General features: G+C 36.9%; 17 protein-coding genes, 5 long non-coding RNA genes and 3 other non-coding genes across 38 annotated transcripts in view; 12 read left to right on the top strand and 13 right to left on the bottom strand.

Annotated features, from left to right (window-relative positions):
* Nucleotides 1-72,791, bottom strand: part of LOC119084366 — a 75,408-nt gene extending 2,617 nt beyond the window's left edge. Inside the window, exons 1-6 of the mRNA XM_037194316.1 lie at nucleotides 72,311-72,791; nucleotides 40,837-40,962; nucleotides 24,633-24,739; nucleotides 22,279-22,417; nucleotides 21,924-22,073; nucleotides 14,945-15,088 (exon numbers count right to left, since the gene is read on the bottom strand). Of these exons, the coding sequence (XP_037050211.1) occupies nucleotides 14,945-15,088; nucleotides 21,924-22,073; nucleotides 22,279-22,417; nucleotides 24,633-24,739; nucleotides 40,837-40,962; nucleotides 72,311-72,380 (736 nt within the window). The 5' untranslated portion in view covers nucleotides 72,381-72,791. The remainder of the gene's footprint in view (nucleotides 1-14,944; nucleotides 15,089-21,923; nucleotides 22,074-22,278; nucleotides 22,418-24,632; nucleotides 24,740-40,836; nucleotides 40,963-72,310) is intronic.
* Nucleotides 11,564-15,106, top strand: LOC119084367. 2 transcript variants are annotated; one of them, XR_005089055.1, is made up of 4 exons: nucleotides 11,564-12,120; nucleotides 12,185-12,327; nucleotides 12,404-12,518; nucleotides 14,984-15,106. It is a non-coding gene; the product is annotated as an uncharacterized LOC119084367 (long non-coding RNA). The 2 variants fall into 2 exon arrangements; XR_005089054.1 differs by lacking the exon at nucleotides 14,984-15,106 and having other exon boundaries at nucleotides 11,571-12,120; nucleotides 12,404-12,566.
* Nucleotides 72,792-75,084: 2,293 nt separating the features above from the next.
* Nucleotides 75,085-101,646, top strand: LOC119084365. 5 transcript variants are annotated; one of them, XM_037194315.1, is made up of 13 exons: nucleotides 79,419-79,522; nucleotides 84,870-85,036; nucleotides 85,086-85,161; nucleotides 85,231-88,045; nucleotides 88,767-90,350; nucleotides 90,478-92,250; nucleotides 92,318-92,595; nucleotides 92,670-93,353; nucleotides 93,410-93,512; nucleotides 93,574-94,472; nucleotides 94,558-94,728; nucleotides 99,078-99,152; nucleotides 99,217-99,441. In XM_037194315.1, exons 2-13 carry the CDS (start codon nucleotides 84,873-84,875, stop codon nucleotides 99,295-99,297), a joined length of 8,703 nt encoding a protein of 2,900 aa, XP_037050210.1. In that variant the 5' UTR covers nucleotides 79,419-79,522; nucleotides 84,870-84,872; the 3' UTR covers nucleotides 99,298-99,441. The 5 variants fall into 5 exon arrangements, with proteins under 5 accessions (XP_037050207.1, XP_037050210.1, XP_037050208.1 ...); XM_037194312.1 differs by lacking the exon at nucleotides 79,419-79,522 and adding an exon at nucleotides 75,085-75,284 and having other exon boundaries at nucleotides 99,078-101,646; XM_037194313.1 differs by having other exon boundaries at nucleotides 79,420-79,522; nucleotides 84,870-85,032; nucleotides 85,082-85,161; nucleotides 99,078-101,646.
* Nucleotides 101,647-106,852: 5,206 nt separating this feature from the next.
* On the bottom strand, nucleotides 106,853-160,912 carry LOC119084351 (protein neuralized). Of its 3 annotated transcripts, none has more exons than XM_037194296.1 (3): nucleotides 160,510-160,912; nucleotides 109,978-111,485; nucleotides 106,853-109,910 (listed from the first exon to the last, which is right to left on the bottom strand). In XM_037194296.1, the coding sequence occupies exons 1-3, from the start codon at nucleotides 160,532-160,534 to the stop codon at nucleotides 109,545-109,547; spliced, it is 1,899 nt and encodes a 632-aa protein (XP_037050191.1). In that variant the 5' UTR covers nucleotides 160,535-160,912; the 3' UTR covers nucleotides 106,853-109,544. The 3 variants fall into 3 exon arrangements, with proteins under 3 accessions (XP_037050191.1, XP_037050189.1, XP_037050188.1); XM_037194294.1 differs by lacking the exon at nucleotides 160,510-160,912 and adding an exon at nucleotides 134,772-134,966; XM_037194293.1 differs by lacking the exon at nucleotides 160,510-160,912 and adding an exon at nucleotides 126,752-127,286.
* Nucleotides 128,340-129,081, bottom strand: LOC119084360 (calmodulin-A-like). The gene has a single exon (XM_037194309.1). The coding sequence runs from the start codon at nucleotides 128,875-128,877 to the stop codon at nucleotides 128,428-128,430; it is 450 nt and encodes a 149-aa protein (XP_037050204.1). The 5' UTR covers nucleotides 128,878-129,081; the 3' UTR covers nucleotides 128,340-128,427.
* LOC119084364 lies at nucleotides 134,308-135,294 on the top strand. Its single transcript, XR_005089053.1, has 3 exons — nucleotides 134,308-134,318; nucleotides 134,434-134,468; nucleotides 135,282-135,294. It is a non-coding gene; the product is annotated as an uncharacterized LOC119084364 (long non-coding RNA).
* On the top strand, nucleotides 143,621-145,213 carry LOC119084353 (peptidyl-glycine alpha-amidating monooxygenase B-like). The gene is made up of 3 exons (XM_037194298.1): nucleotides 143,621-143,726; nucleotides 143,791-144,175; nucleotides 144,253-145,213. Exons 2-3 carry the CDS (start codon nucleotides 143,801-143,803, stop codon nucleotides 145,087-145,089), a joined length of 1,212 nt encoding a protein of 403 aa, XP_037050193.1. The 5' UTR covers nucleotides 143,621-143,726; nucleotides 143,791-143,800; the 3' UTR covers nucleotides 145,090-145,213.
* Nucleotides 146,080-146,151, bottom strand: Trnap-ugg. The gene has a single exon. It is a non-coding gene; the product is annotated as a tRNA-Pro (tRNA).
* On the bottom strand, nucleotides 150,805-150,876 carry Trnap-ugg. The gene has a single exon. It is a non-coding gene; the product is annotated as a tRNA-Pro (tRNA).
* Trnap-ugg lies at nucleotides 151,160-151,231 on the top strand. Its single transcript has one exon. It is a non-coding gene; the product is annotated as a tRNA-Pro (tRNA).
* LOC119084359 lies at nucleotides 153,924-157,369 on the top strand. Of its 3 annotated transcripts, none has more exons than XM_037194306.1 (4): nucleotides 153,924-154,053; nucleotides 156,368-156,441; nucleotides 156,505-156,711; nucleotides 156,769-157,369. In XM_037194306.1, exons 2-4 carry the CDS (start codon nucleotides 156,384-156,386, stop codon nucleotides 156,981-156,983), a joined length of 480 nt encoding a protein of 159 aa, XP_037050201.1. In that variant the 5' UTR covers nucleotides 153,924-154,053; nucleotides 156,368-156,383; the 3' UTR covers nucleotides 156,984-157,369. The 3 variants fall into 3 exon arrangements, with proteins under 3 accessions (XP_037050201.1, XP_037050203.1, XP_037050202.1); XM_037194308.1 differs by lacking the exon at nucleotides 153,924-154,053 and adding an exon at nucleotides 154,212-154,257; XM_037194307.1 differs by lacking the exon at nucleotides 153,924-154,053 and adding an exon at nucleotides 154,430-154,569.
* Nucleotides 160,913-163,519: 2,607 nt separating the features above from the next.
* Nucleotides 163,520-164,206, bottom strand: LOC119084361. The gene is made up of 3 exons (XR_005089050.1): nucleotides 164,062-164,206; nucleotides 163,841-163,992; nucleotides 163,520-163,779 (listed from the first exon to the last, which is right to left on the bottom strand). It is a non-coding gene; the product is annotated as an uncharacterized LOC119084361 (long non-coding RNA).
* A 6,001-nt stretch (nucleotides 164,207-170,207) lies between these two features.
* Nucleotides 170,208-172,989, bottom strand: LOC119084461. The gene is made up of 5 exons (XM_037194444.1): nucleotides 172,759-172,989; nucleotides 171,486-171,752; nucleotides 171,255-171,420; nucleotides 170,602-170,721; nucleotides 170,208-170,540 (listed from the first exon to the last, which is right to left on the bottom strand). Exons 1-5 carry the CDS (start codon nucleotides 172,987-172,989, stop codon nucleotides 170,290-170,292), a joined length of 1,035 nt encoding a protein of 344 aa, XP_037050339.1. The 3' UTR covers nucleotides 170,208-170,289.
* Nucleotides 172,990-180,981: 7,992 nt separating this feature from the next.
* Nucleotides 180,982-248,526, top strand: LOC119084358 (Kv channel-interacting protein 1). 2 transcript variants are annotated; one of them, XM_037194304.1, is made up of 6 exons: nucleotides 180,982-181,864; nucleotides 246,360-246,728; nucleotides 246,798-246,867; nucleotides 246,944-247,014; nucleotides 247,823-248,017; nucleotides 248,089-248,526. In XM_037194304.1, exons 2-6 carry the CDS (start codon nucleotides 246,570-246,572, stop codon nucleotides 248,215-248,217), a joined length of 624 nt encoding a protein of 207 aa, XP_037050199.1. In that variant the 5' UTR covers nucleotides 180,982-181,864; nucleotides 246,360-246,569; the 3' UTR covers nucleotides 248,218-248,526. The 2 variants fall into 2 exon arrangements, with proteins under 2 accessions (XP_037050199.1, XP_037050200.1); XM_037194305.1 differs by lacking the exon at nucleotides 180,982-181,864 and adding an exon at nucleotides 212,788-213,205.
* LOC119084362 lies at nucleotides 191,167-191,633 on the bottom strand. Its single transcript, XR_005089051.1, has 2 exons — nucleotides 191,474-191,633; nucleotides 191,167-191,414 (listed from the first exon to the last, which is right to left on the bottom strand). It is a non-coding gene; the product is annotated as an uncharacterized LOC119084362 (long non-coding RNA).
* On the bottom strand, nucleotides 196,503-197,641 carry LOC119084356. Its single transcript, XM_037194301.1, has one exon. The coding sequence runs from the start codon at nucleotides 197,577-197,579 to the stop codon at nucleotides 196,578-196,580; it is 1,002 nt and encodes a 333-aa protein (XP_037050196.1). The 5' UTR covers nucleotides 197,580-197,641; the 3' UTR covers nucleotides 196,503-196,577.
* Nucleotides 224,533-226,330, bottom strand: LOC119084352 (vitellogenin-3-like). The gene is made up of 4 exons (XM_037194297.1): nucleotides 226,293-226,330; nucleotides 225,299-226,222; nucleotides 224,884-225,042; nucleotides 224,533-224,815 (listed from the first exon to the last, which is right to left on the bottom strand). Exons 1-4 carry the CDS (start codon nucleotides 226,327-226,329, stop codon nucleotides 224,673-224,675), a joined length of 1,263 nt encoding a protein of 420 aa, XP_037050192.1. The 5' UTR covers nucleotide 226,330; the 3' UTR covers nucleotides 224,533-224,672.
* On the bottom strand, nucleotides 228,794-231,490 carry LOC119084363. The gene is made up of 3 exons (XR_005089052.1): nucleotides 231,370-231,490; nucleotides 229,512-229,622; nucleotides 228,794-228,993 (listed from the first exon to the last, which is right to left on the bottom strand). It is a non-coding gene; the product is annotated as an uncharacterized LOC119084363 (long non-coding RNA).
* An 8,974-nt stretch (nucleotides 248,527-257,500) lies between the features above and the next one.
* Nucleotides 257,501-263,088, top strand: LOC119084354 (interleukin enhancer-binding factor 2 homolog). 2 transcript variants are annotated; one of them, XM_037194300.1, is made up of 6 exons: nucleotides 257,501-257,676; nucleotides 257,747-257,839; nucleotides 257,902-258,030; nucleotides 258,111-258,643; nucleotides 258,718-258,911; nucleotides 262,954-263,088. In XM_037194300.1, the coding sequence occupies exons 1-6, from the start codon at nucleotides 257,605-257,607 to the stop codon at nucleotides 263,049-263,051; spliced, it is 1,119 nt and encodes a 372-aa protein (XP_037050195.1). In that variant the 5' UTR covers nucleotides 257,501-257,604; the 3' UTR covers nucleotides 263,052-263,088. The 2 variants fall into 2 exon arrangements, with proteins under 2 accessions (XP_037050195.1, XP_037050194.1); XM_037194299.1 differs by lacking the exon at nucleotides 262,954-263,088 and having other exon boundaries at nucleotides 258,718-259,220.
* Nucleotides 261,068-262,274, bottom strand: LOC119084357. The gene is made up of 2 exons (XM_037194302.1): nucleotides 261,796-262,274; nucleotides 261,068-261,729 (listed from the first exon to the last, which is right to left on the bottom strand). The coding sequence occupies exons 1-2, from the start codon at nucleotides 262,169-262,171 to the stop codon at nucleotides 261,164-261,166; spliced, it is 942 nt and encodes a 313-aa protein (XP_037050197.1). The 5' UTR covers nucleotides 262,172-262,274; the 3' UTR covers nucleotides 261,068-261,163.
* A 1,370-nt stretch (nucleotides 263,089-264,458) lies between the features above and the next one.
* On the top strand, nucleotides 264,459-265,592 carry LOC119084350 (proteasome subunit alpha type-2). Its single transcript, XM_037194292.1, has 3 exons — nucleotides 264,459-264,621; nucleotides 264,750-265,238; nucleotides 265,309-265,592. The coding sequence occupies exons 1-3, from the start codon at nucleotides 264,581-264,583 to the stop codon at nucleotides 265,481-265,483; spliced, it is 705 nt and encodes a 234-aa protein (XP_037050187.1). The 5' UTR covers nucleotides 264,459-264,580; the 3' UTR covers nucleotides 265,484-265,592.
* Nucleotides 265,593-267,525: 1,933 nt separating this feature from the next.
* LOC119084349 (28S ribosomal protein S10, mitochondrial) lies at nucleotides 267,526-268,370 on the bottom strand. Its single transcript, XM_037194291.1, has 3 exons — nucleotides 268,260-268,370; nucleotides 267,917-268,188; nucleotides 267,526-267,848 (listed from the first exon to the last, which is right to left on the bottom strand). Exons 1-3 carry the CDS (start codon nucleotides 268,266-268,268, stop codon nucleotides 267,593-267,595), a joined length of 537 nt encoding a protein of 178 aa, XP_037050186.1. The 5' UTR covers nucleotides 268,269-268,370; the 3' UTR covers nucleotides 267,526-267,592.
* Nucleotides 268,371-268,488: 118 nt separating this feature from the next.
* On the top strand, nucleotides 268,489-269,733 carry LOC119084348 (serine/threonine-protein phosphatase CPPED1-like). The gene is made up of 4 exons (XM_037194290.1): nucleotides 268,489-268,843; nucleotides 268,912-269,223; nucleotides 269,296-269,406; nucleotides 269,470-269,733. Exons 1-4 carry the CDS (start codon nucleotides 268,585-268,587, stop codon nucleotides 269,685-269,687), a joined length of 900 nt encoding a protein of 299 aa, XP_037050185.1. The 5' UTR covers nucleotides 268,489-268,584; the 3' UTR covers nucleotides 269,688-269,733.
* Nucleotides 269,734-273,791: 4,058 nt separating this feature from the next.
* On the top strand, nucleotides 273,792-281,568 carry LOC119084347 (isocitrate dehydrogenase [NAD] subunit gamma, mitochondrial). 3 transcript variants are annotated; one of them, XR_005089049.1, is made up of 8 exons: nucleotides 273,792-273,976; nucleotides 274,084-274,149; nucleotides 274,287-274,506; nucleotides 274,574-274,764; nucleotides 274,827-275,379; nucleotides 276,228-276,303; nucleotides 278,290-278,373; nucleotides 281,348-281,568. XR_005089049.1 is itself a non-coding variant. In XM_037194289.1 (7 exons), coding segments are annotated over exons 1-7 (1,164 nt in total). In that variant the 5' UTR covers nucleotides 273,792-273,919; the 3' UTR covers nucleotides 281,349-281,568. The 3 variants fall into 3 exon arrangements, 2 of the variants coding, with proteins under 2 accessions (XP_037050184.1, XP_037050183.1); XM_037194289.1 differs by lacking the exon at nucleotides 278,290-278,373; XM_037194288.1 differs by lacking the exon at nucleotides 281,348-281,568 and having other exon boundaries at nucleotides 278,290-278,650.
* A 4,911-nt stretch (nucleotides 281,569-286,479) lies between these two features.
* Nucleotides 286,480-287,047, top strand: LOC119084346. The gene is made up of 2 exons (XM_037194286.1): nucleotides 286,480-286,700; nucleotides 286,765-287,047. Exons 1-2 carry the CDS (start codon nucleotides 286,553-286,555, stop codon nucleotides 286,980-286,982), a joined length of 366 nt encoding a protein of 121 aa, XP_037050181.1. The 5' UTR covers nucleotides 286,480-286,552; the 3' UTR covers nucleotides 286,983-287,047.
* Nucleotides 287,048-288,358: the final 1,311 nt, after the last annotated feature.

Below are 288,358 nucleotides of genomic sequence, written 5' to 3'. Positions count from 1 at the left end.
TACTGATGGATCGTATGGTTGTTCTGAATCGCAAAGCTAAGCGTAATACTCGAAAACATCCTTATACCAAAGATAAACAGGATAGATCTGCTAAAAGAGTTATAAAGATGAGTGACGATAACGTATTAATCATTGATAACGACGCTGAGGACAGATTACTTCGGTCCAGCTCTGAATCCAGCGTATCTAGTGGGGCAGACCCCGTCAACCACTCGGTGCAAGTTAATTCGAACGTACATATGGCTCAGGACGAAATGCTATCGCTTTTGCTACAGATTCGTAACTCCCAATCCTCGTTGTGCACTAAATCGGATCTTCAAGAATATAGCCTTAGACTGAACAACCGAATTGAAGACGTTAATGAGCGAGTGCCATAACCTCAATTGATGCGATAGATTCACGTATCAGTTCGATTGAAGCTGCGTTGGAAATCAATAAGCATGATTCAGAACTGCTTAAACAAAATGCTCTGGCAATGAATGTAACCATCATGGGAATTCCTAATTTACCAAACGAGAATTTGTCATCAATTGCTGTACAAATATTTTCGTTGATTGGTTGAAGTTTAATGACTTTAGCACTAAACATCAAGTGTTGTAGGCCAAGATAACGAGAGATGTGAGGATAGCTGATGTCATTAAATCGTTGCATTCTAGGAATGAGAACTCGCTGATATTTATCAATAATCACGTTACTCCTCACTTTGGTAGGCTGTTGGCAGTGGGTCGTAGAGCAGTGACGGATAAAAAAGCTCATTCGGTTTGGATGGGCAGAAATGGATGCCTGGTTCGATTAGTAGAAGGTGGTAAGGGTTTCCTGTATCGTAGTGTTAACGAGTTGGAGCGCATGATATCGTGTGGTGTCGAACAGTCATCTATCGATCGCCCGAAACCGACCAAAAGATCGCGTCCAGCTGATTACTATGATGTTTCTCCTACGATTGCACATAGAGCAAAGAAGTGATTGGCGCATCGAGTGAGTTCATTGCAGCGAAAATGTAATTTTTGAGTTAAATTTTTTATTTTATTTTTCTTTGGGCTGATTGTGCTTGACTGTTGCATTAAAGTTTGATTAATTTAGACTTCAAATTTTGATTTGTACATTGATTTTTGCACAAGTTTTAAAATTTTTTTCGATTTTTCTTTTTATTTTTCACTATTTTTTTCTTCGTTGAATTTCCATTAGTTCTACTGAATAAAGGACGTAACGTCGTGCAAAAGTTGATTGGCTTTTATTGCTATTATTTATCCACGTAAAACCGAAACGTAAGATTGTTATTGTTGTTGTTCTTACTTGTCTATCAAACCTTAATTTGGACTGTTGACTGTCTGCTGTTGATTTTTACCTTAACTTTTATGATGGACGATGATTTTAAAATCTATTATCAGAACGTCAGAGGTCTTAAAGGAAAAACTTATGACTTTAGATCTCAAATGTTGACGTGTTTTTTTCGATATTATACTTCTCTGTGAAACGTGGCTCAGGACTGATATCTTTTCGACCGAGCTCTTCGACGATAGATATGTTGTTTATAGAAAAGACAGAGATAATAGTGCTCTAGACAAAAAGGATGGTGGAGGTTGTTTGATTGCTGTTAGAAAGGACTTGGTTTCAAAACGGATCCATAGTTTTGAAACGGATACTGATATTTGGATCTCAGTTGAGCATGTTAACGGTGGCAAGACGTATTTTAATGTGAAGTACATAGAGCTGGGCACTAGTCTGAGAGCGTATAAATTTCAATTCGATAAGATCATAGAGAATCTTATGTCGTGTGAGACAGACGATGCGATAGTTGGGAGTATGATTCAATGAATGCTAAATACAGTGCGTCTGGTGTTAAAGGTGCTACTCCAAAAAATTTATTGGACATGATGTCCCTCTGTGACTTAAATCAGCTTAACTTAATTCGGAATGGTAATTTGCGAACGATTGATCTGTTTATTACGAATCTTCAGCCGGATTTAGTGAAGATTTCGAGGTCGAAAGACCCGTTAGTTCGCGAAGATGCCCATCACCCTGCCTTAGTCGTAAATATGAAGTTGTTGAAACCGAAACTCTTGCCTGACAATAGGCTATCAAAAGTGAATTTTTTTAAAGCGGACTATGCCAAGCTCAATGAAGAGCTTGTGAAAGTTGATTGGTTGAGTTTACTTGGTGATTTGGATATTGACGATGCCGTGAATAAGTTTTATGCCACGATTCAACCGTTCATTGACGGTATACCGAAAGTCTATGTTCCGGCTAGGGATTATCCAGTCTATTATTCCTTTGAGCTCATCTCCCTGATCCGAAAGAAAGATTCTGTGCGGTTGAAGATGAAAGATGAGAAGTGTCCGATGGCTAAGGCCAGTGCCTATATTCGCGAAAATATTTTCACAAATTTTCTCAAAGTTTCACGAACTTCTCAAATTTTCGTGAATTTTTACAAAAAAAAATTTGTGAAAATTTGAGAAAATTCGTGAAAATATTTTCGCGAATATAGGCACTGGCTAAGGCTAAGCTCGTAACTGATTTTCGTGAACTTCGTAAGACAGTTAAAGGTAAGATAAAAGAATGTTTTGACAATTACGTGAAAGAGGCCCGAGGCCACCATACAATGAACGGCTATTGAAGTTGAAACTCCATTCATTGGAGACTCGCCGTCTGGAATCTGACGAGCTGATGCTGTACAAACTTATTCACTATCGTGTAGATTCATCATTGAGGCGACAGTTGTCATTCCGTCAACCATCCAGGAATACCAGGCTGAACTCAATTTTCTACCTTCCAAATATGTCTACGAATTACCAGCTAAACTCACCGTTTAATAGATTACAACTTAATCATATGCACTATTTCCGTGAACTAGACATTATCGGCATGAGGCCGCCTGAGTTTAAGAAGGCAGTTAAGGACTGTTATGTTTGGTAACGGATGGTTATTTCTCGGATTGGTGAGTTTTTCTATTTGGATTGTATACGTTTTCATGAATGATTTGATGTAGTAGTAGTAAGCTTGTTATTAGGCTCCGGCCTGTTAGTTTGGTCGTTAAACTGAATAAAATAAATAAATAAAAATAAAATAAAGATTGTGAGGAAAAAATGAAGTTCAATACGAAATGCTTTTTTTCCTTCACTAAATCATTGATGAAGACGAATTCGTTGCCTGGAGGTATGAAATATATGAGCGAAGAGGCATTCGATAGGCCATCTATTTGCAATTTGTTTGCTAAGTTCTTTAACTCAGTGTACAATCCGATTCTTGAGGCTTGTATCGAAGAAGTTATGGATCCTTTTCTTCACCAAGAAGGTGTCCTCTCGGCCGCACCTGATATGTCTTTTACTGCTGAAGAAGTTGAGGCTGTGATTAAGGGTTTTGATAAGAACAAAGTCTCGAGCCCAGATGGGATCCCAATGCTGTTCTTCATGCAATTATCACTTTCGCTTAAGCTGCCTCTTTCTATCCTTTTCAATAAGTCGATTAGAGCCATGTCATTCCCTTCTGGTTGGAAGGTAAGCTTTGTTTCTCCCATTTTTAAAGATGGGGATAAAGGTGATGTGAGAAACTACAGACCAGTAAGCATATTGTGTGCAGTGTCTAAGATATTTGAGAGGCTCGTTTTCAACAAGCTTTTTGAGGTGGTTAAAGGTAATATGCATGGCTCACAGCACGGTTTCTACAGGAAAAGGTCAGCACAGACCAATCTGATGGAATACGTCTCGACGGTTGCAGATGCTATTGTCAATGGAGGTCAAGTAGATACGGTCTACACGGATTTTGCTAAGGCCTTTGACAAAGTTGATCACGCGATTCTTCTTCGTAAGCTGAGCAATTTTGGAGTATCACCTGGGATGATTACGTGGTTTTCATCATATCTACGTGACCGAACTCAAGTAGTCGTCATTGGCGGTTGTAAGTCAAACGAGTTTTCTCCTACGTCAGGTGTTCCACAAGGCTCTATCCTCAGTCCTTTGCTGTTTATTATGTTTATCAATGATTTGTTAACATCGTTGTCAGCATGTTCAGGATTTGCAGATGACCTTAAACTGTTCAATTCTATTAACTCGTCTTATGACTGCCAACTACTTCAAGATGATCTGGGAACTGTTGTGGAATGGTGCAGAAGGAACAACATGGGTTTGAACGTTAAGAAGTGTGCAGTAATGTCGATCTCTCACAGCCGTGACAAGATGATGTTTCCATATACGGTGGATGGGGAAGTTCTCGTGAGAGTATCAAGTAAGAAGGACCTAGGTGTTATCATAGATGATAAGCTGTCGTTTAATGAGCATATTGACCGGGTGATTCGTAAGTCTTATAGTATGTTAGGATTCATATTCCGGTGTGGGCGTTTTTTCACTAGTCAATCCAGCTTCGTCTCCTTTACGCGACGCTCGTTAGAAGTCGGTGGGAGTATTGCTCGTCGGTTTGGAACCCCTGCTATGCCGATGCGATACAACTGGTCGAAAGAGTTCAAAAAAAGTTCACCCGAATGCTGTACTTTAAGTTTGGAATCGCTCAACCGAGACCTCCATATCATGAACGTTTGAAGCACTTAAAACTACAATCGTTGGAAACGCGACGTTTGAATGCTGACGAAATTATGTTACACAATCTGGTACACAAGCGAGTCGATTCATCACTTTCTCAACGTCTTTGTTATCGCCATCCTGTGAGCGATACTAGGCGTGTTGCTGTATTTTACCTACCGAGGACGTTCACTAATTATCAGGTCAATGCGCCGATGTATAGGCTTCAACAAAATCATGACACGTTCTTCCGTGAATTGGACATCACTGGTAATTCGTCGATTGCGTATCATAAATTAGTGAAAAGTTACTTTGATTGGTGATTCGATTTTACATTTTATTCTGATGGTCTTGAAGTAATTTTTACGTGTCCTGTCTTTTTTCTTCCTCTGGAATTTTATTGTATTAACTTTTCTGAATTGATAGACTGAATAGACTGAATTGTTATTGGGCCTTGGCCTGTTATTTCGTCTTTAAACGAAAATAAATAAATAAATACAATCGCTCAACCGAACTGGTGTGCATACGTTATTTTGCACCAGCTGGTCACATACAATTCCAAATGGGACCAGCTGGTGCAAAATAACCTATGCACACCAGTTCGGTTTAGCGATTGTAAATAAAATAAATAAATAATTTGAGGTTTCACAGTCGGAAGGCCCAAATATAGGGCATATACTCGAGTATGGAGAAAATTCACATTTTAAAAACAGCACTGACAAAAAAGTTTCGAAAAACTCACCTGTCGCAGGTAACTTTGTTTCCAGGTAATCTACGTTATCTGCCGCTGCTGTATTTTTTGTATGGGGCGCTACAGTTTTGGCAGCTATTGTAGATTACCTGGAGACAAAGTTACCTGCAACAGCTAAGTTTTTCGAAACTTTTTTGTCAGTGAGCGAGGCAATGAAAAAATTTGACAGACATTCAAATAAAGATTATTTATGAATAACATAGGTAAAAGCGAGTAAACTCGGGTAAAAGCCGAAAATAGTACAACTTATATTTTTGAAAATACTCGAAAAAATGCCCCATTTTTGGGCCTTCCGATTGTAAAACCTCAAATTATTTAAGTTTAACTCTCGAAGCTATTCTTTCACTGGATATATATACTATTGAAATACCTACAAGCTATCACAACAATTAGTATGAATAAAATTTACTTTTTCAATTACAAAACCTTGGTGTCACACCAAAACGACGTTACAACATTTTTTTATTTTTTTAAATCTTTGCATTGTCGTAATGGATCCTCTAGACAATGAAAGTCTAGAACAGGTATGGTCGATCGGCGAATTCGTCTTAAACGGACTCACATTTTATGTCAAAATAATATGAAAATGAGTGCGTTTAAGTTCGAAAATCAAATTTTTATGTCCTCCGGTGGGACAATAGACCATACCTGTTTTACCCTTTCATTGCCTCTAGACTCAACACAGAACGAAAACTTTGCAAAAAAGTTTTTTTTTGGTTGGACCCATAATTTAGCTACCTTATTGAGCTCGAAAATTTTGAGAAAAGCAGCGGTGCAAGTTTATATTGTATTCTAAAAATGATTATTAATGCTCATGCGAAGGTTAATGGCGGTAGGTCGGAATCCGGAATCAGTTAATAAAAAAGTTGAAATCGACACACCCTATTGTCAGGTGGTCCCGAAAACATTTTTTCGGCAATAACTCATGAAATAATTATTTTAAATTACTGGAATGTTGTGATAATGGAAAGGCCTACATGTGCAGTATACACACAACTCTCGGAATGCACTCGCACCAGTCAGTGCGTATACTCTACTTGTAGGTCTTTCCAAGGCCGACATTAGTACAACATTACGATCATTTAAAATAATTATTTCTTGAGTTATTGTGGAATTGTGTTTTCGGAACTCTCTGACTCTGACATGCTTTAACAGAAAATTTAAAAAAATATTCGAAAAAATGAAAGACACGAATTCTCTAGAATTGAAAGATGAATCTATCGAGTTATTCATTCAAGTCGGAGACCGCTTGTTTCCCTATCACCATCATCTGATTGGTGATATGCCTCGAAGCTGAATTAACTGAATATACTGCTTTCAACATGTTTTGAAAACTGTTAGTTTTCCGACTTATTTCTTGAAATAATCAGGAAGCATTCATGCAGTTTTCCTTTGAAGTAGGTAGTGCGTTGGACGTGATGTAAATAAACCTAGGTTGGTTTGATTACAATTTTTCCTTATTAAGCGATGCTTTAAGTAGATAATATTGATTGAGAACAGGAATTTATAAACATTTTCTGCACGACCAGCTCGCAAAGTTGATTTAATGAAACGGCAAACTTTATAATTTGGAGAGCAATGCATATATGAAGCCTGCCCTATGCATAAAACTTTTGTTGATCAAGTTCAGTTGGTTTACTATTTAAATTTCGACTTTTTATATCCGACGGAATGCACTTGAATGCGCATTTTCAACGAGAATATTCATCAAAATTTGAAGCTATTAACAACTCTGTATACCCACAGCCCACTGTATTACTCACCTTACAAATCACAGCTGCAATGTTTAAATTTTCACTGTAAACTAATTTTCGAGTAAATTTTTATTGTATACACTCTGAATACCTTGATGCACATGAAATTATAATCCGTATTTTTCGTGTTTGCATAACATATTTTATGAGTTTGATCATCCCTTTGGGTGAAACATACCAAAGTGAAAATGAAATCTCTGGCTACTAATGGAAGAGCTTTCAGAATGAAATGCTGTCGGTAAATGTGTTGGAATTTCACGGATTCCAATCCGGACTACTAATAAAACGACATGTTTACACTTTGACCGTTTATTAGTGAGTGAAGTGTTCTACGAACAGAACACTGTATTTATACCCTAAGGCTACGTCTACTACGTTAACATTCATTCAATTAGGTTACTATTCTCTATTGTGTTTGTCCAGTGATTCACTTGATGAGTATATTAATTGTATAGCTCCAACACTCCCACTCAATTCATATAACTCATAGATGAATTTGAATTCCAAAAAAACTCCCACTGAATCAGATAATGCAATTGTTTGTTTGTACTGCGAGCGAGTGACCATTGAACCGATTCCACCATTGATTTGACATTCGACCAATATGCTTCACCAAACACTAACCATTGAAAACAGTTCGACCAATTCAAAAAACGACGCTTCAATTGCATTTCTCCCACTCAATTGGAGCATTACGTATACCAATTCTTATTCTTTGAACGATTTACCATCGACCATTCTTTGCTTCTTTTCACCATTGATACAACCATCGACCATTGAAACGATGTATAATCGACCATCGAACCGATTTGCCATCGAAACGAGTTACCACCGACCATTGAAAACGATTTGACCATCGACCATCGACATTTAAACGATTTGTCATCGACTTTCGGTACTTCCGAACTTGCCATTCGTCCTTGCCAATCGACCTTGTCGTTGACCTTCGATACTGCCGTTCAACTTTTCCAATCGACCTTGTCGTCTGCCCTTCACTTGAACATTCATCAATTGTGATGCAGTGACTTTCCTTTATGTCCGATTGCAACTAATCCGTAGTTGCCACGAATAGCATTTAGCTATTTCCATGACTAAAATCCGTAGTCATCACACCCATCGTGTGTCATCTTGACCATCGTGCGTCATCTTGACCATTGTGTGTCATCTTGACCATCGTGTCATCTTGACCATCGTGTGTCATCTTGACCACTGTTGCCATCTTGATCACCGTTGTCATCTTGACCACTGTTGCCATCTTGACCACTGTTGCCATCTTGACCACCGTTGTCATCTTGACCACTGTTGCCATCTTGATTGATGCTGAACCGTTTGTGAGATTGCACTGCTCACCCAGTATTACGCCTACCGACCGTCATCGACGTGACCATTTGTCATCTGCCATGACTCGACCAATTTTGTCGTCTGCCATTGACTTGACCATCGACCATCATCGACGCGACCATCTGCCATGTGACTACCTCCTCAGACGAAACGATGCCATACCAACCGCCATACTTGGAGTTTACCGTCACCACTTTGTGACTAACTCCTCAGACGAAACGATGCCATACCAACCGCCATACTTGGAGTTACCGCCACCACTGCCATAGCGCGAACCAGCGTCGAAACTTTCCGCAGAACACACAACAACCACAATTTAATCATACAGCGAGTGTTATTGACACCCCTTCCAGTACAAACTGGCGCTGCAGATTAATTGCCACAGTTCAATGTGTCTGGGCCCCATAACCTGTTGGAATTTCACGGATTCCAATCCGGACTACTAATAAAACGACATGTTTACACTTTGACCGTTTATTAGTGAGTGAAGTGTTCTACGAACAGAACACTGTATTTATACCCTAAGGCTACGTCTACTACGTTAACATTCATTCAATTAGGTTACTATTCTCTATTGTGTTTGTCCAGTGATTCACTTGATGAGTATATTAATTGTATAGCTCCAACAAAATGCTATTGGCACACTGTGCGAGTGTGCAGTTTGTTTGGTGGTTGCAACGATGTACATGTTGGATGACTCGTTCGTCTAGCCTACATTTAGGCGAGATGTCAATTAAGCGCCTAACGTTGTTCCGTAAGTATTTGCATACTTCGAGGCGTGGTTCGGAAGTCACATTCAGCTGATGGTCCAGACCGAGCCAAAGTACATGGTGAAACTATGGTTGGTGAAGTTAGATCTTATGTAGGTATTGAAGCTGAATACTCCGACTTCGAACTAAACGAACCGATTGTTTTGGAAGTATTTACTGGGATGTGAGCTCTTTAATTTTTGAACCCGCGTGAAGTAAATGGGTTTATGCGCTATACGTTTGTAATACGTCGAGGTTGACTCCCTGAGTAAGGGAAACACACTGTTGTTGTTGCCCAAAGATATAAAGCGCCTAAATCTGGCCTTAACTGAATGTATGACTTTTATATATTCTTAGGTTTTGTTAGTGGTTTTGCATTTTAAAGTCCCGAGAGCGAGAAGTCCACACGTTTTTAGCCCCGTACGAAGTACAAATGGGCTTATAGGATTACGATGCCGTGTGTAATTGATGGAATTCGAAGCAGACGGTAAGGGCAAAGTGTTTGCCTATGTTCAAAGATGACGAATCTGCAATAAAAATTTTGTCTGTCCGTCTGTCACGTCGATATCTTGAGTAAATCAAAACCGATTTCAAAAAAAAAATTTCCCTGAAAGATAGTCGAAATAGTGAGGCTAAGTTCGAAGATGGGCATATACGGGTCGGCCCTTCGTGAGTTAGGGCCACCTAAGTGATTTAAGGTCTTTTGGTGATATTTATGGCAAAATAAACGATGGAAATGTAAATGACACGGCAAATGATAGGTATTGTCAATACCAATCCAGGAAAAAAAGTTTTTTTAAATCGGGTGAGTGGACCGTGAGTTAGGGCCTTAGAAGTGAAATGCTACTAGGGCCCTATGTGTATTTTACATAGAACTCGAGTAAATTTCATTCGTTTTTCGTAATTTTTGTTTGATTTGGAAGGTAATCGAAGGCGAATAGAATGTAGTTGAAAAAAATTAAATTTGGGTCCTTGGCCTAAGGCCGCTACTAAGGCCCTATGTGTATTTCACATATAACTCGAGTAAATTTCATCCGTTTTTCGTAATTTTTTTTTTCATTTGGAAGGTAATCAAAGGCCGAATAGAATGTAGTTGAAAAAAAAATTAAATTTGGGTCCTCGGACTGAGGCCGATACTAGGCAATTCATACATACATAAAATTTTTAGGGCGATTTGAAATTTTTGTTTCATTTGAAAGGAACGTCGTACGGGGCTTCGTAATTGCGCTATGCGTAATTTGTAAGATGCACACATTACATAATAATTTTACTTTATCTCCTGCAAGCTGATATTTCATACATTACGCGTTTCTGCATATAAACACAAACACATACATAACCACAGCCTATACGATTGGATAATTCACACATAACCCACCTAGGGTAAATTTACTTTCCATCTACGTATTTGAAAAAAAAAATCGCCGAACGGCGGAAGCGAACACGGGACCAGCAGCATATCAACCAAACATGCTGACCACTACGCCAACAAATCACACAACGCGAAGCAATTGGTGTCGGTAGTGGTTCGTTAGTCACTTCTGCATCGATCAAATAATCAGAGTAGTCGGAATGATGTGATTTGAACGAAATGTTGAGGTGGATAGTATATGTGTGTGAGTAAGTAAATAAAGGATTCTCTGTATGATGTATTTTTTTTTGTTGTGAATGCGTTTTAAAACAACATGCTTAATTAATTAATTTTAAATCCAAATTTTTGTGGTTATTTCGCTAATGTATGAAATATCAGCTTGCAGGAGATAAAACATTGTTCTACCTTGGTGTATATTTCTCGAATCACTTCTTATGTACAATTGTACATACACTCTCTGGCGCTCGTTATATACAATTGTACATACGAAGTTATTCTCGAAATATACACCAAGGTAGAAAATGTACTATTAACTACATTAACCGGCGCAATAGGCTTACGGTCAAAGTAGGGTGACAGACGCACTAGGGTCACGTACGCAATAGATATACGGGTTTGTACGGGGCTCAGTCGCAGCAAACGCTCCGACTGTTCTGATGGCTCGTTTAGAGATCGCCATCCCCACGAGAACATTTCTTGTAAGATGAGATGTCCCAAAATTCAGGAACTGATGACCTGACCACTAACCGATTTCATGAATTCTTCTTGAGTGTCTTGCATTGCTGGAATAATTTTTCACTTAGTTCTCAATCAAAAGGGAGGAACAAATTTCCCATATAGAATACGTATGATGAGGATAGAGATTTTACTCCCGATTTACCCTGTCAATGAGTAAGTAGAATATTTTATTTATCACATAAAATATGCAGAGTGACAACATGATTAGAGAACGAAATTGTGGTCGTTGCTAAGCACGAAAAGTTAGTGTTGTGTGTGAAAATGGTTGATTCGTTTCGAACAAAAGCAAAACTAGATCATGTAAATTTACACAGCCTTTCTAACGCAGCAAATATAAGCAACATAATTCCGAGCTCATTAAAACTACTGGCGGTTTTTACTATAAAATCGATTTGTTTTCGGATGTTTTCTGAAAAATGTTTCGGTGGCAGATTATTTGCCTGTTAATTTGCATTGCTGAATTCAACGCTCAAGATTATGACGAACTCCCGACACCGACAAAGGAGAACATTTCTCGTGGTAGTGATGCTTCTACCGGACAATTTCCATACCACGTCGGACTTCACGGTCTAAGAGGACATTTCTGCGGTGCATCAGAGTTGAACGATTATGTGATGTAGGTGTTATCAGCCGCTCATTGCTTTTTCCAAAGACCTACCAGTGATCCTAGTATCGTGAAAGTTTACGTTGGATCGACTAACATAAACAGTGGTGATACGTACGATGTCAGATCTATTCAAATACATCCAGGCTATCAAGGTTCAAGAGGTTACCAATTCGACGCAGCTGTACTGCAGAATTTATCAGAATCGAGTTCAACTATTATATTCAACCGATCGTACTGGCTTTTAGAGGAGTAAGTAGAGGTCGTGAATGCATCGTCAGCGGATGGGGACTTCTCGGTGTAAGCTAACGCGGTTGTATTGGTGATTTCGGTGCAAATTGTAAATGTGTGAGAAAATTTTCAGTATCAGGGAAGCAGCAGCCGACCAGAAACTTTACAATATGTAGTAGAAACCGTAATTGGTTGGCCCCAATGTAAAAATGCGTGGCCAGTGGCTGTAGGCGATTCAAATATGTGCACGCAAAGGGTTGGAGAATCGGGACCAAGGTAAACACAGACCAAGAATTGAGATCATTGAATTGGTACCGCTTACAATCCGTCGATTTACCCGTTCCTAATACAGACCCGGTGACTCAGGTGGTCCGCTAGTCTTTGTGACGCCCAATGGCTACAGACAAGTCGGCATTGTGTCGGGATCTGCACCAGGACGTCCGTACGTCTATACAAGCGTAAAATATGTAAGGGATTGGATTGAGCGAGCGACCAATTTTGAATTAAATTAGAAACGTTACCTACTTAGCAATAACGATGCTGACAAAACGTTAAGCGAAAAATTCATTTTGCGAATTAATAAAGGAGACCTTGAGGTCTACTGTTTTACCTTTTTTCGTATGTACTAGCAATTTTCAACTGAATGGCTGTCACTCTCAAAGGTAGCAAGGAAGAGTCTAGCTAGTCAGTGATTGCAAGATGAATAGCAGCAGCTATGGGATTGTTTCTTTTCACACGAGTCTACAACTCGACCCGTAAACCTATTGAGTGCTTAATCCTCTTAAGAAGTCAGTAAGTCTATTAACTCCATAGTCCTAGTGCAAAAAGTCAAATTTTTGCAGAAATTGTTCATCTTACGCAGAGCGTAATTATGAAAGCCCGTACGAAGGACCTTTCAAATGAAGAAAAGTTAGCAAAACTCGCTTGGGTCCCTAAACCAATTTACTGCCTGGGCCACCACCATAATACCGAAAGTACTAATAATCCACAGTACTTCGCACACATATTGAGCAAGTTTGTGCTTTACAAGGCTCAGTCAAAAAATAATGATTTTTGGAAGTCATTTACTTCGGTTTTATCTACTCCAAAACTCCTTTAATTTCATCGTTTCTTTTCACAAAAGACTCCGGCGCGTCTGGACCTAAGTATAAGTATATGTCGATGATAATAGTATATTACTTCCGAGGCTCCAAGTTGTGTATTTGATAAGTGACAAATTGACATAATTTGACAAATGCGTTACGTGATTAGGCAATGTAAATTAAAATGAAACATGCCGTAACACGTAATAGTATATTATGTTACTATGAACAACAAGAATAGACCGGCCTAAAGCCTGGTGAGGCCTTTTTTCTTTTTCTCGATTTTTTCTGGAGGCAAGCAGGAAGAATATTTTCATTAGTCGATATCCAGATGTTGAACAATAAACATCTCCACCAACTTTCACCAATTGGGTAGTCAACTACCACATTATCGAATTATAAATAAGCAAGCAGCCTAAATAATTTCATCAGTCGGTGTGCAGCTCTCAAACAGTAAACATCTCTTCCAAGTCTCTATCAGCATGGTCGTCAACTACCAAAAATTAGGCTTTAAATAGGCGAGCATGAAGAATAATTTTGTCATTCGTCGTGTAGTTCTCGAATAGCAAACATCTCTTCTCCAAAAATTACGCTAGGTAGTCAATTATAGCCTTGGTATTTAGCTACCAACTACCAAATTTTCGAATTGCAATGTTAACTCTGAGATATCGGTTATCAGATAACAAATAATTATTATTTGCCTTGTGTTGATATGCTCATGGTGGCTTTGCAATTTTGAATGTCAATCCAGCTCGCAACTACCATAACTACCAAAACTACCGACTACCAAATTTTCTGTTTATAAATAGGCAAGCAAGTAGAATCATTTCGTCAGTCAGTGCTTAGTTCTTCAACAGTAAACATCTCTGTCGAAAATTACGTTTGTTAGTCAATAATAATCTTGGTAGTCAGCTAGCAACTACCAAATTTTCGAATTGCAATGTTAACTGTGAGCTATCGGTTATAAGATAATTATTATTTGCCTGGTGTTGATTTGCTCATAGTGGCTTTGCAATTTGAAATATCGATCCAGCTACCAAAACTACTAACTTCCAAAACTACCAACTACCAAAAATACCAACTACCGACTGAGAGCTACCAAAACTACCAAATTTGTGGAACAGACAGACAGACAAAGCGGCCATAATAGGGTATTTTTTCTAGAAGAAAAAAGACCTAAAAAGTAGCTCTACTCACGTTAAAAAAATTTGGTTCAGATCCTTCGGAGAAATGTCGATTTCGTTTCATTATCGGACACTAAACGATTCTCTAGAACATCAAAATTGACAAAAAATTGTTTCTGAGTCGCGCAACGCATTCAAAGTTTACATGAAAACGTATAGAAACGCATGGTAACGCATAGAAACGCATGCATTTTCCATTGCGTTGCGCGACTCAGAAACAATTCTTTGTCAATTATAATGTTCTAGAGAATTGTTTAGTGTCCGATAATGAAACGAAATCGACATTCCTCCGAAGGATCTGAACCAAAAATTTTTAACGAGAGTAGGGCTACTAAAAAGGTGCGTTTTTGAACCAGGCAAATATTTTCATTATTTGGCCTCCACATATGCTGCAGGGCTTAAAAAGATTCAGTCGACCCTTCGCTACGGACTTTCGTATGTGACTGACTGCAGGGCTCTTTGGGATATAATGCGAAAGAAGTTCCTATAAACTTGGGTTCATTGGATCTATATATATTCTATATATTTTAGAATCTCAGGATGAATTGTGTGAATAAGGGTGTTTTGTCGTTGAACTTGGATGTGTGATAAGTAGCTATAATAATTAATTATTTTGGTTATTCTTACCGCACGTGTAGACAATTTTCAAGTACATTCTCGATTCAGGTTTGCACGGGTTGCCAAATGTTGCAGTATCAGCCGATATTATACAACGCCTCTTTCCATGACAAATTTGCATAACTCTTTCGTTAGCATATGAAGCTAAACAAGCTGAAAAATATAATTTATTACAGCAAAGATATTGTGTTTGTATTTATGCTTTAAATTAAATGCAAAGTTAAATTTTCGTTTATGTGAGGGTTCCACTTTAACGTTAGCTCAAAGAGAAATTCCATTCATGCGAAAACCACAAGGAATTTTCAGCTGGTTGTGTGTAATGAAAGAAGAATAATTTTCAATTTATTGAACGTTTATTTTCGGTGCAGATATTAAGTAGATATTTGTGAGGCCAAGATTTTTTTCGTCCAATTTGTATGATAGTCATTTATGCGACAAGTTGATCCCGAAGTGACGTATAAGATTTTGACATTGGAGCAGACGAATAATTATTTGTTTAACTAAGAGCACAAAATTTGATTTTGAAAGCTTTCCTCGGCTTTTCGGGAAAAAAACGTCTTATGGCCAGGGCCTATTAAACTGGCCTCAAAATAAGATTTCATTATTCGGTGTGGTATAAGAGTTTCTTGTTCTACACAACCCACAGCGCTTTCAGTATGTCCTGCTGCCCTCTCATTCAATTCAGTCGAAGCTATCAATTTCATTTGACTCAAGACATACACATTTTTCAGTTGAATAATTACTGTACCAACTACATAAATACCGAACGATTTAAATGCAAAGTGATACAAATCAGGTTCTGATCAATTAATTTTGGTCTTTCTTTTAGAAATTCTTACACATTACGTTAGTTAGGCTCTAAATCGAATGATGACATCTTTTATTCATTATCATTGTATTATACACTTGTTCAACTGTCAACCAATTCTGTTTTTTTTGTGCTTTAACATTTAACCTGTGGTTTAAATTAATTTTGATTTTCCTTAATAAAACGCTTGCAGAAAAGATGCATACAAACGTTGCACTGTTATTTTTCTTAATATTTCGACAGTCAATGTTTTGATCATCTTTTCTCTTACGAATCGCGAGTGTGGAATTCTTTCGTCTTTAGTGTTGACTTTCAAAATGTTATTTTCTTTGATCTTTTTGGTGGCCAAAATGAAATTATAACTAAATTTTCCAAAGTTCTGGAAGTTACTGAAAGTTGTGGGTCGTGTGGAACAAGAAAAACTCTTAAACCACACCGAATATGAAATCTTATTTTGAGTTCAGTGTAAGTCGAATTAAATTCGCCAAAATTCGTCAAAATTGGCCGAAATTCTCAAAATTTCGGCAAAAGATGGAGGCGAATTTGACAAAATTTGGCGAATTTAATTTGACTTAATAGCAGAGCCTTATGTCTCAGTGATAAATGGGCGATAATAGATATTTATGAAACAATGTACATACTGAAGGATTTCATTACTAAAGGCGTAACGAAGCAATTTCAGGGTGTGCTGCAAGTAAAATTCTTTAGCGCAAAAAGCAATACACCAAAAGCTATCAAGAAATGATTAAATTGAGCAACAGAATTGCAAAAATGTTGTGTTCCATTTCAGGTGTATGCTGTGATGAGCTTTTCTACGAAATATTTGTTTTTCTCTTTCTTTTTCATAAACTCATTTCAAAACAACCCTACAGGTATAGTATGGAACCAGTGATTTTAATGAACTCAAAAGGATAAAATTGAACGAGGAAAAAATCAAAGAATATTGTAATGTAAAAGTGTGCTGTTTCTACGTTTAAAAGTAGCTTTTCATGCTTCAGGGACGAAAATGAGGGGAATTTTTCGAATTTTCTCGGGTTTCCGGCCCTCTGCATGAAAACTCACATGTGCACCTGTTTGGGACGGTTTATTTAAGGCACTTTCGCTTGTAGACCTCACTTCGTTCGGCCTACAATCCGCGAAATTGCCTAAAATCAAAACAGGTACACAAATGACTCCTTTCTCTCACACTGCAAATAACATAGTATATTATAGCGTATGTCTGTGCACTGTAATTGCAATTGTATTCTTCTTTAGTCTGTATGTCCTTCATTTAGTAAACAGATATTGTAATGCTTCAAGGTCACGGCAGCGTAAATTTCTTCACGAGCTAAATTCACATTTTCAACGAATCATTCCCTTGAATAAGTCGTACGACTAATTAACGAGAATTCGTGTACTTTCGCAAATTCTCAGATTCATATACCTCTAATAGAGGACAATTAGTGACTTGTAACTGTTGAGGATTGATAGCTCCTAGAAATGGGGTTCTATCTAGATTAGTTTTCCGCCTGGTCCTTCAAACATTTTGACACCTTAACTTGTCCATACAATTTTGCATTCCTAGCGCATACTTGCCATAGAAATCACTTCCCCTTGTTATGTAAATAACTATATTCCCTGATCAGTACCTTGAAGATCTTTCCACATGATGTCTTATCATTCATGTGCCAAAAACCCTTTCAACTTCGCCTTCGTATATGCATCTGTTGTGAACGATAAATGTTAGGCACAAAAAACTGCCAGCTCATAGTCGATCTTTACCTCAAAATTTCAACTTGAAGCATTTCTTCTGTACCCTCAGCATGTAATGGCACATGACTATATCTGGCAAGTAATTTGATATTTTGTATCCAGATGAGTAGAAGTGTCCGAGGGCTTCAGCCCGACGTATAACGTTTTACGTTGAGAGCGATTTAAAGATTTTTCCTTAGGGAGGGAAAGGCCACTTTACATCCCAAGTAAAATAAAATGATTGAGGAAACCTATTTTTGTAAAATAAAATATGGTACGGAACTCGGAACTCGGCCGAAAAACAAAGAGTCACGTTATCGCGTCGTTATTTACCTTGACTTCGCCTCGGTTCAACAAACTTTACGCGACACCTCGATTTTTCAACTTTACAGTAGAGTTTTCGTGTAAATTGTGTTAATCCGAAGCGTAGCCTAGGTCAATAAGCACACGAAAACAAGACTTTTTATTTTTATCTCAAGCTATGTAAGGGATTTTATCACATACGCGCGGAGTTCGGATGTCAAAATTACTTAACTAGAAGTTTAATTCAAAAATTACACTTCAGTTCTATGTTGTTGTCTCGTTTTCGCTTATGTGATAATAGTAGATTACATCATAGACCATGTAAATGGCCGATTACATTAAGCGCAAAAGTTTGCGGGCGGAGCACAGCGAAGCCCGTAATTGCGCTTAATGTATTTCGGCCATTTACATGGTCTATGCTGTATTCTGCTTTAACGTGAACCACTCGGTCGTTGAAAACACCAAAACGACTGTTTAACATCAATTTTCTTTATGCATTCCAAAACTGAATGAATTTTCACTGTACAAATAGATCAAATTAAATTTCATCCACATCAGTAGGCCCTTTCTGGAATGAACTATCGTCGATATGTTGTTTTGAAAATTTTGACCACCATTGTTGTACTGCGAGTAAGCAAATTGCTTTTTCTTAATTAAAAGTTCGTTTACTTGAGTGGATGATGTTATCAAATCAAAAGTGCTACTCTAGTGGTGATTATTGAATGTTTCATTTATAGAAAACAACTAAATTTCAGTGTGTGAAAACGATTTAATTTTCGAATAAGTTCCATCCAAAATGAACTGGCCGGTAATGATTACGGGCTAAAGGCCGTAATGTGTGATCTGTCATTGATTATTTACAAAGCGAGGAATCAGTGATGTAAATTCAACGTACCGAGTGGTACACGTTAAAATAGAGTACACACTTGTCACTATCAGTCTCGGCAAGCCTCGACTTCTTCGTGACAAGTGTGTAATATGTATTACATGCTAGAGTCCGGTAAGTATTTTTTAAAAGTTAAAAACAGTGATGTAAAGTGCACTTTACCGAGCGCTGGCATGTAAATATCTGTTATTGATTTCACATAACAATTCTCAATGTTCTCCCTAGTAATGTAATAAGCCATTTTCGACTCTAGGGAAAACCAAATCATGTAAGTGACTATTGTACATCTCTAGGTATAGACAAACCTTACCCATACCATTCAACTACGAATTGCAAGTGTTAATAACGACGTATTAAAGCTAATAGCCCAATCGTACATTGAAAGGGACCAAAAATTCTCTGAAATGTACCCCATAACGAACTTTTCCCCCCAAACTTTTTCTCTGTTGATACGTTATAAAAAAATGTCTCCTTTGTGTGTTAGCAGCAAACGAACAGAAATTATACTTTGTGTTCTTCGAGATATTTATTTTCCATGTTGTACCCATTGTACCATTTTCTCCAGACAATACACCTTTATCGCACCTTTTTCTTCGACATTGCCTGTTCCACAAATGCAATTAAAAGGGAGGTTTATTATTAAATTCAATTAATTTAAAAATTTCGCTCCAGGCAATTAATTCAATTAAGTGGAAAAAGTGAAACCAGTTCACGTTTAATCAAAATGTAATTGAGAAATATTTCCGCCTCTCGAGTCAGTCCCGATGGAACATCCGAAATACGTATGCGAAAAAGTCTTACGGTATACAACAGTCGGTTCATCGATGAACTTCTATTTGATAAAGTTTTCTACATTTTTTATAAATTGAACGTTCGATTCGATCTGAAAATTTAACGGGTCAATGGTTGCCATGCGAATCAATTTTTTGAATTAAAAAAAAAACTTTGAATCGAGCAAGTAATATAATCTCCTTTGCGCTATGTGATAACTAAAAATGAAAGAATCATCAATCCGTTATGCTTCTCTACATGCCATGCCGTCGTTTTTTTTTTTTTTTGTTCCACAGATATGCGTATTCCATGTTTCAGCTGTCATAACTTTGTGTTCCCATGCCAAATAAATTATCAGATCAACATTTCAACGGAAAAAAGCATTTTACTGCATTCTCGTCACCAGTTACAGCAAAAATAAAATGACAAATCGACCTCGTTTTTATTTAGTAGGACAGTTTTTAATCCGCTCCCGAAAATCCGTATTTATGTGGCCCATTCACAAATGGAACGTGTATCCATTAAAGATATTTTTGTAATCTAATCATTTCAATTTCAATTTGGTTTATTAATTCAGAACAAAAAGGATCACTCCTTATATAAATGCTCACAATCATGAAGAGTTATAAATAAAACATAAATTTCCTTCCTGAGAGCCTTCCTGAACCCTAAGTTAGTTCATATATCTTTACTTTTGGACTTTTGGTTCTTGATGTCAAGCCAATCCAATTTAATACTCTATTGAAGAGAGTCCAACGAAATAGTCTTTAAGTCCGCACAAAAAAATTTTTACTTCAACGAACAAGGAGTTTTTAACTCCACTGGAAAGTTTTTAACTCCATTGGAGAGTTTTAACTCCTTTGCGGAGTTTTAACTCCTTTGCGGAGTTTTAACTCCTTTGCGGAGTATTAACTCCTTTGAGGAGTTTTGACTACTTTGCGGAGTTTTAACTACTTTGCGAAGTTTTAACTCCTTTGCTGAGTTTTAATCACTTTGCGGAGTTTTAAATCATTTGCGGAGTTTTAACTCCTTTGCGGTGTTTTAACTCCTTTGCGGAGTTTTAACTCATTTGCGGAGTTTTTAAGTACATTGTGGAGTTTTTAAGTACATTGGGCGTTTTTAACACCATTAGAGTTTTTAATTCCATTGTGAAGTTTTTACCTCCATCATCAGCACTAAACAGTTTCTAAACATCTAATCCTACCGACGAATCTATGTTACGTAATGTGGATTAGTGTTTTTCCAGCCAACACGTTAGTTGATAAACACCAAGTATGCCTTGGCCTTCTATCCACCTATACACATAACAAAACCGTCAATCACATTAAGGATATTTGCGGTTGCGACTTATACTCGAGTATACACCGTATATCGAGTATAACGATAACTGTCAAATAAAAAAAAAATAAGTCGACTGATTTTGGACAAACAAAATGTCAGTGTGTAGTGCGCAATCTCAGGACCCCGGTGAAGTTAGTTTTTCAGTCGGACCAATATCTGACAAGCGATATCGCTTGGCAGATATTGGTCCGATTGTAAAACTCATTGCTTCACCGGAGTTCCGATATCTCACACTACACCGGCATTTTATTTGACCAAAATCCGTCGACTCGAAATTTAATGATTTTTTAGTTGACAGTTGTCGTTATACTCGATGTACGGGGTATACTCGAGTGAAAGTCGCAACCGCGAATACCCTTAAGGCACAGGTCGTGAAAAAAGCGTGAAAAATGAACCCATGCACCTTGTGAAATAAAATGTATGAGTTATCTGTCAAATATTTTACAAGCTCGGTGTAAACCTGATGTTTACACTGCGCTTGCAAATTTTTTGACATTTGGCTCATACACATTATGTCATATTTTGCAAACATTTTGCTGCGGTCGATTTTGCATGCATTTTTTACGAACTATGTACTCATCTTTACTGTTGACCCCTAATGAATTTTCATATGGAATAGAGAGTTAATTAATTACTGACATGACATATTACTCAAATGTCAACACTATGTTTTATTGCATAAGCAGACGTATAGGTCAAATTTACTGTGACATAAATATCGAGGGGAAATCATGGCGCGTATAAAATAAGAGTCATCGGTCACCGGTCATCAGCAAGGCTGTATACTTTGGGGAGGTCACGCAGTTGCAGATACGCGGGTTACACACCACGTGTCATACAAAAAATTCACCACGCCATACAAATTCAATTTTGGTGAATTTGTTTGCATGGACAAGGTGTGTTCCCGCGTATCTAATAAAATGGCGATCTGCGTGACCTCCCCAAAGTATACAGCCTTGGTCATCAGTGGGTTTTGAAATTTTTATTTTTACAAGTTGGCACAAATGTATTCGTACATTAAACCCACTGAAAACCCGTGCTTCCACCTACATAATAAACAGATACTAAGCATGCTTGCAAGCCAACCTAAATCTATTAAATTACATCGCCTCCTCATGACTCATTCAATTTAAAAAAATATATCTTACTTTCTTCTAAAACACCTAGCGGCTGAGCGCATTGCACACTCTCGTATTCTGTGCGACCATAACTCGCACTGTATATCGTAATTCTCCAATATGGACTGCAAGTCAATTGAATTATTTCATTTTCACATGCGACTTTGCTTCGGAACTCATCTAAAATATAGAAAGATAAAAAATGTTTGAAACGGATTTATAGGGTGGTGGCACCAGTCTCGAGACATGTACCAGTTCTTTCATTCATAAAAACGTTTATAAATGAACGAACAATTGTGCGACTACTAGTACATGGTCGGAGACTGGTTCCGCCACCCTCTACACCGTATCGTAAAGTAAAAATCTGTAATAATATAGAACTTACACGGACGGCATTTATAGGCAAAATAAATAAGTCGTCGAACATCTGGACATGGATTGCCTTCTAACGATTTTGGGGCGGCTACAAATTGACACATCGTCTTTTTCTGGCATGTTTCAATGGCTGTTTGCAATAAGGAATACTGTAAAGAAGTTACAAATTTTCGATTATATGCAGCTGTGGGTGTACGGGTTCTGTTGAAAACAGGAACAGAATCGATATGAATAGAAAAAAATCGGAAAGAAGTGCAATTGGGTAATGTCAATCTGTGTTTCTAATCCGAGTACATTTAAAGTATGGTGTGACCATTTGACCACTAGGGAATAATTTTGATGTCCGAGGTAAATGGACTGACTCACAAAATGTATTGATTCTCCACTGCATTCCACCTGCAACTTGCATGCAAACGTGTCATCAAATTATTAGACAATGTTATGTTTCAAATCCGGTCGACCTAAATCGGTTTATTAATTAAAATTGCTTTTGCAACGGATAACAAAAGAATGGATTGAATGGATAAATGGTTATCTCCAGATTGAAATTGGTTGATGAACGCATCAATTGGTATTTAATGAATCATTATGGTGTGGGCATCCAATTAAGAAATTCATACTGTGAAGTTTGACAAACAAATGTTGGATTGCGGTATGACTATTCTGATCCAAAAATTTGACGGATGATGATTGAGTTACAATGCTCGGTATTTCCTTTGTATTAATCGGTATAAAATGTTGGGTGCATGAGGGTGAAGCGGTGAGGAAATCGCAAATTGATAAATCTTGAGGCCAGTGGTATCAAGAAAGGCACAAACATCTACGTCACTTTGAGTAGTTTCGGATTCATAAATGTAATGCTGCAATGATGTCGTCGTCTACCTACAACATTCACTTACTTAGTTAGAAGACCATGGGGTGGACCACCTGAACGAAAGAGACGATAATTACGTTAAAAGATTCACAGGATTAAATGGCAACAAATACCATTGGATCGGGATAAGTGATGAGCTACGAGAGAGTAAATTGAAGCTGTACTGTAAAGCCTGTTCGAATTACTTTTAAAAATTTAGCAAAACCCACTTACGATAACCATACTTATATGATGGAATCTTAGGAACCAATCCACTACCGCCTTTACAATCCGAAAAGTACAGAAGGGAATCCAATAAAAAAATCTCGCAAATCCTTCAAATTCGTCGACTTATAGAACTGTGAAGTGATAGACGATGGGGTACTGGAATTTTGGGAACCAATACACTGGCACCTCAGTAATCCCAAAAACCAATAAAGGAACCAGAAACACCAGACAAAATCTAAAAATTCCTTGAATTCTAGAACTGGGAAGATGGGGATCATGTTGGGTGCTTGAATTTTACTAAACATCATGCTATCACCAAAGTCCAAGATTCCAAAAATAACACTCAAAAATAGTTCAAAATCCCAAAGTTTGTTGTTCAACTTGGGAAACCAATATATCACCTCAATAATTCCAAAAGTTGAAAATATTTGTTGAAATCGGCTTTTTTATGCAATGACGTCATATTATATCGTTGCACGGCCCAGTAGCACGATATACTCCCACTCGAAGGTTCTAGTTCATGATCCAATGAACAGATTTTCAAAAACTTTTCTCCCCGATTGGTGTGGTCAAAAACTCTTATTTTCTTGATCAGCCATTTGTCCGAGCCTGCTAATCCGGTTTTTTTCATTTTAACAATCTTTTCCATTTGCCATATTTTATTGCTTAAATCCGAGGGAAAAACAACACGAGCGAATGGTGGGACCGGGTAACGGGTGAATAAAGGTAAATAATGTGCTCAAATGCAAGCGAATAATGGGGAAATAATAAGCGAATAATGGGCAAATGGTCGAACGGTGGGACACAAGTTTTCATTGTGGTTTTCCCCTCGCTTAAATCTCTCCACTACATTACTAAATATTTGCAGAATAAGTTTACGTTTGTTTTTCAAGAAAAACTGCAGCCAAACGCAATCATTGCAATGTTAAATAAATCAAAAATTAAAAATTCATTCCATAAACTCATGCATTCAACATGGAAAAAGATTTACATCCCAAATTAATGTTGATGCAATCGCTTCGCATACATGGAGTTTTGCCTTTGGACAATCGTCCTTCCGTTTAAGTGCATATGTAATATGCGATGTCAAGATTAGCCGGCAGTTATGGTTGGAAAGGCTTAGAGGAAATTATTATTTAAGGGAAGACTTTAACCGTTAATACGGCATATTTGATCCTATGAATAATATTTCAGTGAACGTTAGAAGTATTGCATGCGAAAAGAATGAGAGTTGGAAATGGGACCACTTGAAAAACGTAAACTATCCACAATATCAATCTTACCTTATGCGTTTCGGGAACTTGACAACTGTGATACGATCCATCCTCAATCGATCCATCGTTCGATTTGTTAAGCCTTTGTAGTGGACAGATTGTGTATTCTTTACTGTCTGAAACAATAATAAGTTGATTTTTAGCAGTTCTCTTTGTTCATGGCATTTTGGTGTAAAAATCGGGATAGAACGTGGCTTTGCAACTGTAACACAGTGCCACGAAGCAACTGCTTGTGTATTTTCCTAACAACAGTCATATAAAAGGCTAAAAAGGTGAAAAGTAAAGGTTTCGTGTGAATTTTGTTGATACGAGGCGAATCTGAGGTCGAAACACAAAAACTAGACAAATGTAATCCCCCAAATAAACATAGCTAACGCCGACCCGTACGAAACACCTATTCGTATCAAAAGCCTTTAATGTGAAACTCTTCATTTCTCTTACTTCATTTTCTTCTCTGCTGAAAAACTATTCTTCCTTTTAAATCACTTACATTATCCACTCTTTGCCTTGTTATCATATACAATTAAATTGCCGGAGGCAATATAGACAGCCGCGTACGAAGTCAAATTTCATAAATTCCTATTTAAACAGCTATATACCGCTATATTTACCTATATTTCACTGTAAATAAACATTTCACAGAGGAATATGCTATTATATAGCTCTATATGCCTGTATATAGCTGTATATAGGTATATATAGATGTCCATATATGGAATCCCTGAAACCCCTCACACTTAACACATTATTTCCATGTTAACAGAAACTCTCTAAGCATAATTTTTCCCACTTTATATCACTTTTAATAAAATCCAATATGGCCGCCGGCAGCCATTTTGTTAGGAAACCGAAAATAGTACCGACGCTTTACATTCGTTAATACCTTTCAAACAAAAAAAAATCATGAAATTCGGTCAAAATTTACTCGAGATATTGACAAAATACTCCACGTTCACTGTACGGCCGAGTAGCCAGATAAGAGCTCACTTCAAGAGACCTAGCTCACGCTCCGGAGAACATAATTTCATAAACTGTTTTTTCCCTGATTGGTACGGTCAATACCTATCTAATAAAGCTAAAACGAACGAAATATGTTCAAATTTGGCCGACCTACAAGCAAAACTGCTTGCCGCCACACCAAGGGGTCTAACTCACGAGTCGGTAATCCGATTTCCATAAACTTTTTTTTCGTCGATCGGTATTGTAAATACCTTTTATTTGACGTATCACTTACAAGTTTAACGTTTAAATGTCCGGAGATATCTTCGAAAAACCGTAAAGCACTTATTGAGCCACAGCTCGGGAGGGGTCGATCCAAAATCACTCATCTTCGAACTTAGCCTGTCTTTTGACATTACCAAACGGGAAAAAAAGAATTTTCAAAATCGGATGCGTTTTACTCAAGTTATCGTGCAGACAGACAGACGGACAGACGGACATTTTTTTTCGCGGATTTGGCATCTCTAGACAACCACTTACCCTTACTCAGGGAGTCCAATTCGACGTGTTACAAACGTATGCGTAAACCTATAAGACCCCAGTACTTCGTACGGGTCTAAAAATTCTCTTATTAATGTACTTATAGACCTCTGATTTCTATAATGTGTCGTGTGTGTTTGTGTTCAATTCAGCTGGAGCAAAAAACACGCAAATTTACAAATGAATCGCTGTACACTGACAAAAAATAGTTGAAAATCTTACCTGTAGCAGGTATGTATGTATTTATTGCTTAGCTTTGCTATATTCCTCTTACAATGTGCTTACAGTTCTACTTATTTATACTTTAGATTTTACTTTATTTATTAATATCTTTTACTTTGTCTCCAGTTATTCTAGATTACCTGGAGACAAAGTTACCTGGCACAGGTAATAATTTCAACTCTTTTCTGTCAGTGTAGTTAAAGTGATTTTGTCTAAATATTAATTCTAAATTTTGACAAAATTAAAGCGATAAATTCAATTAAATTTGTGCAGTGTTTTGCTTCATCTGAATTTACCACAAACACACACGACACAATACTAAAATATTGAGTTATACCAATACCCTCTCTAGCAGCCAAACTACTTTTATTAAGGTGGTGAAAGTATCAAGTAGCCTTTGGAATTAACATGTAGTGTAGTGAGTCAAAATGTAGAATAGTATTTGTAGAATACAAGCAAATAAGGTGTGAATTTGACACAGTGAGCTGAGAGTTTGTTTGCTAGATAGAGTATTGGTTATGCACATTGCCTTTGCTACACTGACATCCTGTACATTATCGACATATGACACATATCAATCTAGAATTCGTTTTTCGAGCTTTGTTGCTACATAGTCCAGGCCCTTGTGTCAATCCGCTCGTTTTAAGTTTTTTGAATGTTTTCTTTATCTCATGTGGGTCAATATTTGGGAAAATCCCTATATCGGTGTCATTTTGTTTCACATGGAAAAAAGTTGTTCCACGAAATGTTGGTATTTAATCTGTCTTTCAATTTAAAAAAAAGCGAAGAAAGTTGTCACTTTCGGTAAATGTATTTGACTTTCAATTTTTTCATAAAAACCGGAAAATTGAGCCGGAAAATCGATTTTTAGAAAAAAAAACTTTAGTTCTACAGTTTGTCATGCTTAATCTTTTTCATGCCGACTTTTTCCATCCATAAAGAGCCACAGTATGGAAGATATCCTTCCTTCAGCTACCACTCAAAGCTATACCAGTCACAAAACACAATACTTTACATGCAATATGCAGCTACTAAAAGTGGCAAATCCACAATGAAAATTTTAAATCGATAGTCGACAGAATAAATAAAAACGGATGTCCGGAGAAATTGATAAAAGTTACATCGTGCATGTAACAAATCACGGTCATTGAAGGGGGGAAAAATGTAAAAAAATTGATGTTTGAAACGAGGGGGTAACAATTACAAAAAAAGTCAGAAAAAATCAACAACAAAAAACAAGAAATATGAGTATGGAGTAAGTGCGGTCGTTAAGTGGAAGTGATCGAAAAATGTACCAATGTTAAGAAAATTGCTCGTGTCAATGGTAGATGATGGTTTTAAGTTGAAATCGAGCCGCAATAATAACAGAACCCAAAAATAGGCATTTTATCAAAAATATCGCAATTGTGGATCTTATGCATTTCCTGCCACTTGTTGGCGGTTTTATTATCAATTCAATTGTTGTTTTTTACAGACGTTATTAACGCAAGATATGATTATCGAAGTGAACATTGGCCGAAAGCATATGAGCAAGTTCGCATTGACAGGATCGACAAATACTCTGCGGTTTTCACTGTAATCCCTTATTCACCGCAGGCCATACAATACCAGCTATCCCTGATTTTTGACATTTAGTCTAAATTTTTGGGCAATTTTTTTTAAGCTTAAGGGTTGAATACACTTTAAAAAATTTACTTATTATTACATTTTCGTTTTCAACAGATTCTACATAATTTCTAAATCCACAGATTCGACAGTCTTGATATTGAATGGTTTGTATCCCAGTAAACTGGTCGTTACTTGTGTGCTACAAAAATTTCGACTGGGAAAAAATTCAAATATTTCATTCAATATGACAGCTGTCAGAATGTTTGGGACAAGAAATATCAAATCCTACATAAAACAAAAATGTGATAATACCTAATTTTTGATAGCTGTACAATAAAAATGGCCACAAAAATTCAATCAAAATCACAAAAATCAATGAAAATCGCAAATATCTGAGAAAGTTATTTCTCCTTCTAAAATTATATTAAGAAGAACTTATTCATTCGAAAATTGCACACACTCAGTAAAATACTATCCTTAAATATGATACAAAGCAGGAATATTAAAAAAAATCAGAAGAACAAAATAGATGTTACCTTCTCGGTTTGAAACCGCCGAGCTTCTAACTATATAACAACATCAAAGCAGCTGGATTTTTTTTATTATTTTGAAGAAAATATACTAAAAATGGATGTAACCACTTTTGAAGCATCGCATAAATCATACAATTTCTTAATACGATTATTTACGGTCTCTATAGCTGTAGTGGAAAACAACGCTTGCAAATTGTATCGCTGGGATTGTTGTTATAGTTGCAAGTCAATGGTAACATCACTTGTTGCATGTGTCTTCATTATTTATATTGTTCACAACTGCACCAAAGCTTACGCATTATGGCTCTTATGCACAAAATGCATCCTCATTGCTGATACAATATTCACTTCCACTGAATGAAAAGCAGTCACTTTTTAGCCCTGTATGAATTGCTGGGGGCTATTAGGAAATGAAAAATGCAAAGGACATAGGTATCAACGATACCAAATCAAGGAATTTTTTTATTTTAAAAATTAAGATTCGAGTTTGATGAAACTGAAACCCAATTCGACCCGAATTACATTTTTGAAACCCGGAATCCCGAAAAATATATTAAATTGATTTATTGACTGATATTGGCGATTTGCAAGATAGGGTGCGATGCATAGCGGAAATAAATCGAACATACTTACGTCCGATATTCAAATTTTGTCAACATAGAAAGTGGTGACATGAGTATGTGTAGTGAACAAAAGTTGAACATACTTATGTCAGTTATGCAAATTCTTCCAACATAGAAAGTGGTGTCATCTGTGTTCCAAGAAAAACTGGTTTTACTGCCTCGTATATTATATAAGTGTTCAAAATTATATTGCAAATCCAACCCGAACCCAACCCGAATTAAATTTTTGAAACTTGGTAACCTAAAAACCCGGGGAAATTAAAACGGTTCGGCTCGGGCCGAGTTTTATTTTTTCGAACTGGGCTAACATCGCAGCGTCTGCTACGTGCTACACTCGTCACAAACTACGAACATTGTAATTTGTCTTAGCCTTGAAGGAAAGCATTATTCTGTCTGAAAGAACAAATAATTTAATCGAAAAAGGGTGCAAACTTCCACATCCCAATGGTAAACGTTATTTAAATTGTACGCGGGACGAAAGAAAATAATTCATCAAATGTAATGCACCATTGAAATCTTCTTTGGATTTTTTCTTCTTCTTTGTGATTGAAACAGCTAACATGCAATGCATTCGAAGGAATTTGATTGAACAGAATTATTTAAAGAGAATATGCATGTCTGGATTAACTTTATATGAACAATTTAGTCACCAAAATTATCTCGGTAATGCCGAAAAGAAAACATTCTACGCAATAAATACACCAGCCGCATATTCTGCGGAATCAATCTAAATCTAAATGAAAGAAAAATTAACATTGAAAATACCAAAAAGGCATTTACTTTTTAACTATCTCATAAATTTACTTAATGCCATTCTCTTTAGTCCTGTATACATGTACACCATATAATATCAATCCTAAGCTAAAACCTCATTCCGCTCCCCCGTTATACTGCTCAACTCCACCATTTATCAATTCAAACAACTTAAATTTCCATTATTTTCGGTTTTCCTTCACACATCCCACAACCAAAACAATTTCCCCGTTTTGTGTGTATGTGTGTAAATAATTTTTCCTGTTCATGTCCACCACCCGTCTCTCTGCCCACTCTCTCTACCTATTCCATCCCACCTAGTTTGTGTAGTGTGTGAGGCGCAATTTATATTTTCAAACGGCAGAGAGTATGTGATTATCTCAACTGTCTACTGTTGATGCATTTGCGTTTGTTAGGAAGATGGAACAGTAATATGTGAGCCAACGAGTGAACCGAAATAATATGGGAAAGCAAAAAGAAGAGGAACAAAAAACTTAACTTAAAACCCATAACATTGTTTATCGTTTATTATTTCCACATTTTCCATTATTTCGTTTCGCTTCATTATACCTTCTCGCCTGTAGGTTAACATATTTTTCTATATTTTCAGTATTTTTTCCAGGCCCGTACGAAGTTATGAGGTCTATTAGGATTAATATTCCGTTAGCAACACATGGACTTCGACGGTAAGGGAATAGTTATTTGTTCAACTTATTTGTTTTGAACTTTCATTTTGAACTTTAATTTCGTCTTTTTTCAAGAACTAACTTATTGTCATAATTTTAACTCAGCCTAAACCTAACCTCCGATTAAACGAAATGTTGATTGTACTGAATGGTTCTAACTCTAATCAGAATATGATTAGCCAAATCGAGTCTCACGACTTTAAAAAAACGAACTCCAGGTCTACTCGACCTGTGCAAATATCTGCTGGTCTAGTCAACTGGCTGTTGCTAATCATTTCTCTTTCAGATGGGCCATTGAGTACATCCAGTCAGTCAAATTAAACAACGCAAACGAACTTAACAGTCGCCGCTGTACTCCTCAACCACGTTATAAGCATATCGTCATTATTAATGAATTTATTTAAATTATTTTAATTGTTATTTGCAAATTGTCAATTTTATTATACCGAAAGTAGTCAGGGGGCCTATGCCATTGATGAAATAAATAAATAAATAACAAATAACAACGAGGGAGGATAGGTTGAAAATAGCATATCGAGGGCTTTGTCACAAGTCACCAGAGAAAATGCAATTTCAATTTTTTTTTTATGTAAACAACAAGAAAAAATTCAGAGATATGCTGGAAAAACTAGTGAAAAACAGGCAAATGAAAGGTATTGACGAGACGAAACAAAATATTTAATTTTTATGAAAATCGGGTTCGTCGATCAGTAGCTATTGGCGAGAATGCAACAACGCACTGTCTAGCACCGAAGCTGACTTTGACGTCACTCAAATAGAGGACTGAACCGATCAAAGTTGGCTATTCTTTTTCATACAATGGCTATCAAAAAATTTAAAAAAATAGTCAATGGCCTTCTAATTGAGTGATGTCAAAGTCAGCTTCGGTGCTTGACAGTGCTTTGATGCAAGCAAAATAGCATGTTTTGCCTGTTTTGCAGATGTTTTTCAAGCATATCTCTATAAAATCAAAGGTATTGACTAGACGAGACAGAATATTTAATTCAAAAATAAAAAAAATCGGGTTTGTACATATAACAGTAGTTCTTCAAGTCCACGCACTCGTTTCATTTTCATTTTTATTACAAAATAACTTAAAACTCGCACGTCAGGGTGTTTTCGCGGAATACGGCACAATTGCTTAACATCAAATAGCAGAAAACATATGAGACGTTAACGAGTCGAAAATAAAAAACGCTTTTTTTTATTTTAAATTGTGACCAAAAAGTATATTTGCCGACTATAGTTTCGTACACTACGTGTACATTATCAAGGCTTCTTTCTCTCGACTAAACTTACTTACATTAACAGGAAATCAATTAACAAAAACAAATCAGATCATACTCATACAAACATTTGAAATAACGAATACAACCTACGTCATAAAATGTCGAAACAAAATCTCTATACAAGACAAATCACATAGTAGTTCTTACTCTCATCTTCATTCACAATCATAAAGAACTTCGCTCAAGCTTGAATCAGGCGTAACATCCGTGAGGTCGATCACATTAACATCGACTCTTCTCTCCAGCAAAAACAAATTGAGAAGGGGTGACTTGATGTTTCCATCATCCACATTGAGAAGATTCTCATGTTTATGCCGGTGAATACATATCGCCTCATAATATTCTATTTTCCATGTTTGGTGGACAGTCTTGATCAACTCAAGTTCGCTTATGTGTATTTCGTATTTCATGGTTCGAACTAAAGATGTGTTTACCTACTGCCGTCTTGTTTTTCCAATTAGCCGATTTCACATGTTCATTGAAACGTATGAACAACTTACGGATCGTCATCCCATAGTACGAGCGTCCACAGTGGGAGCACTGTATACGGTAAATGCCAGATTTGTGTAAATCGAGTGGAGAGTCTTTAGGAGATCCCAAAAGGTCTTTCATCGAACCTTCGTTCCTATGCACCAATTCCATGTTCACCTTTCTGTAGACTGGTTTCAACAATTTGGTGATTTTCGGGAAATGTTTGACGCCCACTCTTTTCGTTGTTACCTCCGATGGATCATTGTAGAAAGTAGAACATTCCGTCAGCAGTTTCTTCTTTCGATGTTTGTCGATGATGTCCGTAATCGCACCTTCTTTGAAACCGTTTACCACACCGATTTCGACAATTTCCGATGTTTCAGCGTTGACTTTCTCATCGGTCAGGGGAAAACTGAACATGTAATGTGCCATCGAGTGATATGCTGCTACTTTGTGCCTCATGTCATGATATGAATCACTGGTGATTAAACGCATTGTGTGTGTGGGTTTTCGGTAAACGTCGATTGTCACTACTATCCACTATTTCGCACATGGTGTTGAGGAAAGGAATTATTTTGCCGCTCAATCGTGAACCTAATTGCGCCTTTCTTAATTGAATCCATTTTCTCTTCAAATAGAGCCTTCACTGTTTCGAACATCCTTCGATTCTGGATGGCGAAAATGTCATCAATATATCGACGGTAAAATCTAGGAAATGACGGGTGATTTTCCATACTAGTTTCAAAATGACACATAAATAGATTTGCTATGAAACATGATAAAGAGTTACCGATGCAGGCACCCTCGAACTGGAAAAAGAAACGGCCTCTAAACAGTAGCTTTTGGTAAGAAAGCAAGAAAAACTGTATATTTTCCTACTTTTCCTGTTTTCCCGCACCTCCCAAAGTTTTTCAAAACAACGGCTTCCGAAGTTTCAGTGTAGAGGAGAAAGAAACTTCTCGCATTCGGCGAGGGATAAAACCTTCCTTCTCCAAGACAAACAAATTTTCCCGCAGGTGCGTAATTTTTAAGGAACCAAACGCCGTAAGTGTTCCTAAAATTTGCTTACGGCATGAATTGAGTCTTTTGACTGACGCAGCGCAGCGCAACGCAGTGTTTGTTTGTCAATAATTTCATTATTTGACTTAAGTTCCCTAAACTTGCTTATAGTTGTGGTTTCTCTTAAATCCTGTAAAACACTTGAAGCATGAGTGGTACTTTGAACGGTCTACTGAAAGTAGATAGTGTATCGTACAGATTTTGGCACAGTAAAAAAAGTGACATAAAACGTAAAAATGTGAATTCCGCGAATTTAATTATTCCTAAATATCCCTAGGTCTAAGCAGGTATGGTTACAGACGCACTAGGGTTCCGGATGTACTAAGCTTATTATAGATATTAGGGTTCTTGCGACAAGGTTCACGTCGCAGCGTCTGCTGTGTTCTCCACTCCTCTCCAACTTTATATATTGGTCTATATTACATCACACCTTATCCCATGCCGAAGTGTATGCGGAATATAGGTTTTGCTTTTGGTGTTAACGCGCTAGCATCGGATAATAAATTGCTGTGAGATTTGATAGAGCTTTTTCCTTTGTGCTTTTTCGTTCATCTATATGGATAAATACCTTCTGTAGCAATGGCTGTGTATGGTTGTGCATGGTGAAATAGTAAATAATTTTGGGGGATGCGATGAGTTATTTTTAGGGATTTTCTTTGAACTTTCCATATAAATAATTGATAGCACGCTTTTGACATTATTATTAAGTTTTATGTTTTATAGTATGTGCGTATTGAGTGTGGATGTGTGCGTAAGACAGTTTATACTGAGTAAGTTTACCGCCAAAATATTAATAAATAATAAATTCATTAATTTATATGTTCATTTTGCGGTGAGCAAGACAGTTCATATGATGTTTTCGCAAGGTAATAATAATTAAGTGAAATGCTCTAGTTTAAGAGCTTCGTATTCCATTACGGTAAATAAGTTAGCAGATTAAATCTGGCCGTAAGATGTGCGCATCTATCTCGATATTGAATTCGCAATACTCTCTCCATCAAACGAAATATCGTTTTGACGCTGTCAAAATACCATCTTATTTCTTAGTTTGTAGGATCATGGACTGTTGCCTAATTTCTACGTTGCATTTTTACCACCTTAATGTGTAGTTACGTTGCTAGAGACAAGGATAAAAACTTTAGGTATGTCATGCAGATACAGACACACCACGTTTCATACTAAAAGTTCACCACGCCATACAAATTCGATTTTGGTGAATTTGTTTGGATGGAAAAGATGTGTTCCCGCGTATCTAATAAATGGCGATCTCCGTGACCTTCCCAAAGTTTACAGACTTGGCTAGAGAGGCTATTGGTCATGTACATACTTTCACCAGAAAGAAAAACTCTGAATTGTAATGAACAATTACTTTGTTAGCATTACAATTCCACGATACTGAGGCACCGTGAAGCACGTCAATACGATAAAACATGAGTCATTAAGAAATATGTTAAATGTAATTTTGATTATGACAGAAAATGTATGGGTCATCTGTCAAAAATTTTCCGATTGTGTGGAAAAATGAAAGATTATTAAAATTATCAGTGTGGCATAAAAATTTCAATCTGTTTGTGGATTGCAACTAAATTTTCTAGTTTCGTAGTATACATATGTCAGCTCATGCATTAAAAAAACATGGTTGGTTTGAAACGAGATTAAATAGGGAACGCCGACCACCAATACTTTTTTTTTCAAATTATTAATCATTGATGGACAAGAACATCACACAGGAAAAAGTCAGACCAAACGGCTGGGCTGTTTCTGAGAACCAGCAGCTGTGTCGTCCACGGCCGGTAGAGTAGCGGTTATTTCTTATTCTGACTTATATTCTGACTCCCGTAACCGATACTAATTCTAAGACTTTTTATATAAAAAAAATTACATTGGAACATCTGGTTGGGCATCTGTTATCTGTAGCCCCATGTAGTCGAAAAGTCACGATTTTTAATGGGCGATGTCTTCGCAAGGAAGCAACCGTGGATTATCGGATTGTTGATATGGACAGAGGGTTACAAGCCCTATCCACCACAAGTAACTGATTTTTTAGATGTGGTCTCTAATGGCCAATTTTTGACCATCTGTTTTTTGCTACCGTCGGCGAATTTTGGACACTGCTGGAACACTTCCAACGTATTTTTTTTTTAAATCAAAATATACACAGTTGCTTAGCCCTAAGCTTAAGCTTTGTAACGATACCAAACATGATACGCATCAGTCCCGACGCGTACCCGTTTTGTTAATTTTTTGTAGCGAGATCGCTCTACGACGAAATTTACAAGCGAATCTTAAATTTCGAAGTTGTAACTCAGCTACTTCGTGTCCTTTGTTCTTGAATGATTTTTTCGTGTTAATTGACAACAGTTGAGTGTCGAAGAAGTTAAATATGACTGATTTTCACTATTGGGCTTATGCGGGAAATCTGGTTTCTTCTAAAATTCAATTACTTTTTTATATACACCATAAGATGATTTTTTTCTATGGAAATTTCACAGCCTGATGTATACTTGGCTCAAGAGCGATTATCTGATCAGATATCGTAATTAAAACAAACCACAATTTTAAAGGCTGTGAGAAAATTTACTGGGCTTACAGTCAGGGGCGGATCCAGCTTTTGCTCTGACCCAGGCGGATAGAAGACAAACAGTTTCTGACCCAGGCGCGGATAGAAGACAAACAGTTTCTGACCCAGGCGGCTTTTGTTTAAAAAAAAAAATTCTATGTAAAACTCTTCTTCTGACCCCCGGCGACCGCCTCGACCGCACATAGGTGGATCCGCGCCTGTTTACAGTTTACATCAAGATTACATCATGCATGGAAAGAAATTGACAGATCGCTGCTTTTACATTTTCCGTCAGCATAGATATAGATCTAATCTCCAGACATGTTTCCCGAACGGTGTACGTATCTTAAACGAAATCCCAACTCGAAACAAACTTTTCAACACTAAACTTTAACCCCAATCAACCTAAGTCCTATAGATTCTGGTCGGATTTTTCATGATTTTTGTATTCTTTTTTTCATTAAAAAAAAAACTATTGTTCTATTTAAAACCCCGTAATGTCTCATTTTACAGGGATACAGGGAACGGAACACGGTTCATTTGAATTATTTTACTATCGTATTGTTATCCTAGTATCGCTGAAAAGACCCATTGTTAGAAATTCACATTTCATTTATTCTGAGAACGCTATTTAATCGGGAACCCTATTAATTTCAGATTCATATAGAATGCAATTAGACGAGAACATCCCAAATTTTTTTCGTTCCGCGCCTCTGCTATCAAATAATGAAAGTTTGTCTACGAAACGAAATAAGCAAAAAGCGATAAACCAACGAGCACAAAACTTTATTTTGCCTGGAAAATCAACTGATTTCAGGGATGACGTTATCCAATGTGTATGATATGAAAATCTCATTGATCAAACTATCACATCTATTCCCTTCCCATAAATTGTTCATGTAAAGTAATATAATTGAAGCTGGAGGAATTACGGCCGTCATTCTCTATCGGGTCTCTTTTTCAATTCTACTGTAGTTAACAGTTAAAATGTCACACATTTTAATGTGTTCAGTAGAGACTACCATTTGAATGTCCAACATTTTAATTCGATATTTTCAACGTTGCTAATTGGCAACGGACCATGATTGAAACGAATGAAGGAAAAATCAACTTGCCCAGCCGCGGTTTTGAACACGGGACCTCTCGAATTTAAAATGTTTGACATTTGAATGGTTAACTATGAAAGAATTGAAAAAGAAACCGGATCATGCCCGCACGTTAGTAAGCGGGCGTGACGCAAGTCGCCTACCAAAAATGTTTTGAAAATGAAACTAGTATATGACCTAGGATATCCGGAATCTAGGAATCCATACGAGTTCAACGAGCTATCACACGTTACTGCAGCTTCAAAATTGGCCGAGATATTGAACTTCGAAATATTGATGTTTGTATGAAAATAAGCAAAATTTCGTATTTTTAGATAACTGAAATCGCCTACGTTAGTTAGTTAGTTCCTATGGAAAATTGGATCCAGCAACTCCTAAAAGTTTCTATAGATTTTCCTGAAATTTTGGTTATAGGCTAATAATGGCCCAAAAATAAGAATGGAATTTCCAAAAGTTGGAAAAAACCCATGTCTTGGTAGCTGGAGTCTCCAAAGTCTCCATAAAAATGTATTTCTTGTTGGGAATTGTTGGGATCATTAAGTATTAACTTCAACTAGGTCGGTTCCAAAATTTTGGGATGACAGATGATTTCTCTGGCACTTCCTAACTTCCATCGGATTTTTTGATGGATTTGAGTTATTTCGATATGAGTAAGATGTTCCAAGGGTTGGTTCCTAAATTTTGGGATGACAGATGATTCCTCTGGCACTTCCTAACTTCTATCGGATTTTTTGATGGATTTGGGTTATATTCGACATTAGTGAGGTGTTCCAAGGTTGGTTTCTAGATTTTGGGATGACAGATGATTTCTCTAGCACTTCATAACTTCCATCGGATTTTTCGATGGATTTGGGTTACTTTCAATATAAGTGAAGTGTACCAAGATTGATTTTTAGATTTTGGGATTCAGACTGATTAGATTACTCTAACATTTTTTAATTTCCATAAGGTTTTTTGATGTTGTCGAAATACATATTTACAAAAGTGGTGATATCAGTCAAAAAACCCTTAAAGGGTAGATGTGACGCAAGTCCTTTATCTTACTTACAAAATAACTGATATCGCTGAGGCATTGTGACGCGGTGTTGAGGAATTTCGCACCGTGTCATACACAATAACCCACAAAGTGACATCTTCCTTATACAAAATGTGTCATTTTGTCAATTATTGTGAATGACACGGCGCGAAAGTCCTAGCAGCCGTAAAATTTTCTTTCACAAATTTTTTGAGTCAATTTTTTGTTGATAAAACTTTTACGTACGGCGCACAATGCGTCACCCTCAGCGATATAAGTTATTTTGTAAGTAAGATAAAGGACTTGCGTCGCATCTACCCTTTAAGGGTTTTTTGACTGATAGAGAATAACAGCCGTAATTCCTCATAATGCATTATGTTAGGTGATCTTGGTATCCTGAAAACATTCCACTTTTCATCAAATACTAATATTTGTTCGCGGTATGTTTTTCTCATTTTGTGTTCATACATAAATAGAAAATTATTTGTGTAACGACTTGACTTTATGTATTTGTGTGTATAATAAAGTGGAATAGAATGTCGAGCAGGTTGTATTATTACGCAGAATAGGTGACTTCCAATTTTTCGCGGACTGTAAATTTTATGCATCTGGATTTTTGGTTTTCCGAATTTGATGTTCTCCAATTTTTTTCTCGGATCTTCTTCCTCCGGATTAAGACATTCTGAGACATTGATCTCTTTTGCATACACATCATAATATGATATTATCTGGAGCCAATCAGAATTGAAGTAACAACCTGACCTGATTCCCGCAGGTTATTTTTTTCGCTGCATTCCATAATAGTACATAACTGTCTTCCTGGGACATCCCACACGCCTCAACAAAAAAATTTCCAGCAAGAGTGTACGGTACTTTGTTGTCTTGTGACCAGAAAATGCGAAAAACCAGTTTTGAGTAAGACAGTAATAACGCATTTTCGGGATGCAGGACAACAAAATTCATGCCGAGGTAGGAGAATGTTGGATTAGATTCTTTAGAAGAGCGAAAATGCGGGCGAAATTAGCTATTTTCGCTCAGTAGCATGAAAATTGTTTGATACGACAATAAATAGAAGAGATTTAAAAAAAAAATCACTAAGGCAAAAATTGCACAGACTCAATTGTTGAACCTGCATATCAATCATATCAATCGAGTGGAAACTTTACGCTTTGTCGATGTCATTTAATTTCCACGAGTCACCCAATTCGTAACATATTCCTCATTTATTTTCATCATTACTCGCATTTAACGGAACAAAATTTAATTTTATGTCATATGTGAAATGCAACAATCCACACTAATCTCCTCTACAGAAAGAAGACTCTTTATTCGAGCTTAAATTAATTTTGTACATCACAAAAAGTTAGTGTGTAGTATAAATAGCAACAAAATTACTGCTGAGAAGTGCACTCGACTTTTTCACTGTGTCTCTTTTTCCGTAAATAATATGAAAACGTTTCTAAATTTACCTTTTAAAATTTCGTCAAAAATATAAACTTTACGCTTTTTTCAGAGGGACACACAAAGGTAGAGCATAATTCCTTCTATTCAAATAAAAAATTGAAACTCAGGTGTGCACTCTGCCATATTTTACGTGTGCTATAGACCATACTGAACACATAAGTGATATAAATACAAAGAGAACGGAAGCGGAGACCCGTACGATCAACTGACAGTTTATCTGATCTAACGTTGTCATTAGAATTGCTATTATGTAGTACATCGGCTACCACCGTTGTGGAGAAAGTCTTTGAAAAGCAATCAAGCGAGAATTTTTAAAGCTTACCTGTCCTAGTTTCTCTATAAAATCACCCATACAGGCATACCACGCACGACTTTTTATGTCATGGTCAATTTTATCTGCATGTAAAGTCGAAATTTTTCGACGAATTGTCATGGTCGGGAAAAGTTACTGACTTACACTGTCTGAATGGAGACCTCGACCTCCAACATGCTGTGGTGCTATTATAACGCTATATTATTCAGCTAATAACTCCAGTCAATCGTTTCACCTCACTATGTCAGAGAAATCAATTATCATAGGGGACATACCTAAGGGACGGCCGCGATCCTAACACACACATACATAGAGGAAGCTACATAAGGAAGGATAAAATTTTTTCTTGACGTATTTGTGATGATTGGCGTTCTCTAATGCTGGTGGTGAGATTTCTATTCCTCAAATCCTTGAGAGTGTGGATTTATATTAGTACCACATAATGACTTCATCATACAAAAAAAACCCTCAAAAGTCCATGTAGTACCTCCAAGTCACAGTAACTACATTTTATAATTTCGTCGACCACACTATACAGAACAAAATCAATTTTCTGATGAAAAAGTACTTTACTTTCACAATGGACAGTTTTCCTTTCAAAATTTTATTCTAACTGTCCCGTTAATGTATTTATAGCGGTCCTCTCCATCCACAAAAGAAAATATTGTTGCGCAAAAAGAAAAGCACCAGGTAAAGAAAAAATAAGGAGAGAGAGAAAAAAAACGAGCGCAATACTGGCAACCCTTATCCTATTGAGAAATATGGCACATAAAGCCGCACATAAATACTTCAATGTGGATTCAAATAAGACCGAATAAAGCATTGAAGATTGAATCGTTACAGTAAAATATTTGAACAAAATAATCTCCATTTCTGATATAAGACACACTCACAAAAAACACAAACCACCCACAAAAATAAAAAAACGTTAAACGAAAAAAATGACTCCGAATCAACACAATGGAATTACGGTTTATTTGTTGAATTCATTAGTCATCGGTAATCTCTTACATTGTAAATCTTTTGTCTTACCTGGACTGGGTTTCTTGTACTGAGCTATTTCTATTGTTATGCTTGTACCACGTGGACAGGTCAACTGGATTTTGTCAAAATCGCAGGCAGTTTTCTGGTATGTTTTTAATGTTCCCGATAGCATGGCTGTAAAGTTGAAATTTTTGTTTAAATATTCAATTTAATTAGCAAATTATGCAAATAGGTCAAAGTCAATTTTTATACAGAAATTGAGGAGAAACTTATACGAACAAAACCTGCTGATAAAACTTACCATAGATAGTTGTGATGAGAGAGAGGGAAATATAATTAGGACGGGTAATTTTACAAGTGACTCAACCTCAAGATTAGTTATAATTAACTGGTCTTCGGTATTCTCGCTTTTATCATAATGCCTGCTTTGCACTTACTAAAAAAGTTCTTCGAATTTTTTCAATTTTTGATTTGTTTACTCGACAGCCTGCTTTCTCACGGCTAGCTCACGGCGTATTTTTTGTTGAGTGAAAACCATACTTAACAGTCTGTTGACATATTTTAAAAAGTGTAAATACCGATAGTAAGGTTGAGGGATAACGTCAGATGTATAGGGTCACGCTCACGAAGAACAATTTCTGGACAGCTATTTTTAACCAATATATGACTCACACGTCAAAATGATTACATACGTAAACTGGGCTTGCTCTCAAAAATTTTTTATTAATTCATGATTTTTTGACAGCTGACCCACTTTCGATCAGTTTAAGGGTGATATTGCCAAGACTTCAGGCGATTGGGGAACAAGCAATCTCCGATTTTAATGAGTTTTTCGGCAGTTCCAAACTCCTGAGGTCATGTGCTATACGCTAACACTTTATTTGACTAAAATCTTCCGAGAAAAATTTTATACTTTTTCTCATGATATTACTAACATTGGATCTGTTTTAACGCCACAGCGAAGCGTTTTTATATTGATAAGGTAAAAGAATAATAGGCGATAAAAAAATGACTGCCGTAGTACCGTTGCAGACGCTGTTGCAGCAGTTGGGCGGTTGGGTCCCCAGAAAGAAGGAAAAAATCTACATTTTGGCACCAACATTTTTTCCAAGACTTCTGTAGGCTTGCAGCACAGAAGTACTGGGCTCATTTATATGTAGAACGATAGTGGGTGAGGCCAGCTACAACACCCCATACTCAGTTCCGTGGAGCATCGAAGCTGCAGGGAAGGCGGACTCTCCGAACATTCATTATATTTTTAGTCATAACTCTCGTGGATGTACTCGCACCAGCCAGTGCGTACACTCTACCTGTAGGTCTTTCCAAGGCCGACATTCGTACAATATTACAACAATTTAAAATAATGTTTTCTTGAGTTATTGCCGAAAAACTGTTTTCACGACCCTCTGACATGCCTTTACTTTTGAACGCTTTTCACAGAAAATAATTTTTTTTCGAAAAAGTGAAAGATACGTGTTTCCTATAATTGAAAGACGAATCCAGCGAGCTATTATTCATTAAAGTTAAAGACCGTTTGTTCCCAAAGTTAAAAAAATCACCTTAAGTTTTGACGATATCACTCTTAATTTAACTGGTTTTCGATCTCCGTGAACAATCTGTAAAGCCTGGTTTACACGACAACAATGACACTTCATCCATATATTATACGTCCAATTTTTATTTTCGGTCTCATACATCGAGTCATTCTGTGATTTTGACATGGTACTTAAGCCCCATCAAATGTTAACACATTCCCTGTTTCTGATAAATATTCTTAGAAGTTACTCCCGAGGCGCCACGATAACTGGAATAAAAACAAAATTCATTTTCTTTCATCTGTCTCCCCACGGTGAAAACTCTGCAGCATTTGAATAAAGTTGGTCTGACTATATAAACTGTTGTATGGATGGAACAATGTATCCCGTTGTTAGGAATTTTGTGCAAATAAATCGACTTAAGGTGTAAGCTGGCAAAGCTAACCACAATGTTAAACAAATTATATGAAGCTTTGTGAAATTCACGATACGTCAAAAATATATGGAAAAATTAGAGAGAATAACAACTAGCGATCTTTATAGTTATTTATGTAACAAGAATTGTATGAAAGTATTTTATCGCACTAGATGTTGATTCCACGCGCACACCAACTGAACACAAAAAGGGCCAATTTTTTTTTTATAAATTCAATGTAAAATCAATCATAGTTTACTACATTCAACTTGTTTGTTTTCTCTAAATAAACACAAATTTAACAATGAAAGTCTAGAACAGGTATGGTCGATCGGCGAATTCGTCTTAAACGCACTCACATTTTATGTCAAAATAATATGAAAATGAGTGCGTTTAAGTACGAAAATCAAATTTTTATGTCCTCCGGGCGGACAATAGACCATACCTGTTTTACACTTTCATTGAAATTTAATTTGTGATCAAGTAGCCACAGCTGCATATACGCTTCGCTCAATTGATGTGTATATTATGAGTACATGCCACGTTGATGATTCTGATTGGTCTATACAATGAGCACATGCCACGTTGATGATTCTGATTGGTGTATTTTCAGTGCGAAATTTTTTTTTAAAATTTTTTTCGCACTGCTTTTTGCGTCATATTTTGGATGAAATAATTTTGGCTAATACGACACTGCACAGAGGCAGCGTAAGTATCGAATTCGCTCACTGAATTGCATAAAAACTTTTAAACTAGCGATCTTTGTTTTTTCATAAGAAATTGACACCATCTACATTGAAGTCTACATCGGAAGTGCTACTAAATTGGAAATTATTGCTAATGTGACAGTGGCAGTATATCTTCTAGATGTGTATGGAGAGATGAAAACTTCCAATTTGTTAGAGATTTTCACGAGATCAACAGAGGTGTTGAAATGGCGAGTTGCGTTATCTACCGAAATACACAGAGTGTACCCTTTGGTGTCAAACCATACCTAAAATTAGGAGGCCTAAAATCCAACAGTGTCCACTTGCAAATTTTGATTATATAAACACAGTGTAATGAAATTTGCACACTGTTCGATTTTAGGTCTACCAATTTTGTAAACAACGTTTAGCACCTTTCCTTGAAAAATGCCAGTAAGAAGTCGACTTATAAAGAATTTGCGCAACATTCCTATTTTACTATCATCATCATGCACACTATGTATACGCGAATGGGAATAGAGACATTAAATAATTATGTGTGTTTATCCATTCAGGATAATAACTTAAGAGAAAATAAAATAAAAAAAAGTAAATAAAACGCACCACCGAACAATATAAAATAAACTCTAATGCAAACGGTTCCATTATTTCCCTGCCAGGAAAATATTTACGAACATAAATTATGTACTCAAGTAAATCCCATTTAATTAAGCCAAAACAGTGTCATGTGAAATTATATCATTAAAACGAAATAAACATAATTTTTGACCTAAATAATTTATTATTTTATGTGGGCGTTGTTACGTACATAAGTGAAAATAATTATGACATACCCAGCTAGGGTAGCCAGAAATAATAATAAAAAATCCAAATTCAATGCCCTAAGCACACACAGTAGTTATTTGTTAACCAAGGGTAGAAAATAGGGAATTTTACCAAGAGCGAAGGTTTGCGGTCAGAGCGAAGCAAGTGGACAAAAATGCAAGCATGAAAAATATTTTTTTTGACTCAAAGCACAGTACTACTTCTAGCCTGAACTGAACATAAGGAATATTTGACAGGCCTTTCGTGAAGACATGAGTCATGATTTCTTGGTGTGTACTCGATATTGTAAAACTTCAAAATCTTATTTTTGGAACATTGTGAAGTTGTTTTATTGACATAACTCACCCTACTGCACTCATCGACCGGAAAATGTTTTTGTTTTGACGGCTTGTCTAGGTTTCTGGAGTATGTGTGGATATTTTCAGTTCGGTAAGTACAAGTGCAATTAGAAGAAGTTCGATGAAAACCGCTTCACAATGACACAAAGATAAGGTTTTCGAAATTTCGAAATTCTTTTTATTTCTGGCTACCCTACCATTACTAATGCATATGGTTTTAGAATAAATATATCGAATTACCCAGCGAAACGTGTTGTATGGCTGTATGGGTGCTGTAAGTAACTAAATGGACTTTGTAATTATTTACACTTGGAAATTTAAAACGTTAAATTGATTTTCTTTTTATGGCGAAAGAAATTGCCAAGTAATTTTACTTAATGCTGTGAATCATTTAGATTGTTGATAGAATGTGATTCTACATAACAAATGCGGTTTTTTAAGCGAAATTCAGAGCGTATAGAGATTCTGATTTTTTATTTATCAAGAATTATTGTCGTTCTTTCCGCTACTACTTGCAATTGAAATAAAATGATGTTAGAGCACGAAGTCAACACAACTTTTACACAATCGGAGGGTATACAGATGCAAAGGCATCATTAAATTATTCAATTCATTCTTTTTCTTAATATTTTCTTTTATGTTATAAGGAGCTTGAAAAGCTGTTCGATATGTTTACTTTAAGGTCTGACTATTGCAGTTCGCTTCGTTTATCCGAAGTGCATACAAATCGTTTTATCAAAAATGCTATTCGCACATTGTACGAATAGCTACTTCATAATTCTTTGACTATTCGAACATTGCATTGTTGGGATCATCACTCCATACTTCGGCTATTCGAACATTGTGCGAATAGCCAAAGCATTATAAATGTGAGAATAGACTCTTTTTAGCTATTTGCGCACTGTAAGAGAATCTAGTTGATTTTGAGAATCATTATGAGCATTGTATTCGTTTTAAATACATTAGCAGAGGATCATTGGAAGCAAAAAATTGTATTCTGAACTATAAAAAGTTTATTTCTTTATAGTTCTCACAAAATAATTAGTTGATACTTGAGAAATATCCTTGCAATCACTGCAAGAAATTGTAATCAATTTACTATGTTGGTGTTCTTCATTCTCCTTAGTTTCCACTTATTCTCAGTTATATTTATCTGAATACGACCGCAGTGCGTTAAATGAAAATGCATATTGAAAGCAGACGTTTCGATGCTTTGCTTTCATCATCTTCAGTGGTTTCGTGAAATTTACAAAGAACAAAAATTAGGATTTGAAACGGAATCATTGGACACGAATTTAATTGATTAAGAAACTAATTTCTCTGTCTTATATTAATACATTGTCGATGGAGCAATCTTGTGTTCCTTTTTCTCTGGCTTTTCCATTTCGATGGAATGTCTGGTAACTGCAGTTTTTCCCACCAGGTTTGTGTCGATTTTCTTGGTCCTTTTCGTGTTCATTTTTCCTGTGGAAAGTTTGATCTGGGTTTTGGACATGGTCGTCCGTACACTACGCCATGTTGTGTCCTTCCCTTCAATTTTTGATTTCATTGTCGAAAAACATTTTCAGTTTGTTCGTTGGCTGAGGTGCTACATTCAATGTTCGGAGAGTTCTCTTGATGTTTTCTGACTGGTTCGCCAGCGGATTTGAGCTTTTCGGATATTGTCGATTTATCGTGGATTTTTGGTTGGATCATTCTGTCGTCTTTCGACATTACAATTGCACTTTACTGACGAAAGACTTGGCGATGTTGTTTTTCATATTGTGCGGATGGAATAAGGAGCCTCCACAACGCAATAGTCCAAAATTCTCATACAAATTCAGTTTTTTATGTTGGTATATACCACTGCGTTACATGACAATTAATAAAATCTGTTCTTTTGCCTGTTGGAGTGCGTTGAACGAAAGGAAATTGGAAATGTGATCTGACGATGTTCCTTTTTTGTACCAATTTGTGATGATTCTTCCGTTTGTGTGATGGATAAGAGTCATATCCATCATTTTCTTTTTCGCTCTCATTCGTTTCCAGTCTATCGTTGCATCGTAAATAAACGAACAAGGTTTTTCCAATTCAATGTCGTTAGCTTCTCAGCTACCACAAAAATTAAAATTCCGTTTCGCGGCATTGGATCGAACGATTTCTTAAAATCTTCTCTACACAATGAAACTAGGAACAAGGCGTGATCTGACGGTCGATTTATCTTCAACGTAGTCATATAATTCATTCTAAGATAATGTAAAAATGAGAGCGAAACCGTCCTAAATGAATTTGTATCCTTACGGGGTAGCTCATCGTAGGCTGAGAAATTTGCACTGCAGTCTTCAGATCGAACTAGATGGCGCCGTAGTTAATGCGATGGCCGGTTCGTGTCAAATATACCGGCAAATGCCACTTAAAATGTGGTAAGAGAGAAAAAGAACTTCGCTTCTCCAATTGCACCATTCGTCTTTTTACAATTTTTTTCCCTCTAAGGAAACAGAATTGCCATAATAATGTCCGAATCGAATATTTATGTGAAAATAAAAGCAATAAATTTTACTAGGGAAGGCTTTGTTTTATGTCGTCTGCTATGAAAAACTATTTGAATCTCTACACATACGGTTTTGCTGGGCGAATGTCGTTAAAAGTTTAGACACTGTAGATGTGCGAGATGAGAAAAGAATAAATTAACCTATTAAGTTATCCCCAATTTTATGACAATGGAACAATGGAAAAGTTTTATTTTTCACTTTGGTATTGCGTATAGCACCCAAACCCGTACTTGGAAAACAATTCTCTCCCATTAGGTTCGTTCTGAATAATTTAAAATTGAATTTGGAGAATCAATTTTGGGAAGTTGTTTAGTTGAGTTCGTTTTATTTTCGTGTAAAATCTTCATGTGAAGATTTTTTTTTTTTTTTGGTATTGAGTCGATTCCGTACAATCAAAGTTTCGTTCAATTTATGGCGAAGGGATGGTTGTATTTAATTGAAATATAGGTTCTAAATGAAATTGCTTTAGAGTTTCAAGTAAGTAGTTTATTACCATGGTGGCTAAATAATTCATTACAAGAATATGTGCCGTGTACGAAGGGCCCACATGATCTTGTACATACTATTAATCAGATATGGTTTTCATTAGAATTGGCTTACACAATTCAGTTGTTCATTTATAAAGCATTCTAGCTAAAAGTCATGTTGTTGGCTCATTCATTTCAAATTTCTAACAAATTTCAAATAATCAAATTTCTTATCCATTTTGGCTTAATGCTGTTGAATTATGCAGCTTTCGGTGTGAGATTTGGTAGACTTGGTAGACAAGACGATAAATGTATTTATTGACAAGCGTATTCGATGAGTTTCTATACAAGACTGATGTGACGAAGTAATATAACTAAATAGCAAACACCCTTACATGTGTAAATTGACTTTACCATTTAGTTAACAGTGTGTTGTGATGTTGATAAAACACAAATCTCAACAAATGCAATGATTCCGAAGCATGGTGGAAGCAACGACACGGATAATAATTGAAACAATGTTCATTCCATGCGCTCAGGGTTGAATTTGTGTATGGGAATTCACATATCTCCACTGTTGAGAATAAGAGCCAGGCTCTGCTCTGTTTGCACCTTTTCTTTTCGATTATGTTAATTGCAGAAACGCGTGGAGTTAACTCAAAATAACCGTTTACTTTTTGTTTGTTTCCATATGCATTTCATAACAGTAACGTATTTCTTTTTATTGCTTCCATTCCACACGTACAAAAGAGTGCAACGAAACACTCTCTCACGTCACTCCGTTTACTCAACGTTTACGATACAACAATGGAAAGGGGGGATTCCTTCTTGATTTTTGTTTCTGACAAATTGTCACACTAATTCTTTAGACAAACTTTAGACAACAAGACAATACTGCTTGTTTCAATCTAAGCGTTTAGTGCCTCTGAGGTGGCTCGGTAACTAAATTGATCAAATGAATTTTTTTTCTAATTTGCTCAGCTGGATATAGGTTACTGACCTCATTTGTATCTAATATTTCTTGCTAGGTCGGGAAAAATCATTTACACTGAATATCACGCGTCAAAAGTTATCGGAAACCACACTTTTTTAGTTCTCTCTCAGCAGACCTTGCAAACTAGGGATCCAGGCGATGTTTTACTTAATGGTGGAGTTTGTTTATGTTATTCGTCAAAGAGAGAAATTTGATACGAAAGCGGAGCTTACTCTCCGTATCAACGGTAGTGTGATGCACATCGAACGATCAACTCGAACGCGTATTTTCGGTTTCGTTTTTATTCTCATTCTTCTTCTATACATTCAAGTTCAGCCTTGAACGGTGTGTACTATATTTGGTTTTGTTGTTTGTGTATTTCATGGTGCGACGAGTGTAAAGCGGTGTGCATCACAGGATTGAATCACAGATATGTGTGAATTCGTATACCACGAGAATAATTTTTGCATACTTATGTATGATTCGTCTCGACAAAACACACATACTTATGCAAAAACTATTCTCTCTGCATAAGAATTCACACGTATACTGTAATTTCGTGGTTTCAATCCAAGTGATGTTATTTTGTTCAATAAAGTTCAGCCGCCGAACAAAAGTGCCGGATAGCTTGGCCCATCATGAAATCCGATATTTTAAATTTTTGTATGGAAATTCAAGTGCTCGGAATTGGTCGCATTTTACCAGACTTGAGCCTGAATATCGAAAACCTGAACTGATTTAAATTTGATCTGACCTAACCTGTTTCAGATTTAACATGAAATAACTCAATTGACCTGCTTCAGTTGCATATTTCTTGAGCGTCACATTTCTATGAAAAAGAGAGTATGAGCGACGCACTTCTAGCAAAAGTTTAATGAGTGACAGCTCCAAACAGAGTACTTCTTTGTATGAGAAATTTTAGAAATATTTCTACAGTGCCAAAACCGCTGATGGAAAATCATAGGGAGCACGGGAGCATTCGGGACATTCGGTACAATTTTTTTTAAATTTTATTCAAAATCGGGAAGTTTTTGCCTATCTTGCTCCCGGGAAGAAAATCGGTTTTTCCATCAGCAGCCAAAACAATACCATCTCGACACGTTGCAACGAAACTAGGCACATCGTGTGACTTAAATATCTACTTTTCCATCCATCGTATGATGGGACATTTCAATTTGGAAGCAGAATGAATTCCGTTTCGTTTTTCGCTGAAAACTTCCTAAGAATTCTCCAAATTCACCCATTTTAGTTCCATAGAAAGAATATTTATTGCGTGTTTCAATTCAGCTTACTCTTCGTACGAGTGGAAGCCCGTTATTAAGTAAATGCCTGTAGATATACCATATTGCGATTATTTTTCAAATTAAAGGATATAGATAAATATCCGAGTGTAATACTCTGCCTAATTTATGTTCAATACGCCACCAACATATTTTAGACATTAAGGATTTGAGAAAGATTATTGCTAAGTCCTCAAAAGTATTATCCACGGGTTAACAATAACTTTTGTCGACGATGGTGGTTTCCATTTTAGTTCCAATAACAGTTTGCAAAAGAGCACAGTATTCTTAAAGTTAAGCTCGATGAAGCTACAAAAACAAAAAAATTGTGTACGATGATGGTGTGCCTCTCTCATTGCATGCACACAAAAGCTCAGCAGGAAAAATACAATTCCTTTTGTGTACACCATTCGCAATTCACGTTGTAACGCTATTATGTAGGCAAAATCGTTTTTATCCACACAATAACAATCATTATATGATACAATGTTGTAGGTTGAATGTACCCACCCATAGAGATACTAGTAGTAGGCTACTACACACGGTGCAGCATGTAAATTTTAATTTTTGAATCGAATGGTCCAACAAAGAACAACAAACTTTTGGTAACAATTAGAAATTGACTCTAAATTGCGAAATAGTTTTGTTTATTTGACCGTCCGAAGTTAAATGCAAAATATTCTACATATATTCCAGTACGGTCATGGATAGCAAATTGTGAATAGAATATCTTCGAAATGAAAACAGTTCGTAAAGCAATTGCCTGAATTTCAGATAAACATACCGCATATACATTGAACAAGATGAAAGTTTGCAAGAAAGGCATGCAACTCTACCAATTATTGTGGCTAAGTGAGATGATAATGTAAAACACGATTGAAAATCGATTTTCTGTGTCTCTCTGTCACTTTATTGTATACGAGAATATCGTTGCTATTTAGCAAAACTTTAACGAAGTTTATGAGGTCAGATATTCAAATTATTTCTTTGTGATGAAATTTCCAAAATATTTGCATGACAAAATGTGTGGTTTTTCCGTTTCAGCAACGCACTTCAAGCAAAAGTGCTATTAATGACAGCTGCCAAACAGAGTACTACTTTGTTAGATAAAAGTGTCCGAATTTTTTTACAGTGCAAAAATTTGTTCGATACACTGTCCAGTTTCAGTACCCTATTTAGAGTACCACTCATGCTTGAAGTGTGTTGGTTTCAACTGTTAAAGCTGAACGATTTGCATGACCCAATGTTAGAGGTGTGCGCCGGTCACTTTTCCTTTGATCGGCGTAACCGTCGGCGTTTGTACTAAATAACTACCTAGAGCAATGAGCTCTTCAGAGGAAATTAGGTAATAGACCAAAGAATCAGATTCCTCAGTTTAAATAAGTCGGCGTGAAGAAAATTTGAGGGCTATAGCAATTACGCCGACAATTTTTAAGCGTTTCCGTAAAAAGTCAAAAAATTGTCGGCGTAATCGCTATAGCCCTTAAATTTTCTTCACGCCGACTTATTTAAACTGAGGAATCTGATTGTTTGGTGTATTACCTATTTTCCTCTGAAGAGCTCATCGCTCTGGGTAGCCATTTAGACCCAACGCCGACGGTTACGCCGATCGAAGGAAAAGTTACCGGCGCACACCTCTACCCAATGTATGGTTTTTCCGTTTCAACTGTTGAAGCTATACGATTTGTGAAAATTCGAGGAAGACAACATTGTAATAGGCGACATAGTTTATACTCATCACAATAATGACAGATAATTTTCATAGCTTAAGTCCGAAAACACCCAGGTACTGAAAAAACAGGTTAGGACACCCACGAAGGCTGGTGACACACACATTTTGACAAATAGATCATCTTCAAGCTACGCTACTTTTAGACATAACCTCACTTAAGTTTCGTTAAACGTTCCGTTCATTCATTCATTTCTTTGAGATCTTTTTAAAGAGTATGGCATTTCCTATGTATGGCACTTCAAACGGCCTAAAAGATGATCTATAGGTACACACATGTTGTTGAACACAGTCTTTACAGATTGTTTGAAATGTCAACTTGAAGAAAAAGAAGAAGTTTTTATCAAGATGACATTTCAAACAATCTGTAATGAGTGTATTCAATAAAAAGCATCTATTTGTCAGTGTGTCTACGCCTTCGTTATCAACTCAGACCTATTCTTTCAGAACCTTGAAAAAAACACGAGCAATTTTACTTTGATGGGATCGACAATTATGCTGCGTTTTCCATCGTTTAGTCTGTGGTGAATATCGAATTTCAAAGGAAAACGCAGCATAATAACGAGTTGACGAGGTGTAAACCGACTCTCGAACATCGCAGCGAATTGTTCCGTTTTACCACCTCGTTAAGAATTTAATGAAACGATCGAGTTACCCAACCAATCCAAAGTGCTAAATCTTCAAGGCCGTTTGAAATGCCATCCACATCAAGAAATGCCATCCACGTTACAAAAAATCTCATACAAATGAATGAACAAAACATTTAACGAAACTTAAGTGAGGTTACCTTTGAAAGTACCGTATCTTAAAGATGATCTATAGAGTGTTTAAGTGAGAGAGATGGCGAAATAACAACCTATTGTTCCATCTCGGGTCTTCTGTCAGATTCTTTTGTATTATCGATGACAGCAGACCCCGAGTTGATTTTCCATCTCGCTCTACTTAAACATCGTATTGACTGCATTTCACTGTTGTCGTAATAAATACCGATTGTCACGTACCAACGAATAGACTTTTTTCCGCTCCGCCTGAGCTGAACCTTTTTATTATTAAATTGAATAAAAAAAATTGTCCCCGAACCATCATCATCATCATCCTGTCGTCTTATTCCTCGAGGGAGCAGATACAATTTGACGCCATCGTATTCGGTTCGGTGCGAGTGCCTTGACTTCCGTCCGAACCATACTTTTCCCTTTTTGGCAATGGCGACCATCGAGGACAGTTCGATATTTCCGTTCGCCCTGTCATCTCTTTACTTCCATATACTTTGATACTTCTAAAGAGCACCGCTAAAAGTATCGCAGCGGTATGAATGAATGGATTAAGAACTTAGGGCGAGCTTAGCGATATGTTATTCACAACAGAATTGGATGATATATGTAGAGGGATTGTATGATAGTTTCAGTAGTATAATTTACACAAACTGTATTAAATGGCTTAGTACACATGTAACAACTTTTGTTTTGTGTATAATTACGAGAAAGTGTAACAATAACTCGCAATAATAGGTACTCGTTGTAAATACATAAGTACATACATCCACACATCCATATCCATTGTGTATGCAACGAACAACAATGGCACTGCAATAAACTCAAAATAATCATTTCATGCATGTAAACTACACTACAGTGTTATAGTTCATAATAACGAGGTGGGGGGCAATTTAATTTAGCTTATGAAATAACAGAACACTTGTGATAATATATGCAACCCAGCATCATAATGAGCAAAATTTGCAAACCGTAGATGCCTCTGTTACATAAATCGTTGTGTGAATCTCAATGCAAAGTATACTTTATTAGGATGTGCATTAAAGTACTTTGCACTCGATGTCATAAATAACCATTGGTATTTGTTGGTATTAATATCAAGAACTTCAATTTCAATATCTTGGTAACCGAGAACCGACATTATTTTGTTTAACTTTAGATAGTTTAATTAAATCACTTTTCGAACGGGTGTGAAGGATACAAAAGGTGCATATGCATGCATACTTCAGATGCTTCGGTATGTGCTCCGAGCTCTGATGATATGATATGGCAACGATATAAAAGAGATTATGACAATTAGTACATTATCTTACAGCTAAGTTTTGATTGTGGTAATAGAACTCTGTCGTTATCAAAAGGAAACACAGGTTTACTCGAAAACATGAAGTAAAGTAAACACTTCACGGCGGTGAAACTTTGAGTAATAGTATTCTCAATACCCTCTCTAGCAACAAAACTACATTTATTAAGGTGGTAAAAATGCAAAGTGGTAGGAACAAGGAAAAAGATGGGATTTTGACAGTGTCAAAACGAAGTTTGTTCGCTAGAGAGTGAGATTTTAGACGAACTTTTTGACCGAACAATTACGTAAATTACGCTATATCCCATGTCAAACGTAAAACAATCAACACCATTCGTTGAAAGTCGTTTTTGACAACGCAGGAGAGAAAAAAGTCATTTTCTCACCTCCTCTGAAACGTTGGAAGTCTTTGTTGTGAAAAACAACCTTGGGTAAAGAGTTGGAAATTACATTTCGAGGGTGTTGTTTGTGGCCCTCGCTACGTCCTGGCCTCACCCTCGAAATACGATTTCCAACTTTTCTTCCCTCGTTGAACAAATGACTATTAACAACATTAAATTGCATTAAGCTCACTATTACCACTTCACAGTTGTTTACCAACAAACAACAACGTCTCTTCATGAACAAATACTGTTCAAAAACCAGAAAATTATTTAGTAAAAACGCGGAGCTAAATTTTTTTACAATGACCTGACCCATCCAAAAGTGGGGTCCTAGTCTATTACACGGAATGTTAAATCAACAGCCGATGAAAAATACGATTTCCGATCCGGATGGCTGCAAAGTAAAACGGTTCACTTTCGTGGCATGTTTAACGAACAAATTTATTCTTTGTACAGTGTGGTTACAATCGATTTCCATAAATTCTATGCCAATCGTTTTAGGTTTCGCTTCTCGAATTTTTGATGGTAAATTATCGGCATATTTTAGGTAAAACTCTCAGCATAATTGTTCTCACATAACCTTTGATTTGTACAATCAGAGTCTAATTTCTTGCATGTTTACGTTTTTAACTTGACGAGGTATACAATCCCATATTTGAGCAATGGAATGAAATAATTGCTGTCGTTTGTGGCGCATCTCCAACATTCAATGTTGTAATTTGAACTTTGAATATTTGATCGTTGAATGTTGAATATGTTGGGTTGACATCTCGTCTTCGTTCTATGTCTTCAAGTGGCCAGAAGTAAATTCATTTGATGAAGATGACTCTTCTCATTTTCTAAATATTTGTGAGTTATATGATCATCTGTTCCTTCGAATTCTCGTTTATTCCTCTCTATTTAATATGAAATGATCCGAACGAATAACGTCAATGGAATCGTTTGCATTTGAATGCAGTATACGAACGTATACACAGTAGGGTGGATAAATTTAAAATTTTTGATTTTTAGCCGAAAATCGTGTAGTGTTCCATGACCGTCAGAGCACATTGATCATTTTCTAGAAGAACGCCCCCTGATCATTTTCTAGAAGAACTTTTTTTTAAATTTTATGTTTTAAGAACCTACTCTTAGGCTGAAAAATATTCGATTCTTAATAATTTCATTAAATGATTTTTTACCGGCTGCGCCATATTGTGAGCAGTCTTTTTTGCCGCATTTAAAATAATAAAACTTTAAATAAAAATCCTTTTTTTTAAGTAAAACCATTAAAACACCCAAAAATGTGTTACTTTTAAAGAAAAAATTGGTTTGTGTGATAATATGTCCCACTTGGAGAAAACTTTGCACATTGTGTAAATTTACATAATCTGCACTGCTCAGGTTTCTCCAAGTGGGTTAAATTATGACTCACAAACCAACTTTTCCTATAAAAGTAACACATTATTGCGTGCTTAAAAGGTTATACTTTTTCAAAAAAAAAAAAGATTTTATTTTGCCTAAATGTTGGCTACAAATTTGGAAAGGTTCTATTGCTTTTAATTGTCTTAAAATTAAAAAGAAAGTTCTTCTAGAAAGTGATCAGGAGGTTCTGACGGTCATGGAACAGTATGCGGTTTTTGAATTTAAAAAAAAATTAAATCGATCCACCCTAACACATAAATTGAATCGAAAAACGTGCATGGAAAATGATTGACGCCGTTGACAATTTCAATAAGAACATATAATTCAACATTGTGAACATATTGACACGGAATGCAAATTCGCGATATTTTTCACAAACAAATTGAAACCTGTCGCATTTCAAAAATGCATGCAGGTAAATCCATCCGTCGATTTATTTCGTTGTCTCTTGCCCGCATTCAGGGAAGAAATTATTCATGTCACTTGTTCGTTACGTTGAATTATTTCGTAGAGAAAGTAGTTTTGTTTTCGTTCAACCTCTAATTTGCGATGTTGTTAGGGACGAAAAACAAATGGAAATGCCACCCAAGCGAGCCTTTCAGCTAGTAAGCCGTTGAGCTAGTTTAACATGCTGGCGCAAAACAATACTTCGTTACGTGTGAGAAGCGATTTCTACTTTTTTTGTAAACATTTTTTAAAATATTGATTTGCAAATTAACTTTCATCATTAATTGATAGTGGCACTAGCTGTCGTTGTAAAATGTAAACAGTTCTGGAAAATTCTATTATCTTGAGAAAATCACACATTGCACATGCTAACCCTTTTAATGAGGTTACAATAAACGTTGTTAATGCTCAAAACAAACGAGGCATTGAAAACGTGTTTTGGTCCTATTTTTCATGACGAAATTTTCGAAACTGTCAAATGAAGTTAGAACTTTTTCTATTCGAAATCGCGACTGCTGCATCTGTCAATGAAAACTAGGACCAAAACACGTTTTCAATGCCTCGTTTGTTTTGAGCATAAACTCTCTTAAATACCAGTGACGTGTTTCAGAACAATAATGGAGTGCGAGCTATTGTTCTTTCGCTAACACAAGTATCACATGCGTGAGGCGTGCATGAGATATAGAAACGTCAAAATAATAAAATCTTTTCAAAATCCCGTGAGTCTTTCAGTTACGGCCTTACGGTGAGTACCCAGTTCCTGGCAAATTTCTGAAAAATGTTGACAGAAAATGTAAGAGCCATCTGTCAAATATTTTTCATGCATGATGTTCATGCATGTATTTTTCGTGGTCTCACGAACTGTGAACTAGTCTTAACATACACACGAAATGTACTCTCACCTATTCTCTATTTTAAACTGTTTTCATGTTCGAAATGTTGTCGTTTAACCAACTAGATACAGCATTGATAAATAATTTATGTTTCCATCGTAAATACATTGATGCAGATCTATCAACTTCCAGTCAGATACTCAAACAAAATATTCATGTAAGTGGTTCGAAAACCAGAGAAAACCAGGTCCGACACATGAAATAGTATATTTCAACATACCCCGATACACGCGCGCGCGAAGCCCTAGCGAAAACACACATCGAGTGTGTATTGGGGTATTTTGAAAGATATTTTTCTGTAATAGTGAGAGTGTGTTGGTGCATTCCTTCCCAACCGTTACTTTTCTTCTCGACCGTTTACTTTTTCCCTACCGACCGATTCATATTATAGCTCACCAATACACTCTCACGTATGTAGAAAAGTAGTTTTTCACAACGGACATGAGAAATAGTTATTTTCTTCACTCCGTTGAAACTTTGGAAGGATTTGTGTAAAAATGTTGCGTTTAACTCGGGAAAAAAGTTGGAAATTTCATTTTGTCGAGTGACTTGTAACGCTCGCTTCGCTTTGGCAACACGCCCTTCCCTCGTTGAACAAATGACTATTACATTACACTGTTACCTTTCATCACTATTGTTGACAAAGGTTTCACCTGGTGAAAAAAGACACTTCATTTCATACGTCATCCAAATGAAGCATGAAAAGGTTCACTTTTAACAGAACCGTATATAAATAGCCATATCCTCCGGTTTGTAAATGAACAGACCATACCTGGTTTGTACATTCATTGCACGTTATTACATTGGCGACGAGTATTATCGAATCCTCGCGTAATTTTGAAGATTTATCTAAGTTTACAATAAAGAAAGGCAAAATAGCGAGATTTATCAGTTGAAGAATGTTGATTCTATGGTGAAATTAAAAGAAACGATTAAACAAAGTGGATTTCACATTGGCCACATGTGAAAACAATAGTTATTTGTGTATCTGTTTTGGACGATTGTTTTTAGGCAATTTCGCGAGTTGTAGCCCGAACGAAGTGAGGGCTACATGCGAAAGTGCCTAAAATCAATCGTCCAAAACAGATACTCAAAAAAATTTTCATGTAAGGGGTCGAAAACCAGAGAAAAATCTCAAAACTCCCTCATTTTCGGCCCCGACACATGAAAAAAATGATTGTGTAACAAGCAACATTATGAGAACTAAGATGACGAATTGGGAAAAGGATTTGAAAAGAGGAATGAAAGGAAAAAATAGAATTCAATTTCCTACGCCAGGTAAGAATTCAATTTCGGATGCCATGAAAAAGTGAGTTTTGAGCAGAGAGTTGCTAATATGACGCCTGGGTCGTTTCGACGGATAGAGGGAATATGTCGAATGACAGTTGGGTTTTTGAGAGAGAATTCAATACATTTTCGCTCAACCAATTTCAAAATCATTCGACATATTCCCTCTATCCGTCGAAACGACCCAGTCGTCATATTAGCATCTCTCTGGTTTTGAGGCTAGAATTGAATTTCGTAAGCTAGGCAAGAATTCAATTTCGGATGACATGATGAAAAAATCGAGGGAAGAAAAGTTAGATCTGATCGGTGGTGGAAAGTGAGAATGTTTTGCTAAAAAGGCAAGAGTTGTAAAAAGAAAGTCTTGAGCAAATTTTTTTCTGAATAGGCGTAGAATTTAATTTCGAATCGCTGGTTAATAAAATAATCGACGAGAATTGAATTCCGTTAGCCAGATTGAAAAAGAAACGTTTTGAGACTAGACATTTGTCTTTAAGGCAAGAATTCGGTATTGGATGCCAAGGAAAAACGAGTTTCGAGACAGAATTAAATTTTGGAGGCTATTGCTAGCTCGTCTGTATGTATATATTTATTCGTTTAGCCTTGCTATGGTTCTTTACAGTTTAATTTACACTTTGTTTTACATTTTAATCTATACTTTACTCTAATATTTTCACGGTAAACCAATTTTGTGGGATGTAACCATTAGAGACACACTAGCTCCATCTTATATAAATCAATCGTCCAAAAAATCTGGATCAATTGCAGATAATGCTGAAAGATTCAAGCATAATCATTACATACGTTTAAAAGAAAATTATTTATTTACACCCATTGCTTTTGAATCATTAGGTAGCATGGGTCCCGAAACAAGTACATTTATTAAGAAATTGGGTTCATTAATGCGAAAAGCTTCTGGCGAACCACGCTCCATGGATTACCTATTACAAAAGGTTTCTATTGCAATTCAACGGAGAAACGCTAGTTGCATTTTGGGGACTTTGGGACGTAATAGAGTTGATGATTTTTATTTATTGTAAATATTTGTTTTTGAAAAGATCGTTTTTTACTGGTTGCGCTTTGCAGCCTTTTTTTCGCTTTTAAATAAAAAAAAAAATTATTAAACTTCTCATTTTGTTCCTTCGATCTTTCGTTACATTTCATTTCATTTTTATCATTTTCATCGGGCATCTAATTATAAACTTTGTTTATATTTACACGAAGAGTGAGCATTTATGAAGAAAGGCAAAGAGTTTAATTTCGTAATAATTCGACCGAAGTGGGGCGGGATTGAATTCCGTTTGACTAAGTCTGGATAAAATGCATTTATTTTTAACACGAGACGATTGTTGAAGAGAGCATATAGAATGGAAAATAGAGAAAAAGAGAGAAATATAGACAGATAGAAAGAAAGGAAAACAAAGACAGTCACGAAATAAAGATTGCTCTCTAATGTCTAATGTTTCGGTGTTGTTTTGCTAACTATACTTTCCTACAGGAACAGGAGAAAAGGAGGAAGTAGATGTAGTATCGTAGCACACTGTGCTTATTATGTCATGTTAATATTTATTTATGATCAGTTACAATAGCATCGTCAGAGTAAAAGAACATGTTAGTACAGTTACAGTATAGTTATTTTAGTATTTGACCAACGCACTTCAAGCAAAAGTGGTACTCTAAACATTTTCCATAATTTTGCCATAGCGCAGAACAATTTGTTGCTTAAAATAGTGTTTCCAACGAAAAAAAAATTAAATAGCCATACTAAATGCTGTTGTACATATGTACACTTCATCACCTGATATATTTTGTATATCAAAACTGAAATTACACTGAACGAAAACTAAATTTCCTCGGAACTTTATTAACTTTTCTTGAAATTATTATTGAACGAACTGTATCCAATTACATACTAAAAAACCAAAGTCTATTCAAAGGAAAACATAGAAAATTTCATATTGTTGGAATGTTGTTACAATGAATAGCAATTCAGACTCATACAATGTGGTAGTTTGTGTACAATATTATTGCCATGTTCCACAATGAAGCTAAAGTTTAATGAAGCAATGATCATGGTGAAGCCCCATGTTTTGATTAATGTAATAACGGGAATGTACGACCAGGATGCATTTCGGGTAAACACATTTTTCATGCGACGTGACCACATGCGCGGTATTTTTTGATTTTTATCGGATTTTCGTCTCTTTGCATTAATAGTTGTATACGTCCAAGGTTCTGACTTTCAGAACCTTGGTATACGTAACCGTTCGGATCGGTTGATTTGAGGTTATTTCGCGAAATGAAGTAACTATTAAAGTGACGTTTGAACGGTATAGTATGGACCTTTAAGAGGGTAGAAATACGAATTTGCAACTGAATGTACTAATGGGTACATCAACATTAAAGATCATAGTTATTTTGGAAAAGAACAAATAAGGACATTTGTTTCCCTTTTACTAAGAGTTTCTACTAAGGGTTTTTTTTTAGTAATATGAACCGGTTTTTTTTAAGTAATATTAGCCAAACTATGTTGACCTGCTAATTAAACCTGAAATATGCATGCACTCCTGGAACACTAGCAAACTAAGTAATATTATATCGACATGGTCCATTGGTTCGAGAAAGAGACTTATGTGATCGTCTCGAATATGATCATTTAAACTAAGTTTGTCCAGGGTCGAACTGGCCACCAAAAAGCGAAGTACGTAAAAAAAATGAACATCGACCCTGTTACGTCAAGCTAATATGACCCTTTGAACATTTTGCCCGAAACGAGGCATGACATCATTTATCAACAGCCAGTTACATTATCTGTCTAATGGGAGACGTTCAACAGTATAGAGCATATAGCTTCAGTGTGGGTAGATTATATTCTTTGAATCCACGAAATAGTCAAACTTCTTAACAAGAAGTTCTTATTTACCGCAACGCGCTGACAACCGCACACAGAAAACTTTTTAATTTTAATATTTTATTGCGATCAATCTTTAAAATTCTAATAAATAAAGTTGGCACGCAGGACCATGTGCAGACGAAACAAAAATTGAAATAAAAACAAATAAATCAAATTGAACAACGTAACCCATTCGGAGCAGTCACAGTGCGGTGAGAAGCATACACCGAGTATAGCCACAATGATAATAAAGATGTTATATTATCATTCGGGGAATTGTCTATGCATGTTTGAGAACGGCAAGTGGCAGACAGGTAACAAACATCTAACATATTGTTTGTGAATTTTTGTACAGCCAGTTCGGTTGAACCTTATGTGTGCATTTGGCACCCACCACATACCATCCACAATATTGCTGAATTTATGTGGCTGGCAGTTGGAAAGGGGCACATATTGGCGTTTTACTTTCGTAAGTTTGAGATATTGTTACGAATTGCCAATTGTCGTCTGTGCTTTTATTTATTTCCCAGAAATTGAAATCATACATTTTACTCGCTGTAGATATATGTTTGTTACATCCCCGGGTAACTTATCAAAACCGGAAGATGGAACAGTTTATTCCGATGATTGAATGCAAGCAATTTCGTTCTTTGTACCCTGATTTGACATCTGATTTGGTTATATTCAATGCATATCCATAGCTTTCAGTATAAATTCAATTATTTTAGTTTAATGCTGCCATGACTAGCTTCAAAAGCAAATTGGTTGTTTCTTAAATTTGCATATTTAGACCCGTACGAAGTACTGGGGTCTTATAGGTTTACGCATACGTTTGTAACACGTCGAATTGGACTCCCTGAGTAAGGGGAAACCTATTGTGGTTGTACAATGTACATAGATGCCAAATCAGTGAAAAAAAAATGTCCGTCTGTCCGTCTGTCTGCACGATAACTTGATTAAACCCATCCGATTTTGAAAATTCTTTTTTTCCCGTTTGGTAATGTCAAAACACAGGCTAAGTTCGAAGATGAGTGATTTTGGATCGACCACTCCCGAGCTGTGGCCCAATAAGTGCTTTACGGTTTTTCGAAGATATCTCCGGACATTTAAACGTTACACTTGTAAGTGATACGTCAAATAAAACGTATTTACAATACCGATCGACAAAAAAAAAGTTTTTGGAAATCGGATGACCGACTCGTGAGTTAGACCCCTTGGTGTGAAACAGGCACAGGGCGGCAAGCAGTTTTTGCAACATTTGAACATATTTCGTCTGTTAGCTTTATTAGATAGGTATTGACCGTACCAATCAGGGAAAAAAAAGTTTATGAAATTATGTTCTCCGGAGCGTGAGCTAGGTCTCTTGGAGTGAGCTCTTATCTGGCTACTCGGCCGTACAGTGAACGTGGAGTATTTTGTCAATATCTCGAGTAAATTTTGACCGAATTTCATGAATTTTTTTTGTTTGAAAGGTGTTAACGAATGTAAAGCGTCGGTACTATTTCCGGTCTCCTAACAAAATGGATGCCGGCGGCCATATTGGATTTTATTAAAAGTTATATATCTTGGGAAAAATGGTACTTACAGAGTTTCTGTTAACATGGAAATAATTTGTTATGTGTGTGGCGTTTCAGGGATTCCATGTATGGACATCTATATATACCTATATACAGCTATATTGAGCTATATACAGGCATATAGAGCTATATAATAGCATATTCTTCTGTGAAATGTTTATTTAAAGTGAAATATAGGTAAATATAGCGAGTATATGAGTATGCGAGTATATTATTTTCCTGAATAGAAAATAAACAAAAAGCGGAAAAATTAAAAGCTCATTGAGGGAGAATTGGCTCTCTCCAAACCAAACAAGGTAAATATAGCGGCATCTGTTTAAATAGGAATTTATGAAAGTTGACTTCGTACGGGGCTGTCTATATTGCCTCCGGCAATTTATTTGTATATGATAACAAGGCAAAGAGTGGATAATGCAAGTGATTTTAAAGCGCGAATAGCTTTTCAGCAGAGAAGAAAATGAAGTAAGAGAAATGAAGAGTTTCACAATAAAGGCTTTTGATACGAATAGGTGTTTCGTACGGGTCGGCGTTAGCTATGTTTTTTGTTCGAATTTACTGATTACGTACCCGAGAGCTCTAAATCATCACTGTTCAATTGATTGCAGTTTGATTTACATAATATAGAAAACAGAAAACTCAGAATTTAGCTACCTGCTGGTTTTTAAAATTGAAATTTTTTAACCCGAACCAAAACGGAACTGCAAACATTCTCAATGCTCAAACATTCTTATAAGAAGAATGTTGAGGGTTTTCTTCAAACGTTCGTTCTTTTTCTGTATCTGAAATGCATAACAAATTCAAACAAAACACAGAAAACACTTGACAGGAAAACCAGGAAAACTGAGTAAAAGCAAATGCCTCAAAAGAGTGTAAAAAAAACTCTTTCCTTGTCTAACTTATTATCACGAGCTATTGCTCAAAAAATTCGTCGTTTCATTCTGAGAATACCATAGGACATACGTCACATTGTGTACTTTTGTGAAGGTCGATGAGGTTAATACTGTCCATCAATACTGTTGATATAAGTGAAAAGCCTCGAGAAAAATGAAAAAATGGCTTTGTTCGTCAAAAAAAGTACTGAAAAAGTTCATTTTCGAAAAGGAAAATTTGTTCCAAAACTTTTCATTCCCAATCATTAAGATAACTGAGAAGCGTGAAAAACGTAGAGCGAGCAGATTGACAAAAGGGACTGACCAATTGCGACATATTTGCTATGAATATTTCGTTTATTCAGTAAACTATTCAGTGAAATGAAATTTTGACAGAAAATGCAATGAAAGTGTAAAACAGGTATGGTCTATTGTCCGCCCGGAGGACATAAAAATTTAATTTTCGTACTTAAACGCACTCATTTTCATATTATTTTGACATAAAATGTGAGTGCGTTTAAGACGAATTCGCCGATCGACCATACCTGTTCTAGACTTTCATTGAGAAAATGAGACAGAAAATGACAGAAAATCTGCTCGTGTGGAAAAATGAAATGAGACAACACACTTCAAGCATGAGTGCTACTATAACTCGACAGTGTATCAAACAATTTTTTGCACTGTAAAAAACTAAAAAACATAGCTAACGCCGACCCGTACGAAACACCTATTCGTATCAAAAGCCTTTACTGTGAAACTCTTCATTTCTTTTACTTCATTCTCTACTGAAAAGCTATGTTAGATGTTAGGTAATTTTTACTTACATTACCCAGTCTTTTTCTTGTTATCATACACAAATAAATTGCCGGAGGCAATATAGAAAGCCCCGTACGAAGTCAACTTTCATAAATTCCTATTTAAACAGCTATATACCGCTATATTTACATATAAATAAACATTTCACAGATGAATATGCCTGTATATAGCTCAATATAGCTGTATATGGGTATATATAGATGTCCATATATGGAATGCCTGCCTGAAACACCCCACACACATAACAAATTATTTCCATGTTAACAGAAACTCTGTAAGTACCATTTTTCCCAAGATATATCACTTTTAATAAAATCCAATATGGCCGCCAGCAGCCATTTTGTTAGGAGACCTGAAATTTTACCGACGCTTTACATTCGTTAATACCTTTCAAACAAAAAAAAAATCATGAAATTCGGTCAAAATTTACTCGAGATATTGACAAAATACTCCACGTTCACTGTACGGCCGAGTAGCCAGATAAGAGCTCACTCCAAGAGACCTAGCTCACGCTCCGGTGAACATAATTTCATTTTTTTCCCCTGATTGGTACGGTCAATACCTATCTAATAAAGTGAAAACAGACGAAATATGTTCAAATTTGGCCGACCTACAAGCAAAAACTGCTTGCCGCCCTGTGCCTGGTTCACACCAAGGGGTCTAACTCACGAGTCGGTCATCCGATTTCCATAAACTTTTTTTTTGTCGATCGGTATTCTAAATACCTTTCATTTGACGTATCACATACAAGTGTAACGTTTAAATGTCCGGAGATATCTTCGAAAAACCGTAAAGCACTTATTAGGCCCCAGCTCGGGAGTGGTCGATCCAAAATCACTCATCTTCGAACTTAGCCTGTCTTTTGACATTACCAAACGGGAAAAAAAGAATTTTCAAAATCGGATGCGTTTTACTCAAGTTATCGTGCAGACAGACGGACAGACGGACATTTTTTTTCACTGATTTGGCATCTATGTACAACCACAATAGGTTTCCCCTTACTCAGGGAGTCCAATTCGACGTGTTACAAACGTATGCGTCAACCTATAAGACCCCAGTACTTCGTACGGGTCTAAAGATTTTCATGCAAATTAGTACTCTATTTGACAGTTGTCAAAATGCTTGAAGTGCGTTGAATCAGATTTTTTTTGCTTCACATATATAGCTTAAGTTAAGGTATTCGTTTGTAAGACAGCAATTGCCTCCATACACAATGAGCGCTGTCGTCAAAAAATGTATGTCATCGTTGTCCAACAAATTACTTATAACTACCAAGCCTACACTCGTTTCATGTAGCAGCGGCAAATTATTACGGTTACATATTTTGCACGTCATGCTGACATCATTTTACGTATGAAATATTGTTTGTGAGTGTCAGTCTACGGTATACACAGGTCACTGGCGGACAATATTAATTCGGGAGCGGTGAAGGTAATTAATACTGGCAGAATAATGGAAATTTTAAAATTTTACTTTAAGTTATATTTAACATGACTTCAGTAGTCGAACACGTATTGTCCCTTCATTCATACAAATGTTTACCAATGAAAGAACAAAGTGTCTGACTGCTGTGGTACATACAGGAAATTAATTCACGCCGTAAGTGCGGTCGAAGTTCGAAATGAAAAGTGCGGAGGTCTTTCTAACGTATTTTCATACAATGAAGCGAAAATTATGGAATCAAACGCCATACATATACATTGGCTTGAATGTGTATGCTGAAATTCACGTCGTAAGTGTGCCTAAAATTTGAATTTTAAGTGAACGATTCGATGAAAAAGTGAACCGAAAAATACATTTCAACGCTTCGTTGTATGAAAATGACGGTCATGACGGTACGTTAGAAAGACCTCCGCACTTTCCATTTTGAATTTCGATCGCACTTACGGCGTGAACTGTTTAAACATTACACACACGTATACATACATCGGTTTGTTTTGCCTTCACAGTTTTTGCTACGTACAATCAGACTATAATAATGTCTATGAGTCGGATACATTTATGATGAAAACAAACGAGACATTGAAAACGCGTTTTGGTCCTTGTTTTCATTGACAAATGCAGTAATCGTAATTTTCGATAGAGAAATTTCTAACTTTATTTGACAGTTGCGACAATTTCGTCATGAAAACAAGGACCAAAACATGTTTTGAATGCCTCGTTTGTTTTCAGCATTACCCTCTCGTTATTCGTGTACCAATGAAATATTAAATGGCTTTATTTTTGACAACGGACAAGCAAAAGTGCTTCAATTCTATTTTGCATGAAAATCCTTTTTGTCCAGTTTCAGTACTCTTTTCCGAGTAGCACTCATTCTTGAAGTCCGTTGCTTTTGATTACATCATTTTATCGTACCTATATCGCAATGATGTGTTCAAAACCAGCACCTAGTTCGTCATTCGTGAAATGCAGACTATTTTTCCAAGTTTCATTGATGTTTTCTTTAATGAAAATTCATTAGAAATCATCAATTCGAAGCTAACATTAATTAATTTATGGATATGTGGAATGAATTTCCACAAAAAAAAATGAAATGTTCATTATATCGACGAAACATGTGTGCATCCAGCCATATTATGAATCAAATTTTTGCGGAAACGAATGAATTTAATCACTTAAAAAAGTAAACCCCCGCAGCTCACGTGACGTCATTTAAGCAGCACTACCGATATTAATTTGTTAGACGCAATTCACACCCTGTGACACCTTCTTTTTTCCGTTAAAGTGTTACTTCAAACTTTTAAATTCGGTAAGATCGAACCAAACACCTTTCTACAACATTTCGTACATCGAACAGAACTCCTTGACGTTGCACATAGTTCCAGCGCTCCCATCGCTATCCGCAGCTCGACAATTGAGCATTCGATGAGTGATCACAACGTTGTCTTGTCGCATATTCCGATTCCCGTCAGTGGTAAATATGCGTCGGTCATGAAGACCGTGATCGATTATGAGAAAATCAACCTTAGATTGAATGAACTACTCATTGATGGTGAGTCTCCACCGACCGACGACGTAAACGCGTTGTACTCTCGATTCATCTCTTCCTTTAAAACCGCGATTTCCGAGTTTTCGGTTACGAAGGAAGTTAGGATTAAGGCCAAGCATCTTAGCTGTCCGTATATGAATGACCACCTTGAGTATTTGATTCGGAAGATGAGTAACCTGAGAATGAAGATTAAGAGGAAACGTCGGACTGGGCTGGATTGTGCTTATTTGGTCACTAAGCTCGAGGTGTCTAAGATTGAGTTCAGTAATTACCAGGCTCGGTACAAGGCGGATTACTATGAGGACCTTTTTCGAGACTGTAGTGATCCGAAGAGGATGTGGCGAAACATCAATCAACTGCTTGGCAAATCGAAGGGCAAAAGGCCAAATGTTTCTCTGAAAGACAGTGGCTCTGTCGTCCCTGAGCGCTTGGTGTCTCAGCGTTTCAATGAGTTCTTTTCTAAAATTGGTACCGATTTGGCCAATGTCATCCCTGAGACAGGTCACGACGATCTAAACAAATTTCAAACTCTGAGTGCCAATCCGCTGACGATTTTTCTGGAGCCTGTGACGGTTAGTGAAGTGTCCACGATTATCTTGTCGATGGACGTTGATAAAGCTTTGGGATTCGACGATGTTTCTGCGGCGTCGCTCAAGTGTTGTGTGTCTGTCATTTCCCCTTTTCTTACCGTTCAACCTGTGTCTGTTCCATGGCGTCTACCCAGATGACTTAAAGATCGCTAGGGTGGTTCCAATCTATAAGAAGGGTGATTCTGAGGACATGACTAACTATCGGCCGATTTCTGTGTTGCCAGCGGTGAATAAGATTCTTGAGGTTATTGTTCAGCGAGCGCTGGTGAGCTTTCTTAAGCGCTGTAAATTTTTCCATACCAGACAATATGGATTCCGAGAAGGCAGTGGGACACACACCGCTTTGTTCGAGCTGATCAATATGATCAATGGGGAGATTGATGACAGGAAGGTTGTGTCTGGTCTCTTTATTGATCTATCGAAGGCATTCGACACAGTTGTTCATAAGTTGCTTCTCGCCAAACTTGAGGCAGCTGGCGTTAGGGGAATAGCACTCAGTTTGTTGAGAAGCTACTTGAGCAACAGGAAGCAATGCACCGACTGTAACGGCGTCCCACAGGGTGGTGTTTTGTCCCCATTGCTCTTCATCATCTTTGTCAACGATTTCTTCGAATTGCCGCTCAAATCTTTGCCATTCAGTTTTGCTGACGATACTAACATGTTCAAGTCTTCTGCTCTCGTTGTAGACAACATCGCAGATCTCTCGGATGACCTCAAAGTCGTTTCCGAGTATTTTCGCGTCAACAAGTTAACTTTGAACTTGAGTAAGACTAAGCTGGTTCACTTCCGCAAGCCCCACGTGAAGGTCGATGACTTGCCTGCCCTTGCGTTTAATGGCGTGACGATCGAAACGTGTTCCTCGGTCAAGTGTCTGGGTTTGGTGCTGGACGAGCATGTCGGTTGGAATGAGCACTTTGTCAATGTTAGTAGCACCGTCTCGCGCGGCACTGGTGTTATTAAGAGGTTGCGTTTTCTCCCAAGAAAGATCCTCAGAATTATCTACTACTCGACTGTGCACCCTGCGTTGACGTACTGTATCGGTGTGTGGGGATCCGCTAACAAGAGCATGATGGATGAGCTCCAGGTCTTGCACAAAAGAGCCCTTAAAGCTACTCACAAGCTTCCGTTGCGCTTTCCGACTAGGCTTCTGTTTAGTGCCGAGTTTCCGCGTATGCTCACAGTTTCTAAGATGTACGAGTTTGCAGTCTGCAAGTATGTGTATTGCAGCTTGAACGATGTGAAGCACCATTCGACTATTTTTTCCGACAATAACAACCGGTACAGTACGAGGTTTTCGTATCTTCTGAAGAAGCCCTCCGTTCAGTCTAATTACGGTAAGCGTAGCTTACAATACGCGGGTCCCACATTGTTCAACGCTCTGCCTTTGACCCTTAGAAACTTGCCTCGATATGAAGAATTCTCACGTGAACTCAAGACCTATTTGTTAGGTCGTAGCGATTTTAATTTTTAATTTTGATTATCCGACCTTGGTAAAAAACGGAGGACGAGATTCGGTGGAATACCGGAACCTGTCTAAAAGTATCAACAAAGCAAGGAGATCAGATGAAAGAAAATATAATGTCCAATTGGCTCAAAACATAATTGAAGCTAACTGCAATATGAAAGTCCTACGAAGAAAAATGACAAACGCCAAAAAAGAAATCTTCAAATTACGAGACAAAACAGGAACGATCCAAACGGATCGAAATGCGATATTAAACATTGCAACAGAATTTTATGAGAATTTGTTTTCTTCAGCAAGACAGAGCCCAACGGAAGAAACCGAAGATAGACCAATAATAAGAAACGTGGGATCGGAGGATATGCCCGACATAACTGTTGATGAAGTCAAAGCTGCAGTAGCCGAGATGAAAAACAAAAAGTCTCCCGGAGAAGATGGTGTTCCAGTGGAAGCCATTAAACTAGGTGGAGACTCATTATTAAAGGCAATCACGGCTTTGTTTAATCAATGTCTCCAATGGGAAGAAGTACCAGAAGCCTGGGAAAATGCGGTAATTACATTGCTGCATAAAAAAGGAGACATAACAAAGCTGGAAAATTACCGTCCCATAAGCCTATTGTCAACACTCTACAAGTTGTTTATGAAAATCATTACGAAGAGGAACACTAACAAGTTCGACTTCTACCAACCTGTTGAACAAGCTGCTTTCAGATCTGGTTTCAGCACAAACGACCATTTGCAGGTGATGAGAACGCTTATTGAGAAGTGTCGTGAATACAACATCGACATAGTCTTGCTATTCATAGACTTCGAAAAAGCTTTCGATTCAGTGGAAACATGGTCGATATTGGACGCATTAGACGAATGTAGAGTAGACTCAAGGTACTCCAACACAATTCGATATGTGTACAAAAATGCTACTTCATGTATAAAACTTCATAAGAGCACGGAGAAATTCAGAATTGGCCGAGGTGTAAGGCAGGGTGACACCATTTCACCGAAATTATTCACGGCGATTCTGCAGAGTATTTTTAGGAAGTTAAACTGGAGTAAAATGGGATTAAAGATAAATGGAGAGTACCTGAGCAATCTCCGCTTCGCTGATGACATTGTACCGATAGCAGCGAATCTAGGTCAGGCTCAGCTTATGCTACAACAGTTAAGTGAAGAGGCGAGCAAAGTTGGCCTCAAGATGAACTTATCGAAAACAAAAGTCATGACCAACATCGGGGACGATAGAGAAATCAAAATTGGTGACACTGTCATTGAACGAGTCGACAGCTATGTATATCTAGGACATAAACTGAAGTTAGGTCTGGACAACCAAACTGCAGAAATAAGACGTAGGATTGGTCTTGCATGGGCAGCGTTCGGAAAACTCAGACTAATTTTCAAAAGCAAAATGAATAATAGTCTGAAACGCAAAGTTTTCGACACTTGTGTCCTTCCAGTGCTCACTTATGGAGCGGAAACGTTAACTTTAACAAAAGCATCCGAAGATAAATTGAGAGTGACACAAAGAGCCATGGAACGGAGTATGCTTGGAATAACACTCAGAGACAGAATGACGAATCAATGGATTCGACAACAAACCAGGGTCGTTGATGTCATGGAAAGAATAGCATCTCTGAAATGGAGCTGGGCGGGACATATTGCAAGAAGGACAGACGAACGTTGGACCAAAAAGATCATGAACTGGCGACCATATAAAAGACGAGCTATAGGTAGACCACCAGAGAGATGGACAAACGGAATTAAGAATATTGCAGGTACAAACTGGCAGCAAATGGCAATGGATCGTACGAAATGGAAAGAAGTTGGAGAGGCCTACATCCAGCAGTGGATAGAAACAGGCTGAAAAAGAAGAAGAAGAAGACCTTGTTAGAGCTTAATTCCATTATTATTGTGTATTACTTCCATTAAAAACTTTAACTACGACTGATTGCGATCATTGTGAATTTTTACTTCCCAATTGTTGTTTTTTTTCTCAATTTTAATTATGAATCTCGCAATACCCATCCTTCACCCTCACCCTTGCTTTAGTTAAATTTTATTGTTTCAATTCGTTTCTTGTTTTGAATTTTTATACTTTGTTCAGCTGATTTAAAAAAAAAAATCGTAGCTCTTTCGAATTGACTTCGTCACACTAGAGCTACGCAGATGTTTTTTGTATTTATAATCGAATTTAAACTGAAATAAATGAAATAAATAAATAAATAAATAAATAGTTCCTAAAAAGACAAATTTCGTAGCGTTAAGGTTACAAGGTTGTAAACTTGGGGAGGTCATGCGTATCGCCATTTTTCACATCGGACACGTTGGACTTCTTTTCTTCAAGATACGGTACTTTCAGACGTAACTTAACTTAAGTTTCGTTAAATGTTTCGTTCATTGATTCATTTGTATGAGATTTTTTTTAAACGTGTTTGGCATTTCTTGACGTGGATGGCATTTCAAACGGCATTGAAGATGATCTGTAAGGCGAGATCAAGATCACTATGTGTGTGTGTATGGGTGTGTATTTATGTGTGTACATGTCGACGACTCAGCAAAACCTCTTTTTTACCGGTTTGGATCTTTTTCCGGTTGATGACTGACAAGACGCTTCTTATATTCTAAACAATTAATCGTTTTTGACCAAAAGTCTCATTGTTAGATCCCTCAAACGATACGCCGACACGCCGCTGCCGTCACTTGTTTTATCGACTCTTGGGTATATAACTTAGCAGTTGACTCAAACAGACAACAAGCAGACAACTAAAACTGAAAAAGTTTTTATTCAAAATTCCCCGGGGGTTGTTTGGAGAATTGAATAAGCTCTTTTCTTCCTACTCTTAAATCGCTAGTATTTTATTGTACACAATCCAGCTTTACATTGCGAAAGGGCAATTGATAGTCTTATTTTTACTTCATAACCACACAGCTTTTGTGTGTCAGCTTTATTGAAATAAAAATCGTAAATTGTTCCCTGAATACCCCCAATGTGCATATATAATGCAATCAAGATTTATATTGTTGTGTAGTTAATTGCAAGTTAATCACCTAAATTATCTCCAGCTAATGTATTCCGCAGCACCACCAATACAGCAATTAATCTTATATTGTTATCCATATCCGTGGAAATAATATCCGCATAACAAAACTAATTTGACTATTGTTGCACTATCTAAGCCATCGAATAGGTGCACACGGTTTGTCCGTATTTCGCTACACAATTTCGAGCTATGATGCCATGGTATACAATATTCAACATCAACAAACAATAATAATAATCTCACTTTCCACCACTTACGAGTTTATTTTACAACAATTCGTTTGATAAATTCATCTATACAACACAACACCGATAACAATGTTCGAGATGATCTTATAACGTTCATTAAATTTACACATCGCACACAATCAAAACAATGTAATCCGCGTTGAATGCATATTAAAATCCATGCTAATGTGCCAGCACTGGACAATTTGTCTACGAACTCAACCGAACACAACCAATTCACTTGATATCCAGAGTACAACTGAAACAAAAGCTTCGTCTGGATGTGAATGTATGTATACAGCATTACACCCTACAAGCTTTCGGAAACGAAAAAAGCTTTTGTCAATTGAGAATGAAAATTCATTTATGTGAATAAGTTTCAGAGCTTACAACAACACAGCGGCTGTTAGAATTTGAACGTTAGAATTCCTAACTATTCAAGTGTTTAACATTTTTAATTACGTGAAAAATGGTTTTTCTAAACTGTTGATGTGAGTTTGTAATTCACGCCGTGAGTCCGCTGAAAATCCACAATTCGAAACCATATGGCTGCGTTGACATTTATTTTTCAATTCGTTTGGCCAAAATGATTCACCCAAAATTTAAACTCTGAACAACGCTTGCTACGGTATGAATTGATAACCTGACAAAGCTTGCACCAAAAAGCTTGCACACGTTACGCACACAAAAATGGAATAATTTTAGTCATCTCTCTTTATGATGAACTATGTGTCGGATGAGTTACTCCTCCTGGTGAGACACTTCCTGTAGGCTGCACAAACTTAATAACTTTCGAATTTCGCCTGTGACCGTAGCGCTGTGGCACATTTCTCATTTAAATATTTTGCTAAAACTAAAGTTTCATTCAGACCTTGAAGTTTGTGAAATTTCAAAGGCCGATCGTATTTTTTGCATCATCAAAAGCCAATCTCGCGAATTCTATTAATTTGTTGATGTTTTAAGGCTCAACTCAATTACAAAAAAATATTAATACAACGGAACACTCGATAATTAGTAGACAACGTTGTAGCCTGGTCCACTCGAGGGCACTGATGAGAAAGTGCTTTTCCCTTCGGGTCAACTGTATCGCCACTTCAATTTTCCTTTTCATTTTCTAAAGAGTTTGTATCGGTTTTTAAGACAGTCAGAGGCAGTAAAATTTCAGCATGAATTTGCTTCAGCTGTTGTTGATATTCGGCTAGCGAAATTGCCTAAAATCAATCGACAGACACGTCACAACTTTTCATGCAAAGGGACGTTAATTACGAAATGAATTCTAAGATTGTCGCACTAGCGGGCCGAAACATAACACTGCACGATCACTCATTTTTCCCACGTCAAAAAGCCTCCAAATCTTCAAAAATGTACGTGCGTGTACGATTACATGTGTTGTGTGTTTTTATTCACACCAAGAAATCATGTCTCCTATCTTTACGAGAAAATGCAACGTCTATTTTGATTGCATAAGTTTCCGAATATCTCTTATTACGTTCATGCTAGAAGCAGAGCTGTGGACATGAACCAATGAAAGTAGATAAGTAGGTATGGCCAGTCCATACAAGTCGGAGCACATACGGATTTGCATGGCGCCACCTCAAACGAATTTACTTTCATTGGACATGAACAACCAAGTTACTGACACTCAGAATTTTAATTAGTCTACGCAACGCACAGAACAGAATTTTGCCGGTATAATGCCACTGTCTTAAGTTGAATTCACAGTCGTCCGTTTGCCAGCCGTTTTGCCCAAGGCTGTATACTTTGGGGAGGTCACGCAGATGCAGATACGCGGGTTACACACCACGTTTCATACAAAAAATTCACCACGCCATACAAATTCAATTTTGGTGAATTTGTTTGTATGGAAAAGGTGTGTTCCCGCGTATCTAATAAAATGGCGATCTGCGTGACCTCCCCAAAGTATACAGCCTTGGTTTTGCCTCTGTTTTCCAGCCGTTTACTTGACATTTGGAATTAAAACAATGAAAATTTCAATACAACAACAGAAAAGTCACATACTTAAATGGAGACCTAAACGAAAGCAAAGCGGATGACTGTGATGCCACCTCAACATACATTCCATACAAAATAAGAGGCCAATAACAATTAATAAAATCTGTTCCTTTGCCTGTTCTTGGATAACGTCGGTTTAAGACTTTAACACCCATTTTCCACACATTACACACACTTAAAATAGACTTCGTTCCTAACTGTCCAATTGGTTTATTGTCTGTCAGAAATAGTGAAATGTTTAAGGAGTTTATTGAAAATAAATTTCTAATTAAATTCTAATTAAATTCAATTAATTTCAATTTTACGTTAAAGCAAAAATTGGCGCGTGTCTTATGTCAATATAAAATGCAAAACTTCAACGATAAGTTCCATATCAACCTAGTCCAACAACGAACCATTCACAATAAAACCGAAAAACTGTGACAGTGTATTCTAAATGCCTTATCTTTTTCCAGAACCCATGACGATATGGAAGAGCAACACATTACCGCGCGATTTACATGCAACACTAACACTACTATACACAAACATACGATATGTCAAAAAGTCTCACAGAAAGAAGAACATCTCGTGTAATGTATAGTGCCTGTAGCGAACGAAAAAACCAAATTTTTGTAATTATAAATGTGATCCTAAATTAATGTGTTAATCATCTTCATTAATAGAGAAAATGCATTTCGTATTTCCTCAGTAATTGACGAAACGATGTTTATAAAGATCCTGGCGAACAAATAACAGGAGGTATGTGTGTGATGTGTATGATTTTTATATTAGTCTGTTCATTCGATGTTTCCAATGTGAACCAAATTGCGAGTACCTACCAATATGTGTGTTCCGTTTTTGAACAATAAAAGCCAAATTAATTCGGAGATTACAAATTTTAATCAAATGAAATTCAATCGGCCGACTTTCACTTTATCAAAATAAAAATTGGCCAACTAAAAAACAGAACTTACGAAGTGTCTGCGATAAATTTTCCAATTATCTTTACTTTTCATTATTCGGGTATTTGAAGAAATTATAATTGGGTAAGACATCAAGGGTAGCGTCATTTTTGCTGCCATCAATAATTTTTTTACGGAATATTTAAAAGAAATTCGGTGTTTTGTCGATCTCTAAATCACGACACAATGGCAATATTATGTTGGAATTTATTGTAATGATTACACTATAGACTAAGATTGAACTAGTTTTATTTCGGTTTCATTGCAAAATTTAATTTTGTTATAAAATTTTGTGCTGTCCGGGTTATTTAAACAATCGGAGAACTTGCGTAATGCAGAAACGAGACCTTTGTTCTGTTTTATGATTTTTCATTTTCGAAATGACCTGAAAAAAAGTTTGGACAAAATAATGCTGGAAACCATCAGAATTTTCGATCAGTAGAACATATTTTAAATATAATCGATACCAAGGTTCTTCAAAAAGAAATACGTATAGGTCTGTTCCAAGGCCATACGAATTGTCAAACTACTGTCAAATTTCATCCATATTTATATTACATGCCAACTGGCCAAAAAATGAAGATTCTGTCCACTAAAATTCCATATGGAAACCGATCTCTGTGAAATCATGTTCGTCTGGCTAGTCAAAATTCGTGTTTACAGTCACTTGCTTAGGGTAATTACTCTTAGGTTACTTGGAACGAACCTGTTCGCTCCGTAAGATTCGAAACAAAACATCTCAGTGTTACCTAAGAATCAAGCTTTTGCGTAAAACGTAAGAAACTCTCTTATTTACGTCCCGTATCATTGTCAATGTCGTTTGAGCTGTCAAATAAGTTGTCATTTTCACAAGCTAACCTCAAATCGAACAAAAAAAGTGTTGAATGGTGAGAAGCCACACAAATGTTCATACAAGGCTCCGTGAATGAAACATCTTTTGTGGTTCTTTGTGAAATCGACACTTTTTGAGAGAAGAAACCTTAGACGAATTACATATAGACTGGAAATTACGAACAAAATTACGTAATTCCGACATGAAAAACGAAATATTTGATAGTATGAGAATTGGTGGGCAAAAAATTCGAAATTTTTTGCTACACAAATCCGTTGAATTAAAAAAATAATAAAATATTGGAACGATTACCTTGGGGATGAGGTTGAAACCTTTCAGAGATGGAAGTGTACTCTAAGAAGAGTGATTTATTTCAATGGATTAAAATATTTTCAAAAAGTTTCCGTGAAAAATATTTTCGAATTAGCACAATTTTGACACAATTCATAAAAAACACTTGAAAGTTGAGAAGTTTTTTCTTCTCCTAATATAAACCACACTCGAAAAAAGCGTCTACACAATATTTTCACAGATAAATTGTCCCGAATATTAAATAAAAACAAACATTCGCGATACTGGATTTTCAAAATACTAAACTGACAACTACCAAAAATGTCATCGCCTACATGTGTTAGTGTAAAATTCTACGTAAAATCGTACGAAATATTCATCTTATACAAAGTGATGTTGGGGACATAATTTACCGTACGAAATACCACTCTAGCTGTGATTACTCTAAGGAAGAAACCGCTATTTGACACTGATCTATTTCATTGTGTTACGGATTCTGTTACGCAAAAAATCTATATAAACTAAACTTCCAAAATACTTTTTTTGTGGTCATCCACATATTTTGTGCTCCACAAAATGCTATGTGATCTATCGATGCTTCCATTAAGAATTTCTCGATTTCATAACAGCCTTGGAACGCCTATTGTGTCGTGTGATATGATAGTAGTATGTGAAACAACTATTAATACATTACCTACGGTAATTCAGGCATCTCAGGTAACTCTGAGAATTTTACTGATTTTTTACGTAATTCTCTAACAACTGTAGTAATGACATTTAAATTAAATGGTCGCTATGAATACCGATAGAGAATTCCGGCATTTTGTGCGCTGTTCGAACTTCTGACACATGGTACCCCTCAATATTAATGACACACGCTACACGCTATGGACAATAGCAGCTGAGTCTAAATTTTTTACGACGTTCCAGCAGTTTCTGTTTAGTCTCAACCTCCAGACCATTTAGCTCGACGGGCCAGGCCAGTTTGATTCTATACAATAAGGAGCGTTCATAAATAATGTCCGTACTTTTTGAACGTATTTAGAACCCTTTTTCTTTACTTGTCAGCAATGTTTCTTTTTATGAAAATGAACTTTTTTTTTACATTTTTCCCTTAAACGCAGACGTCAGTTTAATATCGTCTTCCCCACAGACTTGAAACTTAACATTTTCGTGAGTATCAGTACAGATTTGACAGGAGAGCGCACTTAATGACCAGATAGATAAAATAGCGGAAGATTTGTCCATTTTGCTCATAGATTAAATAATTTCTCACTCTCTAAATCCCAAAGTAGTAGACTTCATATTCGTTAAACTAGACACAATCTCCCGTACTTCCCCTGGTAGATAACCATTCACAAAGTGTGCACCGTAAAAATGGCGAATTTTACATTGAAAGTGGTCAAATGTCCGCCCGGAGCATATAGATGTTTTGTTTTACGAAGTCAGGTGAAATTAAATTTGTTAAGCGCACTCATTACATATTAAGTGAAAAGTCCAATTGAAAACAAGATTTGTTTTTGTCAAGTTGAAATCGTCATATAAAGTTTCACAAGCCTAGTTGGTGCCACAGGAAAATTTTTGATTCCACCGCATTCGTGATCAACTCGAAAGTGTCTTAGCCCGGTCCTTCAGAACCTTGAATAATTCCACATAAATAATGAGTGCGTTGAAAGAGAATTTTTTGAACATGTATGAAGTGCATGCTTTCGTCTGATGACCTTTCCCCTAATGAGCGTGTTAACTTTGTGAATGAAAAGGATTTGAGTTTGAAATACGTTTTATTTGAAGCAGACCTGTATTTTTCACAAATCCAATTAGATTCCTCGAACAATCAGTGCAAACCACGTTTCGGCTATACGTAATATATGGTACGACGTCAATCTGAAGTGCGTCTGCAGCAACACCTCCCAATTTAATCCACGGCGTCAAATATCTTGCTGTGCTTGCGACCATATATCTGAGTGCATATGGAATTTAGTGCACTGAGATGTTGTCATCGTCCTCTGATTCATTAAACGAATCGTGGTAAATGTCACGGTCTGTTGTGGTCGTTCTCTTTCACGTCATTTCGTAACAGAATTCTTTGTCGGTTACCTAAGGTTTCCATTTTCACTGTTCCACGCCGTCATTGCTGGGTACTCCTCAAGCATTTTATGTTGCAAATCGCATCGACTATAGTGTTGGTAGGATCGTCATTACGAAATTCTAGAGTTCAGAGTTGTTTAGTTCCGTCATTCCATAAGTCAGATGTAATTTCCATTTCTTATGTTAAATTTTCCATAGACGCTGAACATACATGCAAGGCGATTTCCACCGTGGAGTTATCCTTGTTTTACGCATACATCAGTTACGCACACATACACTTCCGTACGTGACTATGGAGTGATTAACCTTTAAATAATGACGAGTATACGACAACTGAAATGTTTCCACGATTGATTTGGTAAAGTTCGTATTAAATTTGTAGCACAGAAATTATGATGAGTAGACAGTCTAGATTTTTTGACAAGAACATTGCAACAAACTATTTTTTTTGTTTGTTATTTCTATCATTTCACTTTCGACACATAACCTACTTTAAAATATCCAATATTCAACTCTGATGTTCACACACTAAACACACCGCACGGTATAATAATGCACAAAATATACATTATAGCTGTAGTATGCATGACATGCAATTTTCAATCACAATAGTAATGTTTTACCGTATACTCGAACCGCTCTGCCGTTTGTAACTCATTTTCCCTACACAATTACCGACATTACAGCAACGGTACTAAAACGACTACCGCCCGAACGGTCTGTCGAATATCAGTATTAAATAAATCGTCGAAGAGTGAACACATCGTATCATGGCAAGAGATCATTTATAGGCAAAGAATTTTAATGAAAAAGAAATTCGAAAGGTAGTTTCATTTGACTTTGTTATTGTTTTACGCATCCCACTATAATTGACCGATTGTTGGTGGATAATATTGGCGAATAAAATGCTAGTCAAGGCGAGAAAATCGAATTTTAATATATTGCAACCTTGGAACTTTATAAAATGGCTACGGATGAATAAATGAATGCGAGCTAATAGTGTACAGTCGATCGAGTGTTTTTTATATTGGTGGTTTAAAACGGAATCGGAACACATATTGTGGCAAAAAATGGTTGTACAGTCGACGAAACGTTTTTAATGCTTATACGTTTTGAATATGTTTGAAACATAAATGTTTTACGATAGACAAAATGCAGTAAATTGTCAACGGATTTAATGTCTGGAGAATTTTTAAACTGGAAGATGGACTTGCTGCAAATGGCGTCTTTTTGCAATAATCCTTTGTTGAAATAAACAAAATGGCGTCGTTGTGAAATGCGAGAAAGGAAATTAAAAAAAAAAATGGAATATGGAACTCAACGTTTTGTTAACGAATTCGAACAAAAGTCCTGTGAAATAATGCGGCAATCTAAGGAAAAACTATTGTCGACAGATGCGAATTTCTTTTCGCGAGTCACAAGGAATAGGAAAACGGTTCGAAAGAGCCCATGACGAAATCATAGTGTCACAATTCTGATCAGAACACTAGACAATTTAGCAATCAGACGCTAGTAAAATGAATAAGAAATTTTCGATGAGATGCATGCAGATTTGACGCTGAACACCCAAAGAACAGATGATTTTTATTGCAAGTTGGAAGAAAGAAGAATTCGATGGAGTCCTTCGTTTCATTTAGCAGACTGTAACGCATGGCACAAGCAAACTTCATGGAATTGAAACCCTTTGGAACGAATTTTTGGTAGCGGTGAGGAAGCAACGTGGGAAACGGTCTTTCAACAAGAATTCAAAGAATAGCAATTATGAATGGTTATACTTATCAACAAAGCAACCGAGTGCTTAGATGTTCAACTCAAACTCAATTGATTCGTTAATGTCCGACAGAATGTCGAGCACGGATGTGGTGAGATCGATTCTATTTTAAATTCTATATCGGGAGTTGATCCAAAGCCAACTACCCTACAGAATTATTCGATGGCTTAAAAAACCAGCGAAGCACAAGTAGTGTTATCAAGACAAACACAATATCATACATTCAACTGAAATGTTTTAAGTGTGATACCTACCTGCTGATAAGTTGATGTTAAATGGACTCAGGCGAAGAATCAGTTTCTGATTTCGCACTGTGTTTCGTTCGATACCGTACCGTCTGTGACTGCAACGGAACATTGTCTTTTCAAGGTCATACCATACGCAATGCAAAGAATTCTGCAGCTAGCTCATTTTTCATGTTACGTCAACTGACCATTGGCCAGATATAGCTTACATTTAGTAAAAACTGAGGCTTAAAGTCGTCAAAATCGCTCTTGTATCCAAAGTATGTAAACACTAAAGGTACTACAAATTCAAACAAACACACGGCAACCTGGTTTGAGGTGAATTAACTATACGTCGATACACATTCATACACACGTACACACATGTTCTAAGCGTATGTATCATTGGCAATTCTTGGATTCCATTGAGGGGTTGCATTGCCTTCTCTTTGTTTGGGTCCTTTTTAGGAGCGACATCTATTGTCCATATTGTAACGACCGTTTCTTCTGTTTCTATTTCTTTCGAATGTGATCGTTGTAATTGGTCACTGAACTGTCATGTCACTTGTGGATCCTAATAGAGTATTATGATGAAATAGAAGAAGATATTTTGACAAGTACCCCAAGGCAAGTTAAAATAAACTGGTCTTCTGTCCTCTAGCTCTCAACGTACCACGTTGAAAGAGAAGCAAATACTTTGACAAGTTATAATAACTAGTCTTCGGTTTTCTCGCTCTGATCATAACAGTCTATTCAAAATATTCTTCGACAATTAATTAATTGTATTTCTCCTATACTGTTTGATTGTCACTTCTGTTTTATGAAGCTCCTACGATTCACTTGAATTCACTATTATGTTCTAGTAATCGATGCTGTGCTATTGGTATGACCTTGAAAATTGAGAATTCACGGAAAAATTGGTTTTAATAAACCATTGGGACCATTCATAAATGACGTGCAACGCTAGGTACACAAACCGGACGCCTTTGGACTGGGGAAGGGTAGTCCAGCAATATATGATTATCGATAGTGGTGTACGTCATTTTCAAGTGGGATCAGCGAAATTGGACAACATAAGATGATGAGAGAAGGGTTGGTTGTCAAAAATCAAAAAAAAAAAAATTAAGTCATTTATGAATGACGTGTTCCTGATCAACACTTAACTACAAGACATTCCATTCATATTGTGCATGGCTCGCGTTTCTGCATAATACAAACAAAAAGTGGAAAACGTTGCAATGACAACGTAAATAATGTACTATATTATAGTAAGTACTATACAGTACTATATTGCTTGCTGGAATGAAACGGACCCGTCGTCATTTGTGGAAACAACAAACAATATTGTTAAAATTATCCACCGGCATACGTATACGTATACATATGGGGATTTGCTTGCTTGTGGTGATATATCATACCTGCAAGCAATATAGTACATTCACAGCCAAAGTAGCTTTTTCTTTCATTTTTATCGGCATTCATCAATCGTAAGCCGGTACTTTTTTGAGCCATAAAAGTAGATAAGGATATCACAGTTATGAACACGCAAAAGTGCCTTCGTGTAGGAGTTACGAAAAATGTGCATCCGCGGAAAACATGATACCGGGAAATTTTGTTTCGAATGATAGCTGAACAAAAAAACGACAAACATTTTGTATCGCCAAGTCACCTTTACGTGTTTGGTTACCGGGAAGAAAACATATTTTGCAACATTTCATCGTCAATCTCTTATTGGTTTAGTCCACTTTGTTTCACACATTCTTGTTACTGCAGCACATATAAATGTGTGGATTTAACGCAATCCTAGAACAGGTGAAGAAAGAGATTTTATGAACTGTCATTTGGCCTCATATTTTGTCTGGAACGTCCGTACCGCAGTGGCTTATACCGACATAAAAAGCTGAATTTATATGAGAACTTTTGACTATTGCGTCGTGGAGGCCCCTTATTTAATCTCTGTTCTTTTGCCTGTTCTTGAAGTGCGTTGGTGGTCCCATAGCCCTGAACCAAGCACGATAACAGAATTTACAAGAGGGGCCTCCACGACGCCGTAGTCATAATTTCTCGGATCATTTAATATTGTAGGGTTGGTATAATGCTACTGCGTCGCAATTTTATAAATGATCAGAGAGGCCGATTTTCAGTTAAAAAAATCTGTTCTAGTGGATTTAAAAGTAAGATAATACGGCGGCACGTTTAGTTGTTCATGACTGTGGCACAAATTAAGAGCAGCGAAAAAGGAACATATTTGTGAAAATAATAACTTTGTAAAAAAACTGTTTTCTCATATTGTAAAGTCAATCCATTACACAATTTGAATATATATTGATAACCGGAAAAATATCGTTATAGGAACTAACAAAATTCAGAATACAAAGTTGATAACACTACAAAAAAAAAACAATAAAATTAATTTCATTCAAACTGAACTTCGTGACGTAAGAGTGTGTAACGTCAAAGACCTAGAAAATATTTTATCGCTTAAGTTGTTTATTTAATTAGATAGATGATACTGATGGTGATCATCGTTTTTCAATGTATAAATAGTTAGAGTTGTGTTTCTTTGTGTACTTTGCCTTTAAATACTGTAATTAGTGTTTCTCATTGTATTTATGCATACTTTGAGTTAAAAAAAATATTTGTTTAAGATAAGTCGAACGTTGGAATGCAGTAGTTGTCAAACAATTGTTGCCAACTTCACACAACAAAAAAAAACAGAAATTGTCAAACAAAACCTTTGTCGTCACGTTTTGTTATCGCCAGAACAATGTGAACAAACACGAGGATCATTAATTCGTTAAAATAACGGAATTTGGCAATACTGTTGCTGAACGGAAAATGATCAATTCAGCGAAGAAGGATTTTCAAATTATTCAAGACGATAAGTTCAAAAGAATTTTGGTGAACGAAACTGATGATTGCAACATGTGCATTGATGCGCATCAGGAACTGATGGAACGTGATCAATAACAGACAAAGAAAAACAAAAAAAACGGTTTCAAAGAAAAAAAGTGATACAAAAAAGATGAATCAGACGAACAACAACAACCGTTATCTTCATCTGAACGAAATTTAAAGCTGCGTGATATTCACTCGTAATCAACAGTGTTGACCAAATAATTGGCATAGTTACAGTAACACGCACTTGCTCCTAGCAGTAAACAATTGGAGGCCGCTGGGTTGGTTTCAGAATTGGCTTTGCATTTCTTCCGATAAGACAGGACTCATTCGTTCGTCGTGTTAGTTAAAACACTCACACTCAGTGGTCACTCATATAAAAATTTGGTGGATTTTCGACGTCTAACATACGGGTCGAGACATGACCAGTGATCGTTTTTCTACGATTTTTTTTAAACGCAAATTCACGATCTCTGTTGATCTAAGCGCACGTGACATTGAAAGTAACAGAAGGATTATGACAGCTGCCAGTACTGTCAAAATAAAGTGGATCATCCGATCACGTACTTTGAAACTGATCAAATGACCAGACAATTTTAATTTTTGTAACGTGTTTGTTCACTACATGTCACTACTTACGATTGGATGCAAACAATGATGTGCGCAAATGCTTGATGCAAAATATCATAAATGAAGGCATGTTGAAGTGGAGAATAATACATCATTTTCATGGCCTTGTAAACACCAAACACGATCCCAGCTGCCAGACATGTCGAAAAATATCGGATGAATCGAAAGAACGATTAATTGAGGTTAAGGACTACTTGACGAAAAATTAAGTTGACGAGTACCGTATTGTGAAAATGATGTATAGGCCGTAAACTTCAGGCCAGGACTGGCCATAGTGGACGATCGGCCGGTACTCGATGGGACGGTTTTACATTGCAGCTCGGAACGACAAAAATATTTACAGAGATCACTCAATCGATCGTCAGGTAGCCAGTAGTAGCCCTGAATGTGGAGAAATCCAAATTAATTTTTGGAAGGTTGAACCAGTTCTGACCATCCACTGAAAATTTAGTTTTTAAGTTGACTACAATCTTTGTTGCGCACCAACCAGTAAATGACTGAGTTACGATGAAGCATCGGCATCTTTTTTGTGAATGTTTCGTTGGGGAACATTCTTAAAGCGTGTTGATGTCTACCCCACCTATTAATTAAATAACACAAACTGAATACATTCAATTGATGGCAATATTTCTTTCACTTCCATTACAGACAATGGACATCAAACCATATGAGGAGAAACTGCGAGAGTTGCAAGGCCATCTCCCGTTTCTGGAGACTATTACGAACAGCTTGATAGGGAACGATGGTAAAATCGATATTTATAAAAAATTCATCAAACTACACAAACTGATCACGGACACTTTGAATGGAGATAGGTAAAATTGAAAACCTTTTTTTGTCATTCTGTTACTTATCGAAGCGAAGTTCTAGGATGTCGTTGGAGACAATAATAAAAGTAGATCGCATGCTCAAAGAAGTAATGAAACGATCCGAATTGAAGGTAATTTTGCCGGTTTTCCACTCGTTCGTTCGTCAAACTTAATTTGTGTTTTCTTTTCGATTGTTAAAGGCTATCGAACCAATGAAACCTGCTGCGGTAAAGATCGAAAGTGACAGAGCATCTGTATCAGAGACTCCGGACAGTCCATCTCCGCCACGGCATTATGAACGAACGTCGCCAATTGAGATTCCGACTGAACGGTCGGATAATCGTGAAATTAAAAAAGAAAGAGACAGCCATCGATATGAAGACAATCGCCGGTACAGATCAGAATCCCGAACAGATCATCAACGGCCAGCGGTAGACAAATACGGCGCCAGTCGATATGATGGTGGCGACCGAAATCGTTCACGCTACGATGCACATCATGAACGCTCGAAAAGTCGTGATAGTTATCGCAGCGACCGTAGAGAGGGATCTGACAGTTCGGATCGTTACGGTAAAAATGATCGGGATCGCGATCGTCGCCGTTATGACGACAGAGATAGTCGGGATAATTCGTGGAAGAAATACGATCAACGTGTTAAGACTGAACGTTCGGACAGATATTCACCATCCAGTCAACGTGGTAGCGGCGTCAGACCGAGTACAAGTGGGGAAAATGATTCCCACAAATCGGCCTTTGATAGACTTGGAGCAAGACCGTCATCTACAACTACCGTTTCGAGACCATCAAATGACGATGGACTAACAGATGCTGAATTAGCGGAAATGAGAGCGAAAACCGAAAAGTCATTCGGCTGTGACTCTGACGGTGAAGAGGTCAAGGAATTACGAAATTTGATGGAGGTGCGTTCCAAGTTGGCTACTCAAATGAGATTGGCCGAAAGTATACGGAAAAAGGAGAAACCAACATCGACTGCTAGTAGTGAAGCGGCGTTGAATAAAATGTCACTGAATCCGGTGCATAAGAAAGCTGGCTCAAGATTTGAAGTCGATTCGTTGCGGGAGAGCAGTTCAACTCCACCAAATAGCCAGCCAAAAGAATGCTTCAGAAAATTCAGTTTCGCGAAAACTCTTGCTCAGCCAAAGCGTACAACCGAAACAGTGACTGATGCTCACATGGAACCTAAATCCAGTCCCATAAACATTGACGACGATATTATCAAGAAAATCGTTGCTCAACCGATGAAACCGCAAGATCGAATTATACCGCCAGCGATCCAAGGAATGAATTTCCATGACATAAAGCAAGCGCTCGAGACGGCTAAGCAGAACCAGCAAAACCAGCAACGATTAGCGTTAAAATACAATCCCAAAGCTAAACCGCGCTCGGAGCAAAATACTCCAGAAGCCACAGTGCAAAAACATCAGCAACATCAACCAGATCCTTCACATCCGAATAATTTACAATTGGTCTGCGTTAACGATCCACGTGTGTCACGGGCACGCGATCCACGAGTGCAAGTGCAACAACAAGATTTGAGACTGCAATCTTTTTCGCCACCGTCGACACCTCCTTGCCTTCCAAACCCTAATTATCTACCGGTCATGCAACCATCAGGATACAAGCAAAGTTCATATCCAACATCGAATATGCTGCCCGCACAGAATCACTTTCCATCGCAGCAAAATGTTTACCACAGCACCATTTCACCGCAACATCATTTACAGTCGCAATCTAATCTAATATCGATTACACCGCACGCGACCCCATTCAATAATCACAGAAATCCTCATCGTGCATCACCAGTCAGTTCCAGTGACGTTTCACCGCCACCTCGATATCAATACCAACAACCATCGTATCCGGAACCGATTCGGAATACATCGGGAATTCACAACAAATTTCGTCCAACCCTCAATGACAACGTCGAACGCCAGAAATACGAACAATCGCGTAACCGACGCTCGAGCGATTATTTCGAAAGGGAAACACCGCAGACCTATGGGGAGTACAGACGAAGTCTCAATCCGACCGTTTCATCAACATCGGAAAAGTCGGAAAGAGGAAACAGTGAGACCCGATCAGCAACAGTTTCCACCTCACATCACGACAAGGTCTATCGAAGCGGTAATTATGCCACGCCCATACCTTCAGTTACAACACAGCCCACTGGCTCAAAGTTTAAGATTCCCAAAAAATCGACGAGCAACACAGCCAGGCCTACACCTGTTACAGTCAGTCGCGACTCAAAGGATTCAGAAGACGAACAATGGAATGCAAGATTGGTTAGAGATTCTGATGATTCAGAGTATGAAGCAGTCAGCAATGCTGAAACGGTTGTCATTAGCGATTGCGAAACGTCGGACAACATCAGAGATCCGAGGATGCGTGCTCAAGCTCTCAGAAAAACATCGACATCGTCTGAACGTAAAACGAAAGAGACTGCCGAAAAGCCGACAGAGACTGCAGAAAAGCAGAATGAGGCTGCCGAAACGCAGAAAGAGACTGCCGAAAAACAAAACAACGTCGTCACCAGTTCGACATCGATTGTTCCAGAAAGTGTGCCCAGTGGTGACAATATGGAATTTTTAAAGCACTTGACCAATCCGAACAATTTACTTGCATTGATCAATCTAGTCGGTCAGATGTCCGATGACGCAACGTTCACAAAAGTCAAAGAAGTTCTCGAAAAGGCCAAAGAATCGAACGCAACACCCACACCAGTAGAAGAGAATCAGTCTGCAAATCTGGCCGCATCAACGACCAAGGACAAAGTGGATGTACCCAAAACACCGCGGAAAAAGTCCAAAAATGAACTGGAAAAACTGAACGAGGACATTCGTACCATGTTCATCAGTGATGGTGTGTTGAATGCAACGGGTCGTCGTGTCTGTGCACTTTACAATAATGCTGCTGATGCGAAGGAGGCAGCTGGTGCAAAAAGCAATAGACCTGTCAAGAGACAAGCGAAAGATGACGTTTCCATTCCAAAAGAAGGTGAGTGACCAATTTTGAATGCATAACACGAATCGTTCGACGTTACAAAGAATTTGAAATGATGGGATTTGCCAAGCTTGGTAGACCATGGGAGTGCCGGAATTTTGGGAACCAACACATTCCCACTTCAATAATCCCAAAAGTCCAGAAGGGAACCCAAAAAATACCTCACAAATCCTTTAAATTCCTTGAATTCTACAAACGGAAATCTTTCATAACGCTACAATTCTAGAACTGGGAAGATGGTCGACCATGAATGGTGTTGAAACTTGGGGAGCCAACATACCACCTCAATCATTCAAAAAGCTGAAAAAGTTGGTCGACATAGGTTTCTTCTTTAATTACATGCCAAAACCCTCATCTATCATTCTACAACCGAGTAGCTCACTCTGAAGGCTCAGGATCCAGCAAACCGATTTTCATAAACATTTTGCGTCATTAAAAAGTGCTCTATACTCTCGTAACCATATGCAAAAAAAAACTTGATCAGCCCTCCAAAATAGCACTTTTCCCTCCATATCTCCGAACCTACTCGTACGATTTTTCTCATTTTCATCTGAGATCTAACACTTGTCAATACCCAACAAGGGAGTGGGTTTTTCTTATCGTTAATCTGACCTATATTGAAGTGTGTCGACTAGACTGAGTCGAATGATAGTTTCCGTTTGAAAGTTTTAGCTACTGGCACTATCAACAGTAATCTAATGACAAAATTTTCCAGTTTATCCAGAAGGTCGCATCACCAGACGACGAAATACAATGGTTTGCCACCCATCTACCCAACGAGTCCAACGATCCGCACCGCGTGATACAGATGTTACTAAAGAACAACAGTCAGCAACGCCCGAAGCACCGAAATCAACTGCCCCAACTCAACGAAATGTGATCCAAGAGTCTACAACGTCTACGCCACCAGTTCAAAAAACCGCAAATGTGAAAGGCGCTAAGGCGAAGAAACAGCCACAACCGGAACCTGAACAGGTCGACGAGCCGCCTCCTACGAAACGAATAACCCGTGCCCAGTTGAAGGAATGCAACATTGTGTTGGAGAAATTAAGTCCGGACGCGTCAGTGGAAAGTCTAACGAATTTGGCGAGCCCGAAGAAAGATGGCCGAGGGAAACGGGCGCGAAATGAAGAAGCAGTAAAGAAGACCGGTGTCAAGAAGGCGAAAAAGGCAAAGATGATTATGAAGAACATCGATCCAAACGTGCATAGCTTAAAGAAAATTGTCGATTGTCCGGTGTGTGAAAAGCCTGCAAAGCTGTCGATAGTGAACCATTTCGTCACTTGGCATCCCGATTCGGAAGTTTACACTTGTCGACTTGCTCCAGAAGTTGCCGACGCTTTACGTAACTCGAAGCACGTCACAGTTGCGGAACAATTTCAACCGGAAGGGAGATGTTACAAGACCTTTTCTCACATTTGCTACTTCTGCAATGTGACGAAATCGTTGACGAAAGTATTCTGGATGAATCACATGTCCAAACACACCGGCTACTACCAGTACCAATGCAACGACTGCTCACGACAATTTGCCGAAAAGAACAAAGCCCACGCGTGTAAAGGCACAAACAATCTGGCAAAGATACCGCAACCGCAATTCGAAATCCGCAACAAACACACTTTAATGGCATACATATGCGACCTGTGCAATTTCGTGCGATTCCATCAAGCTGACATCGAGAAGCATTTGCGATGCGAACATGAAACGACAGATACTAAGCAATTCAAAGAAGTCGTTTTCCTATCGTTTCCGAAAAGACAGCGCAAAGGTCATGAAGCAGAAGAGGAAGAAGAAGAAGAAGAGGACGTCTCCGAAAGCAGTGATGAAGAAGAAATTGTAGTTAGCTCGTCGAAACGTCGAAAAATAAAAGCCGATACCGATGACAAGGATGTGCCGGACGTGCCTGCAAAGAAGGTTCTACGATCACGAGTTTTGAACACTGAAGCATTCATTTCCGAGCCGAAGGAAGATGACGGATTGTTCGATAAAGATACCATGAAGTTAATGAAGGATATGTCCTTCAGTGCATCAAAAGATGGCGAATGCACAGCCAGATCGAATCGTGCAAAATCAATTGCCGAAAAACTGAGCGAAAGATTCAATTCGGTGCAGGAAGATAGTGCCAGCAAATTGGAAGAGACTGAGACAAAGGCGACAAAGACGGAGCCCTTGGATCCATTAACTTGTGACGAAGGCATTCCGATTGTCAGAGTAACGGCGAGTGAAAATTGTCAGCCATCGGAAGAAACTATTGCGGACACTACGACAGACGTTCAGATGGAATTGAAGATTACGAACGGTAAGTGCAAGTGACTTCAGTTATACATTTAGCTGAGGTCACAACTTCATCACTTTCCTACTGTTCAGTGGAATACGTGGTATTTTCCGTCAACAATTTTCTAAAATATTTTTTTTTTACTTTACAGTCACAACAGTTACCGATGAAAAGGTTTCACTTGAAGCGGTCAAAGACGATAATTGCATTCCACCCGAAGAAACCGAAGAGGCTATCGATGAGTCGGACGATAATTGGGAATCGTATTCGAGTGAAGACAGTGACGGTGACTCCGCTGAAGTTGCTGAGGCTGAGGAACCATCGGTAGCAATACAACGTCAACCTAATCGGAAAAATACCGGCATCATCGACACGATAGCTCGTCTACAGCAATCGATTTCGTCGCAGGGGACTGGTGCCAATGTGGAAGCTACAGAAAAGACAGCCGAAGCTGCATCGAGTGACGAAAACGTTAAAGATGAAGCGAAGCGTGGAGTTGACACAAAGAAAGCAGAGAACAAAGACACAATTGAACCAGCATCGGTTGATGGTGCGGAGCTGAGCGATAAAGACAAGGTAGAGTCGTTAACACATGACACCGCAGCCAGTGAACCTATGGAAGTCGACACCGAAAATGCCGATGGATGTGATAAAGTTAAAAAATGTGTGAGCAATGGACGGTCTTCGAACGGTAATTTTGCATTCAACTTAATGGGAACTGTCCACTCGGTTCCACAATTCGGTTCGCACAGCTACGGCGGCTCATCATCGAATGCTGCCGCTTCGAACAATGATGTTGATATGGTGGACGTAAACAAACCAGCCAAAATCCTTACTCGAATCGATAACATTGGTTACACTCGTTCACCAGATGGCGGCGTTTCTTTCTGTTGCCTGATTGATAACTGCGGTTTCGAGTCGGTCGATCTAACCAATCTTTTGTACCACATCGATGATCACGTTGGCGTTCAATGGTATGGTTACTGTTTTACGTGCAACGATCAAATCGAAACGGAACAAGTGCAGTTAATGATGGAATTCCGGCACATGACTACGGCACATTATCAGAAAAAGGATGAAAATGAGTCCGGTGCCGACAAAGCAACCGCTGGGGGAAAGCCCACATTCATCAAATGTAAGATGTTACCGGGCGACAAATTGTCCAAGTTGAAAGAAGAAGAAGAAATAGCGGCCAAGGCCGCACAATTGATCACTGCTCCGTCAACATCGACGTCCGCTACCAGGTCTAGATTCATAAAGATAACCAACGTTAGAGCACTGACGGATAACATGAAGTCGCTGAGTGCAATTGATGCGAAACCAGAAGCCAAAGAGACCAGCGTCACCATGCCCAAAGAAACCGGCATTCCGACTGCCAAAGAGACTGGCTTCACGATCTCCAAAGTGGTAAGCTTGGGCTCAACTAGCAGAGAATATAGCGACAATGAACTGGTGTCGTTGAAAGGATGGGGTAACAATCCAACGAACAAATTGCAAAAGAATTGCAAGAAAATGTTGCGAGACATATGTCTGTACGCGCTGTTCAAGTGCATGGACATAAACTGCATATTCACAACGGACAACGCCGATCATATGCTGACCCATTTGCGAAACCACGAAAAAAACATGTCCAACGAAGCACCGAGTTGGCTGGAGTGTGCCTACTGTGACATAGTCGCAGATTCGTGCACGTTGCTGGTTAAACACATTCAGGATGAACATCAGTCCAGCATATTCCAATGTCCGTACTGCTTCTATCGAAGTTGTGCGGCTTTCAACGTTGTCGTTCATCTAAAGCTGTACCATCCGAAGGAGAAGAAGTCGGTGCTGGTGTGCAACGGTAAACCACGGATGTATGCAACGGAAAAGGCTCTTATTGAAAAGTCGCGTAAAGAAAATATTCGTCCGCTGAGATGTACGGAAGGTAAGTCGGAAAATGATTTGAATTTTACTACATGGCAGGAGGCGACTAATCGGCGACACATTTACAGATTGTCACAAAATCACCTACGTCATGGACCATTTCGTGAATCACATGAAGAATTCGCCCTCTCATACCGACAAATTCAAATGTCAATTTTGCGGCTTCAACACTTTGGTATCTGAAACATCAAAACATTTATTGGTGCACAGTGTTGGCGTGTATGAATGCGTCTATTGTCACTACGGCATCAACGATGTGGATAGTATCCAAAATCATATGTGCAACACACATCCATCCAAATTGCTCTACATTTGCGTTCGGTTGACGCGCAAGGATCGTGCTATGGTCAGTGGAATCTCTTGAAATTTTCGAAATGTCGCGGGAAAATATTTTTTTTTTCTCAATTGTTCTTTCCACAGACCGACGAACAGCTAAGCTCCGTGGAGTCTACACTGATTGTGCTTCTTGGCCAAACGGTCGATAAAGGATTGTTCCAGCGTTGCCCATTCACCGACGAACAGTTGAGTTTCATGGATCCAGCCGTTTCATCGAATGCAATGGGATCAATTGCTGTAGCCCCATCCACTCCTACTCCAACGTCATCGAATGTGACTGCAGCACCATTGGGACTGAACATTTCGTCCGTCACCAGCATTCCCAGCGAATTATTTGCGAATCCCACGGAAACGATAACGGCATCCAAAAGTGGACTGATGCTGAATGACATCCTCAGCTACAAGGACTTGGAAAGGGATTACATGCACGAGGATTGGGACAAATACTTTGCAACGTTAACCGTTCCGTCTAAAACCGTACCGAGACGGAAATCATCGGCAACGCAAGCTGTTGTTGAATTGCCGGACAATAAGAAAGCCACCACTTCATCCGCGACTTCCAGAACAGATTTAGTGCAAGAGGAGATTGATAATGCCGCTTACGTTTTGGTTAAAGGAACAGGCCTGGAAGGACCAGATCTATATCGCTGTAGTTTTAGCAATTGTGACGAGCGCAGTGACGACATTTTCATCTTCAATGTTCACCTGCTGAAACACTCGCAAGTTTCTGTCGGATTCAAGTGCTATCACTGCCAAGTGGTGTCAAAGGTAACGGAAATTGCATTCCAACAATTGTCTTCACTCAACCACTTTATGTATTACAGAACATTGTCGGCCTCAAGTATCACATCAAAGTGCATGGAATCCATCGATACTTCTGCTATTTCTGTAACTATACCAGTGCGATAGTGAACGACATTCAGAAGCGTAAGTTCATTTGCCCTTTAGGCTTGCCATTTTTCTAACTTCCACTGTAATTTCACTACAGATATGCAGGACACGCACTCCAAGAATCATGTGAACACGATACCGCTGAATCCGAAGAAAAACGACCAGAACAAGGATATGTTTGTGATGTGTCCGCGTGGTTTACGCCAGGAAGAGCTAAATCGTTTTGGCATCGCCCTGATCAACCGAAACAAACGACAGCAAACGTCATCGAAGAAATACTATTCACCCGAAGACATTGACTTTCTGCCCCGCGATCCCATCTTCAAAACGTTCATTTTCTGCGAAGTTTGCAACTATTCCACACAAGTTCGTAGTAACTTGACCCGTCATCTGGCCGCCCACAAAGACGAAAAAAGTGTCTCAAAAGTGGATCCAGTCAACCCGGTGCCATGTCTGGACACCGGTGAAAAACACTTCGACAAAATGATCAACCTGGCGTGCAGTTCGAACGATACCAAAACGGCGTCGGCCCAATACGATTCGTCGGTATTCATCCCAGAAAATCGACGCTTCGTGTGCAATGCCCGAAACTGTCAATATCAAAACATCAGCGAGAATATGCTGATGCGTCACTTGACCACATTGCATCCGAGCGAGGAGCATTACAAATGTCCGCACTGTAATGTACTGATCTGCCAGAAAATGGACGCCGAAAAGGTGTCGCTTCATTTGCGGATGCACGATACGAGAATCTTCAAATGTCCGAAGTGCATGTTCGCCCATTATGTCAAGTCCGCTGTGGATAAGCACCGAGACGAATCGCATCAGGGCGTTGTCGACCAGGCCATACTGATCACACGTGACGAAACAACCACAAGCCTACTCGACGGTCAGCCGAAAGTATCGAAATGGAAGTGCAGTTTGTGCAACGATCTATTTGCCACACAGAAGCACATCCAGGCTCACATTCAGACATCACATTCGATCAAGTTTCAGGTTGGTGCCGTTTTTGACTTAGTCGCATGCTGTGCGATAAATCCAGTTTTTTCTTTGTCTTATCCTTTGCCCTTTTCCGCAACAGTATCAATGCGACATTTGTCCCGAGGTGCAAAGCAACAACAAGACAACGATCCAAGAGCACATTAATGCGAAGCATCCGAACCAAAGCGGTCAAATCAAGGTCTACTACAAGAAGGTGGAGTGTGTCGAAAATGATAATACGCCGATTTGGCGTCGTGACGACCCCAATAAGGTGAGTCGGTCGTAGTTTGGTTTGCTTGTGAGAGAGAGGCTTTTGAGTGTGTTTTTTGACTGGATTCGTAAAGATTTTCGATTTTTTTTTGGTTTTGCTTTTCGTTCTGTAGACAAAAGAATTTCATTTCCTTGTTTGAACTAACCGAATTCATAGATAGTGTTGCAACGCTTGGCTGTAAAGACATTTTTTGCTTTTTTCTTTAATTTTTGGCTTTGTATAATATTTTGGAAAATTATATGAAAAACATGTTTGAAACACACTGGAAACGCATTTTAGTCACTCCTAATAGTCTGTGCGACAATCATGGTGGTTGGTCTACTCTGTTTTAACAAAAAAATCTCTCAAATCTTTCTCACTCTCTCAAGTATACACAGTCCGCCGTGAAATGAAATGTTGACAGAAACTGCTAGTGACACTTGACACTTCTGTCAAAATTTCATTTAACGGCGAGGTGTCGGTGGTGGGTGGTTTACGAAGTAGTAGATTGACGAACGCTGAATGATTTCTTTGATATGTATAAGGTGCAACCATAGTAGAATGATGCTTAGAAACTAAGAAGAAATGTAATTGAGTTTTTCCATATTTTAGTACATTTAGTACCAACTTCATATGATGACATTTGTTCTGTAATGACAAATGAGAAGTTGGTTCACATGAAAATAAGTTGCTGAGAATAGGAGAATGATGTTTAGAAACTAGGAAGAAATGTAATAGAGTTTTCCCATATTTTAGTACATTCTGTCATAAAATTACTGCTGTCACTGCGCTTATTTTCATGTGAACCAACCTCACTGCTGTGACATTTCATAGGAATGAATCAATGTGAAGTTGTTTCACAAAAAAATAGTCCAGTAAGAATGAAGTACTATAAAAAAATGTGGCGCCTCTACAACAGGGAAATTCTCAAATTTTTCCATCACTTTTTGTCATTTCATCTAAAAACACAACAGATTGCATCGTAAATGTTGTTTTTGCTGCCTTTTTAGTTGTTTTTCATGTCTTTGAGCTTAACTGATTACTTAGAAATGAGATTTTTGTGAAATTTGTTAAATTTTGGAAATTAAATTCCTTAAAATAGGCCCTGCTCTACAGGCCAACCGACTAGGCGAATGAAGTAATATGAATAAAATGTCAACGTGTAAAAGTGGCAGCCTCTACCAAGGTTCTGAAAGAACAGGTTAGGACACTTACGAAGGCGGGTTAAACACAAATCTTGACAATTCAGACATGTTTATTGTTTGAAAAGTCAACTTGAAAACAACTTTTTTTTTGTTAAGTTGAAATCGTCATATAAAAGTTTTCAAATCTAGTTGGCGTTCAACTCGAAATTGTCTTTACCTGTTCTTTCAGAACCTTGGCCTCTACAGGTCAACCCACTTGTCCATAGTAATGGGACTGGAATGACTGGAATTTTTAGTTGAAAAATGTAGCTTTGAAGTTGCACTGTTAGACAGCCAGTTTTCCCGACCATGTTTTTCAGGCATGCCATGATTTGTCGATCTTATCCGGAAATACAAAGTATTTTTGCCGAAAAACAGGGTCGGGAAAACTGACTTTCAACACTGTCCGAATGGAGATCTCGCTCTCCAACATGCTTGTACAATTTCAAAGCTACATTATTCGGCTATTAACTGCACCTCAAGCATGTCAGAAAAACTATTCAGCGATATTGGTACCCTCATTCTCCACTACAAAAAATCAAAAATCGCTCTTGCGACACGGGATGGCAAGGGATAAAAAGATGAAATAACACACGAAAACGAAATGGATTTTACATGTCAAAAATAGTGCTTGAAACTTCTTTTCGATAAATATGCAAAATTTGTCTCGTTTTCGTGTGTTTATTGACTTCGGCTACGCAACAAAATTCACACGAAAACTCTACTTTTCATCTTTTTATCCCTAGTCGTGTAAAATACTATTTTAGAAAACTATTTCATAAAAGATTCTCTGTGCCACCCTACCTTAGCAGAAAATTCTCTCTTTCTCTCACTTTTACAACTGAAAGTAGCGAAGATATGTAAAAGAAGTAGTAGTGGAAAAGTCACCATACTCACTGCAGTTAATTCGATTGAATTTGTATGTCACATGGAGCTTCACTCAAATTCACCCGAAAGTGTGATGCTAAGGCGCTCTGATGATTTAAATTACCATTCAGTGTTCTTTGGTACCAGTACCTGTGATGATGAAAATGTTTTCGCGACTTTTCGTGTCGAACTTTCACGAATTCGACGCAAAAAACGAGAAATTTCGTCAGAATTCCAGCAGCTTCGCAACAACATTTACATACATAGTCATTCATCAGTGATTGATCTATTGTAGTAAGAACTAAAGAAATTTTCGAAACCGAATGCCGCACCCCACACAAACTATTGTTTTGACTCAAAACCACTGGAGAATTTTTTTAGAATTTTTTCGAGACGAACTCGATGGATTCGAAAATTCCATATTTGGACAATCGTGAAGCTGTTTCCATCGACCTCAAAATATTTTTTGTCGTGAGGCCACACGTAGTAGCTTTCAATGTAATTTTGGGAACGGAATGACTAAATTTTTCGTTGGATTCCTGACATTTTTAACTGGGCGTTCATAAAGTTGTCATGCTGAGTTTGACATTTTTCAGACCCTACCGAAAGAAAAAGAAAACAAAAAAATTGTATGGATAATTTTGTCACACCTAAGGTTCATAGAGGTGAGTATCCTCTTGTTTGATAGACTAGCTTTCAAAGAAACGTGCAACTTTAACCTTTCACAGTATATTGCTATCAGATCTATTACGTCATTCGATCTAAGTATTTTCAATAGATAGCCCATGTCAAATATTTTACTTCAATTTTTTGAACATGTTTTTTTTTATAATAAGACCACATTAGTCTGAGCTTGACGATTATTCCCGAATAGTCTGAGCTTGACGATTATTCCCGAAGCCGTTTCCATTAACACAATAAGTCCTGTAATAGAAAGTTTTTGCAGTGCGTTCAATAGTTTTATTGTGCCAGATCAACTTGCATGTCAACATACGGATTTTCCACAAAAGAGAAAGAGAAAATTATTGGAAAATTATCCTATTCCTCTGGAGTAAGATTTGCAATCCAGCCATAGGAACGTTTGCGTATTCGTGTGCATGAAAATGTTTGGAAAATATTGTCTGATTCCGATATAGGATAGTGTTGGCCTGTAGAGGCGCCTCGATTTGTGTCACTAGTACTGACTCAGTACGTCATTCCATGCGCTCTATTTTATGATGGTATAACTTCACTGTGGTGGAATCCATGAAACGTCACAGCAGTGAAGTTGGTTCACCAAAAAGAAGAGCGCTGACGTCAGTAATTTTTTGATGAACTGTACTGGGAAACGAATAGAATTATACGAAAATCTCTTGTGTTTGAACTTTAGTTTACAACCATCATCTCCCTATTATGGTCCTTGTTAAATTAATGAAGATAATGAAACTAAAAGGTATGTTAGTTGGGGATTATTCATAAATGACGTCCGCTTTTTTCAGTGCTGCCAGCAGGTTTGAATCATATTACTAAGTCGATAAATATTTATTTTCGTGAGTCAAATGTGTATCCACCCAAATATACCCCTAATTACACATTAACTCTCGAGAACGCATATTAATTTAACGAGTTTCTAATGCTTGAAATCTGCTGGCAGCACTGAAAAAAGCTGACGTCATTTATGAATGATCCCAATGGGGAGTGTGCTGATTTTCCATGGGAAATGATTATCGTTAAAGATATTGTTAAAACGTTAATGTACGCCTAAGCTTGCCCACCACACTTGAAGATGATAGGGCGGATTTTCATACAAAAAATTCATCTCCCGTGATGATTATCGTCGCTGTGATGATTTGGCGAATTTTCTTATTTTGTAAAATCACCAGGAGTGGTGTGCTCCTACGCATCTAAGAAAATTGTGGTCTGCGTGACCTCCCAATAGTTTACAGCCTTGGAATAAACAACATGCAGTTGTAAGCACAGACTGCACCGTAAAATAACAAAATTTAAGTTTTTCTGATTTGCAATTAGAAGCCTCTACGGCGCTAAAGATGACAGACTCTTGATCTTGGAGTTAATAACACTCGCAGGTGCAAAACCTGAGGTTAATTTAAAGTAGGCAATCCTTAGTTTGTAGGGTGGGCGCACCAGTCTCCGGACATAGCAGTAGTTGAACACCTATTGTTGAGAAAAATATCTTAATAGCTGTGAACGTTACCATAGAACGTTAAAATACTTCGAATCTTCCTTGCAGTGCGTTGTTGGTCCGATTGAATCATTAAAAACATTCCATTCGAATCTGAACAATTTCAAACTTCATTGCCAATTTTGTATTCATTCCAGATAAAACACATCCGGGGAATTCTCTTCGAAGAGGAGAATGTCCGTACAACCCCCACCAAACGGGATCAATTTGAGGTAAAAAAAAAAACTTCACAAAAGAAACGATCCGATAAACCAGTCGTCGAACAAAATATCTCAGATATTGGCGATGTTCCGGTCGTCGAACCAGAGCCCGAACAAACAAAGTCCACCGACGACAGGGAATCCAATGCCATCGTAATCGTATCTGATGAGGATACAGCCGATTTAGACAAATCCAACGGTACCGGTAAAACACCGACATCGTCAACAGTTTCCCATCCAATTCCGTCGACTTCAAAAAACTTGTTTGAGTCAGGTAAGAGTTTAATGGGCAGCAGTAACACGCCGATAAAGCCATCACAAACCGTCGTACGAGCAGAAGCAACTAGTTCCGGCATCAAAGCGAACAAGGAACCGTCCCTGGATAAAACATACCTGTGCGGACGTTGCTGTAAATATTCCGATAATACAATCGCACTTGTACGAGCGCATCAGGCTACTGCACACCCGAACGTTCAGTGTGAAATTTTCATGCGTAACACGAACGACAAAGTGCCGGAAATCAAAGGCACAACAAAACTCTTGCCTGACGCAACCAACGTTAGCTCAAAACCAAAACTTACCGACTGCATCAGTTACGGCTGCCATCACTGCATCTTCAAATCACAGCAACCTGAAATCATCTACAAGCACTGGAAGGAGAATCATAAGCATCCGAAGATCACAACCAAAAACATTGAATTCCCCAGTCGTCCGTTCTTCTTCCGCATTGCAAGGACGTTTCAATGCTGCTACTGTCGCCGCAGCAGTCACTTCAAGGATCTAAAGGTCCATTGTCTACGAAGCCATCCGTACGAATCGTTTGCCATGATCAACAATTTGGAGCCGAAAAAATGTGCGCTGTGTGTGCACGAATTTAGTAGCGCCGACATCAATGAAGTGATCAAACACTTTAAAACATCGCACAAGAATTTGACCTCAACCGAACCCGACATTCACTTGACCGATGAATTGATCGACGAAGTTACATCCGTCTTGCCGCGCGAACAAGTCAAGTGTACACAATCCAACTGCAACACCGTTTTCTTTACAATGGCAGAATTGGAGGAGCACCACACATTAAGACATTCCGGCAGCCAAAAGGAATACGTCTCCATACCCAACGATCCGATCATGTATGGCTGCTCAATCTTTTGCAAGGATACCGCGACGAGTGAACCAGAAATGGTGGCACATATTCGGAGTCACATCAACGACTATCAGTGCAATTTTTGCGAGAAACGATTCGATAAATTGGAAATGGTCAAAGTCCACCACGAAATCATGCACGACTCGAAGGACGAAACGTACCGCAATGTCGACGTTAAGGAGCATTTGAGCAAATATTCCGCAATGAAAATCATCTTTCCGAACGGTTTGGTGTTGACCAAGTCTGATGCCAAGCATACCAAGTACGGTTCGATGGACGATGCTGTGAAGTTGGTCACCGAAATGAATGAGAAAGATCTGGAAGTGGTACGGAAGCGACAAAAGGAGCACAGCAAGAAGGAACCCGAACCCAATGCGAAAGTAGCTAAAGACGCTAAAGATGTCAAGGAAGCCAAGCATGTCAAACCTTTGGTGATCAAGAAAAAGGATTTAAAACGCCATCACATTCTCGACAGTGAGAGTGACAGTGACAACAATCCATCAGAGCTCACAGCTACACCTACACGGACACTGCGAAAGAAACGCAAAGCCTACACCGAAACAGTTGTTCCTCCGAAATCATCCGACCATAAATCGAAAATCGACTCTACCAGCAACAGTGACGATAACACACCACTGAAGCAGCTAATTCCCAGTTTAGGCTCATCCTTCGTCAGATCTTCACCGCGTAAAGCGAAGCCAACGCCGTTGGTACCATCCGAACCATCACACGATTCAAAGAGTAAAGTCGATCCGCCCAGTACAAGCGATGACAGCGAACCATTGCAACAATTGGTTCCGTTAGTGAATTTAAGCAAAAAGACGAGACGATCCGATCTGTCGAAATTGTTCATTGATATGCCATTCGGTGACAGTATTGTCAAGGTGTCTTGTGACCGGTTCTCATTATTGTTCAATATCAGTCCAAAATTGCGGCTCAAGAGATGTGACAGATTGGTAACCAAGTGAACATTGCACGGCATGGATTATCATCATCATCATCGACCATCGTTCGTTACCTAATGTTTTTGTTATTTTATAATAAGTTAAACGGTGTGAAGTAGTTGATAGAGGCATGACACACACTCGAATCAAATGCTTTAACATGAAAAATCAAGAAACATGTCTTTACCAACTACTTCAAACGGTCTAGAGTTATCATTAACGACACTTTATCATCGAACATCAAAGTCTGTTTCGTTTTTACAATCAATATTCGGGACATGCATCCATGTTACGTACATTTTTTTATGTATAAGAAAACCTTTATGTTTCTATTTGAATTTAAAATAATTAATTTTTTAAGTTGACTTAGGCTTAAGGAAATAAAAAGAATTGAAAAAAGAAAAACTGAAAAAAATGTTTCAATTTCTTCAGAGTAATAACTTATTGAGACTGGGCAACTTTTATTTATTTATTTAACCACCAACGGGTATCAACCCTACTGGCGTATTCAAAAGTACAATCCATTTCGTCAATCAATAATGGTACACATCAAATCACAAAAACTTAAATCTAAGCACAGCTTTGAAATAATCGACCAACGACTAAGAAGCGACGAAAAAGAAAAGAATCCAATCAAGTCAAATCAAAAATTTCCACAAAAATCAAGTAAAAAAATGAAAAAGAGAATGACAAACGACTTAAAGACTTAAATTTTCAGCCGAAATTATAACGAATGTCAGTTTTGATGAGCGAACATGGATGCAATGTTCACTACCGATCAAGAAAGGTGGTCTTGGACTAATATCAACGGCGGATATAGCTATCACAGCATTTATATCTTCGATGAATGCGACGGAACATTTACGACTTCAAATAATGCCACCGAACGATGAACTCTTCGATTCTGCAATTGAGTTTTGGAAAACTAAATCAGCTGCTGAAATACAATCTGAAAAATCGAGCATTCAGAAATCTTGGTCTGTTCCAATTATGGAAAGGAAATTTGCCAACCCGCTACTTTCTTTTGAAAATGATGCCTGTCAGAAAGCCCGTATACTAGCATCATCTCAAGAAGAATCTGGACTGTGGTTGAGCGCTTTACCTTCAACATCAATTGGTCTATGCCTCGATAACGACACCTTAAGAATTTCGGTTGCTTTACGAATTGGAGCAAAAATTTGTCACCCCCATAAATGCATCTGCGGCAAAGACGTTGATTCTTATGGCTATCATGGGTTGAGCTGTATAAAGGCATCAGGCCGACATCCGAGACATCATTCTTTAAACGAAACACTTAGAAGAGGTGTAGTTTCTGCAGGAGTTCCAGCAATTTTGGAACCACCTGGAGTCGTGCGTGAAGATGGAAAACATCCCGATGGACTCACCTTGATACCATAGTCTGCTGGAAAATGTTTGCTATGGGACGCAACTTGCCGAGACACACAGTTGCAAAATCGTATTTGATGAACAGTTCAAGACATGTTGGTTGTGTGGCAAAAACGGCAAAGGATAAAAAGATCACACTATATAATTCTTTAATTGGCCAATACCTCTTTGTTCCTTTAAGTTTTGAAACGCTTGGTCCATGGGGTCCTCATGCAAAGCAATTTGTTTCCGAATTAGGCAAGGGAATCTCGAATGTCACTAACGAGAAGAGAGCTACGCTTTTCCTTCGACAGAGACTATCCAAAGACATTCAACGTGGAAATTCAGCTTCTGTGCTCGGTACATTGCCGTCAACCCAAGCATTGGACGAGATTTATTATCTTCTTTCGAATGAGAATAAAAAACAATAGTTAATGTTTTCCCCTGATTCTCCTGAATCAGGCCAGTTTCCATGGTTCTGGATAAATAGAGTAGGTAATTTTTGTTAAGAATAGAAGCCACTCCATGGGTGGAATTTGTGTCATGTACAGATACAAATTTAGAATTAAATAAAAAAAAATTGAGAAAACTTAAAGACCGTAGACGAATACATCAAACAACTTTCGCACCATTTAGCAAGAAAACTGTCCTTCGACACTCCAGTGTATTTCGATTTCTTGTTGACAAAGTCACGTAAACGAACATTTGGGGGCCACAAGTCATACGACCTTATCGAACTATAACTGTCGTTGGGGACCGTCACCTTATATTGAAGGAAGCACACGTCGTGAATAGTTTTGCCAACTGGTAAAAGTAGCGACAAATTGAACTTTGTTTTATCGATCTCCAATTTGGTGCAAATATACGACTTCAGACAATCCACGGAGACGTCTTTGCCAATGTTCGAGACAACAATGCTTTTTGACGAACGACCAGTAATAAACGAATTGGAAACCTTGTTGCGACAAACAGGAGCTTCAACTGTCACGAATTTGATCAGAAGTTTCATTCGGTGGAACCGCTAAATGACTATTCGTGACATCGTTGATTGTGCCAGCTCTTCCAAGTACATTGTCCATTAACACTTTTAAACCATTCAAGAACTTTTACAAGTCACCAGATAAAGATGCACCCAAATGAGCTATTGATTCTTCGATGTTTTTTATGGCAGTAGATACGTGTTTGTTTCCGTCATTGCAATTGTTGCAATACCAATGAATTTTTTTTTTTTTTTATTAAAAATAGCTGTCCTGGTAGGACATGCACGGAGGCCACCATTGGGCCCATTGTGCGTACTATTGTTTTTTGCAGCACTATGTTGTTTCGACGAATCTTCCTGTACTACTGATGTAGTTCAGGATGTCGTTTGGTTGCAAAGATTTAATTAGATGATACCTAACAGTGAATCCGCCCAAATACTTTCTCCTTGCGGTTATGAAAGCAGGACAGTAGCACAAGTAGTGCTCAGCTGTGTCATTAGGATCGCTGCATTGTTCGCAGCTAGCATCCGCTCGTCTGCCGATAGTTGTTAGATGATTGTTAAAGCCAAAGTGTCCTGTCATTACTCCTGTATAATTTTTTAGTCTCGTCCTGCTGATGTTTAATAAGAACTTTGAGTTCTTTCTACTTATTTTTATGCAATTTTTGGCTTGTCTACAGTTCGGATTATCTGCCCATGACTTAATAAATTTTATGTTACGGAGTGATGTAATTTTTTGTCTAATACAATTATATGGAGTACCCATTACAGGTTCGGGACCTATGAACTCTGTTAGTGCACCCTTTTTCGCTAAAATGTCCGCTTCCTCGTTTCCTTTAATTCCAGAGTGTCCCGGCACCCATATTAGTTTTACTGTGTTTCTCTCAGCTAACTTATTTAGTAAGTTCCAGCATTCCAGAGTGATAGCAGATTTTATAAAAGGCGAGCGTAAGGCTTTTAAGGCTGCTTGACTATCTGTGTAGATACATACATCGTCATTAGTGTTACACTGTGCCTTACAGAAGTAGTATGCTTCTATAATAGCTCTCATCTCCGCCATGTAAATAGAGGAGCACTTACCGAGCGGCAGGTTACCAATGAATATTCGAACAATTCTTGATCGCATTCAGTGTTGCTCTACTCATCGCGACGCATTTCATATGAAAAATCTCGCCACATACACGAGAACCATTTAGTGGCCATTGTATAGTTCTACGGTCTCACTTACAAACACAACTGAACACTTTAGCGGTGCGATTTGTACGGGCACAGAATGTATTGTCTATCAAAAATCGTCTGCGTTGAAACAAAAATTCGAATCTTGTCGATAAATAGTCCGTATTATGCCACAAACGGAATTCTAGATTTTTAGAAATTTATTTGAAGGCATTCCTCGACGATTTAAGTAAAGTCCAGGGTGCCGAAAGTTGACAAGCCGCAATTAACTTTAATGTGTTTTAATCAGATGGTCACTGGTCACACAGGGCACTGTGCGTTTGATTTTTTGTACGGGTATGATATCGGTGGTCTGATATCCGTTGCTCCAAATGTCTCATGGTTTGACCAACATATGTCATACCACAAGAGCAAGTTAACGAATAGATAACATGAGTCTGTTTCAACTTTGGCACTTTGTCTTTTAGTTTTGACAGACAAGACAACATTTTTCTTCAGTGTGTTAATTATCCAATACCATTTTTATGCCTTTCAGATCAAACCACTGAAGATGACCATGAACTGTGGTCGAAACATGTGGGCTTTACCCTCTCTGACGGTAGGTATGGTCGTGTGGGGTGTCAATGGATAAGGCGTGAAGTGAACTCCAAACTCCAGGTTACAGCTTCCTGTTACTTGCTTTCCCAGCAGCTCAGAGCCCTTCACAAATTTCAGTTTTTTCGAGGTTTTTCGTTTGTTGTGGCGGCTGTGTGGGTTGGACATCGGCGTTTGTTGGTCAACAATATTCGCCCCATTCGCCTCATATACGTACACATACACAATTTGACATTATTCACATCACGCATGTTAAAGCTATTGATAAAAAACGATTTTCGCGACCACTTCGGAGAAAAATTTTCTAAAGGCCATGTCAGCCCAACAAAACTTTTTCGAGACCAAAGTTGTTCCACGAAATTCTCAGTATGGAACGATGATTCGTTTGAGCTATAGCTCGTTTGGATTGGCGTCGGCTTGAATCCCAATGGTAGAGAAGTATATCTGGCGGAGGGGGAACTATCTTAACACCCAAAATTATTTTCCCCCAAATTAGGCAAATGCAGCAAATTTATTTTCCCCCAAAATTTTCCAGGAAAATCTTCAAAAATCGACATTTTGTTCGTGGGTGATAATATATTTATGTGCAGTGCCTTTTTATATTATCCCCCAAATTTTCTCCATATATTTGTTTGTGGGTGATAATATAAATAGGCACCTGCCCCCAATTTGGGGGATAATAATTTTTCTGCTGTCAGCTTTTTTATTATCCACCACGAACAAATGTATGAACAATTTTTGGGTGATAATATTATTTATAAAAAACAAATTACACAGACTAATTATTATTAGACGATGCGAGAGAAAAAAAATTAACTCCTAAGTTACTGACACCGTTCCGGCGCCCGGCTCGCATTGCGGCCCTTCGCTTCGCTCCGAGGCAATGGGCCGGATCGCTCGGCGTGTTAAAACGCTATTTATATGCAATGAAAATTCGTAAAAAGATAAGCGTTTTAACACCCACAAACGAATGTATGGAGAAAATTTGGGGGATAATATAAAAAGGCACTGCACATAAATATATTATCACCCACGAACAAAATGTCGATTTTTGAAGATTTTCCTGGAAAATTTTGGGGGAAAATAAATTTGCTGCATTTGCCTAATTTGGGGGAAAATAATTTTGGGTGTTAAGATAGTTCCCCCTGGCGGAGGATCTTTTTAGACAAGAAACGAAGACGCTTAAGGACTTCAATACGCTTGGACACGATCGAACACAAATTGGAAATGTGATTGTCCCAATTCACAATCAATTCACGAGCAACAGGGTAACTGGAGTCAAAAATGTCATCGAACTTACTTGTAATCCTCGACAGATCCCAATTCTTTTGTTTCTTTTCGTTACGTTCTGGGACAAAATCTCGAGGTATTTCCTCATTTTCAAAATTTTCTTTGGCTGCACTGTCAAGTTTGACAGAAGAACAAAATAAAAATTTGAACTGTGTCTCCTTTGCGTCGTTATGTGTAGTTGAGACGATGACAAAATGAAGGAAAAGAAACACCGTGGTTTTCGTTTAACATTTTCTGTTTCATTTTAATGAATAATTTTTGTGGTTTTTGTATTTACATAGAAAAAAAATGTTGTCGAGGTAACATTCCTTATCAACTACGAATGCATTTACGGCTAAATAATTAAATTTACGAGAAACATATCAAATATACTTTTTCGTCTACACCGAACTCTGCACATTATCTTACTCATTACCGACTATTTACAAAGTTATTTAAATTAGAACTTAAAAAGAGAGGCGTCTCTTTAAATAGATAAATAAAAATTATTTTAATCAAATTAAGGCATTCGAGGAGTTTTTCTTAGAATTTGGAAAGGAAATATTTCATTGGAAAATCCCAGAGATGGGGTCGATGTTATCAAGAAATTTCTACAAGGATGTGACTAGAGGTTCCTACAGGGACAAATAAATGGTAAAGTGATTGAACAAAAAAGGTCGGAAGATTTTAATTTGTCGCTTATTGAAGGAAGAACGGAATCGAAATGAAAAACGGAAAATGAATGCGAAAGCTAAGGGATTCACACTCAATTTCGAATTGTACAAAAAATGTCATCGGAATTGACGATCTTGATATGGGAATGGATGTCAATTTTCTGCTCGAAACCAGCAGAAAGATAACCTTCAAATGATTCGATAGGTCAAATAATTTCGTCTGCTCGAACGGATTCTAAAGTTGAACATTGGAAAGACTTCCAGACTTGTTCTATCATCATACTTTTAGGGAAATGTATATGTATAAGGCTGTAAGATTTGCGGAGGTCACACGTAAAGAATCCCACTTTTGTATCTAAGCAGTTCCTCTCCGCTTCTTTGATTTCTCTCGTTTCGTATTCCATGTCAAATGGCAAATGAGAGGAATCATCAGAGAAACCAGGAAGAGCAACTGTGATACGAAAATGCGATATTTTACGGGTGCAAAACAGTGTGGAAAAAGTGTCCTCCAGTGTATCTAACAAAATGGCAATCCGTTTGACCTCCGCAAAGTTTACAGGCTAGTGATTTAATGTTTTTTCTATAATCATTCATGATCGTCACTATTTTTACGACATCAGTGAGTTTAAGTGGAAACTTAGTTACGCGCGCACTTATGATTTACCCCTGAAATTACTATATTTCACACTACAATTAATTGAATATTTGTTCGTCTATAGTTAATGATAATTTAAGAGTTCGCCTGGCTTACTTTACTGACCGCTAGAGAATGTGTTTTGTTTTTGTTTCGACACAATTTCTTATTATACTCATAGTATATGTTACTGTTGGTATCAACCAGCTTGATATTATACTTGTAATATTTGGCAAATTTTATTTTTTGTTATTTTTCTCGCTATATTTTTATCGAACTATCTTCGTTAAAAAAATTTGTGTTTCTCAATCTATGTTTAGTTTCTTCGTTAATTCTCTTTGTTCAAAGAAAATGTCGTTATGGAATGGAGGAATTGATGCGCTATTCTATTTGGCTTTTGTTTATTTACTTGCTTTTATTGCTACAATTATTTTCACGGACCGGCGAAATGTAGGCCAACGATGCTCGACGTTCTCCGGATGGATGCGAGGCAACCATGAACATTTCTGTTAAACCTTAGTTTTAAAACATTCTCAACTGAACTCGATTCCCAGTGAACGCTCACTAAGTGTGTGCATCATATACAATGCTTTAGCAAGACACCGAAAGCAAATTTTTGAAGTGTTGCGGGGTAATGAATTTTGAAAAATTGGTGGAAATTCTCGAAAAAATCCTGGAAAAGTCGTGTAAATTCTTTAAAAAAATCGTCCAAAATTGTTGAAAGAGTCGTGGAAAGTCTTGGAAAAATCGTGGAAATTCCTGAAAAATTCTTGGAAAATTTTGACACTTTCAGGGATATTCTTGCAAATTTCAGTGAATATTTTGAAAAATTTCGGAATTTTTAAAATTTTCTCAAAAAAGGCACTGCGAGTACAAGGCTTAATCGGTCCTCATTGTTTTCACTTTAGAATTTTGCAAAAGAAAAAATTCTAAGGAAAACATCTAACCTAGTGGTCAGATAATGTTTAGGCGCATCGCTCTTCTATCGTAGTGATGAACGAAAAATGAATTCTTTGAGTGTGTTAGGGTGCTGCAAGTTTATCGACTGAATTATCAGGAAACTAGGGCCTTTCGTCTATGGAAAACGATGTTCAAATATGGCATTACAATTTCGCATTCCATCTGTCGAGCAAGCAAAGTCTGTTTTTCGGTCGACCATTTTTGTGTTCCATTAAAAAATTTCGGTTCAAATTTTCCGTATTCTTTCATCTTTTATTAAATTTACATCAAAATAGAGTCATGACATTATGCTGCTCTCGGGCAGCGATTGACTATCAAATTCGAATATGACAAACAAAAAACTAAATTTAAAACCGACCCGAGATACCTTCAGTTTTTCGTTTTGACTAGTTGACCAACATTTAAATGCATTTAAAAAAAATCTCGTACTGCACCTCGCAGTGCGTCCGTCCACATTATTAATATAATAACATAGTTTTGTCGTTTGCGCTCTCTATCCCGCAACTCGAATTATTTTCTCATTCATTTTGACATTAACATCTTCTTAAAAATATATAAAATCCGTCCGCCGCATTTCCCAATCACACAATCCTGCCTCTCCCTTTCGAACGTATCCATCAAACAAACAAAAAACATTTTTTTTAGAAACAAACTTCATCACATCATGACTTGTACGTTCGAATGACATCCCGTATTACAGCTCTACACAGTGGACAGTGTCCGCCGCCGATTCCACGCCATTGCTGTATTGCACAATTGTAGCACATGCACATGTGACCGCACATGTACAGCACCGAATCGATCGGATTCTCGTAGCAAATGGCACACTGCACGGAATTTTCGGCTGCAATTTGTTGTTGGGCGGCTAATTGGACGGCTTTGCGTTGATTTTCCGTTTGCTGGGTTAAACTGTTTATGGACTCTGAGTTGGGCAGTTGGACTTGCAGTCGTTGTGGAGACGTGACCATACCGTTCGGCTGATTGACATCGGCACGATTATTGTAGCTTGGATGTTGGCAGCTGATTGGCTGTGAGAAAGAGAAGACAAGAAATTAACGAAACTATCCACGACAGTGAGGATTAGAAAGCTCTTACCTCTTCGTATGTATTGCTATAGTTTGTCAATAATGTAGCGCTGGTGCACGCTGGTACAGACACGGCTGGTACGGACACCTGTGGTTGCTGTCGTCTCTGTGCAGCTGTAGATATGACTTCAGTTGAATGAGCTGGTGGTAAATTGACAACCAAAACCGTTCCGCCCGTTTGTAGAAGCATATCACCGGTTGTTTGTAGACTTATCAAACGCTGAGCGGCCAGTTGAGCAGCTTGACGTTGATTTTCTGACTGTTGTGACACTTGAGAGTTCAAACTGTTCACAGACTCTGAATTTGGCATTGGCACTTGAAGGCGACGTGGTGATGTCGGTAGGACTGCCGGGAGCGATTGACTAAATAATCTGACGCTTTGCGTGGAACCGTACACATCCAGAAACATCCACAATTGGAGACTTTGATCGACATGCATGACAGTGGTAATGGGACCGCCATTCTTACTGATCTGAACTTCTCCGTCTACCGTAACACAGAAAGTAATTTCATCGCCACGAACGGGACTCGAGCCAACATCTTTGCTAACCACCCAATACTCAGGTCGGTCCAATAGCATTTCCGAATCATCCGGTAGGTCGGTCGACTGCAGTGATGCCGGATCACAAGACGTTAGACCTAAGGCCAGACTTCCGGTGTACATGTATTCGGTTCGCAGAATTTGGACAATGATTTTCTCGCCGATACGAAGCGGTCGTGCCGTGAACACATAACCCTGACAATATTCCGAATCCGATCTGGTCGCCACTAATCGATCTGCCGACAATCCAACATTTCGTCCCTTTATACGATGGAATGGAATCGGATTCATACTATTCAGGCCATTTGAATTGCTGCTCCAACGATTGATGTCACCGCTACCGATTCGATTCGCTGCCGGAGCTTCTTCGCTAACGCTGACCGATTGGAATGTGGGAATTATGCTGTCGACCATTGGCTCACCGGAACGTCTAGCGCTGTGATTCTGTTGCTGGTACATGTAAATTCGAGAATCCAAAAATTCAATAGCCGAACAATTTCCATAGATGTCGATCAACGTCCACAACGGCCCTCGCGTTTCCACACCATTAATGAACACTCCCTTCTCCTCGCCATTGATACCGAAATACACATCCCCGGCGCTCGTCACATAATAAAATAGAATATTGTCACGCTCGCAGAACCGTTCGTTCAGGGCCTTTGCCCAGTAGCCCGGCCTGTTCGTCAAATCCGGACACGCATATTTCGGAAGACTGTTTCGCAGTGTAGCTGGATCGTTGGCAGTGAAACCGAATCGGATGACACCGCTCCAATTGTTCGATATTTCGCTGAATTTCACGTAGACTCGTTCGTTAATTTTGACCGGTCGGGCACTGAACGTGATACCTTTGCAAAAGCTTTCGTATCGTTTGGCCATGGTTCCATCCCGGCAAATTCGAATGTTGTCGCCGTGCACATGGTGGAACTGCAACGGCGGAAGATTGTTCGGTCCCGGACATGATGTTGTACTGCGCGGAGCTGTAAGCAAAAAGAGAAAGTTTGATTAATGATGGTTGATAGCAGTGTAGATGGAGTTGGGTGATTGGAAATGATGCAGAGGTTAAACGATTACAATGATGTTGGAGTGCCATGGTTTACATCAACCGTAAAGGGGGAAAGAACAATTAGCTCAGCTATAACGCGTCTTACAATGAGACGATGATTATTTTCAGCTCAGTAAAAACAGGCACTTCAATTGAATCGTGTTGTTTACAAGGGAAAAATAAAACAAGACCCAGCACCTATCTCAGCTGAGCAACACAGCCAATTAACATAATTTTTTGTTGTTGCAACCAATTACCAAGAAACCAACCATTAGTGGAATTGCACACATTGTCTGGCATACATTACCGACGATATGAACGATGCATTTTTCCGCAAACAAATTTTTTAATTTGAAATTATTTTTTTTGTAACAAAAATCTCGGCTGAGAGTTTTCATTTTGTTTGTTTGAGAAATATATTTTCATGATGGTTGGGTCACGATTTTGTGCTTTTGTAAAATTTAAAAAAAATCTTTAAATGTCGAACTGAGCTGTTTATTGTAATTGACTGAAAATGATCGGATAGAAGGTTGATCGTAAATAGAGGTGCTGCACCACACACATACACACATTTCCAGCCAAAAACAACACCATTTAGACAGTGCCGTTACTTCACACGGGTATTTTGGGACATTTGCCTATGGCGCAACGATTTGACGGGCTCAAAATTTTCTATTTGTTGGCGCAAAATTTTTGAAATAAATTAGTTTTAAAGCAAAGTGTCTAATTCAAATGGTTCCCAAGGACGCCTAAAAACCTAGTGACGGCACTGCAGAGTGCAGAGATTTCGATATTTGTTTCCATCTTCGACTTATTATTATTGTTGTTACCTTATGTACCTTCGCTGGTACCGATGTTTTTGTTTATTGTATGCACTCAAATGTTAATAACAACAAAATAAACAAATGGCGAGAGTTTTTACCTGGTAACGTAAATGAATCTGTGGGAAATATTACAAATTCGGATTCAATATAATGTTTAAGTGCGCGCGGTAAGAATATATACGGTTATGCACACGCAATACAGTCGATCATTAATGCACCGGTGTGAAAAGTAATTGATCGGTTCAATGAGAATTTCAGTAAGTTTAATGTTCCCAAAGTGTATGTGGCCAAGAGTGGTGATGTGTGGTTTATGAATCGACGAAGTGCAATAAGCGAATATGTTTAGATTTGATGGATGATGTCGGTATGGTGGATATCTAAGGTAAGACAGGTTTTGTCCACAAATGGTTACATAATGGGTTCGATTCGTCCCGATGGCCTGAGTACGAAACGAACATCCGTTGTTTCCAATGATGTTTGTGGTTCCTCTGCAGCCGCTTCACGAAAAAATGTAAAAAATGGTAACCACAAACGTCATTGGAATCAACGGATGAGAGTTTTGTAAACTTAACTCTCTTTTTCGAGATTTTCGATAAAAATCTGCATCGCACACGTTCCACAATAAATCGCTTCGCATTAAGCACGTCTCAGATTCCTACTTATCAAATTATCGCTGCTAGACCATTCATTAAAGTAAAATTCGCTTACCAGAAATGAGCATTCTGCATTCTCACTCCATAACCACCAAATATATCGTTTGATCTAGCAGCGAATTCTATTGCACACGTGTCACGTGCATAGCATGTAAAAAGGTACTTTATCACGCATTCGAAAACATGAAAAATTGCTGCAGTTAGGGGTGGCTGATACACACAACACACTGGTTATTATTCAATAATAGAGACCGGATGTTCAGAGGAAAATTTATTCACAAAAAACGCATACGTTCGTTATGGTTTTGTGCGCCCTTGTTTGCACCATTTCTTTCCAGCTAGACGAATTTATTAAGAGAGTTCTTAATGTAATGACCGTTAAATTAATGTAGATGATGGTAAAACGTGCGGTAATGAATTGTGTGCATTATGCACAGGGAGAGAATTGTAGGACGAATAAAATTCGAGGTAAATATGGGACTCGAAGGGTAATAATTTTAAATATTCATGAAAAATTAAACGAATTCCACAAAAATGTGAAGTAGTTCGTAGCTATGGAATGGGATGGTGTGCCTCTAGAAAAAACTTTATTTTTCGCAATTTGTCGTCTATTTCCGTTATTTTGAACCCTTCAGCAGTAAAAAATTCAATTTTCGTATTTAAGCTGATTTTCTTCTTTTCTCTGAGTTCTATCATTTCGAATTGCAAATTAGAGAAATCAGAGAAGGAACGCCTTAGATACGAAAGTTTGAATGTTACGTGTTTGAATGAAAACTTTCCTTCTGTCCTTCCGAAACTCGTTCTCCCTTCATATCGCCAACTTGTCCCATAGTTCTTATCTGTCGTTCGTGTCATCTACCGTTATGGATAGTTTAAGATTATCCGTGGAGCTATGAATTAAGATTACCCGTGGAGCTATGAGATCAAATATTTTTGATCCAATACTTGCTACTCATTCCACAACCCACATTCGAATTTTTGACTCATGTCGTAATGCATGTGGAACGAACAGTTGCTGGATCTTATCAATTATTCCGTGTTGCAACGTCAACTGGAAAAGATCCGTCGATTAAATTTGGTAATTTGATGCGTGTGTCGTGACAGCACATCAATTATTTTGAATGATCGCAACCGGATTGTTTAACAAATAAAACGAACCAACATCAAATTGATATCAATTTTCGCTTTCTAATCAAATTTCCATTTATCTTCTCTATGTCAGAAATAACTAAACTCATAACTCCATTGCGAACCGACCGATGCTTTCGTTGAGGTTTTTTTTCTTTTTTCTTTCGTCTGTGTGTACGGACACACGAAATATTAAATAAATAATCTATTTCCAACGTTGTTTCGTGAGTGGCATTCGTAATTAAATCCATGGAAATTTCATGTTTTATTAGTTATGCCAATATTGTTACAACTGGGAGTCTTTAATTGAATCGCTCTCGGTATTGTTATGTATGTTTACACCGGCACATCCAAATTCATTGGAAACGTGACGATTGATTTTAATTTAAAAAAAGCAGAAAAACAAAAGCTCATTCCAATTGTGTATTATGTTTAACCCGGGCTATATTTAGCCCGGTTCGGTAAACAGAATGAAATGAATGCAAAATCAATAACTCTGACGACACCTTTTACGTAACATCACAATGACGAACGGCTTCAAAATTCAGTGTATTCAGTCGATACATTTTTGTGTCTTTCTGCCAGCTTTTCATTACAAAAAAACTTTGTCCCGTAAAATGTTACAATGGGATACATTTCGAATAATTGAAGACTGAAAATCTCCACGGTGAATCGAATGACAAAAGGTATATCTCTCTTTTCATCAAACATACTTTTATACGAGCATATATACGACGAACAGTAAAATTTATGTCGTCCATACAACACCCCCGTGTAGCAAAAACTAACAACAGCACATTAATGGTACGTGATTTTGTGGGAGTAAATGCATTTTCATTTTAATTTCTTCGGATGGTACAAAATGTTGTGAGGGTAAAACTAAGCATCCCTTTTGCCTTAGCCTTACAACTTATAATGAGAAGAGAAAAAAAAGTTGAATTCGAACCGAAAAAAAATTGTTTCTTCGTTATTTTTGTGACACAGCCGAAAATGAACTTAGGGGAATAACGACAGATGTTCGAAATATATTTTTCAAACTGCAGTTGTGCGTTTATAAATAAGCAGTACATATCTACAAGGCGGGCTTTTGTATTAAATAAATGGGATTTTTCTGTAGATGAGAACTCAAGAGAATTATTTTCAATTTACCACCTTGTGTGCTATGTAAAAGAAAAACGGTGAAGTAAATGAAACGTTCGGCTGCGTAGCAATTTTTTTCTTTTGGGGTCGTTACTTTCTCGATACTATGATCTGAATGAATGTAGTTTGAGAATCACTGCAAGGTTCTCTAAAAAAGAACTAGGAAATAACGCGAGATCTGGAAATATGTTTGCTGTGGCTATGTATCTTCATAGGATCACACTTATTTAACAAAATGTTTGTTGAAACAAATGAAGTAAAAGATTTTGTACCAAACACCATAGAGAGATATAGAGATAATGAGAGAGAGAAGTACTAGATTCCTTTCGAGAAAATGCATTTGAATATAAACTCACATTCTGTTGGACAAAATAGCTTTAATTTTGTATGTAACTCCTTCCCACATAACCCAGACGTCATTAACATGTAGTGCTGGTTCCTTAGCATTACTCAAACACGAGATAAAAAGAGTGTAAGCGACGAGAAGTACAAGATTTAAATAAAACGAACATTTGAGGGCCGAATCAACAATAGAAATGGTTGTGATTCCGGAATGAAACTACGGTTTCCCTTTAGTAGCTATCTGGGTCGAAGAATTTCGTCAAAATAACAAAATTTAGTGAAAGCCAAACATGCGAATGCATTGACTCGACACCAACGTTAAATTGTAAACTGAAACAAATTTTAACTGATTCGAACCTACACAAACCGATTAGCCAGTCAGTGTAAAGCCACCATTTATCAACGCAATTACGATCGATGCATTCGGTCATAATTCAATTTAAACTGTAAGGGCCCCATAAGCGATCATTTATTACTTAAATGACCGCACTTCCTTTTGTTATAAATCACTTACTGTGCGATGCATATAACGAGAAATGAAATAAATTTTTAAAGACAAGCGACGAAAACGCACCAATCAAGATATCGTTGTCAATTAATTACGGACGTGTTGCGTGCGTTTCATAATAAGACTTTACACAGCACCGTCTCAATACTATTGTGGATGACTTGACTTTCCGTTCATACAATTTGTATTTATATACACGAATACCGGAAAGTGTGTCGTTCAATATTTTATATCTACCTTCGACAACAAAGAAGATTGAATAATTTATGGTTCCAAGTTCTAATCAATTTGAAGTCATAAATTAGATGCCATCCAGAAAGATGATTTATACCTTCAAAATGCAAATAGAAAATCACGTCGAAAATGGAACACTACAACGGCATTTGAACAAAGTCTTAAACCATTCGAGATTCGACGATTTCGACCATCAAATGCATATCAATTTAGAGCTTAAAATCGCCCACACATATTCGATCACATGCATTACATGGGAGAATCAGTCAAATAGCAAAATCATTTTTATAAATTCAAAAGTTGGAGATTTTCGTTTTCTTCGATTTTTCGTAATGAACATAACCATTCCGAGCGGAATGAAAGAGAACCATACGTTTCGTGTGGGTGATTGTTTAGATAAAGCACACAAAAAATGCCAGAAATTTACGACTTTCTTGTTTCCACTAATTGAATCCGAATGAAACCGTAATGTAGGTGGATTTTGAATCAATTATGAATAGTTAGCATTCTTTGGATAATTTCGGTTTGTGTGCGGTCGAGTCAGCAAAATGTTCGGTCGGTGTTTTAATCGGTTTTAATGTTAAAACAAAATCTTTGATATTTACGGCCGACAATGGATTCGAGGTCTTTTTACCGCAAGAACCAATAAAATTACACACCGAGTACACGAGGAACAAGATCCCAAGCAATATGATCTACATCAAGACGACCATAAACCTAGCGAATATATGGATCTTGGATCATGATCACTACTGACACCCACACTTTTCAGTGCTGTCAGTAAATTTAAACCATCGGTAACTCGACAAAACTGCATTCTATGTAGTCAAACGTGGGTCCTTCATACTAAATAATTTAGAGGGTAGAACACACGTTTGACTTCATAAAATGAATATTGGTCGAGTTATTGATGATTTAAGTTTACTGGCAGCACTGAAACATGTGGACGTCATTATTGATCATGATACCTATGAGTTTGAAGAATGATTTCGAAATCGACTTACTATTTGACGAAATTTAGATTTTAGATTTTTAATGTATAAAGATACTGTTCAGGAGGACGACTTTTGACGAGCTACTATGCTACTAAAAAATCAGAAAATTTCTTGAGATCATTTTTCCCACACTCATTATAAAATGCATTCAGCGAGATTCTAAAACCATTTCTACTCTGAATTTACTGAATTGCAACAATGAAATCGAGCTGCAAGAGTATTTCGGAATGAAAAATAAATTCTCAGCAAATAGTCGAACCGAGAATATTATCCATTTGAAACGAGTTTCGTAGAAACACCTTTTCCATTCCCAACGTATAACTCTGTACAACCATATATTATATACAAGTCACACCAACCGATCTTTCGTTTACATAACATCGAAAAATATTAAGGGATATATTTGCAGCTGTTCATTTTTATATCCAACGTAAAAACGAATATTATTTCGTACACCATCTCATATACATGTAGAGTATAGATAAAATAGAATTTCATTATCTACGATAAATATACTGGAAAAGACCGGTGCAATTTAAGCTCTGCATGTATTTTAAGGCATCGTAAACAGAAGAGCAATCGAGGGATATAAATTCGAAACATAATCTTTCGTTGAGGGAATAGCTCTACAATACTCATATTTTAACCATACGATGATTGCGGTCACAACTAAACTTTATCGAGAAATAATTACGAGTAGAAATCCATTCAAATTCCATGGAGGAAATTTCATTTCATTCACATCTTCTTCTCCATGATAATGTCTTCCGATTGACCAATTTTGCCTCCCAGTACATTGACAATACATTCATAATAAGATTACATCCGGTTCAATAACCACAGACACATTTTGTGCTATTGCCCATTCATCAATTGGCTATGTATCGGATCAATGTGATAGTTTACAATGCAGTCCGAACACAAAATAATAATAAAAAACGTAAAAGAAACCGGAAGAACACTTGCCTAAGAGATCGTCGTCGAGCACAAACAAATCTTTCTCGTTTTTTTTTTCTTTCTTTGTGCCTCTTCCTTTCAATGGATTTTTAACTTAACATTTCTATCGTCTTCCGATTCGCTACCCGAAACGATGTGTGTTCAATGTGTGACGATATGTCGACGACAGGATGCATATCCAGTTACCATATGTGCGTAATGAATCTTTATGTACATTTTTATGTGGCGCATGAATCAGAATTTCAGTTTCGGAAGTGTGCGTTGTTTTCGTATGTAAAGAAGGTGCTGGGACGACGATAAATACAGCGAAATTACGATAAATCGAGAGAGGAAGGAAGAAGTCATCATTGTGACTAATCTGATTTATTGAATGTATTGAATAGATTAATGGAACCGCATTTACTACACAGTGTGTGGATGTGAGCTTAGCGATAATTTATTGCATCCCCATTCTGTATTCCAGTGGTTTTATTGCTCTCTGACTGAGACTTTTATCTAGATTCGTTTCGTACTTAACGAAAATATTGACGAGAAATATTCTCGCCATAAAGACGGATTGAGCTCATTCGGCAAACAGAGGAGAATATGGAGGTAAAATATGAAAACCATGAGCATGGACAGTACACAATGAAGGTAACAAAGATTAGAAAATCAGCCATCGCCGCTGATATTTAAATTATTTTTGGCCGTAGCATCCATTTCTTCAATGGGTCGCTCATCACCACGAGCGAAAGTATATCTCAAAATTAAGGTCGACAGAATAAAGACTCGAAAATTAGCCGTCGCCACCGACATTTAAATTAAACCTAGCCGTTACCGCTAGTCTTCAATACCGTTTGTTTCACTAAAACCATGAAAAATATTCGGGAAATTCATCATAAAAGCTGCAGATTTCTCTCTGTGTAAAATCAGATTATAGTCTTAGCAGCTTCATCAGCAAAAATTATTTCATCGTTAAACCTCTTTAACAAACGTTACGAGTATAATGGGAACGAACATAATCGGCGCGGTTGTTTAATAACAAAATTTTCTCAACTTAACAAACACGATCGTGATGTTGAATTGACATTTAAGCAAATGATCGCTACGAAAATTAGATTTTAATCGCCTGGTTTAGAGGCGCTCTCTGTGTGGATGTGAAAATGGCTTTAAATATTGGAGGAATTATGTGAGATTAACCGCAATTTGTTTCTGTTCCGATTTCGAAGTTCGATCTCATTTTTGGTGAATTTTTTTCTTTCTTTTTTCTCAAATTCATATTGGAAAGTTCATCTGAACATTGAGCGTGAAATAAAAAAATAAAATAAAAATAGTTTACGTTACGCTTGAGATATTGTAAAAATTAAAATTTTATCAAATAAAAAAAATTGGACGATTGTTCTGCCAGCACTTTTCAAATTTCACTGACATTGAAACATGGCTAGCCTGTACAACATAACGTTAAAGTCGACTATACTTTTCAAAAACTTGTCATGAATGACCAACAAAAAGAATGGCAACAGTGAGTATCAATGCTGTGCGGCTAATTTACAGAATTACTCGGACCATAACTCCGGTGAATATATAGAAAATTTCCTGTCATCTGATACTCATGGGTACGTAAGTAATTTTCGTTAAATATTAATTTTGAGTTTAATTACATCCAGTCAACCAATAGGGTAAACCGGTAGTGACCGGTAATTTGTTTTGTGTTTTCAAATCAAATTACTCGATGACAACATTTTTTGGCGAATATTTGATATGCAATGATGACAAATCATTCTGATGATTGGGCAATCATATTTCGATGTACCGATAGTGGAGCCATATAACAATTTCCGATAACTTTAGTTTTATTTGTGTCTCTGAACAATTTTCAATTTAGAATCATTCGGAATTTGCACGGAAATTCTCTTCCACCTTGACTAGTATGCAATGAATGCATAACCACATATAATAAATTATCACCACCATAGAATGGTAAAGAAGGGACATGGTAGATCTGCATGTATAACACGTAAAAATCGAACGTGTAACCTATATAAACGAGGGGGTAACTACTTGCAAAAAAGTGCACCAATTCCAATTATTTTCAATTTTCAATTTAAAAAAATTCTGTGGTTTCCACACGAAGTTTCAATATTTCCACCCCAATATTTCCACTAGAAATTCCATTATTTCCACAAAATTCCAATATTTCCTTTTATTTACCAAAATACATTTCTTATTTCAAAAAATTCCCTTTTTTGTTTCCAAAAGTTCCATTTTTTGTTTCCACAAATTCCATTTTTTGTGTCCACAAATTCCATTTCTTATTCCCACAAATCCCATCAGTCTGTCCAAAAAATTCCGCAGTTGTTACCTCCTCACATATTAACCTCCTGACGACCGAATATTCTATGCTTCACACGTTAAACTTGTATACGTGCCGAACATATGAATCTGTCCCGTCCTGTACTGTCAGAAATCTCTACGTTCAAAGCGATTTCTCATTTCCATGTTCAAGACGATTCTTCATTCGGACGTTTAATCCGATTAATTTAAACGAAAAATAAAATTAAATTCGTTGTCGTGCTACCCGTACACTTCCTCTTTCACACATTCCCACGAGAAAAATTGAGATTACGAAACGTAAAATTATTCAAAATTTAAAATAAATTCGAGAATATGCAAAAATTTAGACCGAAAATTATTAAGAAATAAAACCACAACCGAAAATAACCAGATCTTATGGGAAAATACACTCTCACGCCACGGTAATGGTATGTAAATTACATCAATGTAATAAATACAACAATCATGTGTATTCCACACCGTATGTTTTGCTGGGTAAAAATTTTTCTAATTAAAAGTTACTTCCTTTTCGAATCAAATTCGAAGAAAAGAAGAAAAAAATCCCCGAAACATCATCCCCCATCGAATGAACGTTTTATTTATACACAAAAAGCTGGCACAACATCTGCTTACCATATGATGAGTTCGAGTTCCTTTTTTAAGGTTCTTTACTCTAATAACAAATCCATACGGTGTGTAAAATGAAGCAAAAATAATATTCGGGTACGACAACTTTCCCAGACATATGAAGGTAGAAAAATAAGGTAAAATCACCTCAACCATCCCCAGAAAGAAATCGACAACAATTTTGTGTTGAAATATTTACGTGTGTTGGTGCTTGGATTTTAATGTGCACATGAAAATGACCAGATGGATGCTCATTACAATAATGGTACCCTTAGGTTCACATTCAGTGTATATAGTCAGATAAAAATACAATTTTTTTTTGTATATTTTATGAATGCACCACATATGTAAGCGACTACTTTTCTTGTAATTTTTTTTAGTAGAAAAATGTTTTACAGCTGTCCCTCATGGAACGTTGTTTTTTTTTTGTACCATCAATGGCAGTCAGAAAACTTTCTTGCCTTAATTATTTCAAACTGTGCGCTTATCAGGTACATACAACAACACTAAGTTGAAATATTAAAATTCATATGGCGAACCATTTCTCTTGCACCTTCCTCACCCATAAGAGAGATAGTACTTAATTGAACAGAGTTTTCCATTCTTTCATTTGATGCACAACGGTCTAGTTTATAAATTATTCATTTTCGCCGTGGAAATCAAGTAAAAAAAAACGACGGTTATTTGCAATGTAATATAATGAATGGCTTGACTATGCACCGATATATTATGTTCTATGGATGCATTGTGCTTTCGTGGTGCGATTTATGGAACATTAATTTCATAAAACGCGCTGAGTGTGAGTTAATTGTATGTGTAATTGCATCGGTAGATTGAGTTTCGAGTGGTACTGTTTACTGTTGCCAGCAAGTAAACGGAAGTTTGAAAAATGGTCGAAAGATCGAAAGTACGAGGAGAACGAAAAGTTTGGAATGACAAGACCTTTTAGATGACGCTGGGTAAAAAAATCTCGGCGTATCTCGATCCTAACGCCAGAATATTCCCGTGAGAGAATTACATAGAATTTGATGTTCACAAAAGACGTTACGCGGTTAAGGGGAATGGGGTTTGTTCGAGGAGACCCGACGGTTCTTACAAATTTGGGTTAATTATGACCCTTTTACCTAGACGACGAGGGAAGAAGTGTTTAAGAAACCATAAGAGTTCTTAAAAATTTGGGTTAATTTTGAACCTTTTTCCTTCACTAGGGTCTTGAAAAGTCTCTCCAATTAAATTGCTGTGTTTATGGGTAGATTTTGGAAACTTCTCTACTGAATCAGTCATGAAGTTCACTTGATTCTTTCTTTTTTTTAAATTTTACCTTTTCTTCTAATAAATTTTCGCGCGTGCGAGCCTCCAAATTACTGACGAGGCAGTACAATCCATTTCCCCTATTTAAGTTTACTAATTTCCATAAAATTGATAAAGATAACTAACTCAAGTCAACTAACAAATAAAACACACACAAATCGTATGGAATGGAGACCCCCACTGATATAGCCACATTACTGTTCTAGAAATTATGTACACAGTGTATGCCGTGCATGAGTGAAGTAATAATTATAAAATTATCGAAGCGTTTGAAAAACTGTTGCTTTTTTTCCATTTTTATTTTGTTTCTTTTATGATAAACTTATTTACATTTTAAAAAATGCGACCGTTCTTGAGTACAGGATGTAACAATTGGTTGGATTCATAATAGCGCGTACAAATGTTTTCTTCTGTGTACGCCGTACACAGAAGAAAACATTTGTTTTTTCTTCATTATTTTTCTACTTTCGAGAATTGTAAGTGGAATTGGTTGAGTTATTTCATGTATGTCGGATAAGGTATCTTTTCAGTTAATTTAATATTGATGCCATGTAACCCTCTGGAACTGCAAACGTCTTGTGTCATATAACAACAAGAAACAGAAATCTTTTCGACGAAGGAGTAAATGTCACTAAAAGCAATTTCAGATTAAGATAACATGCCGGTACACCACTTGAGTGCATAAACTTGTTAATTATAACAATTATGGGCTTTGAACAGCTACTGCTTACTATAAATACAAAAGGGTCATTGAGTGCAACTCTGAAACAATGGAATGTTCACAGTCTCAGACGTTTTTTTCCCATTTAACTCGTTTCATTGCAATTCTACGAAAAATTTGATTTCTATAAGACACTGCACGACAATCACAGAAAAATGAGCAATGTCAAAGGCTGTGTCCGTATTCTGTTGAAATAGATTTTCAGCTGCAACGGTCAACGCTTCACCTGTTTCATCAGCATCGCAGCAAAAGTAATTGGACAAGTTTTCCCATTACGATGGCAAAGGAAACGAAATGTGGTACAGGTGTATTTCATTCAGGTATCGGATGATATTTCCAAAGTGTAACCTCCTTGACAGGTGCAATTAAAAGTGGTGTTCGACATTTATATGGATGGAGATGTGGTTCGGTCATTTTGAATGTTTTGTCATAAATTTTTCGATTCGTTTTTATGGTTCGCGTAAACAATTTTTTTTAATAAAAAAATTAATTTTATCGGAGATGGGAGATCAATAAATAAATTCGCTGTGTCCCTCTATTGCACGATCTTCTTTAGAGCCTTTTTTCTCAAACGGAAAATGTTGTACATCGGACTGATTTGATTGGACCTCATTCTTCTTCCGTTAATGCCATTAATACATAAGACGACCGAGTAAATTGCCACTTGGAAAGTTATTGTCAATAAAACATGAAAGCCATAAAATATTACCACAACCAACCAACAACTCGACTAATTTCTTCAAGTAGAACATGCAAGTTTATGGCTTGCTGCTTAGGATATACCTAACCAGAACCAGTGACGCAATTTAAATAGATTGTTTTCCCATTAAATGTTATCGGCTGCTGTAAAACTATTAATTTTTCTTTATGAATATTGAGAGACTTGGGTTGATAATAAAATCTTAGATTGAACAACAGAGATGGGCGATGTACATCAGACTCCATCAACAACTATCAATGGCAGATTGGATACATCAGTTCAATAAGACTTTGGATTTCTTCAACAATTCAACAGTAGGTCTCCTTAAGACATTGTTCTGCCTTAAGAGGAGAAGAAGGTTAACAGCACGCAATCAATGGACTCTGGGTAAGCGCTTAAATAAAGGAAAGATTTGTGAACGTTGAGGACTGCTAACTAAAAGTTTTAATCATTGGAGTGTAGATATTTGATTCATTGAAGAAAGGGGAATGTGCCAATCAATTTTACAAATTTTATTAACTGAAATATTAGCCGAACAACAAACCCGACTACAACTACCAGCCCAGCTCGATGTGATGACATTATGTTCAATTGCATTATTATTCAATCATGAGTTGAAATGACAATAAAACGATAGAGTAGAAAGAATTGTTGTAGGCAATCGACGTATACGACGTTGTCTTTTCTCTGCGTTGCTTCCGTTGAATGACAATGATTTACGAAAATAAAAAACGTTTTCGGATGATTTGAATGGCATTTTCAATTTGAAATTTTAATAAAATTGGCGGAAGACATCAATCGAGCGAATGAAAAGACATTTAAGCAGAGGAATAGAGTCGTTGAGAATTTTGATGCATTGTTAGTTGTGAATTCGAGTTTGAAATCTCGACCAGTCCCTTTGAAAGGAAGGAAATTTAGCAGTCAGTCGATTCACAATTTCGTAATGTTTCGAAATGAAAGGAAACAAAAGCCTCATGTTAGCATAGGAATTCTTACGAAAATCTTGTACTGATTAACATAAAAAACAAAACCACAACGGGACTGCTAAGCACGAGATATAAATAGACCTTCGTCAATGTTATCTTATCATGCAGCTAAACTGAAATTTTAATTGAATGAAAATTAACACAAGAATTAAAGCCGAAAGCAAACATCGCAGGCATAATATTTGAACATGACAAAACTCATTGTAGGCCGAGAACAACGCGTTGTTGTTCAAAGTGTGGAAAACAAATATTTTGTAAGTCGAAAGACAAATTCTCTGCACGACGCACACAAATTCGTTTCTCTCGATGATACAAAACAGATTATGAATTTTTGACCTCACAAAAGAAATTTTTCATTTTTTTTTTCGTTCTGAAGATGGGTCTCCTACGAAGCGACGAAGAATCCAGTTGGTCTCTCATGATTTTATTTACTTATTCTCGTTTCTTTCTCTGTTGTAGGCTTTGTTAAGACATTGAAAGTATAATTGTCGGTTGACAGATGTGTTCTTTAGAGCTCATAAATAAACGTTCTTGGCATATGTCGCAATCGAAATGGTGCCACGGGCCATATCATTGAAAATAATGGTAAAGGAAACCGCAAATTCATTTGAAGAAAATCGTTTACGGTTGTTCTGTCGTTTTCTTCGTTAGTTGCAGATGTGATTCTCTTCAACAGAAAACAAAGAAGGGACGACGAAAAGGAAATTGTAACAGAGCAACAGCTCGGTTTTTTTTATTTGAATCGACGAAATAATTGAACAAGAAAGGAAAGGAAAAGAGATGATCATCGTCCAGATGTGATCAATTATTTTAAACGATCGTGATAGATCATTCGGTTCAGTTTTTTTTTGTTTTTTGTATAATCCAAAGAAAATCAATGAATTCAACACCAACAATAAACAAAAGTTTTTTCATTCAATTTCTTCGTTAAAATTTCATCGGATAATTTGATTCCGATTTGTAGCTGTACCGTTCCATGAATTCAACTTGAACTTTCAATTGTACAACGGATTGGTAAATATCAGTGAACGTTTTTTTTATTCATTCTCGTATGTTTCGTTCAATTGAGAAATCGATCGATCGATTGATTGATGTTGTGTAATTTATGGATCGTAAATAGATAAAGTTTCGAATTGTTTTTTGAGAGTTTAATAATCGTACGAAAGATTTATAGTATCCGAGCACAGCGTGTGAGGTATTAATGTTAATAAATCACATTTTATTTGGGTACTTCGACGATCGAGACTATTGAATCCATTCAATTTATACAATTTAAGGTCTAAATAATAACTCAACTTTTAATCTATTAAATCCAATCTTTAGGAAATAATTAACTGGAACAAGTAAATACCATGTCACACCCTGCAATTGGTCAATTATAACTCAGCTAGTCTCCACAAACTTAGTGAATCTTGGCGAAAATATCTATTCTAGACATTAATCACCAGGAACATGACAGATTTGCCTTGAATCGCAAGGAATCCAGAGCGAAATTCGATACACTTGTAAGGGATAACTAAATACAGATAGGAGATATGTTACATTCCAAACACATTCCACTAACATCGTGTACCTTTAAGTAAGAAGCAAAAATATTTAATTTTCATTCTTATTATAATTCGCTACATGTTTGCATTGAACGATTTATATATTGTAAACGAATAAACTGCACGAATAAACCGGATGAATTATTATAAGGCTCTGTTTACTATTCTGGTTAATACTAAAAAAAAAACAAATCGCAAATAAAACAGATACTGACCTAATCCCATCCGCTTTTTGATCTTCTTCAGAACCTTCATTTTACTCTTGATCGGTGCAAATAAATCCTCGTTTTTGCAATGACACCCCACGACGGGCTGTTTCTGTACGCTCGATAAACCCATAAGTCAACGAAACGTAAATGAAGAAAATAAAACCGAAAACAAAAATCCACGCGAAATATGTGTCGTCGCTGCGTTTTCCTTCGATTTGAATTATTCAAAAATTGTCCACTTTGAATCCGTTAGCAACCCCCCCACAAAAAGCACCGATGTACATATAACTCACGGTGACGAACCAAGGGAAATCGAATTTTTTCTTAAATGTTTTCCGTTAACACGCACATTGTAGTTCGTTTTTATAAATTTTCGATTTAAATGAATGAAGTTTATTGTCAAGAGAACAAACCCCTTTTCTACTTCCAAAAATGATGATGCAAATGAAACGAACCCCACAAATAAAAAAAACGTTTCACTTAACTCCACTAAAATGGGAATCGAACTTAACCAACCGTCTGGTCGGACGTCGTACGAAATACTGAACATAAAATAAGGTTTGTTTAATGTTGTGCAGCGATGAATGTATAACCAACACAGCCACACAGCTGTTGCCGTTTGTGTATATATTCCAAAGTGAATGAACGTGTGTGATTGAGAATGAGAACCATACACAATGTGCAGAAAGTCTTTACACATTTTTATGCTCGCATATAAAATAACATTTTATGGCTTACACATTTCGGGAAGATGATCTAGGCGGAGATATTCGATACGAATTGTTTCACCTTTGATTCGTGCAGAATGCAATGCACTGTAACGGATTTGATAGTAAGACATGTTAGCGTTTCAGGACAAATTGGTAGAGTTCTTAAATGATTAGAAGTGTTGGGTGCTTAACTCTTTGGTAGACGATTGCAAAATGGGTCGCCTATTTTAGGGTAGTGGATGTTTGGGAAAATGTTGCGGTGTAAAAACGTTTTGGCTAATTTTGACCCATTTTGTGTGTTGAAAGGTCTGTAAAATAGCGTGACGTCATTTGTGAACAAAGGTATAAAGAACGGTTTTGCATCTCGGATGTGCCTCGTGTGGTAAAACCTATCAATGCAACAGTCTACTTTGAAACGAAACATTTTCTAACACACCCTGTAAAATAATGATTATTGTTGCACACATAAGCAAGCATTGTACTATTGTACAAGAGAGTAAACATGTAGAAAACGTTGGACCCTATATTTCGTTGAAGAAAAAAAAAACCACCTGGCCCTTATCTGTCGCGATAAATACCTTGGAAAGGTGATTTTTCATCGAAGTGAAATGTAAACGAAATGTAGACAACAAATCCTTGATGTGGGAAAAAGCGACTCAATTTTGACTATATTGTACACAGTCTGTCAATAAAGCAGACAATTATACGAAACACATGTACCAGTGTTCGATTTCAGTCCATAAATAGCATCGCCATCATTTCGAAATCAAATTACTTTCCGGAAAATCGTTCACACACCAGTGCGAGGCATAATTTGTTTTTCAAATGAATTTCCGTCCCCATTTTTACTCAGACCACATGCTTTTCCTTGGAATTATTTTCTCTTTATTCAAAGTTTACGTTTAATTTGAATGTATTTCCCAACAACAGCAACGACATGTTTGCGCAACGATGACGGAATGTTTGAAACTCTCACTTCGGTGTCATCATGGTAACGAATTCTTCGTAATTTATCTGGCCATCACCATCAACATCAACCGAACGAATCATCTCATCTACCTCTTCGTCGGTTAGCTTCTCGCCAAGACTTGTCATCACATGGCGCAGTTCGACAGCGGTAATAAAACCTTTGCCATCCCTGTCGAACACTTTGAATGCTTCTCGAATCTCTTCTTCGCTGTCCATGTCTCTCATTTTATGTGCCATCATTGTGACAAATTCAGGGAACTCGATCGTTCCATTACCGTCTGCATCCACTTCATTTATCATGTCCTGTAATTCGGCATCAGTTGGATTCTGGCCTAGCGACCGCATTACGGTTCCCAATTCCTTTGTTGAGATTGAGCCATTCCCATTTTTATCGAAAAGGGAAAAAGCTTCTTTGAAATCAGCAATTTGCTCGTCCGTTAGTTCATCGGTCATTTCTAATTTTCAGACTTTCTGACTAGCTTGATCGGCAAAACGGAAAGCAACAGCTTCTCTATACTAATGTTTTGATAAGCGCAGAATTTGCTATCGTCGCACTGACCAGCTACAGCCAAGTTTAACCTGACTGTATTCAGTATCAAAGGTTTGGTTGCTCAAACTGAAAATTTCTATTCCTGACTTAAACAATTCCGACTACTTCGGTTGTTACAGTGTTTTAACATAAACCTAGCCTAAGTTAGCATTGCAGTCGACTACACTCGTCAGTTTCTCCCAGTACGATCGGAACAGCACTTCATTCAAAAATAACCCAATCTCCTTTGCAGATAAATCGTGGATAGATTTGAGGTGCTATACAAGTCATATGCTACCTCAAATCTATTGTCGAGTTCACTCTAAAGCGTTTGGGTTTTTTTCTATTTTGTATGAGCTGAACTTGACCTGTCCCGGAACAAGTTGACTAGAAATCAACTCCATTGAAAAGGAAAAGTTTGGACAAAAGAATTTTCCGCTTCTTCAATCTTGGTTGTCCTGCTCCATTTAAACCTCGAGCTGAAGGTGGACAATTTAGTTTTTGTTAGGTAGGTGCTGTCAGACAACATTTTTATAAATTGCGATAACGTCAAAATTTTCTAATTCTTTTCATTTCATAAATAAGAAGCTAGAATTCGGACACAAATCTAACTGCCGGATGGCATATCATAGTATAACAAAATAGAAAAGAAAATAAACAAAAAATTCGTATTTTTTGTCGATAAAACCGTTCCTGGAGTAAGAAAACTGATCATCGACGTACACTTTTATTACTCGAGCATGTTTTCCCAACATGATGTATCGAAATGAACGAACATAAATATATTACAAACAGCCGATGTGATTCACCATTAAGTTTACGGCGCAATAGTGAAAACCGTATGTACTTTTAATAAATAATCAGTGGTATTAGATGCGAAGACCATCTTTTCGTTTTATTTTCATTCAGGTCACAATGGATGTTATTCAAACGATACATCACTTCTAGCTGTATAGCGTGGGAAAGATATGTTACCATCGGTGCTCTGTGCATCGTGCTGTTCGGTATATCAGTTTCGATCAGTGGCGTACTTTAATTTTGGGCGTTACGGCCTTATTTACTTGGAAAAGTGAATTTCAATATCAGGAAAAACATGCCTTCAAACGGTGGCTCAGATGGTTAGTGCATTTGTTCTGCTATTTATTTCTACAATTTCCAAATGGAGTAGGATATCGAAATCTAATTGCTTCTTAGAAACGGTTAATCATCTGTTAACGACGGCAGCAACAAAAATGAGGTGAACTCCTGCTACAGTTCTCTTCTATATAGCAAAATAAATGTTCAGACTAAAATGAAGTGAAAGATTTTGCATCCAGCATTGCATGAAACACATGAGGTAATAGATTTAATAATTGCATATACTGCTGTCATCGGTGTTTGGGTTTGCCATCCTGATTTCTATTCTCTTTTTGCTCGAATTGCCCATATAGAAAATCAGGCCCTGATTTTCGTTATAGAAGGTCTTAGATTTACATTTTTTTAATTTCAAGCAATTCTAACGTTTTTACATTGAAACAATTCATTTAATCTTGTGAATTAAAAAATGTTGTTCAATTGGCAGACGGTGTCAATATGTAATTGAAAAATAATTTTTCTCGCTATTTAAAGGGTACGATTGCGTTGTGAAACATTACAATTATATACAACCAACTGGCACGAATGGTGTGAAAATTCTATTCTGAATCAACTTAATGTGACTGTTGCCATTGTATATACTGACTGGGGAAAATTTACCGAAACGAATTGGTAGTATGGACGGAAGCAATTCTCTCCTTTTTAGTTTGATCCTTTTAAACTATTCTAAACAGGTTATGGGCCCGGTAAATAATTAGAGAAATTAAAGGATCATTAAAGAACGAGTGACAGAAAAACCAACCAAACTTTGGTTATAATTCGAACTTCCACTCACAATCATCTCACTCAGGTTGACACTTCACGAAAGATTGGGCGATAAGATAAAAAGAAAATTAGTTAAACAAACCGTATTAATTGGATCGAATTCAGTGTCACCGCACTTCTCATTATTTCCCTAACCTTCAGCATTTGACTGACACCATAGCACTGCTCCTAACACGTACCCTCATTTTTCTAACATTTTTCTCGGCATTTATTTGAATACCGTAGTACGGTATTACCGTACCTATTTTCCTAATAAGTGTCTAGATTCGCACAAGATGTGATGTTTTACGAGCTTTATGTGAGTTTTTGTACGGAAAGAACTTCAGTTTTGCGATGCCGGCTCACATCTAACTCGTAATACGTAAAATAGTTGAGTGGTGCCACACTTCGCGGACTGAATGAACTGAGTCATATAGAATTAAATGAAATAAATTCAAGTGCGGTGCCCCTATTTATTCTCATACGATTTAGTTCTCTAAATCCAAGAACTCCCATCGAAACCAACTTTCTTTCGTAATAACTTTATCGTAGCTATGACGCAAAGGACAGTCATATCCAGGTGACATTTCGAATTGGAAAAACCTGACTTTAGGAAGATCAATTTTTTATCTCAATTTCCTCATTAGTAAAATCCACAGTAAAATCCGTAGCAACAGTGCAGCAGCCAATTTTTGTTTGCCTTTCGTTGCAAAAATACACATTGCACATTTTATGGAAAAAAAGTTAATTTATTTCGTGCATAATTATGCTCTTTCTCCATAATTGTGTCTCTTATAAACAGAGCAGATGCATATGAGCGGTATTCATATTACTTAAAGTGCGATGCATACCTCAAAATCCATTCCAATAAAAATGTTAAACTAAAACGAACAGAGAAAAAAAGAATATTAACAGCCACGCGACACCGACCAATAAGATGCTATGAAACCAAAAAGCTGCTCGTGCGGCAGATGCCAATGCAACACAGAAAATAAAAATAAATTCGAAACGAAGCATAAAGTATAATAACCTCGAAAGGAACATACAGTTGATACAATAATTTTGCGTATATATTCCAATTTATGCTTTGTGTTGTACGTACAAAATGATGTCGGTTGATGAACATATGCTTTTTGAGTGATTTGAGTTTGGTTTTTATCAGTTAGTAACGGATTGATTGGTAAATTTTGGTTAAAATATTTGTTCTTGCATCCTTTACAGCGTAATCTGCAAACATGCTGGTCAGTTTTGTGGTCATGCGTTTTTTTCGGAGAGATATATTAACAAAGATAAGACCAGCCATCGTTTAAATGATGATGAAAATGGATTTTTTTTTGTAGCAATAAGAAATTTGATCATCGTCCCTTACAATTAAGTTGGTGAATTCAAATTCGAAATTTATTTCCAGACAAACATTCGTTGTATATCACCTGGCGTTAATGATATGTGCACCTAAAAATCATAGTTCGATCGAATAGAGATTTGATGTTTAAACACCAGGTATAATTAGAGTTTAGCGAGCATATAGGGGTCGAGGGTTTAAAAAAAGGATATGTCGAACAGTTGGACGTTGTGTTGGTGAAATTTATTGAACTTTCAGGTATGACGTGAGTTTATGGGGACCTAAAATGTTTGGACGAAAATCTTGAACATGAACATGTACAAAAAAACATATGCTTTGCTGACTGCCGGCAGACCATAGTTAGTACGGAAACGTTTACAAATTATGTTGTTTAGTGCGGGAGAGAAAGAGAGAGATGGGATTGTGTTTTCTGAGAACAGTCCGCAGATTAGCCACGCATAAAATCTCAAGAGTTAAGACATCAGGAGGGAAGTTCATGGATTTCACCTAGTGCCTTTCGAAATTCTGATTTAATTCGGTCAAATGAATTGTAAAACCAGCATTTTCTGGTGAAGTATGCATGAGGCAACTGGTAAAAACATTACGTCTCGTAAACGGTTCCACGAACCAAGCAATAATTGTAAGGTATTTTATGACTATAGTTCCATATGTGATTCCAATACGTCTCAAAAACGAAATTTTATTTTTGTGGTAATTTCAGTCTCCGTCATGTGCCATCCAGTTGTACAAACAAACCGCACAGATATTACCCAGAACTTTTCGCTTTAAACAATAATCTAAATATATTGCAAGCTATCTGCAGAAGAAGATGAAACTGTTTTGAACAGATCGCCACGGTAAGAGATGCATCTTGGTGATTCACTTGCACCCCCACACTCATATCTTTTTTTTCTTTTTCATCTTCTGTTGGTTGCAAGTATTGCACAATAACTTCTGTCAGGTAATTTTAACTCACGTGCATTGTCTGCGTGTGCATGGACAGTTTCATGGACTTCTATTCTTTTCGGTATCGGTGTATTGTGGAGTGATTTTCGGAGTGTGTAAACGACGTTACACGTGTTCACCGAGTATTGATCAGATGTTTTTGCAACAATTGGAAATTCCCATGCATGACTTTTTCTATTGTGTACTCTCAGTGCTTCTTTAAGAAATAAAAAATCATTTTTTTGTAAAGAAAAAAATCTCAAAGAATTTTTTTATGTTTGAGAATTGAAACTGCACACAGAACATATACGTATACCAGCTAAAACTACCTGGATTTTATTTGTTATTTAAAATTTAAATATTTTTTTTATTCCAAATTGAAGGACATGAGAAAAAACTTTTTTTTATTTGATTTTTAAATTCCCGTGAACTGTACATTGTATAATAATGTCTTTTAAATTGCGTTTTAAATAGATGAAACCATACGGATTCGATGTGAGAGTGTGGGAGTAGTATGACAATTTTTTTTACGAAGGCATGAAGACAAAGATTTGGTTGCTCAGTGAATACAATTCTTTACAAAATCCCTGAATTTTTTCAGAGCCTGTATCTGATGAAGTTTTTATTTATTTTGGTAGCCATCTGGTGATAGCATAAAAAAAGGAAAAAGATTCTTTTTTTGGTAGACAGATTGTTACTCAATGTCATTTGTTAGTCAACTAATTCAAACGAAAATTGCATCAAGAAGCGTACAATGTCAGAATACATGGACCATCGTAAATTTTCAAGAAAAAAATTATTTTCGCTACGTGTTAGAAGTCATAATCTGTGTTCTCAAACTGTCAATTTATCTCAAGATTTCCTCGATTGAACACTGACTGGTGAAAAAGTTGTCATTTGAGAATAAACGTTCACATACTTAGCCTTCATTTCTACCTCATAACACAAGATTGTGAAAGTCTGAAAGTTCAAATTTTTGGTTGTGGAACTAGCTCGGCAGGTACACCTCCTGGACCATCGGAATCTTCGTTATTTTGAATAAGGTTTGAATCAAATTCGGTTTTACTGATTCAATTCAGATTGACCCGAACCGGATTTCGAACCGAATTTGAACTTGATTCTTTCAGGTTGAATCAGTTCGAGTTCGGGTAATCCGAATTTTTCGCATGAGAAATCACCAATTTTCACGAAAAATTTCGTGTTACCCGAACGTGACCTGATCTAACCTGAAAGTTTCAGATTGAAGTGAGGTGCGGGTCAAATCGGAAAGTGAAAGCTCAGGTTCGGGTGAGCGATTAGGGTCGAACCAATTCAGGTTCAATTCACGTTCGGGTCGAACCCGAAATCTTAGTTCAGGTTAGGGTTCCAGTCCGACCGAAACCAACCTGTTTCGAGCATTAGTTTAGTGGGAAGCCTACAGTAGGATTGTCTAATTAGGACATCTTTTTTGAAAATATTCTCATCTGAAACACAAAGTAGTTCCAGTGCCCCTACTTAAACTAATGCGCTCGGAACCACTTAAAGACTGAAAATTTCACACCACTTAAATGTTAAAACTACTGAAAACAACTCGATTTTCAATTGTACTCTATGGCTACATAAAATCTGATCATTTGCATTAAAACCATTAAAAGGACTGTAAAAGACACTCACTTCGTTTTCCTTTTCGTCGTTTTTTATTCTCCTTAATGACGTGCTTCGACTTTGCCGGCATGAATAACATTTTCACTTTAATTTCATTCATAGTTATGCAATCACGTTCACATTAATTTATTGTTATTACACTTTCAGCGTTCGTTGAACATTGAACGGCCACAGAATGAAATGAAAATCGTCGATCTAATCGAATTTTCAATTCTAACTGTGAATTACACGACATAAATATTATGAGTCACTCGGGTACCTACTGTAACTACAATGGCATCATTGTTGTGCTTGCGTCAATATTTGAAACTATTTTCTCGTCTGATTATTAAATTTGAATTTGTTTGTTGATCGTTTCGATGTGTGAGTTACCTTTGGTTTTAGTTTATTTAGTTTATTTACTCGTTGACTTTTATTTTTCAATAGGGAAGGCCTTTGAGATGATTTAGGTATACACTGAATGTATAATTGTATAAAGTGTGTGCAATCACAGAGTCATGATCAATATGTTCAGATAAGAATTTCAGGTTCATTGACTCATCAAAACAAATGGTTTGTGATTCGTGGAATTAATTCTTATTATAAGTCGGCGTTGAAAAAGTGAAACGCCGACCGATTCGGGTTAATCGAAACCTGTCTCAGGTAATAGAAAATGATTATGTAATTCGGATGGATATCATGTCACTTAAGGAAGCAGTGAGCGAATCTTTACGAAGTAGTCTAGTCGATAACGGAAAACGTTTACAAGAGTCTTCTGCTTATATCTCATCCAAAAAAGTTCCAAATGTGTCCTAGTAAGAAGAGAAATTTGTGTTTTTGCTATAGCTTCCTGTCTCTTCTTGTTAGAATACTTTTAGAAGTATTTTTGGGTGAAATCAAAGCAGAACACTCTTGTAAACGTTTGTACTGAAAATTGCGTTATCGACTACACTAAAGCGGTAACAAACTAGTAGTTTTCAACATTGGAATGTCAAAACTCTATTTAGTTGATGAAAGTTGAAAATTGGTAACAGTCGAGGCCTGCAACACCTGTTGACTTGTTCGTGCTCTGTTCATGGTGAATATGATCCACCAATTGGTATGGTAATTGGTTAATCCACACCTTTATAATCTACGGTCGCTCATTGTGTAATAAAAGTGGCTTAAGTACACTCACAACTAGACATTAACATCACTTTCCACAAATGTAATTAAAGCGATAAGATTATCACACAGTCCACACAGTTAATTTCTATTTCGGTTACAGTCAAGTTCACACTACTAATTTACCGCTTGATTAACAGTTTTATCATTTGTTAGAGAATTCAATTGATAACCGAGAGTATAATTGAATGAAATGATTTATTATTCGGCGGGAAATGTGTACGGCAATAGACCGATTCAATCGATACTTTCCGACTGACTAATTGTCTCAATTCAAGTGTTTTTTGTCGGTTTTCTTTTTTATTTATTTCCTTTAGATTTCCAGTCTGTACTGAATACTGATACATCCTACAACATTTGCATGCAATAAAAACGAACATTTGGTTATGTGAATCTAAACCAAACATTTTTTTTCTTAAATGTAAACTAAAAATAAAAATTTCAAGGTCAATCCCGTCAAGCCAATAGTGTATACAATTAGGGTGGATCGATTTTTAAAATTTTAATCCAAACTAGGGCTCGGAACAGATCAGATCAATCTGAATTTATTTCAGATTGATCTGAAATTTACCCGATCTGAGTCTGATCTGAAAATTTGGATCTGATCTGATTCAAATTTAAAATCTGAAGACTTGAATCCGATCTGATCTGATCCAATCTGAATGATCTGAAGCGATCTGAAGTCCCAAGAATAAAATTTGAAATTCCAAAACTTGCTACTATTATTGATTTTATTAGTTCTCCTGCACTCGCGGAGCCCAGCAGTTCAAGAATTTCTAAGAAATTAGCATTTGTTTAGTCATACTGATTTTTAGATTTCAGATTGGTCCGAACATTTCCAGATTCAAATTTTCAGTTCTGTGATCAGATCAGATCTGCTTCCAATTTTCAGATGTCAGATCAGATAAGATCAAGCCGCCAGAGATCTGGATCTGAATCTGAAATTTTCAGATCGCCTTTTTTCAGATTCAGATCAGGTCAGAACGATCTGTTTCGAGCCCTAATCCAAACAGCACATAGGTTTCCATAACCAGCCGAGTTCGCTGATGAATATTCCAAAAAAGGGTTTTTTTACGTTTTAAGCAATTTCTACGTGTAAGGGATTCTTCAAACATTGATAGCGCGGAGACTATTTCAAGAACAGTAAAACATTAAATAAAATTGTGAACTTCACGGCCTTTTCAAGTTAAATTTGGTTCCCAACGAAGAATTGTTCAACTTTGAAGTGAAATCTGGGACTAAAGATGCATCATGACCTAGGTCAAATTATCCGTTATTCCATCCATGATTTCATTCGAAACAGAAGAGGTTTTCGAAACACATTAGGAAAATGTACTTCTCGTTGATGTTTGTTGAGGCAACCTAGGTCAAGAATTTTTGACCATATTGGGAATCTCATTTGCCCCGCGAAGTGAATGTTTCTATTTCTGAAATAGGATGTACTGAAAGAGCCTCCACTAGGCTTTCGGACGATACGTCTAATGTCATTACATTTACAGAACCGACTTTTCCTCGCATGGACGAACCTGAATTTTAGGGCCTTTCTGAAAGTGAAAATTTTAAAACTTCCATTGTCTGTATGCCATAACTGGAAAGAAAATATGCAACAGATAGTATGTGAACAATTGGGCACCCTTCAAAAAAATCGGCAAAATAATCAGCCATGACTCGGTCAGTTGTGGAACACTATGAGCTATTTGGATTAAAATTAAAATTAAAAAAAAAAATCGATCCATCCTAATGTATACACTGTAGACCGAAACACATATATCTTCGCAAATTATACTGGAATCCCATCATCACCTCACATCCATTCGTCTTAAATGAATAAAATTTAAAAAGAAGAATCCAAAACACAATAACGAAACACTTGAAGAGTTTTTTCTTTCTGTCTTTAATATCTCATTTTGTGTGTTTCTATCATCTCTTCCGACTCGAGACGATGTGTTGCATTACCTCTGGATGTTTTTAAATGAATCGATTCTTTTTATCGATAAAAAAAGTCGTAAACATAAAACACACGAAACTAACGAAACAGTGAATGAATCAGCGGGCTTATGAGATACCACATTTTCGGAAACGTTAGATACAAAAACACAATTTTCGTTAAGCGCAATCAAATCACGTCCAAGTAATAGTTCTAGTCAATGGAAACTGGCTTCGAATGTTTATAATATTTTGTGTTGTTGTCTGACGCTGAAAGGTAAAATGTGTGTACCATCGAATTACATACACGACCGTTCAAACCGTGGCAATTGTAAATTCATACGCGATGTTAGGCACGGCTATACCGTGGCTTGTTCGAAAGGTTTTACACACACGCATACACCGCAGACACCTACGATAAATTAAAAATTGATACCGAAATGAACTTTAATTGGCCATATGATTATGAATTCGATTACACAGTAAATGGTTCTCTTGATCAAACATCGTTTTGTAGGTAGCGAACGTTAGTAAAATCGTAACAAGTTTTCATTTCGTCATTACAATTTGTTTATCGTGGTAATGGTAGTGAGTGAACGTGTGTATCGCACGGTAGGTATATCACACAAGCAAATGTTGAAACGGAAAAGGGTACATTTTTCGGAGGGTGATCATTCGTATGGAAACATTCTGGTTTGACAACAACAAGAATTTGTGAATTGGGACAGGCTAAATCTACAATCTACATTACTGCGGTGTAACGACACGACGCTACAGAATTGTTATGCACACTGTTTGTGAGTGAAACACATACACCGATTTGGAAGCGAATTCATTGATTCAGGGTGATTAAACCATATCAAAATTGAAAAGCTTCCAACGCGAGTCGGCGTTACTTCGCTTAGGAATGTTTTCAGTGTTGCCAATCCCCAAAGGCCCACAGTGCGGTTTATGCCAAATATTGATGCAAAATTTAAAAATCCCAGCGGACATCGACAGGTAGCATTGTGCGACCAGTGTGGGCCTGAATAATTTATTAAAGATTTGTCAGCTAACGAGCCTATGGTAGGTGGTGAGAGATGAATATAACATTCAGAAGGCTGATGCGTGACCATCGCTTTTCTAGAGAGACTTTCCAGTCATTTTCGTCAGATCTTCTCTATTCTAAATTTGTGTTTCTGATGACGAACGGACGAAAACGTAAAAAATCATTGAAGGTCTTTGCCGTATCGTAAATGACGTTAAATTTTCTATTGAATCGTCTCCGTCTTTATGATAACAAACTGGCAGAGGCCACTCACAAATGAGATAAAAACGACGTTATCGTTAATGCGATAAAAGGATGGATTATGTTGTGCTGTCGAGATTTGCTTAGGTTTTAGGTGTTATCGTGATGTTGTGTTTTGCGAAAGAAGCAGCTGGTATTTAGGCATCACAGAGGTGATATTAATAAGAGATAAGAATTCAGAAATGGGATCAAATTTCTCAGAAGAAAAAAGTAGTAAGGGGGAGCATCCATAAAGTACGTCTAACGTCTAAATGAAGGTAAACAAGAGTCTCGCGAGATAACTCGTCTTATGTCTTATAAGTGTGGGTAAAACATAGCTAACGCCGACCCGTACGAAACACCTATTCGTATCAAAAGCCTTTAATGTGAAACTCTTCATTTCTCTTACTTCATTTTCTTCTCTGCTGAAAAACTATTCTCCCTTTAAAATCACTTACATTATCCACTCTTTGCCTTGTTATCATATACAACTAAATTGCCGGAGGCAATATAGACAGCCCCGTACGAAGACAAATTTCATAAATTCCTATTTAAACAGCTATATACCGCTATATTTAACTATATTTCACTATAAATAAACATTTCACAGATAAATATATGCTATTATATAGCTCTATATGCCTGTATATAGCTCAATATAGCTGTATATAGGTATATATAGATGTCCGTATATGTAATCCCTGAAACCCCACACACATAACAAATTATTTCCATGTTAACAGAAACTCTCTAAGTATCATTTTTCCCAAGATATTTCTATTTTACTAAAATCCAATATGGCCGCCGGAAGCCATTTTGTTAGGAGACCGGAAATAGTACCGACGCTTTACATTCGTTAATACCTTTCAAACAAAAAAAAATTCATGAAATTCGGTCAAAATTTACTCGAGATATTGTCAAAATACACCACGTTCACTGTACTTCCGAGTAGCCAGATAAGAGCTCACTCCAAGAGACCTAGCTCACGCTCCGGAGAACATAATTTCATAAAAAAATTTTTCCCTGATTGGTACGGTCAATACCTATCTAATAAAGCTAAAACAGACGAAATATGTTCAAATGTGGCCGACCTACAAGCAAAAACTGCTTGCCGCCCTGTGCCTGTTCCACACCAAGGGGTCTAACTCACGAGTCGGTCATCCGATTTCCGTAAACTTTTTTTTTGTCGATCGGTATTGTAAATACCTTTTATTTGACGTATCACTTACAAGTTTAACGTTTAAATGTCCGGAGATATCTTCGAAAAACCGTAAAGCACTTATTGGGCCACAGCTCGGGAGGGGTCGATCCAAAATCATTCATCTTCGAACTTAGCCTGTCTTTTGACATTACCAAACGGGAAAAAAAAGAATTTTCAAAATCGGATGCGTTTTACTCAAGTTATCGTGCAGACAGACGGACAGACGGACAGACGGACATTTTTTTTTTCGCGGATTTGGCATCTCTAGACAACCACAATAGGTTTCCCCTTACTCAGGGAGTCCAATTCGACGTGTTACAAACGTATGCGTAAACCCATAAGACCCCAATACTTCGTACGGGTCTAAAAATGGCAAAAAACGTAGTCAGTCCATTTGAAGTGAAGCAAATCAATGAAATTTCATTTTTCTTATAATTCACTAAAGTGACACGTTCCGTTTCTGCATTTAACGATTCAATATTAACCTAAAATCGGATATGCTTCCAGTTGACCTGATCATTGATTTTTACGTTTCGGGCTGGCTCGGGTTGAATTTATTTTTCACGCTAATGATTTCAGATCAACTTTATCCGGTTCACTAATCTATAAATAAATTGACAACGTTCAGAGAGAGGGTGGGTGGAAGACCCTAAAATTCCATAATAGAAAATCATCCTGATTTGATGGCAATAATCAGCCAATATCTACGGTTGGTGGCGATCTGTTTTGCATAAACTACGAGATAATATTTTGGTCTAAGCTCAAGCAGTTATTGGTCTTAAATTAGATTGGTTTTGTTTGAATCAACCCACATGAATGAGATCAACTACATTGTTTTGCATTTGTTTTTCCGATCACAGGCGGATAGTCTAAACAAAAATATTTTCTATTTGTAACGAAATGCCCGATCAAAATATCAAATAAATATTTTTTTATTCAAAATAAACAATGGGCAATCATTTAGTCATCACAGCAATTAGTAACGTGCGATTTCAGCACAAAAACCGATTTATCGTAAACGATGAAAACGGTTAAATCGACAAGAATTCCGTTCACCGACAAAATACATAAATTTCTTGAGATTTGGTTGATTGTTGACTTTTTGCAATAATAAACACTTCCCCATGTGCAATCCATCTTCCTTCTGTTTTCATATAAAATCCATCGGACTAATGATTTCGGTTGAAATGTTATTTATACTGAAATAGTAATAGTCGCCGAATAAAAGTAGATTAAAGAGTTACGAACGGAATGATCTGGTTAGATTTATGCATCATAAAAATGATGATCAAACGATCTCCGAATATCATTGAACAGTTTTACTACCAAGACACATTTATTGGTTCATTCAGCTTTCAACTTTGAAACGCTGATTTTAGAATTATAATTTCACTCAATGTATAATAGAACCGAAAGTATGCTTGCATCACTCTATATATACTCAACCCATCAGTTTAGTACATTAAAGTAAAAGATTTGTACATCAACTTTCTGCTCAATCCCACAACGTTTGTGCTAAACAAAGAACGAGAACAAATCGAAAAATATCATCGTATCGCAATTGGTGCCCATATGCCGGCCGAACGATTCTTATTCCATTTCTGATCGTTTTGAATGCCGAAAAATAAATAAATTTGTTCGTCGAACAGAAGGTAAATGCTGAGACGAAAATGATGAAAGAGCAGGTGATGGCACGCGACAGCGCTTTTCTTTGTGATAATCATGAGCATTATACATAAAATTAGTTTAATGCTGGCGCATGTTTTTGTTTCGATCATTTTTTTTTCGTTTAACATATGAGAGAACACATTGTACTGGGAGACTGGCAGAGTTTTTTTTATTCTCATCAAGGGAAGGTGCAAAGTTAATTTTTGTAATTCGGCTACGAAGTGGGGTACTTTTCGTGTGCCATTGTAGTATCGAAATACTTATCGATGCTGGAATGTGAAAGCTGCGACATATGCATTCTTGTTTTTCTTCTGTGGTTTGTGTCATAGCAGAACACTTTAATAGGCTATCAAACCATGAAAGGATAAAGTCAGGGTCATACCGTACGCCCGAAGGTTGTGCTAATCCACTTAGTTATCGTTAGTTATGTACCAACCACATATGATGGAACTACAGTTAACCAATTATATTATGACTGTAGGATTGTAGGAAGCATTACTTTTACATCCGACACTTTTTCCACATTCAATTGAACCAACGAATTCAAAATTCAAAATCGGCTGCGCCTCGGATCAAAAAAATTCACACGAAAACTCTAATTTTCATCTTTTTATCCCTTGTTTCGTAATATACCATTACATGCATCGAAAGTAGTGCATGAAACATGAAAAGTACGGTTTTCGACCCATGTAACATGTAAAATACATATAGTAATAGCACACACAAAAATCTCTTCTAAATTGCTTACTGCCTTTGTGATCAAGTCAGATGTGAGCTAAACTGTCCTTTCAGAATTTTCATTAACGCTACCGAGGCTTCTTTAACTGCTTGGACAAGCAAAGTATATGGTGCAGATAATGAGAAACTAATTACTTGTATGTCAATGGTGCCAATCGACAAAATCAAAAATGAAATTGAATTCGTTGGTTCAATTGAATGTGGGAAGTGTGCAGGATATAAAAGTAATGCATCCTACACCCCTTGTCAGAATATAATTGGTTAACTGTAACTGGATATATTATAGATTGAGGCTCGGATAGGGTTCGTGTTCAACCAGAACCTGAAATTGTCCAGTCGCAGAGAGATGCTAATAAGATGACTGGGTCGTTTCGACGGATAGAGGGAATATATCGAATGACAGTTGGGTTTTTGAGAGAGAATTCAATACATTTTCTCTCAACCAATTTTAAAATCTTTCGACATATTCCCTCTATCCGTCGAAACGACCCAGTCGTCATATTAGCATCTCTCTGTCCGGTCGGGTTCGGGTAACCCGAAATTACAAATTTTAACGAAAAATTTCAGATTACTCTTGACCTGATCTAACCTGAAAATTTCAGGTTTCTGGTTGAGCCCGAAATCGATCCGAGTCTTAATGCAATTTAGTGGCAACAAAAGTTCCTAACAGCCTAATAACGACACGCAAACTCAAGTAAACACGCTACACGTATAAGATGTGGTATTAGCGCATTAGTAATGTGGTAGTAAAATTGCAGTCGATAGACAAACAATAAACCTACTGTCGTCTTGTCTCTAATTTAAATAATTCAAATTTATCAGGATTACATTGGTACGATTTTGTGGATTAACGAACGTACAGATAGTACTTTTTTAACGAAAACAAATACTGTCGATGTGACTTGACTTGACTTGACATGTGAACAGTTGCGTGAACAGAGCGAAGAAGTTATTACTGAAAATAAAATTTAAGGAAAATCACTCGTCGTTGTTCTACCTTTGTGACGATTACCGACGTGATGTAAGTACTTGATTTTGAAATATATTCATTAACAACTGACATTGTTCCCCATTCTTGTCTGTAGCACATATAAAATGACTAAGTTTAAGTTACCTGCCATCCCGATTGTAGTTTTAATTATCTTGTCGGCAAATTCATCCGTCGGCCACAGATATTTCGAGTTCGACTCATCGTGGCCAGACGAATCTGTACCCGATTTACAACTACATGGCACTGCCATAGCACCGGACTACGAAAACAATCTGGTCGTCTTAAATCGAGGCAGTCGGCATGCGATTCCCGATCGAAACCTAACGATTGACGAGGACATAGTGACTGTTCTGGATCACGAAACTGGAAAAGTTTTAAGGACTTGGGGAAGGAACTTGTTCCATCATCCACACGGCATTGAGACAGCGAGTAATGGAGATATATTCATAACCGATTCACATTTACATCAGGTGTTCAAGGTATGCCAATAAATTGGAATAGTGTAACCAACGCCCTCCAAAAAATCTCTCGAAAATTCGAAAATGTCTGTTTACAGTTCGCTTACATTCCCGAAACCAAACTGTGGAACAATGAATCGATAATGACACTAGGTGAAAGGCTCGTCAACGGTAGTGGTCGCTACCATTTTTACATTCCAGCCGATGTGGCAATCGAACCAGATACGGAAAATTTTTACGTTGCAGATGGATATGGCAACACCCGAGTTGTCAAGTTTGATAGATGCGGAAATTACATACTGGAATTTTCAGCAGGATCATCCGACGGCTCGGCTCCTATTCCATTTAACATTGTCCATATGTTAACGGTTGCTGTTCGCCATACACCGACTGCAAATAGAGCGTTGAGACGAAGTGCAGCCAATCAAGACATTGTTGTAGCTGTGGCCGATCGTGATAATTTCAGAATTCAATATTTTAGCGGAAATGGATCTTTCCTGTACGAACAAACATCGGCGCAACTGGGAACACCAAACACGTTTTTAATGAGTGTGGCCCATGTCGATGTCAATCCACGAGAAGCGCCTTATAATGCCGATGTCGACGCCGAGTTCGGTATTGTTTATGCTGTAGATCTTGGTACATTCGCTATACCACCAGTCGTGATCGAAATCGGTGTAGGATGGTCAGAACCATCGATAATATCGCAATTTTCCACAAATATATCGGATCCTTTTTTGCGCAGAGGAGCGGCTCATGATATCGCCGTCAGCAAAAATGGAGAGGAAGTCTATGTTGTCGTATCGAACTCAAGTTCACTGATCATAAAGAGATTCCAAATGAAAGTTGAAAGTAGTGCGACTAGGAGCGTTCTGATGTCCAGTTTGTTTATGTTCATCATGACGTATCTGAGCTCAGCACTGCTTACACAGTAGAACAATTTTAGTAAGTGAATAATGTTATGAAATCAGAAATTTGAAACAAAAATGTATCGACAGTCCACACTTCCGTAATGTTGATATTTTTACGCTTTAATAAAAGTTAAGCAAATGAAAAATGGGTTTTTCGTTTTAGATCAGTCGAGCAAAAGACACCAAATCTGTTACGGACGGGTGTCATCTGTTTTCGATAGCGATTTCAGGGATAAATTACCAGCTGACTGAAATGCGCTCTTATATAGCAAAAAGCATGAGTTGAAAGAGATGAAGTACTAGATTTGACATCAATCTATCGAAAATATTCAGTGAGGTAATAGATCCGATAGTAAATCATTGAAATGCACAAAAAAGACACTCAGGCTTTTGCAGACGGTTACATTGTGGCCATGGATAATTTGGATAATTTTACCTGCCATAGTTACAATGTCTACAGGTGCCTTTAAAGAAGGTTTCGTTTTTGACTGGTAGTTAATTCGACAAAAAGCGAGAAAATTTTAGAGAACATTTTCATCGAAAGTCTTCTGATAATCTCCAAGTTAAATGCCGGATTATAAAGCGCTCATTCATAGGAAACATTTTTCAAAATGGTGACTATTGAGGGCCAGCAGATTGCAAAATGTTTCGCTTTTAGCAAACCCAATGCTGAATACTTATCAATTTGTGTTTGGAGTAACAATTTTCTATCAATTCCGATCACACTCAACACTCAACATGCAAAAAATGTTACCCAGGTAAATTATCGCTAATTAATTTTTTCGACAACAAGGAATGCCTGCGGTTAAACTGCTGACAATATTACATTCACTGTAATCACTTGGTACAGGTATAACGACGACATATCTGATAACATTAACCATCAAGCCAATTCGGGTGTATGAACTTTCGTATAGCTCCTAATATTGTGCGATACCAACGAAACAAAGAGTTGTTTGCATTGTCCGTACACCTTCAATTACGATCAGTTAACTAAAAAATGAAAAAAAAATCGGGCTCAACCGGGATTTGAACCCGGGACCTCTCGCACCCAAAGCGAGAATCATACCCCTAGACCATTGAGCCGCACAAACTAATACCATAGTATGTGGACTGTATGCCACGCCACAGCTAAAACCAATAAATCTACGATGTGAACAACGATAATAATCATCGAAATAAAAAGTGAAAGGAGTGTTGGTGACCTACAGTGACGTCGAAATAATATTTGATGTTGAATAATATTGTGTCGCTGGAAATAATATATTCATGCTGATCAATGAGAAAATTTAATCGAAATATGCAAGCAAATTGAGTAACTGAGCCCAACAACAACGTCGGAAACGCTATACAGTAAAAATGATTTTGAATTCAATTTTCGTAATAACTTCTAGCGGATCTATGAAATTGATTCTGTTAAATGTAGATCGAAGAAAAATCAGCAATTTTTTTTAAAATGCAAATCGATTCGAAGACGAGTTGAGCCAATTTCCTTTGGTATACAGAATGAATAAGATCGAAAAAATGCAGAGGCAATAACATTAAAAACATCTCGACTAGTAGTATGGGCCATGAATCCGTATACAAAGTCAAGAGTTTGTGAAAACAGCATATAATTTATGCAGAGAAATGATAACAGGTGGCGTTTATTGGCGCAGCGCCGTCTGTTATCATTTCTCTGAATTTATGGAACCGTACTTGAAAAAGCATGTTAGGAAGGTATAATTCAGTCTCATTTGGACACAGCGCCAAGTATTTGAATATGAATCCAGTCTAGATCGTCTAGATCTGTCTATGTCATTGCACAAAACGTGTTGATGGCAGTGTGCTATACATCAACATCATACTAACTTATCGCAACGTCTTCAAAACTTGAGCTCGACAAAGATACTAATAGCTACAGACAGAGATGGGCCCGTAATATTACCGTGTAATATTACCCGGTAATATTACGTAATATTACTCGAAGCTCGGTAACATTGGTAATTTAAAGCCTCGGTAATATTACGTAAGTTACGTAATATTAACCAAAATCAGTCAACATCTTGTAAATTTTAATCATTTTCAACAGAAATTACTCGTTTTTAGCAAATTCAAGTGTATTTTATCGTATAATTTTGTTCTATTGAAACGGTAAATTGGCCTATAGCCCTTCTATTTAATTGTGAACTGCTTAACTGTCAGCCTAGTTAAACAACTTGTTCAAAAACAGTCGAGTAGTATACACATTTGAATGTGTTTCAACCGAAATTGATAATTAATAGAGCGTGGATTTTTACGATTTCTCTCAGAGTTTTCACTGAATGACGCTGTCGGCAACTCGGTCTTCTGTCACTTCATAAGAACAATTTTTCCACGCTCTAGATCGAAAATTTAAATTTGTTAGCAAATTTCAAATTTCGTATTTTAAAAGACCGAGTTGCCAGCACTGCCATCGTTGAATATTGTGGTAGCGACATAAACAATTGTCACAATCTATGCGCAAATATCTAGCGTCATATTGAACATAAGTGCTTTCAAATTTTCGTTTCGACTCGTGTACCGAGCAACAAGCTTCAGTTACTGTGTAAAATCGCTCAAGCAAGTTGCTCAAAAACACACGAGTGAGTTTCTGAGTACTACAAAATTCTTTCATAAGCAATCAATAATGTAGCAGTATCGAATGTAGTCTGGTTTACCGTCTGACACATACGAAAGTTGAGTTTCACATAAAATTCACGAAAAATGAACAGAAAATAGTCCACAGTGTAAAGGATCATTTTCGCAAAGGGCATATTGCTTTGTAAGATTCAACTTTCGCATGAGTCTGGTAGTAAAATGTCTAATTCTTACAATTTTGTATTGGTAAATTACGTAATATTACCAAAACATCGGTAATATTGGTAATTTAATATTTCGGTAATATTACCCAATGTTACGTAATACATATTACCGTAATATTACGTAATATTACCGACAAGAAATAAATTACCGGTAATTTCCCATCTCTGGCCTACAGATCACTATAGAAATTAATGCTGATCACCAGCAACAAACTATTCAAAATGTGAGCGTGAAAGAACAGACGTTTCGTAAGAATTTACACAAATAGGAAGCTTGAAGCCAGTCTGGGCCTGGTGAGAAATGTTATAAAACATTGGTTTAGAGGCTAGATTCCTATTGTAAACTATAAATGTCTAGACAAATGTTTAGCAGTTTTGCTGCTTCTTTTAAAAGTGAACGAGATTCTGGTACTCGACACAAAAGTATGAGTAATCGACTTCGCCTGTGGATTGACAATCTGCATTAGATTTTGCATTGTCCGCACGGTACTCGAAACCAATTGAAAAGGTACACCACAAACTGTTCGTTACCTAGAACCTAGACGTCTTAGTAATTCATCGAATCGTTCTGCGTTCAATCAAAATGCGTCAGGATTATTATCGGTGTTGTTGTTTCGGAGCAAATTCTTTTCGTTTAAACATACGAATTATGCAATAGGAACGGCATCGCATATCGTTATGTGTTACAATATTTTTACTATAAAGCAGGGACTTTAATTAATACAAGAGAACCACTGGTGTTTGCACGGGCAACAACAAAACAACCGAACAAAAAAGAACTGAAAAATCGTAAAGAGGAAACGAAACCAGTTTCATTTATAAAATTTATTTTATTCTGCCGGCAAATGTTCGTGATCTGTTTGGGAAATCAATATCTCACTGTAATAATGAACGGACATGGAATGGAGATATTATTAAACACAAACAATTTTATTGCATACGAGGGATTTGTGGAATTAAAAACAAAATTTTTTAATTGATTGCTTTTACAAATTGCACAGGGTGAGTGGATGGAAGCTACGAATGTAATTGGAGGAAAAAAAATTGTTATAGTAATCCATTTTAAAGAATTTTTAATTCTGGAAAACTCCGAATAATTCCGAAAAAATTCTTGAAAAAAAAATCCGAAAATTTTTTTCATTTTTTCGGAATTATTATTAGGAGTTTGTTGAGTTGCAAGGCGAATAAAGAGACCTTAAAGATTAGAACAATGACTGACAGTGACGTTTATAGTGCTGTGTCGCCTTTTCGATGTATAAATTAACTGTGATATTGCTTTCTCCAGCCTCTGGCATTTATTCGCTCCTTCCGTTTTGATTGCCTGTGATGTTAACCTTTAAGTCTGTATTTGGTTTTAGTTTATACAGCATTTTGTTTGACGTTTTGTTGGTTATGAATTTTGACGATGGTTTTATTTCATTATTTATTATTGATGTTTTGACGATGACTTTTGACCTAATCTAGTCATGTATATTGTGATTTTTTCTTTGTGTATAATCATGTTACTTGTTTTTTTTTTGTACTTCACACGTACCCCCACGAAGAAGTGATAATAAATTCGATTTAAAAAAAAAAGCCCTGCTGTAATCTGCTACAGTCTATTGGCAATCGGGTTCCCAGATCGACTTACCTTTTTTTTAAATCTCCATCCTTGTTTAGGAATGTACAGAATTTCGGCAAGCCAAAATATCATCAATCTAAGAGTGAAATCATGCACGACCTGTGATAAAATGATCTATACACCATCCGGTTCACTAATCTAAATCATCCTTCCAGCTATTATACGATCATTCTACCAGGTCTTTTAGTTTCGACTTTAGGAGTGCTGCATTTAACAACCGTCCCTCGCTTAAATTTTGTCCATAGAGTCCTCTGATGGTTGCATTGAGGTAACCTCAACTGGTACAAATTGAGTTCTTTGCGAAATTCAGCAGTAGCCAAAATGAATATCGATTCGAGTAACACCGCCCAGAAATAACGGATGATCAGAAAGTCAACGTACAACAATCCATAGTGCGGATCAGTTTAATCAGGTCTTCGTTTATCTAAAACTCATTTATCATGTTTAAACATAAACTGTTTTCTCGTTTCACTGCCAGAGCACCCTGTCACAATTGCATCTTTTCACGATTTATATTGATTCGATTCCGTCATGACTCTTACGACCCAGTATTCATTCAGAAACAGTTTGATCGACAGGGAAAAAAACTATGAATTTTTATTGTAGCATCGTTAAGTAGGTATTGAGAATGTGATGGCGCCAAAGGCAGCACTTGATATTCTCTGTTGTAGGAAAAATATGAATTTCTTGAAAAAAATTGAGAATTTTTCTTTCTTCTCAAACGAAATGAACGGATCTGATCATGTTGATATATATATGCATGCAATGCACGCCATAAATCATGCCAATTTGCTTCAATGACACACACCACCTCTAAAATCTTCAATCTGGCATGTAATGTGGACAAAGTTATAATGTTAGCAAACCCATTCATGGGTAAAGTAAACAGAGAACTGCGACGTAATGTTTATGAGGGGATTAATTGCCAACATTAAAGTTAAGTAACACGTGCATGAACACTGTAGTTGTTGGGATTTGGTATCACGTTGCAAAAGCCCTTGATATAGTCGTTGTTAAATTGTCTTATTACGTTAAACAATGAAATTAAAATGATTTAATTGGATCAAGATGATTAACGTTAAAATTGAGTGGGATGACGAATTGAGTTGGACGATGTATTGATTTTCGATGCATACAAGAAGTACAAGAAGTATTGTTGTATGAATGTACCACTAGCACCTATTGCTCTTTCATTAATAAATTTATAAATGAATGAAAGAACAATATGTGCCCGACTACTGGCTCGGCTTATACCATCAAAATAAAAAATTAATTAAACGGAACGGGAAAAAAATCGGGCTCAACCGGGATTTGAACCCGGGACCTCTCGCACCCAAAGCGAGAATCATACCCCTAGACCATTGAGCCGCTTGAGTAAACACCGAATCCAATTCAATTTGAAATTAATTAATTAATGCGACGACCTTCTAACTTTTACGATATCAACGAAAGTGAAACGCGTCGGTGATCTATTGGTAAATTTGTGTATAGGTAAGCAAACTATACACACTTATAGGTATAGGTATACATACCTGCCTGTAACACTGTCGAAGATGTCTTCATTGTAAAAAAAAACGAAAAATTTGTTTTGGTTATTATATTGAGGTCATGAATAGCCTAATGTTTGCTGCACAAATTGAATACATCAAGCGGCTCAATGGTCTAGGGGTATGATTCTCGCTTTGGGTGCGAGAGGTCCCGGGTTCAAATCCCGGTTGAGCCCGATTTTTTATTATTTTAAATTATTTTCCTATTTTTCATCAAATGTAATCGATCAACCGATTTAAAATCAACCAGTAAAGTGGCCCCATTGCACTTTTATGTGTTCAATTGAGCACGATCATCATTTTGAATAAAAAAAAAGTTTTTCCCATTGAAACCACTTCTCAATAAACGAGGTGCAAAACATTCATTCGAAACAACATTTTCACGAATCGTACATCGTTTTGACAAGTCATCGACATTATACAAGTAACGAGATAGAGATACAGCGCACATACACAAATTGTGTATAGCCGTGGGAAAATGTAATATTTATCTAATTCAGCAAACCAGATAAATGAAATAAAATTGGAGGTAAAATATCAATTCGATTTTCAAGTTGTTGTGAGCATTTTTGAACTTTCACTTCGATGCAACAAGTTATAGGTAACTGTTCTGTTGCGAAAAAAAAGGATTTGAAAACGTTGAACCGATATGGATAATGGCATAGCGCATAGGTATGTAATAGCAAAACTCTTCTATGCAATGTTGCCGTTGATTAATAGAATATTTAAGTTTCCCACAATAAATAAATCGATGGACAGAAGTAGACAGTCAGTGCATTAGTTTTATGAGTGTTAGAGGTCAGGAAGCTGTAAGACGAACGAATCATAAACTATCTTCGAACAAATTTTTATGTTTTGGGAGACACTTGAAGTGAGCCAAATCAATCAATCAATCTGCTTGTTACTGTAGCTGATATAGCAACGCGACAGAGACGTTATTCAAACTTGACAGGATGACAAAAGAAAACTTTGAATTAGGTCTCTTTCGCATTGCTATGTGTAGCTAGAGTTACGTTTGAATTTATGACATTCAAAACCGCTTTGAATTCAGTCAGTACGCTTCTCTTCAGCAACGATAGCAAATTGTTCCAAGAACAACCGAATCTTTGATAAAATTTCTTCTAGTGAGTTCAGAGTCCTCAAGAAATAGTAATAGATTAAGATTGGCTCACCTAGTATGCGTATAAGTAAAAAAAGTGGGTTTCGAACATTTAGTTTTTTCATGTTGCAGATAATGCAGTGTCAAATTCTGTCCAAGATGTGACATATTTGCAAGGTATTGGCCTTTTTCACAAAGTATAATCAGCGTAGCCTTCGTAAAAACCATCTTGACAAGAGCACGTGTGCCAACGTCTAAAAAACAAATGTTCGAAACCCACTGCTGAAAACGTGACGATCCGCTTGTCAAACGGACAGTACATAAACAAATTCCATCACCTATTCTTTAAAGGTGACTACAATAACATGAAAAATTGAACTCGTGAAAAATTCACGTTAACACGATGGTTATTTGGCCTAAAATTTTGGCACAATCACTCAATTAGTAAAATCCAATGTCAGTGTACGAAAGATTGAAAATTTCAATGAATGTACGTAACGTACATACCACGTACGGCCGATTCTTCAAAACCGGTCGACTTATCTTGAACGCATTCGTTATTTATGTCAAAATAATACGAAAATGAGTGTGTTTGAATTCGTCTTTAAAATCGTTGTGCCCTCCTCGTTGACACTAGACCATACCTGGTAGTTCATATGGAAAATTGTCCTTGATTTTGCGCCAGTTGTTTTAATGATTTTTATTTTTTATTTTTAACGTCTAGGGAAGGAAAGAGTTTTTTTTGTGATCACTTTCGTTCCGATCCCTGAACCATCCCTAGTTTTCCACTATGCTTTCTTATACCATTGCAATGGTTTCTTTCATAGCCAACATTTGGGAATTTGAAACAAATTATTTTCTATGACTTTCTACACATACTGCAAAAAAATTCAAACCGAACGCAGGTTAACCTGAGAACTCAGGTCAGACACCTGAGGACGTTAACAAATTTATCGCAAATAGAAAGACGAGAACGTAAAAATTTACACTTAAGCCTGTGAACATCTGAATAAAAAGACGATAAAACCAAATGAAACTTTGCGCAAAGCTTTTCGCAACCAAATACTTTTGCTACAACGCAAGAGGTGGCGCTAATTATTATGTTGATTCGAAGGAAATGAAAACGACAACTGAATGAATGAAGGTGTAAACTGGTAATGTAAATTTGATTACTACGAAAACAAGTGTAGTACTACAACACGCAAATTAGTCAATTTTTTTCGGAAAATTAATTAAAAAGATTCAGATCACAGCAGGGTAATAGGTGCAGTAGTTAATGTACGAATGGGTATCAATGGAAATGATAGGCACCACTACTCTTGGATTGTCTACATCGTACATGTTTTTTTTTTGTACGATTTGTCCCCAAGATATTTATTACATCATCGATATATCCCTCTCTCACCCGCACAATATCCTCATCGAATAAACAAATTTTGTCTATGTTTCTTTAGCCACCTCAAACATAGTCTCCGCTTACAACTAAACATCTAAATCGGCATACCAATAATAAATAGCAATAAATAAAAGGCTACGCGATGATACAATGTCTTTCTCGTTATATGCGTAAAAGTATATCACACTGATGTATGGTTTAGATGACTAGCTCACATTAGCATGGATGGGTAGGAACGCCGCGCCGTATAGTTTCGTTGATGTGCTTTATACATATAGATGTATATCTTTGAATAAGTTTTTTTTTTCTTCTACTCTCTGTATATAAAATCCAACCAACATGAGATCATAAAAATGAACATTTATATAGATTTTGTTGTTGGCGTGGAATTTCTACGAAAACAATTTTCGGCAAAATATTTTTGATGGTTTCGCAGTTGACTTTCTGACTTACAAAGTGGTGGATTTTCGTTTGTTTCACTCCCGAGCAGCATCAATATTTAGGTTAATATTTTTTTTACACAAAAAACACATTAATTGTCTCGATCATTTTCCGAATTTCCATAAACCGGAAAATTGATTTTAGAATTTTGATTCTTCTGTTGTTATTGGCAGGATTGGCAGGTAGTTTTAAGAAGTTTTCCTATTTCGCTTTCGCCTGGTGTGTAAAGTTTGTGTTTAAACGGGAGGAAACCGCAAAACGATAATGTGAGCGATGACATAATCTAGGCGTCGGTTTCATTTTAATTATATGACCAAAGAGTTTCATTTTTTTCCTCTCTTTTAATAACGACTAATTGTTTGATTAATCAAAATGATTCAATTGTGTGACCGAGGAGGATGTCATTATAAAACGTATACTCTCGCGGAACGTTGAATTGAAGTATCGACACATTAGTTTCAATTTTCTGATGAACAAAGAGCAAAGTTCGGTGTTTAATTGAATGGTCACGTTGTTAAATTTCGGATTGAATCAAATTTTAACAGAATATCATCGGAGTTTGGCTGGCAATTAACAATGTTTGTTTACTTATACGTATTTTAAGGAATGGGATTTCGTATCCGCTTTTCAATGGAATTTCACCATTCCAAGTGTATTCAATAGATTCGATTGATCAAACTTAATGGCTTCCCATGCAAAAATTAATTAGATGAAAGTGGTAAAATTCTACGATCTGTTAGCTTAAAATTGGACTCCCTCGACCGAAGAAAGATCTCTCTCGATGTTTTCATCAAAGAAATTTTTTTGGGGAATGGGGAGTTGAAGGGAGAAGTCAAAAATACGAAGTTTTTAGGGTTTATTTGTGTGGATTTTTATTCTAAAAATTGTGAAAATTCAGAAAAATTCTGACAAGGTTTCGAAACGTTCTGAAGAAACTCTGAGCTTTTTTCGGAACTTTTCGGAAATTATTCAGAATTTTTCAGAATCAAAATTCCCACAGATAAGCACGGGATGACTGCTCACTTTTTGGATTATTTCAGACAAAATTTGGGTCTTTATTTTGCTAGATCACCGATTTTGCTCGGTAGCAGGATGGAGCAATTGACAACAATTTTCGTTTTTGATCGGAGCGGATATTCACCCAAATCAAATTTAAATCTAGTACTTCAAATGTTCAGGACTGAACTGGCTCACTAGGAGAAACAAGCATTTGAATTGTCGATATCCCAACGATTTTGTTTAAACATTCAATTCACACAATCAATACAAGTGTGTACATAACGGTTCCAACTTTGGATAGTCCAAACCATTTCACTCAGTTTGTTTGTTTATTTTTAGAAAATCGTCGTAATTTTACTCGTTCACATTTTTATTCCGCTTCATCAAATTAATATTCCTGTTACGACTTTGTTATGTTAAATCAATATTGCTAGCAAGAGAGACGCTCGTTGTTCGGTTGGTTGGATGGTTTTTTGTACTCATCGGATTTTACTAACAAACGAGTTATTGTGCTAAAAAAATGTGCTCCGTTCATCGCATCGGTTTAAATTCGAAACGTGAATTTTTTGTCGATTACGAATATTCTAGTATGTGAGCTCATTATGTCATTGTCATATGCAACTATCGAATTCGCATCACACTTATTATGAATTCGAATTCGTAAAAGAAACTTCGATCGTCTGATGCCCATGTGTATAACACTTATAACTCGACGTTTCAGATCAAAGTTAGTTGAAAGTCAATTAATTGGTTGATGAGGTAGGGTCGTTTTTTTTGCTGAGTGTCATTTTGGAGGGTTTTGTTAGAAAAATTAGGATCCACCACTTGGGTGGGTCAGGTCCTGACTGAATATATTTGTTCAAGAGATTTTTGAATTTAAAAAAAATTATTTTTGATCGTGAAAGCATGTTTTGATGTTTGTCGTGTTATTCGTATCACAAAGTTAGTGGGATCGCAGCAATAACACAAAAAACAAATTTACAAAAATGATGCGGCTTGTAAGCGGTTGATAAGCCATGTTTTTAAGGCTTGATTTCCACTTACCAAAAAAATCACTCCGTTTTGAATCCGTTTAGCTAAACCATGCCTCTTTTCTATTATTTAAAGTGTAAACGAAGAGAAAACAGAGTGATTTTTTCGTAAGTGGAAATCAAGACTAAATATCGATCATGTGACTTTCAGTCAAGGGAACATTTAACAAATTTCCACTTGATACAAGAAAAACAAACCTCCTCTCTACTGCTGCTTGCATCATTCCTATACAGTTGGCCTGCAGCCAAGGCAAAAATTTTGAATATTCAAGACGTGACAATTTTCCACCAAAATTTATTTAATATGCACAACATGGTCCAGTTGTTAATTTTCCATCATTTTCAGCGAAATCGACTTAAAAATGGAATCGAAAATGTTTACATTCGGACTCGTCATGCTTTTCTGCATCATTCAGTCAAGTAAGTGGCTCGTACACCTCGAGCAATCAGTAACAAAACTTGAATTCCGTTCATTTTTGACAGGCTCTGCGTTGAAGTGTTACACCTGTGATTCGGTCTCCAATCCGAGATGCGCTGACATAAAAGACAAGGGATTTCAGGCACAGGAATGTTTAGCTGAAAATGTTCTGTCGCAGGGTGCCGGCTTCTTCGGTCAATTCGGTTTGGGTGGAAATAATGCCAACAAGGAACCTCTGAAACCCACTTGTTTGAAGATCGTTACTCGTAACGGTGAGATAAAATTCAGTTGCAAGTCTGTGACAGTTTGATAAGTGTCAATCCATATAGGTACCGTCGGTAGTGTTGTTGCTCGCCGTTGTGCAGTAAGAACACAGGACCAAGATCTATGCAAACTTCAAGCCCAAAACGCTGGTAACAATAACCAGTTGGAGTTCTGTGGCGTCTGCGATACAGACGGATGCAACAGCGGCAATTCAATGCAATTGTTTTCGACGTTGATTGTTTTCGGAGCAATGGTTTGCACCGCAAGATTGTTCGTTTAATTTGAGCGAAGAAAAAAAATCGTTTTTGCATTTCAACATTGCTGTGAGGCTTTTTGAACTGTGGAAGCGATTTGTAAGAGCTCGGAATGAACCGGGTGAGAAATTGATGTGCAAAAAAATTAGTCGTAAGCAGTTTACCTTTTACCCATACAACAATGTAATTTACAGTAAGAAACAGCAAATTTCCTTTTAATATTTAGTGGTCAAGTTAGAGCATCTTGAAGTATCAAAGGTGAATTTTCAATATTTTAGTGTCAGTGTGAGTTTCCACAAATTATTCTAATTAGAAAGTAAGTTCAGTTGTAACGATGTGATTCACTTTTAAAGCTTCGCTAATTTTGTAATTTTCATTTAGAATTCTCAAATAAATTTTAAGTGAAAACCGTAAGCCTCATCATATTTCGGTAAATTGGTCGAATAAACAAATGTCCAAGGAAGTGGGAGACCTGTATTAGTTGTCCTATGCTGAAGACTGCTCCAAATTTTCAATATTTCAATTTGTCAGGAACTCTAGCACAACGGGTGAAGTAGACATACTCGCGTGATATACAGGGAGAACCGTTCAAAGACGTATGAACATTTTTGTTTGTATGAATGGATCGGCTGAGAAACAACTGAAACGAAATGCGTTACCTATTTTAAAGTCGCCGACTGTAGAATGTTGTTGAATAATTTTGAAGTTTGGATTCTTTTGCTGAGACTGTTCCTCTGGGGCCCTAAGCGTTTTTTATGTACATATAATTTGATTTGATTTTGATGCTTCTTACACGGGGCTAAAAAGAACTGGACCCAAATAACTGGCGCCTCACAGGTAAAATTCTGCGATTACTCAGAACAAATCATGTTTTAACGATCTGAAAATTTCAGTTTTCGTGTAAAGACACCTGAGCGAGTAACCAATCAATTTTCTAACACGAACATATTTTCCTGCTGTGGAACACGATTTCTTTAGCATGGACTGGACTGGACTGGAGTCAGACCCAAAATGTATGATAAAAAACAGTGGAGATGGTGGCAATTGATTGGCATAGATCAGTTGCACTGACCCAGTACGTGTGCGAGGAAAATGTAGTGCTCTGCGATGAAAATTGATAACTTATTTCCGAATGGGTGAGCACTACACATCGAAAGTGTTATCCCAATATATCGAAACTCCCAGCAATACTATGTGGGATTTCTGACTCATGGCAATTAGGTAAATTGGCTCGAGAGCTTTCATCATGTTCTCTTATACGTGAAAGGTAAATGAGGACTGAAGGTGTAGTTATGTTGTAAATATTGGTAGATAGAGTAATCGAGATAGAGTCGATAACTTATAACAAGGAAGCATCTGTTTGCTGAGCAGTGTTGGACGGGGTTTATTATTCGTAAGTTGTTTCCTCGGAACTTCTTAAGAATTTACGAACTTTTTTGAATTAGAATAGAAGTTCTGAATAATAAGCCCTGGTGTTTCAGATTTTAAGAGTAAATTCGCCAAAACTTCGAACAGTCGGGATTCAAGCCGACGGCGATCCAATCGAGCTGTCGCTCAAATGAAGGTCGATTTACTATTATCAAATAATTGATAAGGTAAAATTTTAGAATTTTGGTTCGTTTCGTCAGTCTGTCCTCTACAAAAAAAAATCTAAGAGACATCTTCAGGATGTTTCAAGTTAGTTTTACTGACTATTACCTTGTAAACCTATAAATAATAAAATTCGCTCGAAAAAACGTTATTTGGGGACTTAAAAAGTTCGATGATTTTCCAAAATTTGATGGGTTGAGAGTTGAGATACATTGTGAAAAATCAACTCCATTTCTATCTGGAACGGTGGGTATGGTCGACTGAGGTGTCAATGGATACAGCTTGAAGTAAGCTACAAAACTCCGGGTTAGAGTTTCCTGCTACTATCCCAGACGCCTAAAGCCCTTCAAAAAATTCTGTTTTCTCGAGGTTTTTAACTTGTTTCAGCGGCTGCGTGGGCCGAACATCGGCGTTTGTTGGTCAATAATATTCAGGTCATTGAACTTCATAAACATGCACAATTCGACATTATTCACATTTCTCATGTTGGAGTACTTGATAAAATACGATTTTCGCGACCACTTCGGAGAAAAATTTTCTAAGTGCCATGACAGCCCAACAAAAAATTTTCGGGAAAAAGTTGTTCCACGATATTCTCAGAATCGAACGACGATTCATTTGAGCCATAGCTCGATTGGATCGCCGTCGGCTTGAATCCCGATTCCATATAAGCTGTTCGAAATTTTGGCGAATTGACTCTTAACATTTGGATCCCATCATTATGTCTAAGTAACCGGATCGGTGCTGGTATATTCTGCAAATGCTCGTCGTCTGCTGCCCTTTCTAGTTTGCTTTTAAAATATTTGTTCGAAAAAATCGCATAAATGATGTCCTAGTTCTCTCGGGTTTAAACAAAAATTGATTTGACTAAGCCGTACGATTCGATCATTCTTTGAAACATAGTCAAATAGAAACGAGACGAACATAATGCGATCGTCGACTCTAATTCGAATTCAGAAAAAGAGATTTTATTTTCCTGTTCTCATTGTTACAAAAATCTTATTTGTGAGTCGTGTTTTCGTGTTAATTGCCTTTAAAATACAGAAGCAACTGTTTGTTTATCTCTTTCCAAACAAAATTACAAAGCCAAAAAAAATCGTTCCAAATGTTATTTACTTTCAATAAAGATAACGAACAATAATTCACATAATGCCACAGGTCTTAATATGTGTCAGTGCCAGCAGAAGCATTGAGAATTGAATATAAACATTACTGTCGACTATAGTAACGCAGACGGCAATGTTATCTTGACGAATTGCAGCAAGAACAAATCGAATTAATTTTCGGACATTTTTGTATTGACTGAGCCGAATAACAAGAGTATGATTTATCAGCTCACACACTCTGCGGGGGAGAAAAGAAAATGAATTGGAAAGGGTTGGTCGTATTTACAGAGGAGTGATAATGACAGATTCCATCGTGAGTGGAACTGATGAGATTCACTCGATTTAGAATTTTTCTAATTTAATTCCGAAAATTAGAGTTTTTGCACGTGGCACCGGGTAGGAAATGAGGTGAGAAAGAGACAGTAAGAATGTTTCCTTCTATTAGGTAGTTAAGTACATTACCCGAATAAATTTTGACCTGACCTGAATTGACTTTAAGCCGGAATTGAGGAGGTTATCACACCTAACCTGAAACCTGACAGCTTACCGGAAAAAAATTGGTGTGTACCGTTAGGTCCTCACTCTTTTAATCATTCTATTGTTTACAGTATCGACTGGTGTTCGATCTAAAATTTGTTACTTCTTTGTTTTAACCATACGCAAGTCGCACAAAATTCATTTGTGGACGTATCGTCTCGTCATGTCATTATGATGCACAGCATAAATAAAAACAAAACCGTGGGAACAGAATGTTTCACTGTTAAATCATACGAAGCATACAGAATTGCTGTGCAAAATCGAACCGGTTTCTTTTGGTCATTTTTTCATCAGAACTTTTAACAAAATACAAACTTACCCAAACTGCCATTACTTTGTCCCATTTGGATGAGTTGTTGTTGCTGCTACGGTTGCAGGAACATTCAATTGCACAAAATTTCTTTAATTAACAACACACCCGGAACACCCAAAAAACACCGTCAGTGATAGTTGGCCGAAGAAATTCTATTACGTTAAATTGTACAACGACTCATTGATCCCGTTAAAAATCACTCTTTTCTGAACGAAAATTCACTGAAATATTAATTATTTGTCGGATTTTCTGGGTGACAAACCGAAAAAAGACTGGCCACTGGATCAAATCGAACGTTTTATTGGACGAATTAATTTCGGTTTCACTATTAAAATTCACTTTTTATAAGTTGCACCAAATGATTGGAAACGAAAAACATTCGGTAATAATGACAGACTGTAGCAGGAATGTCATGGGTATGTACAACATGACACTTGAATCGCTAGCAATTTTTGTTTTTGTTAGGTTGTACAAACTGTTTATACCTTTTCAGCGTTTTGATTTTAAAAAGAGCGCGTGATATTCCAATCTGGACGAAATAGTTAATCGTGTTTATTAATTATTTGTTTTTTGATATTGTGTCGACCTGCTCTGGTTATTAAATTCCAGGAAATATTGAAAACTCGAGAATTATTCCAGTTTTGCAGCGTGTGAAGTGTCACTCTCGTAATGACAATCACGTAATGAGAAAAGTGATAAATAGATGACGCTGTTCTGTGCGTTTTGTTCATAGCTGCCAGAAAATTGATGCAACAGATGTCGCTTTTCCATCAAACGCTTTCAAATTCAAATATTTCTTGAAAATGGGCAGGAGTACATTACGCTATGTAACATAGAAAGACTAATATTCGATCAACAACGGTCAACACGGTCAACACGTACGATTATTATTGATTTGGTTTATAGTTAATGTTACGAACACCGAATACCTCCAGTATGTATTTTTCTAGGCAACATAACAGCCTGAAACTCGTGCCCCGGTGGCTCAGTGAGTAAAATAACTCAAGAGAAAAAAAATTCAAATTCAAATTTATTAACTCAACTGAACAAAAGGAAACACCTTATATTAATGTTCATAGCGAAACATAACTCACAAAAGTCAGCTCGTAGCAGAAAACGAAAACAAACAAAAAATTAAAATAAATAAACAAATACTAAAAACCTTCACATTAGTTTGAAAGACGACACAAAAAAAAAGAAAAACTGCACGCAGAGCAATATAGAATTTAGAAAGGAAGAACTTAAGATAAGTTATGACTTACTCACATCACCGTGCACCGGTCGATCACATCACGCACCCGCTAAGCTAAAAATAGGACACGAAATAGGGCCCAAACGAGACTACAACGACTGGAAAAACATCACACTGGCATCTTTAAACCTTGACACCGAAGGAAGTTCTCTAATGCGAACCGGTATTGAGTCCGACGAATGTCTAGGCAAGACAAAACTACGACTGCGAACAGAGTTGCCAGCACTTAGTCTCTCGAAAAGAAAACCAGGTTCACGCCTCCTGGTCAAATTGTATATAACAGCACAGCGCCTTACCCTTAGATACGTCATTAACGGACACCCAAGAATCTGATTACCGTATCCGCTAGCACTGTCATAACGTCTCAACCGATAGACAAACCGCACGCAAGCAGAGAACGCTCTCTCAAGCGATCGAACAGCCGAGGCAGACAGGTTGGTAGAATAAACAGATTCAGATTTTTTTTTTTGACGAAGCAGCTCAGAATTGATAAAGTACCTTCATTGCCAGCAATAATCTTTTTGAAGTGTGTTTTTGCCTCCGATTTGCTTCTTTCTGCTCCATCTTCAGACGTAGATTTAGGAACAAACTTGAGCTGAATGTTTTGTTTACGACACAGCACTGCTACTAGCACGAACATAGAAAATATTCGGAGGCTGATGAAATCCCAGTAGGCACTGTGTTTCTGTTATACAGATAGATGACTTGTTTTCGTTGTATGAGTTAAAACATACAATACAAACAATCCTAAGCGGTAGCTCGTATCACTAAAACCTCCAAATTTGACACTTGTCAATTCAGTGTTCGTTCATGCTAGCAGTAGTGCTGTGGTTTACGCAAAAACGGTAGCGAGCTATATCGTTACTAGGGAACGTCAGATTGTTTGAACAAAAACCGGATGTCCTTAAGTATAGTTTCCACTTAAAAAGAGCACTCCGTTTAGCCTCCGTTTACATGACAGTTGTAAAATAGAACAAAGGAACTGTCAAGTAAACGAAGTAAAAAATTGAAATAAATTCAATTTCCACTCCGTTTGCGTGACAGTTCTTTTGTTCTATTTTACAACTGTCATGTAGACGGAGGCTAAACGGAGTGCTCTTTTTAAGTGGAAACTATACTTTAACACAAACGATTTGTTTTTTGGCAAAGCTACATTATCCCAAAGAAAAATCGTTTGTATTGTGTTGGACATTCCGTTTCTGTTCGAACAATCTGACGTTTCCTAATACGAGTTATTATAATAACAATTTGCTCGTCCAAAGGCTCTATACCTTTTTTCGGGCAGCCTAGAGCATCTCTAGGAGGATTTTTAACGCTACGTAAAATTCGCAGCGGACTTAATCCCAAATAACACACAATGTACAGCAATTACACTAGTGAGAACAGACAAAAACTAAGACGTGAAAATCAGGGTCGGGGTAACGTCAGGGTCGGCGGTATACGAAATGCTGTGCGTTCTTAACAAGTCGAGTTTTTGTGTGAAGTGTGTTCATTCGAGGCGAGGCCGAGGTCAATAAGTACACGAAAACGTGATTTTCCATTCGTGTGTTTCAGTTTATTCACCTCAGCTTCGCCTTGGATCAACAAAAATTGACACGAATGCAACTTGTTATGTACATTTCATGGACAAAACGATGAGAGCATACCGACAGCCCACAGAAAGGACACAAGGAAAAATGCACCTAGACACAAATATTCAAAAAATAAAAAAGGTGCAACCAGTCACACCATCCAGCAAACATAAACTGAAAACAAAGTTTGTATAACTTAGCGAGAATTTATATTTAAATTAAATAAATTTGTGATAACAAACATTTTTCACAAAATGTCTAAGAACTATTTCCGTCCAAAGAAGCCTGAGTCGTTGTAAGGGTTATAATCATAATTATTTGGCGAGTCGTTAAACGGGTTGAAATCAAAGTTATTGTAGGTTCTGCGGGCATTGTCATTAAATGGGTTATTGTCGTAGTTGTTGGGCGTATCATTGTATGGATTGTAATCGAAGTTGTTGTATCCTCCGTATCCTGAAAATGTTCAAGTTTTAGCTTTGTTTTACGTGCACTTGTGAAGTTGTTCATTTTATACCGAATTGACGAGCTCTTCGAACTAGTTGAGTTGGATTACCACTTAATGATTCAATTTTGATGTCAGATGGTTGTGCTGGTAACGATCTGCAATAAGCACATCCCAACACAGCGAATAACACGAGAAGAACAGCTTTCATTTTTAATTATCAACTAAAAATTGAATTAGAAAATCAATCAGTTAGTTTTGAACAACTTAAGTCCAATGGAAAATTGTCTCACTTTTAGTACTATATGCACAAAACACTTTCGTAGCCGAAACAATGGACAGAACTGCGATAGTTGTTATTTTGTCAGTATTCTTTTATACGTTCAGTTACACCGAAATTGATTGATGTTTCAAAGTGTTACTTTAGTTTCAACAAAAAGAATAGTTGTCAATGCCCACACATTAATACACTGACGATAACAATTAGTCAGTGTTATATTCGTCCTTATTATTTGACGAGAACTAGAGCTGAACATTTCTCTATTTTGCACATGTGAAAGATTTGCAACTCGTATGAAATAGCTCCTAGATCATTACTACGACATTCTCGACATTCTCCATCAACGAACTCAACCCCAGGAATTTAATTCTTCGTAGAATAAAATTGTTTTAAATCCGTTAAAAGTCACCATAGCACTACACTTTCTATGTTAATGCTAGGAGCAATGCTATGGCATTACTCAATTTTGTTATCAAGCGACGAGACAAATATCCTGCTCTGATCTCCAAGATCACTGGTCTGTTATAGCAAATATTCAAACCGTAACATCCATCGTCGAATAAAAAAAAAGTGGTTGGAAATCCGCTGATGCAAGTTGCAAATTCAATTCCTGCGTGCAGGAGTGAGTGAATAGCTTTACATTGAGTTGTTAAAGTGCATAATTTACAACAACTGGCTAGTCTCTCTTGCCAGCTCATGCTATTGTTTGTACCAATAGAATGGTAACGAAGAGATATTCAAAAATTCGAACTTCTCCTTCGATTTCGACTGCCTGGAGCAATGCCAAAAAATATGGGTAAACCATAATGGTTCGTAAAGTTCGTAAGTGTGGCGATTTAGTAGACTTTTGACATAAAATATATGGACGAAAAGTCAATTCTCGAAATTTTCATACTTACGAACTTTACGAACCATAATGGCTTACCCCAAATGTACGAGTGGAAATAAATCGAAATTTAAAGTTTTCAAATTTTCGAAATACAAATTTTGTTTGTGTCTCACCTCTCACTTTGACATTTCCCTGAAGCCCAGTTACGTTTAACTGATCCGAAATATTTTTATTAACACTCTATGGTCATCTCACACAATGTTACATTTGTGTGTAAGTAAAAAAGCCGGCTAAAACAGACTGATGAAATATCGGCTGTTGGGAAGTATGCACTCCAGTCTATTTTTTTCAGTGTAGAAAATTAGAGAGTCCAATTTTTCCTCTCTCAAAAGTAAAAGCAAAACTAAGATACCAACAGCCAAATTAGTTTTAAAATCACAATAATTTGACTCCCTCTATTTTCCATCTTAAGCTCATGACTTCGTTAACACATTGACGTTGTTGTGGAATTATTAGTTCTTCTTATAGTTCTTCGCATTTAATTATTTCCGACAATCATTGAGTATATAATAATACGTTTGATGCGGTATCAATATGACGTTTTAACCGGTTCTATAACTTCGTGTCTATGGCCATCACCAATGAATTTTAGCTCTCTGATTAATTATTTCAGACGCATGTGCTAAACGGAAAATAAACAATCACATTATTGGAAACTATCAGACAGGCTTATACATCCAAAATAAATAATAAAAATTTCGAAACCGGTTTTCCAAAAATTTGCGAAAATTCCTAATCAAGCAACAGTAATTTTATTCGAACAGATTTTGTTGTGATTTACGCCTATAACTCTTAGTAAGTCTGAGGTACAGTTTGTCTGGTTTGTTTTTGTTTTTTTTATTTGGATTGACCCTGACGAATAAATTTTGGGTTCATCATCACGCAAGCCTGTTTTTCCAACACAAACAAGTAGTAAAATTTAAAACGCAGATATCATTTTAACCAAGGACACCTCGTAATTGGCAGATTTTTTTTTAATTCTCAGAGTTTTTTTCCTAGAATTTCGCTTAAAGACAACGAATCCAGAGAAATATGTTTAGGTCTCGATCATCTTCACTGTCTTCAACTAAAGGTAGACTCTTTCCAATAATTATTGTATTCCCATGCGTGGTCAATGAAAGTTTAGAACAGGTATGGTCGATCGGCGAATTCTCCTTAAACGCACTCACATTTTATGTCAAAATAATATGAAAATGAGTGTGTTTAAGTACGAAAATCAAATTTTTATGTCCTCCGGGCGGACAATAGACCATACCTGGTTTACACTTTCATTGTGTGGTCACAATATAAAATATCAAATTGCTGCCAATTCATTTCAACGATCAATTATTAAGTTCAAAGTTACATTTTTCAGATTTCAGAACAAATCACTTTAAACTGATCCAATCCAAATCTGATACTACTGATGTAAAGATCAGTTTAAAATGTTTTCAAATGTCCTTATCAATTAAATGTCATTTCTTGGCCTACACATTCTTAAAATCGGCTTTTAACCTTGAAGACATGACGTCACATTTTTGGCCAAATGGAGAAAAATGTAGGTCATGCTGTCTTCTACATTTTTCTCCATTCGGCACAAAATGTGCCATCATGTTCAGATCGACCAAAATATTGAAAAGTAGAACGCATTCATCTCTACTTCTGATAACTAAGTATTTCTAGCAAAAATTAGCTACAACCCTCTTTCGAGTAATCAAATTCAATCAAATTCGATGGATCAGTATTAAATTTTCGGTGTTTCAATTCGCTAATGACAAGCTTCCTGTCTGCATCCGTTAATTTAAGGTCCAGACTGAAAACATTGAATGAGGTAGCGATTGGCACATAATTTGGATTTTGTGGAGTTCGAGGTCTCCAACAGTTCGCAAAGAGAGTCCATCTTAAATTGGTACCCTGCAGTATACTGATGTAGGATAGTGCTATACATGAAAATAGATATTTTTAGTAAATGTGTCGGAAGCATTGGAGTTTGTCATACTTTCTAGCCTTCTTCCATAAGTTCCTGGAGTTCCTTCGAAGCCAGTGCAAAGGAAAGGAAACTCAGCATCCGGAAAGGTGCACTTCTCTCGAATGAGAACTTTATAGCTACAAGCGCCATCTGAAAAACATGGAACGTGAACGAATCAAGATTACATGACAAGGGATAAAAATAGTTGAAAAGTCCAATCTTCGTGAATCTCCGCGTGAATGCGTGACTTACTATTTAATATAATGAGCCATTTTCATTGTTATCAATTTTATCTATATTCTACCAAACTCTGTTCCACCCCACCACTACTAGTAATCTCCTTTCATCACAGCTCAGCATTTTGTTGTTTTTACCTACGGCAATAGATTCTTCAATTCCGCTCCAAGGTGCTTCCATGTTCAACTGACTGAGGAATGTAGTGTTTGTTGGACAACGGTTTTGGAATCCCCAAGCGTCGGCAAATCGTGCAATATATTAAACTGAGGCCAGAGGCAGGTAGTGGAGCCCAGAATTCGCATACTTTCACAAGAAAGATTATCGTTGAAGAAATTTGAATAAAAAATGTTTATTTGCTTACCAGATCTCCCTGCACTTCAATTTCAGGTCCAATATCGCTACCAGTATCCAATGTACTCGGCTTACACTTTCGATTTTGAGAGTAAGAAAGTTCTTCCTCGTAGTGGCTTTTGACGGTACCACATTCAGTACAAGACGGACTGTCACTATTTGCAGCAGCAACAGCCACAACAACCAGTAGCAACCCGAAGAAAATCTTACTGTCTGGCATTGTGTCAAACAGAAAATTACAAAGTAAAACTGATCGCTGTCGCGTGCTGCAAAGCCTTTATAGTCGCCGCCAAGCTAATAAGATAAGTAAACGGTTTTGTTATGTAAGTAATTCACCTGCTTTACATTTTTACAATGTGAGTCGCTAACCTGAAAATATTGTTGTTCATGAAGTCGTTATCATTATCAGACATGAGAGCCGACTTGAAAGTATCGTTGGCGTTTTCCAAAAAAAAAATTCAAAGTCGAAAGGCTAAGCTGACTTTAGTACATTACGTATCTATGGAAAGTTTAGTTATCGACGAGAGTGTATCCCGCTGAAACGTACTGTTTTACCTAACAAATTTTGGAACTTTTTAATTTGCCTTCGGTTCGGGCCGCAATCACATAATTGAAAATATGAAGTTCCAGATTATTAAGTATTTTTACATGTTAACACCCGGTAAGCCTTCATTAGCAAGCAAGATATATCACCACCCTAGTAAAAGTTTTCAGTTCGTACTGAAATTCAGTTAGAGTTACCGATAGTCGCCAATGGCGACTCGCCATGGTTTTATTTTTCGATACAACAAATAATGGTAATCGGTGTATCCTCCTTATCACCCATAACCACTTACAGTGGAGGTGAGACGCAAGTCGTTTTATCCACTTACAAAAAAAGTGATATCGCTGGGGTGACAGCTTCGACCCGCAAAAGGAAAAGCAAAAATTTTAACGAAAAAGTTCTAGAGGAAAGTGAGCAGTTTAACAAAATTTTCATAAACTGCTCAGTTTTCTCAGAGCAGTCAATCTATTTTCTGCCAAAAGCTAACATGAATGCATGGTCGTTATTGCGGTCGTACAATTTTGATGTAGGCTAGAAATTTGCCAAGGGGTGAGCGCTCTTAATGTTTCTGCTTTCAAAGTATTGAACATCAATTTGTTAAAAGATAATATGGGTACACAGTTCGTGAAAAATGCATGCAAAATACATGAAAAAGTTGCAAAATGCGTGAAAAATGTGTTTAATCGCAGTCCAAAGTTAACGATTCACATTTTATTGGAATACAAACTATGCGCTATTGGTACCTTTGTCGAAAATAATTACCAATAGCGCTGAGTTTGGATCCTAATAAAATGGAAATTGTTAACTTTGGACTGCGATTAAACACTTTTTTCACACATTTTGCAACTTGTACGAACATCATTTTTCATGCATTTTTCACCAACTGTGTATTAGCCATTTTAGGCGAGTACACAGTTCCTGAAAAATGCTTGAAAAATGACTGAATAATAGCATACGGTCCACTGGCTGAAAATTGTTTGAAAAATGTGTGGAATTACAGTCGACAGTTTCCAATTTATATTTTTTTTTGCAATTCCGGTCCATAATCATCACCTTTCCATGCATCCATTTAATGTCGTTTTGAAGGTATTTATTTCACTGTATTCCTGAACACAGTGCGATATCAACTTTTTTTCGCAAGCTAAAGAACCTATAACCTTCAGCGAAGGCTAAATTGTTATAAATAAAAATCTTGCATTGACCATAAATCGAACCCCCGACACCAAAAGGTTTTTGAACACAAAGCAGCGACTATAGCCATTCGGCTATAGAGTCACACAATTACGTCAAATGAATTTCTGTATACACAAGAATTTTGGAACAAAATGTAGGACATGTTTTGCATTGGAAAGGTGATTATGGCCCGAAATTGCGAAAAACGTTGTATCTACCACGGTAGGTATGCCGGTATTTTTTCGCACACGACGTCCTGTCGACCTCGGCTTCGCCTCGGGTCGACAATCGACATCTAATGCGAAAAAATACCTTCATACCTACCTTGGTAGATAAATAACTATAATGGTACACATCTACTGCGCTATTGGTAACTTTGGTGAAATAAAATTACACAGTGGTTGTATACCGTTTAAAACGAAAATTGGTAACTTTGGACTGTTATGAACCACACATTTTTTAAACATTTTTCAGCTAGTGGACCGTCATTTTTCAACCATTTTTCAGGAACTGTGTACTCATCTTTTGAAAGTCATTCCACTTGTTCGGTTTCAATTTGTCTATCTTTCTATAAGGAAACGGCAAAACCATTTTTTGCGGATTTCAATTTGTCTATCTTTCTATAAGGAAACGGCAAAACCATTTTTTGCGGATTTCAATTTGTCTATCTTTCTATAAGGAAACGGCAAAACCATTTTTTGCGGATTTCAATTTGTCTATCTTTCTATAAGGAAACGGCAAAACCATTAATTTATCTGATGGATTTTTTTTTGTTTCAGTGATTCAGTCTGTGATAATCTATTAAACGTTAAGTCTGACAACTGCACTGGAAAAGAAGTACGCATGCACCGTATGTGCCAAAAAATTTAGCGGAAAGTATGAATTGGAACGACATAAACGTTCCAGGTTCGGATGTTTACATAACACTACACATGTGTGTTCCTCATGCAATAAGGAATTTGGACACAAAGGGAATAGGAATCGCGTTCCATAAACATTAAAATATATATTTATCCATTTATTTTCACGATTGTGAGTGAAAGTTACACATTACAAAATGAAGGTGTCGAACTACCACTGAAAACAATTCCTAGGAAAATTAACTGCAATTCGTGGTCAAGTAGTCGAATTCAATTAGATTCGACGGATGAGTATTGAATCCTCGTTTCTTCAATTCTCCAATGACGAGTGCTCGGTCCTCGGCCGAAAATTCCGGATCCAAATTAAACACATTGAATGACGTAGCAATTTCCTGAGACATTGGATTTTCTGGACTCTTTGCTCTCCAACAGTGCACGAAGAGCGTCCACCTTAAGTTTGCACCCTGCAGTATACTGATGTAGGATAGTGCTGTAAGGAAAAAAAAAGAAATTTTGAGGAAATGTTTGGTGAGCATTAGAGTTCGGCATACTTTCTAGCCGCCTTCCGTATGTTCCTGGAGTACCTTCGATTCCTTTGCAGAGAAAAGGATATTTGACGCTTGGAAATATGCATTGTCTACGTATGAGGTTGTTATACCCACATGTTCCATCTGTAAAAGCGTGGAATCTTTTAAAAATGCAGAACGAATTTTGGCTCAATTTCGTTAAAAATGTAAATTGGTCTTTGCCACTAGCAAAGTATTTGTTTTTGTCTATTCAACTCAGTCATCGCCATTGTCTCAATTAATATATGATGGGTCCACCAGTCTTAGCACATGTACCATTAGTCGGCCACTTATTGCTCTTTCATTGATATTTCTTTATAAATGAAAGAACAATAGGTGTCCGACTATTAGTACTTTTGGTGCCGCTAACCTTCAGGCCTGGACTGGCCATACGACTTAGAAAATTACAAATGATTTTATTGAACTTGCTATATTGTCGCCTTTCAATAGAGTTTTTTTACGCTTTTTCTTCACTTGGGTGCTTATCTCCTACATTTCACAAGAGCGCCTTTTGGTAGACATCCCTTGACATAGAAACCGATTTTGTACACAACAAATTCGGTTCCGTATGGAAGTTGATAGTCTTTATCGGTCTTGTTCAAATTTCCTTCTGTTCTTTCTGTTCCTCATATTTTTACCTGCCGCAATTGCGCCACGAGTACCACTCCAAGCTGTTTGAATGTCCAACTCTCTCAGGAAGGTGGTGTTTGTAGGACAACGATTTTGGTATCCCATAGCATCGGCAAGTCGCGCGACGTAATATACTGACGCCAGTGGCACAAAATGGAGCTCATAATTCGAATACTTCCATACAAAAAGTAACGCATTAGAGAGAAATTCGAGCACAGGAAATCCGAAATCAGTCTTACCAATCCTCCCTGAACTGTAATCGTTGGCCCAACATCACAACACTGAATCCCTCTATCCAATCTACTGGGTCTGCAGTGTGGATTTCGGGAATAGGAAAAGGTTTCCTCGTAATGAGTTTGGATAACAGTATTACGAGGAGTACATACAGCTGTGGAAGCCTCAGCCGCAGCTAAAACTAAGATACTGAAGAGGATCTTACTACTCAACATTGCATCGACAATTGGACGGTCTTTACTTTTCCGTTGCGATACAGCAAACTGAATGAACTGTTCGAATGTTGGATGTTTTTATAGTAACAATGGAAGTGAATATAACAAAGGCTCTTCGAGAAAACAGGGTCAACAGATTTGTAAACAGAACAGACGTCCTTCCGGACTCAAGTTTTAAAAAGTCTGACCCACAAAAAAAATAGCTTTTGCTTGTGGAATTAATATAATGGCATAGGGTGGCGGCAGCAGTCTTCGGATATGCACCAGTTGTCGGATACCTATTGTTCTGTCAGTCATAGAACAATTTATCAATGAAAGAGCAATATGTGTTCTGCTGCTGGAATAGTGCTACAAGTTTGGAGGCAAATATAATTCGTGTAACGACCGTATATGTATAACTCTAAACTTAGAAAGGAAATAGTTTGTCGTCGACTAACATTTATACCACAAAAAGAACATGAATTTTAAATGTGGGTTTCTTCAGAACAAAAAAAAACGTAACGCCTAATAGAATTTCACACTTGCTCAAATAACTACGAGAATGGCTCATTCACCACTTTTTGTGTCTTTCTTCATTTTGAACAGCGTTATATTCAGCAAGTAATTTTTTTTTTGTATATTTAGTTTATTCAATCAAATTAAGTACGGTGGAGTGCTTGCTCCTAAAGCCGAATTGGCTGTTGGGTAATAGATCATTTTCATCACAGTATTCTAGCATTCTAACATAGAGAACTTTTTCTAGGATTTTACTCAGGCCATTTAAGAGACTGATGGGTCTAAAATTCTTTGCCTCATTTGCCGGTTTACCCGGCTTCGGAATCGGTACAACGTGGGCTGTCTTCCATGAACTGGGGTAGTATCCCAAACTCAGAATACAATTAAACAACTTAGCCAGAAGTACATGTGCTGAAACAGGAAGTTTCTTCAGGACAACGTTCGGAATAGCATCAGGTCCACTAGACTTTTTGTTTTTAATACCTTTAAGAATACGGCTGATTTCATCAGCGTCTGTCAATCGAGGTTCAAATAAATTTTGCGCGACCAACTGAGAGAACGAACTCACCTCAGACAACACGACTACATCAAAATCAGGATCACCCATTTCTCTATTCTGTCGGTGAACGTCGCCATATACTTTAGCAATGGCGTTAGCTTTATCGAATGGATTACTAATTAGAGAGCCATCACTTGCCTTCAGTTCGGGCACCGTCTTTCTATTATCACCCAAAAGTTTATTGATATTTTTGAACATTTTACTGTCTGGTCTGATTTGCTTCAGCTTATTCATAAGCATATGGGAGTCCCTCGCATCAATACTAGCCCTTATGTACTTGTTCAAACGATCAATTTCAAATTTCAACCCGGCATCATTAAGTTTTCGCCGAAAATATGCCCTCCTCAATCTTTTCTTCTCTGCAATGCAGTCCCTCAAATGTCGTGAGAAATGGTTCTTTCCAGTAAAACACTTCTTAGGTACAGACTCATCCATTGCAATTCCAATCACTTCAGTCAAATGCTCAACGCAACAATCAATGTCATTGGAATCAATCAATGTACCCAATTTTAGTCCATCGTCAACTACTTCCATGAATCTAGCCCAATCTGCTTTATTGTACATAAATTGTTTAACGGGGGCCTCGTATGATAAGTCATCATCAATGTTCAAAATGTATTGAACGGGGCAATGGTCAGGGTTGAGCTCAGTAATATTACTACTAGTCGCTCTAACACCTTTAGCCAAAGCCAAATCTATTGTGCTAGGATTTGATTTACTCCTATAGCAGGTGTATGCATTCGGATGAACCAGTTCAGCGACATTGTCATCAACAAGAAATCTGTACAAGACATTACCGTTACTATTATTATCAGAGTTATGCCAGTAGCAGTGTTTAGCATTGAAGTCGCCCCCCAATCACATCTTAACTATAGCATAACGTCGTATGGGATTTCAACACCAACACCGGTAGCATCACCCATTGGCAGCTATTGGCAAGCGGGTCCGAATGTGTGCACTTTGTCCCCACCTTCGACGGATTCACCGAAGTTATGGAACCGGACCACCACATCATCAACGGTACTGAAAATGCGGAGTCTACAGCAGCGATACAACCCAACGAAAATGCTGCGACGGATGAGTTTGAAGTGTCAACCATTACAGTCGCTAATACGTCGCCCCAGCCATCTACAACACCACTCGCAACACAATTTCAAAATATGAATATGGACGGTACAATGGACATTGAATCGAACGATTCAGTTCCCAGATTCAATTGGGATGGACCGGATTACGACACAGAAGAAGAAGTGTTCAACGATCAGGCTGGCGTAGATAACGTCGATGCAGCAACAGTGACGACAAACGTTGCAGAGGAACAGTTCCATTGGGAACGATACGCGGAACAACGTCACGACGGTTGGATTTGTTTCATTTGTGGAAATACGCTTGCTAACAAATGTAATACAAAGCGTCACGTTTTCAGTAAACATTATCCCGACCGTCAAACATTACGAGAGTGCCCAACGTGCCGTAAATATTTTCCACAAGAGAACCATTCATATTATCGCCACTGCGCTAATGGTCACTTTGAGCTGACAGACACATACGTCATTATGAAAGATGACGACACCAACAAAAGCTTCCGATTAGTGACGCTCCTCGATGATTTCACCGCACCAGACGTTATCTATCAAATCGTATTTATTCCATGGGTCGACACATTCGGCAATCATGTACAGCTGTCCATCGGCATTACTAGCCGGGCTAACGTAACTCTCTATGCGTCGGAAACCTGGTCAAAAATCAGGAAAGCGCTACGCCAACATCAGATCAAAGTCGTGTCATGTGGAAGCGCAGTGGTCGCAGCTGGTTACCACGACATCAACATGGATCCGAAAGCTGCATTCGCATCAGATATCCTGTCTTGCGGTCTTTCGGTTGCGAATAAGTCGAAAGCGTACTGCCGGGAATTGCTGGACAGCATTCACCATTACGCTCCACATGATGTGTTCGGTTATCTAGCAGAGGTGGAGCACCACATTGTTACAAAATTGAAGGCTGCAGTCGACAGCGGCAAAGTACCTGTACATAATTGCGAAGCCATGTTCACGACAGCGACTGGAAAATCCACATCGACAAATTACCGATGCAGAACATTCGACATACGGTTGATATCAAACATATTGCAATTGTGTGGTCTATCCGAAGAAATTTAATGGAAATATACACAAACCGATTTCATTCATCATTCTGTGGTTTCAGTTTCGGTATTGTCACAGGTGCCATATTAGCTACATTCAGCCCATTCTAATGTTTGACCCCGGTTAAATTGAGAAATTGAGAAAGAAAATTTTTTTTACAGTCATTGAGACTATCGACGACAGCTTCATATACAAATACGTAGACGACATCATTGCAGCAATTGATTACGATAAGATTGATTTATTGGAAGAAGCCATTTCGAGCCAACAGAAAGGTCTCAATCTAAAGAGATACAGAGAGTAGACTCAAACAACGAAGTGAATTATTTGAATCTAGCACAATGACTTCTAAATTAATTTGATTTTTTTTTCTCTCTCTCAATTTGTTCGGTTTTTTTTTAACTTCTTCTTCCTAATATCTGTGCGCCAAAAAAGCGTCGGTATATATCTAACCTGTTGACGGTCTATATAGCACGGTAAGTCATCGACATTTTCATATCTGAATAATTTATAGATTTTTAATAATTCGCTAAACTGAGAGACTGGACATTTTTACCATTCTTCCTTAATATGAACACGATAGCCAGAAGTTTCGAAACAGACATCGCCACTTACGAATAAAATAGGCGATGTGCACATGGTACCATCGTCTTATACAGCAAAACTTATCTTAAAACAAATGAAGTAAAAGATTTCATTTCAGTCTGTCGAAAGTACTTCGAACGAATCAAGTAATAGATTCGATATGATAATGATATGCTGAGCCGTTTGTGAATGGTTTAATCGAATTTAAATCAATCGCGTCGTTTTGTGTTCCCATCACAGTGTTTCGATTAGCAGATTTGTTGATGTTTTTTATTGGTTTTGTGATAGACAAATTAAATATTTATTGCGAAAAATACTTGACGAAAAATAAAGTGGGATTACGTTGACGACTGTCTATGGAAAGTGACTCTTAGGCAATGACTCTTTGCTACGTAGCATTCGACACACACTGATTCAAAAACCTGTTCAAATATTTAAAATTCTTAAAAATTGGCACACTTTTGCGATCAATTGAATTGAACTTTACCTCGAACTTTACATCCAAGCATTTTAATTGTGATAATTCGACAGTTCATCGTAGACAAATTTGGCAAAACCAAGTCTGGTCCTCCTAATGATGCAACAAGAGTGGTGTAACCAAGAGCATAGATTTATTTGTTGTTAGAGAATCGTAAACGACAATTTTATTTTATTCTTATTTGTATGCCATAAACATCCTCGCTTCACGGTCTTGATAACATCACATCTATTGACGAAAACAACCACTTTTAACAACTTATTGCATAAATTACTGAAGAATTTGGAAACTGTAGACGTCTCTGATGCTTAATTGTTATTTATGACATCGAGTGCTCTAGAGCCCAATAAAGTACGTTGTTCAGAGATTCATACAACGATGTATGTAACAGAGACATCTAAAGTTTGCCAATTTGCATAAATTGTTGTGTGAATCTTGGTGCGAAGTACTTTATTAAGCTCAGGGCGCCAAATCTCGTGAATTTTGTTGAAGAAGTGAAGTTGTCACCTTAATGCACAGATTGCATCTGATTCGTAACTTTTAAAATGACAACTGTCAAATTAAGAATTGTTTAAATTCGCTAGAATCGACGCCCAGTGTCCCAATTCTCATACGTTTGTAACCTTAAGAATTCGTAACTTGACAGTCGTTATAGGATTTTATATGCGCAACTGTCAAGTTGCGAATAATTGGAATTACGAAAATACGAGAATCGACGCTCAAGATGTGTAATTATGACACGAGGCCGTATGCCTAATAAAATATTTTAGTCTCGATGTCATAAATAACCATTAGAAGCTCCTCTACCAAACTTATTAGAGAACGATTCGGGAAAATAGTCTGGGTAAGGGAAGAGAACTGACTCTGTTGTGCACCTATTTAAATGAGGTTAAATGTTTTAAATCTGGAGACGACGTTTTTAAGGGTTTGCACAGAGAATATGGGTTTCATTGCCGCAGCGTACAATCTTTCGCATAATTTTATGTGAACCGAAAAGACCTCATCCTGAGCCTGAGAGCACATGACATCGAATGAAATATCTCCATATCTCAATATGCCATTGTGGATGTTTGCATAAATTTTCGGATGTGACAATTTCTATTAAGATGAAAATATTTCCAAACTTACAAACGTCACGCCGCCGCGCCATCCAATATAATACGGATAATATTGATGTGTTTTGGATGAAAACAAAACAATATTTCGCATAATATACGCCATAATATTGGATAACAAACTCTTTCCTTCCTTCCTTCCTACTTTCCAAGCATTTCCCTTTGACTTATATGACTTGATATCCTCAAATTGTGAAGGCACAAGAAATAGTTATGCATGAAGGCAGGGCGTGAAACTGTATTCTTGACTATGCCAAAATTTTATTTCTTCATTTTGATTTAATGTTTCTTGTTGTATGTATCACATTTTTGACCTAAATTTAAAATTCCGTTTTTTTTCCTCGTCCATACATGATAAAACGGAAATACAAATAAAATATAAAACGACCGAATGAATGAATGATGAAAGATGTATTGATTTCGTTGGCTGTTTTATATGGAAATATAGCTTAAAGCTGGCGTAGTGTAGGCTTGTCGCATGTCAGAATACATCCGCATTCGCATTTAAATTTCATTTCATTTCATTTTTATTCGAACGAGAGACTTTGTGTGCTGTTATGCTTGAGTTAGGCAATTTGTCGACGAATTTTTCCAAATAATTTTTTAGTTGTAACGGATTCGAGATCAGGTTCGGGTTGACCTGTTGCAACTCAAGTTCATCCGAGCCGGATTACATCCAGAACCTGAAATTTTCACACCAGAAATCACAAATTTCTGATCCATCCTGGAAAATTTCATGTCAGGTTCGGGTCAAACAAGAAAGTTCAGGTCCGATCGGAGTGGTAATGTGTTTTGCAAAAAACCGCGCTCAAACAAAAAATGATTCGAATGTTTGGGGAAGATTTTTCTCTCACTTTGATACTACAAAACAGATGGGCATGGGGATCGAGACCAGTGTAGTTATTTTTTGAGCTCAAAGTGCCCGAAAACCCGACACATTTTTTTTGGTTTGACCAACGCACTTCAAGCAAAAGTGCTTCGAGTGATAGCTGCCAAATAGAGTACTATTTTGTCTGAAAAATTATTCTAGATTTTTTTACAGTGTACAGTTTGATACACTGTACCGTTTTAGTGCTCTATTTAGAGTACCACTCATGCTTGAAGTGCGTTGGTTTGACCCACCAACAAGACGTCATTGGGACGAACGTAGGTGTGTTTCCCACTCAGGGCACAGAGTAGCCAACCCATCATGCCACCATCAGTGAACATGCGAAATTTTTTAATAAAGGTCGAGCTTTTCCTACTATGATGAAATATAGTCAACGTAACTTTACAAACAAATCTCAAATGATTTCAAAAATGGCATTTCTGTATTTATACCCAACAATTCTGTTTTCATCAAGAGCACAGCACAACAGAATTACCATTTATTTGTAATAGGCTTAATTAAATATTAATTCTCCAACAAAATGACGTTACTCTAAGAGCACCTAAACAGTGAACATCTATCCAACTGTACAAGGAAAAATCGCATTTTCACTCGTTATGTAAGTAACTGTTTACCTTAATGAAATCAAAACATCGCGGTGCATCGATGTAAATTGTATCTGCAGTAATATTGCATTATGTGACTATCCACACCCACCACACCCTCTACTTTAGAAATGTAAAAATCTTAGAAATAAGTTTTTATCACAAGTAGGACCGCAAGCATGTCAAATGTGCCTTGTCGACTAATTGAAACTGTGCACAGATTGTCGCAACGTACTAAGACCAATGGTTCGTACAAGCTTCAGTTTAATTTTAGAAAATTTCCATTCTGAAAACCCTTGAAGCATAATAATGAGTAATGAAGGTACTATGCACCTGGCGATTTACATAACCACCGTGCTATTTTAATTATACTAACGGAATATACACAGTCACGACAAATGGAAATACTTTGTTACTGGAAAATATAATTTCAGCATTTTATGCAAATTATATATATGAACCAAATGTAACAAAATGTGTATTGTCATTGCAATGGACGACCGCACCAAAGTTTAAATTCAGCAATTCAAATTTTAAAAGTTTTCTTTCGAAAGTGGCCCAGTCGCCCAGTCCTAGTTCTAAAGTCTTTTATTTCCTTTCAATAGAAGTTTGCCTAACTAAATTATTCAAATCCCAACAGACGGCGTCAATATGTCTCTTGGTTCATCACATTATAATGTGTGTAAAATGCAAGTACACCATGTACGAAAGCTTGAAGTGCGTTGAATCGCATACAATTTCGAAAGCGTGCATGCATAAATGGACGCGAATGACAATAACACGATAAAGAAGCATATGCAACGAAATGCACTAGGACTTAATCATATACCCACTGCACACATGTTGTATTCATAAGCAAATACTCGCAGATATGCAATATGCATGTTAGACCGAGAGCCTGGTGCATATAAATTCGTCATTGGGGACACACTTAGAAAATTAGATCGTATCTGTAACGAAATATATGGCACATGGTCCTTGAGGTGAGAAATCCTTGTAAAGCCCTTCCTTGGACTACCAAGCTTTTGCTTTTCGTTAAATCTCAGGATTTGACCCATTTTCAGGTCAGTGTCAGGTTAGTCCATCAATAACCCTTGTGTCCTAGTATGTATTGCGTACGTAATTTCACAATTTACAGTCACATGAAGGACTTATGAGTGGCATTGACATTTCCCTGCCGGCGAGAAATAAAACACTTTCACAGCGCGCCTTCTAAAACAGACTCTGCAATAATGCATTCTTCATCAACTACTGGCCCCATCAGCTATTAGTTCACAGGTTTGATGTAATAATACACCTATCTACAGTGTGTAAACGAATATCACAGTGGGAGAATATTAAATGAAGAACTTAACTCCATCTACGGTTCGACAATGTATTCACTTATATTATGATGATGATATACGTATAGACGTACACGTTGACGTTTCAGATAAGTAACAGTGATATAATAAATGGGAAAACGCACTCTCATACGCTATGTGTGTACAAACATTATCATACACACATCGACGAGATAAAGCTTTTACACACCCGAACACATTTTCCACATTTGCACGAGATATACTTTATGTTTTCCAACTCTTCTTGAATATAATATGTGAAAAACCGACACTGTGAGCATGCGCAGACAAAACGATAATTCAACAGCCCCCAATATTTTATATGTGTGAGGAAAAATTAAGAGAATAATTTTACCGAGGTGAATCGGTTTGTTCGGCGCTATTTTACATTCGATGGAAAATGGATTTTTCATTGTTTTTCAATCAACAATTACGCAACCGATTTTGTTTTTGGGCTCACTGAAAATTATGTCGAGCTTTTAGCTCGCATGTCATTTTGAAACGAGACGGAAATTCATGCATTTCAAAATATGGAGTGGAGTGGAGTTGTAAAAGTTGTGAAGTCCAGTTCACTCTCTCATGTTGTTGGGAATTCGTAATATTAATAGGCTCATCAACGCACTTCAAGCATGAGGGGTCCGCTAAATATAGTCATTTTTTCACACAAAATAGTACTTCATTTGACAGCTGTCAGTCGAAGCACCTTTGCTTGAAGTACGTTGGGTTGATCGAAAATCACTACAAACATAAATTTGTGATTTTTCTGAAGCATGCAGTCAGTGCCGCCTTCTTATATGAACACTTTGGGCAAATACACGTAACGAAAAAAAAATTTTTTTGAGTCACCTGAAATATTTGATGCCCTGAATTTGTATCGCAAATTTAAAAATTGCCTTGGCGGCAAGAAAGCTAAATTGGACACCGCACACAACCTACAGCAATCCATCCACTCAATCATATCACAATTTTCGGCAAAGAGAATTCCAACTTTTTTTTTTTCAACCATCCACTACTCACACACAATCGCACGGAGAGCACCCTCTCAGTGAAAAGCGTTTTCTTGTCCGGGCAAAATTTTTTCCTCGACTCTGCAAATTGTTCGTCGATGGCTTGAACACAGTGTGAGTTGGAATACACCCGACATGGTGTCGAAAATCAGTTTCCATTATACCGATTGTGTGTGCGGGATATTTTCAATTTGATTTTTTTTTTCTCTTCTTCAAATCCTTTACTAAAGGGTCGCAAATGGATGAGTGGATTTTTGAAGATTATTGTGGAAAGTTTGGCTTAAACACTGGCATTCTCAAATAAATAAAATAAAATAAAATTCGGCAGATTCAAAGGATCATTACCGAAATCGGAAAACTGATTTTGCCATCTAAAGGCAAGGGAAAAACGGGAGAAAATAAAATAAAAAAGTGAAAGGAAACGAAAAGCCCGTCTCGTGATATTTATTGACGGTTTAATAATTTCCAACCACATCAAGCGCGGTACGTACTGTGTATCGCTTTTTGTTTTATGAACGGGATAATGTGTTATTTTTCTGTATGGCGGTAATCGAGCGAGGCATATAATGATGTGTTAGCTTTGACTACTGGTAATAAATTAAATCGGTGACGCGCCGTATGTGTGCTTTGTGCTGATAAATTATATTTGCGAAGGGTATAATAAAAGCCAGTGATTTGTGGGTATTATTTCGTTCCGTTGAAGAAAATAATTAGAATACTGGTTTGTCATCATCGAGTACACACATCGTTTACCCGGAACATACAGAAGAAGTAAAAAAGAATCGGAGAGTAACACCCCACCGCACAGTGTAAACAAAACGATCCGTTGTGGATTCATTTTTTTTGTGTTTGCTCTCAAACTTGAAATGATTTTTCAATGAAATATAGTGGAGCTTTTGATGGTAGTGCGTGTACGGCGGCGATTCGAAACGTTATAATCTTGGTTAACATAAACTTGGTCAAGGAAAGTGTAAGTCTCAGTCATTATACGATTTTTTTAAAATAGAAAATTATTTTTGGTGGCGGTGGCGATTGTTTAATGTCTTGCTGTACCGCAACTATTGCACACGGTTACTTTATAGGTCCACAGTCCAGATAAAAAAAAAATTGAATTTTCGTCACATTGAACATCGACAAAGTAATTAATTGAGTAAAAATTTGACTGCTCCCCCAATTAAATGTCCCACAATTTCAAATCAAAGTATTTTCATGTCCAAAGAAAACTTTTTTTTCATTTCTTTTTTAGAGACGAAAAGAAGAAGAAGAAGAAGAAGCAAAAAAGAAACTTTCCTCACACTTTTTCATTTTATTATCTTGATGAATGTGCAGTGATGTTAGGTACCTTAACATTTGTAACCATCATTCAGAAAAATTGTGAACATCGTTTGTTTGTGTGTGTAATATGTGTATCTGTGTCGGTATGTGTGTTGTGTGTGTATCTTCATAAAACAGAGCGAATATTGTTAGAGCTTCTGACGTCTGTTAGATAAGAACCGAAAAATGGAAATGGGAAAAAGTGTCGAGGTCATGCTCAAGTTTGTGTCATGCTCATCGGGATAATCATCTCGTGAGAATTTGTCATAAATTTTTGGTTGTGCGGTATACTTCGTATTGTAACATAAACTGTGTGTCGTTTCATTTTGCGAGACCGTGTCTAGAGAAAGTTTGTTGCTGATTAGAAGCGGGTGCGATAGTTTTTTTTTCTTCTTCCTTTGCCTCTTGTTCGTTTTCGTCGTTGCTGCTACATAAACGTACAAACCATACCATTTTCGGTGGTGTATATAGAGAATATGGCTTTGAATTAATTGCAACACGTACTCATATTCATCAAGAAGAGTGATACACAAGACTGGTCTTATCATTTTAATGTTTTCTTATTAGAGATGAGAATTTTTTTTTTTCGGTTGCTACAAAACTCTGAAAAGAACAGATTTATGACTAAGACGGGTGAGGGTGTAGCATCAAGTGTAAGCTCGTTTGATTTTCCATCCGAAATCCGTCTGACTTAAAATTCTTTTTCTAAATTCTCAACCAAATCCTTCGATTTGAGCAATTTATTGGAGTGTAAGAGAAGGGGTGTATATAAACAGTGTAGCGGTAACGAATTGACGTAAATGCTATTTTCTTCTTCCCATAAATATATCCTGCCTGAAACCCATTTACTATATACATCCATCTAACTCTGTTACCTAATGTTTCCACACTTATATACTCACCGAGTGTTTATTGGGTCAAGTATGACGCATGTTTTATGTCTCAATTTCATGTTTTATTTTATACTAAATGCTTGGTGGTTTAAAAAAAAAACGAATGTCGTGACTGTCTATTAGACCATGCCACTTTGAAATGGAAATCTATTTTTTTTCCGGCGGATGTCTTTGTTCGTACCTAACATCATTGGAAAATCATTGTTGAACAATTTTTTCCAAAAAGTAATTTCCACGCATCGCACCAACAATTTTAGTTTTCCATACGAATTGAATGTTTACCAAAAATAACAGATCTTACAAACACACTTGACACATTGCGCAGAGCCGTATCTACATAATAAGCCAATTAATTTGATGCAAATTGATTTGATTTTTTTATTTGTCCGTCGACACAATTTAAGTTTAATTATATCAATACGAGAACAATTAATTACTTACTAATGCACTATAACCGCATAAAAGAAGGCGGTGTAATTATTGAATCAATTGCACTTTGAGTTTGCAACTACTCTACGAGGAGACTTCAAAACTTATTAATACAACACAGCCCTAGCTTCCGCAATATTTTTTTACAACAATGCAATGGTTCAAACAAAGGATCAGTAGGCTTAGTGAAATATGTATTGGTGTTGATATACATTAACTTGATCAACAAGTTTTCAACAAGTGTGTCTATCAACGCGGTTTAAAATTTTTATACGTTTTCGACAAAAAATGAACTCCGGTAGCGAAAAATCGATTTGGTTGATCGGGGAAGTTACCCCCAATCTTCCCAACGGCTCGGTGACTGTGCGAGACGTTTTGCGGGTGTATTATTTTTACCGTTCGGCGCTCCTGAAACAAAGAAACACGTGCCTCAACAGCTTGGCTAAAGATTTACAGAATCTTTATCTTCAAAAAGGAATACCTATCATGTCACCTAAAGATATTGCTCGGAAGATCAACAAAGCTGTTGTAGACCATGAGTCATATAAAAAAAGCATGTTCCGAGAAACGAATTCACAAAAAAACAAGGAAAAAAAATTTATTGACTTTCTGAACAGTCAATTCGATATTTTTCCGAAGCCAAATTACCACCACAATAAGAAAATGAAGCTACAATCAGAGCTTGAGAAATTGAAGGTAGAATTGGCTGAGACACAGCAATGTGATGTAAACACTAACGATGAGGAGATTGACGATATATCCATCGAACAAGAGCAGGTGCGAAACGATTTCGGAAATGACGACGACGTTGACTTCGAATCGACCCTTTCGAATTACCAACGAGGGAAATTATTGAGTGGATCAACCACCAAACAATCGAGTGTCATGCAAAAAATCATCGACAGTCCAGAAGTATCTTCAGTTCTGGATCGCACTCGTTATACTGCCCCTAAATTCACATTGCTCTGCGCTGCAATGGCCAGAGCGATTGGAGAAAATGTGGAAGACTGCACTCTGTCAGTCTCGACGTGCTACCGCCGCAGAAACATACACCGAGATCGAATTGTCAAAGTTTTCAAAGACGATTACATGTCTTCAACAAAGGCGAATTTGATTCTGCATTGGGATGGTAAAAAATTACCAGACACCACGAACGACAATTTGTCACTGCGTAAAAGCAAAGTCGAAAGACTTGCAGTTGTCGTCAGTGGAATCGACAAGGAAAAAATCATCACGATTGCAAAAACCGAAGATGGAACCGGTTTTGTGATTGCTGACACAGTGCATGAGTACGTGACCGAATGGAAATTGTTGCAGTCGATTGTCGGTATTTGTACCGATACCACAGCATCAAACACTGGCATTCACAACGGATCGGTGGTTGTTTTTCAACGATTAGCCAGTCAGAACTTTCTTTATTTCGCATGTCGACATCATGTCGACGAACTAATCATCGGTGGAGTTTTTATTGGTTTGTTTGGCGAAAGCACCGGACCGAGTCCAGAAATGTTTGAGAATTTTAAAGCCGGTTGGCCATTGATCGATCAAACTTCATTTAAAGTAAGTGTACTGTCTGAACACTACATTGAAAATAATCGTTCGTTGCAGAGATGTTGTCTTTTCTATGTCAACTTTTAGCGACGTTTTAAATATTTGAAGTACCAGCTTTCTAATTAATTTTTTGTTTTTAATTTAACAGCCGTTCGATATGAGATCGTTTAAGACCAACACGTATATCAGTTCACTGAGAGACGGTATTATTACCTACGTGGAATCGGTGCTGGCAGATAAAATCAAAAAACACGAACTGAAAGGTGATCATCGGGAAATGCTCGAATTGTGTTTGATTGTGCTAGGCAAGCCGCTACATAATTATAAGTTTCACGTCCCACACGCATGCAGCAATGCACGATGGATGGCCAAAATTATTTATTCGCTGAAAATGTTCCTGTTTCGACATCAACTGAATCTCTCCAAATCCGAAGTCTTGAGCCTGAAAAATATATCCTTATTTATATGCCTGGTTTATGTTCAGCACTGGATGCAATGCTGTGTCGCAAGCAACGCTCCATTCAACGATTTGGTTTTTGTAAAACAATTGGACCAATACTCTGCTGTGAACAAACAAATTGCAAAGCTCGCAATGAACAAATTTCAGGAACATTTGTGGTATTTGGGTTCGGAATTGGTTGTCCTCTCGTTGTTTTCTGATAAAGTACCATATCCAGTAAAACAACGAATGTTTTCGAAAATGAAAAATTTAGATGATGGACAGTGGGCCAATCGAAACTGGCGTTTACTTGATTCAACTGGTATCGTGAAAAAGGACTTGGACGATTTCGTAGATGCCTCTTCTATGTCAGCCTTAAAATCATTACAGGTCGATATCCAGTTCATGTTTGAAAATGACGCCCAAGAATGGCAGTACCTGGATGCTTATCAAACTGCCAAACGCATTGTCGATTCATTTCATGTTGTAAATGATTGTGCTGAGCGTACCCTGAAGCTCATGACGGATTTCAATGATGGCCTGACTTCAAACGAAACGAAAATGCAACAGGTAATTCAGGTGGTGGAAGACAATCGTGAGAGAATTCCAAACACCAAAAAATCAGTTCTGGCGTCATATCGGAAATTGTGAATTGATTTTAAACCAAAATCAATTTTCATGGAATTTTTTTAAATTATTTTTTAATATTTCTTATCATCAACCTAAGATTGTTACGTTGACCTAGTCAAAAAATGAATAAAGATATAATTTTGTTAAACAACTTAATTAATTTGAATTTATTTAAAAAAAATAAAAAAATGTGATTTGCTTGCTGTTTAACACGGCTTTTTCCTTATATTAACGTCAGAAGAAAATATGGCAAAAAAAGAAAAATTTATTTACAAGGAAAATAAAGAACACTCGTGCGGTGTGCAACATAGATATTTTGGAAAAATTTCTGCAAAATAAATTCATAGATGTAATCAGCTATCAAAAAAAAGATCCGCAAGAAGAAAATAAATGTTGGACCAAAAAAATGAAACTGTCTACTGTCTATACTCTCATGTTTACTACGGTTTCCGTCTCCACTTTTTTCCATTTTAAAATATTTTCAATGACAATTTTAGTCCGAATTTCGAATAAAAAATTTCTCATTAAAAATTATTACCATTAGCTCATCTACGTTACGGCAAAATGACTATAATTTGGTGGTACTATACGAGCAATTAATTCTTTTTCGATTTTATCAACAGTACACATCGACACACGACTACTTCCATTGTAGCAATTTACTTTATTTGCCTTTCAATTTTGTGGAACAATTTAGATTGTGGTCGGAAAGACAGAAACTATATCGGTTCGCAAACGGTTTGTTAACATCAGATTACTTTACTGTATATTGTTAAAGCGACAAATCGAATAGAAATGCATAAGCTTTAATTTGAATTCACAGTCTTCCGTTTTGCCTCTGTTAAGCTTTCCGTTTACTTGACGTTTTGATTGTTTGGTCGTCACTATTTTCAAAAAAAGAGATGAAAATCGGGTAAACCTTATTCTATAGGTTTCTTCCAAGGTGAACTGAAAAGTCAAACCGTCATCCATAGAGCCATAACCTCAACACTTTTAACAATGCAATTGTCAAAATAACAAAAAAAAATAAGTTGTGGTTATGGTTCGGCCTAACCGTTCACTCCCTGTCATCCATCTATACCTTCAACCGGTTGCTAGGAATCTCGCGACGCGTCATTCACAATAATTAACATTTTGACACATTTTGTATAAGGAAGATGTCACTTTGTGAATTATTGTGAATGACGCGGCGCGAGATTCCTTAACACCCTTCAACCATTCATAAAAATGAAAACTCACGTGCCCGTAGTTTTCAAAAGGTACCATATAGATTACTGTTGTTTGGTAACCAAACGTTAAATGTAACAGATTTTTATAGAGCTCAGAGATATTTTGTCATTTTACAGTAACAAGTTATATGAAACGTCGGTTGGCCTGTAGAGGCGCCACAATTTTTTTAAGTTTTTCATTCTTTACGCTCTATTTTCAGGTGAAATAACTTCACTCTGATAAATTTCAATGAAACGTCATTGCAGTGAAGTTAGTTCACAAAAAAATAGATCTTTGACATCAGTAATTTTATGACGAAATGCAATATAAATTTACGAAAATATATTACCTTTGAACTTTAGTTTCCAAACATCATTACCCTTATGCTCAAAACAAACGAGGCATTGAAAACGTGTTTTGGTCCTAGTTTTCATTGACAGATGCAGCAGTCGCGATTTTGAATAAAAAAAGTTCTAACTTCATTTGACAGTTTCGAAAATTTCGTCATGAAAAATAGGAATAAAAAAACGTTTTCAATGCCTCGTTTGTTTTGAGCATTATAGGTGTGCGCATACAGTCTTCAACATTTAAAATGTCTCACTGTCATTTTTTTAGCGAATGTCATTGTGCATCAGCAATGACGTTCTCAGAAAAAGTTTGACAGTGAGACATTTTAAATGTTAGAAACTGTTGATCAAGCGTTTTCTACTGTTTGACACACACAAATTTCCTTGGTACAGATATAATTGTCGTAATATTTCGTCTAGATTTAGTTGCCTCTCCGGAAATGTTTGTCCAGATCTGACGTGTCTCCACATTTTATTGTGCTGCCAAAGTGTATCCCTAAGTAAGAAATTTCTTTATTGATTTCGAATTGTGTAGGGAAAAAGTTTTTTTGCTGCTGTCCTCCAAGCGGACTTTTTACGACGTTCTGTGATGGAGAGATAAAAGAAAAGCAAACAAACTGTTTATGGATGACATGCTTCCATTTTAAAATATAAAACTGAAAAGTGTTTACATTTTAGCAAATAATTGCTGGAACGTATAACTTTATTGTCTTGTCTGTACAATGGAACGGGCACATTATTCTTTTTAATGTGCTTTTCATTTCGGGAATAGTAAAAATAAACAGCCAGAACGTTCGCAGTTGATTTACATAAAATGTTTTCAGCAGCGCCATAATATTCTATCAAAGAATCTCTACAATAAATTTGCCATTTCTGCTGTCTATTCCAGTTGAAAAGTAAAGTTTGTTCTTCATGAGTTAATTAAAATAAAAATTTGAAAGGCTTTCATAAGCATTGTGCAGGTGATGTTCCTCTTGTAGCTCAAAAATATAATTATGATATTCGTAAAGTGCAACAGAAAATCGCTGTCGGCAAAATATTTAGCCGTTTTGCATGTTGTTCATGGTGTTCTTCTAGTAAATACAACCGTTTGTCTTTCTATAAACGGCTAACTTACAACCGTAAAGTTATCAAATCTGCTACCAAGGTTCTGAAAGAACAGGCTGATGACAACCATGAATTCGGGCACAAAATGTGTTAAACGCACTCACTCATTACAGATTGTGTGAAAAGTCAACTTGATGAATTTTTTGTTAAGCTGAGATTGTCACATGAACTTTCATAAACCTAGTTAAACCTAGCGAGAGAAGTTGATTTCATCGATTTCGGTGTCACCCGCCTTTGTAAGTGTCTTAACCTGTTCTTTCAGAACCTTGGTTATCTGTAACAGACCTCCATTGAAGCTTTGATCGTGGGTTTGACAATTTCTATGGGCTAATTTTCCACTGGCCAATTTGAATCGGACGTGATATCGAAAAGTATTATTTGAAAAAATTTGAGCTGAGTTTTCCGCAAACACTAACCAACTTTCTATAAAATTTTGCCAACTTTGTCATTGGCTTTATTGATTTGAATAGAAAAAAAGTCATTCTTAGCTGCAGTCGAAAACCAGCATCTATTTATGCATTCTTGAAATAAATCTCCGTCGTCTTCTTCTGATATTTTCTTTGATTTTTCGTTAAAGAAAAGTTTTTGAATGACTCTACACAAAACTATATTTGCCAGAACACACAGCCAACGACAGAATGATTTTAATTCTTCAAGCGAAAACTTTCGGTTGAATAAAGTTTTAATTCCCTTGACTGAAAGTCAGGGTCTTACACCAGAAAATACCGAAAAATGTGGGTAACAAAAGGTTCACTGTGATTGAAAAAGTATGAAATGCTATGAAAAACGTTAAATGTGGGTAACAAAAAATCGTTGAAGGCACGATAACTTGAGTAATTTTTAACCAATTTGGATGTATCTTTTTTTTAAATACGTGGAATTAAAATCCCGAGGCTAAGTTCGAAGATGGGCTATGAAGGACTAAGGATCTGGAAGCTATCCGAGAAAAACGGGATTTTATACTGTTGATCATAGCCACAATTAAAAAAGATTACTTTGATGAAATTTGATTTTGTTTGGTAGTGTGGGTAAATCATATAAGGTTGTTTTCGATGTGCATGAGACTAGTAGGAAGAATAATTTCATCATTCGATGCCCATCTTCTAACGTGTAAACATCTCTTGCTAACAACTTGGTAGTTGACTATCAAATTTGATTGTTGACTAACAACTTGATAGTTGACTATCAAGTTGTTTTGTCATTTGTCAAGTAGGTAGTTTTTTACTCCCTTTACAACCACATCTTACGCCAGCAAAATTCCTGTTATCAAATTACCACACTTTGATTAAAAAGTGTAAGAAATTTTAATAAAAAAGTTTAATTTTTGCAGGCAATATATAACATGAATTATCTCAACTAATTTTTGAAGATTTTTTTTAAATACATGGAATTAAATGAATCAAAAAGAATATTCTAAAAATTTTACGAGTTTGAAGTTTGCGGCCAGAGCGAAGCGAGGGCCGTAATTCACACGAGTCGTGACATTTTATTCACGATTGAAGGTTTTGTGAATGGGAAATCGAGGGATTATTTTTCCTCGGTCTACCAATAAATTTCTCCTTTTACAAATATTTTTAATCCCTTTACCATTATAGAGTGGTACCAATTTACCGAAAATATTGGTAAACTGAGTTATTTTTAACGATGAACCAAAAACTAATTAAGTTCATTTATTACCATGTCACCATGTGAAGGTATATTAAGTACCGGGGAACTTCCTTTTTTTACGCAAAATTGTAAGAGAAGAACATCTATCGCACTTTTTCATTTTGTGAAAACGTCCTCGTTCCACATTCACAAAACAAGCTTCGCATCTACTCTGATGTAACAAAAAGGCAATCAAACAGAATAATAGACAGCTCATACGAGTGGGAAGTTTACGACCAGAGCGAAGCGAGGGTCGTAATCTACACGAGTCATATTTTATTTATGATTTGAGGTTGATTGAAAATCTTGAAAATTGAAAATTGAGAGCACAAAAGGTGGTCAAAAATAATTCCACCTTACCCTCGAGGGTTTCCAAGAAAACAATTTGTCAAATTATACTGTCATTTGCGTGGAGTCATTAATATAGTAAATATATTATGTACTAAATGTGACAAGTTTTCATGAATACGTCAAAAATACATTTAGAAAAGTGTCAGTCAAGGGACCTGACCCGCCCAAAAGGTGGGACCTAGTATTTACTTGCACAAAGACTCATTTCATTTACACTTCAAACTCGGAATCAGATCCAACAGCAAAAATTTTAATAATGAAAATCATCATCTCCCAACCCACCAGTGGGAGTCTGACTAGTTTGGGATGAGAAAAGTCAAATGTATTGAATTGAATTTTAACGAACAAATCGACATTTTTGATCACAATTACTATGCTAATTCAATCGTTTATTACGTCAATCAGTAATTTCATTAGTATAAATCAACAGTCTACCAACAAATTCTATCCACAAAAGCCTCCACGTCCTCCATAAAATCTACCTCCACCATAATAATTGCCATAGTATGGGGACATACCGAATCCACCACCATAATAGGGATATGGAGGATATATTAAAGGTTGTCCATATATCGGAAACATTTGAGCGTTCACATTGATTACCTATAGTCAAGGTCCAGGTATTATTTATCACAGCACTGATGGTTAAAATAGAAATTTACCTGAATCAAAGCTATAATCGCTACGACAAACGCAGAATAGAATTTCATTTTGTTCCGGCGGTGATGATAAAATTTTTGACTCCAGAATTAATACTGCTGTGGAGTTCTGCGAACTTTGGTTACTTATATATAGACTTGCTGTCGTCTTATCGATTGTTGGTTTGTTTTTCCGTTGTCGTTATTTTGCATTTGAGTAAATAAAGCAAGCAACAGAAAATAACAAATTTTGAAATGGAAATTTTAGTTGAATTTTAATTTGCAACTAAATTAAAATTGAAATTGGCAGGGCAAACGAAGACAAGGTACTATTCCCCCCGGAATGAATTCAATTTTTTAGATAGTAGATAGTATGCGCCTAAAGTTAGATAAAAATGAGAAATCTCGTTTTCGTGTGTTTGTTGATTCGAGGCGAACCCGAAAAAAACTCCGTAGTTTTATTAATACAAAATCTTCTACTTCACTCTTTCGGAACCTTGGTTTTTTCATGCATTCGCCAATATAAGCCAATACTAACCCGTCGTCTGTTAGTTATACAATCGAAAAGACCTTTGATTTTCATTTGGAAAAACGCAGTTAGCCTAAACGATGAATCAATTTGTTCATAAGAAAATTTTCAGTCTACAATAAATCGTTCTGTTGAGAAGACGCATTTGAATTTACTGTACAGAAACTAACAGGTTATGCGGCCCAAAATCCAATAGCAGTCAGCTAAAGCAATAACAGAAGTGAATTGTAGTCGAATTGAATTAAGCAGTTAGCTTATTCGAAAAGTCTTTTGTTGTCGGTGGCAGTCAGCTACCAGTCAGTACGTTTCGGTGGCAGATAGCTACCAGTTTCGAAGGCAGTTTGCAATTTTATCGATGGCAGTTGGCTACCAGGAATCTGAAGTTTTATCGGTGGCAGTTGGCCACCAGTCTAATCATTTCGGTGACAGTTAGTTACCAGTTTGAACGTTCCGGTTGCAGTTAGTTACCAGTGCGAACGTTCGGTGGCAGTGAGCTACCAGAGTAAATTTTGTCGGTGGCAGTCGGTTACCAGAATCAAAATTGTTCCAGTAGCAGTCGGCTACAGATTTCTTAATAGCAGTTCGCTATTCTACGATTAGTAGCAGTCAGCTATACAGTATAATCTAAATGGACGAAGAGAAGCACGAAATAAGAAAGCAATTTATCTTCAATGGGAAAGACTTCAATAATTGGAAGTTTCGAGTGGAGATTCTGCTACGAGAACACAACGTAGAAAGTTTCATTGAACAATCGTTGGAAGAACGGGAAGAAATCAGAATAACTCCTCTCGACGATCAAGTAAGCAGAGCAGCAAAGGAGAAGCTAAAAGACGAACTTACGAAGAAAGAAAGAAAATGTTTCTCACTGATCGTACAGCGGATCGGAAATGATTTTCTCGAGTACGTGAAAGATAAGGACAATCCAAAAGAGGCATGGAATTCTTTGTGCAACGCATTCGAACGTAAAGGAGTGTCCAATCGTATGTTTCTTCGCCGTCAGTTGTTAACGTTAAGGATGAAGAAAGACGACAATTTGGAAGCACATCTATTGAAATTCGACAAGATTTTGAGAAACCTGAAATCCGTTGGAGCGAAAATGGAAGAGGAAGACATTATCTGTCAGCTACTATTGTCACTTCCATACAACTACGACTCCGTTGTTACGGCTTTGGAAACAATGAAGGCGGAAGAACTCACAATGGAATTCGTGAAAGGACGTTTGCTGGATTGCGACACCAAGAGAAAAACGAATACATTCAGCGATGTACGCGTGAAACTGAAGAATGTCAGCGAAGACTACCCTACTGCAATGGCAGTACACAGCAAGAAATCAATTCATTGTTTCAACTGTGGAAAAAGCGGCCACTACCGAAATCAGTGTCCGGAGAATGCAGATCGAAATCGTTGCGCCAATTGTTGTAATCACAGTTCCAATCGAGCACATTACGTTCAAAGCGATGAGAAGGATGGTAGAACTGGTTTATAAATTAAAGGGTTTCGATTGAGGGGGTGTGTTAGTTATACAATCGAAAAGACCTTTGATTTTCATTTGGAAAAACGCAGTTAGCCTAAACGATGAATCAATTTGTTCATAAGAAAATTTTTAGTCTACAATAAATCGTTCTGTTGAGAAGACGCATTTGAATTTACTGTACAGAAACTAACATCGTCAACTCTTTTTTTTTTGTAATTTATTGATAACCTTTTCAGGGGGAGTGACAGACAGTTAAATTTAACTGATCTTAGTTTCAGCTGTAACACTATTTTGAATGAAAAAGTAAATTAAGAGCAAAGCTCAGTTGAAATTTCTCTCGTTTCGACGTGTGACCTCGAGATCAGTTGAAGTAAACTACATACTGAGAACTCGTTCATCTTGAACTTTCTATTCTCGTGAAGGCCTTCTTATCACCCGAAACAATTCAATTGCCCGTAGAACTGTTTAAGACAGCATGATGCACATTAGCTCACATCAAGGTAGCTTTCACTAGACAACATTTCTAAAAGCATCCATGAACTTACGTTGCTTTAGATCTCCGTTTACGATCTACAATGAAAACTCGTCCCACTTTCTATTTTTGTGAAGTAATTGACTGCGATTCGAGCTTGTAACATTTATCAAACGAATAGTACAAGACAGAATCGTCAAAACCAGGGAGCAATTTACTATACGTCTTCCTTAAAATGTCGTTCAATCAACGTACTCCCTCTTAAATAATCCAATGTCCAGACAACTTTCGAAAGTCGAAAAATTTGTAAAAAAAAGCAATCAATCCCCACACAATGTAACAAACATTTCCCAACTTATTTTCAATTTACATGGCACATCCTGTTCCGATTTCTCGATATTCAACCACACAAATTCGTTTGCGCTATCGGAGGGGATGTTTGATAATTACGTTCAGATTGGGGATTGTAATTTGAATGTTTCGTCTATCTGATTGTTTCGTGTCTTTTGATGAATTTTCCGGCAATGAATCTCTTGGTCTATTAAACCTTTCGTGCGCTGTAATTTATGAACATCCCCATCAGATAAGCAAAGTACAAAATTGGCATTAATTTAATTCGACTTATTTGTTTGTTTGTTCGTTTGTCATGATACATGAACCGAATTTCGTTTCGTATAATGAATTAATGTTCGATGAGAAGAGATGATAAAATAATTCATTTCTGATCGAAAAATGATTGGTGTGTGTGTGGTGGCGTCAAGAACTGATTTATTCCACATAATAAGTTTAGTCCCGTACAAAATACTGGTGGCCTTTAGGATCAATATGCCGTTTGTAACACATGAAATTTGAAGCAGACGGTAAGGTCAAAGCATTTGCCCATGGCAAAATCGCAAAAAAAACTTGTAATTCTCTCCGTCCGTCTCTCTTCCGTGAAGACTGAAGAGAATAACTTGAGTAAATCTCAACCGATTTTGAAAAACTTTTCCTTCGAAAGGTAATCACCGAACGCACGCAATAGTATACATGGACTAACGTCGCAGCGTCTTCCTTGTTCTCCACTAGTTTATGTTTCCATCCATCCATAGTCGAATGTGAGGAAGCTTGAATTTCGGAGAGGAATTTCTACACTGACCATTTAACGAAAAATAGTCCATAAAATATCTGTTTCTTCACATTTAAACTTGAAAATCTTACTAAAATCTGCTAGTCAGCAGATGCATTAAACTCCGTCATGGAACAAAATGTCTACTTTGCGATCTATCTATCAGCGCTTTATAAAATCAGAACGATTATATTCAGTGAGGTACTGGAAAGACAACTCACAATTAGCTGAGCAAATTGAAAAGTCCTTCAGCTTTCAACTCGCTTAATTTATTTACTTTTCATGTCTACACATTTCTACTCACACCGAGACTTTACACATATGTAAAACCAACGTAATGCATAGTTTTAGTATACATGCCCCCACAAACTAAATGACTGACTTGAAGCCAATTTAATTTACTGCGAATTTTAATTTGAATTCATTTTGTCAAGATTCTACACATGTACCGACTAGTAGTTAATCAACTCTATAGATGAAAACAGAGCGAGCAAGGTCATTTCTATTTCCTCTGCACGTACAAATTACATTCGAAAATGAAACGAAAATTGAATTTTCTTGCATTAGCAGAGCTTGATTGGACCGATGCAAATGGAACGACGCGTTCATTAAATTTGGTAACATTTGGAACCAAGTGAATTTGAATTGATTGCTTTTTGTGCGCTATGGATACGTGAAAGCCGGAACAATTCTTTACTTTATGAGCTAATTGAGGATTACATATCCCAAGGAATGAACTAGATGTTCGATTTTCAGCATTTCGTTCATAGTCTCTCTAATTGAACATATTATTAGAAAACCTCAGTTACCTCTTGAATCTTTTAGTAATTATTGAGTGCGTTCTATTACTAAAAATGATTTAAATGAGCGAAAGTCCCACAAACTTATTAGATTTGAGCTTCACTTTTCAAGCAGCAGAGGATTTCTCCAATGAATATAAACTTCCCAGGTATGGTCTAAGGTCTAAGGTCACCGAGGAGGACATAGCGATTTTAAAAACGGATTCTAACTCACTCATTTTCATATTATTTTGACCAAAATATTGAGTGCGTTCAAGCTAAATTGACCGATTTTGAAGAATCGGCCATACCTGGTTTTTACCTTCATTGGATTTCTCTACTGCGAATAACCCACACGAGCAATGATAATTTTATCAACCTTACAAACCGTTCAAACACGAGAAACGTTTTATGATTTATCTTTTGTCCACTACATAACAGACGATAGTTTGTGGTCACAGCTTTCAGAAATTCGATTTCAAATTCGATTTAAGAGCGAAATACGTACATCAGTTATTTTGCTGAACCATATGGCCATCTGCTCGTCGATGTAATACATTTTCCATGATATTGTCTGAAATAATCGCGTGACACATTTCAACCAGTCAATTTCTCACGTAGTGCTAAGCGAAGTGGAAAATTTAACTGTGTAGCAATCCAGAAAATAGCGTCATCTGTATAACAATTCTGGTTGTGCAATAAACATTTTATTCTACAAAACATAAAAACTAACAAAGCTGTACTACATATCTGCATAATTTCCACGATTTCAACTTAAGTGGGCCTTTGTAAGGTTTGCATTTACATCTTCAATTTTTTGCAAAAGGACCGGATCGAAGTCCTTGTCCATTTTATAGCAGTTTATGAACGGTGCTGACAGATGTGCTCGCTTTACATCATATTTACTACGCTGTATTTGTTTCGTCTCCGCTGGCATTTCTAAATCTCTCAAGACAAGCGCAGCAAAAGCTAATTCGAAAATTTTATTTTCCTTGTAAACATTCATCAAGCATGCTACTGCTGCCTCGTCACGTAAAGTTATGTGATCACGAACTCTCTCTTCATCTTTACGCATCTCTTCCTCCACAACAATGCTGCAATTGAGATTTTTGATTTTGATGTTGTTTGGATTTAAGTTGACGTCTGGCAGGTCCAAAATTTCTTTATCCGTGACATACTTGGCCAGACAATAGGTGGATTCCATTGCAATCAGAGTTTCGTTATTTTCAAAGACCTTTCGAAATAATGAAACGAACTCATCCTCTGAGGCCCTACACTTTACCGCAATTTCCTTCAAATTCGTTCGCATTTCATTTCGAAAATTGATTAGCCGAAAATTCTTTTCACTTTCCGAAAAAAAGGCAGCCTGTTGGATGGATGACATGATCAGAATGAGGTCCATTGTCTTCTCGCTTTTGGCCAATTCATCGGGTAGGCAATTCGAATCGTTAGGCATTTTTTTCTCAACAAATTCTCGCATGTCTGCCCTCACAGCTTGATTCAATTCTGACAGTGTGAGACGGCATTTCGGTGGTTCTTTCGACATCGGAAAATCAAAATCCAGTTTTCCTTCAGCTTTCAAAGCTCGCAACGTACATTCACAATCCGTTGATCCATCAAGTTCATAGTAACTATCTGGCATTTTCAGCGCATCTAACTGACCCACTCTTCCGTAAATTAAAACGCACAAAAATATGAACGAGAAACGAGGCTCCATTTTGCTACACTTTACAATGCGGAACACTGACGACTGACTAAAGAAAACTTGCATGAATTGAATTTAAATTCTTGCAAATTTCAAGATCACCTCTAGTGCCTCTTGATAATGCACAAAGTGAAACAAGTACAAGGTTCACAAAATGCGCAAAACTTAATAATCAGAGCACAGTAAATTGGAGTGTAGTCAGGTGACATGGGGATCAAGCGAATGTATAAATCGCGTAATTTGATCATTCTAAGTCGAAAATTCTTAATTATTTTGAACTATAACCAGTGAGCCGCCTAAATAGAGCCGCCGTTGATATTCAAATTCCGTTTGAGGTATCAGGCGAAATATGATTTTTTGATGCAAATTGTTATCATCTGTTGACTGCTCTCATTTCTATGTCGTCTCCTAACAATCGACGATAACAATTGTTAACGGTAGACCGCACTATAACTAATCAGATTCAATTGAAATAAATCGGTCGATTAAGATTGTTGTATTTATGTGCATCACATATTCGAACACTACTGTGGGCGTATAGAGCACAGAAGACATTTGATCGAATTGTCAGTAAGGTTAGATCAAATTATTGATAAAGTCCAAGGTGGCATGTGAGAAAGCTACGCCGATCGCCATTATTTCGCTGGGCCGTATTGGTGGCGTAACCTCCTCACTTAAAATTAGCGACATGGTTTCTGCCTCTGTTTTGATCTGAGAGACAGTGCAATGCAATTTCATATTTCCTCAAAAGTTTGAAAGAATTATTTTTGCCAATATCTCATCGGGCCATGCCAACAGCGGCAAGGAAACAACTTGTTGACACTTCTCACTTCGTAACAAAATTGTGTTGCAATTTCAGTTCAGTTCATTGAAGTGCAGTAGAAGTAACAGACTTTTAACGACATGCTGAACTAATATAACCTAAAAGCTCATCACTCAAATTGTGTTTCAATTAAGTGCTTATTGAAGCTACAAACATACATTACGCCTATCGTCGTTGTCATTACGTAATTGGGAATAAAGCGGACCCATGAAGCCATTAACGGTTATAGAAATTAAATTAAAAATTTCGTTAGGCTGTTGAATTCACCTTGCATAATTAAACGAACTCAACAGTTCGTTTTTCCCCCCAGGACGTTAGTGTTGTAAACATAATCAACAATATCCCAAACCGAATGGCATCACCATATAATCATATACCCTGCGCACAATGGGAAATATTTTATTTCCTATTTTCTGGGCTCGTTGCCGGTCTATGCATATCGCATACAAAATTTATTAGACAAAATTTATTCTATAAATTGAAACGATAATTTTCAACTCTGGTCGCTTCTGCTGGCATTGGAGTACACACACACTTAATTGAATGGATTGGGCGTTTGTGATTATAAATGGTTTTTGATTCGTTTTCTCACTTTTGTGCCATCCCTAAATGTGTCGGGGCATAATTGATGTTTTGAGAAAGTTTATACAATAATCTTCTGACGATTCCATTACCATAGTCAGACACTGATTACATTCTCTATCGTCATTAGTGGTATCACAGTGTTATGTGCGGCCTATCAAAAATATCGATTTTGTAATTAATAAAATAAAACTTGAATTTGATTGATTACGAAGGATTGGCTGATGGCGAGATTTCGTATAATTAAATCGAATTAAATTTTATTTCATTTCCGTAATTAGGACCAATGATTCCTTGTTAGGCTTGCACGCAAACGTTGTCCACCGCTATTCGGGCAGTTACTGGACTGTAATGGATTCAGAACTTCTTGCTTGCAAGAAAATTGATTCGACAAAAGTTAAAATCGATTGAAGGTGGAGATTATTAACTTGAATAAGTCTGAACTGACTTTGATTGAGGTTCGTCATTGTGGGTTTGAGTTCGAAAGAGGCATATTTGGGTCGGTTCTTCCACACCTAGACCCGCGTAGGTGTTTTAAGGTCTTACCAATGGTGTTGATGCCACCAATCCGGGAAAAACAAAATTAGAAAATCTAGAACTGTAAGGACTGACTGGCGCTTAATTGAGAAAAAAAATGCGACAGCTCGCCGATATTCGAAAGCTAATCAGTCCATGACGCTCCGCAAAGACATAATATTGGTAGGCTGCAGCAAGCAAAAATTCGTATTTCCTCAGAAAATTGTCTTTACAATCAACCAGAACTGCGACCCAACTTTTTCAATAAACGATTGTGTTCTTCAATGCTTGACCACTGTTCATTCGCCCGTTTTACAGTTTAATACTGTAACTGAGAGATCATTCATAAATTACGTAAAGCTTTTTCAGTGCAGCTGTCATCACAATTGAATCTTAATAACAACAAGAATACACGAGCTCTATGAAGTTTATATTGAACCCCCAATATACCATTCTCAATACGGAGTAGAACACAATCTTCAAGTAGTCGTACGTACACCCTCAATTTTGATGTGACAGCCTTGAAAAAGTGTTACGCAATTTATGAATGATGCCCGGATCATTGGTCATACATTTCGATTCAAATGAAAAATTAGAAATGCATTGTTTACATCGTCAGCATTAATCACTACAGTCATGGTAAATCCAAAGAGACTAATTGCTGATGAAAATGATGCATCGAGTGTTAAATGTGTTGATTTACACCCGGAGGCGGGGTCACTAAACACGCAAGTGATGCAATTTCCATCATAAATCCAGTAGAAACATTTCAGTTAGCTGGACTGGAAAACAGAAGAGAAACTTTGTGTAAGGTTTATGGTGCAAAATGGACCGTGTGTATTCCGTCGACACGATGTGCAGATTGAAACTTTTTTTTGGTTCAATTAAAAAGTTCATTATTCAAATTAATGCAACGGGAAATTATATTACGACGCGACGTAAGTTTACTAAGTGGAAACTAAATAGCGTAAAGCGTTTATGTAATTAAAAATTTTTTCTCCTCGCCAGTTCGCTTCGCACACATAACAAAATAAAGCGTCGTGAATAGAACTTTGTTTCATATAAAAGTCAGTCATGTGAATTTTTGGATGAAAATTAATTGTGAAAATTTTAAATTGCATTGCATGCGACTGCGAAAAAGCTTACCGAGGCGAATATACCAGAGGTACATTACCCTATGGGATCATTCATAAATTACGTAACTTTTGTTCAGTGCTGTCATCAGAGTCTTATATAACTCTAGAAATATGTGCTCCGTGAAGTTGAATCTAAGTTCTAAATGGGTGGATAGAACGAGAACATAGGTTCCTTAGTTTCGCAGGCTGCGTATTTCCCTAGTTATTTAAGATTCAATTTGAAGACAGCACTGTTAAAAACATAATTGATGAATGATCTCGATATGGGACTAACTTGAAATCAAACCTGACTATTTTGAATACAACCAGGTTCAGGTTAATTTCTTTTCTTTTCTTTAAAATATGACTTGAATGACTGCTTCAGACCGAGCTGTAGTTCAGATGGACTGCTATTTCAATCTCCGCATTTCGCAACTAGGGTCGCCCACAATCTCCATAAACTAATCTCCATGAACAAATGAAAGTGCCTATTATGGCTCTTGTTTGTGTTTGTCTGTCTTACAGAGTTGAGCAGCCGTGTTTCTCCAATCTCATCATCAAACAATTCGAAGGAAAAGATCAACAAAAACCTTCACACGATCAATTGTAAAGAATAAATAAACAAGGGCAAAAACACTATTGGACTTAAAGTTATATAATCAAAAAAAAACTAATAGATTTACTACATATTCAGCGATATATTGCTCGTTAGTGAAACATTGACGGCGTTCAATCCATCTCTTCGTTCATTTTTAATTAATCGAAACCTAATCAAACTCCTCTTCTCATGGCTTCGATCGAAATAATTATTTTTTAATTGGACAAAAACAATGGCGAAAACAAAATTGCAAACATCCGCGATGAATTACCGTTGAAACAAATGAAAATTGAATTTAATTCACTATATATCCCGACCATTTTAAAACTTTGTCGTTAAACAAATTATCATACGAACGGGTATGTGTACTCACAAAACAGAAAACAATCGAATGAAATTAAAACAAATAGCATCATCAGCACGTTTGAGTTCATTATGGAACATGTGAACTGAATGCTATTCAGGCAATTTTCCACTATAAATTCTGTACAATCAAAATATTTTGCATTTCTCGTTTGCATTTATTGTGAACACACTAAAAATAGAGCCTCGTTATAACTTTTATGGTTGCGCGTGACCTTTCTTTGCTTGTGATATTGTTTAAAGGTTTTTCACAATTTTTGTAAGGGCGCTCGGATGATTGAGAGAAGGTGTTTTTGTTTCAATTATGTTTTAATACAAATACAATACTCTCTCTAGCAAACAAACTCTCAGCTCTCTGTAGCAAACAAACTTTCTCTGTGTCAAATTCACACCTTATTTCTTTATATTCTACAAACAATCTATGGCAGAATTCCGAGACATGTAGGATTCAATAAAATAACCTTGAATGCCTTATTTACAATCGATTTCCCGAGCATGCTAGAACCGCCTAGAATAAGCAGATCGGACGGAAAGCGTGTTGACGGTGTAACCATCACTCCTTAAGAATGAGGAAAATCTTTGGTTTGGGAGGCTACATCTGGCTACACTGTTGGTCCATCGTACCTGGCCCAATCAGCGAAAATCGCTGGCTCAGTGGCAGACCAATCAGAACGTCATAAACATAATCATTACATGGCATTAAAACGTGACTACATATATTCACTCCTATCGCTTTCGAAACGTTCGGACCAATGGGAGAGAGGACACTAAGAAATTCATAAATAAAATCGGAAAACTGATGCAACAAAAAATAGTATTTTACATGACTAGGGATAAAAAGATGGGAAGTAGAGTTTTCAAGTGAATTTTGTTGATCCGAGGCGAAGCTGAGGTCAATAAACACACTAAAACGAGACTTTTCTTTTTTATCCCGAGTTATGTAATGGATTTTACATGCTGAGGGCGTCGAAGGTAGTGCTTGAAACATGAAAAGTACGGTTTTCGACGCATGTAGCTGTAGCATGTAAACTACTATTGATTTGTTATTAGTATATTACTTCCGAGGTTCCAAGTTGTTTATTTGATAAGTAGGGTGTTACAGCCCGACCCGAAGGGGAGGGCTGTATTCCCCACTTGTCAAATAACAACTTGGAACCTCGTAAGTACAATGCTTTACGTGATTAGGCAATGTAAATGAAAATGAAACATGCCGTAACACGTAAAAATCTATAACTAATTAGAATAAATTCTTCGTAAAAAATTTTTGTAATAAAAATCCAGATGGAAGACTTTACATTTTGACTGACTACGCTGTAATGTACATGTACCAAAGGCTACTTGATTCTTTCACCACCTTAATAATAGTAGTTTGGTTGCTAGAGAGGGTATTGTTTAGTCCCAACTTTTGCCATATTGAGATACGAATTCGCCGAGGACTGTGAACATATAGTGGAGCAAATTGATAGAACCATTTCGTTAATACTATTTTTTCGACAAGAACGAAAATATTTTATGTATGCAAGAAGATTTATTTTTTCGGAAATCATGCTGACAGGATAATAATTTTGAGCTGGCAGCATTGTTTGAGTGGATTACAGTATTTAGGCGTTACGTAAATTGTTTACTGTGTGATATGTAAAGTGCTGAATATTATTTTTTGCGCAGCTATATACATACCATAGCGATTTCACCAGAATAAATTTTTATAAAAAAAACAACAAACAAGTAACATATAGACCCATCCAGTCGTATATATATCGTCGAAATTATTTCTGTTGCGCGTAAATATTCGCAATATTTTCAAATTCAATCCACAAGAGAAGAAATATTCGTATAAATTTCAATTTTGTTCGACTGTGAGCAATATAGAAATGCCAGCACATACCGCGGTATGTTAATATGAAAACAGATAGTATGCACATCCATGTTACCTAGTTATTATTTTGGATGAATTTAAATGTAGCGTCATTTTTCCATCGTTTTGGCATTGCCCTCAGTGGTTCATATGTTTTTGCACAAATCATACGGTTGTAATGGATTTTTCATGCCTTGGGCATAAATTTCACAATTTTTATCGTAATTTAGGCACTCGGTGTGAAAAGTTGTCACTTCGTTTGAGCTACAACTCGCAAAATTGCCTGATATCACTACCGTCGGCATGTTGATCCTATGAAAATAAATAAAAAAATTTAAGAGACAACTGCAGTCCTACGACTGTAAATTAATTTTTATTTAAAGTGAATTGCCTCTATTCACGAGCGTTGAAATAAAATTTGGTTCATTTGTTCATTCGCTCATTCACTCAAAATGAATTTCTGAGAAGCATGAAATTAGAGTTCTAAACGCGTATTCACTAGAAGTCAATTTCTGATGAACACAGAATAATAAAACGAACGTTCTCCATTCAATCGGACTAATTTAAGTTAACTCTTGAATGTTTCCACAGTTCATCGATTTTGTTGAAATCGTTCCAATCAACGTTATCAGCAACAACTACAAAAATGTTGTCTGGTCTGGTTTGGTTAATTTGGTCTGATCAAAGGTGTTTCAATTAATGTGATTTTATATCGCGAAACTCATATCAAAAGCTGTAAAACAAATGAAGTAAAAGATTTTGTATCGAACATTGCACATGAAACAAAAGATGTAACAGACTTAATGAATATATCGTGATACCCTTGCCAAATACTAAAGCAACGATACAGCAGCACTCAATATGAAAACTGAGTCCCACCTTCTGTTTGCGCCGATCCACCCGTAATTTTCATAATCATTTATTACTCAGGCCCATATTATAAATTGAAAAAGTAGACTTGTGACATGGATCTCTCAAGCACTCAAATGCAACTGAAAATTATTGATGCAAAAAGTTTCCTTTTGACAGTAATTTTACGTGCGGTTATGTACTAATACGTCTTCGGCTTGGTCCATAACTTTAAACTAGTCGAAATATGGACTGAGCGCCGATTGTCGTCAATTTAAGACTTCGTAAATTGATAATGGGTGACTGTCGAGTTACGAATTCTTAAATTCACGAGAATTCGCACCCTGTGATGCATAATCTACTATTAAATTCTGGATCGTTTATTGGGTCTAAATGCCATATATTACTGTTGTACTGAGCATGATATATGCCTTGAAAATATGTGGACATAATTGAAATACATAACATCAACGAACTGAACATTCTACACTGTCTCCTCTTCAAGGGTGCTTCTATGGAAACAGAAATTTAATCTGTTTCATTTTTCAACAATTCCACATCCTTTTCCCAGTCCTTATCTCACTATATACTCCCCCCCCATAAAAACATTATAACACAATTTATGGACGTCAAACAAAAATGTGCAAGATTTTTTAGTAATTTAAAGTGTTTTATGCGCCAGCAAATCGTATAAAATATAAAACATACAGAGGGAGTACATGTACAGTACAGTACATGTACAAATTCTTTGAAAAGCGCGCAATATCATTTGACATATCTAATAGATTACAATTGAATATACAATACGCTGAGTGGGTTTTAGGGTGTGTAGATTTTTCCACAATGTCCGCCTGGTCTACGAAACCCTAGGAATCGGAATAAGTTTGCTGCATTAGCTTTCTAGTTTTCAGCGCTAGTTCTTTTTCATGACTTGGGCATAATTTATGGAATTTTTCTCGTAATTTAGGCCCTCAGCATGAAAAGTTGTACACGCATCTGTTGTGGACGGTTTATTTTAGGCCCTTTCGCTTGTCGCCCTCACTTCGTTTGGGCTACCACTCGCAAAGTTGCCTAAAATATACCGTCCACAACAGATACGTAACTAACTATTTCACAACGCAGACGAGCAAGTTATTATTTTCTCTCCTCAGCTTCGGAAGCATTTGTTGGGTTAAACGTTTTTTTTTTACCTGGGAAAAAGTTGGAAATTGCATTTTCTCGGGTGAAATGTGGCCCTCGAAACTTTTTTCATGTTTTTTAGAAAAGAGCATCTGATTAATAAGCTAACGGACACTGAAATTAACTTGACACTTGATCGAATAAGTTAAAGTCAATAAAAAATCGTAATGTTGCTTCATACTATTGGCACTTGAGATGCACTTTTCCAGTTGCCAGCATGCAACTTAAGTGTCCATTCCACTCAACAAAAAGTACTCCGTGAGAGAGCCGTGAGAGAGCCGTGAGAGAGCGAGCTGTCAAATAAACAAAGAAAAAATTGAAAAAATTTAATTTTGACTCTCACACGGAGTACTTTTTTGGTAAGAGGAAACTAAGCATTAAGTGCGAATATCCAGTGAAGTTAAGTAAAAATCGACACACCCTATACCAATTAGGTATACACATCCATAGTTTGGCATATCATTTTTTCTTTTCATCTTCTCATTTTCCTCTCCCACTCTGTTACATTTCTGTTATTTATGATAATGTTGTTCTTTGTTTTTCAAAATGTTTTCCCTGTAATATCAGCCTTTGAACGATGCTATGGATTTATTTAAACAGAAGTACCGGTATAGGATATTTATATGCAAACACACAGTGAATGGAAAAAGAGGTAAAGCTTTTATTTATTCGGTTGTGTGTATGCTGATACTCTGTGTACATACATCATACTATACATCGGGATGATCGGGATACATCTTGATAAATTGTATAAGCTCCAGTTTGTTATCTAATGATTTTGTCGTTTGAGTGTTCGATACCAAATTTTCTTCACTGACAAAAATTCAATTCAAATTCATTTTTCGTAATTTACACTCGTTTTCTCACTCGCAAGCATGAAAAACGTTGTGTTCACCTCGGGAAGAAAAAGGACATTCTAACACGGACTAACACGAGTCTTTTCGATTCACAATCATTACAAAATCGACACATTCAGCAGTTTAACGTTTATTTATGTAGTTTCGACCCGGAATCGGTGTCAAAACGTCGTCTACCGGGGTAAAATGAATAATTTCATTAATCTTAGAAAAATCCATCCAATAGACCATCCCGACATTACTATTATACAACATGTTCAGTCCTGAAATATAGGTATTATGGATGCTGTCGAGAAATGGTTTATTAGGATTCAGTCAACTTCACAACGTCGAGAGTTAATTTTAGGCATGAGTAAATTCGAATTTGTTATAACACGGACTGGGTAACAATCGATTTAAATTATTTTTGAAATTTTCCGATAAAATTGAATTTACAATAAGTTTAGTCTGCTAATCGCCGAATTTTGGAAAATTATTTCGAAGTCAAGTTGAAAAGTTCACGAGTACAAAGCAATATTCATGGAAAAATTTACTACTCAAATTTCCGATGCATTTAAAAAAATGTAAGTTTCTTCTTAATTAATGCTAAATACATTTTCGGTCACCTTTTCCTCGATTTTTATTTTTTCGAAAGATATTTTGGATATTTGGTTTCATTATCTTTCTGGGAATATAAAAATGAATCCACGGAAACATGGGTTTGACTATGATAAGATCCCTCCAACTACTAAGCCTGTAGGACGTTCGACGTTTCGAACTGGGAGAAGTTAATTACATCTTCTCATTAGGCCATGGTGACAGTAGTACTTGATAGAGCTAGGAATTAGGAATTTGTTATCGTATTATTCGTTTGTCCAGCGGGTCGCAGTGGATTTTGTTTTTTAGTAGTTGGCACAAATGCATTTTACCCTCTGAAAACTGTGCTTCCTCCTACCTAACAAACATATACCAAGCGTGTTAACTTTAATCTATTTACACACGAAAAAGTCTAGCGAATCATAATCGAAATGAAAGTTCAATTCATTGATAACCTTCGTGCTTTTGTCAGTAAAACAGTTTTTTTCGCACACTTCTTTTGGATTCCGTCATTGAATTGCGAAAAAGTAAATAGGCCACTGAATGCTTTGTTGAGAGCGGAAAACATTTTTTTTTAAATCAATTAAATCAAAGCGAGTATAATTTTACAATTTAAATTGGTAAACAGGTGAATTGTTCAATCAATATTTAATTGGAAATGAAGGGAAATTTTATTTTATTTTTATTTTTAATAAATTAAATTAAATACGAAATGAATGTGTATCCACAATCCCCACAACTGGCATAGAATATATTTACAGAATTAAATTCAAAAGTCTATTATAAATACGGTTTTTTTTTGCTCTATCCGACAATTTAATTGAATTGAAAGCAATTTATTTCCAGCAAAATTGGTTTCTCTAAGATTTGTTCTTGTTGGCACCCATCCAAAATGTTTGGATATTCTCGTTTTTAATTTTATATCAAAAGAATTTGCGTGGAGACGTGGAGAAAAAAAAAGAATCACAGAATAAATATGTTACGTGATGATGAATGGCCCAGTTTTGCTTTTCTTTCCATTTTACAATCTTGGCATTTATATTCTATTGTGGCGGGAAATATTTTTTATTTTGTATAAATATCACTGAATGATAGACACTAATCCTGAGAGGAAGATGGGTGGGATGCGGTAATAACAATTATCAATTTTTATGTTATACAGACAATTCTTCTCAAGTGGCTCGAGCCCAACTAACATCTAGGTAATAGTACAGTCGGAGGTATAGATCACCTTCAAGTAGATTCAAATTCTGTTCATAGTCACAGTGAGAAGTGACTATGACTGTGACGTGACATCCACGTCTAAAAAACTCAAACAATTGAACGAGACTAACATGAGGTTACGTTTGAAATAACTGTTAAGTGTTAAGTGTAGATGATCTATAGTACAATTGTCCCAAGAAAGATGGTCCTAGAACGTTTGACATTTACAAAGTCAGTAGAGTTCTGTCACTGAAGTCCCAGTACAGTCACAGTACTACACTGTTTCCGAGAAATATTCACTCATTTACATACTAATCAGATACAAGAATTTAGAGAGCTTTTAGGTGACATTTTTGCTGGCCAGTTCAGTTTCGTTTCCATTAATGACTTTCCATCTCCGAAGTGTGGGCCAAATCGTCAAAAATTCTTCACATTTCCTATATTTCTCAAAAATATTCCCTGGTGAGCACTACATTGCTCGCCATCTCTGTTCCTTACAATGACACTTTTACGCTTATCATCACAGCAGAGTAAAGTAACCCAGGCAAGAGCAGTCGATTTTGACAAGAGACCTAAATCGATACGTAGATTTTGGTGCAAAACGCTTACTAAACGGGACTTAGGTCTCTCCTTTGAATGTATTTCCGTCGTCTGCTCCTGCCTGGTTCACTTTACTCTGTCGTGTTTTCATATTCATAGCATTACGAAAATTGTATTTTCACGAAAGAAATTCTTACCATGCAATGCAAGGCTTGCATTTATCCTAAACTGCAAAACCTCTTAGAGTAATACTGAACTTATTGCGAGCGGATCGCTTTTTCCTTTCTCTAGCTGCACAGCTACTAATTAAAAAAAAATCTTTTGACCAACCAAACGAAAACTTGAATTGGGCCTCTACCTCTATCGCTTGGCTAAAGTTACACTTTACTATCACTGACCTGAAGAACCTTTGCAACTAGAAAAATTTACGTCTACTCGAAATATACGATAAAATTCCACAATAGATTCCACCCTAATTTATTTCAAACAATTCTCTTTGTATTCGCATAATTAAAACAACAGCTGGGGTGGTATGACGCCACACGATTCGATATTCGTAGAGACAACTGAATGCGCAGCCGCCATAAGATTTTGTATTAACACAAAATTTGATAAATTCAAAATCAGATCGTAGTAGATTTTGTCAGTAATAAGATAATCCCTTAAGCTGGAATGTCTAAAATAATTGAAAATCCGAGCTTGGTGGATGTTAAAGCAATAAATCCTATTATCGCATCATACGCTTTGCTCGTAAAATTGCATAGAGTTTGTTCGACATATTATCGGATTTTCTTTTCTTTGTTTGTTATTAATTTCGAGCGCACTGGTAATATTTGACACGATTTTTTTTCTTCTTATTGAGTACACACCTAGCAGATATTATGTGCTCTATTTTCATCTATAGTTGCGACGATGACAATGCATTTCGATAGAATGTGGATTAAAACAAAAAAAAAATCCTTGAAAAATTATTTTTCATGCTTGCGGTGAGAAAACACTGTTTTGTCACCCCATTTGCGGGAAGAAAATGAGATATTCTTGGCGGGGAGAAAATTTTCTTCACTGACAAAAATTAAATTCAAATTCATTTTTCGTAATTTACACTTGTTTTCTCACTCTCAAGCATGAAAAACGTTGTGTCACGGCAGAGTAAAATAAACCAGGCAGTAGCGGTTCATTTTCGAAACGTCAAATAAGGGACCTAATACATGGGATGAAAATGAATTCAAATGAACACTGACATAAATTGAAAAATTTTATTCGCAAAATATCAAGGGCTACTAGATTATTCAGGTCCCTAGTCAAACAAGCGCTCCTGCCTGGTTAACTTTTCTCTGTCGTGGTTGTGTTCACCTCGTGGGAAAAAAAAGGAAATTCTAACACGGACAACTTCGCCCTGGTTGGAATTTCCTATTTTCTCCCCTTGGTTAACAAATAACTATTAGCTCTTTGTCTGTTTATACGACGCTCCACATACTCATGTAAAATATCGTGTACAGATAAAGGTTTTTCATATTTTCCTGACATAAACTTAACAAGAACGGTTTTGTATTACGTATATAGATTCCGTGCATTATTCCCTTGACTGAAAGTCAGGGTCTTATGAAAGAAAATACCCTTAAATGTCCGTAACGCTCAGTTCACTTTGATATTTTGAAAATGTTCTACATTGGCAAAAAACGTTAAATACAGAAAACGTCCGTACACTTGTGGACTCGATAACTCGAGTAATTCTTTACCGATTTGCAAAATTTTGGTTTTAATCGATGGAGAATGAAAATCATGAGGTTAAGTTCATAGATGGGCAATATTGGGGTAATGAGATGGGAGTAATTCTCAAGAGAATTTTATTCCTTGTTACCGCGATAACTTCCGTAATTCTTATCCGATTTTCAAAGATTTTGTGTAATTCGACGAAGATTGAAATTCTTGAGGTTGAGTTTGCAGATGGATAATGTTAGAACAACGAGATGGGAGAAATTCTTCACAGACGCTTTTCCTTGTGGACTCGATAACTCGAGTAATTCTTTACCGATTTTCAAAATTTTGGTTTTAATCGACGGAGAATGAAAATCATGAGGTTAAGTTCGTGGATGGGCAATATTGGAGTAATGAGTTGGGAGTAATTCTCAAGAGAGTTTTTTACTTGTTACCGCGATAACTTCCATAATTCTTATCCGATTTTCAAAGATTTTGTCTTAATCGACGAAGATTGAAACTCTTGAGGCTGAGTTTGCTGATGGATAATATTCGAACAACGAGATGGGAGATATTCTACACAGACGGTTTTTCTTGTTACCGCGCGATAACTTGAGTAATTTTTACCCGATTTTCAATTTTTTTGTTTTAATTGACAGAGAATGACATATTGGAGTAGTGAGTTTGGAGTAATTGTAATTGTAACAAGTTATTACCACGACATTTTTGCAACGGATTTCCAGAAAAATTTCTTATTTGACGAGTAGTGAAATTCTGGTTTTCTGGTCTAACAGTTTAGAAGTACTTCCCAAAAGAGTTTTTGCGTGCTTGCTTGAGAAACCGATAGCTCGTGTAATTCTCAGAGGCTTCAAAAATCAATTTCGACCAGTAGCGAAATTCATGTGGTTAAACTCGAACATTGCAATTTAATTGGACTAGTAATCTGGGATATACGACAACTTTTGGGTGAAATCGTATTCTTAAAAGAATTTTTTTCGTTCCTAAAATGTTTGAACGAGTGTGAACTTTGCGGCCAGAGCGAAGCGAGGGCCGTAATTCACGCGAGTTTTATTTTTTCAAGAGGTAGGCAAGAAATACGCCGCCTTTTCAGCGCTTTTAGTAGACTCATATTAGGAGTTAAACGTACCTCGCTGGACCTTCCATTCGTAGTGCTTTTTAGAAGACAATATAAACGACTCGTAATGGAGTAAAAGAGTAAAGAGTAAAACTATAATTTTGTGATCGTTTTTACAAGATATGGGAGAAATTATACTCAGACGCTTTTCCTTGTTATCGTGATAACTTAAGTAATTTTTGTAGATGGTTAATATTGGAGTAGTGAGGTTGGAGTAATTGGAATTGTAAACACAACTTGTTACGACATTTTTGCAACGGATTTCCAGAAAAATTTCTTATTCGACGAGTAAGTGAATCTGGATTTCTGGTCGAACAATCTAGAAGTCTAAAACAATCTTGCTTGCTTGATAACACGATAACTCGAGTAATTCTCAGAGGCTTCAAAAATTGCAGATTTGAAAATATGAAGTGTTTTCGACCAGTATCGTAATTCCTGAGGTTAAATTCGAACATTGGACTTTATTGGACTGGTAATCTGCGATATACGACAATTTTTTTTCGTTCCTAAAGTGTTTGCACGAGGGTGAACTTTGCCAGAGCGAAGCGAGGGCCGTAATTCACATGAGTTTTTTTCACAGGCAAGAAATGCGCCACCTGTTCAGCGCTTTTAGTAGACTATATAGGAGACTCATATTAGGAGTAAGACATCGCTCGCTGGACCTACAACTCATAGCTCTTTTTGTTTCTTCAGGAAATTAAATAAATATGAGTAAAATGAAGCATGTGAATCTGCTGTTTTCTAAATAAAAGATGTGACTTTAGTTTTGTTATCTCAAAAACACCACCTTATTTAAAAATGGCTGGAAAACTAAGACTGGAATTATAGAAAGAAAAAAAAGCCAGTCAAGGGACCTGACCCACCCAAGAGGTGGGGCCTAGTTTCGTGGTACTTGTAATTACAACAATTTTCTATTGAAAACTACTACAACTTCCATAGGTAGCTCCGCACTTGAACCATTTACATTTATCATCATGTTGAATATCATGTCCATTCAACCGACTCAGTCTCTTTCATAATATGTGTGCAACTTAATATTGTAAGTATACCTCGGAAATATCAAATAACTTTAGTGCTGAGCACACAGAACTTATGCAGCACGTTACTCTGTTTAACACTAAGCCAGAGTCTATTTTTAAAACGTTTTTCCCACGTCAAAATATATACTGCTGATGATGATAGCAGGCTATTATATAAGTGAGTGTTGCAAGACATAAGTACAATGCCTATTTTAAAAACAAACCATTCGCAAAGTAGAGCTATTTTTGCATTCGAATACATGTACATACAGGCCAGATGATATACCTAATGTTCGTTACTTTTGTTTGTTTTTTTTTTGTCAGGGGAAAAAAAATTCTCAATTGTCAACAGTCAGTTTGTTAAAATAGAACTTTTTTCAATTGCAATTTGTAAGTGAAAATTTAAAGCAAATATTACAATTAAATGTGCATACACTTCACAATTTATATGCATATCCGGGAACTGTTGTCCGTATATTATGTACGTATACGTAAAGTGAATGCATGTAGTTTATGGTTGGCACGTGAGTGTATGACGATTACACGCTAACTACTTGTACTAGCAATTACACTTTTTCCGGAAGTTATATTTATATTCCGTGCCTTTTCATTGTTCTGTAACTTAAACTTTAAGTGTTTTCGGTGCGTAAATTTCATTCGTATGTTAACGACCGTTGAGTGGATATATATAGTCCTAGTGAGTGTATTCACATTATGAGACATGCTGCACCACTTACAACACACTCACCTGAAATAATGGAATGGTTCTGTGACGGAAGACTGTGTGAGTATTGTATCATTGGTATCTGTTACCCCTTATGATCTGAGTATAATATATTCATTTGTTTATACATGCAGTTAGCTATATAAAGAGCCATTCGAAAAGTATACGCAGCACGCCCAAAAATACAGATTTTGACATCCTCTGCACGCTTTTGCAAGCTTTCTTGGACCCTTTCCTCCCATACAGTATGCACAAAACTCAAACACCATTTAAGAGGTTCCGAGCGTACGCTGAAATTGTAGCCTACATTTCTGCGTTTCGAAATTTTTGATCGCTGATATCTTCTTACGAGAGCCCTTTTTGAAAAATGTACGACCACATTTTCAAGTAAAAATATGTCAGCTTTGAATAAAAAATAAAATTATCTGTGAAAGTTTCATGTGCTTTGAGAAAACTGTACCAATGCCCCAAATTTGCATCAAAGGTACACTTTTCTTAAAGCACATGGAACTTTCACAGACAATTTTATTTTTTATTCAAAACTGACATATTTTTACTCGAAAATGTGGTCGTACATTTTTCAAAAAGGGCTCTCGTAAAAAGATATCAGCGATCAAAAATTTCGAAACGCAGAAATGTAGGCTACAATTTCAACGTACGCTCGGAAGCTCTTAACAAATAAATATTGTCCGTACACTTCGGGGAAGAATGTGTCTATTTTCTGAACTGTCACATTTGCAGTTGACAGTTTTGGTTTCGAAAAATTGTGTAACAAATTGATGGTTTTGTTTCGTGGAGAAAAATGGCTAATCACATCACGCACAAACAAAAAAATCGCTTCGCTCTTGTTGGAATTTTATAGTATCCTCACTCGCTGAACAAATAACTATATTTTAATGGGTCTTGAAAGTTCGCTCATCTGTTACGTTGAGGTTATGTACAATTTTTCAGCTGCTTGAATTTAGAATGATATAAAGCAGAATTTTAGAAGCAAATAAGACGCTTCAGCTCTATTTCAAATTAGAACTCGTTGAAGTGTTAGTTTAATTAATGAATAGAAGTTAATGAAAGAATAAAGAGGAAATACCGTTCTTGAGATGAATACAGAATTTTGTGCTTTACACTGTTTGTATTAGAATGAGAACGATACCAAACCAAGCTGGCACGCGGTATCAAAACAACGCACTTTAAACTACGTAAGGAAAATGTGTTCGCAGGCTATTACTTGTCACCAAAATTTCGTAACAGCAAAAATTTATGACAGAGCTGACGAATTTTATTGGAGGGACTAGAGTGAAACAAAATCTGTCAAAATTGACCAGCATGGACTCAGCTACGTTTCTTTTTATCTTTGGTGTCAGGAGCAGATGACCATAGAGGTATGCAATGAGTGCTTATAGTCTGTGGCTCAGTGTGAACCTCTGCGGAAAATAGTCGAACGTGAATTACCAGATTTGCTAATTGAATTTGGAGAAACAGGAAACTATAAATTTTTCGGGTCGGCCAACTGATGGGCCGTGGAAACCGTTTATAAAGGCATCAATTTATCCACAAACAGCCCATACTCGTTTTTGTGGCGAAAAGTCCGTAAATCAAGTATTTCCAGCGAATCGTTTATTTTATTTTATGGCCCCCTTACGTGCGACACGACAATTGAAAAGTCAAAGGGTGAAAAAATATCCATTCAATGTTGAACCAACACTCTCACAACTATAATACACATTATACACACACTCACAAAAAAAAACTTTTTCGTACAGATAGTCATCAATTATTGAATGAACCATGCATTGTCGGAAAATTCTGCAAAACTGTTATTACCCATGGAAATTGTGTCTATACATTGGTGATGGTTAAAACACCTGTTGTTAGGAATGAAAATGGGAAAATGTTTCGAAATGAACGTGCATTATTAAAGGATAAGGTATTATTAGGCTATACACAGAGAACATCACTGCCAATATTATTATTCATGCATGCTCAATGCTTATATACGGCATTTAAGAACAGTAATACACACATTAGTGCATTGTAGTTGTGGCGGCTGGTTTTTTAATATCGACCTGTTGCACCGGTCTTGCCCACACAGACGATGATTATTATAGTGGATCAAAACGCAAGCAACTCGGACATTTTTTTTGGAAAAATCCTTCGTTCAGCGCCACAGGTATCTTCAATGAATTTCTGTGTAGCGGCAATCGGTGCACTTACCTCCCATATATTTTGAAATTTGCTTGAAATTGGGTCCCACCACATATCTCACATCACAAATCATACATCCTTTGATCCGGAGGTGGAGTGTTTGGTATAATTTAAAAGCTTAGGGTCCCAGCTAAGCGTTCAAAGTGTGTTGGTGCTGTTTGAGGCGTTTATGGAATTTGTAGGGTCTGTCTTGTTCGCCGAAGGAGGAAAATTTGCAGATTCTAGCAGATTTCGGAAACTTAATTTTTTTTTGAAAATCGAAAAATTGGTTTTATTTTGTTTTTACATCAAGCCATGCATTCCCAGTACTAAACTCATTTTTACGAAAAAAAAATTACCGACAAAAATTCGCCATTCAAAAGGGTCACAATCTTCGATGAAAACTGAAACTACTTGCCTCTGTTGCGTAACATACAAAAACGTTTTCGTCGTTAAAAGTTTGGAAACTGTACGTGCAACAATACTAGCGAAAGAAAAAATTAACCAATTTTAAAAATTACTTAACTTTCACCTCAGTTTTAAAGTATAATTTTTATGAAAATTCGGAAAAACTGCTGGGAAAACGGAAAATTCTGGAAATTTATTTGCTACACAGAAATTCATCGAAGTTACCTCTGCATCTAAAACTTCAACCGGATAGATGGCGCTAGAGGTCACTTTTTCAAAGTATTCTAATCGTTTTAGCATATTTATCAATGGTCAAAAATTCACGCTTTTACACCAAATTGCACCAAAATGCAGCTAGTGAGCCTTACTATTATGAATAAATTAAAAATCTTTAAATTGTTCGAGCAAAAATCGTCAAGTCTTCTTCCTCCACTCTGAACTCAACTCACCAGACAAAAGGTGAAATTATCTATCCCATTTATTTATTATAAACCTATACAAACATCAACAATCAACATGAACTGTAATTATATGAATAAGTGATGATACAAGCCAATCAATTCCCAGTTAAAACAGAATACCTAATACATACCGCACTATTATAACTCGTCATCACAACATATTTATTTTTCATTTCCATTGTTTTCACGAATGAAGTTGTCAATAAATTGTCTCAGTTACATTCTTGGACTGAACTCAAATTTGTTCGAAACAAATCGAATACGTAGGCCCATACAGAGTGCATAACAAAGTCTTATAATATTTGCCAAATGGTACGTTCTCTACGTTGTACGATGTTCAAGCAAAGTCACCTATAGTCATCTGTTATCGACAACAATGAAAAAAAATGAGCGATGAGCTCTGGCTGATGCATCATGATGTAAGCTTAAAATATGGTATGCTAGAAATGAAGTAGAAGATTTTGTATCCAACGCGATACGTTAAACAAAAGAAGTAACAGATTTAATGATTACAATTCGGTAATTTCGCTTTTGGAAGGTTAATCAGTGCCGAAAAATGTTACTATGGGAATTTCGAGACTCTTACAGATTCAGTGGAATGCGGGGGAAAACGTCTTCGAAAAACGCTGTACTATGACATTGTGAGAGTCGAGCTGAGTCAATTACTTTAACTTTACGTATGTTTGTATTGTGACTTTTCCGGACTCTGTACCATGACTTTCCACAACAAGTTTTCCCTCGGGGGAAACGTTTTAGTTGAGCGAACTTGATGAAAACGTACTGAAAGTGGGAAGTTATCTATCATTGTGTCTTTGGTAGGATTCACGGAGTACTCGTGAGTAGAACTGGTAGAACTACTTGAATGTCTTCTTCGCCTTCAATTCATTTTTATGATATTTTGGCGGGTTGTAACTGAAAATATAGTTGTTGCGATAGAGGTAGTGGTTGTGTTGAGAATTGTATCTCACATTCACTCGTGGAAATCCTAATCTAGACGGCCATTAGAATGAATCACATCAGAGTACACACGAACGGAGAAAAGAACGAAAAAGTCAGTTACAATTGTACGATCGATCAAATAAAGACGTGTTTCCGGGGACAACATCCCCAAGTCTCAGTATTTCATTGTAGTGAAACGTAGAATTCTCAACAAGTGGCGCAGCCTGAAAAAAAGCAAAATAGTGAAAAGCTAAAAAAAAAAAAAAAAAAAAACAGTGACGGCTATAGTTTTGTGTGGATGTCAATGAAAAAACAAATCGGCGAAAAGTTGCAACATGAAAGGAAAAGTGTCGAGTTTTCCGAGCGAAGAAATAGAATCTAGATGGAAAAATTCTACACGCTTCGTTCGAACGCAAAGTTACGGTGAAGTGACGAAGATTGCATTTGGCGAACCGTTTGTTTTCCTCAAAGTGGTCATGGACGTAATTTACAGATCAAAGACCCTGCTATTGAGCACTCGAATCAGTCGTTGACTTGCAAATAATCCATCATTCAGTTGAACCAATATGAATCAGAATTTGGTAAAATTCAACAGCTGCTGTGAAGGTTGAAACGATCGGTAAATGAATCCTACCACCCAATGAATCGTTAAAGTAAAAAGTCATAAAACCGTTGCGTACGGAGAACGCAATCAGAGTCGATCCAAGTTTGGAAGCGAAAAATCAGCATTTTGGTGGAATTCGTCCACAAAACCACACAATGCATCGTTTGATTGGACCCTTGTTGGAGTCGTTTGCATTTTCGACCAGGTGAGTGCACTCATGACTTTGGACATTACTGTGACGTTGGGTTGAGTAGGACGTGAGTTGAATGTATGCAATTTATAGGACAAGTGGTTTCGTGGTAGTGTTAGAAATCAGCATCGCTTCCTACCGTACGTTTGCGTTCGTGTGGAGGAGTGTGTTGTTTGAGGCTAGGCTCAAAGAAGTGGAAAATTGTTCACGATTGTTTTACAGCGGGGTTTTTTTTTTTTTTTTAATTTTTCTTGAGCTCATTTTGTGTTCCGCCGAATTGATGTGATGTCTGTAATTCAAGTGTGAACAAATTTGAAGGTTCTGTGATTGGGCGAGGGTGATCAGCTAGAATAACGTTATAGATTGAGGTGGGAAATTGACTTGACTGTGGACGAAGACGAACACGAATGGTCGAAAATGAACTGGTTGTATCGTGTGAACGTAGCAGTGCCGAGACAGTATATTTACAGTTGCTACAGCAGCAATTACCAAGATGATTTCGAACGGCAACTAAGTACATCGGTGTGACTACGAACGGCAACATAATGATGTGAACAATTTGTTGAAAATGGGCGCACAGCCAGAAGGAAATGGATGAATTGTTGGTAAAAGTCAGATAAAGAGTAGAGGTAAGATATTTGCCGGGGATGTGGCCGGAGTCAGCTCACCGGAGTGTGGATTGGGCACAGGCGGTAAATATTCTTTCAAGAAACCTCGAAATTTATTCTTACCAGACGCATTGGCTATATGAGATTTTGGTTGGAACTGCAATGGACTTAATATTAATCGTAGCGAACGAATACTGGCGTACCATTCTGAGAGAGCGTAAAGAAAAAGTAAGAAAATGCAACGGTAGGAGCATGTGATCGGACTAGTAGCATCCGATGATGCAATATTGCAAGGTCGTAGTGGAGTAAGCAAGAGAAAAACTAGAGATGCTTTGTCGAATATTGGTTTTGGCAGTAGTGGATGACGTTTGGTCAGTGATGTGCTGAGAAAGGATAACGAAAAAGGCATCGTCCACATGCCAAATCGATGAATTCAAGTTAAGTGAGCGACTTGGCAACCTCCAGAAATTCAACATCAAACTCGGTTCGGTCAGAATTGAGACGAAATAATCCATCAGATTCGGCTGACGATACAAATTGGACGGTGGGAGTTTTTCCTCAACTGCCACAAATTGAAATTGAAGTACAGTACAAATTGGTTGGCCATTAGACGCAACATGGCAATTCGGTTGGTCATTGGACGCAACACGACGAATTGGTTGGTCATTGGGCGCAACATCGCTGAGATATTCGGTTGGTCATTGGACGCAACACGACGAATTGGTTGGTCATTGGGCGCAACATTGCTGATATTTGGTTGGCTATTGGACGCAACATTCAGTTGGTCATTGACGCGATGAGAATTTGGTTGACCGGAGCTGACAATATTATTCGTGGCGCTACGAACAGGTAGACAATAGTAGCGAACTACTATGTGCAAAGAGTTTGAATTTCAGAGGGAAGAACGGCAATAAGTGGATCAGCAAGGAGAGTAACAGTGAAACTCTACAGAATTTAACCAACGTAAATGAGCAGGAAGACGTAAAAGAAATCATCAGTAAAAGGTCCAACGTGGTAGCAAGCACACCCTAGACACTTCGCCAGAAAATATATGTGAATAGCCTGAATAGTGTCACACCCTTGGTAGCAAGTGAGGTTTCATATCGACTTAAGCTAGTGGAGGACTAGTAACGTCTCAGAAACGAGTCGACATCGAAGATGATTGGACTGGTAACATCACATCAACAACTGAAATATCAATTGATTTGATCGGTGGCGGACGGGCAACAGTGAAGAAACGAAGTTTACATAAAAGATAGTCGGGTCGGATTAGCAACATAAGAAGACGCGCAACACCTGAATTTGTTTGGCCAATGGAGGAATGGCACAGCATCCAATGATAGAACGGAAAAAAGGTCGGAATTTGTTGGATCGATTGCAGACAGTAACGCAACATCTAATGGTGAAGATTAACATCGGAATTGGTCAGTGGCCGACTGGCAACAGTGGCGAATGAAATCTTACGACGGACATTGCAACCACTAATTACAGACAAAAGTAAAATATTTTGAGTTCTGACGACTCGAGGAACGAGAGATTCGATTCGAAGCATCGTAATGGAAGTGAAATTTCGTACGCAAATGATCGTCGAGCCGAAGGGGACGACATCGAAATGGAAACGCACTAAAGCAATGGACAAGTCAAAGATGGTTGAGCCGTAGTGAATCGATGAATTAACAGCGACATTATTCAGGCTCTAATGGATGGTCGGACAGTAGTGGTCGACGATAAATACACACAAATTCGAAATTCACGTGGTAGTACATGGTCGAGTCACAGTGGTCGACAGCAAGAGAAGTGTAACGATACATTACGCACGCTAAATGATGGCCGAACCGTAGTGGTCGCCATCAAATTGGAAGCGCGAATTCACGCAATGGGTGAATGGTCGAGCCGCAGTGGTCGACATCGGATGAAACACAGCACATTCAACGAAAGAGCTAGTAAAATTTCATGGATTGTTTTGGTCAGTAGCGAAGTAACTGGCAACTGTGACGAGGAAAGCTCTCAATCGGAATTGGTCAGTATCGGACTGACAGTAATGTCGACAATAAATCTGCATTGAAATTGGTCAGTATCGGACTGGCAGTAATATCGACAAGAAAATTTGGCAGCATGCAATAACAGAAAGAAATCAGGATTCAGTGCAGCATTCAATGAAGACAGTACCGCAGTGGTAACAACGAAAAAGCGAGGAACATGGAAGCATGTTGAGGAAGCGAACATTTTGGAATCAGATTTGGTTGACCTCAATAACAAGGTTATGGAAGGTCAAGGTGGGAGTATGTTGAGAATTGTATCTCACATTCACTCGTGGAAATCCTAATCTAGACGGCCATTAGAATGAATCACATCAGAGTACACACGAACGGAGAAAAGAACGAAAAAGTCAGTTACAATTGTACGATCGATCAAATAAAGACGTGTTTCCGGGGACAACATCCCCAAGTCTCAGTATTTCATTGTAGTGAAACGTAGAATTCTCAACAGGTTGATTATCATAGGCTGATGATGATGATGATGATGATGATGAAAAGTGGTGATTATTTGGCATTTTTTAGGGGACATAATTCAGGTGAAATTCAGGTCAATTAGGGGAATACTTAATACTCTAGCTTGGTTTATACATCGACCGAAAATAAAAATTTGACAGAAAATGTGTGGACGTAATGCCAATATTTCTCTTCACATGAAAACAATGACACTACGTCCATAGCTTTTCTGTCAAATTTTTATTTTACGCGATGCTACGGACAAAAATGAACTTGGTTCGTGTTAACCTCGTACGAGTCGTCTGTTGCCTGCAATTTGTTTATTTTATTTTAAGTTGTTTACACGTGGAAAAACGCGATTGCACGACGAGAACGAGCAAAGTTTGTTTGTTTGGGGCATTCGCCTGAATATTTTCAATAATATTATGATGTCAGTTTGTCTGGCAAAGCTTAAAATATCCAAGTTATTATAATATAGTTTTTGATTCGTACGGCTTTCGTTTGTTCTACATTCGTATGTACATAAAATTGTATATTATAGATAACGGGCAACAGGTAAAATGTTGTACATTTTCGAATATAATAAAAATTTGGGTCGACCTGAAAAATATGGCTAAATAATGGAAATGTGTGGAAATGTAAGTGGTCGGCACTTTTTTTTCTATATCATTTATTTTACCATTCCGTACGTTAGGATAAAACGGTTTCCGTTTCTTGAAACAAAAAAGAAAGAATTTTCTTTTATTAGTGAATTCAAGAACCATTTGCATAATAAATTCTCTTCAACAGATGTCTGGAGTCCCTTTCCTGTTTCGATTCCGTGCCAGAAGTTAAACGTGGCACGTAAATTAAAGTTTCGGCACGGGGGTAAGACGTAAATTAATTGGAACTTCATTTCGAATTTCGTTTTGTATTATTTAAACGGGGTATATAAAAGGTAGAGTGGAAAGAAAAACTATTGAAACGTTTGTTATGGAAATGTTTATTTTTGAATAAAAAGAGCTCTCGTGTCTCATTGAATAATTTATATGGGAAATGACCTAGTTCCATGTCATATAATACAATCACTGTGTGGTGGGCTATATGTTTCTAGTGAAAGCTGGAGTTTTTTTTTTAATAAATTAAATTACATTTCGGTTGAAATTCTTATTTAGGCCACTATTGGACTTTGGTTGGCCATAAACTGAAAATTTTACCATTTTCGTATTTACATTTGCAAAATTAACATCACCATTTAATCAACTGCAAAGTGGGTATCAACAATGACATAATAGTGGGATAGACAGGCCTTCTATGTAAATATTTTGTTCAAGCGGTGAAGCAAAAGCAAATACGAAATATTCAAGTGTGTGTGTGAGTACCTTAAATTTATGGTTCTTACGTATTTTCGTACTTATTTTGAAATATAGGCGCGAAGGAAATTTGTATTTTCACTTTTTCTTCGAAATTGGTTTAAAGCATTTCTTTCTTTGAAAATTAAATATTAATCGAACTGAAATTTTTATTTCATGTAAACAATCTCTCATTGTCCCCAAAATTGAACTAATTTTGTGATTTTTTCTCCTTTTCGATCGAATGTTTGTTTTTATTAGAAATCTTGACGATCGGAGAATTCAATCAGTTGGCTGAATTTATAAACTTTCACGGTCAGTAGTCACGCATAATAAAAATGTTAGCATCGTCAATATTAAAATTTCGGGACATTTCTTTTTAAAAATTATAAAATTTGTCAGAAAATGTGTGTAATTAGGTAGTGAATTGTTTATGTGTAATTGATAGTAGCAGCTATCGTTTCAAGTGGTCAAAGTTGATTTCGAAAAGTCTGCAACAGTTTCACCGACTTGTCAAAAATAATTGGAATGTGTAAGTGTGTGTGTCTCAAGTGTATATTACACAGAGTTTACTTTTGCTTCACGATTTCTTCTACGTAATTCCTCTCTATCCCACTATTATCTCATTGGGTATCAACTACCACATTGTTACCAACGTTTCAAAGGAGATTTATTAAAATATTAAAAACTGAATAGACTGAGAGCTCATGAACTTTTAATGACTTTATCGGCCTATGGATTGAAATAGTGCTGCTATATCGCCCGTTGTAGCATACACTACTCGATTCTCGTTTCAGAGAATTCTGCATGGAATTTTTCTAGCGATTATATCGCATTTGTAACGAACTTCAGTTCACTCAAGCTTCATTCAATGACAAGTATGATGTAACCCAAATACGATTAATTTGTGTGTATATGTCTAGGGGTAGGCGAGATATCAATTAGGACCTAACTTTCCTCAGAGAGTATTTGCATACTTCGATTCGAGGCGTGGTTATCTCAACTTATCTTATTCATTTGTTATTGGCCGTAAAAGGCTGCAAAACAAATCAAATCAAAATTATTATACCAGTTCGATGAGGTACTCAACAGCTGATGAGCTCCTTGTTTACAGTACCTATCGAATACATTTCGTGCCGCCGTAACACTATACCAAAATTGTTTGCACATACTAAATTGAATTCCCTTTAATCAAATTTTCATGGAAAGACATTTGACACTGCGCCATTCATAATTTTATCAAACCACACAGACGAATTCGAAGAATTTCGGTAATAACCGCAGCAACACAAACAATGTTGCGGTACAGCAGAAAATTGCTCTTTTTCAAATATTTAATATTTTCCAACCCTCTCGGAAGCGTATAAGGACGGAGCCACCAATTTATGGCTTATGAAAACACTAAGGCAGCGACGCGACGAATAGATACTAAAATGACTAAAATCAACCGTCCAATACGTGTTTAAAATGTTTCATCTTCGTCGAGCATGGTCGTTACACGGGAAATGTTTTCACAAAAAAATTGGTTACAGGGAAATCGATCCTTCGGCCATAGGGAAATGATATATATGGAAACTAAAGCTTAGGGGCCATTCAAATAGTGCGCACGCACTTAAGGGGGAGGGGGGTCTGAAATTGGAACTTTTTATATGGAAAATCGCGTGCGAAACGGGGGGAGGGGGTCAAAAAATGACCGCACACTGCGTGCGCACTTTATGAATGGCCCCTTAAACGGAATAGATTTTTGTATAATTCTATTACATTTGCAACTAGATTCACTACTAGTAGGGTAAAGTTATTTCACCAGAAAATAGAGCGTGTATAGAATGAACTACTGAACAAAAAACTGTGGCGCTCACGCGTCCTCTACAGGCAAACAGAGGTTTTCTATGAGAAAAAGGAATAACGCGAAACTAATCAGTCTAGAGATATTTACCATTTCTCGCCGTCGGCTCGAGCTGGAAGCCTCTCATTCGCTAAAAAAGCATTTAGCATGCGTTAGGAAAATAACTATAATCACCTTCCGATACAAGTTCAACCAAACATTTGTGTTTGTTCCACGTGCCAGATGACGATCGTTGATCTGCAACAATTGACACATTTGCGCTTTGTTTAATTTCGACATCAATACATCGAGACAAACAGAAATCACACATGATAATGACTTGTACAGGCAACTAATTTTAATTTCGATTTGCAAATACTGGGAAAATTGCTATTGCTTATTCAGAAAATGTGCTTTAAAAAAATCTGAACCTTCATACTCTGCTTTTTTCACAACGAAGCTTTCACATCGCGTATAACCTTCTTATGTTAATTCGGACAACACCTCCTTCTCCAGAATCCCGGGGCACAATTATCGATTCCACCTCTTTTGACGGGAAGACGACCATCGAACTCGCTACACAAATCTTGTGCAAAGAATGAATGACAGGCTGTTGCTTCACATCCGGGAACTGCATTGCAAATTGAATTTAAATAGAGGATCACAAACGGAAAATGGATTTTTTTAAATGTTGCTTACATGAACGTTGACACTTTGCCTTCTTTCCAAGGCTTAGAAAACCGCACGTTCCAGCTCGTTCAACACCTTCCCACTCAGCACCAAAATCGCCGTAGCAAACTGTGTCAGTAGAAGGGAACCATTTCCAACAACTGGACAACCGTATTTCACCATTTTCATCTGGGGATAATTAAGACCAATAAACGCGACGCTTTCGACAAGTGGTATTTAGCCGTTTTGATGACATGAGGCACATCTTGCAACCAAAATTAATTGTTGAACTATTCTTAACGCCCTCATAATAACAGTTCGAATTGGCAGTCCAAAGTACAGACAAACTCATATAACATGACCGTTATTTCCCGACAACTCTTGCAACTTATCATTCCTTAATGGTCTTAGAAGAATATAGACATGAAAAATCGAATTGACTAACCTGGAAGATTTTCCCGTGGGGAAGTCCTTATCATACGAACATTTTGAAGAGTTTTACGCGAAGTCCTTGGTGGATAGTCGTTTTCAACGTCCATCAGAGCATCCACCTGGATTGGAGAATATCTGGTGTTGGTATCCAATGATTCCAATGTTAAATTGACATTGGATATTGTTTTGAGCCGCCCACTTGCACGGTCAGCCGTTTTCAAAGTTGAGACTGACGATTGCACAGTGTAATCATTTAGTGAACCCGATAGGATGATGCGGTTAACTTCAGTGACTATTGGAACTCTATTTGAGATAGGGAGTCTCTCCGAGTCTCTTCGCTGGAAGCATTTGGTATAATCTCTGCTCTTGACGACGTCGATATATTGTTCTTGATTTTGTAATCGGAGTAATGGAACCAGATCACGGCTGGACTGAGCCAAATAGTGTGGCAATGGCGAAATTTCGTAAACCGTTGCACAGTTCCCAAACATAGTTTCCTCGTTTACGTTGTATGCAGCATTGTCGCCGTCCATTTGGTATGGAGCACTTCTGTCAAGTCGAAGCTGGTTCATGACCGATTTGACGACGAACTTCAATTGATTCACTTGGTCCTCATTCAATCGACGATTAACAAGCAACGCTTTAACAACTCCATTTTTCAAGACAATATTGAATGGTTGCTCCATGGGAAGATCGTTGTAATGCAAGTCGTTCACATCCGAATCTGCGCGCCTTGTCGATGTTTGAAGTTTTGCATACTGCGGTCGGCTAAATTTTCCAATTAGTAGTTCATCTGATTCGGGACGAATGGTCAAACGAGCTCGGAAAATCACACCATGCCATGTTTCGTCCTTTGATGCCGAAAGAGTCTTTGTATAAACATTGTAATTGTACTCTTGATTTTGTTTCCACGCACCATCGACAGATACCAGGCCAACTTATTTAAAACAAAAAATTTAAATTTTGTTCCAGAATTTTAAACGAATCCACATCGACTTCACACTCACTCAAAACAATAATCAATAGTGATCGGAACCACTGCATGTTGATAGTGGAAAATGTAAGACTCTCATTAATCGTCCAATCAAGTGCAACGTGCTTATATAGACAAAATAGGCTGAAGTGATTAGAAAATGCACCGGTTTTTAGCTGATGCTGTCGTAAAATGAAGGCAAATTGTAAATAGTTTGCTTATCAATCGATTTGATTTGACACTTTCTTGATTTAAGTACAATTTTGATTCCTTTTCGTTGACTCAGTAAATCTCAGTAAATGACCTCAGTAAATCAAAGTTTGATTAAAATTTATCAGGTGGTATAATTAGAAAAGAACAAATTTTATTAACAAAGTTAATTGTAATCATTTTACATGTGGTATAATAGTTCCCTTCTTGAGTTGAAAATCAGGGTTTCAGTGATACAAATCAATCGAAAATGTTTGTGACACCTAGTCAATCCATGATATCCGATTGTCACTTGTGACGCAATTTTTTTTTTGTAAAATTTTCTTTCACAAATTTTTTTGGTCAATTTTTTGTTAATAAAACTTTTGCGTACGGCACACAATGCGTCATCCTCAGCGATATCAGTTATTTTGTAAGTAAAATAAAGGACCTGCGTCACATTTACCCTTTAAGGGTTTTTTTAGGCGTGAACCTATGAGAAAAATGCAAGACATCAGATGGGGCCTAAATAGCAATATTTTAATCGGATAAATGTAAAATTATGATCAAAAAATAGTCTCAACAAGGTACAAAGTTAGCAGTATCGATATGTTTGAAAAAGTTCTGCTGAGTGGCTCCAGCAGCAATTTTACCTGAACAAATTGACGATTTTCAAAGAGGTCTGTAGGACGGCGCGATCCGGAAACCTGCATGGTATGGGATGCACCTATGCATCTTTGCACCTAGATTAGAAGCATATTAAATCGCTCAGAAATAGTGGTCGCGCAGGCAACAGCATCACTTTAAACAAAAAAAAAAAATACAAAAATCGAACCCTCGTGAAATTTGAGTCGCTCTACGCTCCAGCACACTCGCCAGCACATCCATATCAAAACTTTTGATGTAAAAATGTTCTCTTATATTGTTCCCTGAAGTTTAACCCATCGATATAATATACTGTAGATAATGAGACACGAAGAACGAAATTTCGGAAATATAGCACACATACAAGTGAAAAAAATACGAATCACAACACAAAACGAAGAGAAAAAGGAAATTGAGAAATGCAGAGTTTCAATTATTTTCAAATATTTGTATAACTTATTTCGCGCGCTTTCTCAAAACGTTACACATACATCCATGTGATCTTTCCGCATAAAGTTGCTTTGACATTACTTATCTACCCTATATTATATCGATGGTCTAACCTTGCGATCGATACCTTCGCCTAATACAATATGGTCCGACCGCGATAAGTGTGATCTGTAGTCACGTTACGTCCAAGGATCCAAATTTTTGTTTTGACGAATGGGAATACAGTCCTCCCCATTGGGTTGGGCCATAACGCGCTGGTTTTTATAGATGATTATTCTATTTTCAGACATTTTTCACGGATTGGAACTGTCAAAAAGCCAGAATTTATGCTCCCCCTCTCACGTTTTTCGAATTTTTAATCGTTTTTCGATTCTTCTTATTTAAATTACTGTTAATTTTTAATCAAACAGAAAAAAAATTAATTTTTTGTAAAATATATTGAACGAATAAAACATGATTAATTCTCAAACACAATTTTTTTTTGTAAATGTAATTTTATAAGTTAGATCAAATTACACATATTTTGTCAAAAAAGCAATCGGATATTGATTTTTTTAGATAGTTAAAGCCTGTAAATATTTTTCATATGCAGAATGAGCACCAGCTGAATATCACCAGCTGGATCTGCTAACACACACTTATTGTATGATAAACAATCAAAACACATTCTTATCAATGTGTTTACTTCATTCATACGTGTTATGTGCGTGTAGATGACGTTAACGTAGAAATGCACTGTGTGTGTAGGTTGTCTTTGAATTGTATACAATACAAAGTGTTTTTGTTTGTACACCAGCTGGTGATATTCAGCTGGTGCTCATTCTGCATATGAGAAACTTTTAGCAATTGTATTATTGTAAACAAAAATTGTTCTGTACTAATACAGAATTTTCAAGTTTTGTATTTTTAATTCATATTTGAATTACGACTACGACCAGAATTTAACCCAAAAAGTAATCTTTTTCATGAGAGAATTTAAAAAAAAATGACATGAGAAGAAAAGAGAGGCATATAGAGACGTATAGTCTTTTATATGTTTGACTGATCTTTGAATATCAGAAAATAATTAATTAAAAATATAAATGTTTATAATTTTACCATAATGTAGAATATTTTTTGCTTAGTATAAGGTTGTCTATCGAAGTCGTTGAGACTTCAATGCCCCATTGTCTATTAATTTATGCACTCAAAAATAAAGTTAGCCAACTAAGATCTTAGTTGATTAAAAAAAATATTTCATTGGACAGTAGCAATGAAAAAAAAAATCAACTAAGACGTTAGTTGATTTTTTTTTGTGCTCATGCGCATTAGGTCAACTAAGATCTTAGTTGGCTAACTTTTTTTTTGAATGTGGTTGTATGAATAGTGTTCTGTTTACATCTTAGCCAAATTGAAAACTCTGATGTAGTGTTTCTTCAATATTTAAAATGACGGTACGTTAAATCAGGCAACTGTCAGAAAATGCAAAAGTAAATTTGTTCAATCAGTTTCTATCAGATTTTTCACGGTGAGCTTGAAACACATTTTAGTTGAAAGTGGTTGTACCCAAAATGTTATTGCTGTTTATCGTAAAGGACTAGGCCCTGATCATTTTCCCATAAAAATTAAAGTCGCTTGAACGGGGTTTTTTTGAGATAAACCATTTTTTTAATATAATTAGGGATCCAGTGAAGTAGTATCACCAGCAAAACATAGATTTTTCGAAGATTTTGGGCAGAATATTGATAGTATCCGTTAGCCTGAGGCTTTGCCTTTCTAATGATACCACATACAGCATGTTCCTTATGAGTACGATTTGTATTTAATCGTATAGAGTGAAGCAGAGTAACTCTGAGTCAACCCGTAATTTTTGTGGGAAAATGATCAGGGCCTAGTCCTTCACTATAAACAGCTATAACATTTTGGGTACAACTACTTTCAACTAAAATTTGTTTCAAGCTCACCGTGTTTTTTTATATTCATAACTTACATAAACAACATTTAAGTCCTGTTGGACAGTTTCCAATAGCAGGCGCAATTTCACATTGTTCCGAGCAAGCAGTACCAATGATACCGATCCCAGCAAATGTACACGGTTCAGCTGAAACAAAATAAACAAACAAAGTTGTATTAACTCGATAGACAATTTTTCATCATTCCACCTCTTGCTAAAGTCAAAGTAAATAAGAATGACCGATTTTCTGTAATTTAAAGTAAATGTTGTATTTGTAGATGCATTTGAACCACTCGCATTAAAGTACAGTATAAAAGCTTGCCTACATGTGCATTTAAACTGTTTACGCGCGGTAAACCCAATAAAACCACAAAAATGTTATACAAATATATATGCAAGCCGTTTAAAGTGTCCGGTTTGATAAAAATGGCTTGTATATAAAATAAGTACACAGCTACACTAGTGAATGACTTTAAATACAATTTTCATATGAAATGTACTTAAGGTCCCTGTCCGTGATTTGTGGTATTGTGACAATTTTTAACTTTGTACGTCGTTTTCTTGAAATCCTTTGACATCCAGGAGTAGTGGTAAACTTTATTATGAAGATTGAACTTTTGGCTTCGCAATTAATCAAAAATTAATCGATATTTAAAGAAATTCTTTAACTAAGTTTAATTTTTTAATTGGATCGAGATGTGCGTTATGGTGTCCGTGATTTGTGGTATTTTATATGAAATTCAATGGAGACCGATATTTGGAGGTATCTAAAGCGTCATACAAATTATACCGCAAATCAAGATCCAACAACCGTGATTTGCGGTATATTTTATTTTACATGTAAATTTGCATAAGCAAATCACGATCAGGTTTTCGCATCCGCACATCACGGTCAGGGACCTTACTAGAATTGGAATTTGAAATGCAAAATACAAAAACGGGACGTTCACCACATGTAAAAAACTGTCTACGAAACATTTGAAAACACACGAATATGAAAGATTAATTCACATTCACACTGTTTATACCATGTGTACGAATGAATACGTGCCCATTAGGGGTGTGCGATAAAGGATCGAGACTGCCGTAGTCCAAAAAAATTGTTATCATCCCTAGATGCCAAAAATCGATTTTGAAAATTAAAAAAAAAATCATTGACAACTTGCGACAAATCACAGAAGCTAAATTTTCGAGTTTTCGACCTCCCACCTATTTCGACCTTTTCCAAAAAATGTGTTCGTGAGTCGTCAAAGTTCGTGAGTGAATCTGAAACTTGAAACTTCGTAAAGTCATGTAGAAAATGGTTTTATTGGACTTGGTTCCAAGTGGACTTAAATTCTTGAGGATGTTGTGAGCTACCCAGAACAGAAACGTTTTTGAAAAATCATCTGAGAAATGTTTGTGTCGTCAGTGTTTGTTGAATCAATGACTCAATTGAGAAAATAGAATAAATTGTGTTTTTCTTTCGTTGTTAAAAGTGTAACTTTCTGTATGACTTATAGATAAACATTTTAATCTAACGATAAAATAATTGTGTATTCGTAGCCACACAGGACATGTCAATTTAATAAATTTTTGTAGACGAGAGAGCGACGAAATATCAGAATATTGTAATTAACAAGCATCTGAAAAAATGTTTTCTGTTTTTACCAAGGCAGAGTAAAATAAACCAGGCAGGAGCGGTTCATTTTCGAAACGCTTTGAATAAATAAAAACCTATTTATAAATAAAAAAAGGGACCTAATACACTGGATTAAAATGAACTCAAATGAACACTGACATAAATTGGAAAATTTTGTTCGAAAAAATAAATATAGGGCTATATATACAGCGCTCCTGCCTGGTTAACTTTACTTTGTCATGGTTTTTACTAAATTTAATTAAGTAGGGTTACCTGTGCCCTCATTTATTAATAAACTGAACGTCAGTACTGCCAACAGAGCAACTAAAATGACCGACTTTGGTGTCATTTTTAATAGTTTTTATAATTACACAAAAAACTTATTCCAACGAAACTCTACTCACGGAACTAACGAAGTTGCTGACAATTAGGCTTTTATATAGCGACAAATTTGTTTGCTCTGTGTCCACCTGCGTGTGCTTTAATAGCAATTTTTTTCTAGACAACATCACAGCAAAATGTTTTTCGGTCTTTTTTAGGTCTGAGATGATAAATACACCAAAAAAAATGGAATTAGGCCTATGAATTTTGTAAACAATCGGTGTGATATTGCTAGAGAGCTGCCTTGATCAAATATATTGCAAACTACTGTCAACACATAACAGAGAAATTGAGAAAATCGGAAGTGAAAATAGACTTAATTCTCTCTCCATACGAAATGTGTAGAATCATAGACCGTTGCGTGTTTTGTCATTTGAAATACGATTCTTGGTCTCAAAGGAACTGTCACGTAAACGGAGTAAAAAATTGAAATAAATTCAATTTCCACTCCGTTTGCGTGACAGTTCTCTTGTTCTATTTTACAACTGGCATGTAGACGGAGGCTAAACGGAATGCCCTTTTTAAGTGGAAACTATACTTTAGATCACACTTTTAAATTTTGAGTCAAAGAATGATGCGATCCTTGAGCAATCAGACTGCCCACAAGTTTCTTTCGACCTTGACCATCTCTTTTACAACTATATTAAACTCAAATCCAATTACAGCCAGCTCCATTGGTAATGCAATGACAATTTTCTACACTAGGTGCACCTGAACTCAAAGGATTGTATATTCATTGCAGGCTCATTATATATATAAATTCCAACAATCTCATTATTTTCCGGCAGAGTGTCTTACCCAAAATAGTATTCCTTGGATATGCATTTCCTTTACCATTTGGTGGTACATGTTATACTTTTTGGTCGAACATATTATAATTCACTCGTCTTAATATACTTCTTGACGGACTGATATTTCATTTCGTTTAACGTTTTTTTTTTCAGTGTATCATTCACACCTGTTAAAACCACATTCCACTCAACTCAACGTCGATTTAAACAACTGACTGTTTGGTTCAATGTTTTGTTCGGGATATACAAAACTAAACACATAAACTAAATGTGTACTTTAGATTTTGGAATTTTCAAACATATTGATTCGGTTTTCTTCTGTTTAAATTCTTTCAGTACATTTTTTAACCATTTTCCTAACAATAGGTTTCTCAGCATTTGCCACTTGTGACGCAAGTTTCTTTTTGTTAAATTTTCTTTCACAATTTTTTTGGGTCACTCATGTCGAAAATAACTCAAATCCATCGAAAAATCCGATTGAAGTTAGATAGTTCCAGAGGAAACATCTGTCATCCCAAAATTTAGGAACCAACCTCCGAACAGCTCACTAATTGAAAATAACTCAAATCCATAAAAAAACAGACGGAAGCTAGGAAATTCCTAATAGAAAGTTCCAGAGGAATGATTTGTCATCCCAAAATGTAGGAACCTGGTGGAAGTTAATACTTAATGATCCCCACAATTCCCAACAAGAAACACATTCCAAAACAACACACACCTTTCACTATATCGTGTACCGAAACATACCTCACTCAACATTCATTTTATGGAGAATTTGTGGAGCTGTAACTACCAAGATATGGGTTTTTCCAACTTTTGAAAATTTTAATCTTATTTTTGGGCCTATAACCAAAAAACCAGGAAAATTTATAAAAACGTTTAGGAGTTGTTGGATCCAATTTTCCATAGGAACTAAGTAACTAACTAACTAACTATCGATTTCAGCTATCTGAAAAAACGAAATTTTGCTTATTTTCATACAAAACCAAAATTTTAAAATCTCAGCCAAATCTTAACCTCCTTTTACGTGTGATAGCTCGTTGAACTCGTATGGATGCCTAGATTCCAAATATGTAAGTTGGAGTTAAGGGGATGAAATCAAAAATTTGCTGTAAATATGCTCCACCGTCCCCAAAAATTTTGTAAAACATTTTTGGTGGTAGATATGTGTCACGCCCGCTAACTAACGTGCGGACATGATATTTTCGACAAGTTTAAATTTTTATTTTCACATCTTTTGGATTTATCTAAGAATTCCAAGGTCTTTGCGCTAGATATTCGGTGAAACATCTGTAGAATGTTTGAATTTCATCTCAATAATAGAACCTCAATTTGAAAGCAACATTGGAAATGACTTATTTTCTGCAGATATTATTCATCGATGCAACAGCCTAAATACAGCGAAAGCGATGTTTTCAATGTTTCAATGGTTCAACCTACTTAAAGAATAATGTACTTACAGTTAGAACAAATTATTGTAGAACGGTTTAACCTGTCACAGACGGCAAGCATATTAACAGTTTTACTATCTGATCTATTAGTTCAGTTGATCGAAGATTTTAAGAGATTGATTTCAGAAATCGTCTACTTCATTTGTTTTGAAAATGCCTTTTGTTATTATAAGACCAAATTAGTCAGGGATTGTCGTTTATTGTTGCTGTTGTTGGCGATAACAGATGACAGCCGTTTGTAACAGGTTGCAAATGTTTGTATTTATTTATAGTTACAATAGACAGGCCTAGGCCAAAGCACTGTCGTCAGCTTCGGTGCTAGCCTAGGCGCATTGCGCATTTTGTATTTTATGGGATAAATGATGGAATTTGTTTATGTACTGTCCGTTTGACAAGAGGATCGCCACGGTTCAGCAGGGGGTTTTGAACATTTGTTTTTTACACGTTGGCACACGTGCTCTTGTCAGATTCAAGATTCTTTTTACGAAGGTTACGCTGATTATACTTTGTGAAAAAGGCCAATACCTTGCAAATATGTCACATCTTGGACAGAATTTGACACTGCAATATCTGCAACATGAAAAAACTAAATGTTCGAAACCCCCTGAAACCCCGTGCTTCCACCTACGTAATATACACAAACTAGGTGAGCCAATCTTAATTTATTATGTCAGAGAGCAAATTTTGAGTTATTGTTAACTGGTACCTCATAGAAACTACCTTCAAAGTGACAACCTATAGAAGTCCGATCGACACCCAAAATCTGACAATTCAATTGCGAAAGAGAAACGAAACGGTCGTTTGTTGACGTTACGTTCAAAGTTTGCATAAATTGTGAAGGTAACACAAACCCTCAGTGAAATTATAGATTCCGACTTTCAGCTGAATTAATTTTTTTGTTATGTTGTCATCATCATTTTTTTTCTTCTGAATAATGTTGTTACACCTACTCTGTTTGTATGGAATCGAATTCACTTCCCCACTAATTGCAACTTGACGCAAACAAATTCAATAGGGGAATTCCTTTCATTTTATTTATACTAAGTATATCGCGTATATTCTGAGTATATCCAGTATGTATTCGTATAACTTCGTATATTCCGTATATTCCGTATATCAAGTATAAGTCGCATGTGTTTGACAACTGCCACATGTAGAAAAATGAAATTTTTTAATGTTTGTTTTTGTATGTGATTGGCACATGATTTCAGTCTTTTTTTGTTTGATCGAAATCCATCGCGTAAAAAATTTCATTTTTCTACATGTGGCAGTTGTCAAACACATGCGACCTCGCATGCGACTTATACTCGATATACGGAATATACGAAGATATACTCGTTATACTGGATATACTCAGAATATACGCGCCAGTACCAGTAAAAATAAAATGAAAGGAATTCCCCTAATATGTGAGCAACATAACGACGCTAAAGTCACCTGAAAATAGACATCCGTGCGTAATTCAAAGTATATAAACAGAAGGTAATGCACATCCGCGAAAAAACACGGCACCCAACTTTTATATGAATACGATTTCCCGGATTTTCAATCATTTTTAAATTATCACAAAAAAAAAATTTCTTGGGAAAATTAAGGAAAATCTAGAAAAACGTTTTCCCAAAAATATTTTCCGGTAAGATTTAGTTGTAAATTGTTTTCGCAGGAATTCGTTGAGTTTTCCATTATCCAAGCGGATATTTTTGTCTGATATTCCCCGAGTGCACATGTAGCGAAATATGGACTCATTCTTCTTGGCACATCATTTGTATTTTTCCATTCCAGAAGCACATGTATAAAGAGGAATGCCTATCGTATCCTTACATATCGTATATATATCCCGCCAAATGTTCAGACAAAAGTTAGTCCATATTACGCGCAATTCTAACTAGAAGTTACACGATCCACGTACATATCATAATGTTTTAGTGGCTTTCGTAAAAGCCCTCTAATGATGGAATTTCTTTCTTTCTGTGTATCCCCAAATGTGAGCAGAGTTATCCATAAATCTATGAATGTTATGTACGCAAGCAAGAAGGGACCCCAAATTTACATTTTTTTCGTGCTTTTTCTTTTCTGCTTTTTTTTGGGGAATTCAAACAACGTCTTCACAATGGTACTCTCAAAGCAATAAAAAACAACAAAAATAAATCCGAGTGACTTAACATCCTTATAAATGTGTCAACTACAAGAATTCTAGCAAAATTAATGTCGTTTAAAGCCAAATAAAATTGTGCCGGTTGACTTATAAAGTTTTTTTCTTCTTCTTCTTCTCCCCATTCGCGTTCAACTATGATATTATTGTCCTTGTTCGGTATATTTACATTTCGAACACGGTGTTCTATTAAGGTGACAACATGCCACCGTAACGAACACTTTTTTTCCACATGTTAAGGGAGCACACACGAATGTGGGTGGGTGTGATGAATGTTATTACATCACCACTATACTGTGGATGTGTACTTGTTCTACTTGTCTATTAATTTCGCATGACCTTTAAGTCGATCGAATTATGCAATTTACGTAAATAGAACTAGGATGTACCTCGTTACACTTAAATGTTAATGTTCATTCTGTTGGCTGGTGGTGTGAATCGGCAAGTTTATTTTGAGAAAACTTGTGAACCATCCCAATGTTTGAAACGCTAAATCACACCAGAGTTGGATTGACGTTTCACGTTATGAGCGCTCACTGCAAAGTCGAGAAACATTATCGTTATTGACGGATTCAGTCAACTGATGGATGATTAATTACCGGTATGAGTGTTTCTAAAAGTTAAATTTCAAAACGCCCAAACTGGAAATCTTCACAAAAGAGATGGTCCAAAAAATCAAAAAATCATGGTGTATGAACAGCAGTCTTTCGCAGTTTTACTAACGGATCTATTACTTCATTTGATCTAAGTATTTTTATGACATTCTTTAACATTCTTTCTGCTATATATGACCACTTACGTCAGAGCTTGAAAGAACAAGCCTTTTGGAGCAAAGTCTATCTCGTGTGAATTTGTTCTTAAGGTTCTGTGGTTGTGTATATATGAAACCACAAAGATTCTGACATAATCGTCGATAGTATCGATTAATTCCTCTAGGTAGTCCACCTCTATGGTATCGATTATGACTAATCAACACAACGCCAAATCGTTGCCGACATTTGAGTAAAAAATTGATTTTTTTCGATGCTAATTTTAAACTAGTGTCTTTTGGAAAAAGGGCGAAAATCGTCTGCTGTTAAAATGGGTTAGCTTTCAGTAAATAATTGAGTTTTCTCGGATTTAGGATATATCATCATAAACATTTCTATTTTTTATTAGAAGCTTGTCCATTTCAACACCAAACGATGTTCGTACTTTTTCCAAGAAGAACGCGAGTCCACAGTTATCATCAAAATAATAAAAAAAATGCGCCCGAATATAGGCAACAATTTGGCGTTGTGTTGATTAGCCTTAAGAAAGTATTCATTCAGAAACTTTTAGCCCTTTTTATTGGGAAAATGACCATTTTCAGTTCGACCAAGTCAAATGAAAAATGAACAATCCGAGCGAAAGTGTGACCGAAAGTTTAATTTACTTTCCGTGATCCAATTTGTGTTTTAAAACGACACAAAAAAATTTATTGTGAACCGTGACTTTTGCTGCTAACAAAATAGTTTCTTCATTCTCTGTTATCACAAAACTTTATTTTATTTAACTCGACTGAAACATCCACCTCCATTATGTATTTTCCTTACTGGGTGTGTGCTCTGTATTTAGTTCTAGTTGAAATAATGTAAACATAGTTCATGGTTTAACGTTCAAATAATGTAAAGCTGCTGTTGTTGTTATTCCTCTTTATTATGTGCATTGAATAAAGCTAGCCGAATTTCAGGAAAAAACAAACTACAAGAAAAGTCGCTATTCTTTATGGGTTTGTTTGCTTTGGATAATTTTGTGTGTTTACTTCTGTATCCATTGTATAATACATGGTGTGTTGTATACCTACACCATTGTTGATAAACTTGAACCGAACATTTATATTTGGTGAAAATTATGTGTTTGCATTAGAATATATATTTGGACAAATGGATTTGTTAGTTTTCTCGTTTGTTTTTCGGTCGGCATCCATAAATTTCGTCGGAGTCCTTTGCAGTGATTTTAGGATACATTAAACGCTAAGAGAAAGGACAAACTGGACTGTAATGAATTCATTTGACAGCGGTGCCTTTTCATGCAGTAGCAGTCTTTAATTTCAGTTGGTTTTCGTCCTTATTTCCTTCCAAGTCTCGTATACCGAAGAGAAGTTGGATTGACATTTTTTCATTACTTAGGATTTCAGAAAAATAATCTTGCCTCCCCATCAGCCTAACAAAAGTCGGCGCCTCTGAAAAAAGCTAGCTTTCAAGCGCACTGTTTACGTGCAGATAATCGGAAAAATGTTTTAGAAAATTTAATGGCGAAACAAACAGAAATTGTAGGATGTCCAGTCCATTTCATCCATTCGATTATCGTATCCACCCTTAACTACCTTGTTCCGTTTTTATTCTCTTTGTATCGAACCCCATACTCCGCTAACGGATAAACTACTATATGGATGACGGAATAAATGCAGTTTTCCTTTTATCTATTTTTAAATCACATCACAAAGGCACAACGTAAAGCACACGGACTGTCGTCATTAATGAGCAAACTTTTTTCACTGTCCCCGAATAAACGCAGAAAAGCGAACGAAAATGTGTCAAGCAGATTTAACTCTATCCACTTCATCACTCCATAACGGTATGAATTAGTAATTCGCTGGGAAATAGAAATCGACAAAGTACCGAGATTCATTTCAAGGGGATGTATAATGCAACGAAAGTCAGGAGTATTCAAATGCATTTCGTTATGTAATTTTAATAAATTCTGTACGACGACATTCATTGTTTATTTTAAAAGTAGATGTGTGAGTGCCGCTGAGAAAATACCAAAAGCTTTTTTTTCGTTAAGTGACAATAACTACCAAAGTTCACTATTTATTTCTCTCCTGCGATGATATGTCTGCGATATGTGTAGCCTTGTTAAAACTGACAAAAATTTGCTAGTGAATGTTGACGAATGACTTGTAACTCAATAGGGCATTGGATTGGACGACATCAGGGCCGTAGCTACTAAGGAGCGAAGGTGTGCTGAGCACACCCTGGAAACTCTTGAGCACACCCTGGACCGACTTGAGTTTAAAAAAAAATTATAAGTAATATAAACCTTTGAGGGAGTGCTACCAGTTGGCACTAATAGACTTAAGTCTTTATATTTCTGTATATAGTTCTGTATTTATTATATTGTTTGTTAATTGATTTTTGATTCGTATCTTTTAATTGTATGAATGTGAGTCTAACTGTGGCACATAATATATTTCTCAAAAACAGAAGCTGAGCATCTTGCGTTCAGTTCATCCTTTCGTCTTCAAATTTGTATTCAAAATAAGGCAGACCTGGAGTTTCAATGCGTAGCAAGGCAGCTGTGGAACACCATTAGGTCCCTGTGGTTGACAATTATAACTGAACTTTTTACTGTTGTAGACTAGGGCGTCATTTTCGGGAAATTTTGAAATTCTCTGCTTTAGCTCAAAATCGTTCAACCTAATTATAAAAAAATTTAAGTATCCGTGCGAGTTCAACAAGCTCACGTCTAAATCGGTGGCAAGGATGTCGAGAAATTGATTCTCGAATTCAGTGAATTTGCATACACGTTAATGGAAACTTTGTTGGTTGCTTCCTAATTGTATTCGTTGTTTCGTTGCCGTGAAATTCAAATTTTGAGTCTTGTTTCGTGGCCGCAAGCCAAGAAACAAGACTCAAAAATTACTTCCTTATTTCAATAATAAATAAATATTGGAACAACTAGATTTACGTAGAACAAATTGTTGGGAACATACCCGAAAATGGAATTTTAAAAGTTAAAACATTTGAAAATTTGAGATATAATAGTTGATGTTTCAAGGTACAATATTTTCTGTCGAATACAATTTAATAGTGGCTCGACGAAATCGTTTGGCCAAAATCACGGTTATCTGAAAATTTTATTCACACCGGTTTTCCGACGAGGCTTGCATTTCCCGTCCAGTCTTCGGTTTCCTAATGAGACTTCCAATGGTTTTTCAATAAAAAAAACGAAATGCCATACAAAGAAGATTAAAATCTTATTGAAAATCAGAAAGTGACTCAAATGGAGATGTGTCTTTAAAAGGGGAAGGTTTTGAAATGAAGAAGCCGCTTGAATTTCGAAACTAACTGGAAAGATAGAAAATGTATTTAAGCCATGAACTAGAATTTTTTCGCTCGAGTAAGTTTTCAGCTAAACAAAAAAAAACGCTCGCTTCGCTCGCAACTTAATACTACCAATCATACGGACAGAATATTGCTGAATTCATTGCAACTCAATTTTACTAATTTTGAGTGATTGCTGGGAGGTGCGGGAATCGTGGTTTTACAGAAAATGAAAAGCATTTCTCTAAAACAATATATAATGGAGATAAAAAATGTCTTGCAGATTGTTCACATATTTCGAAACCTGGTTATTCGAACGAAAACATAACACCACTGCACTCACGAAACATTTATTCAAAAATGATCACATCAACGTTGATTTTTTAATACAAATCCTAGAAGTTGAAATCATGTGTGCATTGACTTTTCATACACACGAAATTATTCTGTGAGATCTTTTATTGTAAGTTGCCAACATTGCTTCGAAAAAGTGAAACAAAACAAAACAAATCAAAACAAAACAAATCAAAACAAATCAAAACAAAACATGTTTCGGCCACTTGGCAACAAATTACAAGATCTGTTTTAAGGATTAATATTTGGATTTCGTTAATTATTCTTTTATGGTAGCTTAATTATGATTGGACTTAGAGGTAAACAAAGTGAAACATAAAAATATTGTAAGTATTAGGTCGCGAAACAGCACAAATTAAATTTGTTTTCCCACGGAAAAACAATTTGTTTTTAGCTGTTTCGAAGCAATTTATATTAAAAAATTTAAAATTTTACTTTGTTTACCTCTAAGTTCAATCTCAATGATGCTACCTGGAAAGAGTGATAATCGAAATCCATGTATTAATCTTTAAAACAGATCTTGTAATTTGTTGCCAAGTGGCCGAAACATGTTTTGTTTTGTTTTGTTTTGATTTGTTTCGTTTTGATTTGTTTTGTTTATTTTGATTTGTTTCGTTTTGTTTCATTTTTTGAAACAAGCATGGTTTACAAAAAAGTCATAGAACAATTCCATGTAATGTTTGCACAGTGTACTCTTGCGAACTTAAATGAAAATAAATCAATGTGATTATTTTTGAATGAATAATTGGTATGGTAAGTGCAATATAGTGTACGTTTTTGATTCAAATAGAAATTCTTCTTCGAAAAGATTAATCGAATTGCGAAGACTTTTTTATCTCAAATTATTTTGTTACACAGAAATGCGTTTCATTTCGCTATCAAACCATGATTTCCAACCTCCCTGTTGGAAATCTTAGTTGTTTCAATAATTCGAATATTTTGTACGTAATTTCATTAATATGACTAGATCGAACACTCTTCCACACCATGGTGACTATATCGAACACTCTTCTTTTACGAATATTTGTTTTTAGTGGAAATATTTTTTATTCACTGATACAGGAAAATCGGATTTGAATAAATCATTAATTGAAGATCAGCAACGAAAGATCGAAACCTAATCATGATATTTGTGTTAGATCCATAATGTTAGACAAATAACCTAACACAAGAGGGTTTCACATGAATTTGTAAATGATTTTTTTCCTCGGAGCTGAGCACACCCTGAAAATCGAGTCTAGCTACGGCTCTGGACGACATACAAGTTTACCCTGAAAACTACAAAAGCGCCGTCCTTGTTCTGAATAGCTGAATACGGTTGTTTAATGACGTTTTATACTGAAAACTACAAAAGCGCCACATTCAGCTAATTTGCTGACAAGTGGTGAAAACGTCAACAATATCCATGCCCTATGGCTGACGGATCGGCTTATGCAAACTATGTAAGTGCCGTAAGTGCGGTAGTTTGAACAGCGGCTTCTTTTCGGCGGCTCTCATGGCTGACGTCAATGTAAAAGAAACTCCAAATGCGAGCAAATTGCATTTAATCCCATTATGCATTTCAGGCATTAATATTCCCGATTTTGAATGGGACTTCTTTAAGTTTAAGCAACACAGAAAAATTGTGCCACAGTAAAGTAGAATACGTAACAGTGTTTCCGTTTAAAATGGGTTTAGTTTAACGAAGAAGTAATCATGTTTTATTTCAGACTGAAATCTTCACATTTATAGAACGGAAGTGCTTGGAATAGCGTTACCCTTCACCGTTTTTGGACCGCCCGTACTTTGTTCTTTCGGGAACGAGCGAGCCGCTGTTTGTGCTGCTCGCACAGCTCTACTATTGCCTTCGGAGCGAACTAAAAACTTTCCACTTGTTAAAATAAAAATGTGCGAACAGGCATACTATACATAAACCAAACCCTCGTTTAAAAACGCTTACAAAAAGTCATTACTTTCACAGCTATCGTTGTTCCATAAGCAAATTCATCCATGAGGCAAGGAAAGCAGATTTCGCTTTACCACATACATAATACTTTACATACCCTTCACCAGATGTGATGCGATATATTCATAAGTTGAAAATTGTTTGAGAAATTCATCAGAAAATCGTTGAATTTGTTGACTTTTAGAAGCTATCTTGTGCAATTATCAGCTCAACTCAATATAACAGATTAGCGATTAGTGCCGTTCCTGTCATCGAAAGGGAACGCGACGACATATACCATTGTTCGATGCCTAAGTGGTGCTTTAAGAAATTGTGGTAATATTATAAGCGATCACAATGTTGATTTTCTGTTAAAATAGTTAATTTAAATGGTTGCGCATCAAATTGGCTTCCTTGAGAGGGAATTAAACAGTTTTGAGAGTCATGTTGAACTTGAACTGAAGAGTCTTTGACAAAGTATTCAGAATGTGCATATTGCTGATATATGAGTTTCTTCGAATTAAATTGTTTCACATGAAGTGGAGGTGATGTGTAAAATTGACCAAATACATCTGAAAGAGAACAGGAAGCACAAGTCGAGCAGCGCTGTTTGCTGCCGGTTTTCTGATTTAAAAAAAATATTCCTTTAATGATGGTACCATCTTCTTAAAGTAAATTAGTGACCTGACTTCTTCATAAACTTTTTCTCCGTAAACAGATTCAGAATGTTGATTCAGACGACTATATTATCTGTTAATCACGAAGATCACGAAATGCTATCTAAATTTTCTAATAGAAATATGCGGAGAAAATCCACTGATTTGAACTGTTAAAATTTTGGTGTCAGCTGCCTCGTCGTAGGTGTCTTTTTGATTTGATTTCTTTTGAAACCACTAACAATAATGACAAGTGCAGTCTAGACCAACGGCTTAACGTCACTTAGGTGCTAACTGATATTTTGCCTGTAAGGCGGTTCTAGTTTCAAACCCTAGGCAAACGCAAGGTTCTTTAAGAACTTTGGGCAAACGTGGAAGCACCTTCCTAAACAGGTTAAGACAACTCTGAGTTGATCACGAAGGCGGTGACACACAATTGCGGATGCGAAGTTTATATGTAAAATCACAGCTCAACTACTAGCATGAACACTGAATTGACAAATGTCAAATTTGGAGGCTTTAGTAATACGAGCTTAGGATTGTTTGTATTGTATGTTTCAACTCATACAACGAAAACAAGTCATCTATCGGTATAACTAATTACCTACTGTGATTTCATCAGCCTCCGAATATTTTCTATGTTCATGCTAGTAGCAGTGCTGTGGTAAAATGAAACTTAACAAAAACAAAATTCTGAATTTCCGAGAAAAATATTTTTTTCAAGTTGATTTCTCTCACTATCTGTTTATAAAATTTGGTGTCACCCGTCTTCGTGGTTCTTTCAGAACTTTCGGCAAACGTGGAAGCACCTAGTTCAGTGGATTTCAGTGGATCTCTATTTAAAATTTTAATTACACAAAACGTTCTCGATTTTAGTACCATTCGTGAATATTAACGGAAATGAAGTAATAGATTTGACTCATGATAAAATGAAAGCATCATGCGCGATAAATAAACAGCTGTCGGAAATGATGCATGCTTGCCTCTGTGACACATAATAATGTCCTCAACGAGAATACACTCACTGTGTGTACCGCACGTATTAATTGAAGCGTCAGCATATATATTACAGTAAATATTAAATGGTTTAACTTAATATTACAAGCCCATCGAACGAGCGAACATAAATAATTCATGAATAACGAAAAACATATTCAATTTGATAGAAAATTTAACCATCTGAAATTTATACGGAACCGTACAAGATTAATGATTGATTTTATTGGCACACCCAACCGACGACACATTTTACCGAGTGAGAAGGAGCTCGAGAGTAACCAATATCATTCCGAAATCGGCTTCCTCTGTCGAAAAAACATTTTTTTCCCACATTAATGACACAAAATCATATAAAAAATAAGGGAAAATGTTACAACTTTTCCATTAACAGACAAATACACAAGGAGACCCGTGTGTATAATATGGGAGCAACCATACACAAAAAATGATTGATATTATTTTATCGAATATCGTTCATCCCGATGTGTGTTATTTAGATATTGATGATGCTGTCAAGTGTATTACTTGATATAAATAAAAACCCACTTGACACGCCTTCGGTAATGTGTCAGAAACTGAAGAAACTTTCATAATAATGTAGAACACCATCGTACAAAACCTCTATCCACCAAGCAATGAACCAGTGCAAAAGAAACGAGAAGCCTTTTTCCACCCACCGAACCAACCCTCATTATTTCAAAACTATAAAGCTACTTTCATAACAATAACTTTTATGTTCATGTGACTAGATGATGTTGGAACGATATTTCCGGGACACACACCAGCTCATATTTATGACACACAAATCTGAATCACAGAAAGGGGGAAAGTACTTAGTCGAAAATATGATCCACAAATTCCACAATTTAGATCCAAAATATTCAAACCTTTAGATCACAAATTTCCATTTAATCTGATGCCAAGTATTCCAAGAATAAAAGGAATCATACTAACATATAAAACGCGTAGAATGTGTGGGACTAAAACAGATAGTTGCATGAACATTGCTAAGTATTTTGAGGTGAGAATGTATGAATAGTTAAATGCATTAGCGAATTATATGTAAAATCAAATTTTGCTTCCGTTTCAAATAGTCTGACGATGTCAATAGAAATTTTTTTCATAGTTTAGTTTAAACTGAGCTAAATTAATGAAATTGCACTTTTCTTATAATTCGCTAATTTTCTGCTTCTGCATTTAACTATTCACATGGGCTATGTAAGAATGTCGACGCCAAAATTTATTTATTATTTGTTTAACTGACCACAACAGTAACCGGAAGCTTAAAACGTCTTTGCTAGTAGACTGTATATGTTTCAATCTAATATTAGATGGATTGTATTTGTGGGTTGAAGAATGGTTAAGAGGGATTCTTTTGAATTTCGACTGACCGAAATCGGCGCTATTTTTTCCGGGACTTTTTTATCTATGCCTAGTTAGGCCTTGGTGCCTAGGCCCCAAATCCAGTCTCAGATATTTTTGATCTTCCATACCTGGCTGGTTGTAAGTGTAAGTGGCCAAAAGTCGAAAAATGAGGTTTCGTAGTTCGGATTTCATTTCAGTAAGGTGGCGAGGACACGGGCGTGTATGGGTTCGTTGGAAAGCTGAGGTCAAGTACTCCTGGGGCAAATATTAACTTCATAAAATTTGCTAATAATCGGCCGAAAATATGACTTCTGGAAGATTTCTCAGAATCGATGGAACCTCCGTGAACTTTGATGAGAGCTGTGACCTCACTAATGCAATTATTTGATTAAATTATTACTTATTATGAATGTGGAAGGCCTCAGCTTTACAGCGATACGCATATTTACTAGTTTGGCGGAGTGAAACACACAGTTTTCATCTGTTAGGTAGTCACGTACCAAACTACTAAATATGCGTATCGCTGTAAAGCTGAGGCCTTCCACATTCATAATAAGTAATAATTTAATCAAATAATTGCATTAGTGAGGTCACAGCTCTCATCAAAGTTCACGGAGGTTCCATCGATTCTGAGAAATTTTCCGGAAGTCATATTTTCGGCCGATTATCAGCTTTCCAACGAACCCATACACGCCCGTGTCCTCGCCACCTTACGGAAATGAAATCCGAACTACGAAACCTCATTTTTCGACTTTTGGCCACTTACAACCAGCCAGGTATGGAAGATCAAAAATGTCTGAGACTGGTTTTGGGGCCTAGGCACCAAGGCCTAACTAGACATATATAAAAAAGTCCTGGAAAAAATTGCGCCGATTTCGGTCAGTCGAAATTCAAAAGAATCCCTCTAAAACATATTTCTAAGTATAAAAAGTGTGGTGATATCCCCCTCGACCTCGAGGTAAATTAAACGATGGTCAAGGGATATAAAAATGATAAAAAGACATTTCCATCCGAGAAAAAATTCTGTCCATTCGACCATTCGCCAATAAACCACAAATTTGTTGATTCAAACATCGATAACAACTTCATTTATTTCTTACATTTCCCTTTCTTTCCTTTCCAGATTAAATCAGCATGATTGATACAATTTCGCTGACGTGTGGGCGAGATCGACATTAAATTTAATTGGATGCCATTATGAATGACAAATAGTACAAAGTGCAGTGAATCTTATCCCACGATCTCCTCGATTATCCCACGATAAAAGCAACAACAGAACGAAACGAAATTATCTTCACAAGAACCGAAACCGACAAACAATAAATAAATTACCATGGCAACACCGCCAGATAGTCCCATTGAAGAAGTAGTTTATGAGCTGGAAACAGCTACACGGGTGCCAAAACCAATACCAGTGGCTCTGGAAGACTTATGTCGACAGACGAAATTTACACGACAGGAAATTCGGGTTATGTATCGAGGTTTTAAAACGGTAAGTCGTGAGCATTTGGAAACCTACAGACCATTTTAACTAATTAAAATATTTTTTTTACAATAAAAGGAATGCCCTGAAGGTGTTGTACACGAAGACTGCTTTAAAGATATTTATGCGAAATTTTTTCCTCACGGAAGTAAGTTCAATGCGGTCCTATGTTTGACCGATGACAAATTTCATTGCTCGTTATTAACTTCTTTTCCTTTCAACAGATTCTAGCCTTTATGCGCATTATGTGTTCAAAGCTTTTGACGTTAATTGCAACGGAGCAATAAGTTTTCGAGTAAGTGTCCATTCTTATATGTTCTGCTTTGTCATCCCGAGTAAGAAAGAGAGTTCTCACAAAGCCTAAATCGATCGAATTCAGACTTCTCACTGTCTCAGTGTGGAAAATTTTGTATGAAGTTGAGGACTGAGAAGTCTGAATCCGTTCCATGAAAGACTTATATTCTTTGTAGTTTTTAAAACAACCCTACCTCACATCCATGCTCTACTTATACGTTTCACATTATTTGTTCCGTTTTGTACTTCCTCGTCAAATTTTCACATTTATTTCCCCGAAATTGAAGAATCAACGAACTCAACCATCTAAAATCAATTTTGTGATGTGATGGCGGGACACTGTTTACGCTGATCCTTAACAATTACTCTCAAAATTTTTTACAATTCAACAACTTCAAGCAATCAATTCGCAGATTTTTAAACTTGACCTGGTTTAAAGTTAGGTTCAGGTCAGACCCTTTAAGATGACGTGATGAGTTTTTCAAAATTGAAAATTCACAGCGTCATTTTAACGCTCAGTTTTTGACATTTATTATATGACGTCAGGAGGAGGACTTGCGTCACGCCCGCTTGCTAACGTGTGAACATGACTTAAGCTTATTATTTTACAAGAAAACCATTCAAACATTTGTTTCTATTATCAAACGTGAACAAAGTGCCTGTTCAGGTTAAGTTCTCTGTGGATGATTTTTGACATTTCTATTAACTTTGGACTCAATCTATCTGAAATGTTTTTTGATATTTCCCTTTTTTACCGCAAAAATTCAAAATTTAAATTGAACTAAAAGCTCAAATTTCCTGTAATCTAGGACTTACTCGTAACGTTATCCACACTTTTGCGTGGTTCCGTTTACGAAAGACTGAGATGGACATTCAAATTGTACGATCTAAATGGTGACGGTTGCATTAGTCGCAATGAATTATCTGAAATAGTACAAGCAATTCACGAACTGATGGGCAGACGTCCCCATCAGCCGGAAGACGATCGAAAATGTAGAGATCAGGTAAGTTTTCAGGCAAAGCAGCAATTGTTTGGAACAATTTTAAAAATGAGAAAAAATACTGTCAATTACAGGTAGACAGGGTATTTCGTAAATTGGATCTAAACCAGGACGGTGTAATAACAATCGAAGAATTTTTAGAGGCATGTTTAAAAGATGATCTGGTCACAAGGTCCCTCCAAATGTTTGACGCTACACTTTGATGTTCGCCGGAAGTTATTGTTAGCAACAAAAATAAGGAAACGATTTCTTTGATAGATTTGTAAAATATTTAACAAGCAAAACAGAAAATAAAATTTAAAAAAAACGAAAAAAAATGGCTGAAATAATGCAGAATAGGGAACTAGACGGGATCAGACTGGTTATAGATATAGATGAATGCTTTGTTGTGGTGTTGGTATGTGATCCAGCCCGCCACTTATCACTATTACCATAACTGACTCGATCGCATTCAGTTCATTATGGGGAATTCCAATTTTTGAAAAACAGCCCACCAAAATCGGACGTATTTTTTTGCAAATATTTCTTCTTTGCATTTATGCAGAGAAATTATGAATTGGTAAACAAGCAGAGTACCAAATTATCATTTCTCTGTATTTACGTGAAACGGAAAAACAGTTCCAGGTAGTACCGCCTCGCAAAAGCAACGCCATCTATGAAAAAATTCAATCAGTCAGATTTTGGCTGCAGAAGTGTTGTATTTTTCAAAGGTTTGCGAGGGAGATCCCTCAATGAACATCAACACAAGGTATGGTCGAATGTCAAACTTTGTATGGAGCGGAGGACATAGCGATTTCATATAAACAAACTCATCTCTAATGTGAGGTGAGTTTGTTTATATGAAATCGCCATGTCCTCCGGTTTGTATGAACAGACCATACCTGGTTTATACTTTCATTGAGATCCCTGACCCATTTGCAAGTCTTTTTGCGTCTCTAATTTTTTCTCAATATACTTTTCGTCACTCCGTTTGAACCTCGCCTCGCTCGTTTTATAACATCACCTGTGACAAAAACAACCCCATATACCAACTTGTTGAATAAATAGCTATTATGTCATCGAGTGATGGATGCTTCTTAGACACTAGATTATGAACATTGTCCCTCGAGGTAGGGATGCGTACAAAAGCATTCACTACGAAATCTTTACTTTTCGTCATCTATGTGAGAAGTAAACTACTTGATTGTCCATACCGTTCCTTTTCCTTTTACCTTATCGCATAATTTCGTTGAATTGCTTCTGTGTAAGGTAAAAGCAAAATAAAGTGATCGAGTCTTGTTTTTGACAATTGAAATTTAATTGTCAAAGAACAGACTCGATCATTTTATTTTGCTTTCATTTTAGATAACGAAACAAAGCGCCTTTAAGATAAAAAAAATTAACAGTGATTGTGGATCACCACGGAAAATCCCAATATGCGTGTGAGATCTATAAGTGGACTTAGCACCCCCATTTTTTGGCATATAGCTGTGTAATGCATATTGCGAAGACTGTAGTTAAAATAGCTGTGTAACTTATATTATAGCTGTGAGACGCATTTTAAATCTATCTCGAGAAATAAATTTTTTTCCTAAACTTTCATGAATTTTGCGGTCACCCATCCAAGTACTACCCGCGCCCATTGATGCTTAACCTGAGAATCTGACCGTCACCTTTGCTGTTGTGCTAATTTTGCTTGTGCTTTAACACGTTCTTATTTCGAAGCGTTGCTACCGCAATATAAATTCTACAGCTATATTATACGGCACACAGCCGAATTCAAGTCTGTAGTTTTCATATTTAGCATTTTTACTTTGGTGAGTTGTCATTGCATTGTTTCAGGTTCTGAAAGAAAGTGAATTGTGACTGCCTGCGTGAAGAATCGCCCATTCAATTGTTTTCTGTGAAATGCCTAGTTTGACATTTGGGAGCAGATACTTGGCTTAATTCGTTTCTAATGTATTGAAATTTCTGATACTTTCATTCGTCTGTGTTTCCACGGATTTTGACTATTGAAGAGGTATTTCTATAGCCTGACAATCAAGCTTTATTAAAATCAGCCAAGCTATTTTACGATTTTTCTTTATCTGTTAACATTGAGTCCGACCAAGCGTCAGTACGAATCACAACTTGAATGCATGGTTCCATACATTTTCTCATAAGCAGCACACAGCTATATTTTTCATACGTCAAATATGCGTTACACAGCTATGATATAGAGTACACAACCACAATATGCAAATTCTAGCTATAAAATGTGTTCTCGGTGCATAATGTAGCTCTGTAATCTATAATATAGTTGTGTAACTCACATTGCAGGTAAATAACCAACATTAATAGGATATGCGTTCAGTAGCTATATTTTTAGAGGTCTTGCAGCTATATTATAAGAACTGCAGCCACATTATAAGTTACACAGCCTTTAACGAAATCTACGAATTTTCCGTGCGAGATCCATGTGCAAAAAAGAAAAGAAAATATTTCGTAAAAAGTGAGCTTCCGATTTTGGTGTGTTGTTTTTCGAAAAAAAGCTCCCAGCATTGTCGCCCAAAAATTCAGAAAAAAAACCTTAAGTACATCTTTTTGTAGTGTTAAAGAAATGAAGAGTTTATTTATAATAACAAAAAATTATAATTAATAAAACAGAACAAAAAAACAATTTATAAAAGTAAGACAAAGGGAGTTACGAATGGACAAAAAAAAAACATAAAAAAACGAAAACAAAATTCAAAATTTCTGATACTCTAACCGGAAAAGTGCTTGAAAATATTGAACTATTTAGAAAAGAAAAATTAATTTTTAAACTTAAAAAAAAGTTGTTCTCGATGTGAGTATAAAAAAAACAAGTTAACGTTATCTGTTAACACAAAGATGTTAGTTTAGAAATCAAACAAAAAATTAAAAATTTACAAAAATGGAAAAATTTAAAAAATGTTTTACTAAACCAAAAAAGGAAGAAAAAAAAATTCTTGACGTGTACACGTTCGTCAAATTATTGTTGCTAAATTGTTGATCGTATAATTCTATGTAATAGGCTTCAATAACAACAACAAAGATTAAAGAAAAGAATTTTTGTGTCTAAAAAAAGCATAAAAGCTGGACAAAGAAATTTGAATTTAATCGAATAAATTGGTAGGACAACTTCAATAATAAAATAATTTCATTTTGTAAGAGTTGGGCATGAGTGTTAGGTGGTAGTTAGGAAATTTACTGTGGTTAGTAGAATACATAACGAATTTGGCGACGAAACTTTTTCTTTAGTTAAGGTAGGTGATCAACACAAATTCGATCTACACTTTTCGGAACAATCATCTCCGTTCTCGATTCTCATCTCTGATTTCAATGCAGAATATCCACTGGTACACCTTTACCTGGTACATACAAGTTAGAAATGTGGCCCATATATTGGCAGGTTTACTGTGACATTAAAATTATGTTTGGAAATTTCGAACTGGCATTTTCACATTCACTTTCAGATTTTTTTTTAGAAGGTAAAGAAAACCTGTGTGGCACCATATTTTACGAGCTAAATTTAACTTCACCTAATCATCATTTCCTTACATGGTGGATTTAATAACGAAAATTTTAATTGTTAAAAATATCATCTTAAAATATTGAGCCCATAACCTGCATGCCGAGTAAATTCAAGTAACAGTGAGGGGGAGATTGCCTTAATAGCAATTAAGTTGTACCGGGTAAAATTAGCTTCAATGACAAATTCGGTGTTCCTCTTATTTGAAATATGTTTTGTTTCCGATCGATCAAAAGGATCTCTTAGTTCCAAGCAAGTCTTTCACTGCAGCAATAGAGGTGTCTGATGGATTAATATGATCATAAAACACCGTCGATTTGAGCTGTCTTCCGTAGACGGATTTGTAAGCTTAACTGTGTCTTATAGTCAATACCTTATAGGGACAATTTCATTGCGTTTTCTTTTTCGACGAATTAAAAATTTAGGCGAAGGGCTGTAAAAGCTAGTGCAATGTTTCACTTTGTAACGAAACGATTAGTAGAATATTGGTGTAAGAATTATTGTAATGTTAAACAAGTCGAATTCTCTAAGAAATGAAAATCTATAGTTCAGATCGAATAATGAACAGAAACTTGAATTCGGTCAACCGAGAGTTCGACTTAAAAAGATCATTTTCGGCCTTTGTAATAAAATTACTTTCACACGACTTCTGGTTTCAGAAGTAAGTTCTTTATCAAGATTCCTGTGAAAGGAACCTTAATCTAATCTTTAAGTCAGTGTTCTCAGTGTCTGCCTTTTGTTTAAGTGTGAAAAACAAAAACCAACTTCCGAACCGAGAACCTGTGTGCATATCAGTCCATCGTAAGGCTACTTTTTGCTCCACTACTAATATTTTTGAGCGGATGAATACCGTAACAAGAGTATGATTAGTGTATTATCAGGTGTTCTTCACTCATCGAAAAGAAACCAAATTAGCTCAAAAACAAAAATCACAAAATAAAAACAAAAGAAAAACAAAAGATTTTAGGGTGCACCACTGGTGCACTGCACCAGCCTGACATGTATACCATAAGTTGGGCACATATTGTTCTTTCATTGATAAACTATTTATGAATGAAAGAACCATATGTGTCCAACTACTGTTGTATGTACCACCCCAACTTAGCAAAAACGTAACGTAACCTCAATTACTTTGTTTCAATTTCAGGTTATGTTAGTTTACAGTTACTTGAACATGATCTATAGCTGTAGCTACATATAAAGCTTTTGTCAATGTAGATTTTCTTGTAAAGAACGAGCGGCCTAAAAGTTGACAGTCTGGTAAAGTGAAATAAAACGAAGACGAAAACGAACGAGAGCATTCTCAGAGACATAACCTTAAAGCTTTTGTAATTATTTCGTCAACAGATGAAATAACCTAGAAATAGGGTGGTCATTTAATGAAGGACTGAAATGCACACTGAATCACGGTCTCTTATAAAATAATTTCTGTTTTAAGGCCATGCCAAATTAAAAATCAAAAATTTTGAGGAGCATATTCGAAATGTTAACATTTGATTTAACAGGGAAGAATAACATGAAAGTGTGAATAAAAAGTCAAAAAATAACAAAAGCAATTCATAAGATATCAAAAATAACTCACGACATAAATCTTTTCGCAATTTTTGAAGAACAAACAAATAAAAGAAACAAAAATCTGAAATCTTTCTTTCAAATCTGTGATGAAGATTTTTTTTACTAAAAATTTAAAAAAAACGATCAAATGTGTGTGAAAACTTAAACTCTTTTTCCCAATTAAAAACGTGAAGCCACTGCTGTTGTAAAAATAAAGACATTTCTTAGCAATAATGAGACTTATACTTGTGTGTACTTCTAGTACTCCGATTCGAAATTTACCTAATTTTAAAAATTGTTGTCCATTTAAAAAGAAAATTTTTGACAAAAAAGAAACCGTTTTTTGTAATAATGTGTAAGTATATATTATGTCATATCTAAACGTTTAAAACATTTTTGGTGAACTTTTCCATTCTCATTTTCTCATTCCAAAATGTAATAAGAATAAAAGCAAGTCAAAGTGAACCATAGAGATTTTTTGATATATTTCACGAAACAGGAACGATATACACCAGACGCACAATATTTTCTTATAACTCGCTATAATTTCACACTAGCTTTGCAAAGAAGCTCTCTTTTCGTCAAACTGAATTTCAAAAAAAATACAATTTTTATTTGGTGTTTTATAAAATAACCTCATGGGACAAGTGGGTTGGCCAGTAGAGGCGCCACATTTTTTTCATAGTACTTATTATGTGCGGCTTATTTTCATGTGAACCAACTTCACATTTGTCATTACAGAACAAATGTCACCATATGAAGTTGGTTCACATGAAAATCACAGTCTGTCACAGAATGTACTAAAATTATGAGAAAGCTCTATTACATTTCTTCTTAGTTTCTAAACATCATTTTTCTATAGGAATAACAATCAGTTAGCCGTTAATGACTTTTCAGTACTTTATTCTTTGCGCTCTATTTTCTAGTGAAAATAACTTTAATCTAGTAAACATCCAAGAAGTGAAGTTGGTTTACAAAGAAATATGACCAAATTTACTGCTAGAATTATTCGAAAATCTGGTTACATTTCATCGATTAGCCACATTTTATTTATCATAGTACTTTATTCTATGCAGCCTGTTTTAATGTGCAGCAACTTCACAAATGTCATTACATAGTAAATGTCATAATAGTGAAGTTGACTCACATGAAAACAAGCCACACGTCAAGATCATAATAGTTACATTCGAGAGATGTCATAGTGGCGCTGTCATTTTTAAACATATTTGGGTGCCTACACTATTTTTGAGAGGCGATTAGCTCTATGGCCAAAAAAAACAGACACATTTTGAAATCGGAACTTTTCGAAAACATATGCCACAACGACGTCATTGAAACTATAATAATAAAATGATTTTTTTTAGAAACAAAATAATTGTGGGAAAGTTTTTGCTTTTCTTTATAACTTCGACTACGATAATGAATCACCAAATCAAGAATACTAGTAGTTTTGGGCAGAAAATTTCCTGGTCGTTCCTTCCACATTTTCCTCGAAAATTTCAAAAAAATACAAAATTCCGTACTATGCGTCTGGTGAAAGGGTATGTAATAAAAACATGGAAAAATTTCGTCTGTATACAACTCATTTTCGAGCTCATTTTATATAATATCAATAAAATACGATTAAAATTAATTTAAAAAAAAAACGAACAGATACCTTCAGAACCTAGTCAAATTACCGAATGAGAAAGAAAAACCAGATGAATTAATAAAATAAATGGAGAAATCAAAAATGAAAAGAGACAAAAAAATAATGGAAACATGAAAAGAATTTTTTTGAAGACAAATTAACAAAAAATTTAGAAAGCGAGATAAGACAAAACACCAAATTTAAAACTGAATTAGGTAAAAAAACAAAAATTAACAATTAATTTTTTGAATATAAGAATTGAAATTAAATTTAAAACAGAAAATAGAGAAGAAAACAGAGGAAATTAGTCATTATAAGTCTCTAAGATGACAAACAATCATTAAGTTGTAAAAAGTAAATAAATTATTAGTCAGAATTTAACTTATAAAAAACAAGTTGTTTTATTTAACTCAATAAGGAACTTTACGTTTAGAGTGACCTGACCCAGAACCAAGTTTGTATATGAGGAGGTTACACCGATCGCTTTTGGAAATTTAATTTCCTTAAAATAGGCCCTGATCGCTGTGCATGAATTTCGCATCCACTGAACTGTACTGTAATTTTCATACAATTTTGTAGAACAATTTCAGTTCAATTGAAATTTTGTATTGAAATGCAGTTTGACTTACCGAAAGCAGCCATGTTTTTCCTTTTGCGACAGCCCAAGTTCACGCCGTAAGTGCGGTCGAAATTCAAAATGGAAAGTGCGGAGGTCTTTTTAACGTAGCGTCATTTTCATACAGTGAAGCGTTGAAATGTATTTTTTGGTTCACTTTTTCATCGAATCGTTCACTTAAAATTCAAATTTTAGGCACACTTATGGCGTGAATACTCATTTCAGCCAAGGTTAATGTGTAGGGGACAGGGAAGGTAATGTCATACATAACCGAATCAGATGATTGTATTGGATGGAAACTTGGAAAAAGAATAGGAATACGAAACCCGGATGTAGTAGGGCGGCAACTGCTACCAGGCATTTGATTCGAACTTTTTTTTTAAAGAATTAGTCAAAAATTTGAGTGATCACCAAAAATACTTCAATACTCCTCAAAAACTGGAAAACATCATCAAACCTCAAGGTCGTTTATATGAGGAGGTTAGACAGACCGCCATTAATTCAATTCAATTCAGGAGGTTACACCTGATCTCTGACCATTGAAGTTTATTTCAGTTCATTTGAAATTTTGTCGGTACCGAAATGCAGTTGAAGTTTACCGACATTTTTTATGATAAAGTCTCAGTGAAATAGTGGCGATCTGCATAGCCTTGTCATATGTAATCTTCGGTAACATACGAAATTTCAGCGGACAAAACAATTTTTCTTATTGTTAACGTTCTGTCGCGGTCGACTCAAGAATCCAATAACTCGTTTTCCATGTAGCTATACTATTGGAGTAGTTTCAAACAATTTACTAGGTGTGACTAGCTTCTTTGAAGTCGTTTGTAGGAACCGGCTCCAGACTAAAAGAGGTTCTTTGTACTGGTTCTCGTTTTACATTACCTAATTGGAATCATTTTCTGTAGAATGTAGATAGCAAGTGATGATTAACCTGTAATGCTTTGCAAAGCTCTGCAGGGGAACCAGTGTAGTCTACTGCAATTTGTAGATAGCAAGTGAATACAGAAAATACGTTGAGGAGCAACGATGTGTTCTCAAAGGTGTTGAGGAATTTCGCGCCGTGTCATTCACAACAACCCACAAAGTGACATTTTCCTTATACAAAATGTGTCATTTTGTCAATTATTGTGAATGACGGGGCGCGAAATTCCTAGCAGTCATGAACTGAATTTACGCTCGAATTATGTATCAAAGTTCAATGGAAATGTTTGACTTTATAAGATCTTCTAGTTTTAAGCATAAGGAGGGATTCTTTTGAAAAACAGCCTACCGAAATCGGACGCATTTTGAAGTGGACTTTTTTATATGTGCCTAGAAAGGTATTCGACCCTAGAAGCCAAAACCACTTTCAAAAAAATTCTTCGAAGTACCATTGAGCCGAATAGGGACTTATTAGGTTTAAAATTCATCGACACTGAAATATGTGCAGTTAAAGTTTTTAACCGAAGACTTACACAGCGAGGGGTAAACCACTCTATTTTTTGACGTGATTAACATGATTAACATGATTAACCAGTGATTAACATGATGACGAATTGCTGATTAACCAACATTTGACCGGGGGAATCGTCGCAAAACTACAAATAAACGTAAAATATAGCGGTTAATCAATTTTAATCACCGATTAACCGTTTGGATTCACAAAACTTATGTTTCTGATTAACAGATTAACTGATTAACCATGTTAATCACAAAATAGTGGTTTACCCCTCGTCACACAGTTCTTACTGAAATTTCTCGAGGTACACAAAACGCACATGGTCGTGTAGGGTGTCATTTGACAGGTAATTTAATGTGCTTTTGGGCCAAATAGGGTCTTATGTGGTTTGGATGCATGTGGTTTGGATGTTTGAAAGTGGTTTTAGCTTCTAGGGTCGAATACTTTTCTAGGCACATATAAAAAAGTCAACTGGAAAATGCGTCCGATTTCGATAGGCTGTTTTTCAAAAGAATCCCTCTAAGACGAACCCAAAAATTAATCAAACAAAAACCGGTAGTTAACTGCAAGTGGTTTTGAACGCGATGTAGTGATACGCAAGAAAATGATTATTCAAATAAAGTGCCTGGAGCCTGGAGCAGGTCGGTTAAGGTAGAACGGACGAATATAAACTTCTTTATCATCTCACATAATTACAACCAGCGCCATCTTCGAACGGTTTCTTTTGACAGCTAACAAAAAACGCTTTCCATGACACTTTGCGAACATTGGCCGGCCTCGACAAGTCATTTCAATACAAATTCTAAATAGAAATTTTGTGATATTCGTAACAAAAAAGATGGTTCGTGGCGGAATTCGTGGTCGAGGAAATATGCGTGGAGCGGGTGGTATTCGTGGCCACTTTAAAAAGGTAAATTTTTACCGTAAACGCTCCAGCAATTGATTGGTTCTAATTTGCAATCATTTTTTCCCCCATAAAGGCGTTCATTCCCCGACATCCATTCGATCTAACACTAGCTGAAGTGGTTTTTCCAAGAGTCGGACCTGCACCGGACGATTCAGCATTGACCAGTGTAAGTTTATTGCTTGGAGTTGGCATAAAAACGGCAAACTTATCGCTCGATTGATTTTGTAGGCTTTGCTGAAACGTAACCAAGATCTGAGTCCAACCGCATTCGAGCAGACAGCCATTGCAAATTTGGTCACCAAAATACAGGCCGTCTTGGACAACTTGGTTGTGGCTCCGGGAGACTTTAACACTTGTGTGAGTATCTCGTTTTTCAATTTTACATTCAGGGCGGCAACCCGTGATCACCACCAATACAAATTAATTCAAAATTTCAGCAACTCGATGAGGTCCGCCAAGTTGGATCGTTCAAGAAAGGAACAATGGTGACTGGACACAATGAGGCTGACATTGTCGTCATATTGAAAACGCTACCGACCAAAGAAGCTTGCGAAGCATTGTCCAAAAAGGTCCAAGAGGATTTAAAAACGTTGATGAAAACCGAGGTGGTCACCAAAGCCGATGTTCTGAAAACCGAATTGCACGACAAAGGTTTCGACATATCGAACCGGCATGCTTGTGTCAAGGTGCTGATCACCACTTTGCCGCAAAATATTCGCAAATTGGAAGCCGACACCCATCTAAATGCGAAAATCATGCAGAGCCACCTGGCTGCCATTCGTCATTCGAGATGGTTCGAAGAGAACGCTCACCACTCATCGATCAAAGTGCTGATCCGCTTGTTGCGAGACTTGTGCAAGCGTTTCGAAGCATTCCAGCCACTGTCACCGTGGATCTTGGACCTGTTGGCACACTTTGCCATCATGAACAATCCTAGCCGTCAAGCATTGCCCATTAATTTGGCTTTCCGGTAATTAATATACGCCGTGCGCACTATGTGTCATGTTTCCGACTTCAATGTTCTCGTTTCTCCCCGATTTACAGGCGCGTATTCCAACTGCTTGCCTCCGGTCTATTCCTACCTGGCTCTGCAGGCATTTCCGATCCCTGCGAAAATGGTCACAACCGTGTACATACGTCGTTGTCGCTGGAGCAACAGGATGCGTGCTGTATGTCGGCTCAAACGCTGTTGCGAGTATTGGCCCATGGCGGATACAAACACATTCTTGGCTTGGAAGGTAATACGAGTATTGCACGTGAAATGTCTGTTTGGGATGGTGTTGTCGTGTCGCCAGTTGAGGCCGTTTATGTTAAGCCAGACGATAAAAAGGAGGGAGACGAAGATGACGAGATGATGGAGGGCGAAGGCGATGATATCATGGAATGAACGATTCGAACGACTACGTTCTTTGGGGTTCCGTTCTGCTCGTTTTATTTTAAGTCAAAATTATTTTCAATTTGAAATTACTTTTATGTCGTAAATTGTCTCTAATTTGTATGTAGCGATAAGTGGAAAAAATATAATCCGAGTTTTCTGTGCCGTAGAATTCCTCTTGGTATCATCAGTGTAAATCTGTTCGATCCAATTTTCCAGAAATGAAATTCGCGACATAAATTTTGCATCAAAAAAGTTTGACAATTTAGGACGATTTCATTGCCGGAAAACAGGTTCTGTGTGTTTGTCCTTTGTTTCAGGTGTCACAATAAGTGGTTCGGTTTGTCAAGTTTCTAAAAGAACAGGCACCACTCCAGACGGTCACAAAGTCGGTGACATTTTACGGAAAATATCCACGGAACCGTTAAAACTTCGACAAGCCCTAAAAGTTCGAGAAGTCTTTTCGCCAAAAAGCGACATTGCACACACCAAGGCGTTTTTAAGAATAATTTTTAAATGTTCTTGAAGTTCAGATAGGCTTTTTTGTTAGTTTCTCAGTTAGAACTGATATAACTAGATGAAAGGAGTGTCTGATCGACTGTGCGTTCCCCCCTCACGCAGTTGTAGCAATTAAAGCCGTTCGAAAACTCCAAGAAACGAAGTATTTCAACAATAACTGTGTCTGAACACAACGACGTATAAGCGAAGAGATTCGCCAAGATGTCAAAATTTGTCTGTAATTTCTCTCTCTCTCTCTCTCTATCTTAATTTCATTCATAAAATCGACTGCGAAATTGAGACGCCTCGGCGAAATTGAATTGTGGCGTACATTTTGTGATGTAAGTTCAGTTGAGTGGGGAGGTAACTGTGCCTTTACACAAAAGACGTATGCGAAGTTTCTAATGCTGTATGACGAGAGATTTTAAAAATTTTCATAAAAGCTTACCGCTGCACTATATCTACGCTACAACACATAATTTACGCTACATCGATGTATTTCCATCACATACTTGTTGTGCTGAAATACTGTATTTAAAAATGTGGCATTTGGTGTTGTTGTGGCGAATATTTTCGCGTACGTCGTTGTGTTTAGGAACAGTTATGAATGAAAAATTTTAAAATCTAGCATTGCAACATTTGAAATCTCGGATACGTCGTTGTGTAGCCTTACACAGTAAGGATATTCTGTATAGAAAGAATTAGCGCTACCTTATTACTGAGCCTAGACACTCGAAGATAGTCATCAGAACAACATCAAATGCCAAATTTTTCTGTTATGGCAATCCAATAGACTGTTACGAAAAGAGCTGGAGTTCCGAAGACCAGTCAATTTTAACTTGCCTTGGGGTACTTGTCATTGCATATTTTCATATAAATGTTTGACATATCCCTCAAGGCAAGTTAAAATAACTTGTCTAAATTGTATTTCCTTCTCTCTCATCATAACAGCCTATGGATTGCGACGAGAGATCTTAAAATATTTCATTCATAAATCTTGCAGCCACACTGCATTTACGCTTACAATCCTACCGACTCCTTGTACCCAAGACAACATAGAACACTGAAATTCGGCTTCAGAGTCAAATTTGTCCTCCATACCAGATTCTTCGAGTAGAGCGAATTAAATTCTCATTTATCGCTGAAAACTTGACACATGGAGTGACGGTGGCAAGCAAAGTTTTCTCTTTTCTGTTATGGCGCCAGAGGCACATCTAGAATTTCACCGAAAGATATTGCCAAATTTTTCCATTTTTTAGTGATTCACATCTCAATCAGTAACCTAATAACACCCATGTTGCCTCTTACACCCATGTTGCCCCTTACAACCATGTTGCCCCTTACACCCATGTTGCCCCTTACACCCATGTTTACTTAAATTGCCTTGGCTACATGACCCTATGTAATATTATAGATCAGAGCAAAGATTTTTCGAATGAAACAACTCGCTCTTTATTTCGTACATTTTCTTTTATTGATTTGATACCGAAGACAGGATCCATATATATATACGTTTTAGACCGTTTGAGTATGCTAACATCATCTATTCCTCTACCCAATATCGCAACTACCATAAACTACAACTACAATTCGATGCCAATGACGCTAATGGCAGATTTAAATGCATGGGTCGTGTTTCGTGTGACTGCACAGTCCCTTGATGGCGTGGCTCGACGGAGCTATTGGCACTCGAAATAGTTTCCCCGTTGGCATACAAACGCAAATCTTGAACTGATTATTGTCGAGTTTAATACCATGCTCCCCGACTATCGGAATATTTTTAACGTCCACAATTATGCCATCCGCTCCACTCAGAACGATCGATCCGTTGTGCGCTTTGAACACCAAATTCTGATCGGCAGAGATGAAAATCTCTTTGCCATTGATCCTAACGCCTTCGGAGCCGCGAAACAGCATTTTACCCTTGGTACTGTTCAGACTTAAGGATTCATGAACGGGTGCTCGAATCTGTGATGAACTGATGATCTTGGCATGTAAATTCTGTGCGCCCATCATATTGTAATGTGGTTTGTGCGTCGTGAAAATGGGTTCGTTTGTCTGTGGGTCCCGCAGAATGAAATGGTTTATTTCGTTGAAGGCGGTGCCATTCTTGCTCATCAACATTTTGTTGTGGGTTTGACCGTTCAGCTTCACGAAGTTAATGGCTACATTCGAGTTGTCAGCTGCAAACCAGAAAATTTAAATTCGAAAAGAAAATCTTCCGCCGCTAGGATAAGTCACACACAGACCTGTGATATTCATAGGAACATCAGCGAATCCTTCGATAATTCCGTCTTTCTTGTAAAGTCGATCGAAGTCCGTAACACCAAAGAATTTGATGGTCTCCGCCTCTGGTACCATTTCCATGAATTCCATACCCTTACCCAATCTCAAGACTCCGATTATAGTCATAGTGAGAATCAGATTACCAATGGTCATTACGAAAATGATGATGACTATAACCCAGAATGCAAACGCATTCCGTCCACTTGCTATAGGCTCTATTGTTGGTTTATTGTCGTAGATCATTCTTCGATTATTTTTGGATAATGTGTTAGCTGCACCATCCGAAATTAAATCGTCTGTAAAGCCACTGCGATTTAACGAATTGTTGTATTGCTGCATCTTCTTCTCCGGTGTTGGGGATAGAAAAAATATTTTCTATTTTGATTTTTTGCAAAGCGAAAGAATGGAAAACTTTTCTACTGTGGAAAATTTGACATTTCCCAATTTTTTATTGATTTTCCGGAAAAATTTTCCAAACTTAAATTTTCATCGAACTTTGCGACTGGGACTGTTAATCGCTTGAGATGAAAATAATTTGAAAAGCGTTCTGGATTAACCTGACACCGTTGTCTCGATGATTGTTTGTCGAGTGATCCCCTAAGTCTGGTTTCCGCTTAAAAATGTTCGCCGGAGAGTCACCATGAAGGATTTCTATTGGTGGAAATTCGTCTCTCTCGTTCTTTAACCAATAAAAATCCTTCACGAAGCACCCTTATACGAAAATGTTTAAGTGGAAATTAAGCCTCAAGGTTCAAAATTTAGTAAACTTGCGAACATTTGTTTAGTATATTCGGTGACCGTTCCACACAGTTTAACAGTTTCAATGCTGAAATGGAACGCAACAAGAGCTTTTGTTTCTCTGAACAAACAGATAGTCCAAATTGTTCAAATTTTTTACGGTCCGGTACATAATGCAGTTACTCTAGTTTCTCAAAGATTCTAAATCAATATTTCAGTCTTGAATGTTGGAAAAATTTGGTCTGTAGGTCTGTACTTCTTTCCTATTGTGTACTTTAGTTGGTGACTTCAATAAATGTGGAATCAATGGATTTGAGTCTGTGATCAATATTGAATCATTATTGAGCGAAACTAATGAAATCTCAATTCCCCTTTCCTTTCAGATGCAATCGATGCACAAACAAACAGTGACCAACTGGATGTAAAGGACATATTTACAAACAGTATCTGCTCTGCAATCAACGATAATAAATTGTTGTGAGTGTCGATAAATTGAAAATGAAGAACATTTTGTACTCTCGCAATGATTGGTATTTTTAATCGATGGGAAGCTGCTCCAGATAATCATGGTATAGCGCCCAGAAAAGTCTTTACCGGTCTTTACACTGTCGTGCGAATACACGTAAAGTCAAAGTCATTGGATCTCTAAACTCCCTACAAAGTCACAAATTCGAAGTAAATTTCCTGTCGTTTTTTGTGCATTTACTGTAAGTGTTACAACACTAAAAAGTTTAAAAATACAGAATGTATAGCAATGCCTCAGCCATAGTTATATATGAGGATCGCTGGGGCAGTTATCACGGAAAACCCACTGAACTTGCTGTAATTTCCGTATAAAATTTGGCGCGAACTTCAGTTGAAATTTCGCACTGAAATGCACTTCTCGACCTGTCTTTTTTAACTTCCTTCTGAACTTTAGTGTTGTTTCCAGAGGTTTGATTCTAAATCTGTTGAGTTTTCTGTTGACCATCAAAGCAGTGACACGCTGAACACATTGACGGTGACTCCGATCGGGATAAAAAATATTAGGCAAGGACTACATCATCACGTCTTTATTTCTTCAAAAAGCTTCTTTACACATTTTGTCATCCTGAATAGACCTGTCGCCTGAGAAAAAGACCAACCTAATGTATATTGTCATCGATGTCAATGTTTAAGTTTGAGCATCACTAACGCAATGACCAAAAACAATACGATCCAAGATAATAATACCGCGAAGCCTATATATACTCCAGCTTCATCTAATCCCCATCCCCTTGCAAGAATATATCTGAGGGATTCGATGGGCTGTGTTAATGGTAAGCAATTACCTACGGCAATCCAATTCATTTGATTACTCAATGATCAAAACGGAGATTGCAATTAATCACCTCAGTATTGAATGCATTCCTTCTAGAGGCCATATAACGCCGCCCAATAACAGCGATGGATAAAACGAGCCCAACGCCACCGGTACTGCGCGTTGTTCTAATTCACAAAATACCGAAATGACAAATCCAAAGCACATTCCACACATGCCAGACATCAGTGTCATGAGGGAGACCAGGATCATGTCTCCGTTGCATGTTACGCCGAACACGTATATCAAGAAAATTAACACTTGATGGGTCGAAAATCCGAAAATGTATTTGAAAAACCCTCTTTTTCAGCTCCGAGACATGAAAAAGACTTCTTATGATGTAATTTCCTCTGTATGCAGCTAAAATAAAAACCGAACTATCGGGTGACTCGATTGGAACGCAAAATTCGAGTTGTCTGAAATGATCGTTTTCATATCTGGAAAGAACTTTTGAATAAGTTGCGCTATGCCTTGAACTAAAAATATCGCCTGGGTCTACCGAGTCCGTAAACATTTTGTCGGTTGAAAATCTAGTACGATCCGCACATCGATTGTTTGACATATCTCATCGTTGTGTGTTTCCATTCGATTTTCTGATTTTGCTTGATCATCTTCTCTTCGGCTGGTTGAATAATTCACAAAACGCGAAAAAATCTTTAAAAAATTGGAGGATGGCATCGGAACGATACAGTTTCTCTTTGACTACATTCAGGTGTGTGATTATCCAAAATTTTGCGAAAGTTGTACTCTATTGATACACTGCATAACCTCATTTTGTGATGACTTGCGGCTTATTTATCCACCCGAAAACAAATTTAAAAAAAAATCTTTGTTTTGCAGTCCTTCGGGAAAGTTAGTTCAGATCGAATATGCTCTGGCTGCTGTTGCGGCAGGCGCACCATCAGTCGGTATAATGGCTGCGAATGGTGTTGTTTTGGCCACCGAAAACAAGCACAAATCCATTTTGTACGACGAACAAAGTGTACACAAAGTGGAGAGCATTGCCGATCACATCGGTATGGTGTACTCGGGCATGGGACCGGACTATCGCCTACTTGTTAAACAAGCCCGGAAAATGGCTCAGAACTATTATCTCACTTACCGTGAACCGATACCAGTGGCGCAGCTAGTTCAACGAGTTGCAACGTTGATGCAAGAGTATACGCAATCGGGTGGTGTACGACCATTCGGCGTTTCGTTGTTGATCTGCGGATGGGACAGCGATAGACCGTACTTGTTCCAGTGTGATCCGTCCGGATCGTATTTCGCATGGAAGGCAACTGCAATGGGCAAGAATTCCATCAACGGGAAAACGTTTTTGGAGAAACGGTGAGTGAGGAAAATTAATTTGTCGTCGCTTGTCCCTAACTGGAAACCCAACCCGTTCTCTCACTTACAGTTACAACAAGGATTTAGAATTGGATGATGCAGTGCACACAACCATTTTAACGTTGAAGGAAGGATTCGAGGGTCAAATTACTGCTGACAATATTGAGGTGGGCATTTGTGATCAGAATGGTTTTCGTCGCTTGGATGTTTCGACGGTCAAGGACTATTTGGCCAACATCCCGTAAATTAGGCAGTTTAGTTTGTAGGCCACACATTTTTTGGCATTTTTCTTTCCTTTTTTGTATTTGTACGCCGGAGTCTTTGGATTTTGAATTAAATTCTTGAAAGCAAAAACTTCGCCAAAATTTAGCATTCCAGGAGAAATTTTGCTGGCGGACAGTAAAAAAAAACAGGAAAAAACCGGATGAGTAACGAAAGTTCACACTGACATCCCTCAAAAATTCTGCAGGCCGAAAACATACGATCAATTTTGCGTTGACAGGTTCGACAATTATGCTGCGTTTTTCATTGTAATCCTATACTTACCACAGGTGGATGGAAAGTCCAGCATAATTGTCGATTACATCAACACAAAATTGCTCGTGTGTTTCCAGTTTTAAAGTTCTTCTGTAACGGTGAATAACCATTTTTTTTATCGAACTTCAACAGCAGTGCTAAACATTTGAATTAAATAGTATTTCAGACTGGAACTTCCAGTTCGAATTTCGAAAACATTTCGAACAACTTTGTCCCCGCAGCATCCCATATAAAAAATTGTAAAAGTGAACACGAAACTAATTTCTTCTATAGAGTGTTATGATGAAAGAGAAGAAGATATTTTGACAAGTACCCCAAACTGGTCTTCTGTCCTCTCGCTCTCAACGTACCACGTTGAAAGAGAAGCAAATACTTTGACAAGTACCCCAAGGCAAGTTATAATAACTAGTCTTCGGTTTTCTCGCTCTGATCATAACAGTCTATTGTCTCGTTGCAGCATAAAAGTGAACAATTTCTAAAAGGGACCACTATTATGGTTCGATCATTCGAAATTTCGATTTTTTTTACTTGAAAATTAACGTGAAACGGTTGCTTTTTCAATGTTTTAGGTATGTAGGTAGGTATGATTCCGTGGTGAAGTCGCCAAGTGAAGTATTTTTTTGGCGATTCAACAGATTTTTGCGTTTCTTCACACTCTGGCGATTTTTCTTAGCGTTTCTTCACACTTTGGTTTCTCGGCAATTCGTCATATGTTTCTTGGCATTTTTTCATCAAACAAAGATGATGAACTACCAATAATAATCGCCAAAGTGTAAAGTGAAGAAACACCAAGGAAAATCGCCAGCTGGTGACTGCTGGCGAGTTTTACGAGTAGCGGTTGTACTAACATAAAATTCTGTTATGTCGGCAATCACCAGCACTACAAATGAGGTATCAACGGAAAGCTTAGACGATGTATGTTACGACTAGCATGTTAGGTTCACATTAAGCGTCATCAGTACCAGCCCAGACCTGTCTAAAGTTCACACAGATTTTGAAAAAAAATTCTGGCATTTTTTGCAAACATATATCAATGAATCTAATCAAACTAGGCATGACCCGAAAGTACTTGAGCTCAGCTTTCGAACAAGCCCACTCTCATCCGGAACGATCATTTCAAACGGCCAAAAAATTCGGATAAAAAACACTATTTTTCCAACTTTGGAGATCAAACCAGGTGTGGCTCGAGACTGTGTAAGGCCTGTTTTGAGGTCTACTGGCAAAGACCTTTCAAGCCATGTGTATACCCATCCCAGACGAAATGGGTCCGATTTTGATAGGTGGATTTTCAAAAGAATCCCTCTTATGCCTTCGGGTGGGTAATCTCGTTAATCTAAAGTTAGTATTCTGTCCACAAGTGACCATTAACAGTCTATATCTAAGAGACTGCTGGTTCAGAAATTTGCCGCTGTGCGCTACCATGTCACCTCTCTTCGAATAACTGCCTCGGATGGTACGTTTCTTAAGACATATGTCCCCATATGTCATGTAATGGTAATTGACCAAATTGGGAATAAATAAATAAATAACCAAATTGGGACCAATTGGGTAAAAGCGTGCTGTCTGATTCATAATTCTTAGGTTACTACTGTTAACCAAATTGACATAAGTTAGCACAGTGAGTATGACAAGCAAATCGTGAAGTATGTACTTCATGAACACAAAGCGCGTCTAATACATTGATGGCATGATTCAATTGCGTAGGATACAGCCCAATACCCTATACCTCGTCACAAGAAAAACTTAAAAATTCCGTCTGCGTTACTGTCGACTGATTCTTTGTATTTTCTAAAAAAAAAATCTCAAAACATCTACCGTTACACACTAGCCGGCGGTTCCTTCAAATGATCCGGCAGCGGTTGAACTTCGATTTTGGTCGCTTTCATTGCGACACCTTCCGGCAGATTTCGTTGAATATACTCCAAGAATGTGTCCAGCGTCGATCCGGTCAAGCGATGGAAGTGCATGAATCGATAGTACGCACGAATTTCGTATTGGACACGATGTTTCTTGTAGATGAACACCGATTTTAGCAGTGTCATACGTTTCTTTTCCGATTTACGCAGTGACCAGCTAACGTAAGAGAAACGAGAAGAATTTTTAACCGGTCGAATCGGCAAGACGCGGTGATAAAACCTTACCATTTTCCCACTTCGACACCCAAATTCTGTGCCGCTGTCGTTGCAAACCAAGTGTAACTCTTCAACACTGCCGGATCTATTCCCTTCAGTTCGATTTCTAATTTTTTGTATAATTTGTCCGGTTCATCTTGCTGCTGTTGATTGTCATTGTTTGTCAATGCGGCATTTGTGCTTTCTGTTGATGGACTTGAAATTTTATGGACTGAAGACAGCAGTACTCTGGGCTGTTGTTGTATAATTGCACGAATGGGATTCAATGCGAATGCGAGTGTCTATTAAGTTGAAGAATTAAAAAATAATCGTCAGATCGATGCGAACCCGATTCAGTATTCGATGTCTTCACCTTGATCATTTTTCTCGTTTTTTTTTCTCTTCAATAAAATATCCTCACACCGCAAGCTCATTTAGACATTTGTACCGACAGAATTTGACAGGGTTAAACGTGATAATGTCAAGAGATGTCAAGTCTGTCAAGCTTCATTATGTTCCACAAGAGATGGCACTGATGTAAAATTCACCAAGGGCGGCAAAAGACACAAAATCGACTTGAAGATGTCGTATAGTTACGTGCGAAACAGCTGATCTGTGAGTTTGAATTCTTTTGTGACATTTTTTTTATTATTGAGAGTTACTAGTGGAACTGTCGTCTCAAGCAAAGATATCGTAACATGGACAACATTCCGATAAATCTGCTAAATCCGGAAAACATAACCGACGAAGAAAAGTCGTGGTCTGGGGCGTTTACATTCGTACAATCGGCTGACACACAGTTGGGTCTACTCGATGAGATTTTAAACGTAGATGAGCCCAATTGGGACAAGGAAAAAGCGCTGTGCCGAGAATCAATCAAACGAATTAATGAAATGAAACCGAAACCGAGATTTTACGTCATTTGCGGTGATATGCTGAATGCTTTTCCATACGAAGGTATGACATCAGCTGTATGGAAAACCTCCAGTTCATCGTGTCTCAACGAGTATGTACAAAATGTTTAGATTTCAGGAACACTCGGGACAAACAGTACGCCGACTTTGTGGACATATTCAAAAGCGTCGATCCCGACATAAAACTGATTTGCGTTTGCGGCAATCATGATATCGGAGACACACCTACGCCAGAAACAGCACGAATGTACAGAGCCCAGTTCGGTCAGGACTATTTCAAATTTTGTTACGGCGGAGTTCTGTTTGTCGTTTTGAATTCGCAATATTTTAAGTGTCCCGATGCCATACCGGACGAGACGAGTAGGCAATCCCAATTCATCGATCAATTGGCGAATTTTATGGATCCAAAACCGAAGCATATTGGTAAGGAAAACTTCAAAAGGTCTTGGCTTGTGGTGTAAAGTCTACTACTACTTCTACGGAATTCTTTTGCAGTCGTCTTCCAACACATCCCGTTTTTCCTACAACACCCCGATGAAGAGGATAATTATTCCAACATTCAAAAGGAAATGAGACTACCGATGCTGGAAAAGTTCTATAATTTAGGTTGGTCCATGTAGTTACGTGACCCGGCGAAGGTAACACTAACATCGAGTTGTATCTATAAAGGTATTCGATATGTCTTCTGTGGACATCATCATGGAAATTGTGGTGGCTTCTACAAAGACATGGAACAGGTCGTTACCACGGCTGTTGGTGCACCGTTGCGAAAAGATCCGAGTGGTCATCGGGTAGTCAATGTATTAGAAGATCGAATTTCACATGAATTCGTTCCGTTTTTTACGAATTTAGACGAACAAGAGAACAACAATTTTATGCCATTGTGATCAAGTGTCTTTGCTGCAAATAAAATTTCCCTAGAGTCAACAGTCATTTGAGTAACATAAGCGTTTGGAAACCATTAAATTCTGTGAGGAAACGTGAGGGAATGATAATGAAGGAAGAAATGTAGGCTCTTTGCCATACAATGTACAACATATCTCGCTTCACCACTCACGATGTAGAAGTGTTTTGAAGAAGGAAAGTACGGGCGGGTCAAAATTGTTCGAGAACTCTTTCCGCTCGCTCCATTTCCCCATTTTTAAACGATTTTGGTATAAAAAAAATTGGATCGAAATTGAGTAATTTTCGAGAAGAACTTAATGTCTAACGACCTGCGAGGAGTAAGTCACGTTTGGGATGAAATGTAATTACAGGAGAAGTGGTTCCTCCATAGAAAACTCAGACGAAGCTTATAATCATATTGCCTCCTTTTCCATTAGGACAAGAAAGAGTAAATTCTAGAAAATGGAAAATTCTTTTTCTACCTGGAGGCCATTTTTATGCAAAACTTTAGGCGAATATCTCCGAAACTACAACATACTTTCGAAAACTTTTTCTGTCTTGAAAAGTATCTGCTATTTCATTACAGAATTTTCTTTTTTTGTGGAGTCGGAATGGAGTCAGTATTAGTGTTCCCCCAAAAAGTGACATGGAATATTCATGAATTTTGAAGCCATTTCATCGGTCCATTTTTCAGTTTTATTACTCAATTTACATTAACAATATTTATACAAATAAAAAAGTCATTTAACTTTTTCGATTGCGGCACTGACAAAAAAGAGTTGAAATTCTTACCTGTATCAGGTAACTTTGCCTCCAGGAAAACTAGATTAGCTGCTACAGATTAGCTATTCTAGATTACTTGGAAACAAAGTTACCTGCTACAGGTAAGATTTTCAACTCTTTTTTGTCAATGGATATCGTCCCTAATAAAGACGCAACATTTCCTTTTTGTATTGCTATACTAATGCGTCGAATCACGTATGATGAAGACCGTTTTCCGTTTGTCACATTTGCGATTTTACTGCCTATCTTCTTGATAGAATTTAACCCATGTTTTTCAATAACTCTTGTAGTTTCAGAGCCGATGGGCATTTCCAATCCGTTTTTCTGAAGTGTCGTTCGAAAGTTATATTCATGTACTTCTGATTGCAGCCGACCATCAGCCATGATCCCTGCATGTTCAGGAGCCGTAGATATGGCCTATGTATAATACGGATTTTCTAACTAATTTTCTAAATCAATAGAAGGTATATAGCTATAATTTAGAGTGCTAGTTCTAGTGTTTCTTGCACAGATATTTCATCACTCTAAAGTACTAAAGACAAACCGAAAAAATAGGAAAAATCTGGCATTTACCAAATCACCTGTAGTTGTTGTCAATCGATTTACTACGGCCAAACAAGAAGACAATTGCAAATACGGTACAAAGAACATCTTTCGAGCATCAAAACTAACAAACCAGAGAAATCATCAGTGGCCGAACACGCATTAACGAATTTACATTTGAATTTCAAAAAAGTTGATGAAGCGTTTGAAAAAGAAGAATTAAAAACATAGCTAACGCCGACCCGTACGAAACACCTATTCGTATCAAAAGCCTTTAATGTGAAACTCTTCATTTCTCTTACTTCATTTTCTTCTCTGCTGAAAAACTATTCTCCCTTTAAAATCACTTACATTATCCACTCTTTGCCTTGTTATCATATACAACTAAATTGCCGGAGGCAATATAGACAGCCCCGTACGAAGACAAATTTCATAAATTCCTATTTAAACAGCTATATACCGCTATATTTAACTATATTTCACTATAAATAAACATTTCACAGAGGAATATGCTATTATATAGCTCTATATGCCTGTATATAGCTCAATATAGCTGTATATAGGTATATATAGATGTCCATATATGGAATCCCTGAAACCCCTCACACTTAACACATTATTTCCATGTTAACAGAAACTCTCTAAGCATCATTTTTCCCACTTTATATCACTTTTAATAAAATCCAATATGGCCGCCGGCAGCCATTTTGTTAGGAGACCGGAAATAGTACCGACGCTTTACATTCGTTAATACCTTTCAAACAAAAAAAAATTCATGAAATTCGGTCAAAATTTACTCGAGATATTGACAAAATACTCCACGTTCACTGTACGGCCGAGTAGCCAGATAAGAGCTCACTCCAAGAGACATAGCTCACGCTCCGGAGAACATAATTTCATAAACTTTTTTTTCCCTGATTGGTACGGTCAATACCTATCTAATAAAGCTAAAACGAACGAAATATGTTCAAATGTGGCCGACCTACAAGCAAAAACTGCTTGCCACCCTGTGCCTGTTCCACACCAAGGGGTCTAACTCACGACTCGGTCATCCGATTTCCATAGACTTTTTTTTTGTCGATCGGTATTGTAAATACCTTTTATTTGACGTATCACTTACAAGTTTAACACTTATTGGGCCACAGCTCGGGAGGGGTCGATCCAAAATCACTCATCTTCGAACTTAGCCTGTCTTTTGACATTACCAAACGGGAAAAAAAAGAATTTTCAAAATCGGATGCGTTTTACTCAAGTTATCGTGCAGACAGACAGACGGACAGACGGACAGATGGACATATTTTTTTTTCGCGGATTTGGCATCGTCGTATCTATTCAATTTAATTGTATAAAGTAATGATAGGATATTAGCACAATAGGCCCATTGGAGGCGTCAGTGCGCGTTACCTGTCCTGCTAGGACTAGTAACAACTAGCCTTAATAAAAAAAAAAAAAAAAATGATAGGATATGTATACATGTATAATTTAAGCTTGAACTTTATAATTACTTTGATAATTGGGTTTTGATTTAGTTGTGTGTTGCTGATGATGAAAGATAGATCTTTCGAAATGCATTCGAAAATTAGTTTTATTAATAAATTAAAAGTTCACCAGTGGAATCAATAAAGGAGTTTTATTTATTTCCCCAGTAATTTGATTACGATTCCACGTTTAAGATTCTTGTTAAGTTTATTTTATTCTAAAAATAAGTTACGTGTTTATGATCCACTGTCGTTCCTATGATGATATAATTGGGATGGACGATTACGAATGGATCGTCGTCGATTGGTGGTTAGTTAGTCGGTCCCACTTACTTACTTACTTACTATCCAGGTGAGCACTACAGCCTTCTATTATACCAAAGTATATAAACACTGAAGGTACCGCAGATCCGCAAAAACATGCGGATCCCTACTTTGAGGTGAATTTATTGTAATCAATACACATGCGTACAACATGCTGTAAATATATGTATTGGCGTCATACGAAATTCACCTTAAAGTCGGGATCCGTATTTCTTGCTATTCCCTGAGGGTCTGCTACCTTCAGTGTTTATATATTTTGACTATTACAAGGTTTTGAAAGAACAGGTTAAGACAATTTCGAAGGCGGATGAACCCTGTACTATTGTTTGAACCAAGCACGAGAACAGAATTTTCAAGAGGGGCCTTCTCGACGCAGTAGTGGATTGTATCTCCATTTTATTTAATGAGAGAACTCTGACCGTAAATCTTCTAAAACTGATTCGTTGAGCCTTAAAAGATCATTAAGGTAAGTAAGATTGAAAGTTGACCTAGTTTGACAAATCTCAACTTTGAACTTGAATTTCTCAGCGATTTTGGAACTATGTTACATGGAACCACTTTTATTTTAAAGATTTATCTTTTCTTTACTTAATTAATATAAATTTTATTAATTATTGCCGATTTCGTCTAACAAAGTTAATGAATTAATAAAAATGCAGATACCTATATGAATCGTGAGTTATCCTATCTATACAAATGTCATAGGACATATCACGATTTATTGAATGTTGAGTTGACCGATAATTTTTTCTCCATACAAATTTACACGGACAACTTAAGATCACTTTTCCACTAGGTCAACTTTCAATCAGTTACCTTATTTCGATTACAGTTTTTTGTTCAATCAACGAAAATTGTCTGCACTTAAATTTTGAATCGTAACGCGAAAAATCCACTTCACAAAGATTATTAAATTGGCTGGGAAATGTACAAAACACCTTAAGCACACCATACTATGAAATCTACTACACCATTCTCACCACTGTCAACTGACAACAAAAAATTTAACCTTAGAAATTGTGTGTTCAATCTCTTTGGGAACCAATTTACATTTAACAACCCATTCGCAACACCAAATTCCTAAAAGTTAACATTAATCTGACAAAATGGCATTGCGTCTAGCCAAATTCACCAAAGACATCGTTCGTCCAACGTTCATTCGGGTAAATAATCGAAACTGAAAAATGGTCTCGAACCGAAATCAGAAAAATTTGCATTACATAATTTACTGACTTGAGTGAAAATAAAAACCAAAATCTTTCCGATCCAGTCGTTTGCCAGCAAAGACGAAGCATTGTATGACATTCAGCACAAGCAACCGCTTCAGCGAAGGCTGGTAAGTGTGAACTCTCGAAGTCCAATAAGAATGAAAAAGAAATCGAAAAAGAAATGCGGACTGTGCCAGGCAAAGTGTCCAAGGTCGTTCGACGAATCTGTGAACCAGAATCACGAGATCTGTCCCTTTATTCGCAGACTGCCATACCGAATGCTCAGTACGGTGGCCGACATGCATGCACTATGCTGCCAGGTGGCGGAATCGGACCGGAACTGATGAGTTATGTGCGGGAGATTTTCCGCTACTGTGGCGTGCCCGTTGATTTTGAAATCATTGAAATTGATCCGAACAGTGAGGGAAATGATGATTTGGAGTACGCAATCACTTCGATTAAACGGAACGGAGTGGCTATCAAAGGTGAGAAGGGAATCGGGAGATTCTTCTTATTTCCACAAATTAAAATGTTTTTCGCTCAACCATACAGGTAACATTGAGACGAAAAGTGAAGAAACTGACACCATCTCCCGGAATGTGGCGCTACGAAATGAACTCGATCTGTTCGTAAACGTGTTGGAATGTAAATCATACCCGGGCATCATAGCACGCCATCAAAATATCGACATTGTGATTGTACGACAGAATACCGAAGGTGAATACGCTATGTTGGAGCACGAGGTGAGTAATTTTGAATTGCACGTGAAGCCCGCATTCATTGCATCACTTCGCCACTCAAACAGAGCGTTCCCGGTGTTGTCGAGAGCATGAAAGTCGTAACGGACGAGAACAGTGAACGTGTGGCTCGGTACGCATTCGAGTATGCCAAGAATACCGGCCGAACACGCGTAACCACCGTCCACAAAGCCAATATCATGAAATTGTCCGATGGTCTGTTCCTGGAGACATCGCGTCGCGTCGCCAAAGAGTATCCAAACATCAAGCACAACGACATGATCATCGACAACTGTTGCATGCAATTGGTGTCGAATCCCCATCAGTTCGAAGTGATGAACATGACCAATTTGTACGGTACAATCGTGTCGAATGTCATCTGCGGTATCGCCGGCGGTGCTGGTTTGTTGGCGGGCAAAAATTACGGCGACCATTATGCCATATTTGAGCCAGGCACGAGAAATACGGGAACGGCCATTGCCGGTAAGAATATTGCGAATCCAGTGGCTATGTTGAATGCATCGGTTGATTTGCTGTATCACTTGGGACATAAGCATCATGCTGACGCTATTTCGGACGCTGTGTACAAAACTGTTTGCGAGGATAAAATTCATACACCAGGTGAGTGGACTGATTGGTTGTGGAGGAGGAAAAGAGTTCTGATACTTCAGGGTCTTCGTACTAGCGACCTCTAGTGCCAATTCTCGAGAAAATGTCCTAAATTGAATTTCCGTGCATAAAACTCGGTAACCGACTCGATAACATCGTATTTTATCGACGCAATTTATGTCCGTCCCATCCAAATATTTCATCTCGAATGTTGGCACTGTGTGCTACTCTCCACTTCGGTAAAAAAGACTTCAAATCCTGCCACCAATAAACAAGATAAAAGAATTGTTCGTCTGTTGAAAATTGATAATTTTCTACTGCGGATTTCGCTGATTAAGTAGCGGTCGATGCTGTATGGAAACAGTGGAATTTATCTGACTTTTAGTGCCTCGCAATTGTGTTTAAAACAACTGTTTTCATGAGTTCCCTGGGAGGACCTAAGGTTCGGGAATTAATTCCCGAAAATTTCTCAAATTGATTACCCAATCGTAGAACGTGGTTCCTGATAGACAAAACTTTCCGAAAGAGTTTGGAACGTTAGAGAGTAGCAAATTACTCAGAGTCATTGACAGTCCCGCACTGTAGCAGGTCTTTTGCAGATAAAGTACCCAATGCTCGTGAGTTACAAGTACTTCAATAGGTTTTTGCGGTAAGAGAAAGTCGATGAAAGATTGAAACCTATCCATAATTAACATCCCAGTGATTTTTCGGTTGTAAACTGCATATCGGCTCTACCAGACTTAATGGATTTATTGATTAGTGTGCAGCGTTTGTTAAACGTTTAATTCGTTTGCGTTCCATTGCCGAAACCATACTTACGTTGCAGGGAAAATCGGTTAATTTATTTTTCATTCTTCCAGATTTGGGCGGCACACACACCAGTTTAGATGTCATACAGAACATCGTACGACGACTATCCGAAAAGACAATTCACTGGTAATGTGTTGGCATTGATTTCCTAGCTCATAATTTGTGATCCCCATCATCGAATTCAGTTTTTCTTTTGGTTACTTTTTACTATTTTTTTTACATTTTTGTCCCGGTTTTTGATTTGCCCGTTTTGATTGCTCGTTGATTCCTGTACATCCAATCGAAAATGACAAATGAACCAAAAAGAAAACTAAGTTTTACATGAGGCGAACATATGCAAACGAAAAAAACAAATAATTTACATTTAACGAAAAAATATGAGCTTAACAGCGCGCACAAAGTACACAAACACACCACACGAACACAATCATGAACAAGCACTACACACTATATGCAGTTAAATTCTCTTTTACTATCCTGATCAGTTTGTTTATTTATTTTGTAAATTTTTTAAGAATTTTCGTCAGGTTTTCTTTGTAGTTATCCTTATTTAACACGGACAGGTTCATAAAGACAACCGACACATCCGATATTTGTATTAATGTATCGCCACTGTGTCTTTACGAATCTCTCCTGGAAATGTTACGAGATTTTTTTCTCCTTCAACTTTTATTGTTTGCCATCCTGCACTTTTCCTATCATACTTACATTACTCCATCACATGATACAATAAATTTAGTGTACTACGTCATTGCTTGGACATTCGTTTTTTAGCAATTTTTTTTTTTTGATTGGGAGAAGATGAGTGACATAGTCACCAGAGCCAAAACAACGAATTTCCAAGAAATTACGTACGATATTTTACATGCTAGCTGGGGAAAGTAAATGACTTTTTGTAATTTGGTTTAGAAAAAAAATGAGCTGTCCATAACGCACGAAATGAGGTTCTTTTCGACACTAGTGCCTTTCTTCACAACGTATTCATTGCCATTATTGAGGAAAACGTTGTACACAATTCGGTGATAAATGTTCTTTTTAGGTACACGATGTGTACTGTCACGCTCGGCCTGCGGTCGACATTTACAATCCACACATCTATGTTATCGTGCCTAAAAAACCATTTATCAATCGGTGGCATAAATAACTATTTCGACAAACATAACGAAATAAGGTTTCCACCAAAACCGCCCTCAGGTAGTTTCGGCAGAGTCACCTCGGGTGGGAAAGGCAGCCCCATTTTGTTACTTTTATCGAAATCGAAAATATCTGGAACGACATTTGCATATTTCGTAGAACTTTTCTAGAGGGTAAGCGGGACAAAAAATGCTATACATATGAAACGTGGAGATTTTCCAACAAAAGCACTTTACCTGATTACAAGACACATCTTTTCAGTTATAGTGATATAATACACTACTACAGGCTTACGTCACAATGCTGTTTGATAGAGTAGACCTAAAGAGCTTGTTTCACCGCAAAAAGCTTTTCGGACAAATCGTACGTGATCAGCAAAAACTCAACGAATGTTACCTCAAAGTAAATGGGCTGTTATTCGTTAAGTTTTTAAGAAACTCTTACACCGGGTCGATAGTAAGCCTCAGTTTGAAGCAGGGTCATTTATTGTGAATTTTATTTACTGAAATTACTGAAAATTTAACGAAACTTTACTAAAAATTGCCGAAATTTTCTGAAATACAACGAAAATTACGGAGTTTTACAGAAAAACATTTTTGGTAAATTCTGGTAAATTTCAGTAAAATTTACCAAATATTCAGTAATTTCAGCAGAATTCTCACAACCAGGACGAGAAGTGTTACGATATGGAATAATGACACCTTCGCTACACGCACCCCAAACTTTCACACTTTGTACAAAGATTGCTATATTATCGCCCCAGAGTGACAAAACGTTTCATTTACTTACCGAGCTAGCATGTGTGAATAAAAATGAAAAATCTCTTCACCAAAAAAAAAAACAAAATCGCCAAATCATGCTGAATAAAGTGAACGGAGCGCATCATTCATCCCAAACAAAAAAATTAACCAAAAAAATTCTTCGTACTAATGAACCTTTTTTGTTGTTTGTTCTACCTTTTCTATTCCCAACATACAGGCAAAGTGAAATCGTCCATTCACATCATTTCTAAATTCAAAATTTCAAAATTTAAATCAAAAACAAAATTTGAAATCTCAAGAGGTACGTTCGATTTTGGTTATTTTAATTATTTTTATTAAGACACAATTTGTTTCTGTTTGATGGCTATGATGAATTTAGTGGATTTGTTAATTTAAAAAAAAATGAAATTGTAGCCAACCACCTAAGCAGCAGGTGATTCCGTTTATAGAGGAATCGTCTGCTGACTTTTTTTGTATTTAGTGTTCCATGTATTTAACATCCGTCGTACTTAATATTTATTTTCGAATTCTTTCTACCACTTTTTTTTGCAATAAACGAGAAGATTTATTTATTTTAACAAAACTGTGCAGTAGAATTAGTCGTTTTTATTTTGATTGATTGATTCACTTTTCGAGACGAAATAATTTAGCGGCTGTGAATGTGTTTTGAGTGCTTGGTAACGACAGGTTGAACATAATACGTAGATTTTTTTAGCAATCACTGCGTGATAACTCCACCATCAGCTCTGCTTTTATCGCACAATTTATAAGGTTACATCGATTGTTCATTTGTAGTTTTATCGCTGCACAGTGATCATAATGCGAGAGTGTACGGATGCAAGCGAAGCGAGTGTTTCTCTTTGTCATCAGGGTCACCGATTTTTATTCTTTCGAATTAATCTATTAAAAAAGCTTTTCAGTGAATTTCACCTTAAATTTTTCTTCAATTCACACAAAGGAATTCGTGACTTAAGGACCTAACCTAAGCATTTATTAAGCTTTTCCAACCGCCGAAATTATCCTGAAGTGAGGAGTAATTGTCAAAAATGACAGAACAACAAAAGGAAAATTTGATTGATCAAAAGTAGTCTTCTTCGCGTTGAGTTACAGAAAAGACATTGTGATTGCCACGACCGGTAATTGCCAGTCATCGTGAAAACTTTTCGTGAATTTTCATGAATTTCCACAATTTTCGTGAATTTCAAAAATCACGAAAATCGTGAGAATTCATGAAAATTCACAAAACCGTTTTCACAATTACAGACTCTGCCACCCCACGAACCATTAATTTCCTCGAAAAGACTTGCAGAAGTTTGTTTTCTCTAAATTAAAAATTGTTCGCACCTCGCTTGTTCTCTAACTAATTTGTAATACAGTGTTTAAGGAGAGCGATTTTTGACCACTTTGTTTAAACTGGTCTCGGGGTCACACGTCAAAATGAGAGAATTCACATACAAATTTAAACTGGGCTCAACTCTCAATTTCTTTTTTCATTGATGAATATTTGACAGCTGACCCCGAGACCAATTAAATTTAACTGGTTTTCGCTCTCCTTAAACACTGTATTGCTTGTTTTTCTCACACATTTTTTTATGTGAACCGTCATGCCATGACAGTTGTGTAGATTTGTCATTGTACTCAGATTTGTAGTATACGTCAAGTAATGGAAAATGTGGCATAATTTTTGATTTCACCAACTGAAAATTGCTAGTGTGTTTTCGGTCATAAAGACTCAACACATATTGTTTCGAAAATTGTTGATGTGCTCACCATAATTAATGTAGGTAGACTCAATGTGCAATACCATCTCAGCCATATAAATCAAATGAACATCCTCCACCGCAACTTCCTACTTTTACCATAACATTTTTATTGAAAATTATTGCGTATTGGGGTATGGGACCAACATTGTTGGCTGTGTCATGAACACTTTCGAACATGAGCATGTTAGTCATTGTAGTAGAAAATGATTACAGAAATCGATTAAATTTCGGTGTGAAATTTGTCGGTGAGGCGGTCTAAAGAGAAAATGATTTTTAATAGAAGTCGAGCGAACGGTCACTGAACAAGAGTAGATTACTGTATCAAGGAAGTAATTTGATATTTCGTATCCAGATGAGTACAAGTATCCGATACGACATATCAAATTATTTCTCGAGTTATGCTATTTTACTATACGAGCGAGATAAAAGTGTTTTCCATAGGGAAACCACATTACCTCCCTGGTATAGTTAATTATTTTCAGCGTATGAATATCCATCAATCTTAGATAACTTAATGTATGAAGTGAAGGTCTTAAAATAAAAAAGAAAGACGAGCGCATTGTTAATGGATGAGACAGTAGAAATGTACACGAATGTGACTAAGTTGTAGTTTAGATACAGTATTCAGTTGACTGAAATAGATATTTCTTACGTAACAGTAAATTATATAAAGGCTTTTACAAGCATAGAGCGTGTTATACATTTACAAAGCTTTTGGAACCTTTTACTACGAATTCTGTGAGCAGTTCCGAAGCTGATGAAACAGAACATCTATCGTTTACAACTGGTAACCAAAGACACTGAAAAATGTTTGTGTCGACGACTAACAACAAAACGTTTCGGATTCTGCATGTAAAGTATCATCGTTCGTTTCACTGCAATCGGATATTTAGGGGTTGTGCAATAAAGACGTCCACATTTTTTTTCATTGCTTTTTTGGTATATATCCCCAGTTTTATTTAAACCGCGTAAAGTTAACACTCAATTCGCTATGAATATCGGTAACTACTGTAACGTAATGGAAGTCTCCATAAGAGGACATTCCATGGCAACAGTTACCAATTTTTTTCAAATATTTCAGTCAAAATGTTCGACCGATTTTGCTACTACACTACCTTCCCCTTCCCCACGTTCACAAGTGAACGTCACTATTGCATGAATCCTTTATTATGCATCATAAGTTTAAAATGTACATTAAATGTGCAAAAGTAAAATCGTAGCAAGTATTGACGAAACAGCAGCGTACGTGATTGAATTCGCATCGCATTTTAAGTTTGTAATTACATTTCGTAGCGTAAAAAAGTGCACAGCCAATCACCTAATCTCTTTGTCTGTATGTAACAAATGATGCTGGAATGTTGGCACTTTAATAAAAAATTTATAGTAGAGCGTACAGTAGCAGTATTCAGAGGTATGTTATCCTTTGGCATATTATTGGCAATTTCCTTCAGAAAATCAATGCTTCATTCAGTTCAACATTCCAAGAATTTAATTTCAACTTCTCTGAACCAGATTTATTTCAACCCTGCAACTACCATCGTTCTGGAGTATGCCGAACAACCATTTGTTTCTTGAGGACAACCAAATTTTCATCAAGGCTATTATCGTTCTATCAAAAGTCGACATTGTTCAATTTTGTTGTAAATGAGTGCGCATGCGTTACAGTTTTAGGTGCATAACGAAATCGATTGACCTATCAAAATTGCATTAAAAAAAATTTGTTTACGAGAAAACTTGGTGTTTAATTTACATAGAAAGTGTATAATCCCCCACAGACATTCCAGGTGCCGATTATTAATGCGTTGTAGGAAAGACAAACTCTTCAAATGTTACGACTCTTGGTGATGTTGTGTTTATTGCTGCAGCTATAATACGCGATAACGTGACTTGTGAGAGTTGTTAACTCTGTAAGACAGATTTGATATTGCCAGAGGTGTCCCTTCAAGTTCATTACTATTTGCATTAATTAAAGAGAGTTCAAGTGCTTTTCATGTCTTTGAGGGGAGAAATTGGTGCGGAAGACAGGGTTTCCACTTTAAGATTGAAATAAAATTAAAATTTTTTTGTTGAAACATCTGGAGTGCATGACAAAATTCGAATACTATACTGATACTATGCGAGATACGGCGGCTATAAGCAACGCACTTCAAGCATGATTGGTATAGTCTAAAAGTCTAAATAGAGGACTTAAACTGGACAAAGTATCATACAAATTTTGGACTTCGTATGGTGCAATTTTTATTGGATTTAAGCTTCAAAAGTTACGGGGGCAAACTAAAATTGACAAATAAAGTTTCACAAACCTAGATGGTGCAGCAGAGAAGTGTGGCTGCCACCGCCTACGTGATCAACTTAAAGATGCCTTACAATGTTCTTTCAGAACCTTGGACTGATCATATGAATCTGATCGTACAGTCAGAGGTAGTGAAATTTTCCGGAAATTTCAGCATGAGTTTCCTTCAGCTGTTTTTCATCTGATCCACACATGCAATCAGAACTGTTTATACTTGTTTACACTGTTGAAGCTGTTGCACGTACGTGCGGTGATAGTGGTGAAACCTTATAAAGAAAGACGTATAGACAGTTTTGATTGTTTGTGTGGATCAGTTGAAAAACAACTGAAGAAAATTCATGCTGAAATTTCACAGCCTCTAACCGTTCCGTGAAATTCATTCAACTTGGAGAATGTAAGTAACCCAAAACATTTATAGAAAATTACGTGGATTCGTGGTCACATGGTCTATGACATTTTCCTTTACTTAGGAGGAAATGAATGGAATACAGAGGAACAATCATCATCGCCTCTTCTATTTCCATTATCATCTCGTGGACAATATAGACAAAGCACGTTGCCATACTTAAACGAAACCCTCATCATCATTTAACATGAACGAGTTACATTTTTATTACTGTGTGTGCAGTGCCTTGAAAAGTCTAACAGACTTTTGCACACAAAAAAAGGAATGGAAAACTCTTAAATTCAACATTCAAACCCATAACTCTCGAAAGCCAGCCGCGTTGGATAGGTAATAGAGGTATAAAACTCAGTTGTTTTGAAGCGTTTAAAGGTGTATTTGGCTCACAATTAAAAATGGCACGTTCATCCATCTCGGTTTCATTTCATTAAAATTTAAATAAAAGAATTGGTATGCAACAGAAGAGGAGGCCCAATGTAATTAGAATTCGTTGTTTTGTGTTTCACATTCCGTAATGTTCGCATCCAAAGCTGAGAGTAATGGTTTCATGGATGGGATTTTTTTTTAGAACATCGTACTCTCGGAATAGATGCATAGAGACTTATGGCGCTTGATGTTTTCGGTCATAAAATATTTCGTATCGGTTAATTAATGTTGGTTTAGGGAGAGAGGCTCATATAAAATGTAACAAACGGCTGTAAGGGAAAAAACCCATGCGAAAGTCGTACGGTAGAATAGACTTTATATGAATTTATTACACGTTAATGTTAGGCGGTGTGGAATGCAAGCTATTTTGTATAATTTACGAATAGGACGTGTTCGCTTAAAATGGACGAATAAATCACGGTAATAGGTAGGAATCGGGTGACCTGGTGACCTATGAACTGGGGATGATTTTTCGTTGCTTCGTGTTTTTAGTGCGTCTTTCTATGTGTTGTGTGTACACAAAAAGATTGTACACAGAAAATACCCCCTATCCGACAATCACAGAAGACATTAATTTGTTTCGGGTTTTTCTTCCCTCTTATGCCTTGCAATGCATGGCTTCTTATCAGACATCCAACCTATTATTTAACACGAAATTTTCCAGAACATTAAATTTCATCCATCTTCTTCCCTTTACGCCTTATTTTCGATACCCTAACACAACTGTAGCGTATAAGAGACGAGCTTTAACGCAGAATTGCCAGAATTATGTGCATGGTGCAAAAATACATACTTGTGTGTGCGTGACATCTGTATTAATACGGTAAACGACCGTGAATTTTTACGCTCTGGAAAATCTTTTTCGATATGAAAAGAAAGAGGATAGGTCGTAGGTATACGTTTATGTATACATAAGCAAATCAATGAATATTTATTGTTGCAAGAAAAAAAGATGCGAAGCGGTACGTGAAATGTGTAAAAATTTATCGAACGGAAGATATACTTACTGAAGCCATAGAGGCATTCATGGACCAACTCTTATTATTGGTTGATGGGTCAACCATAATTATTTTCTTCGTCATTTAACTAACTCATTGAATTTAATCGAAATGTTAGATATTCGAAAAGTCAAATGAAAACGAGAAGCCAATGCTGCAACGAGGCAATACTCTCCCTAGCAAGAGATAGTATTGAACGAGAAGATTATGAAAGTTTAGTTTGTTTGCCCACTTCAATCCAATCCAGTCTTCTGAGATAACCGTAATGCAGAATCTTTTTAATTAAGAGTCAACTCGCCAATTCTTTAGACAAATTTTTAATTTTTGAAAAAAATCAGTCAGAAGGTGATCGAATAGTATTTTTCGTTACGAGTGATGAAAAGTTGAATTTTTCGATTTCGCCTCGTTAGGACAAGCGTACGACGTTTCCTGAAAAATTCTGCTTTCATCTTGAGTTACGAACTACGTTTTTTGTGCGACGGAACACACAAACAATAACAATGAAATCACTCTACAACAATTTCACATTTACTTGGCATACTCGATTGCGTCCGAAATAATATATATGAAATTCCAAAAATTTTTCATAGAAAATAGTATTTCGCAGCTGCCACTCGAAGCACTTTTGCTTGAAGTGCGTTGTTCTAAGGCACAAAAACACATTTTTACCAATAACTTGACGAAGAAACATGGCAACTTGAAACTTTCTAGAAATGTTGCCCTATTCAAGGCCGAAATTTTGAGACTTCCTGACGTCCGCGCTCACCACTGGAAGCTCGCTCTGCCCAAATATGGTCAACTTTCAAATAGAGCTGTACCCTTGCAACATTACTTTTCTTTTGGGTCGACCACTGGGTATGGTAGCTGACCTCAGCCACCATCACATACCAAAATATTTCCTCAGAAGTTTTATGTTGACGGAATCGCTGACCATTTGAAAAAAAAAGTTGACCTTTTCCGCTTGAATAAAAGAGTAAATTTGAACCAAATTCTTTTTTAAAATAGTTCTTTTTCATATTATTTCGTAACGTGTCTGGAGGACTTTTCTAGTCCATAATTGATCGGTTCGGGCGACTTCAAATCGATTTTCTCCCAGCATTATCTTACGTACAAATGCTGTATCTGTTGCAATTCAACAGATTGAAGAGGTTTTGCGATCATCTATGTATCGAATATTTCACCTACGGCGTAGAGTCTAATAGACAAATCACTGCGTAATTTTCTTTAGAATGGTGGAAGATCGAGAAAAATTTGATTTGATTGAAGACTGAATCACCGCACCAAAGTTCCCACCATTTTTCTAACATGCTTTTTACAATAACGGAATCCAGAGTCCTCTTCCAAATCAACAAAATTCATGGATATACTGTCTGTGTGGAACTCGTGTGTGTCACAAGGACGGTACCATAACTTTCGCTAATCAATAGCTCATTTAGTCTATCCAATCAACAAATATGACTAAAACAAGACAAGAAGCGTCTAAATTAATTATGGCTCGTGTGTTAATATGTTAATTGATTGACATATTTAATGTTATGATATTGTTCAGACGCTTTACGGTACCCTAACGAAATATTGACTTCTTCTGAAACAACGTATGGTAGCAGCTAGCAGACTGACATAATTGGAACAGAAGATTAATTTATTAATGGGATAACGGGTGGGAGTCGTGGTACGTCTTGGGTGAAGTCTATCGATCTTCGCATGCGAAAATATGCACCACATTAACAACAAATATCAAATTTTTCTGTTATGGCAACTCTAAATTTCATTCACAAAATCAGACGAACTGTCACTTAAGGCTCGGAACCTGATTCGACCTGAATCTGATCTGATAAATTTTGACCTGACCTGATCTGACTTGAACCTGAAAGTCCAAAACCTGGCCTACAAGTTTTGACAAACGTGTAACTTTGAATAAAGAAATAAACTGCAAGAAACTACGAGACGAAAAACATAATTTTGGAAGTCCGCAACATAAATCAAAAAGAATATGAGAAATGAATCAGATCAGTTCAGGTCATTTCAGGTAAAAGCTGAAACAGGTCAGGTCAGGTCAAGTTAAATTTGAATCAGGTCAGGTCAGGTCAAATTTAAATCAGGTCACGTAATTTTCAGATCGGGTCAGGTTTTCGATTTTCAGGTCACAGGTCGACCTAATACCAGCCTATTCATAGCCTTCAATATGTGGAGAGTTGCTGTATTGGAAATTGATTTCACCGATTCAAAATTGATAGGTCATCTGATTTTATGACTGAACTCAGCAACTATTCACAATTAGAATTTGATGCAAACTCTATCGATGAAGTGTAAATTTTCTGTTATAGCGAAAGTTCAGTGTCACGGTTTTTTGAATTACAATTACACGTCCAAAGTTATGACACCCAGCACCGACATCTGTTCAGATATTTGAAGAATCTGGATGGAAGAGACTCTAACTTGCATCACGCGTATTTTGTTTACCCAAAAAATATGTTCTTTCATATAAAACGGTTTTTGATTTTAATTATCCGTCAGTCGTGTAATCAATCTCACAAGTGCACAGCTTCTTATTTCGGCGCAAGTTTTTATTCCAAAAATATACCAAAGAAAACAAGATGTTCGTTCTTGGACTGTGTTTAAGTTTAATATTTGCGTTAAGCAAAGCATTTCCGGTCGAGTATTACTACCCAAGTGGTCTACAATCGAACGATCTATATGATTTGGATGGTTACAATACCGAGCCCTATGCATACCACGTACCAGGTAATTTGTTTTCTTCATCTCTATTGATCAAATTCCATTTCTAAATAAATTTTTTGCAATTTAGCTAATCCTCATTTTGTGTACGATACAAACGAAGGTCGTTGGATTCCTAAATGCAATGGGTTTCCCAGTTCCCATTATCCTGTCCAGGAAAATAAACCACCTCGAATCAATCCGTTAAACGCAAATCATCGTCGACGCGCAAATCGTCGTCAAGGATTCTTACGTTCCGGTCACAGTGCAACGTTCGATGCGTTCAGAGGTGCCATCGCATTTGGTTAGAAATTAATTAGTTTGTAGTTGAGAGAGTTTTTTTTATACGTGCAATGAATTTACAAAAGTTTACAAAAGAAATGAAAATGTTTTTAACTGCTGTCTGCTCGCTCGCTTCGCTCGGAGGGAAACCTTTCCCTTGTGTAAAAAATGACATATGTAATTGACCAACTTCTTACATTTTACAATACAGCACAAAGTCGATTTTACCTAATATACTTAAGGAACCACATTTTCTGTAACATATGTCTCAAATATGCGACGAAGTCGTGGTATTTTTGCCATTAGCGGCAATCCATAAAGGGCATTCGCACGAGAGTCTGACCAGCTATGTCGTTGATATTCAACATTGAACGTTCTTTATGGAAAGAAGCGGAAAAAATATTTTTTGCCACTCTTTGTAGATTCAATATTAAAGCGTCGCAGTTCACATCAAGTTTTAGAAATACTGCAAAGCGAATGCGAAAAATACCCTCGGGGCCAATATCCGAAAAGTTTTAAACTTCTTTTGTATTCCACTGAAATATTCCACTTTTCCAATGGAATACGAAAGAAGATCAAAGTTTCCGAAAGGCTACTTTTGGCCTAACAGGACAGTCATCATCTCCGATTATTTACTCTTCGGGAACGCATGACCGCCATCACATTCTTTTTCTGTATTTTATTATGCCAATAACAACAACAAACTTAATTTTACAAAATTCTCGTTGGTGGAAACATTTTTTTGTGTAGAGTAAGGTCTAAATTGATGATAATGAAGTGCTCATGGTCCATATTATTGAGTGATTTAACACACAGTAAAACAATTTTATTATTTTATGGCACGCTACATCGATTTTGGTAAGTCATAAATATTTCTGAAATCGGTTGCGATCAATAGGAATTGACAATTAATTTGATTAAAAATCCAGTTTTTGAGTAAGATTTTCTATTTTTGGTTAACCTTTACCAATCCAGCGAACGTTTCACGCTGTATAATCATTAAATCTGCTAATTTCGTTAATTCTGTATAAATAACAAAAATGTCAGGTTCCTAGTGACTTGTAATCTTTCCCACTGCTACTAAAGACTGAATAGGTGTTGGACGTTTAGGATATCCATCCATTGAGCCATAGCATCTGAAATTAAGCAAAAGCAATAGAACAGATTTTTCAAGAAAGGCCTGCGTAATGCGTCTAAAACCCTACTATGTTGTCATTATAAAAGGTCAGAGTGGATCAGAGTTGCCGGTGTACTTTATTTTGGACACACATGCTCTAGTTGTTGACAGTATTTTGGTTTCAATAATTAAATGTTTCATCCAATAGGTTTGTTCCAAATAACTGTAAACCCGAACTTTCTTTGTAAATTTTTCGTTACAATTTTCGTCAACCTGAAAGGTGAGG

Source organism: Bradysia coprophila, unplaced genomic scaffold (genome assembly GCF_014529535.1).
Source record: "Bradysia coprophila strain Holo2 unplaced genomic scaffold, BU_Bcop_v1 contig_732, whole genome shotgun sequence".
Taxonomy (NCBI): domain Eukaryota; kingdom Metazoa; phylum Arthropoda; class Insecta; order Diptera; family Sciaridae; genus Bradysia; species Bradysia coprophila.
Note: the sequence above shows the minus strand (reverse complement) of the source record. Positions and strands in the feature narration are given on the sequence as shown.

Excerpts from the sequence above, each read along its gene's own strand:
- LOC119084365 (XM_037194312.1), top strand. The coding sequence starts at position 84,873 with ATGGACATCAAACCATATGAGGAGAAACTGCGAGAGTTGCAAGGCCAT. Across the intron at positions 85,037-85,085 it reads GACACTTTGAATGGAGATAG|TTCTAGGATGTCGTTGGAGA; the intron begins GTAAAATTGAAA and ends ATCGAAGCGAAG. Across the intron at positions 94,729-99,077 it reads GTCGTGACGACCCCAATAAG|ATAAAACACATCCGGGGAAT; the intron begins GTGAGTCGGTCG and ends TATTCATTCCAG.
- LOC119084351 (XM_037194293.1), bottom strand. The coding sequence starts at position 126,875 with ATGGGTTTATCGAGCGTACAGAAACAGCCCGTCGTGGGGTGTCATTGC. Across the intron at positions 111,486-126,751 it reads CAAAAAGCGGATGGGATTAG|CTCCGCGCAGTACAACATCA; the intron begins GTCAGTATCTGT and ends TTTTGCTTACAG. Across the intron at positions 109,911-109,977 it reads ATAGCAATACATACGAAGAG|CCAATCAGCTGCCAACATCC; the intron begins GTAAGAGCTTTC and ends TCTTTCTCACAG.
- LOC119084360 (XM_037194309.1), bottom strand. The coding sequence starts at position 128,877 with ATGACCGATGAACTAACGGACGAGCAAATTGCTGATTTCAAAGAAGCT.
- LOC119084353 (XM_037194298.1), top strand. The coding sequence starts at position 143,801 with ATGACTAAGTTTAAGTTACCTGCCATCCCGATTGTAGTTTTAATTATC. Across the intron at positions 144,176-144,252 it reads ATTTACATCAGGTGTTCAAG|TTCGCTTACATTCCCGAAAC; the intron begins GTATGCCAATAA and ends GTCTGTTTACAG.
- LOC119084359 (XM_037194306.1), top strand. The coding sequence starts at position 156,384 with ATGGAATCGAAAATGTTTACATTCGGACTCGTCATGCTTTTCTGCATC. Across the intron at positions 156,442-156,504 it reads TTTCTGCATCATTCAGTCAA|GCTCTGCGTTGAAGTGTTAC; the intron begins GTAAGTGGCTCG and ends CATTTTTGACAG. Across the intron at positions 156,712-156,768 it reads GAAGATCGTTACTCGTAACG|GTACCGTCGGTAGTGTTGTT; the intron begins GTGAGATAAAAT and ends CAATCCATATAG.
- LOC119084461 (XM_037194444.1), bottom strand. The coding sequence starts at position 172,989 with ATGCTTATGAATAAGCTGAAGCAAATCAGACCAGACAGTAAAATGTTC. Across the intron at positions 170,722-171,254 it reads TCGTGGCGCAATTGCGGCAG|ATGGAACATGTGGGTATAAC; the intron begins GTAAAAATATGA and ends ACGCTTTTACAG. Across the intron at positions 170,541-170,601 it reads ATACGGAAGGCGGCTAGAAA|CACTATCCTACATCAGTATA; the intron begins GTATGCCGAACT and ends TTTTCCTTACAG.
- LOC119084356 (XM_037194301.1), bottom strand. The coding sequence starts at position 197,579 with ATGCAAGTTTTCTTTAGTCAGTCGTCAGTGTTCCGCATTGTAAAGTGT.
- LOC119084352 (XM_037194297.1), bottom strand. The coding sequence starts at position 226,329 with ATGCAGTGGTTCCGATCACTATTGATTATTGTTTTGA. Across the intron at positions 225,043-225,298 it reads CCCACGGGAAAATCTTCCAG|ATGAAAATGGTGAAATACGG; the intron begins GTTAGTCAATTC and ends AATTATCCCCAG. Across the intron at positions 224,816-224,883 it reads GGCAAAGTGTCAACGTTCAT|TTCCCGGATGTGAAGCAACA; the intron begins GTAAGCAACATT and ends TTTGCAATGCAG.
- LOC119084358 (XM_037194304.1), top strand. The coding sequence starts at position 246,570 with ATGGCAACACCGCCAGATAGTCCCATTGAAGAAGTAGTTTATGAGCTG. Across the intron at positions 246,729-246,797 it reads TGTATCGAGGTTTTAAAACG|GAATGCCCTGAAGGTGTTGT; the intron begins GTAAGTCGTGAG and ends TTACAATAAAAG. Across the intron at positions 246,868-246,943 it reads GAAATTTTTTCCTCACGGAA|ATTCTAGCCTTTATGCGCAT; the intron begins GTAAGTTCAATG and ends TCCTTTCAACAG.
- LOC119084354 (XM_037194299.1), top strand. The coding sequence starts at position 257,605 with ATGGTTCGTGGCGGAATTCGTGGTCGAGGAAATATGCGTGGAGCGGGT. Across the intron at positions 257,677-257,746 it reads TTCGTGGCCACTTTAAAAAG|GCGTTCATTCCCCGACATCC; the intron begins GTAAATTTTTAC and ends TCCCCCATAAAG. Across the intron at positions 257,840-257,901 it reads ACGATTCAGCATTGACCAGT|GCTTTGCTGAAACGTAACCA; the intron begins GTAAGTTTATTG and ends TTGATTTTGTAG.
- LOC119084357 (XM_037194302.1), bottom strand. The coding sequence starts at position 262,171 with ATGCAGCAATACAACAATTCGTTAAATCGCAGTGGCTTTACAGACGAT. Across the intron at positions 261,730-261,795 it reads TGTTCCTATGAATATCACAG|CTGACAACTCGAATGTAGCC; the intron begins GTCTGTGTGTGA and ends TCTGGTTTGCAG.
- LOC119084350 (XM_037194292.1), top strand. The coding sequence starts at position 264,581 with ATGGCATCGGAACGATACAGTTTCTCTTTGACTACATTCAG. Across the intron at positions 264,622-264,749 it reads TTCTCTTTGACTACATTCAG|TCCTTCGGGAAAGTTAGTTC; the intron begins GTGTGTGATTAT and ends TTTGTTTTGCAG. Across the intron at positions 265,239-265,308 it reads AAAACGTTTTTGGAGAAACG|TTACAACAAGGATTTAGAAT; the intron begins GTGAGTGAGGAA and ends TCTCACTTACAG.
- LOC119084349 (XM_037194291.1), bottom strand. Across the intron at positions 267,849-267,916 it reads GGTGTCGAAGTGGGAAAATG|CTGGTCACTGCGTAAATCGG; the intron begins GTAAGGTTTTAT and ends CTCTTACGTTAG.
- LOC119084348 (XM_037194290.1), top strand. The coding sequence starts at position 268,585 with ATGGACAACATTCCGATAAATCTGCTAAATCCGGAAAACATAACCGAC. Across the intron at positions 269,224-269,295 it reads TCCAAAACCGAAGCATATTG|TCGTCTTCCAACACATCCCG; the intron begins GTAAGGAAAACT and ends ATTCTTTTGCAG. Across the intron at positions 269,407-269,469 it reads GGAAAAGTTCTATAATTTAG|GTATTCGATATGTCTTCTGT; the intron begins GTTGGTCCATGT and ends GTATCTATAAAG.
- LOC119084347 (XM_037194288.1), top strand. The coding sequence starts at position 273,920 with ATGGCATTGCGTCTAGCCAAATTCACCAAAGACATCGTTCGTCCAACG. Across the intron at positions 273,977-274,083 it reads TTCGTCCAACGTTCATTCGG|TCGTTTGCCAGCAAAGACGA; the intron begins GTAAATAATCGA and ends TTTCCGATCCAG. Across the intron at positions 275,380-276,227 it reads GGATAAAATTCATACACCAG|ATTTGGGCGGCACACACACC; the intron begins GTGAGTGGACTG and ends TCATTCTTCCAG.
- LOC119084346 (XM_037194286.1), top strand. The coding sequence starts at position 286,553 with ATGTTCGTTCTTGGACTGTGTTTAAGTTTAATATTTGCGTTAAGCAAA. Across the intron at positions 286,701-286,764 it reads CTATGCATACCACGTACCAG|CTAATCCTCATTTTGTGTAC; the intron begins GTAATTTGTTTT and ends TTTGCAATTTAG.